Source organism: Polyodon spathula, chromosome 23, assembly GCF_017654505.1.
Source record: "Polyodon spathula isolate WHYD16114869_AA chromosome 23, ASM1765450v1, whole genome shotgun sequence".
Classification (NCBI taxonomy): Eukaryota; Metazoa; Chordata; class Actinopteri; order Acipenseriformes; family Polyodontidae; genus Polyodon; species Polyodon spathula.
The window spans coordinates 3,263,205-3,551,562 of NC_054556.1; the positions used below are offsets into that span (position 1 = coordinate 3,263,205).

The 288,358-nt window shown below is 39.0% G+C and overlaps 10 protein-coding genes and 1 long non-coding RNA gene across 18 annotated transcripts in view; 7 read left to right on the forward strand and 4 right to left on the reverse strand.

The window, feature by feature from the left end:
* The first annotated feature begins 3,806 nt into the window (after positions 1-3,806).
* LOC121298472 (choline dehydrogenase, mitochondrial-like) lies at positions 3,807-13,414 on the forward strand. The gene is made up of 8 exons (XM_041225597.1): positions 3,807-3,888; positions 5,166-6,027; positions 6,355-6,506; positions 7,617-7,746; positions 8,088-8,222; positions 8,504-8,646; positions 9,214-9,316; positions 9,726-13,414. The coding sequence occupies exons 2-8, from the start codon at positions 5,268-5,270 to the stop codon at positions 10,166-10,168; spliced, it is 1,866 nt and encodes a 621-aa protein (XP_041081531.1). The 5' UTR covers positions 3,807-3,888; positions 5,166-5,267; the 3' UTR covers positions 10,169-13,414.
* Positions 13,415-13,739: 325 nt separating this feature from the next.
* LOC121298208 (voltage-dependent L-type calcium channel subunit alpha-1D-like) lies at positions 13,740-78,388 on the reverse strand. The gene is made up of 49 exons (XM_041225170.1): positions 78,323-78,388; positions 72,661-72,979; positions 71,170-71,275; positions 64,593-64,732; positions 62,965-63,107; positions 60,863-61,015; positions 59,828-60,024; positions 59,332-59,435; positions 57,209-57,372; positions 56,015-56,068; positions 54,135-54,213; positions 53,154-53,180; positions 52,336-52,496; positions 51,703-51,928; positions 51,385-51,592; positions 50,944-51,064; positions 50,569-50,683; positions 50,343-50,391; positions 49,950-50,004; positions 48,752-48,884; positions 48,094-48,223; positions 46,885-46,944; positions 45,499-45,605; positions 44,848-44,935; positions 44,210-44,317; positions 44,064-44,116; positions 43,444-43,590; positions 42,885-43,086; positions 42,122-42,280; positions 41,386-41,496; positions 39,610-39,693; positions 36,877-36,897; positions 34,303-34,335; positions 33,445-33,573; positions 32,813-32,878; positions 32,491-32,582; positions 31,932-32,091; positions 31,472-31,599; positions 31,013-31,109; positions 29,838-29,940; positions 28,165-28,266; positions 27,349-27,479; positions 20,640-20,756; positions 19,932-20,287; positions 17,533-17,682; positions 17,274-17,440; positions 15,967-16,088; positions 14,855-15,175; positions 13,740-14,618 (listed from the first exon to the last, which is right to left on the reverse strand). The coding sequence occupies exons 2-49, from the start codon at positions 72,831-72,833 to the stop codon at positions 14,316-14,318; spliced, it is 6,255 nt and encodes a 2,084-aa protein (XP_041081104.1). The 5' UTR covers positions 72,834-72,979; positions 78,323-78,388; the 3' UTR covers positions 13,740-14,315.
* Positions 78,389-83,766: 5,378 nt separating this feature from the next.
* Positions 83,767-96,298, forward strand: LOC121298471 (mRNA-decapping enzyme 1A-like). 2 transcript variants are annotated; one of them, XM_041225594.1, is made up of 9 exons: positions 83,767-83,913; positions 84,747-84,787; positions 86,205-86,332; positions 91,364-91,430; positions 92,447-92,585; positions 92,796-92,915; positions 93,025-93,753; positions 94,632-94,844; positions 94,998-96,298. In XM_041225594.1, exons 1-9 carry the CDS (start codon positions 83,779-83,781, stop codon positions 95,076-95,078), a joined length of 1,653 nt encoding a protein of 550 aa, XP_041081528.1. In that variant the 5' UTR covers positions 83,767-83,778; the 3' UTR covers positions 95,079-96,298. The 2 variants fall into 2 exon arrangements, with proteins under 2 accessions (XP_041081528.1, XP_041081529.1); XM_041225595.1 differs by lacking the exon at positions 92,796-92,915.
* Positions 96,299-99,261: 2,963 nt separating this feature from the next.
* On the forward strand, positions 99,262-112,317 carry LOC121297975 (transketolase-like). The gene is made up of 14 exons (XM_041224634.1): positions 99,262-99,569; positions 102,617-102,734; positions 103,666-103,779; positions 103,968-104,065; positions 105,981-106,172; positions 107,256-107,374; positions 107,878-108,074; positions 108,280-108,444; positions 108,907-109,063; positions 109,636-109,766; positions 110,332-110,415; positions 110,884-110,977; positions 111,520-111,642; positions 112,083-112,317. Exons 1-14 carry the CDS (start codon positions 99,463-99,465, stop codon positions 112,268-112,270), a joined length of 1,887 nt encoding a protein of 628 aa, XP_041080568.1. The 5' UTR covers positions 99,262-99,462; the 3' UTR covers positions 112,271-112,317.
* An 83-nt stretch (positions 112,318-112,400) lies between these two features.
* LOC121297976 lies at positions 112,401-116,699 on the reverse strand. 3 transcript variants are annotated; one of them, XR_005947250.1, is made up of 7 exons: positions 116,044-116,699; positions 115,838-115,906; positions 114,945-115,028; positions 114,767-114,847; positions 114,155-114,208; positions 113,943-114,005; positions 112,401-113,353 (listed from the first exon to the last, which is right to left on the reverse strand). It is a non-coding gene; the product is annotated as an uncharacterized LOC121297976 (long non-coding RNA). The 3 variants fall into 3 exon arrangements; XR_005947248.1 differs by having other exon boundaries at positions 114,767-115,028; XR_005947249.1 differs by lacking the exon at positions 115,838-115,906 and having other exon boundaries at positions 114,767-115,028.
* A 1,009-nt stretch (positions 116,700-117,708) lies between these two features.
* Positions 117,709-123,594, reverse strand: LOC121298205 (uncharacterized oxidoreductase YccK-like). The gene is made up of 7 exons (XM_041225165.1): positions 123,508-123,594; positions 123,096-123,217; positions 122,479-122,579; positions 120,007-120,093; positions 118,766-118,913; positions 118,311-118,484; positions 117,709-118,180 (listed from the first exon to the last, which is right to left on the reverse strand). The coding sequence occupies exons 2-7, from the start codon at positions 123,205-123,207 to the stop codon at positions 117,780-117,782; spliced, it is 1,023 nt and encodes a 340-aa protein (XP_041081099.1). The 5' UTR covers positions 123,208-123,217; positions 123,508-123,594; the 3' UTR covers positions 117,709-117,779.
* Positions 123,595-125,163: 1,569 nt separating this feature from the next.
* On the forward strand, positions 125,164-179,113 carry LOC121297931 (protein bicaudal D homolog 2-like). Of its 2 annotated transcripts, XM_041224567.1 has the most exons (8): positions 125,164-125,667; positions 154,630-154,842; positions 163,818-163,970; positions 165,047-165,502; positions 167,341-168,333; positions 168,615-168,766; positions 174,602-174,821; positions 178,501-179,113. In XM_041224567.1, the coding sequence occupies exons 1-8, from the start codon at positions 125,428-125,430 to the stop codon at positions 178,501-178,503; spliced, it is 2,430 nt and encodes an 809-aa protein (XP_041080501.1). In that variant the 5' UTR covers positions 125,164-125,427; the 3' UTR covers positions 178,504-179,113. The 2 variants fall into 2 exon arrangements, with proteins under 2 accessions (XP_041080501.1, XP_041080500.1); XM_041224566.1 differs by lacking the exon at positions 178,501-179,113 and having other exon boundaries at positions 174,602-176,837.
* A 9,234-nt stretch (positions 179,114-188,347) lies between these two features.
* Positions 188,348-253,424, forward strand: LOC121298128 (FYVE, RhoGEF and PH domain-containing protein 3-like). The gene is given in 19 exon segments (XM_041224971.1): positions 188,348-188,661; positions 222,596-222,769; positions 224,549-224,741; positions 225,629-226,235; positions 228,839-228,928; positions 230,071-230,207; positions 231,374-231,530; positions 232,986-233,124; positions 235,679-235,737; positions 236,584-236,730; positions 238,018-238,110; positions 238,190-238,276; positions 238,672-238,695; positions 239,670-239,774; positions 241,099-241,152; positions 241,325-241,447; positions 241,895-242,026; positions 250,621-250,761; positions 252,369-253,424. Coding segments are annotated over 19 exon segments (2,715 nt in total). The 5' UTR covers positions 188,348-188,642; the 3' UTR covers positions 252,603-253,424.
* Positions 253,425-269,743: 16,319 nt separating this feature from the next.
* On the forward strand, positions 269,744-276,382 carry LOC121298267 (sushi domain-containing protein 3-like). Of its 2 annotated transcripts, none has more exons than XM_041225297.1 (5): positions 269,744-270,151; positions 271,988-272,176; positions 274,815-274,962; positions 275,256-275,405; positions 275,589-276,382. In XM_041225297.1, the coding sequence occupies exons 1-5, from the start codon at positions 270,067-270,069 to the stop codon at positions 275,809-275,811; spliced, it is 795 nt and encodes a 264-aa protein (XP_041081231.1). In that variant the 5' UTR covers positions 269,744-270,066; the 3' UTR covers positions 275,812-276,382. The 2 variants fall into 2 exon arrangements, with proteins under 2 accessions (XP_041081231.1, XP_041081232.1); XM_041225298.1 differs by having other exon boundaries at positions 275,256-275,381.
* A 1,284-nt stretch (positions 276,383-277,666) lies between these two features.
* LOC121298315 (caspase recruitment domain-containing protein 19-like) lies at positions 277,667-281,988 on the forward strand. Of its 2 annotated transcripts, none has more exons than XM_041225372.1 (4): positions 277,667-277,821; positions 279,488-279,556; positions 280,322-280,390; positions 280,831-281,988. In XM_041225372.1, the coding sequence occupies exons 1-4, from the start codon at positions 277,815-277,817 to the stop codon at positions 280,944-280,946; spliced, it is 261 nt and encodes an 86-aa protein (XP_041081306.1). In that variant the 5' UTR covers positions 277,667-277,814; the 3' UTR covers positions 280,947-281,988. The 2 variants fall into 2 exon arrangements, 1 of the variants encoding a protein (XP_041081306.1); XR_005947271.1 differs by lacking the exon at positions 277,667-277,821 and adding an exon at positions 278,853-278,947.
* Positions 281,989-284,403: 2,415 nt separating this feature from the next.
* The window catches only part of LOC121298462 (ninjurin-1-like), a 15,364-nt gene continuing 11,409 nt past the window's right edge, over positions 284,404-288,358 (reverse strand). For both annotated transcript variants that reach the window (XM_041225587.1, XM_041225586.1), the window contains 2 exons: positions 288,007-288,193; positions 284,404-287,038 (listed from right to left, as the gene is read on the reverse strand). In XM_041225587.1, the coding sequence (XP_041081521.1) occupies positions 288,042-288,193 (152 nt within the window). In that variant the 3' untranslated portion in view covers positions 284,404-287,038; positions 288,007-288,041. The remainder of the gene's footprint in view (positions 287,039-288,006; positions 288,194-288,358) is intronic.

Sequence of the window (288,358 nt, forward strand, 5' to 3'; positions counted from 1 at the left end):
ACAATCGGGAAACTGCGGTGCTTAAATATACTGCTGGTATTCATGAACACAAGTTTTAAAACGTATTAAAAAAACAAATGTACCTGTATAACCAATATTTCACAGTCTTTGTTGCTGGCCTTTATTCTTTTAGTACTTCTTGTTTCATTGGCCTAAAGAATAGAAAAATAAGCATATCAATAATTGGATCTTTTTTCTGTGTAACATTTATTTTGGACACCCTGTTGAAACAAAATAAAAACACCACATAATTCAGTTACTCATACTGTGCTGAATGTAACCTGCATTGATCTGAATGATAATTAAAGGGTATGTGTGACACTGTCCTAGCATCATTAGTGTGTGTGTGTGTGTGTGTGTGTGGAGGGACCCTGGAATCAGATAGTACCCTATCTGGGTGAAGCCAAATTCCAGTTTAGAGTTTACAAACCTACCTATAGCACATTACTGTGACGATATGTAGAGAATGGGTAAGCAACTTTGGCTCTTCTAGTCTGTTCCATTACAAAACGTTGTTTTCATCTTCAGCAGGGCCAATTAAATAATCAAGGACCTGGTTGGAACCAAGTGTTGCATTGACATGAAGTGGAATAGGCAAGGTGTTCAGCCCGATGTGCAGTATTTGCAACAGAAATTACTCGGATAAAAGAAAAAAAAAGCATACCAGTGATCTGCTGGCAGATACTGTATGCTGCTCCCGGATGTGTTTGATGGGGGATTTATATAAAAGAGATCTTAGCAGCCTTTCCTTAGAACTAAAACTGGAAGCAAGAAATTTGGGGTCAGGATCAAAAATGACCCCACATTTCTTGAGTCTGTGGACTGGTTTATATTGTTCAGGGTGTAGCAAACGGAGAGGAGCGTACCATGTTTTTTTTGTTTATGTACACTAAAAACCACCTTCATGTGTATGTGCGAAAAGACTGCTGCCCATCTCATGGAAAATACAGCCATATGGGTTAACTTCAGACCACCACCAACTGTTCTTACAAATCTCTCTACCATTGGATGTTACAGCGTTGCACTGTTTCTCAGAATGGTGTTTTCTTCAACATGTATCTGTGTATCATGCAAATATTTACCTGGAATTCTGCAGTGATCCTATTTAAGAATTCACAGTTGTGCAAATTTTCTAAAGGTTGCTTGCAATAAAACAATAAAACATCATATTTTCGTGAATGTTTACTGGTGGTAAAGACCACCTCCATTTCATCCCTAGTGAAGAAGAAACTGATGTCTGGCTCCCACAGGCTTCTTATAAATGGAAACAAAACACAAGAAACTCCTCCTGGGAAAGCACTCGGTCACAGCTAATGGAGGAATGGTATGTTAGCAAAAACTAGATCAATGAAGATCATTTTTTAACAAAGCACCTTTTTTTGATTAATTTGCTTTTACATCAAAGTGAAAATGTACTTGTACTGTACATATTCCATTACAAATCTGTGCTGGCGTGTATTTGACTAGTTACATTTGGAAACATAGTGCTCGTGATCCTTTATCAATCAGTGAAATCTGTGTTAAGATAACAGCTCAGCAATGAAGCTTTCCAGGAAGGGCAGTGAGACAGACGTAGCTATATCCTTCAGATACGGTCATTGCATAAATATCATCTAAGCAGTTTACCTGGTGTTTTAAAGGTTTGACTTTTTGTAGGTGGGTCTCCTCCAATATTAGCTGTTGGAATGTTGAAAGCACTTACATAATAACATGTTTCCGGTTCTGCATTAAATCCGCTGAAATAAAATTCCCACTGTAAAAAACGAAATTGATGTTTTTTTCTGTATCTGTATATATACATATATATATATAGCATATATATATATATAATATATATCTATATAATATTATATATATATATTAATTTTGAATTAACTTCAGAAACACAATGTTAGGAAACCTTAACAAAAAACACATAATTTACTAGATTTTTGGTAAAAATAGTACCTGTTTATTCCAGGGATCGGTTTGACACTCAGAAATGTCTGTGTACACTTGCATATGAACGCAACTGAGGGTCATGAAGGAATTCATAATTTTGAAGGAGGATCATGAAGTTTTATCTCTTTTAATGTTACATATGTTGCTTTAAGGAGATTTGCTATGCGTTTACGAACTAATAATAATATAATAAATAATAATAATAATAATAATAATACAATGAATATGTGCATTTCTAAATTGTCATACCACTCTGATTTCAATCATTTCATAAAAATAAACAGCAATGTCTCAATATTTACTGTCTCTGTATTATTTAATCATATGAAGAAGAAAAATCTTACCATCTGCACTGATGGTCCTGCTTATATTTAATGTAGGGGACTGTTCAAATCTAACACCCACTTTGACTTTGAGTGCTTGGAGATGTGAAGGGGTAAAATTATTCTTTGTGGTCCATTCTGTTGGTGGGATGTACGCTTGAAAAGATAAATCCTTGTTAAAAGGTTGTACTGTATTGAAAGCTCAAAAACAACGGAACACCGCACCTTTCAATATTTTTGAAGTCCTGTTTTTTTAACACAAAAATCTGAATTAAATTTAAAACTTGTCCAAAGCTTAACCTGGTTCATTAATAACATACATACATATTGCTCGGAGCTGTGAATTTACCATCATGTTCTTTACAAATAATATCCTGTAAGGGAAAAACGAAAACAACGTATAATTGATTAATATTACTTGATTTCATGCAACCCAGTCACAGTAAAAGAGAACTATATTCCCTCCGCTTTGATTCTTACCTGCTCCAGAACTTGTGTGTCACATACAAAACTGGCCCTCATTCAAACACTGAAACATCGGCATCAACGAACGGGACGGGACCATTAAAAAAATAAAAATTTTTATATTTTATAATATTATCTATCTATATATATATAATATATATATATATCTATATATATATATATATGTGTGTGTTGTGGGCGAGTGTCTAAATTGAATTCACACAACACCACACAGATTTAACTAAAAACAAGTATTTTTTCCAAACATGCGCGCGCGCGCATAATAATATTATTATTATTAATATTATATTATATTATATTATTATTATTAAAATTAGTTGTTTAGTGTTTATTTATTAGTAATCATAGTACATGTACATGTTTCAGTATAATAAATATCACAATACAAGAGCTTAATAAGAGCAAATTCAAATTTGAGAAAATAAAAAATACAGTAAATAATTACGTTTGAAAGCGATTAGGACTAAGCGCGGTTACACTTAAAAATATTTTGGTATAACAATAAATTTCATTAAGAGCGAGTAGCAAGTACAATAAATGAATAAGAACGATTTCAAATCAGAGCAATTAAAAACAAAACAAAAAAAACCCGTCAATATACGGTTACCTTTAAGAGTAAAATCAAGTGATACAGAAAATTTAATTATCATTGAGTGAGTTTACAGGTGTGTCTTGAGGAGGCGCCGGAAGGTGGTCAGGGACAGAGCAGTCCTCATATCCGTGGCTGGGTTATAAAGTTTAACATAATAAACAGGGGTTTCCTAATTCATATTTATGAGGGTCAGAAATGTCACTATAAAAAAAAGTCTGAAAGATCTGAGAACATGTTTCTGTCGCGCACCTCAATCTCCAGATCACATGAATGCAACATTCAGACAGAAACATTGACCACAAGAGAGCTTTCAATGCTGCTACCACTTTCAGAACACTAGCCTACAGTGTTTATAGTTCAGGGGTTAAAGAGGGTAGAAAACTTAGTTTGAATAACAACAGCATCAACAACAGGAATCTGTTCCGCGATTCACTGCCCTAGCCACAAGCAGTGACCCTCCCCTCGTTTTCATTGGAAACTGGAATAACTCCGCCTTTCAACATAACTTGCAGTGGAACTCCTGCAGAGACTGGGAATCTGTGTCCGGTAAGTGCATTAAAAGCAGCCGTCGTAATAATACATAACATTATACTGTACTGTAAAAGTACAATGCTGAACAGCAAGCATACAGTAGTATAATATTGTTCTACCACAGGTGGACTACTGAGCATATTTTTCAATATCTGGCCTAATACATCTTACTGTTTTAAAAACGATTTTCCCTAATGGTGTTCAGTGCATTTGGGCAACTCAGAAATATGATCTTAGAGAACCATAAATATCTAATAGGTATAACACCACGCTAGTGCAAATAAAAAGCTTGCTATTAGTAAGAGTCTGAAAGCTATAGTTATATGCAGAACGTGAGAAAATACCAGACACTATCCAGCCAAAATTGCATAACCAAAAGATTCAGGGCAAAGGACTCATATTACAGCAGTAAATGCTTTTTATTGTGCCATTCTTTTGCTTTCTTTCAGCGCGTTTTTATTGTACCACAGTAAGCCTGTATGAAAGAGCAGTTTCTGCCAGTAGAAACACGTGGTTCATGGGTTTAAAGCTTTAGCAATTGACTTTAGAGCGTTTGGTTATTACATAATATCAATATTAAACGTTTTTTCTGTTGTAGCGTCTTCACCTTTGTCTTTTGTCAGATACCACTGTGAACGTTTTGTCAGGGGACTGAAAGGTGGTATTATTGGTGCATGAAGTTATTTCAATGGAAAGATCAGGATCTTTATTTGAAGGAGTACTGGTATAATCTGCTAAGGCACTGGGTGAATGTGTGGACTGAATTGACACATCACCAGTGGCACACGTCATTCAATGCAAACTGTTGTCACACTTCAGTGAGTTTCTGTAGGCCCTGTGTTTCAGTGCAAGTGTGTGAGCTGTAATCAGGTCCTCAATCAGTGCACTCAATCAGCTTTAGCAGTTGGAACTTCCATTGACTGGAGAAGACCTTTGCAGACTTTGATCTTTAAACATGATGGTTTAATGATTAAAACAGTAACTTTAAGAAGAGCAGAATCAAGTTTCAATCATGCTGAAGTAATGTAAATGGATGGCAAGTGATTGTTTTATGGTTTTTTGTTCATTTCAATGGAAAAGCCACACAGTTCCTGGTATTCAGCATACTGCAGAGTGCAAAAAGATATTATTTTGTTTTAGGTGAAAGTTTTTTCCTGTTATCGATTTGTTTGATATTTTATATACTCTCTTGTAGTTATGGTCATGGCATGGTATATGTCTGATTAAAATATTCACCATTTTGTAAATATGTATAAAGCATTTGCTTGGGTGTTTACTTTTCTTTCTTTCAGCACAAACTTCATTGCCCGCATTGCAATCACGTCTGATTTTCTACAGAATTAAGATTGCCTGAAGACGGTGGGCCCTGGCAGCAGTAGACCAGAAGACCAACAATGTCTTACTATTCCAGAGTAGTGTTTTCCACATTCCACGCAAGTGCTGTGGGCAGGTTCTCAAAAGTGAAGACAACCCAAGTTTTGCAGTGTTTTCCTGCCACTTTGCACAAGCGAGAATGCCCAAAGTTCAGTACATCAGCAGCAGCAGCAGCCAATGCTGAAAAGGCCCTGTCTTTTAACTATGTGATTGTGGGAGCTGGATCCGCGGGGTGCGTGCTAGCTAATCGGCTCTCTGAAAACCCTGATGATTCGGTGCTTCTCTTGGAGGCTGGACCAAAGGACATGCTCCTCAACAGCAAGCGCTTGTCATGGAAGATCCATATGCCCGCTGCTTTGATCTATAACCTCTGCAATGACAAGTATAACTGGTACTATCATACCACGGCACAGAAGCACATGAATAAACGGGTTATGTACTGGCCCAGAGGGAGGGTATGGGGTGGATCGTCCTCCCTCAATGCCATGGTGTACATCAGAGGACATGCAGAAGACTATAACCGTTGGCACAACGAGGGGGCCACTGGATGGGACTACGAGCATTGCCTTCCCTACTTCAAGAAGGCCCAGACTCATGAGCTGGGTCCGAACCAGTACCGAGGGGGCAGTGGGCCGTTACACGTGTCACGAGGCAAGACGGATCATCCACTACACCATGCGTTCATAGAGGCAGGCCAGCAGGCTGGATATCCATTCACAGATGACATGAACGGGTTTCAACAGGAAGGGTTCGGCTGGATGGACATGACCGTTCATAAAGGTAGCATACAGTAAATGAAAATAAACATGTAATGTGAAAAATATAAGTTTCAGATAGAACAGATCATGCATGCATTTTTGGGCTGTGTTAGGATTAATGCCAAGTGTCAAAAATACATAAAAAAAAAAAAAAAAGTTTCTGATGTTTAAAAAGCAATAAAAAAAGTCATCCCCAGCTGCTGTCTATTACGGTAACATTTTATGGAACACAATTTACTGAATTCGATATTGTATTTCATTAGTTGTATTGATGTTACTACTTCCACTCAGTAGTATAGTATGTGCCTAATGAAATGTGGAATTCTCACTCGTGTAATGCTTTCTTCAGGTCAAAGATGGAGCTCAGCTAGTGCCTACCTACGTCCAGCTCTCACACGGCCGAACTTAAAAACTGCCGTGAAAACCCTCACAACAAGAATTCTGTTTGAGGGAACGAAAGCTGTGGGAGTCGAGTACATGCAGAAGGGACAAAAGAAGAAGGTACAGTTGTGGTTAAACTGGGTTTTATACAGTATGAATCTGTATTCTCTGGGGGAGGGCACAGTTATAGAGAAGAGGGCCAGCAGTTGCAGGAGATCTTTAGTTTAAATCCGAGTTAGTTTGATGTTATAAAATGATTCATGCCATCGCAATGAGCAGGCAGCATTCTGTCATTATTCTCCAAGTTCATATCAATTACAGGTTACAGCATCTCCCTCCCAAACCATTACAACCGCAGAATGCCATGAAGGTAATAGATGAGCAAGCCGTATGTGTCACTATGAACTGTTACTTGAAGAGGAATTACAATAAATGAATAAGATTGTTATCTTATTCCAATGAACAAATCACCCCAGTAGCAATGAGAAGGAACTTGTGTTTTCTCATTAACTTTTTGTTCCTGCTATGAGTGGCACCTGATAATTTGCATAGCCTTTTGAAGAGCTACATTTAAAACAAAAAAAAAGTTAATGGAAGGTGATATCATATTTGAATGTTCTTTAAACACGCCATGAAATATGCAAATAGTTGATATCATATGTGCAGACTCTTTTTTCAGATTTTTCTGATTTAAATATAAAATATATATATATATATATATATATATATATATATATATATATATATAATACATTTAAAATAGCTGTAAATGTAATGTAAATGTTTAACCTTCCGTGTATGCAGGCGTTTACAGTTTAATCTATCATACACGTTTTCAATGAAAAATTTTATTACGTTTAGTATTCAATACCTTTAATAAAAATAAATAATTTCCATATTTTATTGGTTTACAATATATTAAGATACTGTAAATGATGTAATGAAAAGTTTTTGTATTTAGTAAAATATTGAGTATTATTATTAGTTTGTTTTTTTTTTGTCTGAGGCAACTTACAGAGACTAGGGTGTGTGAACTATGCATCAGCTGCAGAGTCACTTACAACAACGTCTAACCCACAAGACAAGCACAAGGAGGTTAAGTGACTTCCTCAGGGTCACACATTGAGTGAGCCTGGATTTGAACTGGGGACCTCCTGGTTACAAACCCCTTTTCTTTAACCACTGAACCATTCAGTCTCCTCCTGAATGTTTTAAAATCTAATTTCCCAGGTTTATGCCGACAAGGAGGTCATTGTGAGTGGAGGTTCGATCAACTCACCACAACTTCTCATGCTGTCGGGAATTGGAAATGCAGACGACCTTAAAAACCTGGGAATCCCTGTCGTGTCTCATCTTCCAGGTCAGAAGGAATTAGTTCACTTGAACTCATGATTTTTCATTATTGAGGTGTGCGTGCCATTTAAATTGGACCACTGCCATTTTAACACATATTTTACATAACCAACACCTTTTTTATCACTATATGCCCATTTCCTTAGAGTGAAAATACCAGAACAGTATGGTCACAATTGACTTTTAAAAAGGGTGCCCCATACCAAGATGAAGCTAAAACCTAACGAGAGTAAGAGTAAGAAATGAGCACACCTTCCATCAGCCACACCAGGCATGGTACTGCTAGAGAAACCGCAGGTTCAACGCTGCCCCTCGGACTGGATCCTCTTGTTTTCTGTTGTCTTCCAGGGGTTGGACAGAACCTTCAGGATCATCTGGAGCTGTACGTGCAGCAGCAGTGTACTCAACCCATTACTCTCTACCGGGCTCAGCAACCCTTCCTAATGGTTAAGATTGGCCTGGAGTGGCTTGGGAGATTTACAGGTACCATCACATTGATCCAGAGTGGAATTACATTTGATTACCAGGAATTGCCAGTATCAGCTATAGTCACTGTTAAATCCCTGGAAGTACAATTTAAAATGTTGCAGATATGCTGTAATAATCTTGAATAGATCTGTTTGTGTTCCTACTGTGCAGGTAACATTTAGAAGGTATAATGTAGAAATGTTGCATGTTGCTGTAATATAAAATGTTTTGCGTGTCTTCTCTTCATGGTTAATTGGCTGCCATGAAAGCATAGTTAATTGTTTTTTTTCCTCTAGGATATGGTGCAACCTCCCATTTAGAGTCTGGAGGATTCATCAAAGGACACCCGGGCGTGACTCATCCTGATATCCAGTTTCACTTCCTCCCATCCCAAGTTATAGATCACGGACGAGTGAATCCGAAAATAGAGGCGTATCAAGTAAGTGTAAGCAAAGGTGCTTCCTAGGAAAACGAGCAAAACTATCTTGAATTACTAGTTCAATAAGGAAACTCATGAGATAGACTATTTAATAAAGCGTACCCTAAACAACTACACTACATTCTTTGGCCTCGCCTTTCGAGGTACCCCTGTCCATAAATTAGCTTGGAGATAAGTGGAGAAGTTGACCATAGCCATGGGCAGGGAGGCAGGATAGCTGCCCTCCCCGTTAGACAAAGACAAAACAGGTGGAGGCTGGTGAGGAAGACGAACTCTGGTGCAGAGGAGGCGAACTCTGGTGCACAGAGGGGATGTAATAGATTGAGGTAAGATATAAATCCCTTCCTTGCAGATCGTTTTACATGTTGTTTATCGAAAAACAAATAAGATACTAGCCATGCGGCTGTTTGATCTGGTATTGGAAGCACCTAAAATATGCTTGTTGTTTACGTGATTTGACCGAAGGTTAAAGAGAGTGCCTGAACCACCACTTTGCTTAATTTCTAAGATGTACTGAATAAGCAATTCTCAATGCATTATAAATACCTTGTTTATTTTATTATGTAGGTTCATGTTGGGCCAATGAGAAGCACAAGCAGAGGCTGGCTTAAGCTGAAGAGTGCCAATCCACAAGACCACCCGATTATTGAGCCGAACTACCTGTCAACGGGTGAGTGGTTTTAAATCTTTAAAAACGTGGTTTACTTTAATAAAGTCCAGGGACTTTATTGTTGGTTATCACAAAGTCCCCTTTTAATGATTTAAACAACTGCTATATTTAAATTATTCACTGTTTAGATCTGCATTGCAATAATTCATATTTGCAGACTGCTACGCTGTGAAGTCAATGCACCAGCCTGACATGTTAATATTGTATGTGAAATGAAATACAGTACATTTAAACATGATTCTGTTTTATCATATAATAATATTTTGGAATTCATACATAGGTCACCCTGTCTTTGAGGCACTATGCTTGTTGGATATTTAACGGCTACATATTTCCGAGATTACAGATGGAGTTCAGTTCAGGTGAAATAATATCTGGTTTATTTCACCTCTTTATTTTAAATATACAGATATTGATGTCTGGGAGTTCAGACAGTGCGTCAAGCTTTCCAGGGAAATTTTTGCCCAAAAAGCCTTCGACAAGTTCCGTGGCCAAGAAGTTCAGCCAGGCGTCAATGTCCAGACAGACAAGGAAATCGATGCCTTTGTTAGAGAGAAGGCCGACAGCGCCTACCATCCCTCCTGTACTTGCAAAATGGGGCAGCCTTCCGACCCCATGGCTGTGGTTGACCCCGAAGCCAGGGTGATGGGGGTGGAGAACCTACGAGTGGTGGATGCCTCCATCATGCCAAGTATGGTTAGCGGGAACCTTAACGCACCAACCATCATGATTGCTGAGAAAGCTGCCGATGCCATCAAGGGCCTTCCATCTCTCCATGAGAAGAACGTACCTGTTTACAGAGCTAAAAACCCAGCAGTGAATGGGTGGAGAAAATACAACCAACATGAGTGATTACAGACAGACTGTACCCAGCTAGTGAGGTGCCATTCTGCCTTACCCATCTCCAGTTTGAATGGCTTGCCCATCAACAAACAGGTGTTGATTTTTTTAAATAGGTATTTTTTTCACAAATTAAAAGTACAGATTAACGACAGAGCATTTTAAAAGCAGTAATGTTTTTAAAACATTTCATTGCATTATTTATAAGACAATTTTAAACTGACACTTTTTTAAAAACTTTTTATGCTGACCTTTATATGTCTTAAATTCTGTTGTTACGGTCAATTAATCAGAATGCAGAAGCACTGTTTTATTCAAAGCAAGATTAAGCAAAATAATAAAGCTCTTTATTATTGAAATTCCAGGTGCACAGAAAAAGGGGTTAATGCACTACTTTTTTTTTGAGCTGTGTTAGAGTTATTGATTAGATTAACTGAATGTGATCAATTACAGTTTATACTTAATCTTCTATTAATCATGTCCTGCTTTTTTAAATGATAGATAGTGTTAGTGTACCAATACATTGAGTTTAATCAACAGGTAATAATTTAGGCTTGCAGTTTCAGTTTAAACCCAACAGAAAGAATATAATGTTCCTGTCTGACTTGAGCACTGCACACTTTCCTGATTAATTCAAAGCTGGTTTGCTTACTTGTCCACTCAATATTCCAGAAAAACCTGGTTAATTTAGGGTGTTTGTTTCTTCATATTGTTGAGCCACAGTGTAGTCTAATCTAAAGAATATGTAGCATTATTGAGTATCGTGTATCCAGTGTCATGTTGAATTTAAAAACTCAGTTGTGTTTATTGGAATTATTAGGATGTCATCTCACAGTTTGATCCAGGACAGAATTAAAAGAAATACTTTATAAATCATGAATGATACAAAATCAAGAAACACCAGGTACTATACAGTACATGCTGCTACTGTTGTGTTGTACAAGAAATAAAGGGGGAGAACTTGAACACAAACTTCAAAGAGTAGTATTTTCAACCATGTACATTGCCACATTATTGTTTTCTCATTAATATTAGTTTTAACATTTTTTATCCATATAATATTTAAATATATATTTAATTCAAAACTGCTATTAAAAATGATGAAATTGCTGTGTTTTTGTGAACATTACTTTAAGATTTTGTTTTTGTTTTATTCCTTTACTTGCAAACTGTATATTATTACATACCCAAGCATCATAAGGTGGCTTTAAAATACAAATATAGATCTCACTATACTGTACATACAGTCACAGGAAAGTACAAATTAGCTCACCTTATTACACACAGATTGGAATTTCATGTAAAAGAACATAAGAAACAAAGCACTATATATTTACTTATGCAATGACAGACAGCTATGTGCTAATATCTAAATACCATTGGTATAGAATTAAAACAATTCAGTTTTCAGGAATCCCTGACCCGAGGTAAAAGTAACTTGGTTTAGTCTTTAGTTATCAACATAATTTACAAGAACTGTTCAGAAAAGAATGCATATTAGATTAGATGATACAAGTAATTGCTATGTACAGTACAACGTGTGTTTGAAACAGTTCTTCACATGATAAATTACAGTCTCGAATTTACAAAAGACCAGAACACATGTTCACATGAACAGTTCAAGAGCCCTTTCTGTATGCACATCCACTGTTAAATACTTTGAAGGTATTTCACTATATCGGTCAGGAATTTGACGCATAGTTTACTTTTAAGATTTCATATTAATCAAATACTCGTTTTTTGTCTGATTTTTTTTATGAATATAAACTTTATGTAATTTTTTTTCACACTGTAATAAACATGGTTTGTGTCCAGATTGTTCTGTCAAGGAAGCTATGGTAAAAAAAAAAACCTTTAAAAGGTGTAAAATGCCACATTTGAAATAGTTATTTAAAACACTGATATGTTTCAGTCATCTCTTCCAGAGGTACTATTAAGAACATTGTAACATGGAGATACGGGGGTGCTATTGTTTTACCGCTTGTTATCATCTCAAATTTTACAGGGTTTGAAAAATTTGATCTCAAAATACCATACTGCGGTATGCCGTTGCCCAAATATTTGAATAAATCCAGCTAACGAATCCAATAAAAATGAGAGATTTTACTGAAACTGCAGTTTAAACACCCCTACAGTTTTACAATATCTACATTAAAGCTCAGATACTGTATAAACAGCAACACCTACTGACAGGAAGGGGCTGCGTGTGCCGGTATGCAATGCTAATTTAATGTCATCCTATAGGATGCACCAGTGTTGTACTGCAGTAATGCTTTTTCAAGACTGACTAACAGAACATTGACATTTTATTTTAGATCACTGACAATGGCTAGAACAATCAAAAACAAGAACATTCAGATATCCTGCAGCCACTGGCCAAGCACAAATAGAAGGGCTGGTAAACAGGGGAAGTACAAGTCTTTACTAGAGGTCCACAATGAAGAGAAGCAAGGTGTTATTTGCATATTCATGACCCCAATGCAACTAGAATTTCCTGTATATAATAGCATTTTATAACTTGGATCCGTTTGGCTCTAGAAGTATCCATTTTAAGTATAATTAGGGTTTTTATCAACTGTTTATTTGCAAAGGCAATTTGACATAGACCATTGAATGCATTGCTACACGATAATTATAAAAAGTAAAGTAGAGAATTGTGATTACTTTTAAGGTATTTCTGTCAAACATTTCAGTCCCTGTAAACGACGTTATCGTTTGCTTCATTTTATCTGTCTGATCAAGCAGCCTCATTAATACACCAGATTGGCTGAGACTTTAACCAACTGATGCAATTGTTTTGCACAGGATATGCAATGGCCACAAGCATACACAGCATTGCAACTTTGCAAATGTGTTGAAGGAAATGCCATTTTGGCTTTTAAAATCAGCATCATTTTGCTTTTGTTTTACTGAGTAGTGAGATAGACATTACAATGAAAGGAAATGTTATTTCTGTTTTTAAAAAAACAATATAGTTTTTCTTTGTTTTATTTTTTTGAGAACATTAGGACGTTGATAAAAGAACAAGCTATTTCGATTGCTGAAAACACATTTTTGCATATCCTGTGTAAACATATATTCAAATTGACTTAAAACTTATTCTTAAAAAGAAAGGATACATCTTAGCAAAAAGAAAAGGCTGCTCTACTATAGTAATCTAGGTCCCTAATAAAATAACATCAATCTATTTGATAAGAATGATACTAATTAAGAACCATATTGCTGCTTTTTGTGTTTTTCAAATACAGTACCATAAAATATAGAACATCTCTTTACAAACAAATTATTATATATATATATATATATATATATATATATATATATATATATATATATATATATATATATATAAATTGTACAGTGCAATATATATATATATATGAACTATATATATATATATATTATATATATACTATCTATATATATAGATATATATTATATATATAATAATTATATGGACCGAAGTTCATTAAATGTAATGCTGCTCACGGTATATAATATTATATATATATATATATATATATATATATATATATATATATATATATATATATATATATATATATATATATTTTTCCAGTGTGTAATGCATTTATTATGATGGTCATAGAAACAGACTAAATCTCTAAATAGCTTGAGAATACAAAAAAGTAAAAAGTGATTGGTTTGTGTAAACTGGTATCATTTAATGACTGAAAACTAATGTCGGTGGTGCCATTGAAAGAACAATTGGAAAAAAAATGTAGAAGACTATTCGAAGAATTTGATTAATAAGGTTATATCTGGACACATACAGTGGGTATGCTGTTGTCTTTTTGCAATGTTTTGCAATGTATTTTCTTGATATGTTAACGCAGTACAAAGTGGCTGAGGTGATGACACTCTCTATCCGATTGTCATCACCAGTGACACACCTCACCTGTTAGAATGCATGTATGTTTCTATTTCTTGACCCCACAGGGGGGAGGGGGGTGTGTGTACCTTACCAAAGCAGGTTTCCCTCTAGAGTTCTGAGTGTAACTATTAGTAATCAAAAGAATGGCTTCAGCTGGCTGCGTCAATCACACTTTCCCAAATCGCCTGTTAATCCAGCTAGTGACTTAAAATATTCCAGCAAGGCACTTCTTTTGTTTGTTACACAATCCGTGCATTCTCCCCTTTAGCAAGTGCTATAAAGTCGCAATGCAATCATTTCGTCTGCTAAATCCTCCTCGTATTTCACAGAGTCTGGTTCTTCGTCACTGTAGCCAGCACCTAAGTCGTGACGCTCATAGTCCCACCTGCTTAAAATGGGGAACACTTCTCCATTGGCGGGAGCCGTCATGTTGCCATTGAGAAGATTGCTCGCTGCGCTTTCCATCTCGTCTATTGTCATGTCGCAAGCGTCCGCAATCTCATGCTTTGTGGCCGATACAAACTTTGGATCTTTCGCGTACCTTCCCAGTCCTTTAGCTATTAATACCTGAAAGGAGAAGAATTGTATTTTATTAGAATTTATTTTTTATTTATTTGTATTATAACTATCCAGTTAAATTAACAGTCAGCAAATATTAACTAAATGGAAATTATCCAACAAGTGTCATGAACTTTTTCAGATTTAATAATTCGGACCAATTTTCTTTCCAAAGTCATAAAACCTCTGCAGTAGAAATAGATATTTTTATGCAATGATTAATTGCTTTATAGTATTCCACCTACCGCCTCAACCAAACTGGCTGCGCTCCCTCTATTTTCATGGTAATTATGTCGAAACTCCGCAGGGATCTTTAAGTGTGCAGACGTGTATGCCTTGTAGGGATAATCAGGGTCATCTGTGTACCAGGAGCTCATGTGCTTTGATGCAAGGCTGCCGTTGACATGGTCTCTGCGGTGGGGTCTGTCCACGCGGATGAGAGGGGTGTAGTAGGGAGGGCGCTCCTTGCTGACAGGAGTGTCTGGCGGGGTCGCCCAAGAGCGAGTTGACCGTGTTGGCGAGAGCCTTTGAGCTCTGTTAGAATCTTGTCCTGCCTCAGCCATCACCTATTTTACACCAAACACAGGCATTACACATTGTACATTTTATAATGCCCACTTTTTCACTTCCCCTTAGTAGTTGTGTTGCAAATGCCCCCTCCGTTAAATATCCCAGTCAAAATGCCATTACAGCACAGTGGACTACTTCAGTGGAATTGCTGTCATCCCTGCAATTGTATATTTTAAAGTTATAGTACAACTAGGATATTAACTTTCCATTTTAAACGGTACATAGCTATTTTACTATAGTACTCAATTTAAAGTTTTGTGAATTTTAAATTACAATTGAGAATTTTTACACTAGCGCACTATACTTGAACAAACGATTAAATGTTTCACAATTCGCAGCAAAAAGAGAAATAAACCACAAACCAAGGTCTTTCTTTTACTAAGGAAGCCAAGACATACTGACTACCTAATTCCATATCAATTGCACTTGATCTGCAGTAGAAAACAATAAATCTAGGACGTGAATTAGAGACAGAAAACTAGAACCTCTACAAATCACGGCTATAGACAGATACAAACACACTGAATTCATACTTAAAATACACTGGAAAGTGCATGGAGCTTAATGACTAAATTACACAGGAAATAGAACACAAATCCTTTGCTCAAAATACAATCAGTACTAGTTCCGTAACATTGAAAACTAACCCTACAAATAGAGCACACAACAACCTTGTTCTCTGAAACGTGACATGTTCACGGTGTCTGGTATATGAGCCATAAGCAGCAGGTAGCAGCTCTGCAGCTGAATCAGTGACATTGACATTTCACAGGAGAGGCTACGCTACCTGGTGCTGCATTAAATGCAGTGGGAGGGCGGTGTGCTGGTGGAATGCAGGAGTCAGCGGGACTTCATCTTGGCTGCCTTGTCCACGCAGACACTCAAAGTTAAAGGATGGTCTCCGGTTCACTGAAAAGTAAAACAAAACGCAACACACTCCACAATGAAAATGGTTTTAACTGCACATGCAGCCATTAACAGACCTAAGACTAATAAAAGTGGTTCCGTTCAAACTCGCGTCACGCTCAACAACTGGATTCTACTTCGCTTCACACGCTCCATTTGAGCAACGTCTGAAGGCCCAGCCCTTTCTCTTACCTGTTAACCGATTGCTCCCTTTTCCTAAACTGGGATTCTCTAAGGCTTTGCATGCAAGATTCAATAATCTTTACACTCGCTAATATTTTGCCTCACATGAGCAATCATAGAGGTTTTGTTTTTACATTGAGGTGTCAGTTTTCTATAATGAATTTCAAGACCCGAAACAGCCTGCCTTTACCATCGAAGGGTTGCTTAAAATAGTCTCCCCATTTTAAAGCATTTTTTTCTGTTTATTCTGTTATACTAATTTAATGCAGACTAAGTCTTTTGAATCTGGACTAGCTTTTCCTCTCAATGGGTTGCTACATATGATAGATGCATTTCAAATGGAAAGAAGTACAGTACATATGAAACGTTACTGTGTCGCAACTAGATTAGTGCCAATCAAATGAACCTGACTTTTAATAGAAGATTCAAAGTTGCAGAATCGTTTGAGTGTTTTTTTTCCCCCCACATAAATAAATCACGGTGCACAATTTTAGAACCATTTATGGAGGCATCAATGGGTTTAGACTTGCTGCGCCTCAGTGCAAAGGATCAGCACATCACCACACTGGCACTTTCCTTTTGCAAGTGATCTTGGATTATTGGTAGAGCACAGAGTTAGACTCTCTAACTTAAACTCTATGCGCCTAGGCTCAGGAACTCAATTCCAAAAGGTATTCGGGACTCTGAAAAATCCTTCAAAACTAACTTGAAGACTTATGTACATAGTTTGGCCTTTGCAACTGCCTAGCTCTGTATCTCAGTTTTATTAGTGTTGTTTTATTACACAGAGTGCTCATTCTTACAGTACATGTGCGTTGCTTTGTAAGTCTAAGTTTGTTGCGATTGTTGCTGTGGTTCTTATCTTCAAAGATGTATAATCTCTATAACCAGTTGTGCAATGTGTCAGTGTGAACTTTGGTAGTTCCACAGAAGATGAGGTTGGCTATACTGTTGAGAACAGCAGGAGGATGCAGGATAAAAAAGGGTTCCACATCCCTGACTCACCTTGTGGCGTGGGAGGGAGCAACCGTCTCTTCGGAGAACGCCGGGGGTCATGATAGCTCTGCTGATTCTGCTCATCATAGTATCCGTAAGGGTGATGGTAGCCTTTAGCGGTTTCATAGTCAACGTCACTGGTGTGAAATCTCTCTTGGTGTTCCTTATATGATCTCCTGGAATAGGAAGATGCATGCAGGAATGTTATTGATAAGACAGTAGAAACTCATACTTACCAACTGTCAGGGTTTATTAAAGAGTCAATCACCCGTCTCCTGACTGCATGCTGTCTTCTTCGTACAGCTCCTCCCCGCTGTAATACTCCTGCTCTCTGGAGTAGTGATCCTCTTGGTGGTGCTCATCCATCGGAGGCTCTCCACGCTGGATAGTGGGGAAGTGGCTGTCCCCAGGGTCGGACCTACAGAGGCACAAGCACATCGCTCAGCTGTGTTCTTCATTGCGCGGCCATGTGCTTGCATGCAGACAGTGTACATTTCAGGTGCTTTGTGGCTTGGAACTTGGTTTCAGGCCACTGCAGGGCACACCAGGGGAGACTTGGGGGTTGATACAGCAAAGCTGCTTCAAACTAGGTCTCCTGGCCTCTGGAACCAGGTTTCTTGAAGTTCACTCAGCATTAGTTTTGCAGATATTCTTTGCTTAATAGCTTATTTAAAAACAAAACCATTACAGCCCTGTATCAATTACTATTCTGTTTAGATACTAGTTTAGTTTATCATTAGGTTTCTACATTATAGTGTGCATTTGCTATGCAGACAGTTCAAGCATGCAGTCAAAACTTCCTATTTTGCCATTTTAAAGTACTTTTTCGGTTTATTTTTTCATACTAATTGAATGTAGACTAATTCTTTTGACATTATAGTGTGCATTTGCTACCCAGACAATTCAAGCGTGCACTCACAGAACGTTAGTTACAGTAAGGGTTACAATATCATGCTGTCCTCTTTCCTGTCTCAGTATCAACCAAATGGTAATAAACACATAGCAACATTTTAAACTCAAATCAAGTCTGTTAGACTTAAATTCATAAACCGTCAATTTTTGTATTATGCTATATTTACTGTAGAAATTGATGCTTTTTCTTAAAAAGAATATCTTGGTAAAATAAAAATATATTTGTTAGATTTATCATAAGGCATATAGGGGTGTGTAGATATTGAAGTTTCCCCAAGTCATTTCCTTCAGCTTGCTATTCTTTTTTGTCAACAGTTCTCATGTAAATAACCCTGAAGTGCAATTATTACATAACACAAAAGGTTAGGTCAACAGGTCTTATTTTAAACTATACATTCGGAGGAGCTACTGTTTGACTGCCATTGATTGGCGACCAATTACTGTGTTGATGAGGTCCAGTGAGGAAAAGCTTTACTTCATGTTTTTATAATTTAGACATTTTTAACAAGCTTCCCTATCTTTTAATTATTACCCAACAAATGAGCATCTTCACAACCCTAGTAACAAATAACTTTAAGCATTCAAACTTAGAGGAAAATACGAGGAGGAGATATTTAAAAATGTGTCTGTTCTGAGATAACCTATACAAAATATAGGGGAGGGATTCTACACGGCCTGTGCCTTTTAAAAAGGAAGTAGCGCGGTTCCGAAAAGTATAGCGTTCCACGTTCCCACGTGTTGCTACAAGTGCTTCAATAACGTACCCGTCATTTTTATTTTCATTGTTAACATCCTGACAACTTTTTACACTTAGAACTTGTTAGAATTCCGTTTCAAAGCTTTTTTCAAAATGTCCGCTCTAGTGCACTGGGGTTTGAGATCTGTCCTCTAAATCACTGCAGGAAGAGCGATTCAAAAAACAAACAAACATAACAAGTGCACTGGGGTTTCTGATCTGTAAAATCACTGCAGGCAATTCCTTACCTATCATCACTGCAGGAAGAGCGATTCCTTACACTTTCAGTGCACTCACAGCAAAAACAAGTGCTCTGGCATTTAAATGGTTTTGTGAATTTCCCACTTCACGTACTGTTGCTGTTCTTTGAAAAATCCACGTTAGTTACTCAGTTCATTATTGCTTGGATTATGTAACCCCCTTTAGTAAAGGAACATGCTCTTGATTGCTGTGATTACCTGTTTGACAATTTATCATTAATAATCCTTACACTATCAGTGCACTAGAGCGGACATTTTAAACTTGTAGTAACACGTGGGGACATGCAACGCTATATTTCTTTAATGGAAAGTCTCATCGCTATCAGAACCAGGAAGTGATGAGGAAAGTATGATTAGTCAGATCCATCATTTCTCTCATTGGCAGTTTATCAAATTCAGGTTATCTGTTTATTCATCATCTGTCTAGGCTAAACAAAGAGATTCTCAAAAGTGAGATTTACCTTAAAAAAAAAAAACACAACAACACAATTCTCTCACCATGAACAAACATCGGGTTACACGCAAGTAAACCAACACTCAAAAGATTAATACAACTATTAATACTGAATCAGTAACAGATTCAGTTATCGTATGAAAAAGCTTAGACATCCGTCAGGTTTCATTGCCTGATAAGCAGTAATCTCAGAATATCTTATCTATAATAACATAAATTAGTTCTGTGAAACCAGGCAGTTATGTATTCTACATTTTCCATTTCACTTGGATGTTCTTTCGATTGCATGCAAATACTTCTGTTACCTTTTGCCGCTGGTTTTTCTGTGCGTTTCATACAGATCTCCCTTGACGTATGGCCCGTGGGAAGGGTAACCGTTGGTGGAGAGATGGTCCTGGGTCCGATTGCCATTGTGTTTTCCGTTAGGAATGAGGGGCATGTTGGCATTGGTGGAGTTTGGTGCTGTCTTTGAGACAGAGTTGTGATGGTTATGAGACGGGGCGTTCTCAGTTTTGCTGGACAGAGTCGGCTTCTCGGTATCAAAGGCTTTCGTTTTGACCTCCAGAGGGCGCTGTGTGGTGTTGGTCTGTTTTACAGAGTTCCTTCTGTTGTCATTGCCATTGACATGATTCACATTGTTGCCGAAGAGGCCACCATTTTGCTGGAAAACAAAGTGCTCCAGTCATTAACACGAAAGAATTCATGTTATACTGCAAGTCCTCTTTCTAAGCATGAGGGCGTGGCTTTTTTCATTTTCAAAGGGTGTCTTAAATCTCATCTCAAATCAACATTTTACTGTGCGCACAATTCAATAAATTAGATGTTTTGATGTTAGTGAAAAAGCGCACTTTTAATGACAAAAAAATCTGTTACTGAATGTTATAGCATTAACTTAAAATTCTCCAAGATGTTATTATTACAGTGTTCAAACGTTTATAGAATTGAGCCCCCTGCACTGTAACTTTCAGACATTCAAAGTCCCGCCAAGCAGGGCTAGCCTGAGCAGGAATTACCTTATAGTTATCCTCATTTTCCTCAGGATTAACATCTATAACATCCTCATCTTGCAGGTCACATGATATTGCTCGTCGAATCTCAGGCCCAATATCATGCAGGGTCTGCAGACCAGCCTGCAATGATGGCAGCAGGAAAATATAAATACCAGAACCATTTCAAAACAATGGGTTGTGTGATACAGGGCAGCTTGTAACTATATATCACTGCCAGAACAGGGAAACACTGTGACAGTAGTCTTGTTACTGACTCTCTGTGTATGTCAGACTGTAGTGCCTTCACTGAGGGAACACAGAATCAGCAGTCATGCTATAGAGATCAGTGAAGAACCTGGTGAGGTGTGGAATGAGGGGATGACACGGTTTCTGAAAAGGGGAGTTTGTAATGTATTGGTGGAACTACAGCAGCAATGCAGCTGTTTATATTGTCATACTGGCTACATACTGTAAAAACAGATAGAGAAGCAGCTGTCTATCTGTGGAATGCCTGAGAAAAACAAGTTCAAAAGCATGTTAAAGCAGTTTCAAAGGAATCAGCAACTGAAGCAGGGCAATCTTAATATTTATCAATATATATTCAGTCCATGCAAATCAATGTTTTTGCAGGTTGTTTTTGACAGTATGTGGTATGGTAAATAGACATGATTTTTATAATACAACAGGCGCATGGTGGAAGACATGTTTACAATACATCCTCGATAAACAATTTACATATAACGATTTGGAAAGATAATAATGATTTATAATAATCAGTCTGCTCACATTTCATAAATCACATTAAATATAGATAGTATACTAAAGAGGCACGCCCCTATAGACACCCAGTGCAAAAGCACGAGAGGTGCGCAGAAAATTTGAATTTGACTTTCCTTTTAAGATCGATACTAAAAATCTTGTTCAATATAAAAGCACGCCTAGATGCTGCAAATGTCTCGTCACTCAAAGGGCAAAGCTCTACTTTCAAGAGACCTTGGATCCTACATGTATCGAGCTCCTCTGAGTTAGTTCAGCACCAAAGAATAAGCTGGCTGCTTGTTTTAATACTTCTGTAACAGGGAGCCCTGTCTCTGGTTCTTGCATGGATGTGTGCAGCTAGGGTGCTTTACAAGAGACACATTGCTTGGCAACCTGCTGGACTGTACTGCCATGCTACACAGATCTGTCCAATACCAACTTGAAATAGTTATCGGGTATGAGTCCTGACATTCTAAAATATACTTCTGAGCAACATGTAAATACAATGTAACACAAGCAACGTGTCTCCTGGCCTTAATCACATGTATTCTTCAAAGGCTGCTTTTAAAAAATACACACACTCCCTTACTAACAAGGAAACAAATTAAATCATGAATGTTGTCTAACATTTATGCCACATTCCAGCGCTACATGCAGAATATAAAAAATAGGTCGAACAATATGTAATGTTGCAGTTAAGTTGTTTCTTTAAAAACAAAAACAAAATGTTTGGAGCTGTAATATATCATGCATTTATTAAAATTGTAAATCCCTGTGTGATTCTGTGTGAGGTTTTTAAAATGAAAGATTTGGCATCTAATATAAATTCACAGATTACGTTCGCTTTGGATTTGTTTCACAAGATTAATTTAGATGGATTCAGCATTCAAATAAAATAAACTTTCTACAAACGACAATCCACATCAACAAGCCTGTCGTACTGAAATTCCTACATCATTTAAAAATACTGTATTAAACCATATTCTTACATTAAAAATAGTAATAGCCTGCCAAAAGAAAAAAAAAAAAAAACACCACAAATCATGAAAAAGGCAAATGATACAAACATCTTTTGTCTAGAAAGTTAATATCTGGAAACACAAACACAGTACAGTTCTAGGCAGTAGCTAAATAAAAGAGGAAAAGGACCTACACTGTAGCAGTGAATGTAAGAGACATAGTTGTCCAAAGGCAGTCCGACAGATTTGCTCTTCTTTCTGGAGCCCATGTTAACAAGAGCAGGGAGCACAGCTTTTGAATGCATCATGCCCCAGACATCCACAGAGATGTACTTTGTCAAATTATCCTTTTCCTCTATTTGAACACCGCTGTGTGCATCGCACAAAAGGGTTCCAGCAGCCCAATTAGACTGAGTTGAGTGACATATCACCCTCTGAGCACTTTTCTTAACCTGCTCGCAAGGGATTCATTAGGGTCAGTTAAACCCCATTGGCTGTCCTTTCAAAATTCAACACAAATGTGACACATTAAACAACTATTTCCTATCCCCAGGACATCTGCTGGGATGAAGCACTGGATACACAGTGTAAGGAGTTCAGTGTACTGTACTGTGTTTACCAGTACATTGGCAAGACAAGGGCGTTGTTGCTCTTGTGTGCGTTTTGTGCTTTTTTCTTTGAAGAGTTCTAATTTTCTTCCATAATTATATGCACAATTTTCTAATTAAAAACAAAGGCTGCATGCAGACTATTCAACCCAACAGCTTATTCCTGTTGAGAGTTTAATGGTGCTAATAATGTTTAGGTAAAGCTGATGCCGATTTATGGTGGAAGCATAAGTAAGAAGCTATACAGCTGAAACCTTCATGCAAGGGTGCAGGAGTTGGTCGGTTAAAATGTCTTTACAAATACTGCCGTGAAAATACATTAGTCAAAGAGTAACGAAAACCATGGACACCATGGCTCATACTAGGGGTGCTGAAGCTGCCATCTACTGTAATAAAACTATTTAATTAGGATTGAAAAGGCAAGGGGATATGGCTTTTCACACAATTTCATTTTTTTAAATGAATGCCAGCCTGTTCTGGGGTATATTCAGAATCTATCTCATTTTTATTTAGATGACTAAGAACAATTTGCTTTCTTTTCATCTCATACTGCTGTTAATTTTTGCTCCTGAAAACCATGGCTGGTGCTGGAAAAACCTTGTCACGTAAAGATTTCTGTTCAATTGCAGAACTTCTTTGCCACGTGATGCTGGACATTCAAAAGTAATTTACGTCCTTTTCTCTTAATGAAAGACTTTCTGACCTTTGATCATTCCAAATGAATTGGCTTAAGTAAAACTGTTTTTACATTTCAATAGCAGTCAATTAACTCAGACAGATGGAATTAATCTAGACTTTCAAATTTATTCTTCAACAAAATGCAATATAAATAGCAAACCTGTAAAAATGACAGCGCTTGCTAAACTGTTAAAAGCTGATAATTAAATTGTGTAAATGGAAAAGTGTGGTCTTATTAAATATTTGTAACACTGTAATATTAAACAGCCTGCATCCAATTAGGATTTGCCAATTCCACTGCAATTAAATAAGTGGAAGCACAGTGTACTGTATAACAGTAACCACAAAAATAAACAAATTAAACAAAAAAAATTACAGCAATCTTCAGGTTTTTAAGGGGAGACCCAGCTTTCCCTACTACAGCTATTCATTCAATAAACACTTGTATCTGTGCTGGCATAGCTTCTGTTCCAGCTCTTCCTACAGCCTGCCACCCTTGACTTGCCTTTCAGTGGGTTTTTACACACTACACACCTGTAGGATTATCAGACTGAATGATTGAGTCATTAATTGGCCAACCAATCACAGAACCAGTTTCCTCAATTCCAGCTACATTCTCACATGGCTGAAATGGAGGGAACCAATTTCCATTCAGCGATAGGAAAGTTTAACCCTATCTTTGCCAAACTGCAACAAAATAAAACACTAAATCTGTCCTTGCAACAGGAGACACCTCACCCTGTCACAGTCCCTTCTTTAAATAATGTATTGGCTTATTTTATTCTGAAAACCTCACGGCCATGCAGGCTGCTGCTACTCTAGCTCCCTGCAAACAGGGGTAGTTCATTTACTAGTACTGACTGGCTTCCTGCTTAATATTTCCTTATGATTTACAATACAGTGTAAAGCACAACACCATTAGAATGACGACCCCCCCCACCCCCTACAGTATAATGTACTTTGAAAGTAACATTTTAGAAAGAACATTTCAGGTTATTTTGTGAGAATATATTGGTTATTATCATTCTGATCACCACTTAAAGATTAATAAGAATAAGAGTATATAAATGCACCAGCTGGTTCTTTCAATCCAGACATTCTAACAAGCACTGCTGCAAGGCTCATTGAATCTGTCTTGATTTTCTGCTTCAGAACAATTGTACTGGATGCCACCAAGAGGCATGGAGGAAGAGCTGCCTCTAAAGACTGTAATTAAAATTAATTATTGACGCACTCTGTAATTTACCCTAAAATCCTGCGATCTTTTAGCTTTCATTTCCTCAGTGGGAGCAATTCAAAGTCACAATGAGCGGAGCACACTGCAGGCAAGAAACATTAACATGTGCATAATGATGTTGCTTTCATATAATAGAATGCGATTTTTCAAGAAGCCTTTTTAAAATCTATACCTGTTCCGTTAACTAAATTTGTTCTTACAGGGTAACAAGAAACTGGCAAATTAAAATCCCAACAGTGGCTATTAATTTAACAGACAGAAATGGTGTTGCTGTTTAAAAACACCACATACTGATACAAGCTTACTGTACTGCTGTTTACTTCACTTTAAGCAGGCTGACTCCACTGTTTATATAAAGAGAATCTGCAGTTATGGATATATCACAAGCTATTAGTACCTGTACTTTTCCAGATCAATCCAGGTACCTGGCAAACACAACAACACTCCTAGCAGATACCCAACCTGATAAGTGGATAATCAGTGTCGCAGCAATGCTGCTTGCAGGATTTTTATAGCTGGTTTTGAAAATGTTCCTTAACATCATTAGATATTTATATAGCACCTGTAAAAGGTCATTGCTACAGTTCTTAACCTGCTATATAATACAGTTCACATAATCTCTTAGGCATATAAGTGGTGGTAATAAACTGTTTTTAAATTACAAACAGTGGGATGACTCTGGTTGAGTTGTGTATTGCCCCACCCCAGTGTGTGGAAATCCTAGCTGGCCCATGCCTTTGTCTTGTTGAGAATCACCTGCCTTATTTGCTGGCACGGACAGTAATGCTTTGACTATTCAGTTCATTGGAAGTGTTGCTGCCCATGACTTAACTACAAACCCATTATTGTAATTCAATGCACTGATTGCTTCTTCAGACACCAAGTCTAGCAATGTGCCCAATCATATCTCCTGGGCGCAATTCCAAGGCAGGAGGTGTTATTGTTAAATGTTACCTGATTCTGTGGTGTGCTAGTATGTTTTAAAAAGACTTTCAAATCCACATTTTCTGCACACTCCTTGAAAACTATGTTTTATAATGACACTTGCATATTAATTTCTAATATATATACAGTACCTGTCAAAAATTTGAGTACATTTGCTGGAAACTAGGTTTTTTTCATAATTGACAATGTTTTACGTCGTAAACGTTACTGTAAATACTTGAAAATGAAAACACATGTTACAATATACAAAACATAAGGAGTATCAAAGCAATGTTCAAGAAAATTGAAAATTGTCTCTAAATCTTGGATTCCTCAAAATAGCCACCCTTTGCCTTAATTACAGCCTCACAAACACGAGGCATTCGGTTTACAAGTTTCAGCAGGAAATCACCCGACATGTCTTCCCAGCTCATCTGCAGCAATTCCCAGAGATGTAGGGCACTGGTGGGTAGCTTTGCTTTGACTCTTCTGTCCAGCTCGTCCCATACAAGTTCTATGGGATTGAGGTCTGGAGACTGGGCAGGCCAGGTCATTAGATTGATTGATTGAGTTGTCCTTCATTTTCCTTTTTCGCCAGATAGTTCTTGCACAACTTTGAGGTGTGTTTCTGGTCATTATCTTGTTGAAGAATGAAGGACTGTCCAACTAGCTGTAATCCTGATGGAATGGCATGCCTCTTAAGTATGCTATGACAGCCATGCTGGTTGAGCTTGCCATGGACTTGGTAAAGATCACCAACTATGTCACCAGCAAAGCAACCCCTGACCATGACACTGCCTTCAAATTGTCTGATGGTCTTGGCCACAGCAGTTACAGACACTTGCAAAGTTCTTGCGATTTGTCTTAAAGATTGACCTTCATTTCTTAAAGTAATTTTTCTTTGCTTAACTGAGCGTATTTTGCCATTTTCTGCTCCCTTAAATTCAGGAATGACAAACTTGTGCCTATGCTACCTATATTTATAGTAATCATGGACCCTCATCTGTTAACAGTAATTGGTGACAAAAGTTTAATTAGGTAACATGCTAGTTAACACAGAGAACAGCTAACAAAGACACTTTTATACTTAGGCCAGTGTTCTAACACCATGCTATACACATTTCAGACTTTTAACTGACTTGGGCTTCAGACTGAAATCCCCTTGTTTTGGGTGACCATTTCATTGAAACTGACAAGATTTACACTTTCATTTAAAAATTAAAATCTTTGAATGCAATTCACTTATGATTATCAGCTTATATAAATACACGTATCATATAATGAAATATTAAGTGTTTATAGACAAGTTTATACAGTTAAAAGCATAATCATGAAAACCTGGTTTCAAGCAGGTGTCCTCAAACTTTTGACTGGTTGTGTGTGTGATATATCAACAAACAAACCCTTTATTCTAATAACATGTTTTACAGTGGCATCAAAACAATGCAAAGTTTATTACAAAGAGTTTAAGAAGTGAAACTTCTTTAGTTTTTATTCACTGAATACTTGGAAAACAAAAAACACATCAAAAAAGAAACGGGGCTCAGGAAGAGATAAACCAGACTTACCTGTAAAGCCACAGTGCTGTTCTTTGATGGAAGTCTCCCCACAAGGCCTTGCTCTTTATGATTCTTGAATTTCCTAAAGTAGTCCTGTATCAGGAAGGTGGCATAGAACTTCCCCATGGTTATCTCATCATCTATATGAACAGACCAGACAAACCCCTCCTCTGTCAGCAAAATGCACTCAGGAGTTGGTACTGTAAGCTTCTGTTGAAACTTTGGGAGACACTTACATTAGGGGGTACCTGGCCTGCAGATAATCAACAAGGTAGCAACACCTAGGACCTAGGGTCTGGCATCAGAACTGGGATTCCACTGGACCCTCTCACTTACAACCAGTCTCTTATTGTAAACCTTGTGTTAGCTGTGTTAACTAGAGCTGGTTCAGACCACTGCTATGACTAGAACGTGGATAGCTCCCAGCTTAAAAGTAACACCATCAAGTTGTAAGGACAAGCATACTGAATAGTTGGTTTATAAATAAAGGGTGCCTATGCTACAATACATTTTCAATGTTTATATGAAAAAAACACAATGGGCTAGATTCTCAAAGTTGTTTACTCCAAATCCAAAAAAATGTCATCAGCATTTTTTTTTTGTCTGATTGAAAAAAAAAAAAAAAAAAAAAAAAAAACTCTCAAAACACTTAAAAAAATAAAATAAATAATTAAAAATTCCTACAGTAAAAGAAACTTATTTTCATCTTACTGCAACATTGCACCTGACTGACAGGTTAAGACCGGTCTACGATCAAAACTACGCTGGCTACTCCTTCAAGCACTCTGCAGGGTGTTTCTGACTGCTCAGAACGGGATGACTAACCGCCAGCGGGAGGAACCAGTTGGTCCAGCAGCTTCATGTTGGTCGTCTTCCAGATCTTCTTGATGACCGCTCGCAGCTCCTCATTGGCCTGGTCAAGGTTACCTAGAGAATAGGACAAACCATGTGTGCGTGTTTTTATAATACCTAGTAGACATTTGAAATGTCTGTGTATTAGATACTGATGCAAAATGTGTTTGCATCAGATGGAAATTACATCGCCCTAAGATTACATCATACTGTTTAACTGTTAATATTCAACTGCTTCTTAAAAAAGTACATGGTGCTGTGTAAGATTGCACGCTGATTTTCTCCCACTCAAGCTCAGAGCACACAACAAGCCCACAGTAGCTACTCTGACATTGATTAACAGCTATCGTTCTGCACCCCATACACAAAAGTTTCCAATGTTAGATTAAACTCAATTTTGAGACACACACAAGGAATCACTCTGACTTCTTAAATGCTATCAACTAAGCCAAAGGCTGTGTCAGATCTGGGACTCAGGATGATTGTCACATGTGCCTTAAGTGTATTAGTTACTGGCAAAATGGCACTTTGTATTAGCCTATTTTAAGAGTGCACCTCAAAGAAATAGTTTTTCATCGCCTCTATCAGATTGTCTTGAAGGCTGATTCAGTTTGAAACCACAAGGTTTAAACCTAATGTATTGCAATGACCTTTTATTTAATGCTATTTGGTGCCAGATTAAACTGGGGAAACTTTCTCTTTTTTCAAAAAAACGCTACAAAATAAATTAAATGAAGTCAGTGGAAAAGGGTTTCTTCCATAATGGCTATGTGCATAGAACAGAGGCCTATGAAAGACACACATAAAGAAGAATAGCCTTTCTTTATACAGAGCTATTTCCCTAATTAGCAGGTTGCAACATCAGAAGAATGGCAGGATGTATATTACACCCACACAATAGACAATTTGGTCTGTATGAGTGATACTAATTGTACTCTGTGTAATTTCAGCTGTTATTATAGGCCCAAGCAGAAACACTGGCCTTAAAACAAGCTGATGAATTCCTGCAAACTATGATGCACTCTTTCTGTTTATTTATTCAATCAATATGAAATAATTCACAACGTGGGCGTCAATAGCTGGTTTGACTAAAAACTGAAGAAAACAAAAAACAGAATCTTTATTAGATGAAGGGGAGAATAAGAAGTTTGGTGGTGTCTGACTGATTCACCAGTTCTGCTTTCTGTTCTAAGAAACACCATAGTCGCATTAATTAAACCAGACAGACTTTTTGTTGAACAAAGGAAAAGAAGGTGTTTCATTGCACAATACAGGACCTTACAGTGACGCTGGTAGTCATTTGACATGTCTGTCTGTAAATACAAAATAATCACACGTTATCAGTGGCCTTTAAAACATGGAGTTATTCAAATGGGAGCTGGTTGCTGAGGTTTATGTTGGATCTGGTTTGTGCTGCTGGGTATTCCTTGTGATTTATTATACAGTGCTGGGATCTGCACCAACAGGACACTTGTCTGAAGTAATCCAAATGAAGCATCAGGCGAGTCAGCTTTGAGGAACTTCAACTTCGTAATATTGTTGATTTGTAATTGAAGTATCTTAAAGATATATCTAAGAATCCAAACCAATGTAAACTAGCTTCTGCCTTGCTAATCGGCAGGCTGATACTGTAGATAGTCACTTACCCTCTGTTTTGATCTTCAGAGCTGTTCTTACCAAGGCAAATAACGTGGCATTGAACATAACAGTCCCATCACTGTTTAATAGCATGTTCATGGCTACTAATCTCTGTAAAAAGACAAAGACGACATTACTGCAATATACCCAGCAGGTACAAGCTACAGCTGGATTTTATCTGAGCATTTTACAGCACTTTTCCGGAGCAGTCCCTGGATAACGACCTGGCTGATGACAACCAGGGTGATTCCCAAGTGCTGCAGCCACTTTTAAAGCCACAGTTGAATTTATGGGCCAAATGGCCTTTTCTCGTTTCCAAACTTTTCTTGTTTTTTATGAAGATTTAGTAATTGAGCTCCCAAACTGAGCTGTCAAATGCCGAATGACACCAGCTGATGAGAGGCACTAACCCAATGTCCCTAAAATAACAGAGGACGTCAAAATTAATTTAATGATTCCCTTGCCTGCTGTGACATGCTGGGGGTGAAACACCAGTGAAATCACAGCTTGGGTTTTGCCTGAAAACAATCCTGCAGTCTCCATACTGCGATTAGTTTTTTTTGTTTATCTGCCTTACATACCAACTCTATGCTATGTTCGCCTCAGAGAGTTTCTGTCAAGTACAATGACAGCAGACCTCATTCCAAGAAACATCATTCCATTTTGATTGTTTCCTTTTTCAAATGAACTACTGCTAGCTTTTGCTTTGATGTCTGACCACATAATAGTTTTAAACGTATAACACTGCTGTTTGAAATGAAACCATTGCGCCTTTTCATCTGAAGAAAATACAAACAAAATTGTTAATTATTTCACCTTCCGATCAAAATTAAATGACTCTCGCAACCTATGCTGTAGAGTACCTGTTGTAGTTCAAAGGGAGAATCCTTTAATCTACCAAATAACCAAAAACCCACACACATTAAAGTTTAGCACTCGCCAACCAGAAACTAAAATCACAAAACATCTGATCGGGAACTGTCTTGGCCAAACCCAACAGAGGTACTGTGAAAGTGATTTCAAACACGATCGACTGTAAAATCAGTTTTCCTGAATGTCCAAATGTTTGGGAATCCCCCAGTCCATACTAGTTCCATGCCATGGTAGAGTTATTCAGTCGTATGTTCTATGTAAATCCTATAGTGTCAATAGGTTTTCTGTGAAGATATGCAGTGGGTCTTACCTTGCATGCCACTCTGTGTGGGCAAAGCTTGCCAAAGCCAAGTGGTGGCTGAATGCGCCGGAGCAGCGTGACCACATCGAGGTGTTTTATTCTGCCCCTAATAAAACATTACAACATTCAAATTTTAAACTGAATAGGGTGGCTTATCAAGGACAGAGGTGGAAAAAAATTGAATTCTGTTAGGTTCACGAGATAAAATATCTCAGGATCTCGACATTTCAAATGCTATGTCAAGCATGTTTACCATGTCCAATAAATAAATAAATTAATTAATAAAAAAGTATCCAAACAAATCAGAACATAAATGCATAAATTACATAAATGCAAATATGCAAGACATTTGATGGGCTTGGTCTGGGGAGATTTGTATCTGACCCCCACTATTCTATACAATTCTTGATAACTAAAGACCATTCAATGTATGTGTCCTAAAAGAAATTGGTCCACATTCTTCCTTACTTTGCTCCTGGGTCATATTCTGACCATATCCTCTTGAATTCCTCCAAATGATGGGGGCCGAGAATTGACCAATCCCGTGTCAGATAGTCAAAATTGTCCATGATGACAGCGACAAACAAGTTGATGATCTGAAAGAAAGTTATAACATTGTACATTAAAATACTACTGTATATAAAGTTACAATATTAGATATTCAATTCGTCTCTGCTCTGTTAAGTCCTGATGATGTTAGCGAACTGTTAAAAGCTTTTCAAGGAATCTATCCATTTGCAGTGTGTGTAGCACATTAATCACAGGCTATTCATATTCAAATGTTGTCCATTTACAATTTCATAGAAGTTCTGGAAGGAAGTATAAGATTACCAATAAGTTAAATATAGAGAATCAGTAGCCATTGCATTAAGACGTGACTTGATATTTTTGGAAACTTTGTTTGCTAAAAGACATTTATGAAACATACCAAAAAGGCGCACAGCATATAAAAAGTAATGAAATAAATAATGGCAAAGTTGCTTCCACATGTGAATTCCTCCCCAGGACCATAGTCTGACTCAGGGTCACAGCGTTTACCAGGCAGGCATGCCAGCATGATCTCCTGCCACTCTTCCCCTGTAGCACACCTGAAAAAAAACACCACAATATAAAGGCTTGAACTTGAACCAGAGTCTTGGCTGGGGACCTTGCCATGGGGTTAGGCTGGGGCTAGTACACCTCAATGCAATACCTGCTGTCTATATTCAGCTAGTTAAACAGGTGATTGGCTTGACAGCTGTCGACTGCAGTCTTCCTGGCTGATAAACTGTTGGCTGCTCAATTTGGTGCATTTCCAAGAAACCCATGGGTAAAACTGACAGACATGATAAAAAAATAAATAAATAAACCAGGCGTGCAAAAAACCTAGTTCTGGGCATCTAAGGTGTGTGCACTCAAACTGTTTTTTTGGGTTTTTTTTTTAGCAGACCAAGCCTTTACCGTGCCTATCCTGGAGATTCCTTGAGAGAAATGTTGAAATGAATTACCTGAACAGCAGGAGAACAGCCTGTGGGAAGGTCTGGAAATTGTTATTTCTGTTTATTTGTGTATTGTCCACCATGGCAACTTTTCCGAAGATCTGCAAACACAGAGAAGCACGTTCTCATTAACAAACAGACAAACCAGCCAGAGCAGCACATGCTACACTAAACCACCTTTTCACAACTGAGGTGTTCAGAGTCTGTGATACATGCAGTTAATGCTTTTAAAAACCTACATCCATCTAAGAAAATGCATTCAAGTTACTGTTACATTGTCATTTTTGTCAGGTTGAAATCACTTTTATTTATTTATTTATTTTACAATTACCTGCATTCCAATTACAGCGTAGATGAAAAACAACATGGCTATCAGAAGAGCAACATATGGCAAAGCCTAGGACAAAAGCAACACAAAATCAGCAGCTGTAAAATGAAAAGGCTTTATAACATCGGTTTAATAAAGCAAGCCCTTATACAGCAGCGAAGGTTAGAAGCTATTTCAACACATTCTCCTATCAGGACTATAGGCAAGCTGTACGTTTTAACAAACGTGAAATCAAACGTATAAAGACTGCCAGTACAGAATGTAACAAACATTATATTTTCATGAAGGGATGAGTGTGGGTCTTGTTGCAATTATAGCAACAAATTGTAGATTATTTGTGTAGGTTTTATACTCATGCACTGCATAGGACAGTTCATTTTGTGTTGTGTAGGGCTATTGTTTTTAGCTTCTGGTGATGGGCTCCTATGGGTATAATGCATAATAAAACATAATTAGATAGTGTATCACCAACCACTGGATCTTTTATAGGGTTGCACACACCCTGCTAGCACACTATATGTAAGTAAAGTACAATACAACAATCCACAGACCTTTATATCTGTATACTCAAGACTAGTGATCTTCAGATCAGCAATGTGTAAATAAACTGACAGGACAGGTAAGAGTCCTCTTACCTGAAATGACTTTACAAATGTCCACAGGAGTGTCCGGATGCCCTCCCCTCTGCTTAGCAGCTTGACCAATCGCATCACACGGAACAAGCGGAAGAATGTGATGGAGATTCTAGCGCTCTCTTCTGAGTTCTGGAGAGAACGATGTACAGTCAAATCACAAACAAGGACTTGCACAGGGCTTAGGCAAGGCAAAGTGCTTCAGACAGTAATGCTTTAACAACAAGTTAACATACTTACAGCTTCTGTTTGGTGTACAGTTTGTCTCTTAATGGAAAGTCAGAACTGGACATATCTCTAACAATGAACCTTTATCATGAAATGAAACTCACCCTGACTGATACAGTATTGCTAGGTTTCATTTGATATTATTTATACAGAATGGACTGTTTAAGATGACTTCCAATCCATCGGACCTTCATGCATCAGTCGGCATTAATTAACATGCACCACTAGCTTATGAAACTCGTTTTTAAAGCACTACCACATATTCACTTATTGTAAGATAACGAACAGGAGGGAAGTGAAGGTGCATGCCATATTTTCATACTTGACTGCATTGACATGCACAAGCATGGCTTCCTTAAAAAAATAATAATTGTTAAATTAAATAAACATGCTTAAGTCAAGTCAGGCATAGTTCAAAAACATTTTTAGACTTCAGGGACAAGTTGGGTCCAAGGGTATAGGTATGGGGTTTTCAGTCAGCATTACCAGTATATGCAATAGCTTTACACTCTCCTTAAAATCAACACTTGAAAATGCTCAATAAAACCAAAAAAAAAAGTAATTGAAAATAAAAATTAAAAGAAAAAAAACGCAGATGAGGATAAAACACAGAGGACAGGTGGTCCGTCTTACCCCAGTCTCTCCCACTGCGGGGCTTTCTGTCAGCTTTAAAATTAAAGAGCTGCATTAATGACTAAACATGAGATGAGCTGGAAAAGCAAGTGCTGAAATAAAATCTGTTCACCTTCATGAAATGCAAACATCTTAGTGGTACACATTCTACAGGAGCAGCACCTGTTAGCTACGGACAGCCCTCTGGAGATATTCTCATTTAAAAGCATAAGAACTGAAGAACAAAAAGTTGCCAAAGTCACATTTTAATTTCCATTGTTTTCCATTCACCATTTCTTAAAAAATATAGTCACATATACATTTCATTTTAGAAGATACATGAATGGATTTATATCTGAACTTGGGCAGAGCACTCCTTAGAATCGGCTAAAACACAGTAGGGCCTGCTAACTTGATACGGCAGCATGTCAAAATAACACAGTCATTTAAATCATAATATGTTTCTCATAACCTTCAGTAACAATAAAACCAGGGATTTTGTTATAATTATTAATTAGTGGAGGTAGTCGGGTCTGCCATCATTTCTTTTGGTCTTACTAATTTTAGTTGGCTAAAAAAAACCTGACTTGGGCAATTTTTTTCTTTTCTTTCATCAACGTAGTATGAACTCTCTCAAACTAGCTCTACAGTTTAAGAAATGCTGGCCAATCTTAAGTGACTGCCTGTCCGTCAGCAGCACTGAAATGACTGCATCCACAGAGGGATCGGGGTGCTACCCCCTAAGATGCATGCCTGGCCTGGTCTTGTGATTATTGCTTCCTTTTACCAATGTTTCTATGTTTCTACCTCTCTCGATCTGTCTAGTCTGTGGTTTTGTATCAACCCCGTGGTCTTTCTAGACATACATCTCATCCATAAACACTCAGTTGTGGTACATGTAGCAACACAAAGAAACTTCAATGGCAAACGTTTCAACTAGAAGGGTCTTTTAGAATTACCGATAATACACAAGCCATACATGTATCTGTCTCAGTCTATATGACTAGGAAGATTTGCTCTAGAAATGTAACTTAAACATGGCAGTAACAATGGTACCAGGATAGCTACACAAGACATGGAATGTAGCTTATGTTCTCTATCCGTATATAATGTATATACATTATTGCAGGGTGATCTGTTAAGGTCAATGAGTGGAAATAATAAAATGCATAAGCTAATCCAAATGTCTCTTTGCTAATAAAAACAGAAGTCCTATTTAACATTTCTGAAACATGCTTTGGCATCAACACATTACAAACAATCACTCCACACAAGACATTGTCGAATGATGACAGGTTATCTTTTGCATATCAGCAGCCCATGCAATTATAATTTTTTGGTTAATTTCAAAATTGCAAAGTGCCATACTTCAGTCGTCTTGCAGACCAGTGAAGTTCAATAAAAGCATTTTGCCTGAAGTGCTTAATTTGCTAGCATCCTTGCGCCCCCATGCACCTGACTGAGTAAGCTACAGACCTGGTTTCCTTACAAATGATCTTAAGTTGAAAGAGCTGACTACAAAAAACAACAAAAAAACAAAGCCAAACTCATCAGTATCGGAAAGTCTACAACCAGGTTAGCATGTATTTCTCTCCTCCCCTATTCATGTTCTCAGCGAGGGAGTGAGTGAGAGTGTTTGTGAGAGAGAGAGATGAAGAAAGGAGAGAGAGAGAGCGCGAGCGGTTGATTTGACAGGTGCCTGCCAATGGACAAATGGCAACGTCACACAAAAGCAGCAGCTTTACCTAGAAGGTGTAGTTCCTGAATTTGATTTCCTACACTACTTCTGTTTGAAACATACCCAATAGCTGCCCTTATAAAAATTGACCATGGTATTTTTGCACTTTTATCATGCTTTTCCTATGGTTATACCATGCATTTATCAAATTTACCCGGGTTATGTTTTTTTTAATATGCTTTACCATACCTCTCTGTGCTTTACAATGCTTCCCTATGCTTTAGCATGCTCTCACTGTGCTTTATTACACATTGCTATGCTTTTACTATGGTAACATGTTATAAGGGTGCAGTTGCACTGCGACATGTCAATGCATGTTGTGTTCGGGAAGCTGGAACTGTGAGTTCATTTGTAGGCTTTCATCACAGTCCTGTCATGTGCTCCTGCCCATCATTGTCAAAAGGGTTCAAAACATTACTAACATCTAATGGGTGACTGTTTCTATAACAATGGATATCCTTATCCCCCCATAATAAGACCCTCTTTCCCAGCCATTTTTAGTATACATGAATATATATTTGCAATTCATATGTAACTTGAAACACAAACAGCTGCTGCAGTTCTATGGTTTCTGTCAACGTTTCTGGTGGCACACATTGAAGCATTAGTGTCCATGCATAACCACTTTATTAAAACACTCACAGTGCAGGACATGCAGACGGCTCAGAGCGCTATTCCCGTTTAATAAGAAAGATGAAAGAAAGCAAAGTTCACCCTCTAGATTCAAACAACTAACTGGAGGAAGTGAATGACCCATAGCCAACTGGCATGATAATTCAGGAACATAAAACAAATGTGTTACAAGACAGGTTAAGGTGGTATGTAGAATGTTAGCACAACACACATGAGAACATTACCTCTTCCAAACTCCCAATATTCTGACAGAGCAGTGAGTTACATAAAGCGGGGGTTGGGGTGGAGGAGGAGGGGTTGGTTGAGGTTGGAGGTCATGACGAGCAATGGATCCATACAGTAACATGACATGCAATGAGACATCCAAAAACAAAACACAATGTTAGCAGACAAGCATAGGGAACAATATCAAATGCTGACTTTGCAGCACAAAGGGGAAAAAAAAAACACACATTAGACAATACAATCACAACAACACAATGGCAGAAACCAGTACTGTACTGGTAGGAACAAAAGTGTCAGAGACACAAGACAGTTTAAAAAATGACAATTTGAAACTTAGCGGCACTCTGTTACTCTTTAAAAAAAAAAAAAAAAAGGACTTTTTTACATTTTCAGGTTACCATATAATGAAAGCATATTTACAGTTTTCTAATATTTATTACATGGACCAAGCACAAAATTCTGTGTTTGAAAAGATACAATTTATAATCTTTCCCCAGGTATACCATTTTGTTGTGCACATAGTTTGAAGGGTTCCCAAACATGTATCAATGCACCAATGAATATTCTGGAATATTATTACAGATAAGATATGAATATATACATATAGGGCCATATCTAAGCATTTTACTTCATTGTTAATGTTGCATAGCCCGTGTGAAACGAAAACCCTAATGTGAGAGAAATGTAAGACTGCTCTTAGTTTGTACTGTACTGTCATGTTTATCTAAAGGAGACACCACTCCACCAATAATCACTTATAAAACATTTCCAGGTTACAGAAAGATACGCAACTCCTGAGTAAAAAGTTCCTTTCAAATAAAATTCAAGGTGGCCATCAATTATATGAGGCTTTCTATACTAATTAGCAATTCAATTATATGAGTGTATGGGTCCTGTAAAACTAATACAAATAAAGAGAGACAGCTATACATGCAAAAATCAGTGATATAGTACTTCTAAAACCTTGCCCCCTTATATACTACAGCATTACTTCCTTCTTGTGTGCTCCTGTTTGCATTCACAAAATCATCCTCCTGTTTTCAATCGCAAAACTGAATTACATTTTTTAATTATTAACTTTCAGTAATTGTGCGTATTTCTCAAATTAAAACCGAAAGTGTTAAGCCCTTTGAATAAAATTGATAAAAACAACAAAACAAAAAACCACAGTTCAGAAATCAGCTTAACCTGAAACCAGTGTACCGGCTCCAGAAATAAGGAAGGAATGAGTGTGTTGAGTGACACCATTTTACAGTGTGGAGCGTGTGCAAGACTGTGAGCGCTTTAGCCATAGAAGACAGTTCAGTAAAGTCATAATGTGCCATTTTATACAAATCTGTGTCCTATATTAACAACCAAAGTGACCATGCAGGAGGTCAGTTCAATTTGTGACGAGATGGTCATCCAACATTTTAAATGGTTTTGCAAAACTAAAAAAATGAAAATGCTATCAATTGATTCTGGATTATTATCTTTAAATAAAGATCCAAACAATGTCAAAGCACTAGCAAATAATAAATTTCAATGTATATTTATAACTATTTTCACACAAGACCTTAAAAAAGTGAGATGACCTGGATAAAAGTGCTTTCAGTGTAAAAATGTTTTTTTAAAAATGGTGAAAACAATTTTAAATAACAGATTACAAGCAAATGACTCTAACACAAATCTGAGATTGTGTTTATATATATATATATATATATATATATATATATATATATATATATATATATAGATATAATTAACGGATATCCATAAGAGATATTTTGGAGATCTTTTGTGATCTTCTTGTTCTTAATTAATACTTGATTAAACAATATTTTACAGCACTCTATTCAAAACTTATGTTTTTAGGGACAGCACATCCTATGAAGCTTAAAACCTGTGACGCTGTACTTGTTTTGCTGTTACAAACTTGATTTCAATATAACAAAAGGAAATTACATATCTTTCATCAATTAAATGTATAGACAAACAGTTATATCATTGTGCCACAAGCAGCATTTACAGGAAGGCTGCTTGTCACAAATCTGTAAATACAGTTACTTAAAAGCACATTCAAACCACATAGTGAGCCTTTCACAGTTAGAACAAACAACACTTAATAGAACACTAACAATCATGGATGACACTGCAATGGATAGAGTACAGCCCTACCCTTTACTGTGGGTTTTGTGTCTATGCATACATGTGTTTATACTTAAAAAGCATGTTACAGAGGATCTTCTGTGATAGCAATATCGACGACGCTACCAACAACAAATAAGGCATCAAAAGTGTTCCATGCATCAGTAAAATAGTGCTGTTAGTGCAAGCAACCAGAGGAAGCAGGAAGAGAGAGAGAGAGAGAGAACAACAGAACAACAGAGAAGTTAAAAAGAGTTACAGATCAAGAACAACTGCAACCAAGGGGTGATTTAGAAAAATCCATTTGCCCACCTGCTGTATCTGTGAGAACAACCCAAAGAGCAACGAAGTTGCGATTACAGCAATACAACAGCGTCCATATGAAATGAATGGGAATCTGCAAATCTGGTGGTGTAGTGATTGAGGGTTAGGTCTCTAAATGGGCCTGTTGGTTTCACAGATAGTACAGTAGCTGAGCAACGAGATCGCCTTCCCGCAGCAGGGACAGTAAAAGCAAACACAGTTAGAGATCAGAGGGTTTGAAGCCAGCGTCCCAGCAAGTGACCTGTCCAGGATCAGTGGGGCAGGAGGTGAGGGATACTCACGTCGATTTCACTGAGAACGATGTCTACAATGCTGCCAATAACGACAAGGGCATCAAACACGTTCCAGGCATCCTCCACATAACCCTACATAAGGGAGCAGGTAGGATGCAAATAGCGGGGTTAACAAAGGGCACAAAAACAAGAAGTAAAAAGAATCTTGTGTGAGTAACACATGCATGACACTGCATTGAACAGTTTGGGAAACAGTAGTTGGTAAAAAGGGTAGTCTCTCTTAATTCTTACTAATTTAATACTCTAAATATCTGTGGCAAGAGTTTATTAAAACAGATACCTAGTAACAGTTAACTCAATACACTGCTATTTCAGGTTTCATTTCATTAGTTCAAGGTACTTACAAAAACTTTAACTTCAATGACAGAAACAAAAGAGTGTTTTTGTGTTATGCAAAAAAACACTAAACTACTTATTTGGGAGTGATTTGCAAAACAATAGCCTATGCTGTATGTATTTAAAAGCAGAAGAGAGATTTGGGGACCAAACAAAATAAATCACATGCAGGCATGCTGCACTCGAGGACCAGCAAAGCTGGTAAGGACACCTTGTAGAGAACGCTACAAAAAAGTTGAATGCTCAGAGTTGAAATGAAAATGCACCCCAGTATTGATTTTTTTTTTTTTTAATTGTCCAAAATGACTGCAGGTACATTTCTTTCAAGATCTCCTCCAATGTGTGCAGAGACAGTGGTTTCCCTGCTGGAACACCTGTGGTGCACATTGCACTGGGAATGCTAAACTCTATGTATTCTGTTTAGCATCGACACAAAAAGTAATATTACAAAAATACACCCCTCTGGAAAGGCACAGGGACCATCCTTAAAACATGTCAGCAGCTGGGAGGAGAACTCTGGGGGAGAACTCAGTTTTGGGTGGGGAGGCGGAAGCAGGTTGAAATGTCTTTTTTGGTTGACTTTCTTAATGGATGGCCCTGTACCATTTTTAAAAGAACCTCTTCAAGGGAGGAGTTCAAGTTTAGGGTTATTAAGGACAGATCAGGGATTACAAGTAATCCCATGCATTATTATTGCATTATTTCACACACTCCAAGCAACCCCTGTGAATCACTTACTAGCACACTCTTCTTGTTTTTCCCCCCACACACAGAGCTGTTATAAAATGCATTGGTTAAAGCTTGAATTATAAATATAGCACTCCAATTCTTACTCCTCTAACATGTTTGCTTTCTGTAATTCCCCAGATCTTTTTTATGTGCTTAGGTCATTATTAACCCAACTTGCTGCAGTAACTAATGTCCCTTTCACCATAGGAAAAAGCTGCATTCACAAGGGATATGTAGCTATAATTTCTGCCCTTTCTGAATGTTAGGGAACACATCATAGGATATTAAACAGATAAAAAAAAATAATAGTAAAGAAAATGTAAATATAATACAAAGCATAGTTTGGGACACCAAAATATAAATAATATAAATAAACTGAACATATATATTATTAATACTTTGGCTTAGACTAGAAATGTTGTTAGATTATGTGCTGCTTACTGTTTCTGACTCGCCTTTACTGCATGGTCCTGCCTGTTTTATAGTTTTGTTTTTTCTACTTCTTTACCCTACAGCTTATCAGTTAAGTAAAAGGGTAACGTGGGGTTGGGGATTTAATGTGTAAAATGTTGGAAAAGCTGCAGCTGCTGACGTTTTAAAAAAAAATACAGTACGGTTTCCTGCCCACAAGCGGAAGGCTGGTAATTTTTCACTCTTTCCTCCAACTGCTGTACTGTATCATTACAAAAAGCAACCTACCCTTGGTTTAAAAGCAATGAGTTTCAAAACCATTTCCACAGTGAAGACGCCAGTGAAGACCATGTTGAGAATATCCATGACGTAGTTAAAGAGAGGGGACTGCCCATAGTGCTGAGGAGAGGAACAGCAAAGAGTAGCTGCTTTAGGGATTGAGGGTTTAGGCTTAATTACAGATTACTAGGATGCAATTTCACAGCAAGGCTGTTATTTCCTAGAAAGTTATTGGGAAGGGGAAACAGTCCTGTTAAGATGATACGCCTGACCTTTGTTGTCACTTTGGATATCAAGCAAGGCTAGGAATAGACTGGACATAGTGAATTCTTTTGACCACGTCTTGTGTTTTCCTTTCAATGGTGGCTCTTTAAAGGGATTTTAATGCGAGAGGAATGCTGGTACCATCTACACTGTAACAGACACACTGCTATAAAGACTGTCTCGTATTTTAAAATGATAAACACCCCACGAATCACATTATACATTGAGGCTACACCTGCTAGCTAGCACATATGCATTAAAACAGCCTTGAGCTGAGACTATTCCAACACGTCTTACAATTATAGCAGAATGGTTTTCACAGAAAACTGTTATCTTAGACTACTTGTAATGCTGCATTAGGTAAGGCAGTCCAAGACTGGGAGTGAAACCAGTCTATAACTCACTATGCAGTTCAAACGTTATATGAGAGCCCTGTTTTCTACAGTATGTTAGCCAGTCTGTGGCTCCAAGTGGGGCTTACCTGCATGGCCAGACACAGGGTGTTGAGCATGATGAGGATGAACATGACGTACTCAAAGCCAGTGGAGTTCACCACATACCAGAACTTGTACTGGTATGGGTTCTTGGGGATGTATCTGAGCAGAGGCCGGGCCTTGAGGGCATATTCCACACACTGGCGCTGTTGAGAAGAAGCATGTTGCTCTTGGTTATTTAAACTGCCCAGGCCTTGCCTATTATAATGAAAACAACATCTGAAGTGCACACTCTTAACATGCTTTGAGTTTTTGTCTCTGGGCCCAGTTTCTATCCTAAAAGGGAGTCGCCCTCTAGAACTGAGGCCCCCTAGACAATGTAAACCATACTATTAATAATACATGACTTATAATAACTGCGATCTCCTGCTTGTGACAAAAAAATTACTTCCACCCAGATTTGATAAGCTCGGGCATGATGCTTTCTTTGCTTCTCTTAAACAGTAGTGATTTCTCCCTCTCAGGTTACTATGGAAATGAAAGCGACACAATTTGAATAAACAGCATTGGCTTTAGCTTGAAGGCAGCACAAGTGTAATATCAGTGCGTTGTACTGTATATGTTTTGTGTGTTTCCCCTATCGTGTGACATGCAATTTATTCCAAAGATTTAAACGCAGGCTTTACATGTCTCATACAGGTGGATCACACAGTGAGGCGGTCCAGACATAACCACACTGTATTCAGCAACAGCAGTACCTGGTTCTGTTGTACTGTATGGTCTGTATGCAGTTTGACTGTTTGTGCTGACCTGGTTTTTGCCCAGCTCACAGTTCTTGTACTCTTTCACTCCCTGCTCCTGGAATGTGACGATCACGAAACCTACAAAGATGTTCATCATGAAGAAGGCAATGATGATGATGTAGATGATGAAGAAGATGGAGATCTCCACTCGGTTGTTGTAGACAGGCCCGATATTCTCTCCGTTGGAGTCTATTGCTTTGTATAAAAGCCTGCAGAATAAAAGGACCAAAAACGGAACCAAAATGATTAAAACCTATCAACGCATAGTAAGTGAAAAACAAAACATGGGGCACGGAAACAGGAGAGAAGCCTTGGAGAAATGGGAGCTAAACATATAAGTTACCCCCAAGTGTATCAGTTAATGAGATTTGGGGGGCATAGAGTAGAATACAGAATCCTGTTCAGAAAATCAGGTTTATATAGCCACATTTTACAGGATTTGAAGTGCAACTGGATTTCAGTACAGACTATATGTAAAACATTACAGTTTTTGCAGCTGTGTGACTTATGACTTGTCCTATATTTTCCTTAACCATAGCAATACACAAAGAATGAAGTATACTCACGCAGGCCAGCCTTCAAAAGTGGAGACAGTGAAGAGAGCCATCATGGCACTCAGCACATTGTCGAAGTTATAATCACTGTTGCGCCAAATTCGATTCCGAACCATCGGGTGGTTCACATCTCCGTCCTTATAAACAACGTAGGTTCCCCTTTTTAAAAAGTCACACAAGGCAATACATTGGAGAATGTATGTTAATACAGTAGACAGTGTATGGAATCTACTAAATTATGTATTGGTCATGTGTACAGTTGTTAAAGTTAAAAGCATGCAATTGTACATACATTGCACCTACATGCATGACTGAGGTCCATTTACTTTCTTATTTTGCAAATAAAATATTGTTTTGTTTTTTAAAATGAATTTTACAGAAAGTAAATGAATTAGTTCATTATATTATACAAAGAAATCAGTGCTATAATACATTTTCACCTTTCATATGAGTGTTTTTTTATATATACTGTATATTTACGTTAACATAAGGCCATATCTCATTGATTTAAATATTTTGGCCACTCCCTTATTCCTGTTCATGTAAGTGAAATGTTTCCACCCACTACGAGTAACTGGTAAGTGCAATTTTAAGAATTGTAAATAATAAGATGCTACTGTAGTTAATCTTACTTGCATTCTTCAGGAATTGTCTTTGCCTCATCTGTGCACCGATAGAACTTGCCCTGTGAAATAAATAAACAAAATATACAAAATATACAAACCACCAATCAACAATAAACAAGCTATCTTTAAACAATAGCAGAAAAAGGGAGTACCTTAAATAGCTGTACTCCAATGCAGGCGAACATGAACTGCAGTAAGGTTGTAACGATCATAATGTTGCCGATGGTTCGGATGGCAACAAAAACACACTGGACCACGTGCTGCAGAGAAACAGAGCGGACAGACCCTGCAGATTCAATTATACACAGATCTGCAGATTCAATTATACACAGATCTGCAGATTCAATTATACACAGATCTGCAGATTCAATTATACACAGATCTGAAGATTCAATTATACACAGATCTGAAGATTCAATTATACACAGATCTGCAGATTCAATTATACACAGATCTGCAGATTCAATTATACACAGATCTGCAGATTCAATTATACACAGATCTGCAGATTCAATTATGCACAGATCTGCAGATTCAATTATACACAGATCTGCAGATTCAATTATACACAGATCTGCAGATTCAATCATACACAGATCTGCAGATTCAATTATACACGAGTGGCCTTCGTTTTATTAATCAACGGAAAATCTTGTGCTCTCTTAAATGTAATGATGACGAAAAATTGCATGTCCTTTACCATAAGAATTTGATGTTCTATTTTCTATCATTGCACCTAACTCAAAAGTGATACCAGTCGATGCATGTAATGTTAAATAAGGCTGGATACCTTGAGTCCCTTGGCTCTGTTGATTGCTCTGAGAGGCCTCAGCACACGCAGCACTCGAAGGATCTTCACTACAGAGATAGCTGATGACCTAGACAACAGGCAAAAAAGGGGTTCAAACCAGTGCTGGTCAGCCAGAAGAAAACAACATCACCACGATCACAATCGAAACACCTTTTCTCAAACAGAACTGCAATGCGGCAAACACTTAAATAAATGAACAAAGGCTTGCTCAACTCCACAGAACACTTGGAATCTCAGTTAATAGGATTACTTTGGGTGCTTTGGTCAAAGAGAAATATTACATGTTACATGAAGTCGACCAGCACTCACTTCATATTTTTTTATTATGTTTTTTTAATTGCCTCAATGTTTTTCATGTATATTTTTTATTCGATCTGCATTAATATTTATTTCTGATAGAGATGTGCTTGTATAATGCCTGTCTCCTAGAGCACCTCTGATGGCATATGTATTTGGCACGTATACTAGTAGAACACATTTCCATTGCTATTCGATCTTCTTTACACACTGCAGTCACTAGCTTTATTCGTGTTACAAATAAATGATACATGTATGACATCATCTCATATAAAGCTACACAAGGTGTGTTGATTTCGGAACCATTTCATAAAGACCTACGGCTTTACTCACTGAATTCCAAAAGAAACCAGGGAGACCCCCACCACCAGCAAATCCAGCAGGTTAAAATAATTTCTGCAGAACGCCCCCTGGTGGAGAAATGCCCCAAAGGCAGTCATCTGAAAGAATGGGAAGATCGGATCAGGTGTTCGCTTGTGGTTTGTAAAACTTAAATTTACACACAGCAAGGCATGGGGGTGCACAACAGTGTATTTTCTTATACACATATATATTCAGCAAGGTAAGCTTTACTGCATAACATTGCAATAAAGCCCACATTCCATTTCACATTGCTGTACCTTTGGCTACATTTACATGAATGTACTAGTAAGCGATTTCTTTTTTTATAAATAGCTTTATATTCAAAGCAAGGGATGTGGCAATAAAACATGCACTTTGTTGCCTCTTAAAAAGCAAACCCATCTCTTACTGTCACATTCATGTGCGCCATTGATCACACATGCCATAATGAAAGCAAATGAGGCCTACAGCTCTTGGATAGAAAATACAGCAGGCAGATTATAAAGAAAGACAAAAGTACTGGAAATAATACCACAAAAAAAAAAAAAATAGAGGAATCTGTCCACAAGTGCAAGTAAATTTTATCTGCAGTAGAAACTCGTTATTAAAGAACCCCAACAAAATCACATTCAAAAGTTTATTTTTTCATAGTTCTTACAAAAGAAGTTGTACTGCACGTTTTCAGGACGCGTTTAAATGCACTTCCCAGTTAAGTTGTGATAGGATTGAAAACCATGTAATGATCCTGGATGCACATGGTTCTTGCTCCCTCTTTTAGGATTGGGTTCCTATTGCTCAATCTTAGGTGAGGTTTTAACTATTGCAAGGCTTGAGATCATTTAGTCTGCAAACGTACCCAACACCTAACTATAGTTAAAGCTACTGCATGATTAGTTTCTTCTTCAAGCAGACCCTTCACTTGCATATTTTAACTGCATAATACAATTGTATTATGTGCATTTTAAAAGTGGGTTTTAAATTCAAATATTATTAAAATCCACACTGTTTATTCTTCCACACTCCAAGCCACAAATCTGCATTCTTTAACTTTAAAATACCTGATTTTGCAATGTTTCATGAAGTGCATTGTGATGGGAAGTATTATAGGAGTTTAAAAGCGGTGCAATAGTAAAATACAGTAATAAAAAAACAAAACAAGCCAGGCTCCATTCAGTGGCAGGTGACACACAGGGATAATGCAGCAAGGCTCTGTCAGCCTCAGAAAGGGGTTACCTTCAAAACGATCTCAAATGTAAACATACTAGTGAAGACACACAGTAATCTCCATAGCCTAGAACCTGGAAGGTAATCAGATTGTTAAAATGTTACTGCACAAGAGCACTGCAGAGTCGACAGAGACGAGGAACGATGCATTACCTTCAGCACGATTTCAACAGTAAAGATTGACGTGAATGCATAGTCAAAGTAACCAAGTATCTGCAAAAGTAACACACATGTTTAAGAGCAGCATCCATACATCACACTGGTCACTGCATGTTTTAATACAGTGTGTAAGAACAGAAACATGGCAATCTTAAACAAAAACAGCAGCTTCAAATGACTTTGCAATATAAAAATAAATCATTCCACCTTAATATTTTTTTTTTTTTTTAAATCCCATCTGCATTTTTCTGGACCTTCTTACTTTAGGATGGTAAAAAGATTAAATAAGCCAAGTATAAAAAAAAAAACAATAATGCATGTGTCTAATTTTTCATTACGGTGGAAGTCTTTACTACCAAATAAACCCTATCTAAAAACTTAAAGCAATGCTTAAACCCATTTCATGAATGGCAAAAGCCAGAATCATATTTACTGTAGCAACAAAGTAATTGGGTTATTTCCCTCCCACAGCACTTCTCGTTGGTCTATCCTCCGGTAGCCTCATTTACATCCATGTTCCACCAATGCCCTAGCATAACAGCAAGATGTGATTCCCTCCACCTACAGGAACTGCAGCTCCTATATCACCCTCATCAAACAAACAAAAAAGAACTGAAGCGTGTGAAAGTACTGCCTTAGCCTGGCCACTGCTATGTACCACACAGTACCACGCACTGTTCCCTCAAGACAAAGCAGCAGTAAGCCCACTATCTCCTGACGTTATAAGCGGTTAGTTCTGGAAAGCTGATGGAACGTTGGCATTACTCTCTTGTCTAAAGGCATGCACATATCTGAACTGTACAGCTACAGTGAACTAATGAACTAATTTTGCTTCAAATCAAATTAAACCTGCTGAATAATGTTAAGTGAACATATTGATATATACACGTACTGAACAAAAAACTGACAAAAATAAATAAACAAACTTTTGGCCATAGCTGTTTACAAGCAGCATGAAAACACTCAATGTAACTGCTACCTTTCTGCTGTTGCTTCTTACTAGTCTTTTTGTATCACTACGATTGTATTTTTTATTGCCTTTACACTTGTTTAAACTGCCACTAATAAAACAAAGTGAAATACATGAATTGCTTCAATACTTTTATAAAGTACCAGTACATACAGCAGTACATACAGTATGTAAAATGCTTGTTCCTATTAACTTGTAGTATTATTAAACACAGGTTAAAACCCTTTACTTACAATATTGCGAGCAGAGAAGTTGCGTATGGGGTCCTCAGCTGCCAGCGATACACTGCTGAGCATTATAAAGACCAGGATCAGGTTTGTGAAGATGTGATGGTTAATGAGCTTGTGACACCCAACCCGAATTCTGTACAGAAAAAGGCATGTCAGACAATCCCAGCCATGCACAGAAAATATACTACACACCCATATTCATAACACACTGGCCCACTGCAAACATTGAATTCATATTCTGTAAGCACGCAGGGGTTTGTTTATTTTTTGTTTTTGCTTATATTCAATTGTTATCATGTTACTTGTCTTATTCTTGATACCATTTTTTGAGACAAACAAAATGTTGACCTTCGCAATACATTTGCCACGCTCTATACTGATCAGCCATGGATTTTACAATGCCTTCCTTACTATATACGTGTGTGTGTGTGTGCGTGTGTGTTTCACCATGCTTTTGTGACTGGCACTGCTGCTACAGATTCTATCCTGTCCCCCTGTCAGTCCTGTCAGTAAAAGGCTCTAAATCCACAAATGCAGATGAGCCTGGGGTTTTGCACAGTGGTTAAGATGCTCGCTTGCAGTGCACAGCAAACACTTTCATTGTGTTTGCTGTGATTCAACCATGCTATACAGTACAGTGCAGGCTGGTCCTGTTACGCACATGTTGGTCTTGCTGAAGATGAAGAAGGAGCTGCCCTCAGGGATGGGGGTGACCTTCTCATTCATGGTCAGATCAGACAGCTTCTGAGGCCGGGGCCCAACTGGGACTTCAGGCTCATCCTCTTCCTCCTCGCCTGCAGAGACAGATGGACAAGGGGCCCTGGGTAAAGATCACTGGAACTGACTCAGCTTGCAGCACACTTACAGCAATCCTACACCTATGGACTAATGTTGCTTCATAAAGTCCATTGAAACCTGCTGAATAATGTTATCTTAACATATTGAATTACATACCGCTTTGTACTTTTCCATATAGCTAACCAAAAACTGACAAAAATTGAAAATGTGACATTTTGAAGTTTCACATGACATACTGCCTTCCGGTAGACTTTTGCAATATCATTTCGTAGTTTCTTTGATTACATGATCTCAAATAAAATACCTAAATTATGTTCATAATGTTTTGGAAGTGATAGCATCTGTTGCAATTACGCTGCATTTCTACAGGGGGTTATGTTATGTGTGGTAAGAGACTCTTAATTTAACTGAGTTATCGACTTTTAGTTTTGACATATTTTCTTCTATTCATATAGAAGTCACACAACTGAGGTATGAAGGGTCCTGTGTCTTGAGCCTCAATTTACGAGTGAATGTAGCTCGATGGCACAGAGAATGTGTGTTCCAGGACACTATTACATATCAGTGAAACAAATCTTCAATTTTTTTTTTTTTTAAAGTCGTCGCCAATGGATTTTTTACCATATTTTTTCCCCAATTTGGAATCGCCAGTTGTATGTATTGATCTCAGTCCACAGCTGCAACCCCCACCCTGACTTCACGAACTTCAAACAACTGCAGACACACGCGTCCTCAGAAATGTACCCTGCCAAGCTGTCCATTTTTGCACTGCAGGTCTATAGTGCCGGAGGACAAAACAGATCTCAATGGCTCCACAGAAGACCCGCAGGTGCCCTGTCGGCCACAGGAGTTGCTGGTGCGCGGTGAACTGAGGATTACCCTGCCGACCTGAGCCCTCCCTACCCGGGCGGCGCCCCCTGGGAACTCCCAGTCACGGTCGGCAATTGGCATAGCCTGGATACGAAACCAGCAACCTCCAGGCTAAAGGGCGCATCCTGCACTCCACGCGGAGTGCCTTTACTGGATGCACCACTCGGGAGCCCCAGATCTTCAATTCTTACCCAGGACATCTCCTGCTGGGTAGGGATCCTTTTCATCCTCATCTTCCACTGGAACCTGCAACATTCACAACCACATCATAAAAGATCAGACAGCACACGAGCGCTCTGTTACAGGTCTGCTAACTTAGCATCCTCGCTGGCTTCTGGCTTACAACAGCACGCATCAAGTTTACATTATTGTATTTGAACTTTTCTACAGCATATCATGCAGCAGTTCCATAGTAAATTACAATACAAGAACAACGGCAAAAAAACAGCAGTAAACTTTAAATATTTCCATGCAATTATATATTTTTTTCACTGACACACTTTAGGCGGTGTTACTGCTTCAAATGCAAACTGTCTCCATTACTGATAATCATATTTGCTGTTATTCTGCTGAAAAACAGTTACCTTTGCTTCAGGAGCCTTTGCCTCTTCTTCATTGTCTAAACTTCCACTTCTGTGAGAAGAAGAAAATCTCTATAATTTATGGTAAATCAGCCAGCGTGCCCAATTTAAAAACCCACATACTGATGATGCCAGTGACAGCGACCATGCAAACCAATTCTTCATGTAAACGACGTAGCCTTGAATGTTTGATATGCTTATTGTTGCTCATCGGCGCTGGTATATTTACCTGGCGCGCTTCTTCCTTTGTTTTTCTGCTGCTTCCTCTTTCTGCGCAGCGTTTAGACTTTCAGCACCAGCCAGGTTATCCACAGCAATAGCCAAGAAGACATTTAGAAGGATATCTTGAAATCAACTTAAGGAAACTGAAGCATACAGAGTCCGATAACTGACAAAAAAAATAAATAAATCACAGCAAAAGTAGCCTTTAAGGCAAGATAATGAACCTGGTACAGAAAGACGCTTATCTTAAATGAACTCATTAATGTAAATTAGGGTAAATAAATAACTTAGCCTAATATGAAATGCCACTGCAGAGGGTGCCGTTGATTAATTAATTAAAATGATGAAATGCAATCTTGGTTATTTGGATGTCAAAGGATACAGTTACCACAGATAAAGAGAATAATAAAGTATATGCAAACTATCATTCCAGAGGATGATGGGCCTCCATATGCCATTATGCCGTCATACATCACAGAATTCCAGTCTTCTCCTGTGAGAATCTAAGCAGAGACAAGACAACAGCATCAACAAAAAGGTTTTGGCATAGAAATGAATATAAAAATAAAGAGCCGATTCATAAACAACACATGACCGAAGATGTTGTTTTAGTTTTACAAGTGGTCGGACAGGAACACATTTTGGTTCCAGATCCTCAAAGCTCTTTACTCCAAATCATCAGTGCACCCAGTAAAGATACCAAACCAGTAGTAAACAATTCTGATGTTTCTTTCAGGGGTTTTGTTCATGGCAAAAGCTGTTTATCAACTCATTTTAAAATGTTTTCTAATAAAAAATCGCCCATATAATTACGACCCTTTACCTGGAACACCGTTAGCAGAGCTTGTGGGAAGTTATCGAAGGTGCTCCTTTTCGTTAGCGTCTCATCAAAGTTGAACTTGCCCCCAAAGACCTGCATTCCCAGAAGTGCGAATATGATGATGAAGAGGAAGAGCAGTAGCAGCAGGGAGGCGATGGACTTCATGGAGTTCAGCAGGGAAGCCACCAGGTTACTCAGAGATGTCCAGTGCCTGAAATGAAAACGAGCAGGAGCGCGACACAGCGATCACTAATCAACGCTCTCATTCTCCCATGAGTGCCAAGCCTGGACTCCACGGGTCACCAACGCTGAAGATCTTACCTTGTCACTTTGAAAATCCTTAAGAGACGCACGCATCGAAACACTGAGATTCCAAGAGGTGACATCACTTCCAGCTCTACCAGTATCGTTTCTACGATTCCACCGCACACTACGAAGCAGTCAAACCGGTTGAAGAGCGAGACAAAGTACGCCTGCAGACCCAGGCTGTACATTTTCACCAACATTTCACAGGTGAAGCAGGACAGGAGAACCTTGTTTGCAATATCTGTGACAAAAACAAAAATAATCCAAAAGGCATCAGGTTAATACTGTCCTGCTGCTGCTCTACCAGCCAACAATAACAATAAAAAAACAAACAAAGAAGAACTATTTTCAGAAACCCAGTTATGAATTCCAAAAGGACTTAATACAGGATGCTACCCAATAGGCATTGCTGTCATTCCTAAAGGCGACACTGCACTGGGGACCACAATGTTTTTTTTAACAAATCACTCTCCTAATTCACTATTGCCATCTAGTGGAAAAAATTGTTTTTTTTGTTCATGTTCACAGATTTAAAAAGAAGGCTCAGCACTGAGACCTGTGCTACGACCAGTGATCTACTGGATGGAATGACAACCCATCATGACCTGCAGAGTGAAACGCGCAATGTAGTATTGCTGGAACCAATACCTTGGACTTGAGTGAGCCAGAAGGGCTGGTTGTAATGCTCTGATGAGATGGTTAACGTGTTGAGAAAGACCAGGACAATGACCAGCCAATAGAACATGACTGACTTCACCGCAACCCTGCACTTCCTGCGGCTGAACCTGTTCCAGTGAGCCCAGCGGTGACTAAAAGAGAAATAACATTGTGTTAGAATCATAATAGGAAATAAACCCCCTCTGTTAAAGAGACATGCAACAGACCACTGGTGTAGTCGTGCCAGTACATCGTTCTGGTACTATTTTCTACAGGTATAGTGGTCGTATATTGGCAAGCTTAATCACATGACTCACATCTCTCGCACAGCTGTCTGATTCAGGCACTAGTCCTCTTAATACTCTTTTCATTGCATTAGGAACTTCTATTACAAACTACTTCTTTAAAAAAGGTTAAAAATCATATCATGTCAAGTTTCACAGACCTCAAGGATGTCCTTTTAAAATGTATCTCAAATCGGTTATCTAGAAGAAACTCCTTTAGATGAAAGGTTTGAGAAACGTCCTTGAAAAGCAGTACAGACAGCACACAGACAGAATGAGGTCTGAGGGGATAGCACAGATTAGCAGACTCTTCATCTCCTGTCTGCTTAATGTACTCTGCTAAAGGAAGGGCATTTTAACAATATGCCTGACTTCATACATAATGTTTTACAGGACCAGCGCAAGTATACTATACCCTGAAGTTATTGTAAGGCTAAATCAAATATTAAATGTCATTTAAGAAACAGATTTCTACATGATACTATATTAAACAAAATAAGAGCGAGGAAGACAAAATATACTGACCTGAACTTAGACTTTGAAATTTTTTGACTGGAACAAAGAAGAAATGCATGTTAAAAGCATAAAAACCTTTAGCACACACAGCACAACCACATTCTAAACAGAATTTCACAAATACACGGTTTAAAAATGTTTTAAACAAACATTTACATATGTTTATATCCATGTCAAAAAAATGGAGGTAAACATTGTACTGGTTCAAACAGAATGGCATATTTACAGTAAACGCTCTCACAAAAGCTGCCGTTTCTTTTTAACGCTGTAAGCTATAGGGTAAGCAGTGGAACCAAAAGAAACAAACAATTCTCTGACAAACTTTTCAACTAGAAGTCTTTCTCAATGTTTATCTAAAAATGACTACTTTTATACAAGTTTACTATAGTAAAAGCATAACGAAGTGCAATAATGCATTGTGAAAGTATGGGAAAGCATAGGTAAGCATTGTAAATCCCAGAAAGGCATGGTAAAGTATATTAAAAAAAAAATTAAAAATCAGGCCAAACCATAATAAACTATGGGGAACTCATTGGAAAGCAGCAGAAATACGGTGTCAGTTTACAGTGGTAAACTTTTATAGGGGTACTTATACCACTGCTGTGTTTTAGGGTGTACTCACACTTGGTTCGTCTGAGCAGATTTTTTCCAACCAAGTTCGGTTTGGTATATGTGAACACTTCAATAGAACTCAATCCATGTCAGAGTTCATTTTAATCAAACTGAACTGAGTCCTTCTCAAGAGGTGATTCGTTTGTTTCAGTGCAATGTGAAAGCACAGTCAGTTCAGAAACATGTCGAAGTGAACCAGCAAAAACCGAGTCCTTCTGAAGTGAACCAAAGTCTTTTGCACTGAAGGTGCTCATGTGAAAACAAAAGGAATCAAGTTTTTTTTTCTCCAAATGAACTCAGTTCGGTTAGTTTAGAAATTAACTACATGCGAAAAGGCTCTTATAGTTCTAAATGAAGCAATAGCAAACTTGGACTTACCACAGAGTTCCACAGCACACCGTTTCACCGCTCACATTCTCTGCATTTAGAGATTCAGTTTCACTTGTGGGCAGACTTGCTGTTGTGGCACAGGGAACAGAAACACTGTGTTAAAGCAACTATCTCTAACGACTGGGGGAAAAAATTTAAAACATGAAATTAACAGGCAGAACTATACATAAAATAGTAATTAAAGAAATGAAACGCAAACAAATTACAGTTCAAGTATTCAAAGCCAATTAGAAACATGCGATTAAGGAAAAAAAAAACAAATACAGAAAAATATTTCTAAAATAAAAATAATTTTAAAAAAAAGGTATAGAATAGATATGTAGAAAAAAAAGTCTAGCAAGGCCTTTCTGTTCTTTATATGTGTTTTCATATTCATAATTTCCAGACTACACCATTTCTACCCCCTAGAGCACATAGGCCATTATATTTCACATCATCATGCCACCAAGCGATAGTCTATCTGTGATTCACTTGCTGCGGGCATTGTCAATACAATGAAATACTGCAATAAAAAGAGTGGTGGCATGACATGAGATATCTAAACCTCCGGATGGTCTCTTCAACATCTGAAAATAAACCACCAGCGTTGCTTTGTTTTACTTTATCTTATTTATTTAACTTTTTTATTCTACAATCATTTTTGGTCTGTCTATTGACAAAACCCAGGACATAACTGACTTTGTAGTGTCCCAAAATAAAATTCACGAACGACACAATCCATTAACTCCAGTACTTGTTTTTCAGAAATCTGCAGTTCATAAGAATTCCAAGCCATGGAAGACGTCATGATCTGCCACAGTACTGTACATAGAGAACAGTAACATGGGATGGGATCTCTTAAAATGATAAAGTTTGTTCAAATTATTTTGTCCTTACAATTGATCACTAGAAAGTGTTACTTACACTTCTCAGATTTTGAAATGCACATACGAATTACCACATTGGTAGGGGTGTTTAGATCCCCTCAATTTATTCTTATAATTAACAATTCCTAATAAAGTTAAGTTTGAGTCTTGGTAACCTTAACTTTAATTACCACACCCTCTGGTAGGATATCTGCTAAACATATACTGCAGTCAACCCCCTTGATTTTTAAACTGCATCAGAACGCTTTGATCATCTTGCATCACAAACTGGGCTTTTCCATGTTATCTCTTCCAATTCTCTTAGCAGCAAGGGGGAATATGAAACAGAACTTTGTTTGCTAGAGGCATGTGGCAGAGCACAGCTCTGCTCTTTAGAAATTGGCAGGGATGGGGTTAAATTCCCCTACCTGCCTTGGTTCATTGTGTTCAGGTGGCTGGGGTTGATTAGATGATTAGTTTAATTAACGATCAATCAGCGCCCAGCCACCTGACATAAAAGGAGGCCTCTGTTTTTCATTTAGGAGGAGGGAGCTGAGGAAGCAGGTTGGTGGTTTTTGGTGTGTGATTTTTGGAGATTTGTGAATCCAGTGAAGGCATTGCCCAGCCTGGAAATTGTTATTTTTGTTAGTTTTGTTTTTTTTGTCTTTCTTTTTGTGTTTAAATTGCTTTGTTTTGGCCCTTGTGCCCTTTTATTTTTGTGTATTTATAATAAAATAATTATTTTTTTGAACTACAGACTGTCTCTGGGCCTCTATCCACTCGCCAGCCTGCCACAAGGCGTAATTCAATTAGACTTTAAAAGTACACAGAGTCAATTTAAATTAAAAAAAAATAAACTCAGCCATGCAAAACTGAACATCCATTACAAGTCGTTAAAAAAATAATAATAATTTTACAATAATAATTATAACACACAGCAAAAGAAAACGCATGCATGAAACTGTGGAAATGTGCAGTTGCAAAGACAGAAAAAAAGACGCCAGAGGATAAAACTAAATTTACCATGTGTACCAGTTGAATGGTTGAACAAACCAAACTTTCCTTTCTTCTTTCTTCCTTTCAGCCACAAACACGGGTTAGGAAGACATAAGCAACATTGAACAAAAAGGAAGATGGGAAACTATTAGTGGCATATACTACAATTGGCAGCTAAATACTAACAGCATGCTGCTAAGCAAAACAGAGCATTCACGTCTGTGTTAGTAGTTTTCTTTTTGTTTTTGTTCTGCAACAGGCAACATATACCCTACTGATATACAATGCACTTCTTCAGTGTGGTTTGCGTTTTAAAATCAAGCACAGATACTCTCCGAGACAGCTCTTTAAAGCCCATCTTTATTTCTAAAGCACAGGATACACAAGGAAACACATTTCCAGACACAAGGAAACACGTTTCCAGAACCAGCGGGCTAGATTCTCAAAGCTATTTAATATAAATTAGCACATTCTTTTCAGAACGGAACGACACACCCAGTAAAGTTACCCAACCAAGAACAAATGTCTCAGGCATTTCATTGAGGTGCTTGTATATAGTCTGAAATTGTCTGAGTTGTTTTTGTAATCAGTTTTTTTTTCTTCCCTTATTTGGAGCTAATAGCTTAGGGAATATATCCCAAAGTATGAGTGTGTATCCTGGATAATTCCAGAAACTTGGAAGTGTTGACCAGGAATAAAGACATGTTTCCAGACTCCTGGTAGCCAAGCCAGAAAGGATTTTGCGTAGGATCACATGACTTGCAAGATGGAAACTGACAAATGATTATCTGTGGTTCAAATAAAAGAATGCAGGAGCTAGTAAATATGTCTGGATGGATTTGAATAGTGCTTCAGGAGAAAGACATTCAGTGGTATGTCTACAGCATAGGGAGGGAGTATCCTTCAAAGGACGTTGTCCCTGTAGAAGTCTTTCCATTTCCATTAGCCTGTACCTACAGGCTCTATTTAAAGCCAGGGGACCAGGCAACACAGAAATGTCATCAAATGAAACACAACAGAAAAGTGCTTTTAAAGTTCTGCAATATCCAATTTGTTTAATACAGTACATATAAATATTTTTAACCGTTAAAATAAAAAAAGGGAAATAATGTTTAACCTTCTGTTTTATTTATATAGAATCTAGCCCTTCACGTCCAGCCCTGGAACTCACTGCTCTCATTCAGAGCCTATGACATTCAGAGTATCAGACAAGGTACTCACGTTTGCCGTTCTTTTGGTTGCCCTCGTCGTTTTCGGGGTCGATGTCCTCTGCTTGGGTGATCCAGTCCAGGTACCCAGTCATATCATCCTCCAGCTGCTGCTTCTCCCGCAGCTTCTGGAAATCTCCACGGGCCTTTGCCTTCATTCTCTCCTTCGAAAACTCTCTGACAGGAGGAGAACACGATGGAACATGTTACAACCAGGACTTTCGCAACAGGCAGTCAGCAAACACACAGGGGACATGAAGCAAGTGCGTGTGCATTCAATACCTCCACAGTATTGAGGGCGGGCTTAGTACATCATCAACAACTAAAATGCAAAAATAAAAGAATATATGGCATTTAAATTTATAAAGCATTATGGGTATAAGTGCAGAAAGACAACATTCATTTCCAACACATGAAACATATTCTCAGCTGGCTCATCGCTGAAAAGCTTGGCCCGTCTTTCTGCACTGATGTCGCGTTAAGTTTAATATCGGAATATAAATGACTCAATATCTTCTTGAAAGTATTAGGGTTTTACTACAGCGTTTTACTTTATGCAACCAATGGTGCTAGATTCTCAAAGCTCTTTCATCCAAATCTTGTTTTAACACAAGGAAAAAACACCCAATAACGTTCCCAAACCAAAAAAATAAAACAAGTCAGAAGTTTCATGTTTGGGTTTGTAGTAAGTTGTTTCTTATTTACTTCAAAATTGTATTTGGTGTTTTGAAGTAAATTGCTTTGAGAACCTGGTCCATAGTTTCTCATTAGATTTAGAGCTTCTTGATCTGCTTTATAAATCTTCTGATAATACCAGTTTTCCTTTCCTAAATCAAAGCAGATTGTTAATTATATCAGCCACTCTCATCAGTAACAAATGCAAACAGCCCTCAGGATATTTAACCCCACAATTCAATTTGGGTTTAATCTGCAAAACATGAATGTTGATATTACTGTGCAGTCATGCAAAGTCTTACCTCAGATGGAACTCTTGGGGGAAAACAACACATTTCTGATTACATTTGACACACAAACACAAGCACTGGAACAAACCAGTATGAAAGGGGTATTATCATAGTAAATAAAAAAAAATTGTAAAAAAGAAATCAACCCAACACAAACTTCAACCCAAGCGAAAAAGCATCATTATCATGCCTTTAATTGCAGGAAATGTGTACACTAGTAATCTGAAAGATTAGCAGAGCGTGATGCTTAGGAACAACCATTATTTTCCAGAAACAGCATGTTCAGCCATTCCTCTTGAATTTCACAAAGCAGTGAAAACAGTCAGTTTCCCTTCAATTCTTTACTTTGTACTAGGTGGAAAGCAGTGGGGAGTTTCCAATAGGGAATACGGTTTCAATACATTGAAAACTGTGTTTGTGGAATATACTGAACAAGAAGAATACCAACATCTATATCTTGACTCCATCCAAGAGTACAGTAGATCAAAAGAGATTAGAATACACAAATCCTACATATGAAATAAGTCAATCTTTTCATTCTGTGTGGTCTCATTGATTGATTTTTTTAAGGGGCAGGCTGTGGGACATAGGCTAGCTTGCTCTTCCATAACCACAAGCAAGAGGAAAAGCAACACCTCACAAGGGCATGCAAGGAGACAGCCTCAGAGAGGATGGAAGAGTTTCGAAAGGCACTTCATCCCATGCAGTAGAAACTGCAGCGCTGTTGCATCGGGCTTACCCACTGTGAGGACACCCAGAACGAGGTTAAGTACGAAAAATGACCAGAGTATGATTAGACTAACAAAACAGATCCATGGTGCCTCTTTTCCAACCTGTGAAAACGCAGAGGAGTTTGTTAACAAAATCAACAGTGAGGTGGATGCAGAGAACCCACGTCAGCTGCATGGTCACCCTAGTGCTCACTTGTCAATTCAAATATTTTTTTTTTTCTTTTTTCGGACAGTAGCAAGTATATCTGTGATTCAAAGAAGTATCCGCTAGATACAATTCAAATCAGCAGGAACGATACTGGTTGTAAAAGTGGTGCAAATCAGTATCCTGTCCTTTGAATGTGATCAAATATTAGTATTGTTAGTAGCAGTCGTAGTGGTGTGACCATGGCAGCTGACTATAGGACTCTGCACAGGAATTAAGAAAAGATGTTGCTTACCCGCTCAACACACCAAGAACAAGATTTAGCACGAAAAATGATCCAAAGATGACCAGACTGACAAAATAAACCCATGGTAACTCATATCCCATGGCATCATTCATCTGCAAAAACAACCAGTTCAAAGAACAGAGTCACAGCTCTTTAAAAAGATAAGTTGAGAGCATTAGTCAGTATGGCACTTATCATGCAGTCAGTGACAGGGATGTCTAATCTGTGATAATGACCAGTACAGTGTATAGCAAACAAGCATGAGTGCTACTGTAAATGCTTACTGTACAAAACATATACTGGTTGGTATTTTGTACAATTTGGGAAACACTTTTCCAAAGATATACATGTCGTTGCAACACTTATGTTGTGATGCTATCCTTTGATGCAGAACTATAACAAATAGCATTGTTACAATTCTCTACAAATCTTTTTAGTTTAAGAATGTCAATTAATGTATTTAACTGACCTGTTTACAGTGAAATCAGAAAGCACGCCAACTTACCCAATATAACACATCAGTCCAACCCTCCATCGTTATGCACTGAAACACAGTTAACATGGCGAAGGCAAAATTGTCAAAGTTGGTGATGCCTCCATTTGGACCATGCCACCCTTCCCTGCATACAGTGCCATTGATGGGGCATATGCGCCCATCACCTGAGACTGAACATGGTGCCGGTTCATCTTCTGCTATTAAATCTACAGAATGAAAAAAGAAAACGATCGACTCTTATACAGGTTTCTGCTTCAAGTAAACGAAGGGGGATCTACAGTCCCTTTCTGCCTGCCGCTCAATAACTTAATGTAATGCCTATAGACCTAGAAACCTGACACAATCATGTTTAAGGGTCAAAAATGATAATTTCTATTCTTAGACAGTATATATAATCTGGCTTTTTGAATGTTTATTAAGCATATTGCAGTACTATATGCAAGTCATAAAAGGACATCACCAATTTAGGATCAAGCATTCAATGCAGTGAATATTTTCTTTAAAATGAATCCCCAAAAAAGTTAGAAAAAAAAATAAGTCAACGTCGTACTGCATTTAAGACCAGCTCTGTATGTTGCTAAAATGATCCTGTTTTGACAGAAACGTCAGAATTCTCACTTACTTGAAGTACTCAAATACCCATCAGAGATTAAGCTTCCTCTGAGTACTGAGACATGCTTTCTCCATAGACACCGAGTGATCATTTTTCAGTGGCAAGATTGACTATTCTTTACATAACTTACTACTGAAGTTGCACTTTTCTACTTCTAATGCAAATGTCCTACAGTCACTACATGCCTTTCTTACTATAAAGAATATTTCTATCTGTAGTAATTCTTAAGCCTTTTCAAAGCAAAACTAAAAGCATACACTGGTAACAGGAAGTGTTCACCGCCTATTATCCAGTCCTGTGACTGTGCGAGTCCAATGAATATTACAATAAGAACATGCATTTAAAGCTAACAGCTGATGCACGTAATGAATGGAGTTATGGTCTTTTTTTATTTCAGTAAGTTAAATGCATTTTTGTAAGAGTCAGCTCACCTGTACCAGGAATATAACACGTTGTGTGCATTTTTCCAATAAAAAGCTCCAGTCCTATAATGGCATAGATTATGATTACAAACAACACCAACAGGGCAATGTGGAGAAGAGGGACCATGGCTTTTATAATGGAATTCAAAACAACTTGCAAGCCTGTAAAGGGAAAAATAAGTGAACACAGGATCTGTATATCACAATGCTGTATACAGTATGCAATTTATATTTGCATCCCAAAGTGAACTATGTCAAAAATTGTATACTATATAAAAACACCAGCATACAATAACAACAACACATGCAAATGTCTTTTAAATACTGAATCGATGAACTGGAGGAAGAGTCATATTTTACGAGCCACAGTACAGTATATATTAAACATGATTAGATTAACAGGAACTTAAAATCTTAAATCATAAAATGCATTACAAAAAAATGCCAGGAGCAGAAGAGCAGCACAAGGGTGGTCTCCAGTGACCTGACCAAACTCTACCTTCCCTGCCCTCATCCCGACAGAGCACAGAGACCCACTGGGCTCAAAATGTTTCTCTGCATAAATATCTTCAAACAAATTGCATGGTGCAGAAGGCGCGTCAGTTTACAGTGAATGTGCACGGTGCAGAAGGCGCGTCAGTTTACAGTGAATGCGCACGGTGCAGAAGGCGCGTCAGTTTACAGTGAATGCGCACGGTGCAGAATGGCGCGTCAGTCTACAGTGAATGCGCACGGTGCAGAAAGCGCGTCAGTCTACAGTGAATGTGCACGGTGCAGAAGGCCCGTCAGTCTACAGTGAATGCGCACGGTGCAGAAGGCGCGTCAGTTTACAGTGAATGCGCACGGTGCAGAAGGCCCGTCAGTTTACAGTGAATGCGCACGGTGCAGAAGGCGCGTCAGTTTACAGTGAATGCGCACGGTGCAGAAGGCGCGTCAGTTTACAGTGAATGCGCACGGTGCAGAAGGCGCGTCAGTTTACAGTGAATGCGCACGGTGCAGAAGGCGCGTCAGTTTACAGTGAATGCGCACGGTGCAGAAGGCGCGTCAGTTTACAGTGAATGCGCACGGTGCAGAAGGCGCGTCAGTTTACAGTGAATGCGCACGGTGCAGAAGGCGCGTCAGTTTACAGTGAATGCGCACGGTGCAGAAGGCGCGTCAGTTTACAGTGAATGCGCACGGTGCAGAAGGCGCGTCAGTTTACAGTGAATGCGCACGGTGCAGAAGGCGTCAGTTTACAGTCACGTGCAGAAGGCGCGTCAGTTTACAGTGAATGCGCACGGTGCAGAAGGCGCGTCAGTTTACAGTGAATGCGCACGGTGCAGAAGGCGCGTCAGTTTACAGTGAATGCGCACGGTGCAGAAGGCGCGTCAGTTTACAGTGAATGCGCACGCACGGTCAGTTTACAGTGAATGGGTGCAGAAGGCCCGTCAGTTTACAGTGAATGCGCACGGTGCAGAATGCGCACGGTGCAGAAGGCGCGTCAGTTTACAGTGAATGCGCACGGTGCACGGTGTTTAGAATGGCACGGTGTCAGTTTACAGTGAATGCGCACGGTGCAGAAGGCGCGTCAGTTTACAGTGAATGCGCACGGTGCAGAAGGCGAGTTTACAGTGAATGCGCACGGTGCAGAAGGCGTGTCAGTTTACAGTGAATGCGCACGGTGCAGAAGGCGTGTCAGTTTACAGTGAATGCGCACGGTGCAGAAGGCGGTGCAGAAGGCGTCAGTTTACAGTGAATGCGCACGGTGCAGAAGGCGCGTCAGTTTACAGTGAATGCGCACGGTGCAGAAGGCGTGTCAGTTTACAGTGAATGCGCACGGTGCAGAAGGCCCGTCAGTTTACAGTGAATGCGCACGGTGCAGAAGGCGCGTCAGTTTACAGTGAATGCGCACGGTGCAGAAGGCGGTCAGTTTACAGTGAATGCGCACGGTGCAGAAGGCGCGGCAGTTTACAGTGAATGCGCACGGTGCAGAAGGCGCGGCAGTTTACAGTGAATGCGCACGGTGCAGAAGGCGTGTCAGTTTACAGTGAATGCGCATGGTGTAGAAGGCGTGTCAGTTTACAGTGAATGCGCACGGTGCAGAAGTTCAGACCCTCTGACTATGGACTCACTGGGCACCCCTGACACTAGTCGGAGCGGACGCAGCACACGGAAGGCTCTTAGGGCTTTAACATCGAAGCCGCCTGGCTTTCCACCAGAGTGGTTGTCTCCATCTCCCTCTTTGGTTAGTTGTTCCAAGACAACACTAAATAACCTGAAACACACAAGAAGAGGCATGTTATATTAGCTGGGTCTGCAGACAGAACATCACAGTGGAGCTAGCAGTCAAATCAGTCTCACTTTATTGTTTTTATTTAGTCATTGCCCCACCCCCCCACCCCCCTTGGGGAACGGAGGCTGGAGCAGGCGTCCTCCGAAATGTGTTGCTGCCAATCTGTCATTTTTCACACTGTGGATCCACAGCGAAGCAACCAGACCTATAGTGCAGGAGGACAACACAGACCTGGAATGGCTCCTCTGTAGACCCGCAGGTGTCCTATTAGCCACAGCGGTCGCTGGTGCACGGTAAACCGTGGATTGCCCTGACGACCTAAGCCCTCCCTACCCGCGTGACGCTCGGCCAATTGTGCACTGCAAAGTTTGATTGGAAAACGAACTGAACCGAACCGAACTGAGACCATCTCTTGAAAAAAAAAGTCCCAGTTTTTCACTGTAGAAATCTGGACAGTGGTTGAAACAGTCTGAAGCTCGGACACCAAAATTCAATCCAAACTGGACAAAACTCACACAAATAGTAAAACACATTCAGTCTTTTCTTAAATGACTTTGTTTAGCGCCGACAATAGGAGAGCCGTGCTGAATTGCATAAACTGCACTATTATCCTACTGTAGGCATTCAATACATGCATTAATTAAATAAGCAAAAGTGCTCCCCAGCGCTTTCTTCCAAATATGTAATAATAATCTAAAACATGCTATTTTAAAAACTGGAGCAATACTTCAACAGCTGCAATCTTTCAATATGCAGTATATATTACTGTAAACATCCGGTTCACACACACCATATAAACAAACTGAGTTCACTTGAAAACTTGTGAACACAAACTGTCTCAGTCCTGAAGAAAAAAAATGGAAAAAGACCAAAAAAACAACTTTAGTTCGCATCCAAACGAACTCGGTCCCTTTGCTCGCAGATAAGTGTGAACAGCAAGCACATTGATACATTGTTTCAAACTAAACGGACTCGACCAAGTCCGTTTGAAACGGCCCCACTGTGAAAGTCCCCTTAGATTCCAGCTGAACCCGACTACCTACAATGCTTGGAAACTTAAAAGTTTCAATCAGTTTCTGTGCAGGAGATGTAAACGTCTGTTTCTGATTTTTTAACCAGTTGGACGATCTCTCGCCAGTTTAATTTGCATTGTGCCTGTGCACATGGTCTCAGAAGAAGGTAAGACGTGTATAATTCCATTTTTCAATTGCTCGAGGAGCACGGTGTGTGACAAGGGAGAGAGAAGAGCCACTGCGTTCAGAGAGGGGATAAAGGCAAGCAGATAAGCATTTCTGTTAATATGAAGTCACATCCGTTACATAGGTCAAAGGATCCATGAGAGAGCTCAATATATTAAACACCTTGACCTTCAGCAAATAAAGCCGACAAAGGGTTCAGCCAGTGCCGCCTTTAGTATACACCTCATTACCAAGACAACAAAACTAACGAGAACGGTGGTATACTTACCCTACTACTACAATGATAAAATCCAGCATGTTCCATCCATTTCTTACATAAGCATTTTTGTGCATTGCTAATCCATATGCAAAAATCTTCAAACACGTTTCAATTGTAAAAACTATAAGGAAGGCATATTCTACTGTTTCCTGGAAGAGAAAAGAAAAAAAGGAAATACATTTAATTCACATCTGTATTCAGTAAAGATACTAATATCGCATTCAGTTCTGATGGGTTATATGGGATTTAGAATGCACTGAAATGACATTGCAGACCGGATCAATGTAGCGAGGTGCTAAATCTATACCTTACGATGTAACAAAGCAAATACTTTTCTATACTCTGATTCCATCTCATACACATACGATGCCGTAAACGCAACCTGATCTATGTGGCTCATTTTACTACACATGCAAACAGAAAGGTCTCAATAGGGCTTACTAGAAAATAGGAATCCGCTACATATTTATTAAAAGCTGATTTGTCAATGTACGGTAAAGGCCAGGCTTCATATCCATATAGGAAGGAACTCTCTGCTCGGTTTGAGCTCAGGACCCACAACATATTCCCTACGAGTGCTCAGTAAACACACAGGCAGACATTCTGTACTGGCAGTGTGTGTCATGGTCCCAATCGACTGGTTAAAGCATTTCCTGAGTTAAGCTGTGTGGTTATCAAGGGGCAGAGTTTAGAAAGGAATTTAGTGAACTTACGGTGCAAAAATAAGAAAAAACAATAAATCATCCAGGTCGATAAGATCCCTGTAAAAGGAGACTAAACATGGACTCATTTTAACAAACTATTTGTTTATTCCTGTCGGAAAAACCACAACAGCTATTGGTATTAATGCTCATGGCTCCTGCTTCTTCCTGGCATTTGCTTCAGTATGTGTTTAAAATGAGCATATCTGTGACGGCCATTGTTTCATACACACACACAGGTCCCCAGGGAGAGGCAGCCCCTCCACAGTCTGCCCATGCGCTCTGCCTGCTCAGATCAGGAATTAAGGCCTGGCTTAGAGGCTCAGGCTTTCATTACCTAATGCAACTGTCACCACTAAGAAGCAAACAGTAATTAAAAAGCTTTCTTAACAAAGAGGATCTCAAGACGTTTCCTCGAAGTGGAGGTGCTGCAAGAATGATACCTCCACTAGTAACACTTTAAAACAACGGCCTTAAATTCCTAATGAACTCTGACTGAACACCACAGGAACAACCAGATTACCTCATGCACGTCCTCCGAGTTCCGAACTAATTCATTTTGAATTCATCATGATTTCAAAACATTTAGGTTCCCTTTTCCCCTCCGTCCGTTCCTAGTGAATTCGCTGTTTATTCTTCACTAATTCATACCCTCTTACTCACCCACCAGGGGATTGTGAGAAGTGTTCATTCATGCATGAATTCATGCCTTATACATGTGATCAACATAATTCATTACAAAAGAACATAGACTGAATATGGGTAATTAAATCCACATGAATTAACAGGGCTGAACTCAGAATTAATTATATCAGAACTCAGAGGAAGTGCATAACATATCCAGGTGTAATTTCTGTGGTATTCAGTCAGAATTCATTATGAATTTGCAGCCATTATTCTAGTGTGATATTGTCAGTATCACTTAAAGCCTATCTTTAAACAAGTCGTTTGAAGTTTGATAAACACTCACTCATCAGTGAACTGTATTTACTGATCACTCAGTTTCCAAGAAAGAAAAACAAAAAACGCAAGTCTGACGTGCAGCCATATCTGCAGACATACAGATAACAGACAAAGGGTTATTTAATCAGACTCTCGATTAGATATGTGACTCTGTAAGTACATACCAGTATCTAGTGTGCTTGAGTGTGACAGTGCAGAATAATAAAATGCTCTCAATCTGGATATTTATACAGTAGAACGATGAGGGCATTATAATATAACATATCCCATGTCATTAATACTGTATCTTAGTCTGCACTGCGGTGGGTATGAAGTAATTGTTTGTGTCTTCTTAAATAATACAGAAGGTCGTCCATATCTAGTGTCCCAGGAGGTCTAACTTAACATCTCAAATATCGATGCTTTTTGGTAAACACCACCCTTCTTTAGTTTGTGCTTTTATTATACGCTGATGTAAAACCATGCATTTCCAAATACGTTTAGTTTACAGTTCTCTTTAAAATAATCATTCAAGTGTGGCAGATCAGAGTTCCTGTTTTGACTCTGATATTTGTAATCTGTTCTCATACCTGGTGATCCTTAACCCAGCCCATCCATATTTAATAAGCACTGAATGCAGAGATCATGTATCACAATCTACTGTGCACCGCTGTGTAAGCATAACATAACCTGTCCCACTCTCACAGGCTGCATTAACACAAAAACTGCTCGGGAAACTGTAGGTCACCACAGTGGAGGTCTTAGTTACATTCAGTGTATCACATTGGATAACAAAAAAAGTGTGAGGTCTACTAGACCACTAAAAATCATTAAAACGCAAAGGTAAATGAATAGTATAACCACGAGAAAAGCATGGGAAACTATATTATCACAATGGTCTAAAAGCCGGTCACTGCTACAAAGGTCAGGCTATGCTGTCGCTCATCCACTCTCTAAGCTTGGTTCCACACCACGGGTCAGCGCTACAGAGCAGCGAGGAGGGACACAGAGCCACCTTGATCCTCTACAGTTTGAATGAAAGCTGAGACAGACACACTACAAGTATAAATTATTAATGGCGCTGGCTATTGAATCTTTAAACAATGATGTAACTACATTCACAAAGCAAAGTGCTGTCCTTCTTATAACGTTAGTGCCAATCAGACAGACCCAGACCCTAAACTCCCCATAAGCAAACAGATGTCTGATTTGTTTTCATAAACAGACACCTGCTATCTTGTTTGTCTCTCAATAAGGGATAGTATAGTCTATTTGTCACTCAACATGAATCATTATTACCAGCAACAAGCAGTCGACGTATGGTCATTTTAGGAATGCAAACGTTCTGTAGAAGTTTTAATAGAATTGAATCTGCGTCATAAATGAATCCTTCACAAAGCCATGCCTATTTGCTAAAAGAAAAAAAAAAAAAAAAAGCCAGTTTTCCGTGGCAGATGACAAGCAATAAAGAGCCTAAACAGTAGCGTGATGCGAGCCACGAAACAACTGCACGAGAAGTAGTGAAATCTGTCTGATTCGTACACAGGCTAGAGACACAACCAACACAATCTGTGAATGACCTTCAAGAGTTTCCCACCCAGTTTCCCACCAAGGTGCTCTGGGAGAGTCACATGTTTCAAAGTCAATTTCATACCTCAGAAATGGAATACTGGCTACAAATATCAATGGATTGGTAGTCAGTCCAATGTACATGTTGGGATACAGCAGGCTGGGAGGCAAGCAGACGTGGTACAGAGGAATTAGACAATAGCAGTTACAGTACCGACATTAGGATGAAAACAAAACTGAAACCTTCCAAACCAGTAAAAACATACAGTACACAGCGACAGGATTCAGCAAATTTGTCACAACATTTTTTTAATAAATAAATGAAGCGTACTGAAATATCTGCACTTCCTTTCTGTTTCCAACTATCAATCCAAGCGCGTGCAGGTCTGTACAGTTATGTGTAAATTAGGAACAGCTCTTCTGACATATTGGGCACTGTTTGCAAACCTTAAAGTCTGTTTTTAGTCATAAAGTAAAGTTTGATCATCTTTTATCTGTTGTAGTCTGCTACTCCATCATTTATAATGTGCACCTTTTCAATAATGGAAACATGTCTGAATGTTAAATGCAAGTTTCAGATTATATGAGTATACTTGCGTTGTGTTTGATACTGGCACCAAATGTGCCTCCAAAAAATTATTGATTTGAGGATATATAAGTGATTTAAATCTACTGTGATTTAAAATCATGAAATCTATTGCCGCCAGTATAATTTATTACACCAATCATGTTGTGCCTATTGATGTACTATGATGTACTAGGAAGGAGTTATTGAATGTATTATCTGTTGTTAAATACACTTGTAGATGGTATAAAATAACTGTATGATACGCAGTACAATGAGGATTTTGCATGATTTAAACATATCTTTGTCTTCAAAGCCTGTCCTTACTTAATCATTTGACTGATCATTTGAAATAATGTTAAAAACCAATTGGAATTTTTTTCTTTTTAAATATGCATGAGTGAACCATCATGGTGGGTCCCCTAATGGCCTTCTCCACGCACATGGATACAATATGGGCTGGGGATAAGAGCCTCACCTTCCCATTAGGTGTCTTTGTAATACTTCAACCCAAATTCCAATGACAAAGCAAGCAGTTACTTTGCTGAAAGTTTTATGAAGCTGAAATGTGGAACCCACGTCCGTATAGACCTTTGTTTGGGCTCTTATTATCAGTGTTTCAGTGTTGACAGATGATTTGCATTAAATAATGTACAAGGACAGTGAATTTCACAGCAAGGATTTGCTCATCTAATCGACTCTGACCCTGTATATAGTAGCATTATGTTTGAGTAAACCATACTTAGGACTTTTCAATGCCAGGCCGTGCACACAGTATTGTACCCAGAACATAAAGAAATGGTTAACTTCTGTACATAGCACAGGTGTCACTGCCACCCCCCTACAACAGGAATACATAAATAACATTTAGATTTTGTCCTACATATGATAGTATATAGTAAAATTATAGTTATAAAAAAAAACAGCGTGCTTTCCTTAGATCTCTCTCTTAAAAACAAAGGAACAAAACGGATATTAATTTCAGATTCCTGTTTGTTTATTTCGAAACATGAACAACGCGGTTCTGGTTGGCAGCTTTGAAAATGCAAGGATCGCTGCCAAAGGAATATAGAAAGCAGAGGTCACAAAGTAAACGTTGTTCTACATCATCAGCATAATGGGGATTTCCTCTTGAGGTGCATCAATAAACAGATGACACAGAGCCAAAGTAAAAAATATATAATTTGCGTACAATTTTCCAGAAACCAGAAATGGACGTCAACTTTGGTATCTGGGAATGAATAATGTTACCTAATGTAAACAATTACTTTTAACAGTCTCTATAAAAATAATTCTGTTTCCTACATTCCTGCTGATTCATGAGGTAAGAGAGTCATAAAGAACACAACTAAAAAGATAAATAACCCTTATAAAAGTTTGGCACAGTATTTTTGCAGGGTATTCTTGCAGTTTTCCCATGCTTTTCCCTTGGTTATACTGTGCATAGTTTACCCTGGTTTGCCATGTTCTTTTAATATTCTTTACCATACCTTGCTAGTCTTTACAATACTGCTTTGCCTTGCTTTCATTGTGCTATGCTTTTACTACGGTAAACTTTTATAAGGGAATACACATATATTCATGAAATCCCAACTGGGCTGCAGAATCTCTTCCAAACATGCACAGCATCAGAAATCACCCCATTAAGGCTAAAGTGAAAAGTAAAATAAAACCAATACCAAACTAACTGTTAGTGTCATTAGCTAATTAGTGAATATGGGTACAAATAGTATTAAACAAGACACAACCAGACAATCTTTCAGTCTGCATTAAGACGGGCAGGGCAGCATGCTCGGAGAAACAGAAGCTATCAACATGGCCATTCTTCTATCAAATTAAGAAAGGCATGACTAATTCTATAACATCCTTTAAATGATTTATAGTTCAATTTGTAAATCGACACCTTTCCTTTGCAGGGTATTAAGAAGGACAATTCAGAGCAAACATTTATTCTGTTTATTGGTCATGCAGTTGGCACAGTCTCAAGACAGCTCCGGATAAATAATGCAATCGTTCCTCTCCGAGCATGTAGGCAACCAGAACTGGACGGTTCTAATGAAATGCAATTCAACTGGCAGTTCTAGCTTCCGCTCAATCATTCCTCTTTTTGTAATGGAAGCGTGTATAATGAGCTTCACCTTGGTGAACAGATAACAAGTGGTGGTTCAAAAATATTGTTTGCTCAAAAAATCTCTTAGTATTTAGTGTAGTCAATATTTAAAAGTGGTAAGAATATTATGTTAACATTCAAAGCATTTGCTGATGAACCTTTGGTAATTGGTAAAGGACAGACACATCTGCATTAGACTTCTGTGTGCATCTGTATGTTCTTAAAAGATACGCCACAGGCATATTTCTCAAGAAAGAAAATGGAACAATGTTGTGGAAAGCCACTTTGTTTCTCAGCAGAAAACCAACAAGTCAAAAAGCAGACAAGAATATACAATTCAGCAGTCATCTCAGCAAACACCGACGATCACCTTTTCCAAACCATGCCCCAATTAAAACACTGTGCCTTCAATTTGTCAAAGCTCTTCAACGCTACAGATATGTTACACAACTAAAAAAGAAACAAGTTCACTTTATCCTTCTGCAATGTTTCCCACTTATTTCATGACAGTTTTCCTTTCACAAAAATGGTGTGTTTTGAAGTAAATAGCTTGGATGAATGGGGGCCTACGCACCATTATAAAATGGGATGGAAGGGCATATGCTCATGAGATACAGCAATGTGTTTTTACCACTGTGGTACCACTGGAAAGTCAACTTAACCATGCAAAATAAAACAGAAGAAACCAGGAACACTCACCAGATCATGATTCGTTGAATTGGAGTCATCTGCGGGAAAGGGGATGTAAATAGCTAAGGCCACGCAGTTGGCAAAAATTGCAATTAATATAAAGATATCAAAAGGCCTGAGCATATGGTTAAGGAAATTATACATCAACAGTGCAATACAATAATCACATATAACATTCAGACATGTACATACAAATGTCAAATGATTGCCATGGAAATTTGTAATGGAAGTTAGAGTCAGGGCTTCAGTAAAGTTAAACAAAAATCACATTGATAGCGGATGAGGTCTTAAGGATTTGTATTAAAGAGGCAGAAGATGTGCTCCGATGGCAATGCCGGTCTTTCATGAAATGAGTTCAGGTGGTGTTAACCTACAATAGTCTTCTGAGAATATGAAAGCACAGTTTTAAAAAAGCCTCGCTTTTACTCAGTCATGCCAACAGAGGGCTGACTGAGCAGATCAAGCAAACCTCATTTGAATGTATGTCATTTGCTATGTTATTCTACCAGGGTTTTATAAAACCCCAAGAGCACAGGTCAAATTCAATCTGACATCAAAGCTCCTGGTCGATTTTCTACTGCTCTAATCCTTCACGCAGCTCTTTAAGAATGCAAGTCTGTCTCCAACACCTAACATACTGTGGGACTTTAGAGAAATTGGTGTGCAGAGAGACAGTCATGGGATTACAATCAAAACCTCTATATTATCACACATTTCACTGCATAGTGCAATGTGAAAAAAGACAAGCAAAAATAAGAGTGTTATTTCTCAAGCTGCACCGCACAGCATCACAGTGTAGCTTCACACTTGTTCACAATCCTGGGAGAAGAATGGAAAAACGCTTTTCTCTTTCTGAATCCCTACAGTAAATACGATATTCATTTATACCCATCACCTCAATCGTGTTTGTAGGAATGCTGAAAGATGACAGCTGTTCAAACCATACAAGATCATATTTAACATCCACACACTGTGCTCAGGGGATGGTTGTTTTTATATGTATACTACAGACTAGAGTTAGAGATTTACATTAATATAACCTTTTCTACAGCTTCAGGAACTGATATTAAAAAGCATTTATTTATGGATTGCTTTAACTAAATCCATCAGTGGCTGATAGCTGCAAATCATAGAAAAAAAAAACCCATTATACCCACTTAGTTCAAATTAAGTTTGTTAGTACATTAAATTAGCAACGCAGCTGGGAACCGAGAACTTGTTTGTTTCTATCTCCATCAGATCTCCTTGATGGGTTTACAGAATTACAATACACAAGCTGCCAGCCATTATTCTCTCTCTATATATAGGGTTACATATGCCCTCTGTCCAGCTCAGGTCTGAACTTATTCCAGACGGTAAAAGCAATAGTATGAGTATTTGATCAGTTCTGCACTACTTCACAATAGCGTGCGGTCGACGTATGGTTTGTTTTCCTACCGTGTCGCAAATCCCTCATGCACATAGCAAAGAAATACATCCAGGAGAAACACAAAAGGATACTTCCATTCGACCAAGCTGATACAGGCTCTCCTGATAGGGTTGTTGAGGGTTAAACAGAACAGTGCTCGGGGAGGCCTGCTGTTCGCATTGTTGCCCTGCTTCTTGCTTTTGGCATACTGCTGCCGTTTTCTTTGGGATAGAGATCCGACAGGTGCGGGGGTGTTGGTGCTCATGGTTTGTGCAGCCTTGGCCTGTCTAGCAGCATCAATCGCTGCCTACCAGGAGAGAGCAATTGACTTGGACGGTGCGGAGCGGTTTGACTTAAGGACTGGTACGTCACCAGGGAGAAGAACTCTGGCGCTGCTGGCATAATTCGCCCCTGTGAATTAAAAATAAATAAATAAATAAATAAATAAAAAGTACATAATCAATAACAATACAAACAGAATACAGCACAATAACTAAGAGCACTTTTCATGGCCACAAGCACCATGAGAAATCAAGAAAGTAAGACCCAGTAGGCACAAGCTGGACATTGGGTCTAATTTGCCTCAGCCTGGAGTCTAAAGACAGTAATGGTCAAATATCAATTTGTTTGTTGGTATAAAAGTACCTGTTTTACACCCCTGTCCTTCCTGACTGTAGGTGCCTGCTGTCCACACAGAACAGTGTCACAGTGTGGGTGAGTGCTGTGGATGGCAGCTGACAATATACTCAATTCATTCTGATCACACATGACATTTAAAACCAGTTTGGCATCATCTCTCTTTTGAAGATCTATTAAAATGACACTGCATGTACATCCTTTGTATTATTATTATTATTTACGGAAAACGTTATGCAACGTGCATCACAATATCAAAGCATATGACACACATGTCACTGAACAGCATCCTGTGAATTTGAAACTGTAATCACTTTTTCCAATCAGTTGTATAAATAAACCGCCAGGCCTCCTATAGAATACATAAAAACAAAGAATTGTAGTAATGCATGGAATGGTCCAAGAATATAAATCCATAAAAAAGCACAAACATGTATAAATATTGCTGAACCCCGCTAACTAGATTCACATAAATCATGCCAGTTGTACTCAACTTCATCTTTTTTATATAATTATGGCAGTATTTTTTTTTCTCTGACAACAGATAGCAGCAGTAAATCCACATTGTATCTTATCGTTTTCCAAACTTGGTATTCAAGCGTCATTTCAGAATGATATTCTGAAGGTTATTTTCAGTTAGCCTACTCGACGTGAATACAGTAAAGATAAGGTGACACTTCAGAAGCATACTGTCCGTACAATGAAAGATCCAGACCAAAACTAAGCGAATGCAATCACCTACACCGTATCTCTTATAAAAAAAAAACTTCACGAAAATTAAAAGCTTTCATTACAGGTAAAACAAAACAAAACAAAATATCGACGGGTAAGACGTCAGTTCACCAAATAGTGATGTGTAAATGCGGCTACATCAGACAGCACTCCGAAGAGCGCACAGCGAAACAGAGGGTGCTATTGCCTGGTTAAGGTTCTGGAAAGGTTTCGCGTTACGTTTTTTGTCAGTGCGTTAAGTTCTATCGCGACTGACTCGAAGTACAATTTTAAAAGGTTCAGCAGTTTGTTGGACCAATTTGTTCGGGTACAAATAAGTGTTTATTGCCTTTTAAATGTTTACACCGTACCAGACCACTCGTTACAATTAGCTCCGCTCTGCCCGGGCGAACATTCCCACATTAACCCGCGTAAAACACCCAATGGGACCCCCATTTGTCAATCAAGACGAACGCCAGAACGTGCTATAGGCATGGTGTGTCTATATAGAACCACCCCGGGAGCAGACGGATCCCTAATCCTGTTTCCCCTTTTACCGCAATGGAGGTGATACACATTACAGTATATATATATATATATATATATATATATATATATATATATATATATATATATATATATATATATATATATATATATATATATATAGTAACGTGTGTGTGTGTATCTATTGTGGTAAAATATATCTATATCGAGAGAGAGAGAGATTACATAATCTAGGTTAACTCAATATCATAGGTATTAGAATTATTTGCATTATAGCTAAATTATATATTTAAACACATGGATAGAAAAGTCATGCAATAGGTTAATTTAAAGCCTTTAAAATTAATTGTTACTGAGTACCTTCTAACTTTTCGTTTTTAGTTTTCGGGTTTATATTTCCTACCTTTTCTCAATACTCAACATCCAGCTGACTGTAACTTTCCACAGTTTCAATGAAAAGAAAAAAATGTATTGTCATTGCAAAAGAAAAAAAACCGTAGGTCCAGCCGCAAACAGCAAAATATAAGGCATTAGCTTATGGGCAATAGAGACACATATGCATTAATTAACCCTTTCCACGAGCGCGTCTGTAGTAGCGTCCACTGATTACAACACAGCCCACAGCACGGTGTTTTTAAATTCGTTCCGTGTCTCTTGTTCATGCATTCTCCTATCCACATTAACACTTTCATAAAACAAAATAATAATAATATTGATTTCGTTCCTTCACAAGCGGTTCCAATAACAGTCATCCCTGGGAGTTTTAGCCAACATTATATAATATTGCAACATCCGGCGTGAAATTAAATGAAATAAATATCCAGTCGTGGAGAATGAAATGCAAGCCTTTTTAAAACTACTATTTCTGTTCCTAGACTGTCATTAAAAAAAAAAAAAAAAAAAAAAAAAAAAAAACGTTTTGTAAAATCCCCTTGAATAAACTGCACATTCGGGTTGCAGAAAACTTTCCTTGGCAGCGGGTCCGCAGTTGTCGATCCCCGTGTTTTTTTCTTCTGTACGGAGATGGCATTGAATTGTAGTATTTGAGGATGTGGTTCTGGTCCTGTGGAGTGACGTTTCAGTGACTTTCTAAGCAACCGCTGTCATTCAACGAGGAAGAAAATAGTCATCTCCGAGCCGAGCAGGTCGCTCGGTGCAGTATTCCAATGTGATTATAATGCAGAACGATGGGATGCGAACTTTTGCCTCGCTGAACTCAATTATAGAGACCCGCTACAGCCCGACATTAAAAATAAATTAATAAATAAAGCATTGCCATATTAGTAAATAAATCAACCAAGCAGGAGAAATTCAGAGCTGTAAAATCTTGATCGCTGATAAGTTTTTGACTTAAACATCTTCACACTGGCAAATCAGAACAGAATGATTTTGAAACAATTTTGAACTTAGTTTGGAAAAAGATAATAGATCGTATCGCGTTTTGGGGGAGGCATACCTTGACACCTGCTCCGAGCTATAAATGATTCCCCTGCTTGGTGTCGGAGTGAGGGTGGGCACACTAAGGAAATGCCACTATAAATCGGCTTTAATAGTTTTGGTTATATAACAGAGTAAGCAGTGCAGCTGACATCGTCTTTGTATAGACTTTCCAACAAATATGATAATAATAATAATAATAATAATAATAATAATAATAATAATATAATAATAAGAAGAAAGAAGAAGAAGAAGAAGAAGAAGAAAGAAGAAGAAGAAGAAGAAGAAGAAGAAGAAGATAGCATTTAAAAGGTCGAACTTCTGCTCTCTACCGGGTATAAAGGGAACTGCAGCATTTGGTTATAAATAAATAAAGAAATATTTATTTTTACCCGAAAATAAAGGTTTGTCAAGGGCAGCGCTTTCCTTTTGCTACTTGTCAAATGGGATCTGATTCTTTGAAGCGAGGAGTGAAAGATTTTTAATATAGTGTTAGAATCTCAATTTAAACTATGAATACGATTAATCTCATTGCAGCTAGACCATACAGAGAGCTATCACACGGGACACGAATTAGTAGTAGCCAGTACTAGAGGACACATTGGCTTTACCTCTCTATCTACATATTCCAGCTTGATAAAATACAAGAAAAATATATAATTTCTTTTCTCTGTTAATATTTGTGATGTTGTTGGATACTTTACAAGAATGACACGTATATAAAGTTCATATTTTCAAATATAATTCTTAGATTCTAAGTGAATTTTACAGACTCACCTGTTTAGAATGCACTTGGAGATCTACCTTGATCTACCCCTCCTGTATTCTCCTGACCTCAGCATTACGTCACTGGATCCTCAGCTGATGCACTATCCTTGCACTATTGCACAACTATTACGTCATTGTAGATTCAACTGTTGTAACCCTAACGTGTTCCATCTTAATAGTTTAATTTGGATTTATTAAACTGTATTTAAATATGGATTTTGCATTACAAATATGTATGCCCAGCATTAAAAGAAACGTATCACTATTATAACACATTTATTTTTGAAGAAAAAAAGTATATAAATGTCTCGTTTCTTTTTAATCACTCGATTGTTCACCCTTGAGTAACTATGACTGAAGCGTATGCACTTAATCACCCAATTAGTTAGACCGCTGATTGGACACTGGATATGGAGTGATTTCAACTGTTGAACTGCAAGCTTGAATAAAATCAATTTTAAAAATCACAGAAAAAACAAAACAAAAAACAACATGCCAGTCACATCTGTCAAGAAAGCAGCGCCTTCCTGCAATCGGCCACGCACTGGGAGACCAAGAGTCACAACACCTGCCCAAGATCGCCAGATCAATTGTTAATGGAAAAGTCACTGCTCCTGCTGTAAAATAGAGTTTGTCATTTTTAGATCACATCTAGTGAATTGTATCCAAATATAAGTGATACGTTTCTTTTGATGCTCAAATACAAGTGATAAGTTTCATTTGATGCTCAGTGTATGTACTGCCCTGTTTTAAGACCTGTAAATCGCTTTGGATAAAAGCGTCTGCAAAATAATCCATACGAATCAAATAATAATTGCATTTTGCTTTAGTTGCATTGAATCGTCACTCACACTTTATTACCACGTGATTACACTGCTGCTTCACGTGACACAGTACGGAAGTTGAGCACTCTTGGAGAGCTTGCTGTTAATTGCTGTAGCCGATCTATAGGTGTAAGACGATATTGTATGTGGATCGCTAGTATCTTGTTTCAGCCTTAGCTGAGTCATCCTATTACAAACTATTACTGTATCTGGAGCTTTCTGCTACCTAGGAATTATACTGTAACTAAATAAAACAGATTTTTATTTTTGTTTTCCATTTTACTTGGTTTTACTTGTAGTAAAACCCATTTGAAATAGCTGAATCATTTATAACAATTGTCTGAGGGAAAGGGGGCCAACTCAGAGGCGTCGGGTTAGGGAAGGGGTTAATCCGCATGAGATAGTGATCCTAACACACTACTGTGTTACAAGATTGTTAGTAATATTAAAATTATTAATTTAGAGAAAAATTGCCAACACATCACAGAGTTCCATTAAAACTATCCAGATTTTGTAAAGGGCACCTAACAGCCTAACATAAGTGCCTTTTAGCTTTTTTGGTGTTTTGAAAAATAAATTGGAGCAACACAACCCCTAAAAAGACTGGAAGCCATCACACCAAAAAATACAATACCAAATCTGAACGTGTAGAACTATCACATATGAAGCTACTCAGGCACACGTGCAATACAAGGCAAGTAATGGCTGTGTTACTGGTAACTAAGCATTGCAAATGTTGTATGCATTCCAATTCACAGCCCTCTATATATCACTCTGTCTACATGAAACAGTATCCAAGCCACATTAACTGTAGTCCAGGTTATGACACAAATGCAATATCATTGAAATTGAAAAATGAACGTGACCTCACCTCAGTGACCGGGAAGCACAAGGATAAAACCATTCATCTTCTTTTTTGTGTGTGTGTGTGTGTGTGATAGCAGCACAAAAAAGCAGAAATGTTTGTCACACTTCTTCCCGCAATCATGAAGTAAATGCACTCCAGGTTGGGAGGTAGCAGGATATTGGATTACCTGTCTGCACCAGATAATTGTTTGTAGGAGATAAGCTTTGAATTATTAATCCTTCTAATGTTCTTGAGTAAAGGAAGGAGGGCTGCCTCTGACCTATTTTATCTTTGGTGCTCGCAGCCAACAATTTCAAACCTGGCAAGACGGTATAACAAGACACACTCTATCACTGACAGGCCATGAACTGGGAGACCAAGAGTCACAACACCTGCCCAAGATCGACAGATCATTTTGCAGCATATTTGTGATGTCAATTGTTAATGGAAAAGTTACTGCACCTGCTGTAAAATAGAGTTTGTCATTTTTCGATCACATCTAGTGAATTTTATCCAAATATAAGTGATAAGTTTCCTTTGATGCTCAGTATATGTACTGCCCTGTTTTAACACCTGTAAATCGCTTTGGATAAAAGCGTCTGCAAAATAATCCATACGAATCAAATAATAATTGCATTTTGCTTTAGTTGCATTGAATCGTCACTCACACTTTATTACCACGTGATTACACTGCTGCTTCACGTGACACAGTACGGAAGTTGAGCACTCTTGGAGAGCTTGCTGTTAATTGCTGTAGCCGATCTATAGGTGTAAGACGATATTGTATGTGGATCGCTAGTATCTTGTTTCAGCCTTAGCTGAGTCATCCTATTACAAACTATTACTGTATCTGGAGCTTTCTGCTACCTAGGAATTATACTGTAACTAAATAAAACAGATTTTTATTTTTGTTTTCCATTTTACTTGGTTTTACTTGTAGTAAAACCCATTTGAAATAGCTGAATCATTTATAACAATTGTCTGAGGGAAAGGGGGCCAACTCAGAGGCGCCGGGTTAGGGAAGGGGTTAATCCGCATGAGATAGTGACCCTAACACATTACTGTATTCAGAGCTTGCAAAGCGAACTGGTATTGACTAACAGTTTCACTGCGAGTCTTAAAGGGCCAGCATTAAATTCAGTAACGGTTCCCTCAAATGAAGAACAAATATTGTTTGTTATTTTCATTTAAAAGTATGAAAGATGTTTTAAAATGAGTGTTGTAACTACTACTACTGTTGTTGCTGCTGCTAATAATAATAATAATAATAATAATAATAATAATAATAATAATAATAATAATAATAATACAATATCCTAATTAACTTTGCTAGCCTGGTATTAGATGTCAATAATATTATTTAATCCAAAAGCTTGACCCTGTTTGAAGTTATTTGAAACATTGTTGTAATAATGTTCAGTGAACTGGACTATGCTCTGTAGAGGTCCTGCACTCTGTAGGAGTTGCACCTTGCTTTTTAATCTATTTATTATACCCATGCTTTGCTGACATTAACTGACATTTCAAATTGGCTACATTTTTAATAAACATGGCATTTGAAAGTGTTCCCAGTTTTTCAATAACAATAACTATCAAACCCAGTCACCCTCTAAATGTAAACAATAAGAATACAATATATGTTCTAGCTTGTACAGAACTATGAAGCAGTAGAGCATTTTAATACACTGTGTTCTAGATACTGCTAAGCAAGAGTCGCTGATAAGCAACATGAAAAAGAACTGCTTCAGGTGTTAGCTGATATATTCTAACTTTACACCACATTACCAAATGATATGAACGTAGCCTTTGATCATTTATTTTAAAACAATATTACACATCTGAAGAACTGATCTTAATGCTACCTGAATATATCACTTAATAATACATGTGTTTCTCGATAACTTGAAACACTTCATCCCAAGATTGTTAGTAATATTAAAATTATTAATTTAGAGAAAAATTGCCAACACATCACAGAGTTCCATTAAAACTATCCAGATTTTGCAAAGGGCACCTAACAGCCTAACATAAGTGCCTTTTAGCTTTTTTGATGTTTTGAAAAATAAATTGGAGCAACACAACCCCTAAAAGGCCTGGAAGCCAACACACCAAAAAATACAATACCAAATCTGAATGTGTAGAACTATCACATATGAAGCTACTCAGGCATATGTGCAATACAAGGCAAGTAATGGCTGTGTTACTGGTAACTAAGCATTGCAAATATTGTATGCATTCCCATTCACAGCCCTCTATATATCACTCTGTCTACACGAAACAGTATCCAAGCCACATTAACTGTAGTCCAGGTTATGACACAAATGCAATATCATTGAAATTGAAAAATGAACGTGACCTCACCTCAGTGACCGGGAAGCACAAGGATAAAACCATTCATCTTCTTTTTTGTGTGTGTGTGTGTGTGTGTGATAGCAGCACAAAAAAGCAGAAATGTTTGTCACACTTCTTCCCGCAATCATGAAGTAAATGCACTCCAGGTTGGGAGGTAGCAGGATATTGGATTACCTGTCTGCACCAGATAATTGTTTGTAGTAGATAAGCTTTGAATTATTAATCCTTCTAATGTTCTTGAGTAAAGCAAGGAGGGCTGCCTCTGACCTACCCATCCAACGCAGGCTGAATGTGTTTATTTGAAAAACAAAATGAAAGTGTGCTATCTGGACGTTGTGTGACTCTGTGTTACATCCCTAAACCTGATTCTATTCTGGTCCTAATGCTCTGGTTTATGACGAGTTGTAAGGCAGTCATCCATTTTAAGAATATGGTTAAACTAATTTAAACAGTGCTATTATAGCCTGTAACGGGCTGTGTGTAACATTCACTCAGAACAGAAACGTCTTTCATGACAATGAACATTCATGACATTTTAATTGAAGTGTAGGTGTTGCAGGCTCCACACCTCAGTCAGAAAACTGACTGGGGTTTAGCGCTCACTCCTCGTAGTCTCCATTGATTGGCTGAGAATTAAATTATCTCATTAATAGTGAATAAAGGGGGAGGTCAAAAGCCTAGTAGACACTATTAGAAACAGCTTGTTGTTGGTTTTTTCATGGTCTGTGTCATCTCTACGCCATGGGGCTCCATGGTAAATTAGCAGGTGGCTGAGTTGGGCACACTGTATTAGAGATGTCTGGTATATGATGTTCTTCTAGTCCTCCAGGATAAATTAGGGTAAAAAAAAACCCCCTAAAAACATCTTGTCTGACTCCTTGATAGACCAGATGCTCAATATGGTTGCTTTTTCAGTCAAATAATATCAAATTAACTGATAGTTTCGAATTGAACACACATCTTTACTTGTTGCCCAGCTTGTTTATTTAAACTCAACACACGTTTGCAGCAACGACAAACACTGAATAGCTGTTGTAAAGGTTTACTGTGGCATATCATGGTAAAAGCAATCAAATATACTAAGTACAGTGGCTTGCGAAAGTATTGACCCACCTTGGCATTTTTCCTATTTTGTTGCCTTACAACCTGGAATTAAAATGGATTTTTATTTGGATTTCATGTAATGGACATACACAAAATAGTCCAAATTGGTGAAGTGAAATGAAAAAAATAACTTGTTTCAAAAAATTCTAAAAAATAAATAACGGAAAAGTGGTGCGTGCATATGTATTCACCCCCTTTGCTATTAAGCCTCTAAATAAGATCTGGTGCAACCAATTACCTTCAGAAGTCACACAATTAATTAAATAAAGTCCACCTGTGTGCAATCTAAGTGTCACATGATCTCAGTATAAATACACCTGTTCTGAAAGGCCCCAGAGTCTGCAACACCACCAAGCAAGGGGCACCACCAAGCAAGGGGCACCACCAAGCAAGGGGCACCACCAAGCAAGCGGCACCACCAAGCAAGCGGCACCACCAAGCAAGCGGCACCATGAAGACCAAGGAGCTCTCCAAACAGATCAGGGACAAAGTTGTGGAGAAGTACAGATCAGGGTTGGGTTATAAAAAAATATCCGAAACTTGAACATCCCACGGAGCACCATTAAAGCCATTATTAAAAAATGGAAAGAATATGACACCACAACAAACCTGGCAAGAGAGGGCCGCCCACCAAAACACACGGACCAGGCAAGGAGGGCATTAATCAGAGAGGCAACAAAGAGACCAAAGATAACCCTGAAGGAGCTGCAAAGCTCCACAGCGGAGATTGGAGTATCTGTCCATAGGACCACTTTAAGCCGTACACTCCACAGAGCTGGGCTTTACGGAAGAGTGGCCAGAAAAAAGCCATTGCTTAAAGAAAAAAATAAGCAAACACGTTTGGTGTTCGCCAAAAGGCATGTGGGAGACTCCCCAAACATATGGAAGAAGGTACTCTGGTCAGATGAGACTAAAATTTAGCTTTTTGGCCATCAAGGAAAATGTCTATGTCTGGCATAAACCCAACACCTCTCATCACCCCGAGAACACCATCCTCACAGTGAAGCATGGTGGTGGCAGCATTATGCTGTGGGGATGTTTTTCATCGGCAGGGACTGGGAAACTGGTCAGAATTGAAGGAATGATGGATGGCGCTAAATACAGGGAAATTCTTGAGGGAGACCTGTTTCAGTCTTCCAGAGATTTGAGACTGGGACGGAGGTTCACCTTCCAGCAGAACAATGACCCTAAGCATTCTGCTAAAGCAACACACAAGTGGTTTAAGGGGAAACATTTAAATGTCTTGGAATGGCCTAGTCAAAGCCCAGACCTCAATCCAATTGAGAATCTGTGGTATGACTTAAAGATTGCTGTACACCAGCAGAACCCATCCAACTTGAAGGAGCTGGAATGTAGAATGGGCAAAAATCCCAGTGGCTAGATGTGCCAAGCTTATAGATACATACCCCATGAGACTTGCAGCTGTAATTGCTGCAAAAGGTGGCTCTACAAAGTATTGACTTTGGGGGGGGGGGGGGGGGGGGGGGGGGGGGGGGGGGAATTATGCATGCTCAAGTTTTCTGTTTTTTTGTCTTATTTCTTGTTTGTTTCACAATAAAAAATATTTTCCATCTTCAAAGTGGTAGGCATGTTGTGTAAATCAAATGATACAAACCCCCCCAAAAAATCAATTTTAATTCCAGGTTGTAAGGCAACAAAATAGGAAAAATGTCAAGGGGGGCCAATACTTTCGCAAGCCACTGTATAGGACAAGCATGGCAAAGCACAGACAAGCATGGTAAAAAAAAAAAAAAACATACGCAAGCTGTGAAATAAGCAAATTTAAAATTTGATAACTTTTTTTTTTTTTGTTTTTTGTTGTTTTTATTTGTTTATTTATTTATTTATTTTTGCTCAGCCAAAAACATTGGTTTGCAAGAAAAACACGGCACTAGATCGGAACATAAAAGTCGTTTATCAAGGTAGGAACGATATTTGCTGTCGCCTCTGCGCGCTTTTGGTGTGGGGAGTAGTGTTGATAGAAGTGCCTCTGTAGTGTGCTTGTCCACGATTCAGAATCCAAGATGGAGGCGGTTAGTACAGCAGGACAGCATATGAGTCTAGCAGCACTAAAACAACACGATCCTTACATTAACCGAATTGTCGATGTTACCGGGCAGGTAGCACTTTACACATTCAATCCCCAAGCAAACGAATGGGTAAGCGGCTACGAAACATCACGTTGTGCGCCTTTAAAAACAGCACTGAGCTGTCTCGGCGAGATTTCTGTGTCCACCGATTTAGACTCGGAGTGAAAACAAAACAAAAATACAAGTTCGTCTTTTCTGCTAGATAGATGTATAAAAAGGCAAGACGTGGTCAATGACATGGGAAAAAAATTAGCAACGACAATACGGGTCAAAGTACGATGGAATTGTGATCAATTGTTTATTTTCTACAAAAGCCACGTAATGGTTTATGAGCTGCGTTGTTTTTGTCGAGCCATATACATATATATATTATATATATATATATATATATATATATATATATATATATATATAAAAATCAAAATAGTATAGTTGTATTTTTCATGTCGTGTCATTGAACATTAATTATAGACTTAAAGATTATATTACCAAGATAGAATGGTAACCCGTAAACGTTAGACTTGACTCCTCGTTTGGCTGAGAACATAGTGTCGGTGTAACCAGATAGTAGTTACTATGTTCTGAACGTTTTGGTAACAGGCTGACACTTAGTTTACAGTGCTTTAAGATACTAAAGAAGCTTTTATGATTGATACAATAGGGTTTATCTTTTCGAATCCAAAGTCCAATAATAATATTGATGCTTGATTTTTTGTTGGGTTAGCTTGAGCGCATGAGATCAACAAAGTCTGTCACTTCAGCCTAACATGTAATGTCACGTTGGATTTGGGGCATCGATTTCCTAAATTAAGTACATAATGAGTATTAGATTGTGTTCTACAGCTCACCTGGAATGCTGTACTTAAAATTAACATTTTGTATTTGTTTTTGCCCTGTTACAGGAGAAGACAGATATCGAGGGCACCTTATTTGTGTACACCAGGTTGGTTTTCAAAAATATTAAGTGTTTATGTTTATTTCATGGAACCTGACTGCTGTATTGTCTAACTGTTTTGCCTCATTTTTAAATTTTACTATACAGAGGCTGCTAAAAGATCATTTGCTTAATTTGCTCCTTGGTCTTGGAATGACATACTATCTAAACTTAAGTTGCAGTCCTGAATAACTTTAGTACAATTCAAGAGTAAGCTGCACGATTATCTACTTGAGAGTTGTGCATGTTTTAAGTAGTTGAGTAGACTTGTTAATGTTTGATTGTTGACAGTATTATTTGGTTTTTTTTGTATCTGTTTTTTTGTACCGTGTTTTATTGTGTTGCTGCTGCTTTTCTTGGCTAGGTCGCACCTGTAAAAGGTATTTTAATTTCAATGTGCTTGCCTAGTAAAATAAAGGTATTAAAAAATTGTGTACATGTAAGAAAGACTTAGCAGAATATCTTGGTCCAAGCCCTTTTGGTTTGTTCAGCTCCAGTCCAGATTAGTGTGTGATTTCTACATTGTGACTTACTGAAAAAACAACCTTGCAGTTGGACCTCAATCAAGACTTGCACTTAAAATGCTTATCTGACTTGATACCAAGGGCGCTGGAACTAGGGGTGCTGGTGTTGTTGCAGCACCCCTTTGGTTTTGCATGGCTTCCATCATATACAGGGGGTACAGTTTTGTTCAGTGGCTTTCAGTACACCCAATTTAAAAATGGTTCCAGTGCCACTGCTTGATACTGTACACAATGCTAAGCTTCTGTGCAGTGCTTCTTACTTATGACTCAAATATTAAGTGAAACGAATTTCTTAAGCTAGTGTAAAAAAATATTTTTCAGCTTCTTTGAGCTACATGAGAAGGTGCTCTATAAAAATTGAGATTAACTGTTTTGCAGGGTAAACCTGATAGCAAACGTGTGTATGTGTTGATCTGCTACAGGTTTTTAGGTTTATTATTTTGAAAGTGTTTAATTGAATGAGGAATAGTAGCTGAAGAATTCACTGCTAAAATTTGAAACTGTCCAGTTTATATTGTATGTCGGTCTGTAGCTTTCTTACTCAGCAGTGGAAATCTACGTTTTTTTTAAAAGCAACCTAATTGCCTATCTCAACACCAGAGAGCTTTGAGTATCGAATAATTGAGACGCAATGATTTTGTAGTCTTATAGGGAATGTTGGACAGTAAGGCCCTTCAGATGTATTGCAGAAAGTACAAGTGAATGATTGACTAAACATGATAGACAGAATCAGGAAACAAACTATTAATCTTCCCCCACCTCAGTTCTTTTATTCATTAAATGGGAAAGTGTGCAAACTTCTGTAGAACTGAGCAACTGGGCTTCAGAATTCTATTGTATTTCATAAAGATTTAGCAAAAAAATACGTAACTCAATCACTGACTACACTTGTTTACCTGCAGGTATGCCATTCCATACCATGGCTTTACAATCATGAATCGGCTGAACATGAAGAATCTAGTTGAACCCATTAACAAAGACCTGGAGTTTCAGCTCCAGGACCCATTTCTTCTCTATAGAAATTCAAGTTGTAAGTACTGGCTCGCTTAGTATGTGTTGAACAAACAGGCCAAGGCTTGTGACTCCCTTTTAGAGGACATTGCTGACTGTATAGTGCCTCGCACAATTGTTCATTTGCAGAAAACAAAAAACATTTGTACTTAAGAGGGGTAAAAAAAATATATTTGTCTATCTATCTCATAATGGCAGTGATTACATTGCCAACTGGTACAGGTTTTGTAGAATGAGTGAGATGCAGGTTTTTCAAGTATTATATGGTGATGCTCCAGTTTTATATACAACATAGAACATGAAATTAAAATATGTTTTAAAAGCATTGTTTTCTGTTCCTCCAATACTGAGTTTAATTATATATCCTCCTATATATGCCTCTAGTTAACTTTAACCAGAATTCGCAGCTAGCCCGAGTATCTCGGCTGCATCTCCAAGCATCCAAGGTGTGAAGACTACATTCCTAACCAAGAATGGCAAATTGATCACCAACAATACAAAAAGCTGTTGCTCTCTGTACAAGCAAGTACAACTATGTAAATTTACTAAGAATATTTTTACTTGACTGATTCATCCCCTTTCATTGAACTTCTCTATTCAGACACACCTCTTTTAAATAGATTGATGTTAGATTTGTCAGAATCTGGTTGAATTCTTTTAGCAAACCAAGCCACCAGGGCAGTTGTCATTATTGTGTAAATCTATTTGATGCCCATGTAAAAAAAAATAAAAATCCTGTATTCAATAGTATCATGTCAATCATACTGCACAGCTGCTGCTTGCATTAGCATCCACCTTGTTACATTAGTTTAACAGCCAGATGTTCGTCTAAATGGGATAACATCCTTTTGGGGTCTACAGCAAGACATGTTCCACCATATCTCTACATCTCTCCATGTTACAAAATGGTCTTACTAGTGTTCATTTTGTTTTGTTACATATCAATGTTTCCCCTTCTGTGTTTAGAGGGTGGAGCTTGGATTTTAGACTTTTACAACTATGACTAGAAGTTCTGAGTAATATCTACGGATTGTGCATAATAAAGAGCTGTTCTGTAGACCTCGGTAGGGTTCTTTATAGTACACTGTGATATTTTTTTATACAGTAGTATAGAAGAGATGCACATTATTAGGTTCTATGTAACCAGAGGCAGCTCTTGTCATTCACAGCATAAATAAGGAATGTTATATATTCTGGAAATCACTGTACGATGTGGCTTATTCCAGTTAAAGGACATTTTACCATCAGTTGCAGAAGATACAAAATGGCTGAATCGTGTTGTGAAGATGAGATCTGTATACTACTGTAAATTAATGTACTAATGTGTTGAGAAATGACGAAGTTGAAATTGGATGCAGTTGTATCTGTGAACTACATCAATGTACGTGGATGTTCTAAAGGAAGCTCCCTGGTGCCCAGCATCGTGGCATTTTACAGTGATTCCTGTCGCATTTTGTAGGCTGAGTCAGTGCTTGAAAGGTTTTATTTTTATGCATTTTTCTAAAAGATTTGTGGTGAATGATGACAATAATGAGGATGTGAAAAATAAATCACAGTCTCTACTGTGTGTAATTTTGAACTAATCTCTTGGTGATCCTTAAAAAAAAAAAAAAAAGTCTGTTTACTTATTCTTTATTGGCAGGCATGGCTTTGAGTATGAATTCTACCTTTAATCATTCAAATTCACGCCCTGTGCATTAACCTTACTTTTAAGTAATTTAATAGTTAATTCTCAGTTTCTTTTACATTTTTTGCGCTACATTTTCTAAGAGCATATTAAGTCATTCTGTTCTTTGCATTGTAATGTATTTACTAAAGGCATGTCATGAGCAGTGCTGGAGTACATAATTGGTTCCATTGTGGAAGAATTTTGCGATTAGCTGCTGGACTTTCTCAAGTCTCAATTTATAACACCCCACTTCCATATAAGGAAAGATTCCTTCTATGAAGCCTACCCTGTACAGCCGTTACTTAAATCCTCCTAATACTAAAATGTGAGAAGAAAAGAGAAAAAGCTGAACGACTATTAGAGACGTTAGCTCTTTAACCATGGTAAAGAATAGGGTAAAAATACATTTAATATAGAAGAAAATGTGCTCTTAAAAAGCAGTATTAAAGTAATGTTATTTACGTGCTGTCCAAGGAAGACGAGATGTTCCAGCACAGCCGGTATGTTCTGCTGCACATCATTTTAGAGCTCTGAATTAGCAGGATAAAGGTGTTTTCCTGTGAATTGCCTTGAAGTGATTTTAGATTATTTCAGCAAACTGCTCATGACAGTATTTATATGAGACAGCTCATCTCAATTAATAAGCACTTTTCGTGATATTTTTAGTACAGATTTCTGGTGTTATAGTTCTGATATCAACCACGATTTTAAATAATAATTTATCCTAAGTCAGAAGAGCTAGGAGCTGATGGGAGGGCAGCTATTTTAGTGGTTTGATGATCTCTACCATGATCGTATGTTGGCTTTTTGTATTTAAGGGGATAATTCTTAGGCAGCAAACTAATAAGATGCAGGGGATGTAACCAATATTAATTTTAGGTTCCTGTTCAGTACATAGCTCCGTGTCTCATAGCCTTGTATCATACTCGGTGCTAATTACAGTGAAACTATACCCTGGCCATGTCGAAGGCTTATATTCTTCCTGCATTCTTGGTAATAGTTCATTTTTATTTATTTCAGTCATCTGGTTAAGTAATGTTGAAACAAATTGTTGCAGGTGCCTTTTCGATGCAAGACTTGCACACACTGCCTCCGTCATGAGAACCGTCACTGATGTTATTGTCAGCCTGCCATGTCTCTCCCATCACCAGAGGGCAATGTACAGGCTACAGTAACTTGGTCTGACCCAGCCCCAGTGGGAGAGTGTTTTTTGTTTGGATGGGAGGTCTTTCTTTTATCACAACTGTAGAAGATCGGTGGCGGCGAGGAGTGGTGCAAAGCAACCTGCTGATTTGGTTTAAGCAAATAGCAGCTGGGCTTCTATAATGGTTTTGGGATAGAGCTGCCACTTTGCATGCTTTGCAAACCCAAAACAAGTCTTCAGATAGACTCATTAAAACAGTGAACTCTGCGGTTGCTAGGATTTGAGTTGTAATAATAGAGAAATCTGCTAATGCACCTCATTAGCAGAGTTAAGGGTTGCCTGCTTTACTACAGACTGTTTCTCAAATTGTTTGAGATTTTGAATGAAGCTGATTTTGTATAGTAATTGTTTTTTTAAATCCTTGAATGATTGTGCATTTGGAATATATGTGTGTGTGTGTGTGTGTATATATATATATATATATATATATATATATATATATATATATATATATATATGTGTGTGTGTGTGTGGAATTATCAATTTATTTCCAGCTACTGTTTATGTTGTATCTCTCATGTGGTTTGTGAGTTTCCAAATTGTCATGCCACCAAGTAATCCACATCACCACACACAGATGCAAGGTAGCCAGATAGACAAGGTAATGAAGCCCAGTTAAGGAATGGATCCTGGTGCTAAAGTTGCCATTTGTAAAACTGCTCAGAGCCCCAGTAAGTGCACTCCATGTCTGCTTGCAGCCCCAGGGGTGTTGTGCAGTCTGTCAGCACTGCAGGGCCTCCCCTGCTCTTATGCCCCTCCTCCTGGTTGTGCTGATCTATCTTTCAATCAATTTTTCTTAGACACAGAAACATCAAACACTCGGCTTGCTCCTCCTCCTTGCTGTGCCTTCTCGGTACCTCCTTCCCTCATTTGCCCTGTTTGTTTTATTTTAAAACCATAAAATCTTTTAGGGTGATGCAGTACCATTTTTATCCAGTTTGCAGTGGAGGAGTGCCTTTTTCCTGGCTGAATTTTACTGGTTGTACCTTCTTAGTAAACAACACACATTATATCCACAGAATCTGTCACAAAATTCCCAAACATTTTATAACTTATTAATGCATTTCCTAATTTTATTTATCTGTATGGCTTTATAGTGAAGTTAGCATTTTCACTAACAACCCTAATGGGAGGTGACGTTTCTAGTTTATGTTCATGGCTTGCTGAAAATACTGTAATTCCCGTGACCCCCCATCCCACCCCACCCTCCTTAAAACTGTGTTCCAGTAATTGCTGTCTGTGAAGTGACATTTTAGTGAAGCTTGGCAGAGTGATTCAGCCCAGCTCAAAAAGCTGTGGAAAATGAAGCTGCTAAAAATAGTGGCCAGTTTATTTTTTTTTACTGCAGGATGCAAAACCCATTACAACATCTTTTGCCTGTCCTGAACAGATGTTTGTCTGCCATTCTCCGAAACAGAATGAACAGTAGTGCAAGAATTAATTGCTTGTTAAATGTTAAGTATTTTGGTTTCTATTAAAGGAGTTTAGATTTTGCTCACCTAATAGTTTGTGCGTCACATGCAGTTTGTTTTTTAAGAGAATGCAGCATAAGCCTAAAGTCAGTGGGAGGCATTTAGAATGTGTAGGAGGTTTGATGTTTGACTTTGGGAGACAGTTTATCATTTCACTTACCAGAGGCACGGCAAGAAATGTTTCTACGTCTGAGTTCCCACGCGCTACAGTGATAGACTTTAAGGCCAGTTTTGTGAAGCACCTGGGCTATAGTTGCCTTATGCACAGTGTCTCCCAGCTCAGCCGTGGAAGACTAACTCCTTTAGAGTTGCCATAGGCCTCTTGGTGACCTGCCTGACTAGTGCCGTTCTTGCCTGGATACCCAGTTTTTGAGGACGGCCTGTTCTAGACAGATTCACAGTTGTGCCAATTCTCTCCATTTCTTAGTAATGGACTAGTGCTAAGATCATATCATAACTGTGTCTGGAAGATTTTATTTTTTTATGTCTCATTAATATCACAAGGTATAAATGTTAAGAAAACAACTGAAGTTGTAGGCTGCTGCCTGCTTTACTTTTTTTAAATGGTCATTTACATCTTTTGAATTTTATTTTTTTTTTATAAATATGAATGAACGTTGATGGTTAAGAACCTAGAGGAGGTGGTGGGAGGCATTGTAGCTTGCAAATCTCTTTTTAAGTCCTTTTTTTTTCCCTCTCCCTCAGTGTCCATATACAGCATCTGGTTTTATGACAAGAACGACTGCCAGCGAATAGCACAGCTTATGTCACAGTAAGTGTCTGATTTGTTAATTTATTGCATTGCTTTTCGTTATTCCATCACGCATTATAAGAGATGGTGGTTGTAGTTCAACACTAATAAACGACGCAGGTAGCGTTTTACTGTGAGTTTCCAATCCGAGGACACACCATCATGATTTCTCTTTGAGGTTTTTACTTTACCATGCAGGTTTTGGAGTTTTTTTATTTTGTATTTGTTTAACATCATTGTGTGATTTCTACACAGTGGAGACGTCCAGTCCCTTGTGATGAGTAATTCGTACGTTCTGTGGGATGCAAAACTATTTGTGGCTGACATTTATTATTCTGATTAAATACACATGGTTACAGTCTGAAAGGTGCAAACCATGGAATTTTAATATGGACTTAATAGCTTATTCTGAAAGGATATTTTGCCCCCCTCCATGTACTTTTTATATTCAAAATTGAAAGCGACACTGTGACTTTCATAGGGTGGGGGAGATGAAGAGTCCGTCAGGGGGCAGATTAGCTGGTTTGGCATAAGGGAATGGTACACAGTCACGCTTCTTTTGAAGAACAGTCACTGATTTCCAGGTACTGTACCCTCAGGCTCTGCTTCGGGTGAGACGTTGTTGTAAGTGACTCTGCAGCTGATGCATAGTTCACACACTCTAGTCCCTGTTAATCACCTTGGATAAAGCATCTGCTAAATAAACTAATATCAAGAAGAGAATGATGGTGGCTTATTTGTAATATAAGGAAGAACCCAAATCTCCCACAACAGGCACCTGCTATTTCTCTACTTCAAATAAGGATTGAAACTGAATTCATGGAGCCCATTCAATAGCATTGCAACTCAGTAAACCTGCAGTTTGGATTAAATATCCATAGATTAGTTATTTTTATAGTGTATTTGGAAGTGATTGTAGCAATGCGTTTCCTCACAGGAGGAACCTTACTTGGCACTGCTGTGGATAAACTGTTTAGGTGGTCACTCTGCTTTGCATTGAAGTCGTGCTAACCTGTTTGCTTTGCTGTGTTTCTCAGTGTGGTAAAACAAGAGGCAGAGAGAGCCCAGCAGGGGTCTCCAGGCAGGCACACTCCCAGCAAGGCCAATGGATGCTCTGAAGACAGGCCTATCGACATCCTGGAGATGCTCAGCAAAGCAAAGGATGAGTATGAAAGGGTGAGCCAGGCCTCTGCTTGCTTGTACAGCAGTTGTGTGTTAAATGGCTTTTATCATTTAGCATTGATAGCCGTTATTGAGCCTGCAGAGGACAGCCAGCGTAGGGGATATTTGGTACACAGTGGTGACCTGAAATGAGAGAAAAAAATCTATATATATAAAAATGCATTTATCTTGTATAGTAAGTATTTGTCCTAATTCTTTTTCTAGACTCAGATTGGTGAATTTGATATCTGTTCAAGCTCAGAATTGCTTTGTGCCCACAATGCTTATAAATCTTCATCAGGGGAAGCTACTGAACATGCACTCACTTCTCAACAGCAAGAAAAGGTACATTATTTAGTTAAGAGTTGGTGGTAACATAATTAATAGAAACATGTATATTGCATTCCTCTAATGTAAATAAAAAAAATATATATATAATATTGTGTTTACACAGAATACTCACCCAGGACCTAAACAGATAACTGTGGAAGAGTTATTTGGAAGTTCTTTGCCAAAGGAACAGACTTTGATGGGCTACCCAAACCTCGGTACACCAGAGAAGACACAGCAGGACGGTCTCCTCCGAAGGCAAAACCTCGCCCAGCCTTTCTCATACGAGCCTTCGTTGGTGTCCCAACAGGGCCTGGAGAGTTTAGGCGACAGTCTTGGTGCTGCTGCCTCAACTCAACACAAGACTCTGACACACATGCGCCAAGCGCCAGGTTCAGTTTCCCTACCAGATATAAAGAAACTCCCGAACTCCAGCATTCGCTGCAGCCCTGTTTTTCATCCCGTACACCCAGCAGAGGCTGCTGGCTCTCAGATACTGTCTAACCTCAGTACAGACGGCAGTGACCTTATGAAGGTGATGCAGCAGTCCCACGTCAAGCCCACCTCCCCCCTCATGGTGTGCCAGCCAGCTTCAGAGCAGCTGAACCCCGCCCCACACCCACAGAGCGCCATTCCGGGAGTGATTCGGCCCCCGCTTGGAAGCAGTGCCCTCAGCATGGGCTTCCTCAGTCAAGACCTCCTCCACAAACTGAAGCTGGCGCCGCAGCACGGCCAGCTCTCTCAGCAGGCACTGAGCAAGCCATCCCTCAGTCAGCTGGCAACACCAGAGTGCTTCAAAGAGTCCATTGCTAAACCAGTAGCTCTGAATTGCATCCCAGCTACCCCTGTTCAGGTACTGTCAGTTTAGAGCAAAACTGCTGACCATCTGATCCTGTCTGTCATATTACACACTACAACTACTAGAAGTTACTAAGGGGCTATGTTATGTACCTTCTGTTTAAAAATCGAACCTGTTTATTGTGCAGTTGTGTTTTCTCTATCATGCTCTTTTGTTTCTGCGTAGATCCTCGTTTACTGTGCTTACTGGCTATAAGCATACAGCTTCCAAGGAGATCAGAATTAGAGCCCCCTGGGGCACTTTTTCAAACGGCTTCAGAAAGAGGTTGAAGTGTGTGAAGTTAGTCCGCATGGGAGATGTAGCATCAAAGCAGAAACAGCAGAGCATGATAGTATATTAAACAGGTAAGGAAGTAAATATAAAATGTAGATGTTTTTTTTTCCTGGATTTCCTAGCCATGATCTTACTTTTTCTTTTGGATCAAAAGTGTACTGCACCGTTACAAGAGAAGGTGCATTTAAAGCAGGTGCTACTTATAGGAACAGAATTTAAAATAACTTTATAATTGTGTAATTTGTCAATTGGGTACTGTGGTGTATTTGCATAAGAAATAAAGAAGGGATGTTTTTGTGCAGTCGTATCAAAATCACTGCGAATAAGTAGGTTAAGTGGCTTGCACTGTGCAGAAGACATGATCTGGTAGATAATACAAGCAGTCTTTTTTTTATTTATTTAAATCAGGGAATGCCTCATTGTTTGGGTAAGTAATAACAAACCACAGTAAAGACTGTTTTTTCTAGTGTGTAGAGATGGGGCTTATAGATTATTTATAGTTTACTGTCTTTATTGTTTTGTTCTGCTGCTCTGTGTTCTTCCTTGAGGAGATGGTTCTTCAAAGCATCCAGCCCCACTAAACCCCTGTATCTCCACAGGTTGTGCCCCCCCAGGTCACTTCAGTCTCGTCTGCAGAGTCTCTATTAGTTCTCCTCTCCCCAAGCGTGTTCCAACAGTCTGCAGGCAAGCCCACAGAGTCAGACAGCAAGCCCAGCTCGGCATCACCACTAACACTGGCAGCAGAGGCTCAGCCGTCATACAGTGTCTTCAGTAGGACCCAGCTTCAGGAAACCTTAATCCACCTAATAAAGGTAAGCAGTGCAGGCTATCAGTGTCTATTCCTTTCACAAGTTTGGATGTTTTACTGGTCTCCTGTTTTTGATCATTGTCTTGCCTAGAGCTGTCTGCAGGTGGTGCCGTGTGCTAGCCCACTCTTATTTTAATTCCCTGTTTCTGTTTTTCAGAATGATTCTAAATTCCTCAGTTCCATTCATGACGCCTACCTACAAGTTCTAGCCAAGGATCTCTGCAACATGAAGTTATAGCCTTCGAGATCAGCAAGCGCTCTGTGGCTGAAAATCAGACATTGGAACTGCACACAGAAATGTGTCCAGTGTAAAAGAGGTGGTCTGTAATGTGCTGTAGTATTTAAAATAGAAGAAAAAAATAAAACAACAAACCTTTCTTAGATGATACAGTATATGACCGATTCTCCAAAACTTAAGTAGCTTCACTTTGGTCGATCACCAGCAGGTTTACATTGAAGAAGTAGGCACTTTTGTTGTTGCACAAAATGAGTATTTATATGCTATGTGTTTTATCTTGTTGCACTGTTTCATTTTCAGTACTTTTCATTTTCAGCAGTGTTTTGAAACAGGGAACAATACATTTAAAAAAGAAAGTTATATTCTGCTTTTTTTTGGTTTTGTTTTTTTACACTCAATTAGTTTAAAACGCATCCCACCATTTTCTGAAAGATTAGCCTGGTAATTATTCAAAGGCTGATGTCAGTGAGGGTTAAATCATGCAGTAAAAAGCTACTGCAGTCAAGTACCAAATTTAGATTTTCGAGGAAATTATTTTATTTTTTTTAAATCTGTTCTAGGTGGGCCACTTTAAAAATAGATGTGGGAACAAATGTGTAATTCAGCATGGTGCAGTTATTTGTTTTTGTTTCTTTTCTTTTTAAAAATATATATTATAGTTAAAGTATTTCTGCAGCAGCACATATTGACTATAATGGTCTTTATTTCCCTTCGTAACTGTATACTTTAGGGTTTACTCTTATGTAAGCATAATGGCATAATTGGTTTGTATTAAATTGGTCATGAGAGATTTTCCATTTTATTTCTCTGTTAAGATTCGTCATCAGTAATTGAAAATAGCTGCAGCATTCTACATTCGTTTACCCCTGTGTAATTATGAAGCCAAAACACCATTCAGTGAAGCATCTTATTTGTACTATTAAGCTATTTGCTTTTTATATGATGCTAAAAGTTTTTTTTTTTTTTTTTTTTTTTTTTTTTTTTTTTTTTTGGTAAGGTCCTTAACTTCAGAGGGAAAATCGAAAAGCAGCATAAAAACCATTTGAAATTATCAAATTACCAAAGCTGCTTCTTATTTTGCTGTTCTTACCATTTCATCAGAATAAGCCATAATCAACATAGTAATCGATCGCTCTTGAAAAACATTTCAATGTGTATTTCTCCACTTGAGTTGCAAATTGCAATTATATCTTGATTGTCAGTATTTGCCCTTCAGATCAAAGCAGTTTCGTAGGTAGATTATATATATATTATATATATATATATATATATATATTATATATATATATATATATATATATATATATATATATATATATGTTTGAAACCAAAAAGCACAGTATATTAATTGAAACTTGCGTACAAATGCGGTGTTTTGTCAAGGGCCAAGTCTGTAGAAAGCCCATTTAAACCACTTGTTAAAACACCTGTTCTTGAAGAGACCTACCTTCTGTATTGGCCTTCAAAACAACCTGGAAAGACTTGCTGCTGTAATACGATGCCTTTGCTTCAAACGTGTCCTTTTCAAGGATGTGTGCATAGTTTCATGTTCTTTTTTATTTTAACAATCTGTTAAAAGATGCAATGTCTTTTCTTAAGTTGGAAGCAAGTTTGCTTTTTATACTGTGGCGATACCTGTTTTTAAATCCAAGTACTTTTAAACCATCGTTTTACCATCCTTTATATTAATGCCTCCTTTGCATACATGTGAAAAGAAAGCCCACGGAAGCTTGTTATTTCTAAGTTTCTTCATCGGTTATTTCATTTTGGTTTTTAGGAAGGATCTTTTCAAGAGGAACTGCATCTTAAACCATGAATATTTGTAATGTTATATTTTCAGTTTGCCTGTGTTGAAGTATGGGAATAAATACTGTGCCATTAACTGTCAGGTTTTTATTTTTTTAGAAGCCTGTGTGCTTCAAAGAAACAGGCCTGTAAGAAATTGGGCATTTTTCATCAGTTAATTTTGTACATTACAAATATATTTTTTATAGTAAAAATAAATAATCCTGGTGCTTTTTAGCACCTCCTAAAACCGTTTTGTCATTGTGTGTTTTATAAGTGGCAGAAAAATATAAATGCAATGTCTTGAGTGACATACACAAATCATGTAAACATTACACAGTAACAAACAGTTTTTATTTTAATATGTACAATATGGTTGAACATTACATAGTCTAATGAAAAAGTACACCACTGCATGGCATCGAACAAGATACCTTGCTATTAAATAATTAACCACTAGGTGGCAATGGGTGGTGCTACTACCACTCCCTAACCCCTTTCAAGTAAACACGAACCAGTGCAGGTAGCTAGCTAAACATTGCACCCTTTGTAGCTTATCTATTTATATGTTCGTTACAGCTCCTGTTTGCTTAATAATATAGAATACAATTCAGTAACTTTCAGTGTTAGCAACGCAACTGTTGTTATTAGGTTAAATACTACAGCAACAGGGAAAGTGTCTTGTGTATTCACGCTATCAGCAGGACTGGGATCTGATAAACTGCAAGACTTTCAAATCCGTTTGATTTCCTCCTATTGCCAATATCTCCCCTGTGATGACGTTCACGCTAATAAAAGGCTAGCACAAGGATTGCGGAACATCGGTTAGCACTACATGTAAATGTGAAAATGATCCTTTGAATAATGAACTAAATTAATCAAGGCAAGGTGCATTTATTATAGCAACTAAAATGAGGTGAGCAATGTCCAACACACTACTATCACTTACCGCTCATCTGAATCTGAACCGCTTAAGATACACGAGGAATTGAGCGCTTGTTCAAACGGTTTAGTCTTAAAATACCGGTATATTTAGAGTGAATCAAGTATCACGAGGAAGGACCATTTAGATGACCAGATCCAACCTTACAGTACAATTTAAACCCCGTTTCCTGCACCTCAAAAAACATAATAATATAGTTAGCATCGTATTTGTGGGGCACGTGTCCCTTGCACCTTGCAAACGTTTTGAAGTTGCTAAGTGTTAATTTGACGTGGTTTTGAGCATTGCATTCAGAAGCCGCTTTTTTGTGCTGGCATGTAAAAGTGCGTGTGTGGAGCTGCGCCAATCGAGAAAGCACAGCATACAGTAATCTGCCGGTCGATATTCTGCGGCTGAGCCTTCCTGCTTGAAGATTGTGCCATACTGGATTATTTCAAAACGGGTTCTTTATTCCGCATTTCGAGGGCTAATGCTGCACTGTGATATATTATTTATGGGGGGGGGGGGGGTCTGTGAGACATCACTGCATTATTTGGAATACCCATTCTGTCCCCCCTGAGATATGTCCCGCTGTTTCGTGTCCAGCTCTGGGAATTGGCGAAAGAGAAATTAGAAAGGACAGATCAGCCATTCTTCTTTTATTTACAACACAAAGAATTTGCAGTAGCAGTGCCACCTAGTGGACAAATGTGAGAAAACATTGAAACAACAAAGAACTACAGTACAGATACAGTAGTACAGTACACACAAATAAGGTTACGAAAACAAGGAACAGTAATCTAAGACCGTGTCGAGCAGGGAACAGCCACAGGATACATCTATGTGTATTCGAGAGCGTCCCTGTAGGTGTATAAAATAATAACGTCTACTTCCTCCTAGAAGTGCACGGTAATACAAATAACAAAATAACGTCTAAAACAAGCCACTGTGGGCAGAATTGAGCGGTTACTATATATCACTATATTACTCTGTGTGTGTGTGTGTGTGTGTATATACACTGTATAATTATTTCCAAAACTGTATAGCGTGGGTGGAGAAAATAGATTTCCCCTGGATAAGGTCATTATGATTTTTATAACTTAGGCGTTACCTACCGTTTCAACCAATAAAGCAGAACCACAACTAATTAATGATTAACTGTACACAGTTAAGCACTTATATTTTCTATTACAAAGAAAAAATACATCAAATACAACAAAGGCGTAGTGGGATATAAAACGATGTTGGGTTAACATATATACAGGCCGATAAGTGACACACTTTGAACACTGTATAATTGTGTTAGAAACAATTAGAATACAATTTTATAATCGGCATAATGAAACAATTAGCCAGATGAATACAACAGCTGCTAGTTGCTGATTAGTTCAGACAGGACAGCAGAAGAGTAGTGCTTAGCGCTGTCAACTCCACCCTGTTTTCCGTCTGTGCCTTTCCAGGACTGTACTAGTACTGCACACACACACACACACACACACACACACACACTGCAGGGCTTGTGTGCGCTGCTCTTGAGTTGCGGTTCCCTGTGTTTATCACAGTCTGTTAGTCCATTCCGGCAGGCAGTACGCTCAAGCACGCACGCCCGAGTTCAAATCTGAAAACCAAAGCGAGCACCCTGTTGCAGTTTGCGTGTAATTCTGACAGGTTTTCTACATGGAGGACTATCACAAACCCGACCAGCAGACTCTGCAGGAGCTGAGGAATATTGCCAACCGGCTTAGGATCAACTCTATCAAGGCGACTACAGCTGCTGGCTCCGGGTAAGGATACGATCAATAGCTACAGCATATGTACAGTTTTTCGGTTATTATAATTATTTTAGTTGCACACTGTACTTTCTCACTGGGTCGATTTTATTTAGCTGCAGCGGCTCAACGTTGTTTACTTTTGTTCAACACATATTAGCAGAAGGCCTTATGTTGATAATAAAAAAAAGAATGCCATTTATAATACAAGCAATGCAGTTAAATAATGTAATAACAAATGTGCATGTTTCTATTTTCTATTCATTTTGTATTTTTATTACGAATGACCCCATTTGATAACTCCTGTATCTGTTTTTACATTACAAAGCAGGCCCAGTATTTTACGTTTTTCGGGATGTATCGTGGCAAGGGGGTAATACGTGATCATTAATGAAAGTAAATATGTGATGTTTTATGTGCGATAGGCCTATTGTACGCGCATAATACCAGCATAATGCATATAGTTCCCTGGCGCTTTATATATCGCTTTCATTGTGCACTTTGTAACCAAGTCACGTCCAAGTATTTTCTTTGGAGGGAAATGATAAAAATCCAGTTTAAATACTGTAACAGATGTAACACATTGTACCATATCAGCCTGTTAACATTCGGGGTTGCCTTGATAAGAACATGTATGTATATGCGCGGCCGATGAGATGTCGCGTACTGGATTTCCACACAGGTGCGACTCTAGGCATATAGGTGAGCAGAGTACTATACATTTTAGAGGAATGTATACTTTCAATTAAAAATCATCGCACGTTAATGCTTTTCCAGCTCTACTTAAACGACGTATGTTAGTTCAAATGTCAGTTTTAAGTGTAGCTGTAGCTAGTCGCGACTTTTTGGATTTCGAAAGCAGGAAACATACTGACATATATTAGTGAAAGTTGCAAAAGGACAACGGCAGCGTTTACTTTTTTTTTTTTATTGCAGCAGTCGTTCAGAGCTAATTCTTTCTACACGGTAATACTAGGCACGGTGTCTTAATGGCTAGCGCTGCTGCCTCACAGCTCCAGGGTCATGGGTTTGATTCCTCAGGGGTCTGCAGGTGTGGAGTTTAAATGTTCTCGCCGTGTTCGCGTGGGTTTCCTGCGGGTACTCCCGTTTCTTCCCACAGTCCAAAGACATGCTGGCTATGCGGATTGGCCTTTCTAAATTGCCCCTTAATTGTCCTGCGACGGACTGGCGTCCAGTCCAGGATGTAGTCCTGCCTTGCGCCCTGTGTCTGCTAGGTTAGGCTCCGGCTCACCGCGATACTATAGGATTAAGCGGTTACAGATAATGGATATATGGATAATAATAGTAAGCTATAAACCTCCTTTTCTACAGATAATAAAATTGGTTTAATTGAAATGTACTTCTTCAATGTGTTTCAATCCAGCAGTTCTAAGGGTGCAAACTAAATGGCCTGTCACATTTGTTCAATTAGGTTGCCCGTTTTTTTCCAGCCTGTAGTTCTGTTAAGGTACAGCAGCCTCAAATACACCCAGCATTGTTCGAGGAAGGATATTCAATTATTTCTGCTACTCATCGTGCATTGTGCAATTTTGGAATGTCTTTGGCAACAAACTGACTTTGAAATTACTTCCTGTTGTTACAAAACTTGATACGTTGTTTCAGTGTCTTCGAAATGTCAAAAGTCACAGCTAATACCACAAACGCAAAGTATTTATTTATGTATTTATGTATTTATTTATTTATTTTTTCATGAAAAAGCATATTCCATATTAACTTTAATTGGCTGAAGTAAGTTCATTATTGCAGGGCTGCCAGATCTGGTATCTTTATTTTCACGTTTTTCGACCAGGTTACGAGTGTAACTAATGTAATTCAATACACAATAAAATAAACTGAAAAATTATGACGAACACATCAACCTTTGTGTGTTCTTTGAATCAGAAATAGAAATCTCCGAGTTGGAACCTGAGTTCTGGCTGACTGCTGCGGAGCCAGGCAGGGGACAACAGCGCCCCTCTATGTTGGCTCAAGGAATAACAAGCCACTGAATTCAAACCAAAACTGGTTTCTGTTTCTGGTCAACTGTATTTAAAAATAAGCTCCAAATGTTTTTTTCCATGTTGAAAAAATTCCCACCTGATAAGCTGTTTTTAAACAGTACAGCACTACTGACGCAGGTGGTAAATATTTTCGTTATTATAGATTGCAAAGTTCCCCACAAGGTTTCCCACGGTGAGGCTGCAGCTGAACTGTTTGCAAGTGCAAGCGCTTGAACTGCGCAAACTGAAATAGAGATGACAAGTTTATTATAACCCGCTGGAACTAACGATGTTCTTCTATTGTCTCGCTCTTGATGTGTTCCAAAATGATTCCTGTTACAGGTTTATAAAAGAAATAGAAAAATCTATTTCCAAGAGATTCCACAAGTCCCGGATGGATGGTTAAGTATCGACTTTGAAACAGCACCAGGGTGATAAAACATTAAACAAGCATGCCATGTTTTAAGGGTAATGATTAACATGCTAATGAATGCACATTTTACTAATTTCAGCGTCCTTTGCTCTTCTTAGCAGAAAAAACCCTAATGTGCATGAAGATGTTGTTAAAGGAAATATGTGTGTGTGTGTGTGTGTGTGTGTGTGTGTGTGTGTGTGTGTGTGTGTGTGTGTGTGTGTGTGTCCTTTCATGTTGAGTTTGCACAAATAAATAACCACGTGCTGTATATATGTGATAATAATGTGTCATCTTAGACCTCTTCTTCTGTACTGTATTAGTGCAGTCAGCTTTGTAATATTTATTAATAATGTGCTTCTAAGTACAGTAGATAATATCATTTTGATTCTATTATTTGGTTTTTATATTTTGGTTATGTCATTTTTATTTCAATCTGGGTGAATAAATAAATAAATAAACAATACCTACACAGTTGCGGAGTTCTCAGCGTAGTAGCTGCTAGTTGCCACCTCCCAAGAGAATTTGAAATGGCTTCTCTCTCCGTTAGTAAATTAAAAGTCTCCATCGTTGTGCGGGGTTTGTGTTGCTCTTGACAGGGCTGGCTCATGATGGAGAGAGTTACCCAGCTCTCTGTTTTTGAATTGCAGCCACCCAACATCATGCTGCAGCATGGCAGAGATCATGTCAGTACTCTTCTTCCACACGATGAAGTACAAAGCCCAGGACCCCCGCAACCCCAGTAATGACCGCTTTGTGCTGTCCAAGGTAAGGACTGGAGCAAAAACTGACATTTCAAGTCCACCTCCACCTGGACACTCTTGTGTCATCCTCAGCTGCCCTTATCTACTACAGTATGCACCTTATTTAAGGTTATCGGTCGAAAATGGTAGCCACTGTTACAGCTGCTTGCTACAACCTGCCTCTGATTAGTAACCTGTGAGAGCCTAATTTATCTGTTTTGATAATGATTCTCCATTATTGGAATTACTGTGTAAAGCGACTTACCTGCCACCAAAGACATTGATTGCTTTGAGTTCTAAGTGCCTGGCATTCAATGCTGTGATCATGGTAAGTTATTATATAAGTTTATATGAAAGAGTGTGAGTCACTTCTGCGTAGTGAAGTGATCTTGTGAACTGTTAATGCAAAATGTAGAAGTTCTCAGTCTTACTCTTATAAAAGTTTCTCATAGTAGAAACACAGTGTAATAAAGCATAGTATAAGCATAGTAAAGCTTAGGTAAGCATTGTAACGATTAGCGAGGTATGGTAAAGCATATTAATAAACATGACATACCTTGGTAAACGTTTGTAAGTGCACTGTATAACCATGGGAAAAACATGGGAAAACTACAGTGCAAAATACAGGGGTAAACTTTTATAAGGGTAGAAAGTGAACAAAAGCACCCTGCTGAAGAGGTTATTACCAGAGACTCTCTAGGCATCACACTTCAGAGACACTGCTATCTCATTTGCCTGGACTTTTTTGATTAAGTATTCATTGAACGATTGGTACCCTATTTGTAGCCTCGTGCATCTGGATTATATTTCTAGCACATGCATCATTTCAGTTGCAGGCTTTCGTGAAGAGGTCATGTTTCCTTTGCTTCTTGCTTTTGATTGTTGGTGGTTATTACCTGCCCGATATTTGGTTAGGAAGCCGGTTGCTTATTTCTCCTCCGGTGTTTGAATGGCAGGGTCATGCAGCTCCAATCCTATACGCTGCCTGGGCTGAGGCAGGCTACCTGAAGGAGGCAGATCTGCTGGACCTGAGGAAGATCAGCTCTATCCTGGAAGGACACCCTGTCCCAGTGAGTGAATGGTTCAAACCCATGTTAACATGCAGCAGCCTGCTATTTCTGAAATGGTATGAATGTGAATGAATCAGCAAGATAAACTGAATTAGCTTTCTGTGTATCAGCTGGTCAATTTTCTGATTTAATGGTCAACTCTGAAGGCTGGTCAGCAGTCATTAAGCGGATATGCCTTGTGATTTCAGAGGCAGGAGTTCGTTGATGTTGCCACAGGATCCTTGGGCCAGGGACTTGGTGCTGCCTGTGGAATGGCCTATACAGGCAAATATTTTGATAAAGCAAGGTGAGATGAAGCACCATTTCATCAACCAGGCTAACCCATTTTTTCAGCGTTTCACAAATGATGGGATTCAGTAAAATTAATAGGGTTTGACATGTGACAGTTAGCTTTAGAAAGAACATAAATTGACATTAATTACTGAACTTATATCCAGGGCTAGCCCGCAACCATCATTACACTGGGGGGTGGGGCAATACATTTGATTTTGATCAATACTGGCGAAGGAGTCTTAACCAGATGTCACTGTTACTGTCGCAAATACAGTACATCTAATTTGTCTTTGGGCCGGAATTGGCAATAAAAGGGGTTTTGACAAGCATGGTCCTTGTATTCTATATACTGAAATCTAAACCAATTTGCAAAGGTAGACGCATGCAGCAGTACAGTAATCTCTAAATTATAGATGACAAGGCATTGAGGTGTACCTTGCTTCCTGTGATTCACACCACTGCTTCCATTCAGCATTGCTTTTTGACTTCGCCTTTACCTGCAGTTAATTAAGCCCACAGCGATCCAGTGCCTGTTGTCAGATGAATTGGATTTCACCTGCCCAGTCAGACAGATTAGTCTGTGCAGGCAGTAACACTTACTATGCAGGGCTGCAGCTGGATGGTCTTACTGAAATAGAAACCTTCCAGAATCTGTCAGATAGGACCACCTGTCCCCTTTAGTAAAGCTTTATTTAGCAAGAAGGGAAAGCCTGATGGTGACTTGAGTTCTAAAACTCTTACCAGTAGCTGTCCCTGTTCAAGAAGTCTTACTGTAAAACAAAGCAGCACCTTGCTGTTGTTGCTGTGAAGCCACGCGATCCTTGAATGAAAAGCAAACCAAGTAGACTTGAAAATGTTCTTGCTCTACAAATCAGCCCGTTGTTTATGTGGAGTTTACACTGTATCATACCGAAACCCTAATTAAGGTTGACTAGGGTACATTTCCACAGTGGTTTTGTCGGATCCCCACGCTAACCCCAAGCCTATACTATGTATGTCTAGTGCATTACCATGTTTCGACATACTTAGCTTGCCCTTCCTTTAACAGAATTGTGACTATACTATTTTTTTTTTTTCCAGAATTAGGGAATGTCTGTTACAGTGGTGTAACACAGGAGAATTGCACATATTAAATACAATTATGGTTTCATTTGGCAGGCTCTTCTTTTATGCTGGACAGCACTGTGTTGACAGATAGCTTTTATGTGGGTATGCAGCTGTAGTGGTGATTAATTGGAAGTGAAGATGCAAGGCCCTGAGCCCAGGTGCCACAGAACTGGCTGTGGAATTCTTTTCTTTTCCACAGAGCTGGCATGCGTGCAGTAATGCATGTTGTCTTGGCCAATCTTCTCGCTTTAATGGAAACGGGTCTGTTTGACTGGAAAGCTGTCAGGCTCTATTATCTTTGACGTGGCGTGATCTCTTGGATTTAAGACCCTATTTGTGAGTCCTGCAGAGTTGCTGTCAGCAGTGTTTTCTGAACTTGACTGAGACAGAATCCTTTTAGGAGTACACTTGGGACTCTCCAGTATGATGAGCAGTCAGCCATGTGATCAGCAGGGAACACTAGCAGGCTGTTTATATCTAGCAGTAGATGCAGGTTAAGTGCTCTTTGGTTCAGTGAAACCACTGGAAATGCAAGCTTTGTCCATCTCTATACTAAAGTAATCTCCTACTCAGTTACAAAGCAGAATAATCTATTCACGTTTGAATAATCACCAGATATGGAACTGCCATACATTAAAAATAACATGAGACTATGAGGTATGCACAAACAGGTTGTACAAGTATCGTGTGGTGCTTCATATGATTCAGCTGTAATACAGTACTGAAATAAACAATGCGTTTGTGGTGCCTCAAACAACCAGCATTGAACAGCTCCCATATATTTTCTGCTCACGCTTCTTTTCTGCTTATCACTTTCCCAGTTACCGTGTCTACTGCCTGCTGGGAGACGGAGAGCTGTCCGAGGGGTCAGTCTGGGAGGCCATGGCGTTTGCGTCTTATTACCAGCTGGACAACCTGGTGGCAATCCTGGACATCAACCGCCTGGGACAGAGTGACCCAGCCCCCCTGCAGCACCACATGGAGAAGCACCAGAAACGCTGCAAAGCCTTTGGGTGGGCTTCCTCTGTGTGTGTGTGTGTGTGTGTGTGTCTGTGTGTGTGTGTGTGTGTGTGCAGGTATGACTTATACTCAGGTATTTGGAAGATGGAATTGTCTATCAATGCCCCTGTAACTGTAACCCCTCTTGCATGCATTGCGTTCCCAATACCTGTTCCATTAGTTGGAGGTTAGTGTCCAGTATGTGTCAGTTAGTCAAATGAGTGTTTGGTCAGCTGTGCTACTATGTATGTTTTATATATTATGTAGATCTTTTTTTAATTTAGAACCTGACGTATTCCAAAAACAAACCGTATTTCAAAGCACCAAGCAATTATCAAGAAACCCCCATCCAATAATAGCATTGTTCCACACCTGGGATAGTTTCTCCATCCAGCTCTATACAATTAGATTCGAATTCAAGATGAATTTCCAACGCTTATGATTTATTAACATGTGCTGTGCAGGCTCAGCTCAGGAGTATTCCACTGAGAACAGATCTGTATGTCTGGACCTGCGCCTCACTCTTGAACTGCTTGCATTTCCAGTGGGTGCTTCAATAAAGTAAATTGTAGGGCAGTTATGTATGTGAGATTGTATGTGTATATATATATATATATATATATATATATATATATATATATATATATATATATATAATATATATATATATAGTATAGTATATATATTTTTCAGAATATCGCAGTTGATTCAATTAGAAGGTAATACCTCCAGGTGCTTCTTAAGTCCCTTCTGTATAATGATCTGGGACAAGTTCAGAACCATTAGAAAGATTTTGTAATACTCTATAGTGCAGGGGTCTCCCACCCCGGTCCTGGGGAGCTACAGCGGCTTCTGGTTTTCCTTTCAACCGAGCTCTCAAACCAGTTACTGGCTTAATTAGTCAAGATGAACAAGATATTGTTACTGGCTTAATTAGTCAAGATGAACATGATGTAAAGACACCTATAAAGCCTGCTATATCCAAAAATATTCAAAAACATTCAGATAGGTTTTGTAAATGTTAACTTCACACTGTGTTATTCAGCTCCCAAGAAAGCACCATTGTATGTATTAAAGATCCTGCCATCTCTTTCCAGCTGGAACACCATTGTCCTGGATGGACACAGCGTGGAGGAGCTCTGCAAAGCCTTCTGCCAGGCCAGGCAGCAACCAACTGCCATTATTGCAAAGACTTTCAAGGGGAAAGGAATTGCAGGTACATTCGATTCAAGGGACTGACAGATTCATGCCCTAAAGTGTTTCCATTTCTATTTCATTGTTTTAATTTAGACACCTGATTGATATAGGTGTATTCACACTTGGTTCTAGTCCTTCTCAAGAGGTGGTCTCAGTCTGTTTGGGCAAAAGGACAGTTTGATTTGTTTGTTTCAGTGCAATGTGAAAGCACAGTCAGTTCAGAAACATGTCGAAGTGAACCAGCAAAAAGTACTGAGTCCTTTTGCACTGAAGGTGCACATGTGAAAACAAAAGGAACCAAGTTTGTTTCCAAGCGAACTCAGTTCGGTTCATTTAGAAGCTAACCATATGTGAAAAGCCTTTAGGATATGGATACCTTTTGCAATGAGACATGAATCTGTGTGATTCCAGCACAGTGTATTTGCTCATCACTGATTAGTGCCTTCAGAAGCATGACTTACTGCTGCTGCTGTTCTGTGTGAGCCAGCAGGTGTGTCACCTGTTTGTTAACCTGTGTTCCAGTGGCTGAGGATAAGCTGGGCTGGCATGGGAAGCCTCTCACCAAGGAGCTGGCTGAGCCAGTGCTGACAGAGCTCTACAGCCAGATACTGAGCGAGAACAAGAAGCTGTACCCCTCGCTGCCCGTCGATGACGCGCCAGACATCAGCATCCAGAGCATCAGGATGCCCAGTCCTCCGAACTACAAGATTGGACATAAGGTACTGCGCAGCACAAAGCCTGCACACTTGTGACATGGAGGAAACGGTATTGTTTTGAAGACCCTGAGGAAGCTTGTTAAAATGTGTTTTAAACTATGAGAGGATGAGCAAGCAAAACATTCACAATGCTACCGTGCATACTGCATAGTGTTTGTTCAGTTTTACAGTTCGTAAACATTTTCTTCTTTTTGTTTTTTCTCATCAGATTGCTACGCGTAAGGCTTACGGTTTTGCTTTGGTAAAGTTAGGTCGTGCCAGTAATCGAGTGATTGCTTTAGATGGCGATACCAAAAATTCCACCTTCTCTGACATGTTCAAGAATGAGTTCCCTGACCGCTTTATCGAATGCTACATTGCTGAGCAGAACATGGTATGTTTTTTCAATTTTTTTATCATCCATAATTAATGTAATTTATAAGGTTTTAAAACTATAAGACAAAAAAAAATGATAATACAAGGTAGACCAACATTTCCATCAGGGGTATTTATACTGTAAGTACAACATTACAGAAATAGAGGATCAGCAACATTAAAAATGGGAATACCGGGAAAATGCTAGATCCTTTGCACATTAAAATTAAAAGAATAACTAGAGACGAAAGAGAGAACCCAGTTTGGAGGATAGGAAAGAGAAACCAGAAGAGAAACCCCCCCATACATAATACATTCAGGCTTTTCTTCATATTAATCCTTTGCATCCTGAATAAACACATATAGGACAATCATGGAGGTTACATTCAGGATTTGTAGTTCTGACTACAGAAGGGGGATCAATCGTATGAGCAAGAGACCAGGTTACAGTCAACGAATGGCCCCCTCTCTCTTTCCATAGGTGAGCATTGCTGTTGGCTGTGCCACTCGGGACCGGACCGTGGCCTTCGTTAGCACTTTCGCAGCCTTCTTCAGTCGTGCTTACGACCAGATCCGCATGGCAGCTATCTCTGAGAGCAACATCAACCTGGTGGGATCCCACTGCGGAGTCTCCATTGGTCAGTACAGGATACAGGATACATGATAATGTAGTTGTTAAACCATGGATTGATTTTGAAAAACATCTTTCATTCACAAAATTATAAGAAAATACGTTGTAGCAGATAACAATTGGCTGAAAAGGTAAAGAATCGAGATATTATTGAAATAAAATGTATTAAGTAGAAAAAAAAATCATAATCAAATGTGTTTGTTTGTTACTTCTGACTCATGTATTTCAAGAATTTATTAACTATTAAACCCTTGAATGCGTGAGAGCCAGTTATTATTTTTTGCCCATCGTTTTTTAAGTTTTGCCTGTAAGCCTTTGTTTTTCCTAATTATTTACTCTTTTATTTTGTTCAGACTTTTTCTTATGTATATTTTTTGGTTTATTTTGCTCGTCTTATTGGCATTCTTCTTTCCTCTTACTTCCCCTGTCTTTCATCGAGGTTCTTATGGGGAGGCCAGGTTTCCTTTTCCTTAAACAGGTACACTGCATGCCATATTGCCTGTGCCTGCCTGTCTTTTAGATTCCTTGTTAGAGATCTCGGCAGGAATGTCATTCACAAGTCTGGACTCGCCCTTTCAGGTGAGGACGGGCCCTCCCAGATGGCTCTGGAGGACCTGGCCATGTTCAGAGCTATTCCCACGGCAACAGTCTTTTACCCGAGCGACGGAGTGTCTACCGAGAAGGCAGTGGAACTGGCTGCTAACACAAAGGTATAAACCTCTGGAATCAGTTTCAGTTAAATATCAGGACAGCAGGGGATACAGGTCTATCTATATATGCGTGCTTGTTCATTATGAATACAAGTATTTTGTACAAAAAAGTCGGAAGGATTTGTACTATGCTTGTATGATTTGTATGGTTTAAAAGCTGATGTGTTCATTTGGTAAATCTTGCAATCTTCTCTTGTCTCAGATTCTCGGTTACAAAAGAACTACATTTCACAAAAGTAATACTTTATTGTGACGGTAAATATTTAAAGATCAACAATCCTATGAGGAAATTTTCTGCTTGCCCCCATGCTTTGCCTCCATCATTGTCTGGTTGCTGGAGAATTGCGTGTTGTTTGCTAAGGCTGCTGGAAGATTGAATTCCCTTCCAATCACTGTGTCTCCAGTGAGTCTCAACACAGTGTCCTCGGACAGTTCCTTACAGTTTCAAGCACTGTTGTTGATGGATGAAGAAATGTCACACTCCTATTGTTTACTGTAGTTTGAATTTGCCTGTTTGTAAACCAGTACTCTTGTAGATTGTTCAGTGTTCTTGTGTTTTTTGCAGGGTATCTGCTTTATCAGGACCAGCCGTCCTGAGAACACTGTCATTTATAACAACAATGAAGACTTTCAAGTCGGACAAGCCAAGGTATATAAGAAAATCTTAAATCACCCATAACTATTGACACTGAATCACGGCATCTTGTGTACTTGATGTTCAGCAGAATTTTAATTCCCCCTACATATGTAAACATCATGTATCGTTAAATGTATTTTTAGAACGTAGCTATCAGTATTCTCAGGCAAAATACTGGTAGTTTACAAGTTGTCTGCTTATTGTTACTTACTAAAACAAGACCAGATTTTCCAGTAAGAAAATGCATAAAGCACAAAAAGGTCTGACAAAAAGGATTTAGCCTATAGGCTGTGTGGCGCATCCGGTAAAGGTGCTCCGCGTGGAATGCAGGACATGCCCTGTGCCTGGAGGTCGCTGGTTCAAGTCCAGGCTAATCCACTGCGACTGTGGACTGTGGCTCTGGGTTGGCTGCATGTGCTGAACATACTGCTGCTGTTGAAGTTCATTCTCAGAGTTGCAATGCATTTCTTATGCCACCAGGTGGTGCATCAGAGCAAGAATGACCAAGTCACTGTCATTGGAGCTGGCGTTACTCTGCATGAGGCCCTGGCAGCAGCTGAGCACCTCAAGAAAGGTAAAGCGTGCAGAGCTGTTTTAATGAAGCATTACCACGACTGCAGTGAATGTATCAGTATTGTAATGCTTTGTGTTCTGTGAAATCCCTTTCCAACAAAAATATAGCAGAGCCTGGTATGTAATACAAAGCCTATAGCTAAATATTTCTCTGTATTCTTTGCCCTTAATAGAAATGATCATAGTAAATTAGAGTGTAGGTTTGCAAAGTGAAAACTTAAGCTTGGAACATGGAAGAATACCATACAGCATGGATTTAATTTATGTAGCGTTGTTCATGAACAAGCATCACAGGACCAGGCAGCCCTAAATGGTACAATTGCATAATCACCAAAATAGTATTTTATGCTCTGCACATTTAGAGTGGTAATGTTTATAATAGCTGTCCATTTGGCATTGTTCTCATGATGTTAGAACCCAGGTAAAGAAAGGGAATATAAAACTTCTGTCAGTGGATTCCAATCAAACACAGGCATCTCTTACAGTGCTAGAAAACACTAACATTTCAATATAATACTTAAAATATACTATTCTTTCACACAGACAGAATCAATATCCGAGTGATAGATCCATTTACCATTAAACCTCTGGATGTGAAATTGATCATTGACAGCGCCAAGGCAACTAAGGGACGTATTGTTACAGTGGAAGACCATTACTATGAAGGTAAGAAAAGGAAGTACTCATGACAGATATTAAGATTATATACCAAAACCTTTAAATCCTCTTTAAACATTCCACTATCTTTAACATTAATCTCCAGAAGAAAATGTAGTCATCATAGCACCTTTCCTTGAGAAACAGGAGCAGCTAAGTGGTAGTGACCCTTTAGAAATGTTACTGTCATTTGTTAATGACTAACAACAAGTTACAAAGGAGTTAAAACTCACTTTAGTTCTGTCTTGTTCTTTCTGATTTAGTTAAATATAAGCTTGTTGGCGTATGATTTACTGTGAAATGAGCATGCATTTCAATTCACGGATAAAATCAAAACTATCCAGAAACTGGGCTAGTGGGAAGGACAATCTTAGAGAGTAGAGCTCCATCTCTCCCAGTAGTGTGACCTATGATCGTGGTAACAGTGGATTCTTCTGCTATTTCCGCAGGTGGCATTGGAGAGGCAGTGGCTTCTGCCGTAGCCAGTGAGCCTGGCATCGTGGTCCATCGCCTGGCAGTGTCCCACGTCCCGCGGAGTGGGAAACCAGCTGAGCTGCTCCGGATGTTTGCTATTGACAAGGAGGCCATAGTGCAGGCTGTCAAGAAAGCAATAAGCAGCTCGGCCAATGGAAAGTAGCTGAAGCACCACACACACGGTTTCTAATAATAAACTGCTTACTGAAACCTTCCCCCTAGCTGTTCTTTTGTTGATTTTTTTTGTTCTGTTTATCACATGCAGTTTGAATTCGGACCATGACAGTCAAAGTGTATGGATAATGGCTGAAAACGTGTTTAACCACACTAGAGCATTTTGCATTGTATGGGTGTGCCAATAATGTGACCTACCAAAAACAATATTTCCTAGGGCTTTTCTGATGGGCTTATTTTGAGCCTTTATAGTCAGGAGTCTGTACCTGTAACTTGTAAACTTTGTACTTATCTCGCTGAAACTGCACAACACTGTGAATGTAATTACAATGTCATTAGCACCACTTCTGAATCTACAATTCATGTTACCACACTCTTAATACAGTGTTGTCCTGCGTTTAAAGGATTAAAACCTCAGACCTCAGTATCATTTGCATATTTATTCTGTATTTCACAGGAAACATAAGACATATAGAGTAATAATTTGCATTCAGTATATAAAATATATATTTCTTATTTAGTGATGACAAATTATTTGTAAGCATACATGTCATTACCCTAAAATCTGTAGACACCATAATAGAATTCCCCCAAAGTAAAAGTTAATTGTGACTAACCCTTATAAAGTAAGTACACAATGTATTTGGACTAGCCTAACCCTGAATTAACTGACCTTGTGAAATAAAAAGGCAGCACCCACAGAATAAAACTAAAACAGGGAAACAAGTTCATTACACAGTGAAACCCCCACAGCTGACAGTCCCTTCTGCTAAAAATGCATCCATATTTGTACGGTGTTGTGCTGTTGGCAGGTGATTCTTAATCTTCCTTAGCTAAAGCTACTGGGGGGGGGGGACAAACAGATTAGAAACGGTTCTATCCCTCTACAGTATATGCAAAAATGTAATTGATCAGTATGCTGTAGTGCAGTGTGTTAGAAACTCGTTTCACCACCAGAGTCTAGTAAAACTATAAATTGTGATGAAGACAGCTGATCTCTTACCCGGCACAGGCCTTCTGAGTCTTTCAAACAGTGGAAGGAAATACTCAAAGACAATTCGAATTCGACCGACTGAAAGAAGACAACCATTGACAAGTGTCAAAAACTGCACTTAAAAGAAACTAAGAAAACTGCCTGATTAAAGAAAATGAAAGCAAACCAACACCAGCAGCTACAAAAATGTCTGAAAACAAAGGAACAAATTATGAAAGCCATTGCAGAAATGATAAGGCAAGTTACCATAGCGTCCCCAGCAACAGAGATACAAGACACATGTCCATGAGTCCATATGGTACACAATTTCACTCTGATCACAAACAGTTTGGACATGTTCAGCACACAAGAGGGATATACAAAGGTGCCTAGCTGTCTGTCATTAACAAGTTACACACATGTATATATGTAACACTTACATGTTTCAAAGAACCGGATATCTAACAGTGATAAGCATGGTTAGGACATTTTTTAACAAAAGTCAGACGTAGGTTATGATGGTCAACATACCCATACTCATTTTGCATTTGAAGATGAAGCATTGGTAGGCTATGTTACTAGCATGCTATTTTAACTGTATATATTATCTTACACTGCCATCATTCATATTAAAAAATCTAATTCAAGTGATGATGGAAGTGAAATTTAAAAAAATAAAAATCCTTACCACTGTGTGCGACCAAAACTGATCCCAGAGCAAAGCAGAGAATGAGAAAATGGAAGAACATGTCTGAAACACAAACAATGCGATTGGTTTTTAGCTCTAGTAACGATGCAATTATCATCATTTATTGTTATGAAAAAAGTTGCAAGTATGACAAAATCCGTAAGTAATTGTATAAAAAAAAAACATTCAAATACAAGCCCCCTTTTACTCACCATTTTTCCTAATTATTTGGTGTTTTCTTTCACATTGAGTCTCTTCATCATTATCTGATATTTAAAATAAAACGCAAATATTTAGCTACGATTACCGTATGGTTTTTTGGTGCCTTTTCTACAGTATAAATATTAAAACTCACAAATGCCTAAAGATTGTAACATACATAATACGACAAAAGATGTTAGAACACATACATTAAAATAAGTGAACAGGAAAATATGGATAAGAAAAAAATCAATAACACTTTGGGAGAGGCAGCAAAAGACACCTGATGCCTAATGTGTGGGTCACATTGTATAATTCTTTAGACTGTATTTTCATAATGTGTGATCTGATATATCATTTTAGCATTTTGTATTACCGATAACTTAAAAACAACCAGTTACTTGCTTTCCACTGCATATAGAATTTTTCTGTTGTGCCTGGAAATACAGTACCAAAAAAAGACAGCAACTGTACAGTAGTTAAGTAATGGCTAAGATTCAATTATATGCACTAGACAATATGTACCCTTAATTTAACAGAACTTTATACACACCCTAGCATTAATCAGACTGGGTCCAATACCACTCCACCATTCGCATGACAATTAACACACGCTTTCTTACCCTCTGCTTCAGCTAGCTAGTCGTCTTCCTTCCCGTCGTGTTTGTGGAAAGGTTTAACCGCAGCCATTAAGAGTTGACGAGCTGCAGCAATGATAAAACAACACATGCTGATACCTGCACTGCAGGCTTATAAGTATACTCTAAGAATGTGTATGTGCATTAGAGAGAAGTGAAACACCGTGGAGCTCTGCTTTCATGTAGTCAGGCACTGCATCCCTGCTGTCCTCTTCAGAAAAATCCTTGTCTGATTCCAAGTCGCCATCTGAAATAGATATAATACTCTACTAATACCTTTACACTTCCCTTTCAAATTCAGTAGCACGTTATTTAAAGTTAGAGTTATTTAAAATTATAACACTGTAACTATACATCTATTTCCGGTGTAGGGCCAGAAAGTGGTACAGCATCAGAATGTGGTACGCATACCAAAACACGACATGTGTAATGTCAGAAAGTTGTACGCTGTCAGATTTTGGTACATGTGCAATCAATTGCTAAAATCATAAGGTTTGTAGGGAAATTAAACAAATTTGCTGGTATCTCACAATAGCAACATATCTGTCATTTTAGTATAACAGGTGGCTATAGCCCAATGGACTCGTTTTTTAAATCGATGTCCCCTTTTTATTGGGAAATTAGCCCCCTTTTTGGAAATAATCACTGGCTGTACCGGTGTCAGTACCATTCAACAGCCAGCAGTCAGTTTACCTTTCACTGCATGTTTTAAGTATTGCGCAATTATAAGACAGTTGTAGTAGAGATGTAATTTCTATGTTAAGTAAACCAACTGGTCAATAAATTGCACGTCTGATAATTTGAGGAGATTGCCTTATATTCATCAAACTTTTTCCTCGAATTCGCTGTTTCCGACACTTTTTCTAAATGGAAAAAAATACAAGCGAAAGTTAAAATGCAATAAGCCGCAGCGCATGTGGTTTATTTTACAGATGCTGCTGTGTATGAGAAAATCGTTCTTGATACATTTTACGTCTTATGTGGACGTTTGTGACATTAAAAAAAAAAAAAATCCTAACACCGAATTTCTGGAAAACGCTTGATAGGTAACTGTACCTTCTTGCTTCTCTGAAACGACTGGTTCTGGTTGGTGAACGTCTGAGTTACTTTCCATCGCAGAAATATCTGTAATCAAGTTTAAAAAAAAAAAAAAAAAAAAAAAGAGCTGACCTGTGCTGCTCCTGTCGTACTAGTGTCTCTTATGATGAAAACGTAAAACTGAATTATATAAGGAAATACATTTTGTCGTGTCTTTCTCTTACCTTTTTTCTGGCAAATAACCTTTTTTTTCCGGGTTGTTTCAGTGTGGCGCAAGAAGCAGTGCGAAATAACACTTAGTTCAAAAGATTAATTGCATGATGATTCAGTCTTCTTCTAAAGTTTCACTTCAAGTTTCTTAAATAAAAACAGTTTCACTTCAATCAGCGGATTTCCCCAGAGGGGTATTGCTGCATAACGAAGGCTCCCACAGCGTAGACCGCACGCGTTCGCAGCTCTTCTAATCCTGGGAAGTTGGTGAATCCTGTCTAATAACACATAATGAGAGCCCTCTAATGCCTTTCTACAAACACAATATATTCGTCTAGAATCTAGATACATCCCCATTTTCCAGTAGTCAGTATGTATTGTAACAGGTTTTTCCTCAGCGTTTTGTTTCCCATCTCCTCCTTCAAATATATTGTGCATTGATCAGTTATCCACCGCTAATGCCTTCAACTGATTTATTAATACCTCTCTTTGTTGTTTGGATTTATTACATTCTAATATATAATGTTGTACAGTTTCTAACCTTTGACATTCTCCACATAATCCATCTACATGTTTCCCTGTCCTAACCGTTGCTGACTCAATGCTGTATATTCCAATTCTCAATCTGTTCATTGTAGTTTCTTCAGATGTGTCACTCCCTAACCTGACCTTTGGCTGTATATCGTAATAAATTCTTTCCTTAGGATTATGTTGCATTGATTTTGCTATAATTCCATAATTTTTCAGTGAACTCAAGTTATCAGTAATCAGGACTGCTCTGTGAAGGTTTATTTCCATCACTTTATGCACCGCTCCTAACAATGCCAGCGCTTCGGCAGTGAATAAAAATAGGTTCGTGGCAAACTCGGAATAGACAACATCATTATAGACTACAGCCTTGTCAAGTGATAAGGGTGAATTTAGGTAGTAAAACGAAGTTTATTTCATAACAATAATCTAACCCTAACCCTAAGGTTCGTGGGATAATGGCCGTGGATCACCAATTAATTCTCACAGGGTAATCGCTATTTTCAGTGTCCTCCCACACCCACACCCTGCTTATGCTGACGTGGTCTGAGTGTTGAGTGTGAATGAAGCATTACGCAAATTCTGAGTTGCGCTCGCAGTACTACCCCTAGGTGAGCTCCCTGCGAGAGCTACGCTGTGGGAGCCTTCATTCTGCAGCGATATACTCTTGGGTTTCTCTCCTGCGAGAGCGCTGCCTTGAAGCTGTAATGCGTTTCCTTCAGAATATACAGTACAATACTTAAGAGCAAGCCCTTTTTAAACTATTTGGTTTTTCCGACGTTTAGTTTTAGGTGTGTTTTTACACTATATACACCTTTTGTTCCGCAATTTTTTCCCAAAATACCTTGAGTGTTTTATTTTTTTTTTCAGGGCGTGGTTTCCGTGGTATCATTTTTAAAGCCTACGTCTGTTCTGTCTAAAGCATCATAGGGCGGTATGCAATACCAAATTGAACCCTTTCACCACCCCCACCATGGATGTGTTATTTGTGTATTGTTAATGTGTACATTGCAACGAAAACAGTTATTTTTGGGTACCTTTCATTATACAAGAGAACAGAAAAAGGGGAGCAGTAAATCCACTTTTAATTACTATGCATGGAAACGGGAGTGAATGCTTTAAAAAAAATGCAGACAAAAGCTTTTGTTAAAAACAAAAAAAAAGTAGTGTTCCTTTTTTCAGAATATGACCCAAAGTCACTGAGGTATATATTTCTAATCCTCTAGTTTCTGTACTCATCTCCGCAATCACCAATTACTTGCATTAGGTCCTTGGAGCGGCTCAGAACACTTTCGATCTTGCTGATGTCATTGGCAGAGAGGTTGACCTCAAAGCTCTTCAGATTCTCCTGGATGTGCTCGGCACCTGGCACCCCGAGCCGGCTGCCCACGATCACTCCTCCCACTGCCGGCATGTCCAGGATGTACTTGGTGGCCACGTTGACAATGGTGCAGTGCTGAGACCGGGCGACAGAGTCCAGGCTGCCCAGCAGCTCCTGGAAGAGACCCCAGCCGCCCCACATGTTGATCATGTTCTTGTATTTGCTCAGAGACGCCGTCTTGAGCTCTCCTTGGCCCCTGGGCTCTGCAGCCCCCAAATACTTCTCACTGATGAGACCCCCACCTTGAAGAAGCAAAACAGAAATCTGACTGCGAGAGGCATTCATTACATTCTTTACTATCTCAAATGACCCTTTTTCAGAGCAGACATGTGCTATTATTAACACTACCCAAGAAGGTTCATTGGAACTTACCCAGAGTTCCATAGGTGAGAAGTTGAATTCCCTGTGAATCGCAAAACTGGGCCATTTTCACCATTGGCCGCCTGTCAATCAGGGAGTACTGAACCTGATTGCTGGAGATGCGGATTCCTTTGCCAGTGATTTCCTCCAGTCTTTTTGTGTCAAAGTTGGTCAAGGAAAGTTCCCCTAAAGAACAATAATACAAAAGTTGTTTTTCAGTTTCATTTGCTTGTGGTGTAACGGCTAAAATACAAGTCTACAAAAAAGAACATATTGCCGGTATAAATATTACCCATATTATACTCTGGATAATCTTTGTAGAGGAAGCAAGTTACTGACACTGAGACCAAACCTGTGTTTCTTGAGTCCTGAGTCTCAGGACTGTAAATACTGGTTAACCCACTGTATTTAGCACCGCAGAAATGCTGATCATCTATGTTACAGGGACTAGGACAATATGTACATACGTATCACCCCCTCTTGTTGGAGATCTGAGAGATGTCCCAGTGCTTCCAGGTACCTCCTGTCACTATAATCCCACCAGTGAAACTGTAGACAGTCCAGGCTCTTCACTCGCATTCTCTTGAGAGACCGCTGAATAGCTTTCTCAACCACCTTTAAAAAAAACATACTGGTGTTAGGAATCTTACTGTGGCCATATTCAAATCAGTGTTGCACACAACAAATGGGTCCTGATTCACAAAACTCATGAGTTACTTAATGAATGTTTTTACAAATAAAATACAGTTTGACATTCATGAAACTGTTTTGGTCTGTTTTGGGCTTCATTAAGAATTCATGGAAAATAGAAAGCTTTTTTTTGTTCATAAAAACAGAGCAAAATCAGAGTTTTGTGAACAGGGCCCGATGTTTGTGGTTTCACTCGATGTCATGCACTCAGAGTTGTAACAGATGGGTTTGTTCTGAGGTGTAAACATTGCTGAATGTTTTTTTTGTTTTTTTTCTGCAGCAGCATTAATGGTTTATGTTCAAGTCAATGCTATATACCTTTCATAACCCCCCCTAACTAGGCCTATTTGTTTTCTCAAGAAAGGAAGTGTTGATGCTGTCCTTCTGGTTCCTAAGCAACAAACAACCTCCAGCTAGCCACCTTCAGAGCACCTAGTCACACAGGGGTGGGCCTGGAGCTCTGTGTGCCTGTGGCCCAACACACTGAAGACAGGCTTTGAGGGGAGAGGGTGCTGATTTATAACAGGCAGTTTCTCTCACAAATGTATTCATTGGTACCTGGGTGAACCCTATAAAGAGCTTACTACAGCTAAACAACATGGTGAAAGCAAAGCATATTAAAAGCACTGTGTGAGCATGGTCAATCTCCTTGCAAATTTATCACAGTACATTTCTATATGTGAAATTTCCATTGCCTTCATTGACCTTCCCTTTAGGTAGGTGTACACAATTATATTGTGTGAATAATGCTCTGCACTCTGATCTAATTCCGATCTTATACAGTTTAACTTCCTGAAATCGTAAATCACGATAAAAAACAAAACAAAAATCAAACACAATCTTTGTTGAGGACATCATTAAATAAGAGGTCTCACTGGACTGATCCGGATCATCTGAACTGTCTCTTTGAGGGTTACAGAAATACAAAGTAAAGCACATTTGCAGTATAAATAACCACTATTATTATTATTATTATTATTATTATTATTATTATTATTATTATTATTAAAGTACATACGTTTCTGTTCATAGGCCCTGGGCGGGGCACCCACTTGGTCAGACCCTGGATTCCATTCAGAGCTGCTTCTCCTTTTCTGGTTTTCAGCTGAGCAATGATAAAGTGGTTTAAGTGTTTGAAAATTCACAATACTACATACAGTAGAATAGCATGGAACACTCATTATCCACACACAATTAATTCAATACATTCACCAGTGCCAGAAACCATCTTTAAAGTGAGCATAGACTGAATAATACAGTGCCATTCTTTACAAGTCTCCAGCAGTCACAACAATTCAAAATCATAAAAAAGGAAAAAGAAATAAAAATGAATCTACGCTACTGATGTAACGTAAAGTATTGTTAAATTAAATGTTTTTTTTTTTTTTTTTTTTTTTTAAGGATTTAAATTCATTCTTGTATTTTGCAACACACTCATCACCTTAGAGAGCTTAGACTCATCTGTACACTAAAAAGGCAATACACTTTCACGCTGTTGATTTTAACAGATTTGACTTTCCTATCAACATTCAGAGCCTTGACGTTGCAGTTAACATGTTGCCACATCACAGATAGAAATGAAATATGTTAAATATTGAGGTTTGAAGAGGATTTTTTATTTTTTTATTTTTTTAATTAGCAGGAACTAGAAAGCTTAATCTTGTAATGTATAAAATCATTGCCTCTGCAGAACTCCATTATTTTTAACTGAGTGGCCCTCAGATGTGACCAAATTCATTCTGTCATGTCTTTAGAATAGAAAAAATATATATTTTTAATGACAGCTACAGTAGTAACTAGCTATAAATCACACCACAGCCTCTCAAGTGAAAGGGGGACAAAGCCGGTTAATTCAATTACAAAATAGTTACTGCCATTGGCATTGTGCAGTGAATTGATGCCTCACTAAACTTGCAACATTGGTATTTAAAACTGTAGCTTTTCTCACTTCACACTCAGAATTGAACAATAAAGATTCAGATTCACTCTCTGTACAACCTGGTTACCACAGCAACCAGATAGAAGAAGCGTGGAAACCCAGTAATGACAGTAAAGGGCGCATTATGTTAAAGTGAACTAAAAAAAAAGGAAACAGGTCCGTCTGGCGTTACAGTTTACGAATGCTCTAATTATTTATTTTATTGACAGCAAGCTACGACACATACAAACCACAAACCAGATCAATGGAATAAAACAGTTCACATGCAATATGAAGAGAACCTTTATACCATTATACAGCACATCATGTAATGCTGTCCTTTACTGTGTTCTATCAAGATTACAACAATAAATTCTAACAGCTTCAAATGAATTCTCGTATACATTGCAGTTAGAGTACAGTATTATTATTATGTTTTGCTTAGCCAATAGATATACCAATAGGAATTCCAGCAACTGCAATTTACAAATTACCAATCAACCTATAGAAAGCTGTAGGAATTAATAACAGTCATAAGAAAATGTTAATAGGGCTGAATGACAATTTTGACTATTGACGGAACAGCTGCGTGTAAAGTAGCACATTCACTGCCTCCCATGTGGCTCTCTACAAATGCCATAAACCTGCTGTGTGGGATTTGTGTTTTTAAAAGGAATCACACTATTTTCACAGTGCTGTGTTTGTTTAATACAGGAAGAGTGGCAATGTTTAATACTGTACAGTATCTGGGCACATGTTCTTCACTTGTGTAGGTTTGTAATAGATGCACCCCAGCAATCACCTGGTGTCTCAGTCACACCTTGTTTATTATGTGGCAGTGGAAGCCTTTTGCATGTCCACTATACTTTTTTTTAGTATTGATTTGATGCTATTTAATAAACAGCCAGTGCATTCTAAAGTTACTTCTTTGATATATCTACTATTCTTTCTCCCGAGGCAGTGGCGTCAGCTTAGTATTTCTTGCAGTAAAGAAGGGTGCCACAGAGATCCCATCTAACAGACTCTCACAGCAGAGAAAGGTCTCAGAGATCATGTATGCCCTACAGCATTCCTGCATTCGGAGGTTTTCATCAGCTCCAGGGACAAACCATTACAATGAATTCTATCAATATAGTTACAGCACAGAATGTATGAAGTGGCTTACTAATCATTCCATGCTATTACCCTCCTGTGTATCTTAATGCAATATAAAATAAAACAGTGGTTTCTAAACAGCTCACTCATAACCAATAGTTGTCATTTTTCCTTCCTAAACATACCCTATATTTAATATAATAGGAGGGGTGCATGTGTTCATAGTGTACTTGTGCCAGAACACCCAATGTCAAATACCAAGCATAGTGAACTGATGCATTGTGGAGACGTTCAGTGGCGAATGGGCTTTAGGGGAATATGAATGGATAGCATGTGTTACCTGCGGTGCTTCTGAAATGATGATCAGACTCCCCTCTAAGGCACAGACAGAAGATGTTGTGCATGATGTGCGTGATACTTTTGCAAAGTGATCTACGATCCCATCAAAGTTATTTTTTTACCATGTGGATAATTTACCTGGCTGGAAAAGGCTCCGAAGATATCTTCTGCTGGTCCATAGATATCCGCCATGTCAAAAGTGGTCAGCCCAGCATTCATATAGACATCCATGGCATTTACTTAAAGAAGAAAATAACATATTACAGCTAGATCTTATTGCAGTACACTCTCAAATACTGTAATACTGATTTTCAGAACTTGCATTAATAATAATGTACCCTCCTTGATTTTTAAACAGTGTGATGCAAACAGGTAAAAATATCTTTGAGGAACAAAGTTGCAGTTTATAATAGAAAATTACTACTTTGTGAATATTTATGTTCTTGTCTTCCAGAAAACATTCTATCTAACAATCCCATCTCACATACTTTGTGGATACGGTCCCAAGCTATTTTATAAGTTTTATAAATCTGACTTTATTCCTACAGGGCTCTTTTGTATTGTTCCAGCAAAAACTCAGGCCCCATGCAATATATGAATGCTAAAATAGGCTTTAACACAGAGAGAACAGTGAAATAGGTACTGGCCCGCTTTGTAAAACTTTCAAGGGAAAACTTCTTTTGACATCACTCAAAGTTTAAACATGAGTCTTTCTTTTAGCAATATAAATGCTTAGTCTGTTTCTTTGCAGTTACCTGCTTTTGGAGTATCAACAGGCCCATGAGCCCCCGAAACCTGCCACATTCCATTTAATATTCTACAGATCTCAAGGCCCTCGGACAAGCGGACTTTGGGTACTTGCACCATTGTTGTTGAGCTGTAAGAAATAACACAGTATTATTATCAAGACACAGGTTATGGGTGCAGTACATTAAGATCTGGTATACTGGCACATAGGAGAAAAATTCCTAATACCAAACTAATCATGTGTACTGGCAATGGGGACATTCCCTTTAAAGCATTTGGTTTTGATAGTGTAGTTAGGTAAGCGCTGCCCCTTTCTATGCAAACAAAATCATTCAGGACAATCTATATAATCTACTACTGTGGACAATGTAAAAACACATGCTTTTTTACATAACACAAATGCAAAACCTTTGTACTCACCACCAATATGTTTATCTGCAGTTTACTCAATCAACCCAAATGGATCTGCCCATACCTTACACACATGTACTGTTTATGCAACCCTTGCATAAGTCTGCTACTTTACTTCCTTGATCAAGACAAAATGTTCTCTCATTGGAAGGGGAAACCCTTTTTCATCCAATCAGCACGCAGTGAGGCGGAACCTCATGCACCTTTTCCGGCTGTGGTTCTACAGCCTTTATCTTGACCATTTTGGGAAATTTTAGGGATCTATATAGTTTAGTAAAGTAGTGCAGTTGGTTCCAATATGCTCCTCCTGATCTCAGAGCTATTTGACAAATGCTGTTTTCTGTGCTGCCATCCAAAACATGGAACGTGGTGCACCCACAGCCCTAAACCCTGAGCTACAATCATGCTTTCCATGAATATTCATAACCCTCATCTGCTGCAGGTAGTAGCAGCAGCAAGTCTGTTTAATTAGAGTGACTGACTGGACAGTAAGAAGGCTTTAAAGAGGCGGCAGGTTCTGTGCCAGCAGCTGAAACTACCTTAAAGGAATGGAAAGCCAGCTGCAACGCCAGCAGGGTTGGTTTAAGAATATACTGGGGTAGCTGATGTCTTGATTTCTGGTGGACCGTCTTTGGTCATTACTATTATCAAGATGGGTCACCTCCAAATATGACAACTTAGAGACAGTTGGGGGACAGATCTTTTCAGGTATTAGCAGGCTGGAGCCACCAACCTTCCAAAATCTTGATCAATGCATCCCAAAGTACATAAGTGTCACTTACAACCAGCAGTCCAAGGTTATAGGACCATTCTTCCTAAATATTATTCATTACATCATTCAGTATACATTATACAATGGTATTGTGTATTTCTAAGATAACAATTCCCAGGTACATCAATTCAAATTAGTTTCAAGTCCTGTAGCGATGTTACCCTTTAAATTTTAAATTCATTCCAGTTCAGGACCATGTTGCAACTATGCCCTTAATTATTAAATTCAACAGCGCTGCGCGTTGTTTTAACCAGGTCTAATAATATCCTGTTCACAGCAACTAAACAATGCCTAACTATCATGTTTTGAAAATACTGTAAATAACGTAATAGACACGTGGTTTCAATTAATGTTGATCGTGCATTGTTTAGGTAGTTTAAATCACTTGTTTAAAAAATGTTTTTAATTTTTTTGGCCAGAGTAATATTATAATCCAACCAACAGATGTCAGCAACTCCCAAGACAACATGATTCTCCGTGACCTAGTAGAGTTCATAGTTGTTTAAATATGATTGCTAGAAGATATTATAAAAAAAATATTGTTCATAGCAAATCTGATTTTAAATATGCAAGACAGTAAATCATTTTACCGTTTACTGAGTTTTTTTTTTATTATTATTATTATTTTAAATATATATTCTTTGAAAACCTCTTAACGGATGTCCTGCCAACTCAAAATGTTCTTTCTCCAAGGAAGTGGCGGAACATACCTTTGGCAGGACTCAACAACACAAACGCGCAAACACGCATGGCACCATGGTATCTGAAGTCCTTCGCTTATCCTCCCGCTGTACAACGTGACGACGGCAGGACTACGTCTCCCAGTGTTCCACATTTTTGTCTTGGAGCCTTTCCCAGTGAATGATCTCACTAAACCACGGCTGCAGCAACTCCCCCAATCGGTTTAACTGAGAAAAGAAACAGAGGAAGGCAAGATCAGCAGCAACCATGAAACAGGGTCTGCTTTAAAAAGAAGCAACATTCAGCTTGAAGAAGCTGATTATCTCGCTATGACAAGCAGGCGCGTTAAAATAAAACAATAATGCAGTACAAATACAAGAGACACTGGTGAATTAAATATTCCTGAAAGGGTTGTGTTAGGTATATGAACTAGAAGTGGTTCTCACGTCTTGATCAAAGCCAGGATCAGCCGCAAGATGTCTGTGGAAGGGCATGGGTACCCCGAGTCGAAAGTGGTGTCGGAAGCCGGACCGGAGTGGTTGAGGACGGAGATGGAGAGGCTGTCCAGGGAGCTGAGTGAGACGACCCATGAGAAGATGCAGGCTGCGGAGTACGGGCTGGCGGTGCTGGAGGAGAAGCAGCAGCTGAAGCAGCAGTACGATGAGCTGGAGGCGGAGTACGAGACTGCCCGCCGGGAGCTGGATCAACTCAGAGAGGTAGGAAAACGGGAACAATTCACTTCTAATGTGAAACCTGACTTCTAACGTTTTAAATAATACTAATACTGAATGTACAGTTACAGTTCACAGTAATTCTGCATTATAGCTAATAATAATGAATACTGCGGTGAAAGCTAAGACTGAGTTTGGCGTTTTCTTGTTTTCTCCTGCTGCGGATGTTTTTAAATTCAAAGTGTTGACGAGATGCCAACGTCCGCGTCTAAACTGTCAATGAATAAATGTGATAGCAGACTCTTTTAAATGTTGCTATTTCAGCCAAAATGTATCGGAGAAGAATAATTAAAATGTTTCAAAATAATTTAAGTAATATGTTTTTAAAATCTTGAAGTCTTTAAAAATCTGACACTGACAGGTATCTGACATTGACAGGGGTGCCCGCAAGTTACGCCTCCATTGTTTACTGACCTGTAAATTACAGTGTCAAATGCTAATAAATATACCATACCATGTTTCACTGCAGTACAGGTATGCCACCGTAACTGTCATCTCAGTTGGGAAACTTAGAAATTAGTTTGTTTTTAATTTAATTTGTTTGTTTTTTGGAAAACCAGTGCCACCTATGCTTCTGCTATCTGATGCTCATAGATTTTAGTGTCTATGGGTCCTCCACTGTATATTTGTTGTTAAATTAAGTAAGTCTTTTTCAGGCCCGACCATAGTAAATTAGCCAACGGAATGGAGTGTGTCCTTCTGAGGCTCTGTAACCAGAAAGGAATTCAAGAGGTGCAAGCAGTTTCCCTGTAGGTGGATCACATGAAAGAGGACAGTCTAAATTTGAATTATTATTATTATTATTATTTTGCGCCAAAAAAAGGTGGTTCAATGCCAGAACAGATGTTGATCATGTGATGTTTATGAGAAAAGCAGGTTAAGAAAAAAAAACAAAACAGAGATCACTTTTAGATTGTGGGAGCAAGCTTATTTTTGAATTATAATTGGTTTTATTTTTGAAAATCTACACAATAGAACCCAGGGTTGCAAAGCAGTTGTATCTGTTATGAGCTTAAGCCCACCTGAGCATTTCCTATCTACAGTATGTAGTTTGCCTAATGAGGCACTGGTGCAGATAATTCAGCTATGATGTTAAAATTTTCAGTACAATACAATAAACAGTAGAAGCTAAATATATACTTCAGTATGAATTCTTGAGAAAACCTTTTTGTAGAAAACCAAATTGAAACAATAAGACAGGTCAGATATAGTGAAGAAAACGGATACAAGAGGGAAGCTGTCCTTCATTAGCTGCTATATCAGGGCATGGGACCTGAACAAACAGTTATTTCCTGTTACATGACAAACAGTGTCAGAACCTTAGTTTGAATTTGTGTTAAAAATGCCAGTGCCTACAGCCAGTGTGGGCTGTTTTTGATTTGATTAGAAGAAGTCAGAAGACTAGAATGCAAGGAGTGTGTTTGTGTGTTAGTCATGAACACAAGCTGCAGGCAGTGACTTCAGCATTTCCATTTCCACCGCACTGCTTCATTGATCTGGTGCTCGGAGGGCCCACAAGACCGCTTCCACACTGATTCATTTCCCAGGCATTCCTTTGGCTTCTCACATCTCTTGGACTGGACTGCAAGCTGTTGTTTGCCCAGCCTGAACTGGTAACCAAGACAACAAAAATGACTGTGTAGCAGGGGGGGAAATGACTGGACTAGAACCACTCTCCATAATGAACAGCTTGAGTATTTGAAAATGTGTTTTTAAAGGCCGCTTGAAAAAACAGCTGTATCAAGAGCTTCACTGCAAACTGATCTTTGTGTGGGGTTAATGATGGTAGCAATATGATCGAAATGTATGCCAAATAAAAATATAGAGGACACTGGCAACTGTTGGGTAGCTGATATGCAACAGCAAAGTTTGGCACTGAATGTTAGCATAGATAAAAAGCCTTTGTCTTGTTTTAATAGGATGTTAGAAGTGTGTGTATTTCAGGACTTCTTGGTAATTGATTCTATAGTGTTCTGTCATTATGCTGTAACCTACTGTAGGACCAGGGTAACTTTTTAGAGTTGTGTTCATGTTTTTTTTACAAAGTATTTGAACTTTGTTTCAAATTTAGTTTTTCTTTTTTTTTCTATACATTAATGTGACCCGTTTGGGACAGATTTTAGTAAGCATATTATAAAGGAAGAAAGTGTATTGCCTGAATGCATCTGCTCGTTTTGACTTTTCCCAGTCTGGTTTACGTCATTGTATCTGCTTGAAATAGCAGACTAATGGATTGATGAGGCTCTGATTTGTTTCAGATGGCTTGATCATCCTGTATTAGCTAGGATTATTATAATGAGGAAATGTTTCATAACATTAGCTATAGTTGTACTGTTATAAAACCATGCCTTTTGATTTCAGATCTTGGATCTGCAGGAAATTATTCAAACAGTACAGCGAATGCGTTTTGAATTTTTTATTATGGTAACTGTTCTATGCTTGTAACTGCACAAGCGTGCCTGCACTGTACAGTGGCGTCTGTGAAACCACACATCGCTACAAGCCTTTTTGTTTATGTCAATGGAAGTAAACACAGCACAGTTTTAAACGTACCAGTCCTGGAGCCTCACCAGTGCAGCCAGCTGTCTGCTGGACCCCAGAGGCTTAATCAGCTGGGATCATAGCCTGTCTGATTCTGGGGTAAGGTGAGCCTAGGCTAGGGCGCTCAGGCGTTAGGAAGGACAAAAGCATGTGCTAAAAATAGCAGGGGTGCATTGTGGCTTCCTGTTTGCTGTGAATCGCTCTTTGATGCGGAGTCTGTGGGTACGGAGCAGGAATTGCATCTGTAACAATAGTGGAGGTTGTTCTGTCTTGTACAATTAGCACTTTTAATTTGGTCCTGTTTACATCCATTGGTACAGATGTGGTCTGCTGAAACACAGGACATTTTCAGTGACTTTCAGTTGGTTTTGCCTGTCATGTTTGCATGCATTGCTGAGCTCATGCAACTGTTCTTAGGGTTGATGGAACACATTTGGCTTTCCAAATCCAATTTGTATTTCTGTTGTAGTGGTGAAATTGATAATGCCATTGATAATAAAGTTTCTTTGTTTGGCTCATGAGTTCTCTGTTCATGAGGTTAAATAGGTACAGTGCTGGTCGATTGAAAGGGATTTGCCAGCCACCATGGAGAATGATTCAGTAATAGAGCGATTTAATCTGATCTTGTTCTTGTAGTTCTCATCAAGGATTAGCACCAGACTGATTCTGAAAGATGCAGAGGTATTCATATAAAAAAAGCAACAACAACAAAAAAAAAAAAAAAAACCTGTTCCACCTAATCCTGGGTATCACATGTATGGTTTATTGATGCAACAGCAGAAGATCTTTTAAGCTTCTTTATCATGTCAATAGGCCAAAACAACGATGATTCTCTTACTAACAAAGCCAAAAAGTAAGTACAAAAGAAAATCAGAATGCTTTCAGATCCACTGAATGTACTGTAAACACAGAGACTGTACAAATGTTTTATATTTTCATACTGTGCTGTATCTTTAATGTCAGAAAGTCACACCTGTCAAGATGGCAAGCTGTTGAGTTCTCCCAGAGAACTGAATGTTTGATAGATACCAGTTGGGTTCTCTGACCTCGTTCCTGCACACAGTAAACTCGTCAGTTTGCAGAGGCTTGTTTCTGCACATATTTGCATGCTTTAAAAGGCCAGACATCTCCCTTTGTCCTGCAGTCATACTGAAGAAAAAGAGGTGGATAGGAAATGCCATCAGCAGCAGTAATTGGTACAATATTACAGTAAATAATCAAGTATTTGATTACACACTAAGCATATTCATTGTAAAGGGAAATTCTTGGTCAGAAGGGTGCAAAAATGATTTGAAATGGTACATGTTACCAATCGAAGAGGTGGTGTAACCTACTGTTCAGTAGTAACTGGACTTTGTTTCACATCCAGTACTATACAGCATCACGTGTTATAGGTCATTGACCAGTAGCAACCCTTTGTAACGTTCTCTGTATAGAGCTTCAGCCTGTCTGTCTGCATGAAAAGGTACCAGGAAAAAAAACAAAACTAACCCACAGTCTCTTACTGAAGTTCTGCTGTCATACAGTTGGTCTGCTGTTGATCTGCATACCTACGGTGTGTATTAAGTGTATAGTCAGGTCATGACCTTTTTTCAAGTTTTAACTTTTGCCTTTGTCTTCTTCAAGAACAGGTTGGCACTGTTTCCCCATCTTCCACATGTTTCAGCAGGGTTCTTTCAGTGCTGGCAACTGGGTTCCCCTCCGTGTACTGGCCTGGGTTAATGGTTCCATCTGCTCAGGCATTAGTCCCAGGTCACTGAGTGTTTGTCCCGCTGTCCCCTCAGAACGGGCTGCCACCCCAGTGTGAGCTCCCACCCCGAGCTGTGACTGTTGACCGTCACTGATTCGAGGCATGATGCACAGACCGCTGTGTGACTTTCACGGACAGTGAATTACACCATTGTCCACTGGAGATGAATGCAGGAAGGCAGCAGCCTATAAAAGTTAGGGTCACATACTTAAAGATTATCCTAGCAATTTCTTATGAATGACAAGCACTCCAAAGTGTTTTCTTCCTTAAGCTGAACTTTCATATTTAGTTACATCTTAATTTGATGTAGACTCAATAAAATACCAAATTACATTTTTACAAGAGACTGTTAAGAATATATAATTTAAAGAGGGCTTTTAAACATTTTTGTTCAGTCAGACAATTTTTTATTTTATTTTTATTGATTAATAAAATGTGCTTTAGCCTTATAAAATACTGTAGTGTACTCTGTTTAGTAGAATACTCCTTTGTAAGGCTGTTTTCCTAGAGTTGTTCACTGTATGTAGCCTGAAGTAGGCTTACTGTACCTGTGCTCTGTGAATCCCAAGAGAAAGGGCATAAAGATGTCAGGGCTTCTTAGATTAGTTTGGAAAAGGAAAACCTACACCAGTCTTATGCACTCCCATGAAATCAAATTACTGGAGTGTTTCTTCAAGTAAATACGTTTTTTCCTGCTCTCAAACCAAATCCTGTTAGCATGACAACAGGAGCGGTGTTGATCGGGTCACTCTGGCATGGTCAATGAACAGTGAAGGCATTCACGTCCTTGTTTTCATGCCTGTGAAAGCAGCTGGGAATTGTGTGCTGCAATTTGTGAAACAACCAATAGCAAATTTCATAATGCATTGTGAAACTCCGAATAGGTTCTGGGTGTCTGTTGCTCAGTTTAGGTACTGAGATTTAACAAGTCTTTGTTAAATCTTATCTATTAGCCAAAAGCCTACCTGTTGTGGTGTCATTTAACTTTTAATAGTTCACCTACTGTATTTGTATTTACTTATTATCTACTTGTGCTGCAGTACTGTACCTTCCCTTAAGGTAAAATGAGAACTACAATAATCAGGTGCTATTAGATCATTTTGCAAAAATAAATTTATTCTGTTCAGCACTCAGTGTTTTTATCCTTTTTGTAGGAAAAAAAAAACAATTGCAGGAAAACACAATAGGTTTTTGTTTCCCTGGCTGATTTCCCCTTAGTAAAACTTAGATTTCTAATTGTATTGTAGCACAACTACAGAATTGAGAATTGTTTTCTTTAGTTTGCCAGTCTTTTAGAATACTTTAGCATTAAATTCTTATTCTTAATTGTAATGTAATTAGAGTTTAAGATCTTACAAATCACAATTATTTTGCTTTGTTGTTGCTGGGAAATCCAGAAATAGTCTAAACCAAATATTTTGTGCTCAGTATCATTCCATGGAAGGAGTGAGTCAGGTTTGTGAGATAACCCGTTGCCTCAATCTGTGTGCTTCTGTAAGACTTGCAATAGTGCGGTCATGCCCATAATGCCCTCTGTTTTTGAAGTTCATGCGCTGAAATGACGAGATTAATCTTGATTTAGAAGGTTTGTCTGAGGAATTCCCTGCTGTAGTGTTGTAGTCCATTGATGCGTTTTCATTGGTAATGCTGCCAGGTTGTGGAATGCTTTCACTGTGTTTGCCTGTGGCCAGCATGCCTTCTGATTTGCATGTTGATAAAAGAGGGATTTTGTGTTTGGTCTGAGGAAAGTGGCAACCATGCAAAGGAGATGGCAGCTGTGTGCTGGCAAGGCCTGGGACTGAAGAATCGCACCTTATTCTCCAGTTCCTTTCACACACAAGGAGGGCTGTGTTCTGAGGCCCTCGCCTAGGGATCTGTTCCCAGCCTGGGAGTTTATTAGCCAGTTGTCTCTGCTGGTGCCTTGCTCCTCCACGGTCTGCCCAGTTGTCTTCTCTCCTTTGTCAGCTGTGCTTGATTCAAAGCTTTCGTCTGCACCCACCCCTGCCAGCTCACAGTGCAATTAAGGGGTAATCTTTTCTAAATGGCTCTAAATAAGGTCCTAAATCCCCTCCCTTAGGCCGCATAAGAGGATGAATCCCTGTCTTTCTAAAAACAGCTTATGAGTTGGGAAAATGGCCAGTGTGTTGGCTCAAGGGCTGTCTGGTTTGGGTGGACTGGAGGAGTAGAATTCTGAATTTGCACTTTCAGGAAGCAAGGAAAACCTGTCTATAGTGTTAGTAAAATTATATAAAAATATTGCTGCTGTTCTTTGTAGCAAACCAGCAAGGCTGTTTGCATAACAAAGAGTGATAATTAAAGTTATAAAAAGCAAATGCGAGGCAAGGAAAAATAGCACTTCGGCTGGATGATGGAAACAGAGAGCTGCACAGCTTTTATAGTGGGGTTTGCAGTTCAAAGCTGTTGGTGGTGCAAAGCAGTGACTAAGATGAGGCAGCTGTGTCGAAGTGTGCTGTACAGTAATGGATTTGAGCGCCATCAATCAGTCTGTGGTTTGTTTCTATAGTATGGAAAGAGGGAGAAACAGATGCCCAAAGCTGACTGATGTGTACCATTAGTGATATTTCACCTTTAACAGACATCCCTTGGGGAGCTGGTATTAGCTGGCAAAATAAATAGAATCCAAGAGATGACACTATTGTGCTTGATTTTAAATTTAATTTCTGACCTATTGAACATATGTGCCAATCCCCACAATGTAATATATCCTATTACATGTAAAGACTATGCTCCCATTTTGATAAAAGTATTCTGGTCAGCACAGCTGAAAGGCTGGTTAAAATGATTAATTCCAAGCCTCCATCTGTACCCATTGATATACAAGGTTGACGGATTACAGTACTGTATATTAGCATTATTTGGTTTGCAAAGAGGGCCATTATGAAGGGCAGTGCTGGGGGTGTGGGTAATCAATGACAAGTCTGACAAGGAGACAGACAGGTGTATTTGGAAACACCACACAGGTGCCCAGTTTTATTTCAGGCCGGCTCTTTTCCTTTCCTTGTATTTTTTTCTCTCCGGTAGAGGGCACTGTTGACCGTGGGCTGCCTATCAACGATGATAGACAGCACCACGGAAATACCACAGCTGGTACACGAACAGCAAATGCACTCGCAGGTGCTCAAAGAAATAATAATGAAAACAGAAGGCGAAAAGAACAAGGGAAAATAAAACAGTAATAAAACTACAAATAAAAGGTGCTGCACTCGGCAGCGTTATCCCGGTCGCCGCTACCCGCACGACCCGGATCACCGTCCTACTCTGTCGGCTATCTAGCCTGCTCTTTTACAATACGCCGGGGTCTGCCCAAGGGTTCCCCGCTCTCTCTCTCTCTGTCTCGCTGATTCCCGGTCCTGAATCAAAGTGTCCGCACCCTTAGCGCGTCTAAGTGGGCAGACCTGAGGAAACAACAGAGCGTTATTTTATAGGACCGACAATCACCCAAGACCCGCCTCTCGGCCATTCAGAGAGGGGGAAAGTCCACACACACACTTTCCCACCTCCCCGTGTCACTGCCATGACTCACAGGCGGTTGTTGGACGACTGCCGCCCTCTTCCTGCAGCCCGTGAACACGCCAGCAGAGTCAGCACAGATCTCTCCCTGTTACATATCCTTCCCCTCAGAATGACACCACCGGTTCATTCGAAAATCTTACACCCCCATGCCTTCCCGAGAGAAAAAGTCTGCGTTTTGATGCAGCTTTCCTGCTCGGTGGACTACCCTGAAGGCATAGGGCTGCAAGGCCAAGTACCACCGTGTGATTCTGGCATTGCTATCTTTCATCCGGTGAAGCCATGCTAAGGGGGCATGATCTGTAACCAGGGTGAAGTGTCGCCCCAGGAGGTAGTACCGGAGTGACTCGACTGCCCATTTTACCGCGAGACACTCCTTCTCGATGGTGCTATAATTTTTCTCGCGGGGAAGGAGCTTCCTGCTGATATACAGGACTGGGTGCTCGCTTCCCCGAACCTCCTGAGACAACACTGCCCCGAGACCTGTCTCTGACGCATCCGTCTGCAGGGTGAACCTCTTACCAAAATCCGGGCTGCATAGCACTGGCTTACTACACAGCCTCCGCTTCAAGGCGAGAAAGGCCCTCTGGCACGACTCCGTCCACTGAACCGTATTTGGGGCAGCCTTCCGGGTGAGGTCTGTCAAGGGAGCAGCGAGCGTAGCGAAACTCGGGATGAACTTTCTATAATAGCCCGCTAGTCCCAAGAAAGAGCGCACCTGGGTTTTGGTTGTAGGAACCGGCCAGTCAGCCAAGGCTTTCACCTTAGCAACTAGCGGTCTGATCTGGCCGCCCCCTACTCGATACCCCAAATACTCCGACTCACTCTTCCCAATGGCACACTTCTTTGGGTTAGCAGTGAGCCCCGCCTCCCGCAAGGATTGCAGCACCGCCGCTACCTTACACAGATGACTCGGCCAATCCTCACTGTGGATAACCACGTCATCTATGTAAGCAGCGGCGTACTGCTGATGGGGCCGCAAGATGCGATCCATCATCCGCTGGAAAGTGGCGGGGGCTCCGTGCAACCCAAAGGGCATGGTCCTGAATTGGTACAACCCGAAGGGAGTCGAAAACGCCGTCCTCTCTCTAGATTCCGGAGTCAGGGGTATCTGCCAGTACCCCTTCGTTAAATCCAGTGTCGTCATAAAATGAGCCGTGCCTAGACGCTCCAGCAACTCATCTACTCGGGGCATCGGATAAGCGTCAAATTTCGATTTCTCATTGATTCGTCTGAAATCAATGCAAAATCGAGTTGACCCGTCTGGCTTATCGACTAAAACGATCGGACTGTTCCAGTCACTTTGGGACTCTTCTATTACCCCCAGTCTCAGCATTTCGTCAATTTCCGCTTTTATTACCTGTCTTTTACGCTCAGGTATACGGTACGGCCTCTGGCGAACTAGCGCCCCCGGCTCAATATCAATGTGATGATGGGCTACTCGAGTCTGCCCCGGGACGGAAGAGAACACGTCAGGAAACTCCGCCACCAGACCGTGAGCCTGACATTTCTGCGTTGGTGTCAGATTCTCAGCAATCTGTACCGATCCTTTTCTTGCCAACACAGAAAGATCAGGTCCCAGGTCCGTGACGTCATCTGCATGCGCCACTAACAACGCCTCTGGCTGTAACCAAGGCTTTAAGAGATTGATATGGTAAATGTGTTTCTCTGTCCGTCGCTCCGGCTGGCAGATCTCATAGTCCACCTTCCCAACCTGGCGTGTAACCTCAAAGGGTCCTTGCCACTTAGCCAAGAGTTTCGACTCAGAACTGGGTAATAATAGAAGTACCTTATCCCCCGGCTGAAATGTGCGCAACCGGGCTCCTCGGTTATATTGTGTCTCCTGTCTGTGCTGCGCCTGCTGCAAATTGTCATGCGCCCATTTCCCAACAGACTCAAGACGTTTGCGCAGGTCCAACACATACCGGACAGTATTGGTCGAATTGTCCTGCTGCTCCTCCCACATCTCTCTGACCAGATCGAGCACGCCCCGGGGTCTCCGCCCATACAGCAGCTCGAATGGTGAAAACCCCGTGGAAGCCTGGGGAACCTCTCTGATCGCAAAGAGAAGGGGAGGAATCAGCTGGTCCCAGTAACGCACATCACTACGAATAAATCTGCGCAACATGTTCTTAAGGGTCTTATTAAAGCGTTCCACCAAACCGTCTGTCTGAGGATGAAACACAGAGGTCCTAATGGTCTTAATTCCCAAAAGCTTACATGTTCCGCGGATTAGTCGGGACATAAAATTGGTGCCTTGATCGGTTAGTATCTCTTTGGGAATCCCCACCCGGGAGAAAACCTTCACAAGCTCGTTGGCAACAGACTTAGCGGACATAGATCGGAGGGGAATTGCCTCTGGATAACGCGTAGCGTAATCCAGAATGACAAGTAGGTGGGTGTATCCTGCCGCACTCCTTTCTAGTGGCCCAACTATGTCCATCCCAATACGCTCAAACGGAGCTTCCACTAGGGGCAAAGGCACCAGAGGGGCTCGTGGAACGGCTCTAGGGCTGGCCTTCTGACATTCCCCACAACGCTCACAAAACCGCTTAACATCGCCATCCAGCCCCAGCCAGAAGAACCGTGACACAAGCCTTGCTTTAGTTTTATCCCTTCCCAAATGACCAGACAGGGGAATAGCGTGAGCCAGCTGCAACAAATCCTCCTTAAAGGGCTGAGGAATGAGCAACTGATGACGCACTTCACCGGTCTGGGGTAATTTATCAACACGGTACAGTAGGTCTCGATCAATTTCAAAGTGGGGGTACGTGGCGGCGCGTCTGGGCTCGACCACCCGACCATTAACCACCGCTGCTTGGTCAAAGAGCCTGCCCAGCACGTCGTCACGCCCTTGCTCGAGTCGGAAGTCACGGGAGCGAGCTAAGAAATCAGCTCCCATGGCTTCCAACTCGGGGTCAGGTCGGTCCCGAGCAGAGGCAGCCGAGCCAGACCCCTGCGCTGGCTCCGCGACCTCCCCCCCGGACTCTTCACCAACCGCCCCCACCTGAAACTTCTCCGACTCCCTCCATTGCCAGCCCTCATTCTTAGCGATCCGACGCTCCCGTTTAGTTTTACGGGGTTTAAATCTATGGCAAAACCATTCTGGATCGCGAAAGGGAAAAATCTCTCCAATTACTTCCTCTTTCTTAGCCAATAAAGAAGACGGGGCTGTCAGAGCAGCCAACCAATCTTTAAACTGCTCACAGTCCCGCCCCAGAACTACTGGTACCGGCAATCGAGGACATAATCCTACCTGCACCTGCGTCACCTGCTGGCCAATAGTCATACACACATTTATCTTGGGATAGGAGCGGACATCCCCATGAATACATTTAATATGCACCCGTCCCAATATACGTTTATGCCCCGGTGAGACTAGGCTCTCCTGTACTAGAGACTGACCACACCCTGAATCCAGGAGAGCCTGGGTTTTTGTACCATCCACTGTCACAGGAATAACAAAACCCGTGTGCTGAAGTGACTGAGGTAATTGAACGTGCCTACCTGGTCGGCTGAGGTCACACTCCATCACGGGGCAGTCCCGGGAGAGGTGGCCCACCTCCCTGCACGTCCAACACCTCGGTGGGCTGGTTTCTCTCCCCGAAGTTTTGGAAAGAGGGGGAAACACTGGAGCCATAAAAGGGGCTCGCCGATAAGGCGTCCGCGCGAGACCCCGGTCCGACACTGCAGCAGCCCGTGGGTATCCCCACCCTGCCCCAGTACCCGGGCCGGGAGCTCCCGCCGACACCCCCCGACCAAATCCTGGACTACCCCTTCCCCCCAGTCCCTTCGCCCTTTCTGGGGCCAGTTGAGGGGACGATCCAGTAGCCGCACTCCTCCCGGGCAGTTTCGCGGGCGTTGGTTCTGCTGCCTGGTACCGCTCGGCAAGTTCGACCGCCCGGTCCAGCGTGTCTGGTGCCTGCCGCTGGACCCACAGCCGAGGTTCCGGGGCTAGACATTCCAGGAAGCGCTCCACCACGATCATCTCCACCACCCTGGCTTTGGTGTTCAGCTCCGGGTTCAACCAACCCAGTGCGTAATCCTTCAGACGGTGGGCGATGGCTCGTGGGTGCTCCCCTACCGCAAACTGCTCCTCTCGGAATTTCTTCCGATACCCCTCCGGTGTGGCCCCCACGCGATTAAGGATGACGGTTTTCAGCGTGGGGTAATCCATCATCCGTTCCGGGGACAGCGTTCTCGCTGCTGCTTGCGCCTCCCCCGTGAGCTGAGGAAGCAGGTAACTAGCCCACCGGGCTGGATCCCACCCGGCCGAGGTCGCCATAGCTTCAAACACCTCCAAATAGGCGTCAGGTCGATCCTCGGCCGTCATTTTTGTGGGGCGTTGCAACTGGGGGTCTGGAGCTGCGGGTCTTGCCGCCCCCTGCACTGCTGCGGTGAGCGTCTGGCGCAGGAGGTCCATCATCGCCGCAAACTGCGTAGCATCCATGGCTCGTCTGCTCCTTCTATAGCTGCACTGCTTGGGGCAGTGCCAGTGAATCCCACTTCTGACACCACGTGTGGAAGGGGTGTGGGTAATTCACTGACAAGGAGACAGACAGGTGTACTTGGAAACACCACACAGGTGCCCAGTTTTATTTCAGGCCGGCTCTTTTCCTTTCCTTGTATTTTTTTCTCTCCGGTAGAGGGCACTGTTGACCGTGGGCTGCCTATCAACGATGATAGACAGCACCACGGAAATACCACAGCTGGTACACGACCTGCAAATGCACTCGCAGGTGCTCAAAGAAATAATAATGAAAACAGAAGGCGAAAAGAACAAGGGAAAATAAAACAGTAATAAAACTACAAATAAAAGGTGCTGCACTCGGCAGCGTTATCCCGGTCGCCGCTACCCGCACGACCCGGATCACCGTCCTACTCTGTCGGCTATCTAGCCTGCTCTTTCACAATACGCCGGGGTCTGCCCAAGGGTTCCCCGCTCTCTCTCTCTGTCTCGCTGATTCCCGGTCCTGAATCAAAGTGTCCGCACCCTTAGCGCGTCTAAGTGGGCAGACCTGAGGAAACAACAGAGCGTTATTTTATAGGACCGACAATCACCCAAGACCCGCCTCTCGGCCATTCAGAGAGGGGGAAAGTCCACACACACACTTTCCCACCTCCCCGTGTCACTGCCATGACTCACAGGCGGTTGTTGGGCGACTGCCGCCCTCTTCCTGCAGCCCGTGAACACGCCAGCAGAGTCAGCACAGATCTCTCCCTGTTACAAGGGCAGTGAAATGGAGAAAGTTAATTTGATTGTTATCTTGCAATAGAAATGAGTGGATTTCAAGCCAGTATAATAATATTTCAGCATGTTTCCTGAATTTGAACTTCTGTTAAATGAGAGCCAAGAGATCGTTTGTCCATGTCCTACAATACCTAGCAATAAAATAAAAAAACTTCACTTGAAACAAATAATATCTTGAATTACAGTAACTATAGATGATTGAAATTAGGGAGTTATTGTATAGTCTTAAATGAAATGCAACTCAATATGCTTGGCAAAAAAGCCGTATTGAAATCACTTCAGCCAGCGGCTACAGTTGTATTGTAAAGGGATATTTTTCAAAAGTAACATAAGAAATCAGAAATATGCTTCGGTCTAGATGCCTTCCGCTGGGATCCAAGCCACAGCATTATGTCTTTAAAGGAAATATGTCTACTGTACAGCTTTGGAACGCCTCTTGTTTAAATCTGGAAGTTGAGCTCTTTGCAGTCGAACCCTAACCCCCCCCCCCTCCCCCTCATCCCCAGCTCCAAGTTCAAAAAGCACAGTCTGCTCGTTGTCTCGCACTCATTGTTACCTCTGATTGCATATCAAGGCTGCAACCACGGCTCCGTGCCACTTGCACAAAAGCTCTTGTGTTGTCGCTGAAAAGTGTTTTGTAAGAAAATGGCCTGCCTGTGTTATGAACAGTTGCTTGACACTCGATCTATTATTGCCAGCTCAGCTCTGCTGTAATACAAACCCCTCTGCTGTAACACAAATCCCTGTTCCCCACTACTGTAGATTCACTGTATGTTACTTCAGTTAGTTTATTTGAATAATTCTATGAATTTACTGTCAGACAAGGCTGATGCAGCTTCAAAAAAACTTGAAGGCAAGATGAGCTACAGTAGGTCCAACTCCAGTGATGTTGAGGGAAGGCAGGTAGAATTATGTCTTTTGTTTTCCTGATGACTAACATTAATTATTTTCTTTTCTTTTTTTTTATGCCCAGATAAAATAATTAAACAGAAAGGAAATGTAATGAGTAATTTCCTAATGGAAACATGTGACTATCTGTCTTTGACAAATATCCCTTGGGACAAGTGCCTTTAAAGTGAAAGCGCGGTTCTGCTTATCAGAAGATTTCGCTGTCCTGAAGGTGACTGCATTGTACTTTGTTCTTTGTTTTTAATTCCAGAGTGATTAACGAGTTTAGAATTGACTCAGGATTACGACTGTGCTGTATTATTTGTGAAGTAATAAGTCTCTATTAAATCTTCAGCGCTTTATGCTATTGCTCATTGTCTTGTTGATAATATCTTTAAAGAATGTTAGCAACCAGGACATGTAGCCTGCTGTATTGTAACTTAAGTGAACTTCGTAAATCTATAAAAGAGGATCTATGGATTTTGTGTGCAGGTCCGGTCATGAATATAGTGTCCATCTACTGTATCTATAGTTTCTACCTTTTGAACAAAGGAAAGGTCATCCAAGATTTTGTGTAACCTCATTAACTACCTACTATTAATCAAAGCACCTAGTCATCAATCAAATGCCTTTGTTCTTACACTAATACATTTTACAGTACGTTGCTAAGTTCAGTGCCACAAAAAAAAGCTTGTACTGCAGTTTGATATCTACGTGCTACAGCATGGGTAGTATGGTATTTTAATATGGAGAACCTCACAGTGCTGTATGACCTTCCTTTCAACCACCTCTGGCTTGCAATGGTCTAAATAAAGCTTTTTAGCTGTGTTGAACTTTGTGAAGCTGGCTTTATTCAACCAAGTATAAAATGGGAACTTTCTTGAGTCATGGGAAAGCAGAAAGACTGCTCTGAGAGTGTGGTGAGGAGCCACAGCAAAGTGATGTGACCCCCACCCCCCCTCTCAGCTTCCACCTCTGGGGGTTCAATTACACAGTCTGGCATGTTGTAAAGCAGCCCTTCTGCTTCCTGTTTCCTGGTTTCTGCAGCTTATTTAGAGGAACAGGAAGCTGAATATTGTTCTGTCAGGAGATGGTTAGAATGAAGCTTGCAAGGATGTGTACCGGTGTGCTTCAGAATACAGCACAGAGAGAGCTTGTCAGTGGACTGACCTTGACCCTGAGCATTCCAGTGTCTGCCAGGTCTTGTCTCTGAAATGTCCCTTTCTATTCCTATCTTAAATTTAATTGTAGTGTTTTGCTCCATTAAAGAGAGACACGCTTGCTGACAGCAATGCAAGACTAAGCTGCAGTGAAAGGTGGCAGGAAGCGAGCTGTGACAGGGACTCCCCACTTGAGTGCAGGAGAATCCCAGCACTGCCCCCTGTTTCCCCTTAAATGTCAGTTCTCTGTATTACAGAGTTCTGGCTGCTGCCATGTGGCTGTCTAAATAGCATTGCAGACCTGAACTGCAAATTAAAGGGACAAGGAAGAACCAGACAGAGTTTTTTGTGCAGCCTGTAGCACATTGTCTATTCCAGTCGTGCTCACTTCACATATTTGTTTGCAAGAAGTTTTGGTTGTGGTATCTTCAAAGATCCTCAAAGCAGTAAGTCTACAGTACGTTGGCTCATACGGGATAAAAACAAAAACAAAAGTGGTGGTATTGATGGAATGTTCTTATTGATTTGCATAAAAAATGACATTCATGAACAGATGGCAGATGCCCCTACCCGAAAATTGTCTCCTGTCATTTTTAAAAGTTTAAAAGGGAGAAATAGGGGGGGCCTCCCGAGTGGCGCATCCAGTAAAACTGCTCTGCGTGGAGTGCAGGATGCGCCCTATAGCCTGGAGATCACAGGTTTGAATCCAGGCTATATCACAACCCACCGTGACCGGAAGCTCCAAGGGGTGGCACACAATTGGCCGCGCACCGCCTGGGTAGGGAGGGCTTAGGTCAGCAGGGGAATCCATGGTTCACCGCACACCAGCGACCCCTGTGGCCGATAGGGCGCCTGTGGTTCTGCAGTGGAGCCGCCAGATCTGTGTTGTCCTCCGGCGCTATAGGTCTGGTGGCCTCGATGTGGATCCATAGTGCGAAAAAATGACTGATTGGCAGGAGCACATTTCAGAGGACATGCGTTCCAGCCTCCGTTTCCCGAGTTGGCAGGGGGTTGCAAGCGGTGAACCAGGATACAAATATTAATAACTGGGCATTATAAAATTGGTGAGAAAAACTGGGGTAAAAATTGGCAACAACTACATTTTAGAAAGAAAAAAAAAGGGAGAAATGGACTGATGGACTGCACCCATTCATTTAGCGAAACCATTAAGAGTAATTACACATCTTTGTTTTAGCACAGTATTCCAAAGGGAGATAAAGACAAGATTGATTATATGATTGATCATTTTATTATGTCAGGTCTGGGTGATTCATATTTTTGTAGAACTAGAAAGGGGTAGCAGAAATAAAATGGAGAAATTGTGCACCCAGCTGTGAAGTACTGTGGTAAGACGGTCTTATTATTTTTGTGACTGGCATCCTTATTCACACAGAAATACAATTTGTTTTTTCTGTGTTTTTAATTGCTGGATCTGCCCAGATATAAAATTATATAAAATGATCAGATTACTTCATCTATTTTCCTTTGAGCTTGCAGAACCATGCTGAGGGCAAACTTCATAAACTCCCTGTAATTTCCAGTGTTTGCCTCTGAAGATGGCTCGGCTCCCAGGAGTTATGTGGAATCATTTGGGGATTTGAGACTTGAGTACTTTAATAAAAACAAACTACAGCACTGAATTTGTGAATCATAATATAATATAATTTTGGAATCAATTTTGCTACTGCTGTTATACTCTACAGTACGTCTGTGTATTGAAGTGATGTGAGCATTATAACAAGAAGAATGACCGCAAATGGCTACTTGTGCCCTTTGTTTTCCAGACAACAGTTCAGTAGCACAGTTTACCATGTTCTAACTTGCATGCATGGAAAAGAACAACAAGGGCTAATTTTGATCCTTGCCAGGCTCCCAGGTGTGCATGGAATAGGTTTATAGAGGATGCAAATGTTATTTTCCTTCAGGTGGTTAGCTTGTTCACACCCCCAGCTCTTAAATGGTTTGAAGACTGTGTACTAGAGGATCCCAGAATTGTTCAAATCCTTCATTTATCCCAGCAGAGTGTTGTTTGTAGGTAAATGGCAGTCATGGCTTCCATTCCCAGCTCCCTGTCACAGATGCAATGTAATCTGAAAGATGCTTGCTGTCTATAGAAGCACGAGGTCCAGAAACAGCAGATCTGTGGAACGTTAGACTGCTCCAGAGAGATATGTGCTTGTTTTTTAAATCTCTGTAATGTGGGATGGGAGCATTTTTACTATTGAGTGATGCGATCTACACAAACACAATGTTATTGATCACTAACACAAAAGGCAGTCCGCGTTCTTTACTCAGCTTCCATTTTGATGCATTGTTACAGTATTTGCTTCCAAATGAGGGACTGTGTGTCATTGTCATTGCACGGAATAGTTTTCCTACCCATCAAAGTCTGGCATTCAATGAGGTACTAAATGTACCAAATATTATGAACAGAAATAAAATGTTAAATTCTGTCCTCTTTCTCCTGTTAATGTTTCTTTATTGCATTTACAGAAGGAATTACCGAAATTCCCCCCCAAAAAATTATTCCAATTTATTCCAAAAGTAAATTAAAATCATTAAAATGCTGCTCCTACAATCCTATTCTACTGGCATCAAACCATGAGGATGTCTGGTAATAAACTTTAATTCATCTTTTCTTCCCCATTTGCTATTGTGAAGGTGTTTCAGTGAGAGTCTTTGCATGTTACAGTACATTACCATACGGAGGAGAGGCGGGGAAGGTAAGGCAGGACGCAGTTTACATGTTTTACACACTGATTACTGTACAGTTTTTTTTTTATGATGGATACTGTAATCATACTAGAAACACAAGCTAGCCAAGACCACACACATTGTAATGTTACTACTGCTGATACAATCGCTGACATTATATTTATTTTTGTACTGCTTGTAGTTGAGTAAAAGTAAAAAATCCTGTTTCTATTGACAATCGTTATGCAGGAATCCAGATCAACACTGCTGTATGGTTGTTTTTCTAGTCTGACACGTCTGTGTAGGGTGGAGGCAGAATGAAAGGAACTGGTCTTTTGTTGATTAACAAAACATCCATGTCTTCCTAATGCCTCCTTCATAGAATAAAGAAAGTAAAAGGAAACGACAGACCACCCTGAAGGGTACACAAATAAATACTACAAACCTGGAAGGGAAAATAAACGTGAGCATGTGGCTGACCTATTTTAACAGTGCTACTGTAGCTTGTTATCTAGGACATTGTGAAATCACAATCTACTGTATCCCTGGTTTAAACTACCGCTAGTTAGAAAACTAATGGAAATGAATTGCAGTAAACTCCCTCCTTATACTGTATAGTTCAGAACCAATACAGCTCACTGTAAACTGTGGATGATTAGGGGTTTCCTTCAGAACACACCGAATTGCTACCAGTTAAGTAAGCGTTAGTGAAGTATCGGCTTTGCTTTTTTTTTTAGTACCAATCCCATTTCTGACAATGGCAATGCAGTTTGGTCAGCATTACAGCACAGCTAGGTAATGGACTGCATTGTCACAGAACAGTACAATGGAGTTTCTTGAAAGGGAGATGTCTCATGCTTCTGGGCTGCCCAGAAGCAGCCCTCACTGATGATTGATTAAAGGAGACACAGACAGCAGGAAGCCTCATAGGCCCCTGGCTGGGAGAGAGGCTTTCGATGAAAAGAAAGGGCACTTTGGAATTTTATTAAATCATTCCCTGACATTTAGCACTACTGTTTTGACAAGGGGATATAGGCTGACTGCTTTAACTAGCATGGCTGCCATGGTTTGTTTGGGGTGAAAGCAGGATGTTTTAACTGTAAATCATTGATAAAGACTGTTTCTGAAGTGTGTTCAGGAAGGCCTGGTTTAGCTTTAGGAAACTCTGAAGTCTCCCTTATCACTGCAGAAGCAAACGCGATGCAGTCAGTCGCCCCTCTACTCACTTCTGGCACTCTTTAATTAGCACTGCTGTTGTCATGGAGTCTGAGTGCAGAGCTGCCAGCTGGAACTTGACTTGAAGCTCCAGAATTGACTGCCTTTCACCCAAGTCAGAACCGTGGCGCTATTAAAGAATTTAAACAGAACTGCTTCCACACCCCTCATGTTCTGTTTTTATATAGAGAATGTAGCCTAACAAGTTTGTTTGACATGCTTGTGGTCTGACAGTAGATCTACACAATGCTTATGAGAAATTTTAAAACACTTCAGTTAACATAATTACTTTACTAGTTTTCTGGGGTAAAAGCCATAATTGAGTAAACCTGGTAGAAGTTGTAGTACATTAATACATTAGTACATTAAATTAAACAGCTTCTTTTTTGTTGATGCCAATTAACAGCTACAGTGAATGCAAATCTATTCTTCCTAACAAATTAAGTTTTCTGCATGCAAGGCTGTGATCCAGTTATCAGAATAACCACCAGTTTCTCGCTCGCACATATTCTGAAATTAAATTACTATTTTTACCATGCGGGTATAGAAAAAAAAGGTGCATTTTGGAAAGTAGGTCTATATTTAAAATACTTGAAATTCCTCATGTTAGTGGCTCCAGTACTGTAGTTTCAGTCCTGGAGTCACTGATATGCTTTTAAAGCCACAGGAATGTTTTATTCACTGCAGCGTGGCACAGACCTACCCACCTACAATAGCACGATTGATTCCTCCTTTTTCATTTTGTTATTTGTACAGCTCTGTTTTATTAAAGCACAAATCACGCTGTCTACTGGTAATCTACTGATTTACTGAGAGCCACTGCACTACTGCAAATGCTTTAATACAACAAACTCATGCAATGGCATTGAAATCTGGGGCTGGCATATTAATACTCTACTAAAGATTTTACAGAATGTGTGATTCCTTCCGTTTTGAAAGCGGCTCTCCAGATGGGTGATGTGTCTCATTAAGCCTGAAATGACAGCACTCAAGCAGCTTTAATAGCACAGGAAAGATTTTGTTCTTCATTGCTGGTTTATGTCTACATAAGACCAAGATTACACATTTCAGCCTTCAGTTTGTTCAGAGAAATTGCTTTCAGCCTGCTAAATTGTACTCTCTAATCATGACATCATCATCTATTTACTGATCATACTTGCTTATATGGCAAGTAGAAAATGTAAGATGAATGCACGCAGCGAAAATACCCCAGCGCCCACTACCAATACAATACATTATGATACTATGTCATACATACATTAATGCTTGTGCAGGCATGTCAAATTGATCCCTTTGACTTAAAACAGCATTCAATGGTTTTGCCAGACCAATGCAGGGAGCTGAAATCTGTATGCATATGATTTACAGTGTAGAACAATATCTATCGTATTTCAGTCAGTATAGCGCTGAAGACTGACACCTCACCATGCAAGTGGTTTAAAAAGGTGGCATGTGGGCAAATACTACAGAACCTGCATGTAATCCCAGTGCTTTTTCATAAAGATAATGCATCAAGACAGGCTGTCTCATTACTCTGCCAGCCTTTTTATACTGTAGTTGCTGAACTATGCTTTTTACAGAACGCATTCTGTGATTAGTCAAAAGGTGTTTCCATACTGTAGCCACATTTTGCAGTGACTGACATGATGAGAGAACATTCACACTCGTACTCGTGTGTGTTAGTGAGTCACATACTGTACTGGGAAACCCATACAGTTAAACCAAATCTGAGTCCAGGTCCACAGGAGAAATACATTAGACCAAAACATCATGTACAGTATACTCCACTGGGAAGAAAAAAATATTGTCTTTTGCAGTTTGTACAGTAAGTTGTTACTGTAAATGTATATAATTTCATGAATGTAGGAGTACACAAGGTTGAATGAGTGTGCCTGATTTAATCAAAACTCTTCATGAAAAAGTTCCTATGAATAATAGATAGCAAGCTGACCCATATATTAATAACTTGGTTGCAGTGTTAGTAACAGTGATGTCTGCAGGAGTGGCTCAAGGATTACATACAGCCCTCCTTTTGGTTATAAAGGACTGCCCCGTACGCCACAGACATCTTTGCACTCTGTAGTGAGAAAGTCTAGTCTACCTTGCAGACTTACAGCTGGATAAAGGTAAAGGCTCTTCCACTGGACTGTGAAAAACAGGGTACTCTGCTCTACAGCTTTGCAGTACATTAAACTGTGTGTTTAAACTGTTTAATATTTTCAAGCGCACAGCGATCTGGGATGCTGAATTGCTTCTTCCCATGGGTTAGTTCTGGTTAATGCTATTGCTAGGTAACAAGGCACAAGCGTGTGCTAGACATTTCTGTAGGGAAACCATGGGGTTAAAAACGCTTCGAAATACTGCCTCCTCTCAGACACACTCTGAGGCATTGCTGCTTCTGAAATAGCACAGCATCCTTTCGGCTTTGCTTTCTCACTTGATCAATATTAATATCCAAAGAGCATCAGGAGTATTACAGTGTCTGTGGTACCCTAACATAACCTCAGAGCCCTGTAGAAACTGCCTAAGAACAGATACAAAAATACTAATACAAAACTAGGCGGTCCCTTTGTAACTATACCCCTAAGCCACATATTGTAGCAACATACCTTATCTTCCATACTGCTTTTAAATAGGTCACTCCCGTTAGGAATGCCTTTGTCCATTTTATGATTTTACTTGCTGTAGATGTAGCACATTTGGAACGTTGTATGGAAACCCTTCCACTCATTTGAATGGAATGCTGCAGTAAATGCTTGTTTGGCTCCAACTCGTGGGGATTCTTTTAACTAGTAGAATATTTTCCATACAGTTCAAGGGGCTATACAGGTTTAATACTTATACCTGGCTTTAGTTCTATGTATCATACAGTTAAATGTATGCAGAGGACAGACTAACCTTATGGATGCAGTAAATGTTTGAAGATTAACAACCCAGACATTCCAATAATTCACACATCCCATCTAACTTCAGATGAGGTGTTGAGTTGTGTGATTTCTCAGTGAAGGAAAGTGTTAATTAATGTTTCCTCAGGTAATTAACACCTTGCTTGGTTTGAGTTTGGTGTAAACTGTGCTGTAAACCTGGACAGGAAGTATCCCTGAATGATTTTTTGAAGAGTGCTGTAAGAATTAATCTTACATTGAAAATGTGAGCCATTGCTAATTATTTAACCAGAAGTTTCAGCTGATGTACAGTCCTGATTTTACGGTGTGTGTAAACACAAGCACTTGACATTGCTCAAAATGCTGTGGATTGTTTTTAGGAGGCCTGGAAAACATTTAATTAACAAATACATTTAAATAGTAGGATATTTCTTCAAAAACCCCAAACAAAAAAAGGACCTTCCTTAGTCTTTATGAAAACACATATCTTTATGGTAAAGGACTACAGGAGGTAGAAAAAAATCTTACTGCCACTGCAGAGAAAAAATGTTTGATTGGCAAAATCACAGGAATGCCGCAGTACTGCGCAACCTGCTATGTATAAACCGAGTGGCATAGCCTCTTATTACCCGAAACATCTGCGTCTCTCTTCATTTGCTTGTATTGTGGCTGAAAGATAACTGCTGCATCATGATGCAGTGTACAGTTGTAACACATTTGAGATTCAGTAAGCTGCAGCCCTTCGCTGCACTATGATGGAAACACGTTTATTGATCAGTGTGCTGGAAACCCTGTTTCTTAATGGATAGAGTGAGCTGCAGGCTGGGTGCAGAGCACCGTGAATGCATCTGGCAACCAGAGTGCTTTCCAGTGAAGCAGCAGAGTGCCGGAATGCAACCCGCACAGAAAGAGCAAATGAAGGTCACAAGAAACTGAAGCAATGACATTTTCTGCTGGGGTGCAGTAGCATAGTAATTATATGTGCGAAAGCATGAGGCAGGGAGCGTTGGTTTTGACGCATTGCCAAAAAAGCGTGAATGTTAATGCAGGAAGGGGTTGACTTTAAACCTGTTTCTTCACATCAAGTTTGCACTTCATGTCTGTTAGGGCATTAAACAAAACTGTGTTTTATTTTTGTGTTCACAAAGGCGTTGGTTTAGTTTGGCATAAATCCAAACCAGTTAATTGTGGGGTGTTGCATTTGTTCTAATTATCTGCCAGGCCTTTTTGCATTGACTAATCTTTTTTTGGTGAGATTTTGCAAGAGCTCAATATGCCTTATATGGTAGATATTTTAATAATCTGAACAGTATTACATTACATGGTACCTAAAACCATTTAGTCATATTTTATACAGTACTATACTGAGCAGTATTCAGGACACAAATACTGCCAGCTGCAAATAGCTATAAAAATACACAGATGTTCCCAGAAGTCAAAATGAGCTCATCCTAACAGCTGAGCTTGTTGTTCACATAGGATCACTGGAGCCTGCTCAGCTTTAGATCAGATCCTATAATAAGTCAAGTATTTGATTGTCAACAGGCACCTTTTTAAAGTAATTCATTTGTCCAACCATTGCCTTCCGCTGCTGGTCAGACTTGCCAGAGACAGGAACGTTGTTAAGGAGGTGCAATGCAGCGGATTACTTGTTTTCGGCCAGGTGCAGAAATGCCTGAATAAACCTGCTATTTCATGTGATCAGCCAACTAATGTACAGAACAAAACCAAGCTATTGATAACATCTACAGAGGGTGGATTCCTCATCAAAACGTTTGTATTTTGACAAATAAACTAGGTTCCAACTGCTTTTATGTGGCCTCTGCTACAGAACAAAGGTCAATGTTAGGACAGGTCCTGTTTCTATTTGGCTAAGTAAAGGAATTTAGGGCTTGTGATGTCAGGTATTTGAATCCAGTGACCCTGCTGGGCTAGATTACCACAGTTTAGTCCATGGGTTCCTGTAGATGTTTGCTGGTTTAGGATGTGAACCGCAGTGTAAGCTAATCTCAAGAGCAGAAAGAAAGGGCTTGACTTAATCACCCCTATTAACCACCTCCACGCCTTGTTTACTGTGCAAAGCCCACATCTTAAATAGAAAACCCATTCCTCTGATGCTGGCCATTTCCATTTCTAGTGTGGGAAAACATGTACAAAAACACTTGAAATCCTGTGATTGAACAGCCCTGCCATATGGCAGATACTGAATAGAAATGTAGTACCTTTCTGACAAGCAGCAACTTGCAGTTATTCCATCTTCAAGATCCTTTAATGGCAGTTTTGGCTTCAGTGATCAGATTCATCCCCTGTATCAGATGGGGATTATGTGCTGTATCAGCAGATTCACAATGTATATATCTTTCTAGCTAGTATTTTAATGTGGGAATGGCTAACATGACTTCAGTCTGCCTCACATTTTATTTTATGATGTGGTTGTGGCTGTCTGGTTCGGAATGTAATACAAAGATAATTCTCAGTGCTTTGTTGAGAGCTTGTAAAATGAATGCTCTTGCAAAAAAATCCAGTCTTTTAAAATGAATATGTTTGTACACCCTAGAGGGCAGAGTTCCAAATCTACGGTAATCTCTGGAAATGAATTGTCTTCAGTATTTTGCAGAGCGATGGAAAGCAGTGTTTGAAACAATGTTTCCATGAGTTCTTGGCTTGAACAAGAGACCATTTGCAATGCTTCTGACAAGCTCAAAGGTGTCTGTTGTACATTAACTTTCTTGCATTCTATTGCGCTGGTTGGAATGTGTAATGCCCAAGGGGATAGTCATGCATGCCAATCAAATATACCTCAGAAATTATACCACCAAATGATCCCATTGTGCTACATTGGGATTCAGCGACTGCACTGTAACTGAATGGATTTTTAACCTCCTTTAGGATAAGTTACCACCAAGTCTAACAAACTGAGAACTTCTGCATGCTGTAGGATTTGTAGGATTTTTTGTTATATATGTTTTCCAAATAAACATCTGGTACACCCAGCACATTTTGAATGCTTTTGACTCCTCTAATCGCCCCAATTCAAAATAATTTCCATTCAGTTAATGTCTGCAGCTGCCCTCCTTTCCTGGCGACGTGCCCAGGAGACCTGAACCTTCTCCATTAACCTGGAGTTAACCTGCTTTTTATCTGCAGTGGGCGAGAGCAGAAAGGGAATCATTTCATTTCAGATGTGCAAATGATGTAGACCACAGGTTTCCTAACTGGGATCCAAGGACCACTTGTCGACAATGAATAATTCCCCTAGTTGCTATTTGTGCTGCAGACTCTGATTTTGTGTGTACAGTAGTATGTTTTTGTTGCTTTGCTGATAGCAGCCAGTGGAACAATCTGTTAACACCAAGGTGCTTCCCATCTTGGTAAAGGGGAAAGACTGGTGCAGACTGCTGCATTTTCCAGAATGGATTTAAAGTGTCCTGAAAATTTAGTGCAGCTGACTTAGTGTGTTGGTCACAAGTCACAGCACCTACAAGACCACACAAGATGGTCAAGGGGTTGTGCACTCTTACACCATAAAAGGAGATCTGAAACACGAAAATCTGAAAGTCTCTGTCCCTTTGCTTCATTTGCACTTTGCATGATTACTACATGAAATTGCACAATAGTTAGTCACCCAACTATAAGACATAAAATCACAAATACCGTCCCTCACAGTGCTTTTAAATAGAGATGAAAATAAACCACTTGGTTTACATTTATGCAATACAATTGTGAACTCGTATGTTAAATTAATGATGAAAAGAATGCTTAATCATATAATCTTAAAATCCAAAATTTTCTGATCAGAGGCTATTTATAAGTATTGAATTAGCAATGCCGTCACACGTATTGTGTAGAATCAAGACAAACACAGATTTAGGCATGTTCATTGTGTTTGCGTTTCTTGTCTGATTTAAAAAAAAAAAAAAAAAAAAAAAAAAAAAAAAAAGACATTGGTATACTGTAAAGATTCTGTTGCATTGTGTATACAGTAGCTGATACTTTGATTTGATGCCAGGTTTACAAACAAAAAAAAAAAAAAAAAAAAAAAAAAAAAAAAAAAAAAAAAAAAAAAAAAAAAAAAAAAAAAAAAAAAAAAAAAAAAAAAAAACACAAAAAAAAAAAAAAACAAAAAAAAAAAAAAAAAAAAAAAAAAAAAAAAAAAAAAAAAAAAAAAAAAAAAAAAACAAAATAAAAAAAAAAAAAAAAAAAAAAAAAAAAAAAAAAAAAAAAAAAAAAAAAAAAAAAAAAAAAAAAAAAAAAAAAAAAAAAAAAAAAAAAAAAAAAAAAAAAAAAAAAAAAAAAAAAAAAAAAACAAAAAAAAAAAAAAAAAAATAAAAAAAAAGAAAAAAAAAAAAAAAAAACAAAAAAAAAAAAAAAAAAAAAAAAAAAAAAAAAAAAAAAAAAAAAAAAAGTCAAAAAAAAAAAAAAACAAAAAAAAAAACAAAAAAAAAAAAAAAAAAAAAAAAAAAAAAGAAAAAAATAAAAAAAAAAAAAAAAAAAAAAAAAAAAAAAAAAAAAAAAAAAAAAAAAAAAAAAAAAAAAAAAAAAAAAAAAAAAAAAAAAAAAAAAAAAAAAAAAAAAAAAAAAAAAAAAAAAAAAAAAAAAAAAAAAAAAAAAAAAAAAACAAAAAAAACAAAAAAAAAAAAACAAACAAAAAAAAAAAAAAAAAAAAAAAAAAAAAAAAAAAAAAAAAAAAAAAAAAAAAAAAAAAAAAAAAAAAAAAAAAAAAAAAAAAAAAAAAAAAAAAAAAAAAAAAAAAACAAACAAAAAAAAAAAAAAAAAAAAAAACAAAAAAAAAAAAAAAACAAAAAAAAAAAAAAAAAAAAAAAAAAAAAAAAAAAAAAACAAAAAAAAAAAAAAAAAAAAAAAAAAAAAAAAAAAAAAAAAAAAAAAAAAAAAAAAAAAAAAAAAAAAAAAAAAAAAAAAAAAAAAAAAAAAAAAAACAAAAAAAAAAAAAAAAAAAGACATTGGTATACTGTAAAGATTCTGTTGCATTGTTTTGTATACTTTAACAACAACGTGAGACGTTAATAACAAATAAGATTACTATTGGATCATGATCCGACGGGTCACTTGTCAGCTCCAGTGATAAAGTACTGTCATAGTCTTGTTTGCCTACAATTTGAAACAGATTTTTTTAATGTGGACTGTGTATCTTGAACAAAAGGTTTGTATTTCCCTCCCATGGCATTATATTTTAAAATAACTGCATTCCAGCATTAGGGCTTTATGTATTAGAGGGATGACACAAATGTACTGCTTTACCCATCTGCAGTCAGTGAGCGTTGCAGTTACATCTCCAACAAAGCCTCTGGAGACGATGAGTGATGTCTCAGAGTCAGATACTGAAAACCTGATTGTGCTGCAAGGATCTCTGGGTGATCTGCCTCCATTTCAATTGCTTTCTGAGTGTTTTTCTAGCTGTGTTCTTGAGTTTGTTGTATTTAGATGAACAGAGGGAGCAGCCTATGGTGTAACTGCCTGCCAAAGTCCTGTCAGCTGCAGAATGCGGGCCTTGTTGTTTCAGCCTACACAGTATGGATGCATGGGGGACAGTCCTTTCTAAGATACTGTAGATGAGTAATGATGAAACACACTGCTTCATTTACAACAGCTGAGGGTTCTCATTCGTTACAGCTGGGTCCCCTTACCAGGTTGTCTGCAGTACTGTTAATGTTAATCATCAGTAGTCATTATTAGTCATTTTTCCTTATTAGTGTATAATATTATATTTTTGTACAGACCTCAGCATGACAGACACACTCCTGTATTTCTGTGCAGTGCATGCGTATAAACAAATATAGCTTAAGGACCACAGACGTGTTTATCACACCTACTTAGTGTACAGCCAAATCAAAGGGTGTTTAAAGTGCTTTGCAAAGACTTCTTTTTTTTGTATTTGTGGGACTTGATTTTAGAAGCGCTTTGACGTTTAAAGAAGGCCTCAAATATTCAAACTCTTAATCTTCTGTGCACTAGGGCGGTTGAAATGTAATTGATGGAAACTGTCTGGACAGATGGCTCTTTTCTTTCTATTCCAGAACATGCTGTTTTTTTAATTTCCCCAGAGTTCTGCTTGCTGTTTCTGCCCCAAGTTCAGCTGATTGATGTTTGTGTCCCCTCTTGCCTGGATTTGACTTAATCGAACATGATCTGATCGGGAAGCACTGCCATCAGACAGGCCACAGACAAGCCATTATCAGTGGAAGGAACTCTTTCAAACTTCCCTTAATGACTTGACACCGACCATTAAATGGAGCCGTGTGCTTTTAAGTGCTACTGAGCGCAGGCACAGAACCATTTCGAAGACCTTGTAGAGAGACTCACAGGTCAATGAAGCTGTGCAGCATGTAGGCTAACCTCAGTGCTTGGAAATAACATGTATAGGGCAATTAATCACCAGATTATACTCTAGGTAGAGTAGGTTTCTTAACACTGTGTAAAACCTGTGAATCAGCAATCATATTTAAATGAATCCTTACCTGTATTTGTTTTAAAAGTGGTAAAAAAAGATGGTGAATCAAGATTTTAGATCAGATTTGAAATAATTTTGTTTAAAATCAAAAATCTCTCCAAGCTAGAGTATGGTTCCCTTGTGCATATAAGAGTATAGCTTAGTTTTTTAAATAAATTTCCTGTTGGCTGTTTTTACCTTTAGTCTGGTATTTGATAAGGACGGGCAAGTCTGAATCTGTGACAGAGTAACTCTTTCTGGGTCATTAGGACTCTCTTCTTAAGTGAATAAATTTAGAACTGTCTATAGTGCAGGATATTGATTTCATGGTACAATAAACACATGGTATTATTGTGGTTCCAGTACTTATAATGTTATCCTTTTCTCTGAACAGTAAAAGAGATGGGGCAGGCAATTGTCAAAGCAATACAATAGCTTATCTCGTGATAGCTAAATATGTCCTTGTTATACTGTACCAATGCAATATAATACTCAGGAGTGTTTCATGTTTTGGTGCTTAACTTAATTGAAATGTTTGATGCTGAAAGGATTACATTTTTTTTTATTTTTTTTTTTATGCCCAGGCCTTCGGACAAGCGTATTCCAACCACAAGAAGGTAGCTGCGGATGGAGAGAGCCGGGAGGAGTCCCTGATCCAGGAGTCCGCGTCCAAGGAAGCCTACTATGAGCAGAAGGTCCTGGAGCTGCAGACAGAACTCAAACAGATGCGCAATATCCTCGCCAACGCAGAGTCTGAGAACGATCGGCTCGCCTCCGTAGCACAGGAGATCAGGGAGGTAAGATGCACCCTGGACTTCATACAGTACAACACAATTGGTTTCAAGTACTATTAGATTTTGTTTGCTCTAAGAACCAGTGTAACAGTAGAGGCTTCCCCATACTGCCTGTCAGTTAATTTCCTCTTTCCCATATCATACCTTCCCAATTGTTAGTTATTAGCAGCTGTCGCAAACAACTAAATTAAGCTGTAGATGCCATTGCATATTGTTAGCACCGCTAGTGCCAACTCATGCAGTAAGTTTCCCTGGATCTTCCATTTGCTTTTGAAATTAAGTAAATCACAGCTGTTTTTCATGAGGCGTGTTAATTGAAAGCTGTTCAGAAAAGCAAAAACATCTGTGTGTGGCACAGACAAGGGCGATTTCAAGATGCAGGAAAAAAGTCTTTTAGAGCCATGTGAGACATGGGTGGTACAGTACTACACCCTTTAAAACACCAACACAGCAGCCCTGCTTTTTTATACACCAGGGCTGTACCAAACATTCAACATCAAATAGCAGTGTCCAACATTATGCAGCAGATGCCTTTGGATTTGGCAGAGGATGGGGCAAAACACTTCATAGAGACTTAAGCAAATTGGGCTTGGTAAGCCATGGTAACACTGTAGAAGAGCTATTGGGGTAAATCAAAAGGTTTAGCCAACCTTTGCGATTCCTGTTTTAAGAGTGTATTAATTAAACCAATTGCTTGTTTCAACAAAGCCAAAGTGTTGTCATCATCTGGTTTGGAACACGTTTGATCTCGGGCGGTTTCCCAGTCAGCCATTCCAAGTGCTTAATTTAGGCTTTTAATTTAGCAGAAGCTTGCCAGTAAATCCTGTAATCCTCCTTCTGAAGTATTGTGCTTAATTGTTAGAAGATTGCTGTCCTGGAGGAGATGAGGAGTGCTAAGGATGCTCTTGGTAAGACAGCACTTGGGTAAAGACCTCAGAGAGCTGCTCCTCAGCAGGGGCAGGCAGGGTTGGATGGGTCCTGCTTAGCAGAAACCAGCCTGGATAATACGCTGGGGTTGGGATGTCATGCTGAGGTCTGGCATATACTTGTGTCTTGTTCCCCCCTACCTGTTTTCCCTTTGATGAATCCTCTAGTGAACTGTGGCTCCCTTCCCTGGAACATGAAATCGGCTCCACTGGGAGAGCACACTGGACTGCATTGCGTCTCCCTCTCCCCACGCAATGCCTGCACCTCCTTCTCCCTGCAGTGTGTTTGAACACAGGGAATTAGCCAGAGGAGGAGGGGGGAGGAGGGGGGCTGCACCCCCCTCTCTTTCTCCTTCATTTTCTTCTGAGCTATCTCTCTCTCTCTCTCCCTCTCTCTCTCTCTCTCTCTCAAGACGTAAAATTGATCCAGCACTGGTTATTGTCGGTCAATCCTTTACACAGCCAGATCTGAAAATATGCATGTGCAGTTAATTTTTCGAACCTTTGAGAAACAAAGCTACAGCTACAAGATCACCTATTTTATCTGGAACATGCTGTACTTTTTATATTAAATAATCACTAAGTGGTTGTCATTTGTATGTTCTATATGACAGTATGTTCTTGCATATTGCAGTATAGTAAATATTTTTTAAGAGATGCTTATCTCCAGTGTTTCTTTTAGGTAATTGCACTTAAATAAATTAAATTGCACACTGGTAAAAGAAGAGTTGCGCCCAAGGAAACTGCACGTACAGTACAGTAGTATCAGCAGCAGTGGTGTTCCTTCTTACTGGGGCGAGTAAAGATTACTGTAGGCTGCTTAATGAAATGCTTCCAGCACTGCCCTGGAATGAATTTCTGGGTGAATGAGCCCAGCTGTGGGCTGCCTTTGTTCATCACAGGAAGTGCTCCTGTGATGGTGATACTGAGAGGCAAACCCACCTCTGGGGTTTGTCTAGACAAGTTGCAGTTTCTTACAGAAACCCAGGACAGTTGTTATTAATACTTTGCCTTTATTTTTCTGGAGACCTGTCATATAAGGTCTAATTACAGACATTTAGTCGTCTTGTATTCTTTTATTTTGGATGCTGAACAACCTGTAATTTTACCGTTTAGATGCTGATAAGCGCAGAAAGACTCCCCATCATTCTCAGAACCTGTTTCTGGTCTGCAAGCTGTTCTGTGTAAAGTCATTTTCACTGTACAGAAACAGAAATGCTGACTGCAGGAGTTTGTAACAACAGCTTTTTAGTCTAGAATTGATTAAAATTGTAAAGCATTTAAACTGTAAGGCCACGTTATTTAGAGTTTCTGTTTACATTTTAATAGGAGAACTGCTGTTTCATGTCCTCTTCCTATTCCCAGGTGATCCAGTATCACGCAGATTGTGTCACATATCCCCACCAAAGCATGTTAGCTCAACCTTGACAGTGTGTGTCCATATCATTTGAATGTCAAACTGCAGACTCCATTTTAAAATGCAAGGAGCAAGGAGTTTGATTGCTGTATACCAAGGAAAGAGCTACTGCAAGACCACTCATATCAAATGGGGAAAAAGTTAAAGTTCCGTAGATGCCTTCTACCCACCCTCCTCCAACAATAATTCTTTCCATGCAATAAAACCTAGAAGTCCCCCAGTGTGAATTTAAGTAGTAGCATGATCTCATTTGTCAAGGCGTGACCCATGGAGTGTGTGATCTTTGCAGAAGTCCTAATCAGAACTGACAGGCTGACTGAAACCGAATAGAACCGCAGAAGTTAACTGAGTAACTTAAAGAAGTAGGCTCTGTTGTGCAAACCTGATACCTGACGTTTATGATTTTGAATGAAGGTATGCTGTTCATGTTTTCATTAGCACACAGGATTGATTGACATTCATTTACACCTCAGTATGAAGCTCTTGCTGACTGCTGGATTCTGAGGGCTTGATTCATCCTGTTAACAGCAGCTGTGTTGATGGCACTCAGCATACCCTGTTCATTCTACTTTTAATTCTGTTGGTTCCTTGACAGCTTAAATAATACATTGTAATTTAGCAATTGATTTGCAAAGTATTTTAAACAACATCAAGTGTAGCTATTCTAAAGAGATTTTTAATCGAGGTCATGTGTATGTATTGTAACACTACTTAATATACAGTAGATTACATTGCAATTCAGAAATACAAAATAAGAACATTCAGTGTGCAGGTCTCCCAACATGTTAATAAATCTGGGCCTTTAGTAGTGTGAGGTGAAACTTTAAAACCCCACAGTAACTTTTGTCAAATGTGATACCTTAAAATATTGCCTTTTAAAAACGTGTGAAGGTTTATAGGCTAAATGTTATGCAGTTTATACGTCTGATAACCTTTCTAATGTTGGATTAATACATTTGCTTTTAAGCATAGAGAGATAATAAAGTATTTATACATTGGACTTGCTTGGTTTGTGCCCCACACTATACTAATCTCAGCACTGCCACTGAATTAAACTCTGTTAAAAGCTGGCTTCTGAACTGCAGCCCACGCTTTGCCTTGAATAAATCTATCGAGCTGAAAATACTAAAGAAAGGATTATCAGAGATAAGCCGTATTTGTCAGTCCCTGTTTAATCTAGCAGAAATGTGCAACGATAGATTTGTGGAAACGATCATTGAATGTCCCAGTTTATACAATTTTTGTGTCGGAATCATCTGAGGTCTGAGTATTTCTTGATTGGAGGCTGAGAGCACCTTTTATTCAGGCACTCACTCAACAAAACGTTGTACTGTTATTTATGGAATGGCACAGTCCATTCTCGTCTGACCTCCAAGAAATAGCTAACTAAGGTATTTATGACTTTAATTCCCTTGCATCATCTACTGTAGCATATCAAAGTACAGAATACACTTGAAGAGCCCTACCACTGGAACAAAGGGCAGAGTTTAATAGTAAAACATTATTAAAACATCAAATGAAAATCTTCACAAAGACATCGAAAATAATTCGGTTTATTCAAATCACCCAACTAATTGGAAGGAATGTGATATCTGACTGAAGCTATATTGGCTAAAGTTCATTACTTGAACTTCAAACAAAATGAACACGTTTTATTTTAATGCATCGAGACACACGACCTTTTCAAAATCGCATGGCTTTTGTTTGGATTTATGTACTGTGTCACTTCTCTGTATACCTGATTCAATTTAAAAGTAATCAAAAGTGCCGTTTGCTTTTTAAGGAGACAGCGATGAGCAAGACCACCAAACCGTTTCAAACAAGTGTAGTAAATGAAGACTGCAGCATGGATTTAAAAGTTAGGATTGGAGAGTCAGACGATCAAGTTCAGCTGCTAGACTAGACAAGTCCTAGTACCTTATGGGATACACCCAACTGTTAAACTGCAATGCAGTAGATAAGCAAGCCTACCCAACCCCTGCAGCCAAATGGAAGAATAGCAACTTAGTGCTACTCCACCCTCACTAGAACAGCAATCTCATGAACCAGTATTGAGTAAAAAAAGCGTGTAAATTAATGAGATTAGATGTACAGCCATTGACATTAATAAGTGTATAACCTATAGAACATGGTGTAATTAAGAGAGTCTTACCAGGCAGGTGGAACAGTAATCAACAACACTTTAATGGGGCTCTCAATCTGACAGACCATGTGTATCTGGCTGCATCTACTTGACTTGCTGATGGGGGAAAATGCCTTTGAGTACCTAACTTTCAGAAACCAGATTGAAATCGCATCTTCCACGTTATACTTAATAATCTGTGGCAGAAATGTTTTTGCTTAAAGATTGTCTCTTCTTGTTTATTTATCTCAATTTGAGAGGGGGGTGGGGGTTATTTTCAAAGCAGTTCTGGAAGACTTCATACAGTAGGCCAATGCATATACTGTATTTCAGAACTGTACAATACAGTGTTCACAACGTAATTGTGTTCCATCAGAATCTACTTAACTTACTCAAGGCTATTGGAAATTCTACAGTGTTTGATTTTGCTGATGATAGCCTTTTGTTAGGCTATAAACAGCTTCAGGGCCTTCTCATAGCTTTGTTCTGCCTTTATTCTGGGTGCAGTCTAATGTATTGATGTCTGCGCAAGTCAAGCTGTATTTGACGGCTGTTGCACATACTGTACAACTGCTCCGAGGCTTGGTCCACCTCACGTGTACATGAACACCTGCATGCCTAAACTTGGTCGGAAACTGACGGATGTGCAACAGTACCTGAATGCATTGGGTTTAGCCCCTTTACTGTACAGTAGTACCCTACATGCTTCACAAAATTAATTTCAGCATGCTTACTGCAGAGCTGTAGTTCAGTATATTCAATAGACTGTACTGTGTGGATAATGCAGATTCTTATGTCTACCTGATATGGAGATATAATATTACATACTGCAGCTTATGTCATTTGCTGTAGAGTAGCTATTGGTAACCCCATTGCGTGTGAGCCCAATGCTAGTCAAATGTATCTTGTTAGGAAGATCAAAGATATTTTTTGACAGAGGTCTTTAGGTTTTGGCAGTGAAATGTCAGTAAAGATTATAATCAGCCGTTCTTTCCCCAGAGAATACTATGAAAGCCTTGCACAACAACACCCACAGGGCTGGGTGGAATCCCAATGTACACAGTGCATGTGGTTTTCATTAGGTGCGAATTGCTCATATAAATATTTCCCCCTTTCCTGCAACAGAACTAACATGGACTGCTTTTAAAACCTTGCTGTTAAAACATTTATAGATCTGTGCTGGACTGTACCAAACGGGGGAAAGCTGCTATCTCTGGTAACAGAGTGTTTAATAATAACGGAGTCTCTTCATTTCAGTACAGATTTATTAGAGTTTTCATGATTTGCAACGTAATCTCCACAAAGCAGGTGAATGTGTTATTAAAGAGTAGTATAGGTTGTGTTTTCAAATCAGTCATTGAAGACAGGATGGAAATGGCATGGAAAAACAGATGCCTTTATGTACAGTAGGTTTTAAGGCAATAGGCAGTGACACCTACGATAGTAGCTGCATGCATGGAGTCCCGCACTTTTAGTTATTTCTGCATAGTTGTCTTCGTTAAAGTGACCTTTGATTTAGCTGACTTGAATTCCCCCTTTGAGTGTCTCTTGGAATATTTGCCTGTGGATCCTTCTGTATTTGAGGTACAGTATTCCACTCATTACGATACAAATCTACTTTTGGAGTAACCTAATTACTAAGCAAGCTAATTACTTGCTAAAATAAACCAAAAGAAAAAAAGCTGATTTCAGTGGATCTTGACCTTGAGCGACTCCATCTTCATGTAAGAATCCTGGCTGCAGACAGTGTATTGAAACCATCCCACTCTGAAGGAGGGTGTCTGCTTACATCTGGAAGGAAATGTAACTTGAGTAGTTTGTCCTCTTGCACGCTACTAGGCTTTGAGAGAAATGTGCTTTGCACAGTTTAGCATCTGTGTGTCTTCATCATGGTTGACCCTGCACCCAGGACTGTCTGGATTCAAAAAATGTTTTGCCTAAAAGTGGTGAGAACTATAAACAAACTGCTGGTGCTGCACTCCCACCCCTGAGTGTTATGGTGTGACACATTATTCTGTACAGGAATTACTTTTCCCATTGCAAATCATTTGAAGTTAACATGCATGGTGTGTAATGCTGATTAAACCCATTTGTGACTAAGCTTATTGAAGAATTTTGTGTTATTGGGAGTCTTATATTACATTATATATGCTGTCTACCGTGCGATGGAAAAATAGATTCATTGTACTGTATTTCATCCCCATTCACCTCTTCACCATATCTGACAGTTTCTTTTGTCTTTATGAGCTTACTAAATGACTCTAAAAACGATACAAGAAGATCTGATTTCTTCTGTTTAACCTTGTTAGCCTTTGGTTAGCAGCTGCTGACCTCCCTTCAAAGAGCAAAAGGCCACTTGGTTAGTTGGAATGATCTGCATTCTTTAGCCTTGCCTTGAATCCCTGGAGACTTTATATGCATTTCTTATGCTGTTTCTTCACAATTCTGACATTGATAGTTAATCTAAACGGGAAACTCAGTGGAAAGAGGTGAAGACCATGGCAACAGTAATTCTTGCTAAAGGTATTGTGAACAAAAAATGCACCAAGGAAAGCTAGAAGAAATGGGTGAGGCTGATGCAGCTTTATTCATTTATGTATGTATTTTGTAAAAAACAATTAATCCATAAGATACTGTAAGCATCTTGGTTTCAACCACATTTTCTAATGTGTTCACATTTACATAGTTAAATTAGAAGTACATAGAACTGATAGCCGTTGACTATTCCACATTGCTTAAAATGCTGATTATTCTTGCAGTTCTCATTTTAAAAGCACATCATTTATTGAAATAGTGTAGTGCGCCTATGCGCGGTTGAATTGTGGTCATTAGTTTCACTTGTGCTAGACGCTCAGCTTTGATAAGGTGTGTTTTGGCACAGCCTCCATCCCATGTACCTGTAGTATGCAGTGCTCAACATTTACAGTCAGTAGTATCTACTCTTCATCAAGACCCGGTAATATTGCTTGGCATCAATAATACAGTTCTTCTTCTTGACCCTGTTCTGAAACAAAGTGGAACCCTCTCTTTTATTTCCAATTATTGACAGATGTGTTGCAGTCCGTGCTGCTTTCCATGTCACTCTGCAGCACCACTGCAAGGCCATCTTTGACTCGTACTGTACCAGCTCCCAATCAGTGTTTTTTAATGAGTATATTGTGGTATGTAATCTCTTGTATAGTAGATGCTCATTTGTCAGTCGGTCAGCTCCTGATGAGTTTTCAGTCGGATGGCTTGAAGCCGATGTGTGATGAGATAATGGGCTTCTCTGCTCTGTTTCTGATGTGTGGTGCTGAGTAGATTAGGTGTTAAGTGTAACCTACAGTACCCCTGCTGTTCTCAAACACATAACCAACACTGGCATCACAACTTGAGCAGTCAGTTAGAGAACACTTTGGCCTTTACGGTGACCTTTTTACAATTGTATCGCTTACTCGCACACACAAACACTGCCTTCAGAAGGAGGCTCTTTTTCCATTCTTGCTGTTATATCAGATGTGATGTAGTCAGGTAAAGTGATTAGCAGTCTTCAGGGAGGTTTGAGTTTCCCTGTGCAGTGGAAGAGGGAGGCAGCTCTGCTTATCTGATTTCACTTTCTGTGCCTCTCAACGGAAATGGAGATGGAATCTGATGATGGCCCTGCAAAGTTGCTACCCCTTCTCCCTTCAAGTTCATGCTGCTGAATTATTAATGGACAGTCAGTGTCAAAACCTGATGTTGCAATCCACTGCATTCTTCCCTGCCGTGTGGATAATTGCTGTCAATCCTGTACCACCTGCTCCATACTTAAATCAGGAAGAAACCATTTCTAAAGGCCAATTCTGTGAGCAAACATCATGGAGATTTATACCCAACGTCAATATTGCATGGTTCAGTCTGCGTTATGTATCACTTTGTTGATTAACTGTACATCCGGTTAGGTTACACAAGCTAACATATATTTCTGGTGGTTTATATATATTTTTTTTTAATTAACAATAAGCAGTGGAAACATTTAAATGTAGAACAGAGAGGATATTAAATCTACAATATTCATAGGCAATTTTCTGCTTAGAAGTTGCTTTCCCGTTGCTAATTGTTACAAGAGATTTTAATAGTTAAAAGGAAACTGGTCCCTGGTAAATTTAGCTTATACATAATTGCTGTGTTGAGTATAGTTACTGCTGTTACCATTGCTAATTGAGAGCCATGGGATTATAAGAATAGAGCCATGCCTTCCCAATGAAATCGCAGCTTTTGCAAATCCCATGATGCTAAATTCTTAATCCATTAAAAGTAAACCGACTATTTGCCAAGAAATGTAATAGACTCCTTGCTTGAAACGAATCGCATGCCTTTTTACTTTTATTTATTGCTACTACTGTTGTGCAGTTGCTAGGAAACACTGCATGCTAGTCCAGTTTAATTTGAGTTGGATTTACTGGATGTGGATCTCTGTAAAAGCAACCTGGCTCTGTCTCAGCAGCACAATGTTTCTGTACTGAGCTCAAGTTCCATTCTCTCTGTGTTCCAGAACAACCAGGCTGTGGAACTGCAGCGGAACCGCCTACGCGATGACATCAAGGAGTACAAGTTCCGGGAGGCTCGCTTGCTGCAGGACTACACAGAGCTGGAGGAGGAGAACATCTCCCTGCAGAAACAAGTGTCCGTCCTTAAGCAGAGCCAGGTGGGGCATCACCATCGCAGACGCACACAGGAAAAGAGCACCACTCGTATTCCACACAGCATTGCACGGTTCAAAACTGCTTTTATCTGTAAGAGTAAAAGCATGCACATCTGGAAAAGCCATAGTTTGACAAAATCTCTGAAAATGCATCTGTGGCATATAGTAAAGGATGCCCTTGGTGTATCGGATACAGATACAATAGCAGGGTTAACTTTGCTGCACTTAGCATGTCAAAAAAGGAAGTAAACATATAATAGAATACAGATAAGTTGCTGTATGAAACAGAAAGAGATATGCAATGGGGAAAGGGAGGAAAATAGAGCTAGAGACTACCAGGATGTGAAACCCCCAAATCAACACACTGAACAGCATTGAACCACATTGTTTAGGGTTGAATATTTTTTGTATTTATTTGTTTGCCAGGAAGTAAAATACAAAAAGACTCTTGACAGACATGTGCACAAATAAAGGCAGCATGTGCTGTAGAGCATACTTGATATTTGGCTCCATTAGCAAGTTAACGTCTGGTAATTCCCTCTCTAAGCGTAAAGCGTTTAGTTTTTCAGCGGGGCTGCCCAGGGTTATTTTGGTAATAAATGTACATTTTGTTCAGACTGAATGTGTTAGCAATTAATAATTGAATGGTAATCAGGATCAAGTTGGAATAATGACATCACTCTAATGCATTCATTTTTTAAGGCAAGGATTAAAGTTCTGCTTTAATCACCATTTACTGTCTGGAGAGAGAATGCTTTAAGGGTTCCCTTTTATTTCTCACTTTACTAACTAAGCATGGAAGTAACATATAAATGGGAGGCTAGTTTTGTAATACATTATTAATCACTTTTTATACTGTGTTTACTTATTGAATGAGCAGATAATCTTTAGAGAAACTGATACAAATTCAACATCCCCTAATACATTAAATAACTTGTTAAAGATTTCACCAGCTAAACAAGACTAACTTTTTACAATTGTTTAAACAATGTGCATCTCTTAATCACACGTATTAATACCAGTGTTGAAGATATACAGTGCGTTCCTTGCATGACATTTTCATTGGGTTTCCAATCCAGGTTGAATTCGAAGGCCTGAAACATGAAATACGACGACTTGAGGAGGAGACAGAGTTCCTCAATAGCCAGCTGGAGGACGCTATCCGACTGAAGGAGATCGCGGAGCGACAGCTGGGAGAGGCCCTGGAAACCATTAAGACGGAACGGGAGCAGAAGAACAACCTGCGCAAGGAGCTCTCGCACTACATGAACATCAGCGACTCCCTGTACAACAGCCCGCTCAGCATCTCACTGGACGGGCTGAAGTTCAGCGACGATGCCCTGGAGCCCAACAACGACGAGGTGCTCAATGGCTACGAGCACAACTCCTTCAGCAAGATGAACGGAGGCAGCGAGAACAACAAGGTGTCCACGCCCAAGAACGACCTGTACCAACCGGCCCCCAGCCTCGTCAACGACCTCCTGAGCGAGCTCAACATCTCAGAGATCCAGAAACTCAAACAGCAGCTCATGCAGGTACTGTACTGATCTCAGCCTGGTCAGATGTAGAGGCTTTATTGAGCTGGACCTGCAATAGTCATCAAGTGGACCAAGGCTTGCAGGGCCCTTACTAAAGAGATGATGAAGGGAGTAGATGCATCACAGTGGGGAAAAAATAAAAACAATATAACTGAAATGTGTGACGGAACGCCATGCAGTCAAAATATATTTCTTCTTAGTTAAGTTACTCGTGTTTGTATAAAGAGCCTGATCATTGTGGTTTAAGACTCCCAAATGGAAAGAGGGTTTTAATGGAAACTGTCTTAACGTTTTTCAAAATTAATGAATAAATAATTCTATTTAATATATTCGGAGGCTTAGTGTATATCTAAAGTTGACTTCAAAGCTACTAGGTCACAAAATTAAATTGAGTTAGTATTGGACTAATCCCAAGGAACTCCCCCAGCATGGCGTGCAGGGGAACTGAGTCGGATGGAGCGGCCATCTGTCAGAAAAGACACAAAATCAAGGTGTGTTTGGCTGTCTGGATAAAAATTATCCTCAAGAAGTAGGCAAGCCGATTCTGTTTGCTTCACGATTTATTAAGAAGCCATGACACCAAACAACATGATCAGAAATCCAGTTAGTTTCAAGCCATTTTAAACTAAGGTGCTGTATGGCAAGCAATAATGCATTACAGCTGGGAAGATTAATCAAGCTTGTGAACTGCCACTGTGAGACGTTCCCATTGGAAATCAAAGTATGTAAATGTCCCCTTCACTTAGTTAGGAGTTCCAATACCCCTCTGTTCCTATTGATCACATATCAGTTCATGGCTTCTGCATTTGGGGGTTCTTTATTCTGTCTCATATTTTTTTTTGCAGAGTAGTTATCCTCCAGCCTGAAGTTGTCTGTGTTATTTTTTATATTGTATTTGATCCGCTTATTTCTGAATCAGCGAGAGACTCCCATACCTTGAAATATTAACAACACTGCAATCTCCCTAGTGGAGTTCAGTAATACATCTGTTATCCTTGATACATTTTTAATAGTAGCATGTTTCACACACTTAATGTGCCCAGAGAATCTAAAATGAAGAATCCCTCATGTGTTAATTTTTTAAAAGTAAAACATATATAGTGTATGTAGATTTAAGTAAGTATTCTATTTGATAAATCTAAACTAGCTTTATTAAAATTGTATTTTGAGCAATGCTTGTGCTGTCTTGCTAACGTCAAAAATAATTGTCTTGAGTACTGAATTTTTGTTTCCAAGGTGATGAATTAGTGTATTAGGGCAGTGAGCCCTGGTCTATTGGCAAAAAATGACCATTAAACCTTTGGAGCAGCAAAATTGATTTTGGCTGACAGTATGCTGCTTGACTGCTGTACAGTTAAAAAGGTAGTTCTCTATAGGAGTCTCAACAGAAGCCAAAATTTAATAGCAAATTGGCTGTATTATTTCAGTTCTATCATAATACTGGTAATAAAAATAATAGTATTTTTTATGTAATCAACACAAAAAAGCAATTACAACATAAGCAGGACTTGCCCAGACATCACAGGTTAATTAACTATTTTAGGAGATCATAATCAAATTCTGGCCTTTCATGTATTTTAAAATGTATTAAACAAATGATGTTCCTGTGCAAGCAATCAGCTCTGCCTGGAATTGCTGTGTCCCAAAGGATAGCAACCAAGTCTGTGTGAGACATTAAGATTAAATGCATTTAATACTTTTATGACTTGCATTGCAGGTGGAAAACAGAACATCTCCATTCTAGAAATATTCAATGGTTAAAGTTACGAAGTGTTGCAAGGCTAAGCAATTGTTGTTTAGATCAGGATGAGACTGACTTTTGTTCTGTCTTGTAGGTGGAAAGGGAGAAGGTGAACCTGCTGGCCACCCTTCAAGATTCCCAGAAGCAGCTGGAGCATGCACGGGGAGCGTTGTCGGAACAGCAAGAGAAAGTGAGCAGGCTCACGGAGAACCTCATCGCCATGAAGAAGCTGCAGGCCAGCAAGGAGCGGCAGTCAGCCTTGGACAACGAGAAGGAGCGTGACAGCCACGAGGACGGAGACTACTATGAGGTGGACATCAACGGACCCGAGATCCTGGAGTGCAAGTACAAGGTGGCTGTGGCCGAGATCGGGGACCTCAAAGAGGAGCTGAAGACCTTGAAGGCCAAGTATGAGAACTGCGAGTCCAAGTATGAGGAGGAAAAGAGTCGTCTGGAGACTGAGGTCCAGGCCTTGACGGAGAAGTTCACCTCCTTGGAGAAGACTAACCGGACCGACCGAGACCAGGTGGTACGGTTAGAGAAGGAGCTCAAGAAGGTGAGCGACGTGGCCGGGGAGTCCCAGGGTAGTCTGAGCGTGGCCCAGGATGAGCTGGTGACATTCAGCGAAGAGCTGGCCAACCTCTACAACCACGTCTGCATGTGCAACAATGAGACTCCCAACAGGGTGATGCTGGATTACTACAAGGAAGGCAAGGGTGGGCGTACCAGCCCAGAGGGCAGGGGCCGGAGATCGCCCATTTTGCTCACAAAAGGCCTTTTCGAAAATGGGGACAGCCTCCCATCTCCTGTCTCCTCCCTGCCCTCCCCAGTGTCAGACCATCGTAAGGAGCCCATGAACATCTACAACCTGGTTGCCATCATCAGGGACCAGATTAAACACCTCCAGACAGCCGTGGACAGAACCACAGAGCTCTCTCGGCAGAGAGTGGCCTCCCACGAACTGGGGCCAGTGGTGGACAAAGACAAAGAAGCATTCATGGGGGAGATTCTCAAACTGAAGTCTCTCCTGAGCACCAAGAGAGAGCAAATAGCGACTCTGAGAACTGTGCTCAAAGCCAACAAACAGGTAGGGAAACGGCAACAGCACTTTCAGTCAGAAAAATATGTGCTTGTTTATTTTTTTGAAGAGGACAATAGCATAACAAGTACATCAGCTTCTATTTCATTGTATCTATAAAAATAGATGCAGTTGTACTGAAGTACCCATTCGATGAAGGGATTTTTATATCCATATAATATGGGGAGTCAGATGGTCTTGAGCCTGGACATCCAGTTTCCACAGAACAGAGCTCCTGCATGCATGTCGTTCTTGTCAGGGTAATGTGTGCTTCTCTTGATTACTTCCAGACCGCAGAGGTGGCGCTGGCTAACCTGAAGAGTAAATATGAGAACGAGAAGGCCATGGTGACCGAGACCATGATGAAGCTGCGCAATGAGCTGAAGGCACTCAAAGAAGACGCTGCCACTTTCTCTTCTCTCAGAGCCATGTTCGCTACTCGGTAAGAAGGGGTGACCTTTACCAGTTAAACTTTATTATTATTAGTTTATGTGTGTTAAACTGCTCCAGGACCTAAGTTATATAATAGCAGAGTCTAGATCCCCAACCTTTTGTCAGTATGGTGGGGGAGGGGATTGTGGTAACCACTACCATAATTACTGTGTGTTTGGAAAATATAAGCCTGATTTTCATAAGGATCATTCATATGAAATTCAAATGACTTTTCCAGTAGACAGTAAAGCCTCCAAGCCATACATTTTAAATGTCTGGCTGTGCTAAAGTCACCTTCAAGACTCCAGTATAATGGTCCGATTTTACTATGTATTTATTTAATATGTTTTATTTTTCTTATTTCCTATGCTTTTGCTGTCTTTGCTCCATGACACTCTTTTATACCAGGTGGCGCATCTCAGCACGTCTTTCCTGCTTCAGTGTGCTCAGATGCTTGTATATAGGGAGCATTGCCCACAGTGGACACACCACCTCACAGCGAGATGCTATTCTACTCTGATCTCTTTCACATCTGTTCTTCATTTGCTCTTTATATAGCATCAAAGCATGCTTAATGACAGAGAACTATATTTAAAAAGTTCAATTTTTGTTCATGCTATGCAGGTATAAAAGATGAAGAGGTTTGTTGAAGAGGTTCATTCAGTTTCATAATGCTACCATGGGGGTTGTGAACCCTTTGTAATTTTATAATTGGTATTTCTTTTGGATCCTGATATCACTGTGGACTTGTTACAACTTCATTAAGATGAAACAGAAAGCCGAAATGGCTGTTCTGTTTCCTACAGTTAGAAGAGTAACCTTGTATTTGTAGCGTTGGTATGAAGTACGCCCTCTTACTCCATCCAAGCTTTCCGCATTTCTTAATATAGCACAGAAAGAGCCACTTGCAGACACATGTTCATTTATAAAGACTACAATCTACTTAGGCCTCGAATGATCATGTACATGGAAATATTTTTATTTATTTATTTTCTCAGAAAATACACATCTATTATTAGGCACCTGGGGGATATTTTGTGCATTTTATTAGTTTAACAAAAATGACAGCTGTTTTGTAATTTTGCAACAAAAAGCTTAAATGCCCAAACCTCTCTTGTGTATCTTGTATATCTCTTTTGTCTCTGTGGTTTGACACCACCCAGAGGAGAATGATATCTTTGTGCAAGCGAGTATCAGGCAGTTTAGATAAAGTGGGTGGAACTATAATTCAGAGGGCATTCTAGGAGCTGTACATGCTTAGCTATTTAGTGGCCTAGTACAGGTTGTTTTATAGAGAAAAAAAAAAAAAAATTATATATATATATATATATATATATATATATATATATATATATATATATAAGAATGTTAAAACACTTGCCTTGGTTCCTCAGGCTTCCCTCCTCTTGTAGTAACTACTGTTTTTATCATATACATTTTTTTGTTCAGCCCTCTTAAGATCGTAAGCTTTTATTTCTTAGAACATTTAGCCTGAGTCCATGTGTTGTATACAAACAGGAAATGGAGGAAAACATCAGTTTAGGGGCACAACCTAACTCATTTTGCTTAGATGTTTGTTTGTACATTTCCCAAGTGGTGAAGAACTGGTTCTGTGTTCAGTCTCGTGCTTTAATAATGACAGTGCTGCTGTATGGCTCTTTAACAGCACTCCTTTTAATACAACTGCAACAAAATGAAACCCAGACTCTTCATATAGCTGTGTCACCTCAAGCTCTTCATATGGCTGTGTCACCTCAGACTCTTCACATAACTGTGTCACCTCAGACTCTTCACATAACTGTGTCACCTCAGACTCTTCACATAACTGTGTCACCTCAGGCTGCATTCTTCTCTGCTCTCAAGATAGAAGCCCTGTGTTGACCATTTTAAAAGCTCCCTAAACATGTGTACCTGTTATTTCACTATAACAAACTATTGGTCTGAAGTTCAAAATTAAACACAAAGGAAATGTGTGGCTTTATAAGTCTTGATGCCGCTGTCATTTATAATCTGTTTTAGATTTTTAACCAAATTATTTTATTTTTGAGTTTGAGATCTTGTGATGCATGGTGTAAAAAAAAAAAAAAAAAAAAAAACACACAAAAGATTTAGTTTGCCTTTTCCTAAAAAATCTTTTTCCGTTGTTGTAAAAAGCTTGTATTCGTATGCTAATAGGTTTCTCGGAGTTCCTATATAGCAGAAAGCCCCATTAAAAGCAACACCCAATGGTACGTGCCTTCCTGCTGTTTCCCACACTCCAAATATACAGCCCTCTTGTAGCCACATGAACTCAAGGACATTTAACTAGCATGAGGAGCTTAGCAAATACACAAGTTTTATTGGGACATTCATTTCTTGCTCTGGTTTGAGCCTTTATTACTTTACTGCACATATTGCAGTTTGGTGTGCAAACGCTGTATGGATTTTTTTGCACTGCGTTTCTGTGCGTGCATTTGATACAGTGTTTGTGTCTGTGATGCTTCATTGCCCTATAAACCATACATGCATCAGTGCACACATGACCTTGAATGGTAAGGGCAGACGTGCTCTTGCTATACGCAAATATGCATGAGAACAAGCCTGTTGCTTTAGGGAATAACAAATGTTTTTTTTTTTTTTAAGCATTTCTGTTAATTCATAACTTACAGGATAGACACTGTAAAAACAGAATACAAATGATGTACAGTATAAACACATTGACTACTTCTTTAAAGAATGATGTAGAGGATGTATTGGAAGTTCTCCACTTTATTTACCGTACAGATACTTTTTAATTAGTCAGGCCAAGAATGTTAATTGCACAAGCTTAAATCCTTAATAAGAAGCGGGTGAATTATTAGTAAGCACAGTGTGCATTGTAATTTACAGGCGCATTTACAATGGAATAAACTGCCACAAGTCAAGCCCCTTTTTAATCTGTTTAAACAAGTCTAGTGTTGTTTTTTACTATGCATGGCCAGCAATAAAAGGATGTCAAAGTAATGATTTCTCCAAGTATTTAACTCTCATTGACGTTGCAGTGCTGTTACCAGCTTTGTCTAGATTCCAGTTTATGATCCTACATGTGTGAGATTTTAAAAGGAGACAATACATGTAAAAAAAAAAAAAAAAAAAAGCGTGTTACAAAACACATTTGTAAGATGTCATTATGGTTCCTCTGTCTCTAATAACAGGACTGCATCAAATGTGAATAACCACTGAGCATTAAAACTGCTTACTACTCTATACTAGCATGCAGCTCATACATTTTCTATACGTTTTCTGCACACTCTTGCTACTTTCCACTGCATTTGAGTTCTGCTGATGTTAAAATTAGGAAGGGCTTCAGTTTACTCTGTGCTTAGTGTTGTTTGTATTTTCTGTTACTCTTGCATTTCTCAAGACCTCTGCAAAACAGTTGGCTGCTGTACCTTCGAGTGGTCAGCTATTTGAAAAGTGTTTATTTTGTGATGACTACTGTACCTGTGGTTCAGAAGGGATAACAATTGCCACTTCTCATTTAAAAGTTTTATGGCTTAGTCGGCTTTAAAAGCATTCAAAGCATTAACCACAGCTGTAGTACAAATGTAGAGTGTATTTGAGTGAGAAATAAATAGGTATTGTCTGATGGTAATATTTATCAATTTTAATTGAGACATTTTGTTTTGCAGAAAGCATGTGAATGTTGACATTGTTTACTTGAAACCCTTGTCTCTTGAACAGTTAGTTCTAGCTTCCTCTATTTATCTGTCTAGTTTATTATCACAAGAAGAAGATTCTCATTCCAAATGCAGGAGCTGTGAAAGGAGCTGGAGCTTTCCCTGGAAAAACTGACCTTTCCCCTGGCGTCCTCCTGGCCAGATCATGGAAGAAAACCCACAAAAGAATCAGTGGAATGGAGTGTTAATAATCCCCTGTGTCTGTGTAGATTCTCTTTGTGTTTTTCCTTATCTGCCTTGTTTGTTGAATTTATTTATGCAAAGGAGCTCTTTCAGCACAAATGGTGGTATCTGTAGGGGCCCTGTTCCATGTTAATGATGAGGAGGGGAAGCTTTATGGAGAATCTGCACAGAGCAGCAGGGGTCAGAACTCACAGTCTTCTGTAACAAGTGCTTGACTATCTGGCAGGGGACTGTCCCAACAGCATAGCCACTGTATGGCGGGGTGTGATGCTATTAAGGCAAGGTTAAACCCAAATAATATATTTTAGTTTCTAATTTTGCTTTTTGTTGACAGTGTTGTTATCCCCTTTCCTTTCACGAACACTAAACTCACAAACCCAGCCAGGCAAGTCTATTGCTAGCCTTCTATTAAAACTCCATCCTAAACTGGGCTGTTTTTGCTCTTCATTCCTTATCTCTCAATAAGCATGGCATTTTTGTTTTCATTTTGAGTCAAATTGTTTAGTAGTTGGTGACTGAAGTGACCCACCAAGCTCGTGTAAATTTGAACCCAGATCATCCAAGGTATAAATCTAGGCCATTAACATTAACTGTGCCATCCTCTCGGACTCCCTACCATCTGGCCGCATACTGAGCCACTGAAGTTGTTGACTGAACTGAAACTGTAAAGAGTTTTAAGCCTACACCTGTCATGTAGCCCAGCAGGGGTAAGAGATCTGAGATGCTGATCTTTCTTTTTTACCCCCAGAATGTCTCTATCTGTCAAACTGCCTTCAATGCACCACATTCAAAGAATGGGTTCACTTGCACATTAATCGTTTTGTGCAGACAGATTGTGTTTTTAATGTATTTATCCGGGGTACAGTGTCTACTGATTTTAGAGCTCAAGGGCAAAGTTTAAAAAAAAAAAAAAAAAAAAACACGATCTCTTCTTTGGCTCTTGACAGACTGGGTGTTGCATTTTTTTTTTTTTTTTTTTTTGACCTTTTGTCGTTGATTCAACTGTCATAGATCTATAAAAGCTACAGTTTTTATCTTTTGTTAGCTAGAATTATATCACACAAAGCATTGTGGCATATGTCAATACAGTTTATGCCAACATACACACAACTTTAGTATTTTTAGAAATCTAGATAGAATGCATAGACGTTTTATATTCAGAATGAAAATGAACAATTTAAAAACAGAAGCAGCATTTTATAGTGTTATAGTAGCTAATTATTTTAAACAGGTTTGAACTAAGGCATGAACATGTGCAATGCTTGTAATTGTCTTTCATTAAAAATACATTAATTCATTAATCTTTCCCAGTTATAATATGACAGTAATGTCTTCTGCATATATTATCCTGTTAGGATATTAAGATGGACAAGGTTGAGTCATCATCGCGGCAGCATTGTAGAGTACATGTGCTCTTGAATTTTACATGAACAGCAAGAGAGGCCTATCATTATGCATACATTTTCAATATTAGTGCTTTATTCCTTTGATTTGGCCATAATGTTGATTCTAAATGTTATTTTTCAGCATAACCTGTGCTTGAAGTCAGATCATTAATGCAGTTGTTGGAGGCAAGAGGCAAATTGTCTAACTGGTTCTTTTTGGGAGGGGGGGTTGCTTTTTTTTTGGAAGGTCTACTCTGTTTTCCTTGTTAGGATTGTCTGATGTAATCGCTTAGAAATATCCTTACTGTAATTCACTGCAGAACTTGCTTTGTTTGTGTGAAAATCCTAGCGCTCCCTCTAGTGGGGGTAAAAATGAAAGTCTGAGGAATTATTGAAATAACTGAGCTCTTGTTTACACAGTGAAGCAGCATTTGGATATTGAATCGCCCTCCCTGGTGGCCTAATGTTGTATCTGCGGCTTTTTTTTCTTTTTCCGGGGAATACTATACCTTAAGCAAATTATGTTAATACCGCTATATAAATCCGAGACAGAGATCTGTAACTCCTTTCCCTTGACAGGTGTGATGAGTACGTGGTCCAGCTGGATGAGATGCAGAGGCAGCTGGCCGCCGCGGAGGATGAGAAGAAGACCCTGAACTCGCTGCTCCGCATGGCCATCCAGCAGAAACTGGCCCTGACCCAGCGGCTGGAGGACCTCGAGTTTGACCACGAGCAGACCCGGCGGGGGGGGCGCAGCAAAACCTCGGCCAGGAGCAAGACTGCCTCGGCCAACTCCCATGTAAGTCATGGGCGCTCCTGCGCGGGCCGGCCAGAGGGCTCGGTGCTCACTAACCCAGTCTTCTGCAGTGAGAAGTATAAAATCTACTGCGATTAGGGAGGAGACGGTCCCTCGAAGCTTGTGCGAGGAACTGTACAGCCGTGACGTGCATCCGTCCCAAGTAGATATAAAGCCCCACATGCTTAGCATTGCAATGACTTGTGTTGGTTTGCTGTTGAAATCGTTGGATTCCAGTGATGTTAACTCTTGCTAGTTCATTATGTATGGGAATGCTGATAGGCAGGTAATGTGTAAGGCATGAAAATAGCTTTTCCAGGTAAATTTCTTTTGCATTGGGTTTGCTATTGAATCGTTCATAGTAATGTTTGTGAGAGTAGCGGCTTTAATCTAAGTGTGACCTTGGATATCTAATAGTGTGGGGCTACAACTTTGGTGTCTGGGTGTTAGTACAATGTTTACTGATATGTCCCTTCATCCTTTTAGCTTGCTACTAACACTGCTGGCCATAGTCTGAACTGCGCAAACGTGAGCTCTCCTCCCGGGCTGTAACAAAGCTTAAAGGTGTTAAGCAAAGTGGAACCATGTCAGCAGTTCCATTGGCTTGCTAGACATTCAAGCTGAACTGTATTCTTTCTTAACCCAAAATGTGTCAGATTCCATTGTCTCCTTCATACAAGCAGCATTATGCCATCTGGTACAAGTCATATTATCAGGCATGCAGAACGATGAAAGTCAACTAAATCAATGATGCTCCCAAAGCATTCTAGGGTTTTTATGATGATTTTCTAGCCTGGGTACATTAATCTACATTTAAAAGACATAAAACTAACTCATGCAAAGAATTCAGCCTTCTAGGGAGATCATAGCCTCTGATTTGTATAGGCTGTTTTTTTTATGACGTTTAAAGAAAGCCCATTTATATTTGATCCTGTCACAAGCCTGGTTAATTGTATTAAGTACTGCATGGAATTCCATCAAAATGAGCGATTTCCTCAAAATCTATGAATAATCAGACAGAGCTATGATGATATACCCCTTAGAGTTGTCAATACAGTCTGCATGTTAGTGGGTTAAGAAAAAGCAGGATAACATAGCTGATTTCTTTTTTCAACCTAGAGCAAAGCCAGAATAGTTTGAATGTTTTGTCTTAGAAGCTTCCCCAGCTTTTACATTTTGTTACAGCCCATCCCAGCTTTGGTTTGCACGTCCTTTTCAGGCTGGGTTCTGTCTGACAATGTTGCGCGTGTTTACACTAGAGAAATATGCAAATTCATACTGACACAGGGGGGGAAAAAAAGATTACAGATAACTTTGTAACAAAATTGTCGTGAAGCTGATTACAATTTTCTATACACAGCATATAATATGTTTTATGATAATATTTGTAATTGGTCGAATAAGGTGTTTCTTAAAATTTCTGATTGGGGGAAATAATTGATAAGGGGGATAAAGGTGTCTTTATCTACTACTGTATATCAGTACCTGTATATCCAGTATGGATATACTCCTGTATTGACAGAATCACAGTGCACTGCTTTCAGTACTGCGGTTGATGTTACTGTTGCTTCTCAGCTAATGTTAACGTTTTCTTACTTGTACAAGCGCAGATATCACAGTGCTCTATGTTACGATAAGAAACCGGTTTTGTACCCACAATTTTGAAAGGCTTTATCCATGACTTGATTCGACATGGGGCCTTTTGTAACAGCCATTCAGTCTCAATCAATCTCAAAGTTACAAAAAGTGTACTTTTAAAAATGGGTGCCTGTACCTTCTCAACTATTAAAGATTATTATTAATTATTTGATCCAAAAACTGTGAACAGATAACATTTAGTTTTGAATTGATATTGAAAGTTTTTCTTATCTGCAAGAGCACAAAAAAAGGCACATTATTTTGGGTAAGATGCCGACATTTGGAAGTGCCTGTTAATCAAGTCATTTATTTCAATGTAAAGCCCTGTAGCATTGTCTGTCTGTCTCTCTCTCTCTCTCTCTCTCTCTCTCTCTCTCTCTCTCTCTCTCTCTCTCTCTCTCTCTCTGTCTCGCTTCTGTCTTCTCTAAAGAAAGCTGTGGGTAGCTAAACTCTTAAGCTATTTCTAATGCTGTCTGTTGCTTCATCTGACTACCATTTCTTTTCGATTGTCAGCAGCTTGCTTCCTCTGCAGCGCCTATAAGTAGAACAGAGTTATCCCATTGTTAATGTCAGGTAATAGTCAAGTATGTATAAGCTGCCTCCTAGCCAAGAAGAACCCAGCGCGCTTTGCTGACTAACCAGTTTTACAAAAGTCCTTTGAAAAATCCCCTTTAGTATATACTGTGAGTTATAGAAGTGACAAACTTACTTAAAAAGGATGAAATCTTAAAATTATTCGAGGCAAAAGTCTGAATCAAATTTGTAAGGAGGATTTTTCAAATCACTACCTAGTCAGTTGAAGCAAATTTAGGTGTGTTCAGTTCATTTGTTAGCTCTTGTGGCTCATCAACACTTGATTGTTAGCTTTAATATTACTGATAAAAAGCAGGGTTGAAGTGTAAAAACTTAGACAAAGATGTATTTGTTTCATTTTTAATAAATCCAATCAGGCAGGTTTTGTCTTTAAGGAAAATGCCAAGAATAATAATTCCCCAAAGAGATGGGAAGAAAGAAAACCTATTTTAATGTTCAATCCTGCTTTCCTTGTATGCTGCATAATCCTCAAAGGCCTTTATTATCTTCTTGTGGTAAATGCCTGCCACTACTTCTGCTTACAAAGAAAACAAAAATCAGGCATTTACAATTCTAATCATTTCTGCTCCATTTAGAAGCAGATTCGTGTTTTGCTTCCACTGTGTCAGGAGGCTTAAAAAAAAAAAAAAAAAGTACAAAATACATTTGCTGATGGCTTCCCTGGAGTGTCAGTTCAGTGAATAAGCTGACACTCACAAACTGCTGCAGATAGTAATAAAATGATGTGGGGAAACTATTAGAGATAATATTGTGCAGGATGTTTAGAGATTTAAAAGCTTTGTTTTATGTCCAGTGTTATCGAATGGCTAAAGCTACCATAGGCATTGATAGAAACTAATTAACGCGCCACATTGTAGAATTGGATATTGAATGGATTGTTTATTTGAAATAACTGCAACAGTTCATAATAAGGCCCTGTATTGGCAGTCAGAAATGTGGTATAGGTTTGAATCAATGCCTATGAGCAGGATACAGCATGTGAACTTATTAAACCATTGCCTACCTCTGCTTGCAGGCTCTTTTCCAGCTGTTTTTGGTGTTTTTCTCAATAGTATAGCAGCCTGCATGCAAAAATGACCTGCATGGCAATGGAGAGACTAACAACTCCAACAATCCAATCCTTTTTGTATACCCTGTTCTCTCTTGTGCATGAGCACCATAGAGATTCATTACTTGTGAGGTTTCTGCTTCCTGCAAACAGCTACTTACTGACTTGGTAACCTTCGTAAATAACATTCAATTTGATGCTTGCACTTGCAAAAAAAAGAATTGTGAGTAGAAAGCCCTGATGATGGATGTTCCAGCCTTGGAAACTAACAGGTGTCTGCACTTTTATATTCGACTAACCTGGCTCCTGAAACCTGCTGTGCATCCCCCTCTATCTGATTACTTCGAAGTTACAGGTTTTGTTTTGCTAATGTTAATTTTTTTGTTTTTTTCATTTTTCCAGTGATAGAGTAGATCCCGGAGATGGACTTTTCCCGACAATTGTACTGCAAACTTCCATTTCTTAAGCCTCCACAAAGTAGCCATTTGCAGAATTGATAGAGATAGTGGAAACCACTTGCAATTTTGTCTTTACACTTAACTTAACACTTTACACTTAACTGAAACTAACCTGTTATAGGCCTACATAAAGTATGGAACTCTTTCACAGTTTGTGAGCAAGACATAGCTTTACCATTTGAATGCTGCTGCAGGAACACAAAACTCACAAGTACTGGTGAAATTCAATTTTTGTTTTGGGGGGGGGGGGTCGAATATGTTATAATTTACTGCAAGACTTCAAAGACAAGGGGTCATTTTCTTAACGTGTTTTATTGCAATTACTCAATGTTTTGTTTCTTAAACATTGTTACCTGTGCACTTTTGATATATTCACAATGGTTTCTTTTATATATGACTTCTTTATTTAGGCAAGGTATATAATGCTGTGGTTTGTGACTCAGTTATTGTTATTTTTATTATTCTTTTTACAGATTAATATTACTTGTTATTTTATTTTGTTAATTGTATTCTGTATCAGCATGTTACAGAGTTCATTCTTTAAATGTTTTTAGAATGGAGTTTAGTGAGTAGGTAAGTAGTTAGAGTTGAGAGAAAGTTAGTTACAGTTGCTATAGTGCTGTAGGGAGTTGTAGGTTTCAGGTAGTGCATAGGTATGTGTACGGTTATGTGAAGTAGAGTAGTTTCACGGAGGGCAGTTTTAGTAGAACTAGTACGTCGGAGCAGAAGGTAGTCCGCGTTGCGAGTTAGATTGTTTAGGAGCAGAGATGTTAAGATAGTAGTCGTTCAGTGAAAGGTTATAAGAGAGCAAGGTTAAAGTAGGTAGTAGTGAGGTGTAGTACAGTAGAGTACGTAAGCAACCGAGTAGAAGTAGTAGGTAGTTTAGTAGTTAGGTACAGTAGTTTGAGGTCAGTAGAGTAGTACTAGATGCGAGTTTAGTTTAGTTGCAGCAACACAAACCAGAGTTCTGTCTGCTGTATTGCAGTGAATTTATCAATTTAGAATATTAATAAGCTTTATGTTTTTGTTGTTATTATTATTTACTGATGTTAAACTGCCATTCTAAACTAAATCCAGGGTGAGCAAATTCTGGGATTTTTCGTATATTATTCTTAGGAATAGTTCAATGTAACAAGGAGAAAACTTGACGTTGTTCTGGTTTAAACGGTAATAGGCACTTGAAAACCATGAATAAAATAATTAGTATTACCTACACGATTCCAGGATATCTGGATTCAGATGAAAGCAGTTTCACTGGTGAACAGAATTGTTTTACAAGTGCACCAAATAAATTCCAAATTGGAATTGTTTCATTCTCTCTTTGTTTACTGTGCCAAGTCTTGGTACATTTAGACATTTAAAAGAAACAAGATAAGGAAATGTCATAGAGGACTGTGTGTTTTCCGGGGTGTGCTGTTTCAACACCTTGTTTTTATTTTGTTGTTCATTCTTGCCAGTAGTGCCTTTAATAATTTCGAGGGGGAATCCTAGACTGGTTTAATTTTCAAAGGCAAGGAAGCTGCCCTACTGAGTCTTGGTTTTAAATGAATTTGAGGAGCAATAAGTGCAAAGTGAACTCTCTTTTGCATTGATAGAATTGTTGTAGTCTTGATATTTTTTTTTTAAATAAAATTGTAGGAAATTCTGTTGATCAGTGATCCTGTAAAATGCAGAAACGTGCAAATTCAGGGGTATTATGAAAAAGTTATTATTATTTTTTTTTTAGAGAACCAAATCTAATGACTTTGGACTCCTAACAAATAAAATGATTCAATTCTCTTAACACTTTTGTGGTTGCAGGAGAGAATACTATCTGTAATATTAACGTATCTATAGCTTTGTGTGGTGAAGTTCACGTGATATCTATAGCGTTGTTGGCAAATGTGAATTTTTTTTTCTTTTTTGTTTTTGATTTTACATCCTACTTAACCATTGTAATTTCAGTAAACAGAAAACAGATTTTTGCATCAACAAGCGTGTCGCACCATTATATTGGTGCTGTTTGTTGAAGCGTTAAAACGTCAAGTTATTGATAATGGTTTGAAAGATTTTGTTTTAAATTAAGTGCAATTCAAATGCTGTTATTTAAGTACATTAAAAAAAGTTTTCTGTTTGCTGGAAAATATAGCATTGTGATTACTAGACGTGCAGACTTTATATTGTCATTTTCTGTTACAGTATTGATCCATATGAGAATTTGATACCTTTATATAAAAATAATGGCTTCATCTGTACGTTGGTATTTATTTGAAATGATGTCATGCAGTACTGTATTACTTCTATGTGCATTACCATTAGTGGCAAGTCAGTCTCAACTTAATGTCATATGCATGTACTCCAGCCAAGGGACCTTTACACAGATCTGAAAACAAGGGTCTATTCATTGAAATGTTTGGGGGGGGGGGGACATAAACTCGCCAAAGTTTAAAAAGAATAACTTTAGGCTTTATTGTATTACTTTCAAACTAATCCAAAAATGTGTTTAGTTTTTTCTAGAAAGACTGTCTGTGTAAAGGTAGTCATATTGGCTATATCAATAAATGTGACTAAAAAGTAAATGTGTCCAGTGTGTTTATGTTTTAAAAGGAAGAGATTATAACTCTGAAGAGTCTGCTTCTCAACATTACAGCATGGTTAACTTACCTCACCCAAGGAATCAGCACTGAGTACAGCTATTCTTTATCTGATTACAATGAAAGAATGAAAGTCAAAGCCAGATTCACTTACAAAATGAGTGTTCAGTACCTCAGTCAATGCGCTTCATTTTCAAACTCTATTAGTACATCAGGTGTCTTTATAAGTTGTCAAAAACAACACACACAAACATCAAATCCCAAAAACAAAGGTGTCTGTTTCCAGGATGGCTCAGTCCACAGGCTTTCTGGTGATCCTCTTGTTCAGCTAAACTGAAACACCATCACTGGAGGTTATAGCCTGGTGGAGCCCAGTTGGCCTTTGTCTTGGGTTTCTCCATCTGAAGGTGTTCAGTCAGTGTTCTCCAACAGACTCCAGATCCTACATCACGGGTTACTGAGAACACACCGAACATTCCCATTCAGAACGGTTTGTGAGCCACTGTCAGAAGTCGTCTTCCGAATGAGTTAATTAAATCTGCCAGCAGGGGGCACAAGGGAAACAACAACAGGAAAGCAATGACTAATATTGGACCAGTCAGAATGAGTACATGTACAACACACTATATGCCGCTATGCTGCTGTTGAAATTACACACGGCATTAAACAAATGAGTTGTACACTGAACAGAAAACAAAGTAATAATATAATCATCCAGATCTTGAGACGCAGTGTGGGTTCTGGTTGCATCCAGTTTCAGAACAAGAGCTGAACTGTAGGTGAAGTGATTTTATTTCTACAACCACTAGAGCAGAATCCCAAAGTTTTGAGGTTTTAATGCAAATTAGATTTCCCCGTGGCAAAATCTGAACTGGGAAAAAGTCACAGTGCTAGCCAATGACATAATTGTATTGCTGCAATGGGACCATTGATACCAGTCCTGCCTCAAAGCATTTTTTTCAAGTTAGAACTAAAGATTGGATTAGCTAAACTATTCCATAATGATAGTAAGCCCCACTGTCCTATGCAAAGGCAGTCACACAAGCATGAGAGAGAGTTATGATAGAACAATGGCTTACTTTTTGCAAACATTTAGTCAATTTAACATGTAGTAACTTATACAGCCACCAGGGGTAGCTACACAAAAACATTCCATGATTTTGCAGGTGCAATACAACCAGATACACCATTGCAATGTCAGACCTTGAAAGAGCATGCTTGTTGCAAAATGGATTGATGTTGATTTAATGGTTTTTGGAAAATATACTTTTACACTTCTTTATACCGGCTAGATATCCACCAGTAAACTCTTGCTCATCTCACCAGCCAAATGCTGTATGGGAAATACTGAATTGTTAACTTCAGTGAATCACAAAAATCATAAAAAAGGAAGAAGGATGTGTACCAACTTTAAACTAACAAACATCAAAAGGGAACTAGATTACAGATTACAGAAAGTGAGAAAAGCACAATCTCTTGGTTTGTTTTCTTTGCCTGAGTTCCAGAAAATAGTAGCACCAAGCACTTTTGTTTTACCTTGTAATAATTAATTCTTAGGAACAACAAATAAATATGTCTCCAATACCTTTCTGTTTTCAACACAGGAGAAAAAGCGTATAGATAAGGAAAAAAAAACAACATCTGAGAAGCACTAATGTAACGCCCATCAGTGACTCTGCCGGTACTGTGTACAAAATAGCTCCTATCACAAAAAGACTGGAACATAATGGAAACTGTATAGCAACTGTGCGTGTTACTTCTAATAACAGATGAAATGTAATCAAATCACATGCATCTGACAATGACTGTGTTCAATTCATGTGTTCACGAAGATTCCTACTGGGTTTGTCACTTTCATTGTAAAATAATGTATATTTTCATTATATAGATGCAGGTTCTGATAGCAGTTAGACATTCCTGTACTAGTTCTATTAAGAAATACACTTGTGACTCTTCCAAAAAAAGTATGGGCATTGCACGGGATCTAAATTAGAATATTTAATTTCAAATCTGCTTCATTGTTACCTTTGTAAACAAGGTCACATAATTACAAACTGTATAAAAAAGACATGAATTGTATGGGCGGTGTGTGGACACAGTCACATATGTCAATCACATCATTCACTGCTGATGTTCTTTCTGAAACATCCTTGAGTGACATCATTAACCTAAAGGATTTACTTAATAAAAAATAAAAAAAGTTCTGGAAAAAAAAAAAAAAAACTGGGGGTTAATGTACTATGGGATTCACTCTGAACCCAGCCCTAACTGTAGAACACAAAGAGACCTTGTATTTCCAGCATAGCTCATCATGTGCTGATATTCCATGCAGTGTAGGAGAAACAGTTTGTAAAACGACATGTCTTAACCGTAGCAGGGTTCACTTGTATTACAGAAAACAAATGACCTGCAATGATCAAAGCTCTTCTAAATAATAATCTGGCACACAGAATGCTATGCCAGCCACAGTCGATCTGTGCAAATTATCATCTACAGCACAGTATGTGACTGCAGGCTTGTAATATTGCTGTGCCCCACTCTTGCTATAATCTGCAAGCTTGGGGGAATGAGTATAGTCAAAATCACAAGGTCTCTGTCTTGAAAGATAACAAGAAAAATGTGCCCACTAGGCTGTCAGAACATAATCTTTGAGTCAACTCTTTTTTTGTAAAGAGAAACCCTCTGGCATGAAACGTATAACCATAAAGAACATTTGTTTTTATAAAATCATAGTAAAAACTAAAGATACACCTAGAGCTTGAACAGTTAACTGCCTAGAGCGCTGTGCTATTATCAGATCTACCGTATTATTTTGTTCACACCATGTGAATGGCATAGATTACCTCAATGTATATTCATAAAGCATTATCATGCCTGGAAGTGCAGAATTCCCTCCATTAACAGATGCTCTATTGCATTATGACAACGGCTTGGTATGTGTTATACTGTACTTTCACATAGAAGAGAAATAGATTTATAGAATGATTCTGCATTTACTGACATTCAGATGACTAGAAAAAATAAAGCTGAATTACAATACACATGTTAAATCATGTTTTTTGTAAAGGCTATATATGTAGCCTTTATAGTATGTATCCAAAGTGTTACCGCCATTTGAAAGTTTTTTTTTTTTTTTTTTTTTACCACGTTTACAACATCTGTTTCCGTGTCTACTAATATACTACTTTATATTTCTGAATGTTATTGATTTGGCCAGGCCAGTAAACTGGACTGTGATTGATTCAGGTGTGTTTACCTGGAGTTTAAAGGCAGTAGTTAAGGGTGTAAGGTCAATGAAGGCCACCCCCAAAATGGAGTCCCAGTTTCCTACGAGGAGTATTCAGTGAGTTACACAGGTTTGGGAGTGACAATATGACAATTTGAATAAAGTATTGACTGGTCCTGATCCCTACTATCTAAGCCATTTCATTTCGACCCATTGTTTCCAGTAAATGGCTGTTCTGTTCCAGGCACTGCTAATCCATCCTCTCAGTTCTAGTGACATCAATGACATTTGAAGGTAGCTGTCACTCTTTATTCATTTTTTTCTTTCTAACAGCAGGAATTTCATTGCAGGTTTAGATGTACCTTCAAGACAATGCACTCAGACCATTAACAAAATCAGACAACTTGCCTCCAGCACTCAAATTCTGCTACATGAAGTTACTGAAGCATTGCAATCTCTAGGCAGTGCTTCGCTTGAAGAATGCTCAAGTGCAATTTTTTTGGCAAACTGTTTCGTAAGAAAATTGTAATAAATAACTAGTAATGTAAATTGTATGTTTACCAAATATTATCATCTTAAGCAAATGCTTTGTAAATCTAAGAGTGTTCACTCATTACAGAACAGTGAGAAAGGCTGATAATGTTTTGAGCAGCTTTTAGGTTGCTTTGCTTTGCTTTCAGTTTAAATGAAATGGTCTTTAGTGAAACACACATTTTAAATGCCTTCTCTTTCATGTAAAAATTGATCAAAGCATTACAGTTCCTAGTGCGCTGATTAAAGGTCCAGGGCAGTTTTTGTTCAATCATATTTCAGATAGAAATGTTTTTTTTTTGTTTGTTTTGTTTTTAATAATGAAGGTGGCTTGAAGCCCTGCTAGTGTAATCAACCGGGCCCCCAATGCTGCTGAGCAGACCCAGCAAACCCCTTCCTGTTCTTCACATTGCACAGCCTGCATTGCTGTGCTGCCTTCACTGCTGCTCACAACCATATCCTGTGTGGGCTGCATTATACTGCTCTACTGTCTCTTTGGATCACATTACCATACAGAGAAAGTCAACACATCCTTCACTTTTTCATCTAAGTGTGTTTGCATAAAATAAAAGAGGTCCACTGAACCTTAAAAACTAGAAGAGACTAGCAAATGGAATCTTTGAAGCGGTATGGAATAAAATGTACCTGCTGTGTATACAAAGAGGTTGAAAACATAATTTCTCTACTGCTATTTGTCAATTCACTAACAAACAAATTAGAAACATACAGCAAAAGCCAATAAAAAAATAAGTACAATCCAACACTACATATTTGCAAGTTAGTTTGTTCAACAAAAGAAATTAAATGAATTGAATCTTAGAAAACTTGACTTGAGTAGTGTGGATCAATAAGAAAAACAGCAAGGTGTGCAACCAAGTTCTAACTGCAGTCCTGAATATAACTTGATAAAGACATTGTTGGAATATTCCCGGGTGCTTGATATAACTTGAGAGATATATACTATATATATATATATATATATATATATATATATATATATATATATATATATATATATACATACGTACACACACACTGTTTAATTCCCACGATAACACTTCCAGTCACCGAACAAGGACTAGCATCACTGCAGGCCATTACCATTGGGTGGCTTTTAAAGGTTAATTGCAGTGGCGGCACAGCAGATGGGGTTATGCAGCTATTGTGCTTGAGGTGCTTGGGCAGGACAGTGATGGAGAAAGCATGTGTTGTACAATGGGACCCTGGCCATGACCCTCCATGACACTGGGTCTGACGATCTCCTTATGATCACTTTTCTACTTGAAACATATTGTTAGCTCAGTTTAATGACTTTTTGCTTCATTTGAATATAAAAGTCATCTACACAACAATGCCATCTGGAAAAAAACAAGACACACTGGGTTTGCTCCTTATGAGTATTCAAGTCTCATAATAGAACAGACATATGAGTTTCAAATTTCCAATGGCAAAGCACAAGAAAAGAATAACTTCAGAATGTAAGATAGTGTTTATGAGTATGTCTTGTGAATATTAAAACTTGAAATGGTCATATTGTTGTACAATGATTTTGTTATTTTGTGTAAATTTGAGTTTATTCACTGTGTGCATACAGGGCCAGCACAGATACAGCTCTTTTAGTTAATAGCATTGCGATAAGGGGACCAATGATAATATTCCTAATGCTAATAAGAGATACAACATAGATTTTAAAGCTTTGGTCCCCTTTTACAGACACCATTTGACTTTGCATTGTCAAGAATTGTATAAGAAAGCTTGTACTTTATGAAAATAGTACATACACAACATACTATAAAAAGTATACTTAAAGTGTGTATGCTATAAATGTATATACCAGAAAGACAGCATAACACATAAGTATAATATTGACCTTTGCCTAAAAAGGAAGGGTCATTGTAAATAGTTGTAAGCTAGAGCCAAGGCCATGAGGCTCACTTGATAACATCTCTAACCACAGGGTTCTAAATCCCTCAGGTGAAGGTAGGCCTTGTGATTTAGCCCTCATGGTTTACTCAACACACCCATGGCTACACGGACGTGTTCCACCATTTCCACTACTGCATCCATTTAATTGGTCATAAACAGTCCTAATCTTCAATTGGTTCTGATTTGTAAAGCTAAATGACCAGCATGACTAATTATGTAACTCCATGATTAGAAGGTTCTGTAGAATAGACCAGTATCAAACGCCAAGGCCATATCCAACAAAGAAGGGCCTGCATTCTTAACCAAGGAGGGGCTGAAACTAGAGTGACACTCTGGATCAAATCTCTACTTGTTTTTTTTGTTCTTTTGCGAATGTAGCAGAGCTGTCTGTGCGCATCTGAAATGTCCAAAAGACAAGCATAATCGTGTTACTGCAGTGGTGAGCAGTGCGCACGCTGAAGGAGGGAGAACCATGTTAATCCTCTATTGTGCTGTTTCATTAAAGTCTTGTCTGTTGCAACTTCCTTCAAGTCTGGGGTTATCAGTGGTTTAAAGTTGACAGCCAAAGTGCACATCGAACCATGTCCAGAATCTAGTTAACAAACCAGGCAGCCCTGTTACTCATAGCGCATGGTCTGTATTTCTCAGTGGCAGAGACTGACCGCATTCGTTATGTTTGCTTAATTTTTGATGACCTCTTATGTGTTTAAAACTATTACATTTAATACTTGCCTTTAAGAGACTCAGGGCCAGACAGCCACACATCATGAAAATTCTGTTTTGAAATTCCTTATAAAATACTGGAAAACTGCTGCCTTGTATTGGTTGCTATGTTGCCTTATGCATTGATTGTGAATGTATGTCTGTCTGTCTGTCTGTCTGGGCTCTCTCTCCTACCACCTTGTCTCCAAATGGACAATAATGAAGCGCTTAACTTTACCGCCCAACAGATACAACTACAGCTGTTGACATCCTGACCCACACCTCTGTGGATGTGTCAGTGTGGCAGTGTAGTCGGGGACACGGTCGACCTTAAAGGTTTTCACACTGTCACTCAGACACAACAGCGGTGCTGGAAAGATTGTAAAACAAAGCATGGCATTGAGCTCAGAAGCCTCTGAGTGTTTTATGTGCAGCTTTTTAAAAGGACCGTAATGGGAATCTCAGATAACCCTGTCAAGGACACTCCATTGAAAGACACTGACGGACTTGACACTCACTGACAGTAACATGAAATCCGGAGCGGTGAATAGCCTATTAAGTGAAGTCTTCAGAGAAGAGTCAGGTATGCAGGAACTCCACATAGCATCGTGTAGAAGACTGCTTTTATCATTATCTGTTCTGGTCAAGCATGGAAAACAAGAAAAGGACAAAAAACATTAAAAAGTTGATAGACAGATTTCAAGGAGGCTTGATAACTTCGGAAAAAAAAAAAAAAAAAGTGGACCGTGCGATTGTGATTCTCTAGAGCGCGCTGCGGGGTCGAGCACGGACACATTTCTCCACAACACGCTAGCTAGAGAGGGACAAGAGATCCAGGAGTCTCGGATCTGTTTAGGTAAATGAGTGCAACGAAGCCGAATATAATAAGAAAGCTGAACGCCGAATGAATGGTATTTTAGATCAGCACGATGCGGTTTCTTTAGTTGTGCAGTGGGGAAGTGCAGTTGGAAAGAAAAAGCAGTTCAGTATTTTAAGCAGAGTTGCTCCTTCCTTCCCCTGATGTGTCTCAGAATCACGGGCTGAGCAGAAGCAACTTCCAGCCGGACCCACAATCCCGCTTGGGAGTGATTACAGGATAATACAACACGGATAAAAATCGTCTCCAGGATGCAGGGGGTGACCACTGGTAAGTAATTCATAGGTACACCGTGCAATATATATATATATATATATATATATATATATATATATATATATATATATATATATATATAAAAAAAAAACAAAAAGCTATGACCAAAATAAATGTTTACATCTGGTAAGTAGCAGTACTGTTAGTTAGAGTTACTTTGTGTTATTCTACGTGTTTTATTTGATAAACATTTTACTATTTAATATACTGAGCAAATATTGTTAATTTTAGTTTCAAATAGGGTAAATATCAATATGCATTAGTACGTGCTGTCAAAACTACAGTGTATGCTTGACTCGAGATCTATGAAGATGTTTTATTGTATACGTTATATATTTTTTTTTTTCTGCACTACACGGTACTCTACTGCACATGGCATTTTTATTAAAATAATTCTCCAGTAGCCAAAGTGAGGTTTCTTATAAAAACATGTGGCTTGGAAATTGTTTGGCAAGTTAGCAAAAATGAATGTGGCAATCCCCAAGTGAACAACTCTAACGTCAATTTATAATTTTACTTGCATTTTAACAACAGCTGAAAAGGGAGAGTGAAAAATAAAGCACTCCCATTTTCAAGAAAGATTGTTGTGTTCATTTGTATGCAGCATATTAAGTAATTCATAACTTGGCCAAAACAGCAAACAGTGTTTATTTTATTGATGGCTTAAATCTTATTTGAGCTACATTTGACATATGTACAAATGCATTACTGTATCTACCATATACGCAACCAGGACACTGCAGAAAGAGAAACGCTTTTCACAATGTTGGGTGACAAGCTATCACACCACGCAGAGTACCAACCAATGTTAAAGCCAATTCATTCACAATTAACATTACGTACAGTGGTTCATTTCTTTATCTATCTATCTATCTGTCTATCTAGCTATCTGTTTCTCTATCTCTATATAATTAGAATCAATTGTAAATATGTTTGTTTGCTATTCCTTAATTTAAGTTTAAATGCTGAAGTCAGAGACAAAAAGCGAGCTCATGGCTTTTTACAGTGACTGGGGCTTTCTAGTTTGCACTTGGAGCAGGCTGAGCAGTGATTCTGCTGTCCTGACAGCTGTGCAGCTGTCAAATGAAATACAGTTTGAAGGAATTCTTTACCCCTCTGTGCTACAGTACAGTAAGTAACACCATGGGAATGAAAAAAAAAAAAAAAGCATTCAACACGCTATGGTCATGGCAACAATCCAGCAATAGTCTTTGGGGTTTGGAAAATTAACACACAAAACCTTATCAGAAATGTTCATGTGAAAAAGATTTTGACCTTAGTGTTTGAACATTGAAGCTATATAGTTATTTATTTACTATGCAATATATATTCCTAATCTGTTGTACAAATGAAGATAGCAGTTGTTTAAGTGTAAATACAGTAGCTGTACCAGCAGGGTCGGTTCTGTTTTGTGACCTTAACTGCCGTCAAGTGTGAATAAGCTTTGTTCCCTGTGCTCTGGGCTGGATTGGAAGCGAAGAATAGGCAGTGTAGCCTACTGTATACTGTAAAGCATGGGAGCCCCATATTGCAACAGCACAGCAACTTGCCAGGATGAGAGCAGAATTTATTTGTTCCATTTTTTTGTTACTGTATTTCCAAATAATGAATTCCGTAGAGTATGCTTTCTCAGCAGGCCTGTGGATGAAATGTTTACATAATTTTATAATTCACAAAAGCAGATTAACAAGCCTTTTCGAAACATCTCCTTTCTTGTGAAGTAAACAGAGTGCAGTAGGGACCTCCAGCGAGGGGGTCGACGCCAGGGGAGAATGGAGATTTATCATAACAAGCATGTCTTTTTGTTCAAATTCATCTTAGAATTAAATAACCCGGAATATTCTAAAAAAAAGCCCCATTATCTGGTTGATTGATATTCAAGACTGTCTTTCCACTTGAGTGGACATTGCTAGGGAAAAAAAAGCAAACGTAACAGCATGGGAGCAAAGCAACTGTGCATCAATCATAACTTTAAAAGCTATGCTTTGTATCACCCTGATCTCTATCTCAGGAGTAGCCTGGAGGAAAGCAGATTGGGCTAGAAGTCAAGTTAGTTTAATATACAGAAGAGGTTGGATGTAAAAAGGAGTTCATGCACTTCTAGAATATCTTAAACTGACATTGAAAAAGAGGACAGGACAGCAGGAGTCTATGTTTCTGTGCTGATTCGATTTGATAATGTAAAAGGTTTTTATAGTGTTTGGCTTTTGTCGTTTTGTTTGGCTCTTCAATAGAGGTGGAAAGAAAGTGTTAAACGCCTGGTGTAATGGGATCACATGTATGTTAATTGGTTCCCATGGTATAGTTTCTACAGGGACTGTTAGTTGCTTCAAAGGGTGTTGAACTAAGTTGAGACCACTGAGCTCCCTGCACAGCAGTGTGAGCCATTCTTGACTTTACTGGGAGCTTAAACAGTCAAATTAAATTGGCAAACCAAAGGGTGAAAAAGCTCAGGTGGTACTTGTTAAGCTCACAGTAAAAACTGGAACGGCTCAAACTGCTGTACAATGGGAGGCATTGCAGCTGTCACTTAAAAAAAAAAAAAAAAAAAAAAAAACACAAAATTGTTCAAGGACAGAAACGGAGACCATTCATTGCAGCTTTGGTTTCCTGTTTTATCTCAAGTTAAGTCGTGACTATACAGTAAGGTGAACGTGCATTTACAATGAATATTGTACAGTAAGTGAAATTTTTAGATACCTGAACAAGTGCAAGTGGTCTGAGCTTGAGATTGCTGCTAAGAAGCCTTGCTGTAACGGTGTCTTGATCTTCCCCGCTACAGTACTTACCTGGGGTTGAGTATACCAAACATTTTTCATTTGAAAGTGCCTGTGCTACTGTCAGCCAGAGAGCCCTCGGGTATGGACAGTCAGAACATTTCGGGGTCCCAAGTATTGGTCTCCACAGTACTGTGTGTGTTTTTGTGGTCACATGTGATGCAAATAATGCGTTTCACAGTCAAATTTTACTTTTTTCTTAACAAACCTGGTCTCAGGCCAGAGCAAGTTAGCAGCAGGGGTGGGACTGAGGTGCTGAGAGCTGTGCTGGGATTCGAATGCAGATCCTGCCCTAGACACTGACACACTGTAATCTTTGTGTAACTGTGTGGGTTTTTGTTTTAGGTTGTTACTAATAGTCCGAGCTACCTGCCGAGGACTGAAGTGATATTCCTCTTCAAGTACTTATCTTATTGTTTAAACCCTCCAGATTCACAGCCCCTTTAAGTAGAATGTGCAGTTTAACATCAAAACCAGTGGTAGTAATTTGAGCTGGCTCCTGCATTTATGTATAGCTATGCTATTTCAGATTTCCTGAATTATTTCCATTGGAATACAGACTTAGTTAAAAAAAAAAAATCCTCCTCTCTCTCTCTCTCTCTCTCTCTCTCTCTCTCTCTCTCTCTCTCTCTCTTTCCTGTTAAAACCACATACATGGCTAAACAAATTGCATTTAAAAAAATGAAAAAAACATCAATTAATAACTCCATGAGAAATAAATAAGACTGCCTTTGCATAGCATTTTGATCCATTCCTGGTTTTACTATGAGTTTAATAAGACACACCTGATCTTGTTGCCTTTACACGGTGGCTAATCAAGCATGTATTAAAACCTGGAAAGGGTGAAACTGCTATGCAATGGGAGTCTTATTTCCATCCCTGCTGGACCCTACTGTAATTTTCGTTTTTAGTAGAAGAAAAAACCTCACAATAACACCTGCTATAAAATTGACAATGTGCTTTTCCTAACATTTATCTTTTTCTAGACATGTTGGCATGAGAATTCACTTTTGTGGGGGGCAAAAAAATAAGAAACCTCCCACTTTTTCATAGCCGTAACTCCCAAAGATGCCCTCCCTGTGCTGGTGCCAGATTGCAAGGGAAGTGAAGCCCTGCTTGTGATAAACCCTGTGAGAACGCTGAGAGCAGACCCCGCTTCCCATGCTGTGGAAATATGAGAGTCAGCAGAGGGTTAGGAGGGGTGTCCTCTGCAGTGTTTTGCTTGGCTCTGCTCCCCATTGTTCCGCCTTTTTCTGTGGAAATCTGCTTGGGCATGGACAGGATCACTGAAAGAATTTGGTGGAGCTGTATACTGAGGGACAGGAAAACACTGGGCAAGGGACCGTATTCTTGGGCCCGGGTTCTGGCTTTGACTTTGCCCCACATCAAACAGGTCTTGCTTTTCTATTCAGGCTTCCTCACAGGACAGCACAATGTAGTGTAGGACTGCCAACTTGTGATCATGTACGCAACGCTGACAGTGGCTTTTTGCTGTTTGAAGACTTTAAAATATGTGTAAATAACACTTTTACCACCAATCATTTGTGAACAATCACTCCTGTTTTAAAAGATTTCATCCTTCCTCAAGTACTGTAGTAACAGCCTGTGCTTGAATTGGGTGTCGTTGGTTGCAGATGGGACTGGCCTGTGCATCTCAGGCAGCATACCAATGCTGGCCTGAGCAGCCAAATCCAGTTAATGTGTCTGCGCTCGAATCTGCAGAACCCGTGTTAGTATTGAACAAGTCCTTACTCCTTAAAATATGCTTAGATTTGGCAAATGGATACTGTAGGCTAGACTAGATATTCAGTAGACTGCCAATGCATAGCAGTTGACTCATTCCAGGTTTAACTGGGAGCCGACTGCAATTAGTCAGACAATCTTAGCTAAAGTAGAGTCCAGCGCCCCATGTTCCAGGCCAGTTTGGTGCAATGGGAAGCTTATTCTCATCCTTGTACTGTAGCTCTGACCTGTAGCATTTCTGTACTGTATTGAAAACACAAAACAATTTTGTTCACTAATTCTCTGCTCCATGTCCAGATATTAATTTGAAGTGGGTGCTCGAGTCTATAAAAGCGCCACTGAGACAAATCGATCCTGTAAAGTATGAAGTTATTGTACCAGTCTTCGTCACACTCTGATTTGCTTCAGATCCAGGTGCTAATAGGATTATGAGATCTGAGTGAAGTTATGCTCTTGACTTTAGGCAGTCATCTGCCTTCTGTTAATACAACACTTTGTTTTGGAGCATGTCATTCAAAATTAGCCTGTAGTAACCCAGCAGCAGATTCATTGAGCAAACCTATCTAGAAGAACAATCACAGTCTTGTTTTAAAAATGTTCACTTCATGGGTATCAAGAAGAAAGTACTAACCATGTAAGGAACTTATCAGAGCAATAGTATCAAACTAGACAAGGAACATTCATAACTTTTTTTTATTTTTTAATGAAACCAAAGACTATGTACCTGTATATGTGACTTTGTTTCCCTGACAGTTTTTTCGGCAGTGTCATCACTAGGAATTTAGAACTTTGAGGGTTTATTCTACTTGTTCTGGGTTGGCTGTCATGTGGTTGGATATGGAGCAGGTGGGGAGGTATAGACTCTAGAACACTGTCGGACATTCCAATGTGAAACAAACCCAGAGAGATCTGTTTTTATTTAATACATGTGTGCATTTAATTTTCTGCTCAACATCACACATTTTGAGGAAGTCAAAGCTTTTGACATAGTTTTTAAAAGAACACCCAACCACAGATAAGGGTAACTGGATAAGGTCAACATGTTATGGCATCTGAGTTTAATAAGTCACTGATGCAAATGAACAAGACAGCCATTGTTTTGTTTCAGCTTCCAGACAGAAAAAAAATAATAAACGTATTATTATTTTTATTTTTAATGGTATAAAATGATATTAATTAAAGGTCACTGTTATTAGGAACTGGTGGTTTAAAGAGCTAAAATACTTTACATGGCAGGAATAAAATGTTCTGGTCAAATCTGATGGATTTCAAGGGTTGCGGCATAAAGTGAGGGAGCTGCCAGATCATGTGTGCATTAATTTCCAGTACTGTACCTCTCAACAGAACAGGGCATCCACTAGGTGGTGCTGTGCGGTAGAAAGATATCAAAAACACAGAAGCTACTGCACCCAGTTATCTGCCATTCTGAATATAAAAAGGGACTAGGGCTAGATGTCGTTACATTTTTACGTCCTGATAATGCCTTTGTGTATTGTACTGTATGTCTAAAAATATGTTTATCTAACCTGGTTTGCTGTTTTGTTTTGTGCTTGGAGCCTGAATGTGGAATTGACTCCCTGGCCACTCAGGCTTGGGTGGAAGGCACAGTCTGTTATTGATGGCATCATTAAAATCCTCTTGACATCTCACTTCTCTTGCATGAATGTTGACAGCACGTTTCCTTGTGTTATTAATACTGTCACCATTGTTGCTGTTATTTCTTTAAAGACCAGAACAGCCGACGTTTATTCCCTGAATTTAGAGCTAATATTATCTGTTAGAAAAACAGCTTTATTAACAGTCAAAAGTATAATGGTGAAAATGCTGTACTAAAAAAAAAAAAAACTAAAACTGGCTAGCAGTAGGTAAAATACTTTTGATTGGATGTTTTTATGATGTGTTTTACTGTATTAGAAAAAAAGAAAATAGAAACATAATGGTCTTCTCAGCCAGTTCTCTGAAATAAAGCAGTGGGAGATGTTCACAGTCAAAAACCAAGAAAGAGGGATGATCAACCCTCTCAGTATACTGTACATGTGTGCTTTCCCATTATCTAATGTTGGTTCAATTTGACATCGTTCCCTTAGTAACCTTTGTTCATCATTTAATTAGAAAGTGCCATAAAAATGTAGAGCTACATGACTCGATTCACTGGGCTTATAGCCTCTGTGGAGAGCAGCAGTCGACATAAATTCAAGCAGCTGTTTCTTTATTGTTTCGCAATGGAGAATTGCAGTAGCCCAGTCATCACCATTGGTCATCACCTGGGTGTCATCACCAGCTTTCTCTAGACAGCTCAATAAAGGGTAGCTCCAAATACCCTCTGTCTTTACTCCACTCTGAACTGTTAGGAATGGGAAAAAGAATAGTGTCTGAACTTCATGGTCATTGCACCAATGAGCTACCCCACCTGGTGGCACTGTGTGCTAAGGTAAAACACAAAGACGCACAGAAACAGCTGTAGTGAATCACCACACACTCTTTTTTTTGTCTGCAGTTTTGTCATGAAGTGGCACGGTGTGGAAAATGTAATGCAATGCACTGTATTCACAGTCAAATATGGTCTTGGTGGTGTTTTTAGTCTAATGTTTCTAGCGCTGTTATTGTTATCACTACCATAAGTTGTGCTCTTCTGTAGTGAGATTTTACAGTTAGCAAGTGGTTTTGTCAAATAGAGTTGACGGATTATATCATTTCACTTTTTTCGAGATTTGGTAATTGTCTAACGTGGCTGGAGAATCGTTTAATGGACAAAAATGCTGATAAAGCAAAAAGCATAAAGAAATAACTGCAACAGCTGCTGTGTGCTTGTGTGTGTGTATGTCCAGTTCCCTGCTCCCGTTTCATGGCTGCCTCCTCTCGCAGTGGAGCAGGTGGAGGGAATTATCCAAGGTTCTCAGGAGCTTCCTCTGCTGGGTATGAGAATCATTGCAATTACTGTCATTTAAAGCACACACACACATCCTTATTATTTCATTAAGTGCCAGTTACAGAATTGGTGGATTAAGACTCTAGCATTTAGTACTAATAAACAGTTTACCAATCCAATCCAATGGCATACTTTTTACTGTCTTGACAATGTCAAGATACTGTGTAATAAGATGGAAGGAAAATATTATTATATAAACATAAAAAATAAATGTTGTGTTCAAGCAATATTAACTGAATATGGCATGGGGGGGGGGGGGGGGGGGGGCTCATGCCTGTCTTTTATAAAGAAATACATTACCTTTCGGTACAAATAAAATGAGTGATTTGTCATGGTTGTCCTCTTGCATGGTTTACACAAGTTGCTGTCAGTATTTTACATATTTTCATGTTTCATTGGATTCAAAACCTATTTTAATAGGTTTGTTTTTTCTCATACTTTGGACAATACTTACCTGTTTGTAATGATGTGAAATATTTAGCTTTGGGCATACAGGTGCTCCTTTGACTCTCAGCCTCTACTGGTGAATTAATGTGAATGGCTGCATGAAGTAAATACTGAGCTACTTTTTAGTAATTATAAAATCATATACAGGGTGATTAGACAGTAATTTTGCCAGTTCAATGATATGATGCATTGATCTTTCTAATCACCCTAAAGGCATTCAAAATGTACAGGAACCAAAACATTTAACCTAATCTCTCTGTATTGCTGCACATTTTCCAGCACACCTGGTTACAGTAATGAAGCCCTCAACAGCAATCTGTGTGTGAGAGCAGTGACCCCATGCAGATGGAGGGATGGAAATAAAACTCCCATTGCACAGCAGTTTGAGCCATTCCTGGTTTTACTAAGATATACCTGAGCTTTTTACCTATGCACTAATAAAACATGTGGAAATTGGGTGGAACTGCTATGCAATGGGAGTCTTCTTTCCATTCTTGCAGACTGGACCAAGTTTCACATTGTCTTCTTCATTGACCTGGTCCTCTGTGACTAGTGGCTTTTCCAGTAGAGAGATAACCTGCATGGTCTGCTTTACATGGGACAGTCATACACCATTGCATAAAGCTGCTGTGTCAAGAGCTCAAACAATGCTCTCTGGAAGCTGACTGATTGCTGGCAGAATGGCATCAATAGATTGGGAGGTTTTGATTTTCTGTGGTTTGAACACGCTGGGACTTCATACTGTAGCGCCATTCATACTCTTGAGTGTTAGTCATTCTACAGTTGGTAATTGTGCGGGCTATATACTGTAACCTTAACTAAACTCTGGCTGACTCAGAGGCATTGAATAGGGTAGGAATTTAAAAGGTCAGAAATGAGTACCATCCAAAAACGGTGTGGTGTGCCTGCTTCAAAAAGCCACAAAGCATAAAAAAGGGTTCTGTTCATGGCTGTGTAAAGCTGGAATGATTTATTTTTTGCTGCCGTTGCCATATTTACCGCCATTGGAGCTCACTTTCAACACGCATACGTATTTCAAGTTCAGCAGTTTATTTATTGCTATTTACTCTAAACCAGATATAGGCTGAGAGTGGGGATTCTTTGCATTCCTGCTACAGTGCTTCTATCTTGAAGACGTGTCCAAGAATGTTTTCACATACTGTACATTTATTTTTTTTGTTTTACTGTTTAGGAAGCCACCATAATTAGAACATTTCAAGACAAACATACAAGATTAATACAATTAGACAGTCTGTATTTGTTGATAAAATGTGTCATGGAAAGATACACATGTATAAAATAAGTATATCTCTTGTTAGTGTATTAGAAATGAAATCCAATGCAACAGACCTAGATTTCTCATGGTGGTCATCCAGGCCTTGTTTTATCTCATCTGTCAAAGCAGTCTACTGTGAGGATTTTAACTTCTGCTGTTCTTCAAAAGCCCAATATTTTCAATGTGACAGAGTATTGTAGCTGGTGTGCTGCATGACGCGTCTCTCTCTAGTCTGAGGCAGCGAAACACAGAAGTATGTTTGCAAAGTCTATGAGACGTGTTGCAGTGCATTGTGACACCCAGCTGCTACTTCATGTCACTGTGTTTGTTTTTAATTACAGAGATTGCTGTGCATCAGCAATGCATTCAAGTGGTGCACATTAGTGCAATTAGCTTGTCCAAACAAGGAAATATTTGTGTGATGTATGTTCTGTAACAGGATTGTTGTTTGCCACAGTTTTATTACTGTGCTTTTTTTTAAAACTGGTTATTTCTTTAATCATTTTAATGCATGGTGAGGACCGAAACAAAAACCCTCTTCTAATCTTTATATGGGGACATATAGAAGACGCAAATGTATGATGATCTCATATGAGGATGCCACCCCTCCCCCCCCATATAAAGAAATAGGAAAAAATGCAAAAACATTTTCAATGAAACATATTTATAATATGTCCAAAATTACTTTAAAAAAAACAACAAAAAAAAGCTATTTTCAATATTTCATGCATGCGCTTACTGCAAGAAAAAAAAAAATTCTGATGCAATCATCTGCTTATGATAATATTATAATATATGAACTTATTTGTTAATGAGATGAAAGAAAAGACACCGATGGCTAGATTATTGCTGTGTTTATTCAGCAAAATGTGAAGAAAAAGTTGTTTTTTTTAAAAAGAAAAAAGAGTACAGTGTATTCAGAAGCTGTGATGCCTGAATTCAAGAAGTCTGCACTGACAGCATTAAACAAAATCCAAATGTAATCCTGTATCTCACAACAGATGTGCACACACACTATTCTTAGTAGCAAATAACAAGACAAACAGCAACCGATAAGGTTTTGGGCATTTCAGTTTAATGGAGCAGCAGCATCATAAAGTGTAATCCCAAGGTATAACATTACAGTGTCTCTATGAGCTAAACCCTAGCTGCACTAGGAGACTTTTAAACCCCATTATCAAGCTTGGTTTCAAGATCAGGTTCTTTCAGCTTGCACCTTTAAAATACAGTTATCAAATGTTCAAAGGTTTTAAATAGATAAAGCAAGCCCAGATCATAGTCACAGTGTTCTCCATGATGCCAAAGCAGAGATGTGTGGCGTGCATGTTACCTGTGCACACACAGCTTCCAGTATAACCAGCAGCAGAATGGGAAGAATGTGACCTTGACCTGTCAGGAGCAAATGAGAACCATCACGGTCAATCTGGGCTTCCAGCTGAGTCTTATTGGAAGTTCACTTATTTTAAAAAAAAAAGAAGAAAAATGTATTCCAAGTAACGGGTGGAATGAGTCCACATTGACCTCTGAAGCTATTTATCAGATGACTTAAAATAAAAATCTTCTAAGCAGCCATTGACAAAAATGACTGCTAGGTGCACTTCTGCTTTGACCTCTAAGCAGACTTTGGTCCTTGCTATCAGAGATGGTGGAGGTGGTCTGTTATTGAATTACTGGATCGCTGCACCAACAGAAACTTTCATGCGAATAGCATCGATGTAGCTTGAATTGTGCCACAAAACTCCTAAATCCATAAATCCTTTAATTTATTGTAGTCCATTAATCAGAAACCACCTTCAAGTTGACCTACCTTTGATTAAACAAGGTATGGACACACACCAATAGTGCAGTGGTGATCCGCAAGAGCTCCAGACTAGATATTTCCAGGAGGCACTAGATTCAAGAAACCGACTGTCATTAGAGAAGAAAGCACTATAGAGGAGGAGTGAAATACTGGCTGTAAGTAATACGTAGTGATGCTCCCAAGTTACCTGCAGTCAGATAATCTATTCTACAAAGTTTGAACTGGTGAAATATCAAGAAGAGGGGCAGCATGCAACCATCAAAGGTACAGTCCTGCATTAAGAGAACACCCACACATATCCATTATATTACAGATGTGTGCAAAAGCAAGCTAAGGTTTCCAGCCACAGGTTTATCTTGGCACGGTGCACGCCTTGCAGCAGTCTGATTGCTTTAGAAATTGATGGCCTGACTGCTCTAATCAGTAAAATTACCACCAAGGAAATCAATGACTTGATGAACTGTGGCAGAATAAGAATTTGGAGTGAGCCACAAAGCTTGCCAAGTGAACCCAGTTACTCCTCAAGCCGTCATTGCTTTATAAAGCAGGTGCCACCAGCCACTGTAAATCGTACCATTTATTGGGAGCCTTGGGGACCTATTGTGCAACAGAAAACAAGTTAGCACAGTGAGCAGTGCACTGCTGCATCCATGCCAGTCACACTTGGCAAATCCCATCTCTTGCAGTGACAGATGGCAGGGTCTCTGCCGTTTTCACATGGCAAGCAGGCAGGCAGGCTCGCATCCCATCAGTGCCAGTCAAGCATGGCAGGTTAAATCACACAGCTGGTTGATGGCTGGTATTTTGATAGCATGCCTTCGTGAAGGAGGAGTCTGCAGCTCTTCTAGTCTCTCTTTCTCTCTCTCTCTCTCTGTCTCTTGAGCCATGTAATTATCACCCAGCTGGGGGGCTGTGAAGATTTTTTTTAACCTTCTTCTGCTATCGCTTCTTCTAGAATTGCCCGTGTGTGTCTTGGTAGCTCCAATCCAGTTAATCCATCCAAAACTTCCAAAAAATTTTGGTAAAAGATAAAAAAAAAAAAAAAAAATTGCTGAAGCTTTGGCAAGCAGAAAAGTGGGTGTTTGTGGTACATTAGTAACTGGTTCCATGTTTATATACAGTAGAAACTGATTTATACAGAAGTACAATCTGTAAGTGAAAAAAGCATGAATATATAGGGGTAAAAAAACAGGGTTATAACACAAGTCCTCATATAAAAGTCAGATATGATTACTGAAAACCCTTGAAAGAATGAAAGCTGTTCTTGTTGAGCAGGAATATATTATAAGACAGCAGATTTCATTTGCAAGTAAAACCTGGTTCTTATGCACACAGTACATACTTCTGTAATTGAAGAATCATGTTTAATTGAAATTCCTCTGTGGAAATTATTTCTTGTCTCTCCTCTCTCCTCTCCGCTAATTACAATAGTCTGACTTGCTGTAAACATTGGTGAAGTGCAGTCTAGTGGTGAATGAAATGGCATTCTCCTGCAGTAATTCTAGCTCCAGACTGCACAAGCACACTAATGCGTCTGTGCACACAGTATGGCTGTTTAAGCAAGTCTGCAACAAGAGGAGTATATTCATTATTGAATTAGGTCACCTGAAAATGTAAATGGAAGTCCTGGCAAACGAAATGCTTAACTCTGCCGAATTGTATCATTCATCTCCCAGCCATGCCCGTGTCAAAAGGACTAAGGATTTGGCTCTTCTGTTTAAAGTAGCTTGCAAAGCTTTGCAAGGAAAAATATCAGAAGAAAAGGTTTGTCTTAGATAATCATAGGTGTCAAATGAATGGAATTGTCCGATGAACATATACCTAACACCAGCTGTATGTCTTAGAGTTCAGTTTTTAAATACGGCAGAATGGTACTTAAAAACTACTGTGTTTAGAGTTCAGTTTTTAATTACGGTAGAACGGTATGGTGGAATTGTATACTGTACAGCCATCTGCAGTAGATTAAAATAAATAGATGTTTGAAATACACCAATCAGTACTACTTTTTGCTAAATCACTGGGGTCCGTTTTGAACTGACGTGACAGTGTTTTGGGGTCATTGCTGGGCTGAACTCCTTGTGTTCTTACTTTTATGTTGGTGAACAAAATTACAGCTGTACTGCTGTGTGCTGAATTAAAAAGACCTTGCAACAGCATGCAGGTTTGCTTTTGCTTGCAGTTTGGTTTTAATTAGAAGTGCGGAGTAGTGCGGTGTTCCGAAGGGCAAGCGAGTCACCCTTCTTTAAAGAGAATGTAATTATTTCCTTTGTTAATGAAAAACAATATTTACAAAATTGATCAAAACTTGTTTGCTTTTTGCGAATGAGAGTCAGATGGCCCTGAGCAGTGTACTGTATCCAAGTCATTACTGTACAGAGGGGCATCACTTGCTTCCTCTCTAGTACAAGACAGCAGAATAGCTTGTTGGAGGCAAGTGGCTTTTATATTGACAAAGGGATAAAGAAGTGAGACTGTCTAGCTTTACCGTGACATGACTCAAATATGAGACATCGCAGGGAACCTTGTAAATCCTTAGGATGTGGGACCCAGATTCCTGTTTGACTTATATTGTAGGCTTGAGTCCTGCAGACAGTCTTTCACTGGCTTGACAGACAGCAGCCTCCCTTGCTGTTGGTATCTACCAATTCTTGCTCCTACTAAGCATACCTGTCTGTAGATGTTATGAGTCACTTTTATCTTCTCCCTGAAGTGCTAACTACTCATAATGTGACAGGGAAGTGCGGTGCCCATGCCTGGCGCATTTGGTAAATGCAGTTTAGATTACATGACAATTGAAGAAGCAAAGCATATAATTATTGGTGCAGAATAAGATTGGAAATTAGTCTGATCGAAACCACGGTCTGGTGTAAAAGGTAATGCATACATTACTAGAAAGAGTAAAACAGGCAAATATTTTCCAGAATTGCTCTGTGTCAGATAATCTTCACATGATTCAAAACCTGTAGCATTGATGCAGTACATCTACTGTTTGAGATAAAAAGAAATATATAGATAAAGCAAGTCCAGATCATAGTTTTCCCCAAGGTTATAATATATATATTTTCAACCTTGAGGAAAACAAGGTATTCCACCAAGACATGTTCATTTTAAAGCCTACTTAGCTGCATGAAATATTAATGATGTATTGGAAGTTTTCCTTTGTAGTATCCCCTTGAAATTTAAACATGCAGTCAGCTGTCAGACAGGAAGACATTAAAGCTGTACAAGTACTGTTTTGCTTTTATTTATTTATTGTTAAACCTAGACTGTGAAAGGCTAATTTCCATCTTTGGTGTTTTCCGTTTTTAGAATTGGTGAGGCTGTAGCGCGCTGTGTGTACAGGCAGACAAAGGGCACCTACATGCAGTAAAGGGCATCCCCACACTGCTGTGCCAGCATGTATCAGCCCTGACGTGACAGGGATGTGAGAAAAGTGCAAACATTCACATTGCTCGATCTGTACCCTGGAGCAACTTGACAATGCCCAGTAAGTCCACTGGACAGTCTCGAGCGATAGGATAGGAAGACAAACAGAGACAGGATTACTGAAGATGGTATTTGGTGTATCGGGTGAAAAGCCTTAGGATGGATGGTATTTGAATGGCGTCAGGTTATCCCTGCATGCTTTTTAGCTGTACTGATTTGAATTATTAAAGATCCTGCACTCTCTAAGTGTTCTAATTATGTGAATAAATAATCTTCGACAACAACAATGTCAGTGTATACTGTAGCTGTATTATTCCAGCTTTGCTAATACAAGATATATTGTCTATTGTGAAGGGCAATTGTTTTTCTTGTGAACTTTGGATTAGAAGCAGAGAACCCTCAGTGTCAAGAGGGTGTTTTTGTTTAAGTGCATGCCTATCTCAAAGCACTCAGCACACTGCTTTACTGGCTTCGAAATCAGCTGCAATGGTTGACCTTGACGTTTTTGTGGATAACGGTCCAATCTCAAGAAAGGGTTTCAAGGGTGTTTCATGGCTTCCAAAAGCTTCGTTTGGTGGGCCTGCAGACATGTAAATTACAAGAGTGGAATAAAGGCAAGCAATTACTGTCACGACAACTAATCTCTTACAGGCATATTAAAAACGGCTATCTTTGAGCAGTAATTTAACCACAAGGAAGTGACTGTGCAAAAAGCCCTCTGCATGCATTAGGACTGCAGCTCGATGTCATTGTCTGTAGGGATCTGGTGTGCTAGATTAGATACACATTCCCTTTGTACTACTCCTGAAGGGTGTTGAGTGTAACTAAGTATTTCTATCTAAGAACATTCATTTCAGTAACATATGGATAAAGTGGCTCTCTGGATAGGAGATTAGTTTGCATCACTGCTGCCAACCTGGAGACTAGCAGTTCCTTAAATATGTTCATCAGTCCAATTGCAGGTAATCATCGTTCGTCTTCGCATAAGACCGGCGCTCATTTAAAAACCACACTACACATGCTTTCCAAACTTCAGGTATTGACTCACAGTAGCATTTCACATGTGTGCCAGTAATTCATACCATGGTCGGTATGCTCCTTCTGATGAATCTTACTGAGGAACTGGCACTTTGTGATAAAGGTGATTCAGAAGAACAGCGTTGCAGGTGAATCTCCTGTGCTAGTCACCTTGGTGAAGTGTGGTCCCAGGTTAATGTGACCAGTGCCTGAAATAGCACTGGCCTCTGAGCTGTGTGAAGTATCTGTGTGAAGGACAGGATAGGGCTCTTCTCGAGCATTTTCTCTTGGCTCTGCATTCTATTATTCTAGTGCTATGTAAGGTACACTTACCCCAAATGACCCTACCAGTTCATACAATATACCAGTAATATGTACAACATCTGATTGTATTATTATTATTTTAACTGGATCTAAGTAAAACTGTAGTTTCATAGATAAACTGAGAAGCAGTAGCAGCTGTCCAGTGGAATCCTTTTCCTAGTTCAGCTCAGTTCAATGCAAATTAACTCTTTTCAGATCCCCTCTCCTCTGACACCGCCTGTGGGAAAGCTTGTATGCACCAACAATTAGGCCTCTACTTTGCAAAGTGCACCCGAAGAATGAAAAAAATAATGCATGCGCAGATAGGCGAGAGCAGCCATTCCTTTAGTAGTGTTTTTTATTATTTTTTTTTAATTCCGCAATCTGAAAGAACACACAAATTATGCCGGCTTGAATCCTGAGTGAAAATAAAAAGAATCCTAGCTCCTCTCCTTTTACCAGCATTGGTCAGCAGTCTCTCTCTCTCTCTCTCTCTCTCTCTCTCTCTCTCTCTCTCTCTCTCTCTCTCTGTCTCCCCCCACCGTCATTTGTTTCCATGGCAACCATTCTAAGGCATTATGCAGGCGGAAAACTACTTTTTCCTCTTTCATCCTTGCTGCCTGGCATTGTTAAGGAGGCTCTGTGTGTGCCTTCAGCATTGAATGAAGCCTGAAAAAAAGAAGCTTGTCAGAGCACATTTTGGTTCGAAAATTGTGTTATTTTATTTGGGGGGGAGGACCTAAACAGAAGAAATCAAGACCACCTTTGTGTGACCCACTGTGTACCTACAGCACAAACTGCTGCATGGAAAAACCAACCCAGCTTGATTCATTGATTGGAAGTGCTGTGGTCTGTATATATATATATATATATATATATATATATATATATATATATATATATATATATATATATTTATATTTGTTTTATTCTTGCGGAGATGAGAGAAGCTGTGGCATGAAGCTGCTTTTGGAAAACAGGCAGATGGCTGGCCGGGCTTAGCTGGTGAGTTGCTTGGTTAGCTTTCATACTAATCTGTTGCAAGTACATGTCTTTCTAGGATTGGAGTCTGAGTTAAGATGGTGCCTGCATTATGGCTAGATCTACAGGCATGTTCCTTCAGCAGTTATGTGTGGTAAATTAAAAAAAAAAAAAAGTCTTCTTACTGCATGCAGTTGTTTTAATGTGTAATAACATTTTTATAAATGCAGATTGCTTTAGTACAGTATGGGATTTTTATACATGCTGGGCTTTGGATCGTCTTCAAAGAATTTTTTCAGGGTAATGCTGCATTTTGTTTTGCAAGATGATTTTTTTGATGTCATGTTTTCCTCTTGTGGAAATAATAGATTGCTGCCTGTTAAATGAAGTGTAGCTTGGGGTGTTGTGGGCTAAATTAAAAAGAATGAAATAAATGATAAAAATGGACTCGAGGAAAGCTTTCCATTGAAGTTGTTTTTCTAAGTGACTCCAAATGTGTTGTTTTACCAAGACTAAAACAAGCTTAAGCTTTACAATAGTACATTAGGGTAGATACTGTGTATCCCAGGCACTTTGCTTATTTATTGCTAGTATTTGAAATGTGTCAGGTGTTTTTTTAAATTTTGTTATTCAAATTAAACAACAAATAAATATATAATTCATAAATTGCAGTTTTCTATACACAACTGTACAGGGATTAGCATTTTAGTGAAGGTATTTCGGCATTTGTGTATGCAAAGGATGTACTATGCAATATTTTATACAATGCTTCATCCAGATCCAAGCAGCTGGTATCTTAAAGCAGTGCTGTGTCTAGTTCTGGAGATCTTGTGGAAGGGATGTTGCTGAAATTAAATCTCTGCCTCAGTGCTGCTGTGGCTGGTTTTACCACACACATCCCTTTAAAAGGTGATTTAATTTTGATGCTGCCCATGTGGAAGCAGACCATTGGTTCAGTTACGTGTTGTTACAGCAGGCAGAGCACCCTACATGGGCCAGTGTCTCCATGACAACCAGAGCACCATCTGCAAAGGTCTTTAACACATTGCTTTACATTCAAGCCTTGTCAGTCTAATAACTGACCTTTTAACCTCAGATCAATCAAAGCTGAACTTAGAGTTCCACAGAGTTGGGATATAGAGTTCGACATTTCTCATGGGAACTCATGGGAAGGTATATAAATATGTGCTGTGTGATAATGTAAGAGTGATGATGATGATCTGTTTGAGCTTAGTACTGAGGCACATTACCATGTACAATGCCTTGAAAAGAACTGATAGTTATTATGACCTATTAATGCTGTAATAATTTGGGTTTCAGGTAAAACAGTCAAGGACAAGGGTCTATGGCAGTTTTTTTCCGGTGGATTCAAAGTAGGAAAAATTACCTGATAATTTGCTAAATTGATCAAGTGGGCCTATACAGTATATAAACGCAGCAATAGAATGTGATGTCAGACAGGTTAATTTCTGTAAATACACACCATGGTAGTTCCAGTAAAGTTGTAACAACTTCCACACTTCTGTAGTAAATATTTAATTTGTGGAGCTGTCACTTGTTTACAGAATTCCCATTTTATAGACCCTTGTTGTTTTAAAATGTGTTCATTTCAGATTCGTATGGTGTAGTGCAGTACATTTGGCTCCCCAACAAGCAAATGTTCTCCTCAAATAACTTACATATATATAGTTTAATAACTTCTTCCCAAGACAACTGGAACAACCTATTTAACTCATAAATTACTTTCGTTGCCCCGTTGAGCATTCCATAGCGTAACACGCAGTTTACCGTGCTCGCTTTCTTAGTCGTTTATTTTTCTGATATTATCTTTTTATAGAAACATGTGAGGATTGTCATGTACTCGCTAATCGTGGGACAAAGCTTGAGCACAATTGTGAGACAATCCATGAACCCCTTTCTGTAACATGATGAGGTTAATGTAGTTTTCGTTTGTAGATGTTCGTGTGATTGCCTCAGACTACACATGACACATTTAAATGTGCTTTTTTCTCAGTTTTTAATTAATAGCCTGTAGAGTAGCCACAATATTTGCATTCCTTCATTAAGACAATGATATCAGTGTTTATGGGTCACAAAGCACTTAATGACCTGCTTTCTTACAGAGATAACACTTTCTTATTTTAGAAGCATTCACATACAAAAGATAACTTTTAATATAATAGTCACAACATATTTTTTTCCACGTTTCTCTTTTGGTGTATTTAAAATGTTAAATGTTAGAATTATTATATTGTATTTTTATAGATCTGTATTCAGTAATAATATACAAATGGGATTCTTTCAGTTTGAAACTAGAGTTAGCGTAGGGATGCTTTGAAAGAGGGGGTTTTTTTGTGCATTTTCCTCCTGTTTTTATTTATTTTTTCTGTTGAAGATTGCTGCAGGCAAACTTTTTGTATATTTTTTACTTGATGTGTGGTTTGGAAATATATGGGAAATGGTTCCAAAGCATTTGGAAAGCTCCTGTCATCAATTGCCATCAGGATGCAAATATTTGAGCAAACCACAGAACGAAATAATCCAGTTTCCAGAAGATCACTAGGAGCAGTGTCTGCACATCACGCGTCTTCAGACACTGCAGTATTATTAGTAAGCCCATTTTTAGTGGGTTTGTTTGAGTCCCAATTCCTCCATTTAATTGCAAACTTAAATGACTGCTAATTTCACTGTATTGAATACTACGCGATACACTGTAGCTAAAATGCATGGTGTCTAGTTCTGCGTGTCTTCAAAATAGCAAAATGATACAGTATAAAATCCAATCCAAATCCAAAGTGATAAAAGGAGAAAACTGCCTTTGAAAATGGATAGGATGGGAATTATTAATAACGATTATACATCTGGATTATGCAACAGGTTTCTGTCTGCTTCCCAAGGGAATGTATATATAACAATTGTTCCCATAGTACTGCGCTGTTCTCTTTCTGTATTGAGAATAGACAGAAGATTTCATTTTAATAATTGCACCGATCTCCATTCAGTATAGTACAAGCAGCAAAGGTGTAGAGTAATAGTTAATGTTGATGCCATTCTCCAATTTAATAGTCAGGGCGTTTTCATAATTTTATGACATTACAAACAAATTAATGTGTGGTGACTTTTAAATGAGAGTATGTATTATTATCACTTCATTGGAAGAACACAACCAAAGGATGAGAGTGTCATTTATTTCCGCTGCAGGCAGCTTCTTTGAAAATGAAGGAAGCACCCAATTGGACCTGCTCTATTGGGAATGCTTTGTAATCTTCACAAACGGTGACTGTTTGTTAGGCATGTTGTGTTCCTAGTAGAAGATCGATTGCATTTGTTTCAGACTCTAAATGCTGTGTTCATTACATAGATCTTCCCCGGTAATGCTGTGTGTTAAATTTGTTACCAGCTGCAGCATAGAAAGAGAGTGTGTGAATACTTTCCATCTCACAATATCATTAGATAAAGAATCACTGTATGCAATAACAAGCAAATTATAGTGATAAGGGCATTGGGTTAATGATGATATCACCTGGGATTTCCCTGTAATGAGGGGAATAAAATGCAAATTACTAGCAATTTCTAATAACAGTATTTAATTACTAATGATTATTACCCTTTCAACTGGGGTAGCTCATGTCAATGCACCTGGGAGCTATAAATTGCTCCAAATTTGAGAAGGAGGCCACAGTGTGGAAATAGCGAGTGTTATTCACAATTGATTGGTGGACCATTGCAATTAAGGATTTTTTTATTGATAACATAAATAAAAACAAATCTGTTGCAGTGCCCCTACACTGTCAGTTTTTAAGTAAGTCCTCTTATCAGTGGTTTCGGAGCACAGTGATCGTTTACCACATCTCAAATCCTGGCATCTGACTAGGATAGAAATTTAAAGAATGTGGCTTTAGAGTTTCCCTAAAATTGGTACCCAGTGCTTTCTTGGAAGTTTAAAGTTGTAGCACTAAACATATTACTTACTGATTTGAGCAGACATGACATGGTGGTCTTAATTGTTCTATTTTAGTGCTAAAAGCTTCACATTACTTTGTGGCAAAGTTTTGTGCTTGACAGTGATGTGTAGTGGGGTAGCCAGTGAGTGGTTTGATTCCCTTCTTGATCATGGATCAGTAAACTAGAGCAATGGACACAACCTTGATGTAGAGGGGATAAGCTGCTGCATCCACGGAGGATTGAGAATCTGCATGACAACGTACTCTGCATGTTCACATTATATACACTCGATATTATTTATTGTTTTCCCCGGCTGGGTTGCACAGTATTTTACCTGGTTATGGCAAAACCAAGCCAAAAATCCCACTGAACTTTTTATGCACAGTAGTTAACAACTAACAATGCAGAGCAGAACAGAGACAGGGTTTGCACTTGAAATGCCCTTGCACTTGAACATATTTACGACTGCTGGAAATAACATTTAGATCACCCCCGATTCAACAACAAGCTTCCAACAGTGAGCTGAACTTTAACTGAACCCCACAGGGTTGGCTACTGTATATAACGCTTCAGGCGTGTGATGTACGACATGCATTTGGCAATCAGGATTTTGACATTTCATTATTGTTGCTGTTTTTGATGCAATGATCATTGTAATACTCAATATTCTGGAATTGAGACCATTCTCCCTGTACTCAGATTTAGAATGTCTACAGCAGCAACGCTTTCAATCCATTTATGTCACAGCTTGGTCATCCGAATTGTGATTGCAGCTGCGTTGTGATAAATGAGCACAACCACTACATGTCCACTTGTAGTCTTGCCGTCACGATTTGAGGTATATTTTAAACCAGCAATGGCAAAACCTTTTTTTGTATTAGCTTCATACAGCAGACACTGGCAACTCTTGCAAAATGGAAAAGTTTAACTTCCTTTTTTATGATTGAAACATGGCCAGACCACAGTCAAACAGTGGCTAGAATTAGTTGCTATTATTATCATCAAAACACCAGTGTTAGAGACCTTAAGAGCAAAATAAGAGTGGGTTATTGTTAGTGCGAATGGGCCAAGTTCAGATATGCATTGCTGTAACCCATGCTTTGAATGTTCTGCTTAACAACGGATCACTGATCACAGTGCAGTAATCAGCAGCGTCCTGTGCTGAAAATCGCCTTCCATACATTGACTATTTTATGAATGTGCAATTCTATTTTACCTTCATTGTGATTTAGGGTTATGTGATGCTGCAGTACCTTACCTACAGCACAGTGCCCAGTGTTTATTATTTTTACTTGGCAGATATGAATTCCTATTTAACATGTATTTTTTATTTTAATTCACAACTTATTTGTATTCACTTCTAATAGGTTACTTGTAGCATAGCAAGGTGGTAAGTGGGAGTTGTAGGGAATTGTAGGATTCATCAGCATAGGGTCTTTTGAAATCAAATTTTTTCTGCCTTTGCAGTATCATCAATAATGACATTTAAGTTGTCTCCACTCTCCCTTCCAAGCACTTTTAAATTAGGGTACCAAACCTACCAACATGCAGATGATGTCTAAATTGCATTTTATTTTTTGTTTTCTATACAAACATATGGCAGGAGATTGAAACAGTATTAGTCCTAGTGATGACATATATATTAAAATAAAACAAATTGTATGTAGCATGATATACAGTGTGTTGACTTTTCAGCAACAACAATAAAACATGGATTTTGCTGAACAAAACAAAAAAAACCCAGAAGATCTGGCATCTTACTGTTTGTCCAGTTGGATGCAACATATAAATGGGCTCAGGATACTTTATGCATGTTGCTTGGACTGTGTTGCAATTTAAATAGGGCATGATTTGTCAATACAGACAGCAAAATGGTCCAAACTGCGGAAACGGCGTTCAAAAGATGCAATTTATGTGTTAAGCAGCAGGATGGGCTTCTCAAGGAAGTGACTAATTGCAGCTTCAAGCTGTTTGGCAGGCAGCTTCTAGGACAGACGAAAAAAGCAATAGAAATAAGAGTTAATAACCTCCTGCCAGCAGCATTGAAATAACCATTAATGCTGCTCTGGAAAAGTGATGGATTAAACCATCAAAGCAGACAATTGAACAAACGACCACACTAACAAGAATGCGACTGTAAGCATTTCTGGAAAGCACAGTTTTCCGTTTTTTGTGACACCTGGAAATCGATTCTGCAAAACAATTGTCTAAATATTTGCACAAGGACTGTCTGTTGATTACCTCTCATAGGAAGTAATCATTTGGAGCTGAGCATGTCCTCAATAAATAACTGTAATTATCTTTTATCACGTGTTAAACACTGTACAATGTTGTATCATCTTGATAATCTATTGAGGATGTTTTTAAAGCTCAGCTAAAAAAATATATATATATATATATATATATATATATATATATATATATATATATATATCATGTATAACATTTACTGATCAAGCTGTTTAATATAAAGACATACCACTGTTTAGTCTCTAACTGTTTTACCACTAATAAACCACCTTAACTCTAACTATGTTACCGTAGATACCAATCCATTATGCCTGTCGCACATTTATTCATCAATCCAACCATGATATACAACAACTTAGGTCAGTAGTAGTTGTGGAGAGCTTAGAAAATCCTAGCATTGCGTTACTGACTGCATGTAACCAGATACATGCAGTATTTAAAATAGTGGGGCAAGTGCTTATTCAGTACAGTCATCGCTCCATTTCTTCAAGGCACTCTGTGAAGGGAAAGAGACTCCATCAGATCGGCAGATCTGTGCCTTAGAGCGGCAGCCGCTTTCAAAATCAAATTTTTCTTATTTTTAATTCGACCTACATTTCGTTAAATGTGTGAGCATCCCACTGTACTTATGCCATATTCATGTAACTTATTCTGGTTCCGAACTTCAAAAGACACAAGTTCCATATCTGTTAGCCAGAAAAGTCTCCAATAATTTTGTTGAGCCAATAACATTTTTTTTTTAAAATTGATGCAAGAAATACCTGTGCAAAAAACAAACAAAAAAATATTAATAGTGATTTCCACATGAAAGGCTGACAGCAGAGGTTTATATAATGTAGTATTCACTTACAGCAACGTGTCTTAGCAGAACTGCTTTGATCAACAGTTTCGAGAAGATTTTCTCTTCCTTTATCATCAGGTGACACATTTAATGAACAGCTTTTCCTCTAGGTTTAAATCAGTGCAATGCATTAAATGTGATTTAAAGTATTGCAGCCTCTTGAAATGAATAGTGTGGATTTACTGTACTACTCCAGTGTGCGTGTGATCCGAGTTTCAGATTGCATTTGTACAAAATTGCTTGTTCGGCAAAAAACATTTCAGATATGTGTTCAATTGGCTCTAATGGAAGCAGTTATAAAGATATGTACTTGGTGCATTTTCTGTGCAGAGTTCAATCAGACAGTAATCAGAGTTGTGCCCGGTCAGTACAGGGATGTGAGGACTTCAGCGAGTACCAGGGGGACGTGGGCATTCTGTGATGCTGTTTTGACCCTGATAAAGGTCAAGAGGCTGGTATAATAAAGCAGGAAGGCTGCATGGAAAACCTGTTGCAAGATTCTTAATTCTTCCCACACCTGTTACCAAAGCAATGATTTGTTTGCTTGGACGTCGTAGAGATCTAATGCTTTGTAATCATACCCAGCAATTCTCAAATGGAAATCAAACCTACTTGTTTAGTCTAATGTAGCCTCCTTTTCATAAATTCGACAAAGATTAAGTCTGTGAGTGGCTTTTATTTATGACCACAAACTCGGATGTTGTAGATACACGCAATTGAAAACAATATGAGGGGTTGTAAGGATAGGAAACAATGCTTAACTAGGCATTGGAGATAAATGTAAGCTAAAGGACTTTCCCCACAAGCAGACTATTGAACTCTTGACCTGGCCCTTGATGCTGCTGATTTTGGTATTCTTCAGCTTCCAAAGACTTCAGTCTGCACTCTCCTGGACATTTCTAATTGAGTTGACTGTAAAGTGCAGTTCAGTCAGAAGTCCCTGTGAGCATACTGTACAGAACCGTGTGTTGGGACACAGTGTACAACATACACACTGTGTTCAAATTGTGTGGAAAAAGCAAGTGTGGATATTGTACATAGTCAAAACCTGAAGATCAGAAAGAGAGAGTGCAGTGCAGTTTAACACAGACAGTTTATGATGCTTGCGGATATATTAATACTATTTATGTAACGCTCAGAATTGCTTTCTCATTAGATGTCAGCGCTTGGTCTGGGCACTTGTATTGATGTCCTGACTGAGTTTACACAGGTTCTTGTATGTTTATTTTGAGGCACATGGGTTTCTGTTTGAATGTGAAAGCAGACTCCGATCCAATACTTTATTGAAGAGTGGGCTGCTGGAGGGATTCTGCAGATTGTTTCACGATTCCTTTATTAACTGCTGTGTTTCTTTTTGCAACATTTCCTTATTTGAACATGCAGCGGGGATGTAGATGTTACATTGTTTAAAATAATTAAGCGAAGGATTTGGCCTGGAACACTGTGAACTTATCTAGTATCCTTTGTTTTATGATGAACTTGCATGGGAGAATGAGCTCATTTTGACTGACTGTTCATGGTCCACATCATTAACTTGACAAAAACAAAACCTCAGAAACGGCCGTGATATTTTATACCCATGATTCTGCCCCATTTCAGTTCAGTGTGGGCAGCTTTCAGTTGTAGTTCTCATGACAAGAGAGACGCTGCAATAATTATGTTGTGGGTAATGCCAGCCATAGTTATTCAGACCTTGACAGATTAAACAAGGTGTTCTGGCCTCAAGGCCCATACAGCATACAATAAATGTCAGTGTGATGAGGCTTTTGTTTCCAGATTTATCTTGTGGAAATGGCTTCTTAAGAGAGAAAGGCTTTTAAAATGCTGGAGCCGGAACTTCCTTTATTACCTCAGAAGCAACCCTTACTTCCACATTACTGAGACTGTTGGCTATAGTATTCCTCTAGGTTTTGTCAAAACACGTCAGTAATTACAAAAAGGTATTGGTTGTGATCATGCCATGTAGTCAAACACCGTAATCATGATTTAAATCCATCCTGAGGAGTTGGTAAGACGAGAGGTAATTTAAAAAAAGATTTAGAATAATAATACTGCTATGAAGAGAACTTGCGTCTGAACTCAAACATGTCTTCTTAGTTAAAGGGTTAGGAAACATTTTAAAAAGTCAGATCTACAAATAGTCTCATATATAATGCATTCCAAAAAAAGCCAAGGTCAGAAAGCTTGTTACTGCAGGAATGCAGTTTTATAAATTGAACACGTATAGTAATGAAGACAGTTGTAATAAATGTGAATTGCTGCTCATGTTCCTTTTAATCGTATAGTAGCAATCGTCGATCTTTGCTTACTGTTTTTTTTTTTATGTGAAATTACATGAATCACTTAACAGTATCTTCCACTTAAAGAGTAGTGTGTTGTACTTGTAGTGGCAAAATAAGAGTGGTTTTTGTAACCATGTTCAAAAATAGCTGTGCAGTTGCAGTATTTTTCCACCGGGTGGCACTGTGTCCCAAGTAAATATAAATAAACAGTTGTGGTTTATAGCACACCAAGAGAAAAGAAAAGTTTATTTAAAAGTTCTTACAGTACGTGTGTTTCTAGTAAAAATACAATCCATAGCCTGTATTTCATGACAATGTAAATGTGTTTTTTAATTCAGAAACAATGGATTATGGGATCAAAAATGCATTGCCAAATAAGCACTTCTTTTTTCTAATTTTAGCAAATTAATTTATTGCTACCATCTTAAACTGCATGAACCACACATACAAACTGCGCTTTAAAATAAGGATTGCTTCCTGGTCATTCCCAAGAGACTGTCATTTACATTTTCAAAGTAACATTATCTTGCTGTATCTGCCAAGAAATAATAGCACTGATACTGTAGTCTGTGAAGCGTGCCCTGCTTCTGACTGTACAGTATCTGCAGCACATTCTAAATTAATGCATCTGTCAAAAGCTCTAAAAAAAACCTTCAACTATTAGCATTCAGATAGAAAGGAATCAGCTGACAAACGGCCATTTCATCCTGTTTCTTTTTCCATGAATAGAAATGACCTAGGTATTTTTTCTGCTAAAAATATCAATTTTTGCAACATTACAGTGGGATGTATTGAACCTTGGTGTAAAGCAGATATTGATGTCGTTTTAGTTCTGGTTTCAGATAGGTATTTTAAGTGATAAATGCCCGTTGTAAAACATGCCAAGTTCTATTAGAATTCTGTTTATTACTGAAATCCTACTTTATCACTGATCTCTGTATTTGTATAGTACACCCCCCCTGTGGGGTAAACACCAGCAGGGTTGAAGAATGGTGTTTTATTAACACTGTATATCTGACACTGTTTTTACTCATTTAAATACACTTGATGTGGGATGTTGTGCCTCCACCTATACCATTGGTTGTTGCTCTTTAATTAAACCCAGGCTTCACTTTTTGGCTTGGCGCTCTGCAGGTTCTCTCGTATGCATTGTGTAGTTTCCACTCCAGTACTGTGCTGTATATCTGTAATGGTGACAGAGGGTAAATACTGCTGCAATATCACCTCCCCTTAATATAGACAGATAAAAGAACATTGCAGGGGCTAATTCTGCACTAAACAATAACACAGGCTGAATAACAAAAAAACTATATGACACAAATATACTGCATTTCTATTATAGAACAAGTATCACTGTGTGCCATATAGTACTGTATACATTGTCAGTTATCTATCTATCTATCTATCTATCTATCTATATATCTATATATATATATATATATATATATATATATATATATATATATATATATAGATATATATATATATATATATATATATATATATATCCCCAAGTGCTTTCTTTATTTTATGTGGTATGTTTTAGCGGAAATGTCTCAATTTATCTTGAGGGACTGTATAGAGGATGTGTTAACCGGTTGGCTTTCTGGTTTTGGTGGTTCCTGTTTGTACTTATAAATGCAGTCTTATGTCAACACGCTGGGAATCTGGAGGAGTGGCTGAGAAAGATACAGGTCACCTTGGAAATAATATGATTGACATTTCATTTCTAATAGCCAGGTGTTCAACCAGCTGCAGTTCTACTAGCTGGCAATGGAAACCTCTGAGTTCACAGTGTGCTCTTTCTTCCATGTGTTTATCACCATTCACAGCAGTTAATTTAAATGTTTTGTAATGAAGTGCCTGTGCTCGTTCTGCACTGTACAGTATGGCCATTTTAGGTACACCCAGTAATTGTTGAAAACCTGCAAAACTGAGCTGTTGAGTTGTATAGTGCTGTGTTTGCCATTTAATTTTGCTTCGTCACACACTGTTGCTGTCTGTCCCGTTTGAGATTTTGGCAACAAGTTTCTAAGTCATGACGACGTATGTTCAGTGTCTGTTTCACATTGCCATTGTAATGTAATGTACATGAGCCTCGCCTGCAAGTCTGCACGTGACTGGGCCGCAGAGGAAATCTTGCGTTTCAGCTGAGCCAGTTTGGTAAGTATGAATAATATTGTTTTGCTGCCATAGCAACGTGGTTTTACAGGTGTGTAGGTGAGAGGATCCTGCAAGGTAACAAAAATAGTTTCAGTTAAGGCAGGTGATGTGGTGGCTACACTGCACCAAGAGTGGAACCGTTGCTGTGTAATTTGGAAACAGTGAACTATTGAAAAAAGGAACAGTTCTGTAGGCTGCTCTTGGCATTGGAAATACAGGTTTGAAGGACAGACTATTCTGAGACATGTGAGTATTTGAGTTTATTACATTTAGCCGATCTCTGGTGGATTAGAAATATGTTTACATTCCTGTACTCCACACACAAACAATGGTATTCCTCCCTGTGTATTTAATTATTTTTATTTAATGCTCGTTGATAAATGTGTCAGTATGCCGTGAGACTGCAAGAGGGTAAAGCTCAGTGATTTCTCTGTGAAATGCAGTGACTCAAAATAATGCAGCAGGCATACAAAAAGAAATTGTATAAAAGGAAAACCGTGGTTTGTTCTACAAGACTGTTTATTTAAGGAGAAAAGTTAGTCTCTTGAATTGGTTTTCTTTGTTTAGTTCTGAGAGGAGATGCTGTACAGATAGAAACACGCCTTGGATAAACACTGTAAGTGCCTGTTGTTTATTAAGTTACACTTTTTACTATGCAAATCTGTAATTCATAATGTTTAAAACAACCCTCGATTTCCTGCTGAACTCATTGGGCTATTCCACAATTAAGTGCTGAACATGTTTTTCATGTTTTCATCTTCAGATATTCTTTCATTTTGAATTAGCCAAGAAAGAAAAGCATCATGCTTACCATATTACAGTAAATGTATGTATTTTGTGTGATCTGCTATACATAACTTACTGCAGTGTTGGAGATCCGATCGGTACGCTGACGAAGGCACGAGATGAAATGTTTGGCTGCTTAAGACGTTGTTATGAAATGTAATGGGAATGCTTGAAACATAAAATTTAAGAGTGTAGTTTAGCTCGGTAGCACACCCATGCAGTGTATGTGCCCGTCGCCCTTGCTATCACAGAGGGATCGGTGCCCGATGAGCATGTTTTTTTGGTGTAAGCTGCTCTGTTGATTTTGTTTTGTTTTGGTTGTCCGTGTTACTCTTTGTACATAAACAAGTCGATGTTTTCCTGTAGACTGGATTGTATTATCTTTATGTATTACCCTAGAGCATGACTATTTTTAGGAAGTCTGTACAGTTCTGGTACTGTATTGATGCACCAGTTGGTCATGCTGCTGAAGGGGTATTTTGGGGGTACAACCTGTGTATGTGTCCTCTTGCATCAGTGTATTTTGCATGCACTGTATACAGTACACCAACCACAAAACTAGCCATTGCTATGTTTTGTTGTTTTCAACTTCCTAATAATGATAGTTTTGTTTCTGCTAGAGCAGTTTCAATCTCAGTCTAGGATTAACTGAATGGTCAATTAGAAAGGGGTATTATGGATTGGTTTCACTGCTTGACATCAAGGGCTCTGTTGCATTAGACAGAAAGAAAGACAGGCTTTGTTGGTAAGAGTTCAGGCAACAGCTTGTTTACTAGGTTTACATTATGCTTGTATTTTATATACATTATATATATATTGTAAAAGATTTCCACTTAATTTTAGGTTCGTAGCCCCTTTTATAGAGACCCAGACACAAGAAGTTTTTAAGCATTTATATGCAATTGTATTATTTACAGAAATAAAAGTTAAGTGAAAACAAAAACCTAACTCACACCTAACTAACTAAACTTTGTACCGTCCTTAAACTAACAAACTGGACAGCTAAGCTGTTTACAAGTCACAAAACATTAACGTTACACCACAAACAAAAAGGTTTACGCCCTACCTTTTGTTTAAACCACACAGGTCTCATCACAATGACAGCCTGTCTCTTCACACAGACTGGAGACAGCCCAGAACTAACTTTTTGTCCTGTTTAAATACCTGCCTGTTAATTTTAGACAGGTGACACAAATCACATTAAATCAAATCAATTAGAATAAGTAATTACACCTGTAGACACACACACACACACACATTTCTCCGGCAGGGACAGATATTAACCCTATCCCTGCCAACCACCAACACATTTTTTTCAGGCAGGGATCCACCCTGCCACAGCATAATTGCAAGAAAACACAAGACTGCATGGATACTTTTGTATACAGTATTTCCTACTGGTACAAATAAGGGAAAATAAGTGTTTGTCACAGTGGTATATCAAATAACCAAGGCTGGTATGCATCCATATGGGCAATAGGAAGGTTATTATCTGCTGTAACTGGGTTGCTGTGTGTTTTCATCACTCCTCTCTGCTCCACTAGCTTGCTGTTAGATGTGTCCATCTGGAGTAAATGTTGTGTGTTCTACAAATCCATTCACACGTGTGCTGCAGTTTTAACACCTGATTACTGTGCAGGGAATTTTGCTGATTGCCTTGTTCAAAGCTAGCTTTAAGAGCCTAAAGGTAGGTTGGTTGGAGTGCATTATTACCTTCCTATTGGCCTCTTTGCTTGTTATTACTGAGTAATTGCTGTTCCTGCAGAACTGTTAAAGCACCCCAGATTGGAAGGGATTGTTGGCAGGACTGATCTTCCATGAAATGCCATTGCAGATTAATGAGTCGGAAGCCGAAGGCAGCATTCATTGCTTCCATGGGAAATAAAGAATAAGAAAGTTACTGGTGCCTGTAGAGCAATGCTGGGAAGCTAGAAGCGTGAATCAGCCGCAGCTAATCAGTGGAAAATTCTCTGCAAAAATCAGTCCTGTCCAAGAAAGAGTAAGACCTAAACAGCAGGTAACGTTTTATACCTATGACAAATCAGGATGATCCCACATCTATTAAGAAAGTGAATTGCTAGGCTCAGTGATGCAGAGATGCCATTTGGATTGTTTTATGATACGATTTATAGTATAAAAGTTAAAAAGAAAATCTGCTGAATGTTCTACGTTGAGCAACATTTATTTTAGTGTATGATCTGGGTACATGGAAGAGCAAGAGATGTCACTTGGATTGTGTTACTGTGGGATCTGAGTTCATGTAATGTGTTTATCACTCAACAGATGTCTAAGACTGCTATATAATCGCGTGTAATGTGTTTAGTGCCCACTAAATGGCAAAAGAGGGTTCTGTTACTCAAAGTATGTGAGAATAACGATTATTTTGGGGTTTTGTTACTAAATAGCTAATATGAAACTTGAAGTGGTCTTGCTGTATAAATACAATTTAAATTAAAGGTCTGTCTTATTGTTCACCTATGGTGCCCACGGACTGTCATCAAGAGGGAGCTAAATTTATGACTATTGTATGATACAATGCAAATTGCATGTTATACTGCAGATTGTGATAAGACACAATGAAATACAATCTACAGTAGTTATTATCTTTTGTGCTGGCCTGCCCTTCTGATTTTAATACCAGGTGAAAACTTTGCTAAAATCAGGGTTAAAGAAAAATGGATTTGATGATACTTTGTAAAAGTTATGACAACAAAGCCTACCCTAACCTTACTTGTTACATTTTTCAGTAATTTGCATTGAACACTTTAATGTGCTATCAGAAGATCTAAGACTTCTCTTTCAAGTGCTTTGCTTAACCAAATCATTGTGCTTACATATCCTGGTTCTGCTGAAACAAAACTTAGTGTGCGATACATCTAGTGTACTTGCTCAGTCTCCGAAGAAAACCCTTCAAAACAGTGGAGACGATCTGGATGATAAACAGACAACTTTTGTAGAGCGTGATTAGTTTGTTAATGCAGACCTCAATCACCCTCCATTATCATGTGATTATTTTACACAGGAAGCTGCATGAACCACACAGTGTTCAGAAATGCTACATGTGACATGTTTTGACATGTTTTACAGAGCTCTTAAGTAATATGGACATTTCTACTTCCCAGGACAGCAGTAGCTCAGAGAATTGTGTGTACTGTATTTGTCTAAATAAATGCATGCTTTTACCAAACTTTTAAGAGCCTTTTTATTTTAATTTTTTTTTAACATGCATTTTCAGTATTGATGTAATGAAGCTAGTTGTAATTTGCATAGATATTTCATGTGATGAGTGTAAGGCTGATATCTACATTTAAGCCATGTATTTTGTTGACATGTTCCTATTGTTTTACCTAAGAACTTGTGATGAAATGTTTATTAACATTACAGGTGAGCACTACAGCAGGGGTGCACAAATCAGACCCTCCAGGTTTTGTAGGTAAAATTCAATAATGAACTGATTAAGACCTGGAAGGAAGTTAAATAGAGTCAACTAAGTCATTTAGGGTACAGGGGGAACAAAGAACAGGAGGGATGGAAATAAGACACCCATTCCATAAGAGTTTGATCCATTCCTCGTTTTACCATGCGTTTAAAAAGAAACACCTAAGCTTGTTACCCTACAAACTGTGGCTATATAAGCTCATAGTAAAACCTGGATTGGGTGACACTTCTATGCAATAGGAGTCTTATTTTCATCCATGGACTTCGGGCCCTCTAGGACTGGAATTGTGCACCTCTGATGTGCATGTTTAAAAGATGATTTTATTGTTTTGAATCAATCTGAACCTGAAAGGAATGAAAAATATACTGTATAAATCTAGCTGGTTTGTTTTATACAGTTACAATTGCATTGTCTCCGCTTTGTAGAAACTGAAGGTCTCTACACTAAGTGCGGTCTTTACAACTGAGTAGACTTTTTTTTTATAAACATATGCCTATTAATATTTTGTCTTTGTCATGAGATTACTCTTTGTAAATGGACCAGCTGTTTTGAAATACGCTGTAGACAGAGATAAGCTTGCACATTTGTATCTGAACAGTACATACCGTGTGCGAGACATTAAACCAACAAAGGCATTTCTGGGGGTGTCAATGTTTGCATGTGTTGTGGGAGTTAAAAAATAAATGAAAAAAATACTCACTTCAGACAAAACATTTTGAAAAAGTACTAAAGTGGAGGTTTGTTCTGTAATCGGTAGACAGTGTTGCTTTAACTACGAGTTTGTTGTCTTTTTTGCAGTGAAACATTGCAACATGCAGTAGTGCCATACCTGTAAGAGTTGGTATTCTTGTTTGAAATCTAGGTAGGGGTGTATTGGTATTCCTGGCACTGATGAAGTCCATTTTAATGGAGAGCCTCATACTTTTAAAAGCGATATCTGGATCTGTTTTAAATGGACTGGTCTCAGCTTCCTCAATACTTTCCATATCCCTTGGATAGACAACTCCAAAAGGTTCTCTGAGCAGTTGGTTTATATTTCTGTATTTCAGTATATTTAGAAAAGAGAATACTGGGAACACAACAATGCAAATACAATGACTCTTGTGAGACAAGACAAGGTCTAAATATCACAAATGAAGATTTTTTTGTTTTTGTTAAACCATCTAAAATCCACATAGATTTGTAACGCATCTTTTGATATAAAGCTTTTCTAGACATTTGCAGTAAATTGACCTACAGTGAGACCTACAGTGGTTTTTAAATGATGAAAGTGTATGTGCCTCTTTAATACTCAAGTGTGTGCTGTCTAGTGGATGTTTTTAATGTTTGTCCAAATTGGATTACTGCAAATAAATGCTGGGTTATTGAATGTGACAGAAAGTGATTATTTCATCAAACTCTAATTTAAACCGTACAGTTGTTAGTGCTGGTGCATTGGGAGCTTTTACGCTGTGCTGTATCACAAACCGCTTAAGCTAAGCAGTAGCCTAAAGGTTTTTTTTTTGGTTTCCTATTCATGCAGGTTGCAGTCAAGCTTTACTGCAAATTAAATGCCGTCCTGTTGTCTCCAGCTCACCCTTGGAAATCAGAGACCACCTACCCCACCATAGCTCTGTACCATGCCTTCAGAAAACAGGGACACACTGTGTCAACAGCACTGCTGCACTGAAGAGACCACCTGCACAAAAACCCCAGGGTAGGTCCGAAATGAGAAGTAGTGCTCATGATTAACTGTGGAGCTTCAAAACAAGGGGCCTAAAAGAAGGGGAGGCCAATACTAGAACCCCCTTGGAATACATTAAGCTACCTTAGAAGACATTATGATGTTATGAACCAACTAATATATGATATCGCCAAATGTCAAGATTCCAAGCTTAGCTGGCACCTGCTGGTAATTGACTCGGATGCATGTATGGCCAAGCTTTAGGTGATATATTATATTATATTATACAGGTATGCATCTCTTATAATTTGTGCCAACTTCATATGTGCGTATTTGAAAGTATGACTTAAGTTACTGAGAAATTGTTTATGGGTAAAGTAGAAGGCGGTCCATTATAAATAATAAAAGGTGCATGTTTCTGATGCCTGTTGTATTATATGGGAATAGCAGTCAAGTGCATCGTGCTTAGTGCACCAATATCACAGCTGCTGCTGTTGAGTCTGCTCTGCTGTGTAATTTGCTTTAGAGGAGTCCTGTCTTCTACTTCTGTTCCAGTAGTATATAGTTGGTAAGAAACTAACCGTATGGTTTGCCTGTTTGAGGAACAAGTAGTTTCGTCTCACACATGGCTTTAGATTAATGTCCTTGCACCCATCAACCACAGTCTTACTCGTTACCAGGACAGCAATGCTTCTGGTTTCAAGGAGAGTCACGATTAGGTTGCATTCCTGTTCCTGTTCAGTAGGCATCTGTATTTAATGTACCTAGATATTATTTTTGTAATGGTTAGTGGCATTAGATGATTTGTACTAACTTGCCATTAGGATTTGCAGAATATGCGCTTCATTTGAGATACGCAACATTTAATTATTTTGAGCAATTTGAATCCAGGTTTACATCACACTGCAAATGCTGTTGACTATGTTTGACTGTGAATGTGTAATTCAAGGAAGTACACATTTCTCCCTGGCGGAAGGTTAACAGGTTCACGTAGTAGAATAAGGTAATTACTCAGAACTGTAGACATGCAAAATTGTAAACATGTTGCCATGGGTTACTGCTTACGTAAATCTGAAATCATGAAAGAAACTAGGAACCCCTGCCCCCCACCCCCTTCCCCAAACAAAACGACAAAAAACACCCCTGCAGTGCCTTGTTAACCCGTACAGTCCATCTTAGAAATCCTTGTACAATGCTGCTGCTTTTACGTCATGACGGCAAAATAATGAGCTACTGCTGCGTGTTTTTATGTTTTATCATGGGCTCAGTGCAGCCCAAAGAGGAAGGAAACTGTTGAACAAGAACCACAGTTATTAAAATATATAAATTATTCACATTTGTGTGCGCAAGTTCCTGAAAAAGAAACTCTTACGTTTACATCTTTTTTTTCAAGTTCTAAAGCAATTTTGGAGTCTACAGTAATTTTATCTGACATTTTATCACAACACCCCTTCCTAGCACTGAGGGGACTTCTGCGGAGAACATATGATAGTGTCATCTTATATAGTATTTATTTATTAGTTTTTTTTTTAAACCACACGCTATTTGCTTCCGTTCATCCTCTTCAGCAGTAAGGAAGTGGTAGTCTTCAGTATAGGCTGGTCATAATAATATTCTTCTTTACAGACAACACCCATTGCCGTTTTTAAAAAAAAATCTTTAAAAAGTTCATTGAAATGGACGTCCTTTAAGGAGCTGGTAGTCTAAACCATGGAAGATTCTTCCTTTGGCTGATGTAAGCCGTGCAGGAGAGCAGCAATGAAGACCTTGCCTCAGTCGTAAGGGCTGATCAATGCTGTGTTCTCGTCCTAGTGCCCCCTAAGCCTGTTCATCTTCAGATCCGTGGTCTGGACAGACGATCCAGGGCAATCCCACCGGCACCGTCCAGACCTCTGCCTGCAGACCCACAACCCAAGCCAGGCAAGAACTGCGTCTCTGCGTGGAAGGAGGACACAGAATCGCCCAACAGTGTGTGCTTGCTGATTGAGAAGTTCGAAAGCTCCAGGTACAGATGACTTTTTCTTTTTTTTGTATTCAGTAACATTTGTATGATTTTCTGAATGAGGTTTTGGCACAGTATTAGAATGTTGTAATTAGAACGTTGCATGCTTTTCCTATCATTATAATATACATTACCATAGTTTACCATCGGTTACCATGTTTATTAATATGCTTTACAATACCGCTCTGTACTTTACAGTGCTTTCCTATGCTTTCCCTTGCTTTCACTGTGCTTTATTACACTTTACTATGGGAAACTTTTGTAAAGGCAGATCCCTTTGACTGCTAAGATCTGTCTAAATAAAACCACAGTAAAGTCATGGCTTAAACTGCTAGTAATGGCTTACAGTATATTTTCAGATGCGACTGTGTAGATCAAAACTTCAATAGTTAAGTCAGTCAGAAACTGCACTTCAACATCAATATTGTACAGTGGTGTCAAATATGCTACATAATTACAGGGCAGCTAAGTTATTACATGCAGTTCAACTGAAGATGGTGTTTTCTGTATGGGGCATTTTTTTTTTTGGCAATTTTCCATATCGTACAAATATGGAGGTAATTTACAGCAGAATCACAATGACATCATGCTTCGGATTACTGCATGATCCTCTTTTTAGCATCACTATAAACCTGAAACAACTGGAGTGATCGATACACTTCGTCCCAATTTAATAGACAGCTAAGATATCAGGAAAGACTTATAGCATTTACCTTAGTAGTGCACAATCTCTCTTTCATTAGGGAGTAAAAACATGTTTTTGATTTGTAGTTGTGACTGAGCACCTTTGCTGAAGCCAGCAATGTGAATGCATTTACAGCAATGGGAAATAATTTCCATGTTTGCTTTTGAAGGGTGTAGTTATCTAATGAGGTTGTTGTGTTTTGCAGAATACCCATTCTTGGGGTCTATAGGAGAAGCCAGCTTCATCTGTCTCTTAGCATGGATCCTGCCCAGGAACCAGCGGAGTGTTCAGGCTCTGAACCTCCGGATTCCAGTGACTGCTCAACCACAGAAAACCTTGCTCTCCCCGTCTCTGAAATGATGTCTAACGATACCGAACTCTCAAACTTAAGTGCGCTGTGTATTGACGATATCAGCACATGCAATTTAAAGACCCCTGGGGACTGTCCTGCTGTGAACGGGGCTGCCGGGTCCAGCCAGCTCACTGACAATCAGGACTCCATGTTGGAGCAAAACGGGAATGGCAAGGTACCCAACAGAGACAGTGGGATCGATAGCCCTTCGTGTAACGTGGAGGGAGAGGTGTTTTCAAACGAGGAGGCCATCGATGAGGAGGAGAAGGAGGGTGAGAGTGTCGCTGAGAGCGTGGCAGACACAGGGACGGTGAATGAAGCGAAGGAGAGTTCTGTTTCATCCATGGAACACAAGAGAGACTCGACACAAGACGAGGAGGACAGCGATATGGACGAGGGCAGCAGCGAAGAACACGAGACAGCAGAAGTGGCAAAAACAGAACAGCCAGACACGGCCAAGGTAAGCCCGGGTGTGGGCAGCCAATAGCCAATTGGCAACACATTGTCATTTTCTCTATTCAAGGCTTCTGTTAAATCGTTACTGTTTTAGGTATGGGAAGTCACATGGCAAAATCCCAATTAGTCAAACAGCTTGTGGCCTCAGCTAAATACAACAAATCAACCAGAAGGGAACAGTGGTGTTTTAAAATAATAAGAATACTAATCGGATGCTGTGCCTGGAATATTTATGGTATTTTGAGGATGTGGTGGATGAGAAAAGATTTACCGCAACGCTGAGCGAATCCCACGCACCTGCTGATAACACAAATACATATCAAAATGATCAGTGACCTATTCCATTTGAACACACAAAGAGAATTAACTTGCGTGTTATTTGCATATATTTATAACGGTACACACCATGGTCCAGGGCCAGTATTAAATAATAAACCGTGCATGTTATCCATGGAAAATTATGGGAAACGCTCCTCCGCTTTTATTTATGCTGGTGATAGGTGAAGGCACTTCTACAGTACTAGGTGTTGACTGTGGTGTTTTAAACACGCTTCTGTGCTGGTTAGTTGTAAGGCTGTGGTATCATACGAGTAAGTGGTGATTCATGGTCAAGTTTGTTTCAGCTCTTGGAAAGGACTGCTGTGTGGTGTCTTGTAAATCTGTGACACAACTATGAGTATGTGGCTTTAGAAGTCCATTTGCTCTTTATTTTCCCCTTCAAACTTGCCCCCACCCAGAATTTCCTTTTCCCACCAGCTTCTTCAAGCTAAACAAATACCAGCAGATGTACTGCACCCTCCCCAGTCTGTCGCTGCTCGCTGCCCTGCACTTTTTAAAACTCTTCAGCGCACTCCTCCCAAAAGTCAGCCCACATTTTTCCATCTGTTCATGAATTCCGATAAAGAAAGGTTATCAGTCTGGTTGTTTGTGTATTCAGTAGATTTTCTTTTTCCATCGTCCATCGTCGACACTCCCAGATCTGCCCTGTGCATTTTCTGGGTGATTTTTGTTCTCCAGAGCAGAGCTGCATGTGGCATTGAAATTCGTTTCATTCAAGTCATCCTTCGTGGTTCATATTCCCACTATCACTCAACCATGTTAGATTGGATAATTTTTTTTTTTTCAGGCTTTGTTTTGACAACAGTAATCTGTCACCCATGCTAATAAAACAGTTAGGCATTCAACAGTTTAATAATTTCTATTTATTTGCAGCAGAATATAAGATTTTAAAATAAGATATTGAAACAAATGTAATTAATACTACAGTACTTTTTGGTGCTGACTCTCAAAATACAGTAACATCAATTGTACTGTACTTGTGTTTTCATTGGAGGTTTCAGTTGAGTCTTCAGTGGTCAGACTAATGACTCAGATTGAAAAAAGTGGATGCTATAAAGCAGATATGTTTTTCTGGAATGAAAATGTTGATCACTGTTTTTAGAATGTTCAACGTTTAGAAATGTTTGCCGACAACATTCCATGTGTAGGTGCTACTGATACATTCCAAGGGGTTCATGACCTTGTGATTTATACAGGGTGTAATCATGCATTTTTACTCTGTTGGAGAAAAATACACCTCAACCAAACTGTCATTAAAAGAGGTAGCCTACTTTTAATAGAACACCAAATACAAAATCATTACATATCCCCACTCACATGCCTCACCTCTGCCCTTGAGGGGCCAGCCTCATAAGGGTTCAGTCTCCATGCCCAGCCAATATATTGAAAGGTGATCATTGCATGTTTTTTTTGTGATGTGGACTGCTACCATCAGAATAATTTCAAACTCTATCCACTCTATTCATGGCAAGTGCATTAGCCCTCTGTATAATTACATTGTAGGCGCCATATAGATGCTGCCGGATCAGATTATATAACTAGGTATGGATTGCTTTGTTTTGTTATTATTGGTACTGTAGCTTGGCCAGGGAGGAAGAGGATGTGGTGTAGCTTCTTGCATTAGTTACACGGAAGTCAGCAGATGTTTTGCTTTTACAATTTTGGCTTCACAGAATCACACAGACAGCCCTCCTAACTCCTAAAACTTTTGAGTGAAAGTCATGTGTATATCTGTTTGAAAACAGGGTAAATACTGAAAAGCAGGTTCTATGAAGTAGCTGCTGCGAATTGTTTCACACCTCGAGAGCATCATCATTGATCATCCCTTTACGATAAGACAAAAATTGTCTTACATGTGACAGCATGCCCATATATTTGTGTTCTATTATTTCCAATTGAAATCCAATGAGGATGTCATCCAACCATGCAACTGGCAAACCTTAATATAGCAACAGTCTTATTCCAATAATAATTTATATGTGTGTCATTCTTTTAGTTTTTTTTTTTTTTTAAACATACTCTCTATGAAACAAGACTTCCCCTGTGAGTTGTTGAAATGGTTAAAAGTCACAGTGACTCTAAGTTTGACAATAATGTTGCTTAGACCCTGCAGTCCTCGTTTCAAGAGGTCACCCACAGCTGCATCTCGCAGTCAAACCTGGAATTACTCAAACATTAAAACATTTCATTTTTGACCAGAATGCACGATACAGGTGTGCAAAATGACGGCTTTACAGTTTTGCTAATAGATTCTGTTTAATTTCCTAGTGCACAGAGCCACAGAAATTATTCAACATTGCAAGGGAACTCCTGCAGACAGAGGAAGCTTATGTGAAGAGACTTCACCTACTGGATCAGGTAATTCTGTAATACAGTTTTACATTTCTTCTATTAGGTAGCTAGGCTGCGTTTAACTGGGAAAGCTTGTGCATTGAAGTTGAAGTGACAGAAAAGTGAATTTGGATACTGGGTTCATTTTCTGTGCTTGTTCTTTGACACGCATGCAAGTTGATCTCTTCCATGCAATATATGTAAAGCATCATCTGTCAACCGTGCTTCTTCTCTCTACTGCCCCTAATACCCTGCAAGCAAGCTGGTAGTTTCAATATTTCATGATAATCCCTGAATAAACTAGATTGAAGTCAGTGACCTTCTGATCGAGGGATCAGGGTCAGTGTGGTTCATTATCAATAAGCAGCTACTGTACACACAGGACTTGTAGTGCATGTGATATGCATGTTATTTGTTTTTACGTCTATTTGAAGAAATCCTTTCAATGTAATTTGTTTTTCAACCACTACTGTAAAGTTAACTACAAGGTCATTCTATAAATCTATAATACAGCTTGCACAAATTGGCTAAGGGTTTATATTTGATCCAGTGACACCACACATTAATTGAGATACAAACGCAATATCCCTTTGCGTTTTTTAATTATTCACATTTATTAATAATTATAAGTCATTAGTGCTTTAGGTTACAAACAACTAGCAGGATTCAATGTGGATTTAGTAGATTGCTTTTTTCCTTTGACTTGACTGTTAAATTGCTGCAGCCGTCCCATATACTTTAAATTATGGATGTAAATAACATTTACCGAGAAGGATTACATCTTTAAGAGAGTACTTAAAGTCATTATTTTGAGCTGCCTTGTAAATAACAAGCTTGAATGCTCTAACTACAGCCTTGGTTCGGTGTACTAATTCAGTTTTATTACGAATGCGATGGATCAGCAGTTTGAATCCAAGTTTATTCTGGTTTGGCCTGCATTTCTAATCAAATGAAAAACATATACTGTAGCTTCAGAGAAAAAGTCGTGGGATACTTTGAAGGAAACCCCTCCTTAAGAAACTGAGAGATGGGGAATCTCCAGTGTCAGTGTTTGGCCCATGGGCACTCATTGTTAATTCTTCCTTGGTTTTGCATACAATGTCTTTCTTTGTGATGTTATGCACATGCAAGCAGTTAAAGGCGGTTACATGTGTTTTTCTTTTTTGTAGGTATTTTGCACTAAGTTAACAGAGGCTGGGATTCCACAAGATGTGATCACCGGAATCTTCTCTAACATCACCTCTATCGATCGGTTCCATGAGCAGTTTCTCCTTCCTGAGCTCAAAACTCGAATCATGGAGGAGTGGTGAGTGCAGGGTAATGGAAACAGTGTGCGGCAGCAGAAGACTGCTCTCTCTCTGTCTTGCCACAAAATAACCTCTTATCCCTTTAGACATGTGCTTCTTTTTAAGAAGTACACCAGTATCGAGGAACCATCTGTATTTCAAACTTAGAAATAGTACAAAGTCTTTTAAAAGAAAAGATATGGAATTTAATGCAGGCATTGAAGTTTATACGTTTCTCTGGCCTCGTTTTTATTAATATAAAAATAACTTGCTCTTATCCCTTGAATGTATTTGCGGCAGAAACTTGCGTACTGTAGCACGACGCTCTTTCCATTAGCAAAGAGGGCAACTAGGTTGAATTCCCTTTGAGGTAACCTGGGTAGAAATACGATATTAGTCAATGCACTGGCAACGGTGTGCGGCATCCTGGCTTAGGAACCTTTTGCACACCCAAAAAATATGATGGAGAAAGTACAAACACCAGCCTCACAAAAGAGGGTTTGTGATATCCATGCTTTTAATTGACCGCTTCATTTGTAAAAAAAGTATTGTGTGTGTCTGTGTGTGTGTGTGTGTGTGTGTGTGTGTGTGTGTGTGGGGAAAACTAATGTATCATCACGTGTGATGCCAGTGGTCTCTTAAGGTTATACTACTTAGTATAGCTGAAATGTATTCAAGGCTTTTAAAGGTGTCATTACTTAATGTGCCAAAGGAGATTATCATTGATTCATTGCTAAAAGAAATTATGCATTTCTTTGTTTCTATTGCATTCCGTTTATGATTGATTATTTGCTTTATGACTTTGCTATATTCACAGTAGTTTATAAGCCATTAGTAACTGTCATTTGTTTGAATGAATTTGACATTCAAATAATTTTAGTTGAGTGTAATTATATTTTCCCTTTCCTGAATATTTTAATATAGTGAGGCGTGCTCTACCTGTACACATGTCTTCATTATTAAATATTCTGAAGATATAGAACTCATTAAAACAACCGTATTAAAATTCTCCAAAAACTGTATTCTGAAAAATGACCTCTCAGTATGTAACTTCCATCTGAAGTTAAGCACATTGCTGTTGGAAGGACTGATCCAACCATCTTTTAGTGCTGGAAACTACTGGTGATGCGTTCAGTGGCAAGCGTAGGATTTCTAGTGATTATTAATCCTTTTCATGTTTCTTCAGGAACACAAATCCTCGAATAGGAGACATTCTGCAGAAGCTGGCCCCTTTCTTGAAGATGTATGGGGAATACGTGAAAAACTTCGACAGAGCCATGGACCTGGTGAATACGTGGACGCAAAGATCATCTCAGTTCAAGAGTGTGGTTCAGAACATACAGGTAAGCAGGGAGGCCTGTTCTTTGCACAGACCACTGCTGCAAGCTAAATTATTTACTAACTGAGCTCGCTTCACCTGCATGTGTTCAGTTTTTTTGCTGTGGTTTCAATGCTGTACAGTGTATACAGTTCAGTATTAATCTCACCCTGTTCTCTTGATGATCTGGAAACTAAATGTATGGCCACTGGTTAGGTTTTTACATAGGTTGCTTCCCACCATGGCTTAAGTACACTATATACGATTGTCTCCCCAAAAGGCTTGTATGTACAGCACAGGTGACGGACAGTCATTCTAGTAAAATGTTAACCTAGGTGTAATTGCATTACCTTGTACCCTGGAGTCTAGCTTGTCTCCTTTTGTCTTGAAATAGGAGCCACCTTATTGGAACAATTCGGGAACACAGCAAACCTGTTTTAGTTTTCATAAAGCTCTTAAAATTTGCATGAACCGTTAATAACGCTGTGGAACGCCCGTGAGAGTCGACAGATCACATGACTAACAGCGTGTGCTTTATTTGCATCTTTCTGTTGATTAACAGTTGAGCTATTGTCCTGCCTGTGGGTTTTACCCAATAAAGACTGACTAGCTCAGTTTTGTTAGGGTGCATTTTCTTTCACATGACAGGGAGACACATAAAGGGTTAATTCCAATTGCTGGGTCTTGTAAAGTCTATCAGAAAATAATGGGAGCTGACGGCTTTCAGCTTCATTTCCGTTCATGGTTGTACTCCAAGGGAAGACAAATCTGCAAATTATGGTATGAAGTGCATATTTGAAGCATGTCTATTAGGCACCATCTGGTTAGCTGTATTTAGGTCCTTGATGAACACACAAATATGGTATGTTGGTGGTTACAAAAGAATGGAGTTAAGAACTATTAGTGGCTGACAAAGACAGGACAACTCCGACATTACAGATTGAAATATCGTGTCAGTTTATGCAAGTCGGAGCAGGGAGTACGATCCCAGTTTGATCCCACACCTTCTGTTTCAAACGTGACAATGATGACCAGCCCTACTTTAGTACCAGCAATACAAAGAGCACCCCATCACAAAGTCAGGGCGAGGTCTGTAAAACTGGGTCCACCTGCATGAGAACAAGGAACGCCGTGCAAATTGTCAGCAGTGCTGTTGTGAGGGGAATTATTTAAAAAAAGTATTAAGCTCACGTTCCGCCCTATTTGTACATTGTTAGCTCAGTTTTGCCTGGAGGCAAAGAATAGCAATGACATATCCCAATAAATGTATTAAGAACGTAAATATAAGATTCATAAATATAGAGTCATGCAACAGTCTGGAATACACTTTGGAAAGCTGGTGTGTCCTCCTTTCTGATTCACTTTAGATCTGGCCTTTTTCACACGAATATTGCATGCAAAACTTGATGCTCTGCCGAGTTGAATACTGTGCCAGCTATCTCCGCTCAGACCGCTGTGTTCTTGCTCATGGCTCCAACAGAAACAGGAAGTGTGTGGGAACCTGACCTTGCAGCATCACATGCTGGAGCCGGTGCAGCGCCTCCCCCGCTACGTGCTGCTTCTGAAGGACTACCTGAAGAAACTGCCCCAGGATGCACTGGACAGGAAGGATGCTGAAAGTAAGAGACACCCTTGAGTTTTCGTTGCAGGCACCATGCAGCTGTGTGTGGAGGTCAGGACTCCACTTGTTCGTAACTCCCGCATTATATCCTGGGTGGCCTATAATTGAAGCCATCGTTGGATGCACTTGAGAAGTTCTACATGTGTTTTGTGCTGACAAGTTACTATAAATAAGCTTGACAGTGGAATGCTACCTTGACATATAGGACATAGCCTTAAATTTGAGGAGACATGTACTTACACTGAAGGCTTTGTGCATATGATTGTAATTATGGTAATGTTTCTGTTCTGTCAAGTACACATTTGCATTTCAATTGCCACCTTTACAAACCCTTGTGTATGCATGCTGTTCAAAAAAAGATTGGCTCTTGCAAAACTGTTCACCCTTTGACCTTTAGTGCAATAATAATGTTCCCCCTCAAAGCTCCAAAAGGTGTTTAATATTAACATCCTCTCTGCCCGTGCTGGACCTTGTCAGTATAATTGTCCTATTTGCTTTTACAAGGCTTTGCTTGTTGAGCTACCCCATTTCGTTGGGACACTCATAATTCTAGTTCTACTCATTCTTTGAGAACATAAGAACATAAGAAAGTTTACAAATGAGAGGAGGCCATTCGGCCCATCTTGCTCGTTTGGTTGTTAGTAGCTTATTGATCCCAGAATCTCATCAAGCAGCTTCTTGAAGGATCCCAGGGTGTCAGCTTCAACAACATTACGGGGAGTTGATTCCAGACCCTCACGATTCTCTGTGTAAAAAAAGTGCCTCCTATTTTCTGTTCTGAATGCCCCGTTGTCTAATCTCCATTTGTGACCCCTGGTCCTTGTTTCTTTTTTTCAGGTCGAAAAAGTCCCTTGGGTCGACATTGTCAATACCTTTTAGAATTTTGAATGCTTGAATTAGGTCGCGGCGTAGTCTTCTTTGTTCAAGACTGAATAGATTCAATTCTTTTAGCCTGTCTGTATAGGACATGCCTTTTAAACCCGGAATAATTCTGGTCGCTCTTCTTTGCACTCTTTCCAGAGCAGCAATATCCTTTTTGTAGCGAAGTGACCAGAACTGAACACAGTATTCTAGATGAGGTCTTACTAATGCATTGTACAGTTTTAACATTGCTTCCATTGATTGAAATTCAACACTTTTCACAATGTATCCGAGCATCTTGTTGGCCTTTTTTATAGCTTCCCCACATTGTCTAGATGAAGACATTTCTGAGTCAACAAAAACTCCTAGGTCTTTTTCATAGAGCCCGTCTTTAATTTCAGTATCTCCCATATGATATTTATAATGCACATTTTTATTTCCTGCGTACAGTACCTTACACTTTTCTCTATTAAATGTCATTTGCCATGTGTCTGCCCAGTTCTGAATCTTGTCTAGATCATTTTGAATGACCTTTGCTGCTGCAACAGTGTTTGCCACTCCTCCTATTTTTGTGTCGTCTGCAAATTTAGCAAGTTTGCTTACTATACCAGAACCTAAATCATTAATGTAGATTAGGAATAGCAGAGGACCTAATACTGATCCCTGTGGTACTCCACTGGTTACCTCGCTCCATTCTGAGGTTTCTCCTCTAATCAGTACATTCTGTTTTCTACATGTTAACCACTCCCTAATCCATGTACATGGTAGAAGGGTACCCACAGAGAAAGGCTTCTCTGTCATTTCTTTTGCTGTGCTTTTTAAAGCCAGACTGTCCAGCTGGTATGTCCAGTTTTACGCTTGGATACTGCTTGCTGTCTTTTTATTGCATTCCTTCATAGAATAAACTTGTGAACATCAGTAAACTGACCAGTTACATCTCAAACCCTGCTGCTCACTACTCACTTCTGTTTCCCGCGCTTCCCCATTGTCTTGTTATGCTCCCCCCACCCCTTTCACATCGAGGTCATGTTTAGTTTCCCCAGTGAAAAACCAACTTTCTCTCTTCTCTGCACAATCCACTGTTGAACAGAATGCGTGTACCTTGAAGTGTCTTTCAGTTTCTATAGAAGTTTATTCTTCGCTTCTCTATCAGACCCCACTGTATGTATAGTACATGCAGTCTCCCATATTGATCCAGGGACAATTACAGCAACAGCAGTGCATTTATTCCGTCTCGCTAGTTTGCAATGCCAGTTGTCTGTAAACCCATCAGGTGACAAAAAAACAAAGAGGTATTAATGTTTATTTATATGTTTTGAGGTTTTCTTTTGTGGCCAGCCTAACCTTGAGACACTGCTAACCTCATTTATTCTGTAGCTAACTCATCTGTGCTGAGTTAGCTACACTCCATAAGCTAAATGATCAGTATTTACCTGATTTCAGATTTTCAGATTATATTCTGCAACATGATTAGGAAGATGCATTAAAAATGGACTTCATTTGGACTTGAATTGTTTTACTACTGTGAAGGCAGGCTCATTTCCTGGGAGCATGCTGATGTTTTAATGAGACTGTGCAATCTATACAAACCAGTCTGCCAGTTGTGGTGCTCTTTTACTGGCTTGGGCAGGCGCTCTTTAAATAGTGGCACATGTGTTTTTTATTTATTTATTTATTTATTCTAATTACAGAGTCACTGGAGCTCATCTCAACAGCAGCCAACCACTCAAACGCAGCTATTCGAAAGATGGTAAGCTGGAAAATAGAACTGATGGTTCAGCATGGTTTTCTTAGCCAGAGTTCCCCATGTGTTATTATTATTTTTTTTAATTTTATATTTTGTGTACTTGTTTGGGTATCCAGAAGTCATTAGAAGGACATTTTAGATCATTTACTTATTTATTTTCCTTCTTTCCATTAAATTCATAACCCTTTTTTAGTTCAGACTGGACCCATGACTTTAGTGTCTTTGTGCAACGTTCACTTTCTCTCACTTTATTGAGCATGTAATTCCTTAGTGTGCACATGAAGAGAGACTTGACCGATAAGCGTGTTTTCACAGTATAAAAGACAGGCGTTCCTTTAGCACACTGATGTGCTGCAGACCGCTTACAATTCAGGAAGTAACCGCTGTTTCCTGTTTGAACAATAAGCTGGATAGTTCTTGCCTTTTATATATAGGGCAGTAGCTTTTCACTTTTAATGTGTTATGCTCTAATACAATTAAACATGTACAGTATATGATTTAGTAAAAATAAAAAACGTCAAGCACTGCAATGCAAGTTATCTTCCCCTGCCATGAATGTTACAATTACAATCTCCAGATTATTTTCATTATTTTTTGTTGCCATCTGTATGTCTTGCTGCTTGACTTTTTGTTTTTGTTTTTGTTTTCACTGTAAAGTCATTGTGGTCAGGACTGTTTTTTTTTTTCTAGACCAAAGTAGAATAAAAAGCCTCGGCTTTGTCTTGTTGAGGAATAAACAGCATCAAGAATTACTATTATAATATTTAGAGTCAGCGGAAACCATGTGCACGTAATAGTTGCTTTGCATCATAAGAGTCTGATGTTTGTGCTGTCGGTCTGTGTGTTCAGGAGAAGATGCACAAACTGCTGGAAGTGTACGAAAGACTGGGGGGCGAAGAGGACATTGTAAATCCTGCCAACGAACTTATCAAAGAGGGCCATATCCAGAAACTGTCTGCTAAAAACGGAACAGCTCAAGATAGGTATTTATTCCTGGTAAGTCTTTCTTTTTAATGCATTCTTGTGGGGGGTGTTTTATGGTGGTGGTGGTGGTTGGGGGGGGCCCAACACAACCTTGGATGAGAGGAATTCTTTTACGATATGGAAGCAAAAAACTTAAAAATGAAAACATGTTTTTAAAATGTTTTTTTTTTGTATTGTTTAATGACACGATCATAAAAAAATGGCTTGCAACAACACTATCAGTTTAATGAGACACACCTTAGCTTGTTACCTTAGCTATGTTCTGTGGCTAATCAAGCATGTATTAAAACCTGGAATGGGTGAAACTGCTGTACAATAGGAGTCTTATTTCTATCCCTGGAGATGACATACCTGTTTACAAGAGAGGCAGAACAATTGCAGCATTTCACCTCCCTACAGTAATAAAAATATACCTGTGCTTCCACCTTGAAAGAGTACGACACACATATCTTATCTGGGAGGCTGGCTATTGTGTCTAATTGTTATAAACTGGTGCACCTGATGGATTGCGGAAGGAACTCCCTTGAAAAAGACGGCTTTGTTTTAAAACTCTGAGGAGCTGAATTCTGAGTTCAAGACCGCTTTACCTCTCGGGTGGTGTGTGGAATGCTAGACTCAGCCCAGCTCTACCGTTTACTTTAGAACATAAAGTTGACATCACCTGCCTTTTCGAGATTACCAAGAACATAAAGGATAGTCCTGCTTTGTATTCTTTACAGGCATTCCCCAGGCTGAAATGGCTTAAATCCCTTCAAATCACCTCCTCCCTCAACACACTAATCTATTGCATTTCTACCTGCCTAGAGAGGAACACTCTACCACTCCCCACATAACTGTTACTGTATGCCAGGTTTTGCAGGCTCTACTTCCAGCCTATGAAATTGGATTGTGTTCATACGGGAGACTAACGAAATAATTTGCTAGGCTTTTTGTATAAAATATTCTCATAACACAATGATTTTCTGGTGAACACATTTCCATGGTTAGTCTTAAGAAGTACACAAAGGACGTGACAATTGTTAAGATACATGTAAGTAGAGCTCCCTCTAATGCTGGATGTTTGAGCAACTGTTCATTTCCTGACCAGTTCGATGGAATATAACTACCTTCATATAAAAGATCCTGCTTGTTAAGCACTTCATCTGTCTGAACAAGCCAGAAGCATTTTACCTGCATGTGATAACATGGTGTCTTTTATGAAAATATATATTTTTAGAAAGAGCCAGATGCTTCTGTTTGAACTGAATGTACATTTTACAAACCAAACCGTTAAGTGTTATCATTTTGATTTATTTGTAGTTCAACAACATGGTGCTGTACTGTGTGCCAAAACTGCGGCTAATGGGTCAGAAATTCAGCGTGAGGCAGAAGATTGACATCGCAGGCATGCAGGTCTGTAACACAATGCAGGCACACTGATGTCGTTCTCCCCTTCGCTCGGGTGCTTTTGTAAACAATGTCTTCTTTTCAGGTGCAAGAAAATGCGAAGCAAAATTTGACTCACACGTTTGCAATAATTGGAAAACAAAGGTCTTTGGAATTGCAAGCCAGGTAATGTGTGTTCCATAAAATACAGTTAAGAGCTTAGTAGATATGATGTGATCCATTGAAAACAGAGCACACCTTTTAGTTTCTGTTGCACTGGGTACAGTATCTGGTTTGAGTCACTGCTGTAATAGTATAGTATTGCAATAATAAGATTACTCTTTCTATGTCTTTAACAGTTTGATTTGACATTTTTTTTTCTTTTCCTGTAGAAACATCTGTAGCTCATGTTCTGTTTCTAGGCCCATAAATGTGGTTTAATATTCTGATAAATAGTCAGTGGAAAAGAACATTTTATATATATATATATATATATATATATATATATATATATATATATATATATATATATATATAATATATATATAGCGAAGATTATGTATTTTCTTTTCTTTTCCAGAAAAGAAGGATGAAAAGAAGGATTGGATTCAGGTAATAATAATAATAATAATAATAATAATAATAATAATAATAATAATAATAATAATCTTTATTTTTATGTAGCACCTTTTCATAGTGGACCACCATCACAAAGCACTTTACAAGATATGAGACTAGGGTGTGTGAACTATGCATCAGAGAGTTACAAGACTGTCAAAAGACAGAGCATAAGGAGGTTAAGTGACTTGCTCAGGGTCACACAGCAAGTCAGTGAGTGAGCCGGGATTTGAACCCGGGACCTTCTGGTTACAAGCCCTTTTCTTTAACCACTGGACCACACAGCCTCCTATAATGGTCTTTTAATTTCCCTACAAACTTAACCTTTTACTCTCTGTACTGAACTGTAAAAAATCAGTATTTTAGTTTCCATGAAAAGGATTTCCAGAGTGTAGGAATAAAAACTAAACTGATATAATGGCAGACAAAATAAAAGCGGTTTCCTTAAAAGAACTATGTGAATCTTTGGTAGGTGAAAGGATTGTTGTCTTGTGTTTCTGACAATAGGAGCTTCCCTTTCTCTGTGTGTCTGAATGGCACAAAAAGGACCGCAGACATTGACGTCTACATGAAAAGGGACAGCTTCACCCCCCCATACTTTTACTGTGCTGTGAAGTCTTTCTTTGTTTGATTTCCTCGGTCTGGGGCCATGAGGGGGTTGGCTTTGCATGAGCATGGCCTCTAGCAGAAACATATCCAATCACAGTGTCATGAGTATTCATTGACCCAAACTCAGAGATTCAGTTTGCATGCACATGTGTGCTTGCTCACGTTAAGGACATTTGTGATTGGAGAAATGAAAAACTTTGTTTTAAGCTTTATTTATTTATGTATCAACCCCTCTACATGTGTATGTTTCAGTCAAGTTGAAAGTGAAAGATTGTGGTCCATCAGACCTCAATAGCACTGTAAAAGGGTTAAAGCACATGCCATAGATGATCTGATGTGTCTTTACCCTTATCCAACAGGTTATCCTGGCTACGATTGAGAAGCACAAACAGAACAGTGAGACCTTTAACAAGGCCTTCAACAGCTCATTCTCCCGAGACGAGGATCACCCCTCCGACTCGCCTGTAAGTATTACATGGTTCCCCCTTCCTGCCCTGCTCCCTGTGCGATTACAGTGGGGTTTCTACCAGGCACACAACTCTATTTGTAGGAGCGAGAGAGAGAGATTTTTTTTTTTACACAATACTTTCACGATCATAAGAATTGAACCAGCTATTAATCTGTACGTGTTGAGTTCTAGAACTCAGAATGCCCTGACATTATCTGGGCTGCTGCTTTATGAAAATGTATGCGGTAATTACCTTAACTATTCTGTACTCGGCAGCCCTTGGGCTGTTTAATTGGGCAGGGTTGTTTGATAAGCAGCCAGCATTCTGCTGGTCTGTCGGTGTTGGAATATCTCAGACCCACAGAACACACACACACACACACACACACACACACACACACACACACACACACACACACACACACACATTATTTATCTTGACAATTACTACTGTGTGGTTAAACAAAACACATTGCATGACAAGAAAATGAAGTGGTGGCAAACTGTACGCTACAGTCTTAATTAGAAACTGGTTTACCAGTTAGGCAGCTAAGAATAAGGATTAAGTGTGTTCTAGAAGGTTTACTGTCAGTTAATATCCAAACAATTAGACATTGAAGTCAACTGAATGACAAAACCTATATTACAAAATAGAGGTACGTAGACACAGCATTAATTCATTAGGAGACACACAGGTCTGTCGCACACTGTGTTTATGTGTTGCGCCTCAGGAAGCAATGTCACTCTAGCATATGTGGTTGTTCAGTATTAACAACACTGTGGGTGTCGACACACCTGAGAAATTTGTGTAGCATCTTACACAAACACACGAACAGCTTTATTTTTCAGGGGTTATTATGCTTCTAGAATTGCTGCTGTTGGGATAATTAAAATATACCCCGCTGTAACTTTCAAGTCTGTCTTTCGACTACAGTACATACTGTAATGTGGATGCTGGATGTACAATACTGCAGTAGACAGTAGATGGAGAGCTACTGCCATCTAGTGTTCAACAAGACAAAATAATAGAATAGGCCATGTTATATTGTCACTTTATAAACATGTTTTTTTCATCTGTAGAAAATTATTTTCAGAATTATTTTGTTTAAAATGAAAAAGAAAACCTTTTTTCTTTCTAAACATTCTGAATGCAAAATACATTTTTTCCTGTTTTTAGCATTTCTTTTCCATGACGTTGGTCTATAAATAGCCTGTGTCCTCTGTTTTTGTGAAGATTCCCCAGGGAGAATGGCCAATGTCATCCTGCTTCTGACATCAGGACTGGATTTAAAAGCACATCCTGATAGCTTTGTTACAAAGTAATATTTTATTCTTTACAGAATGTTGGCTACTTTTCAATGGATTCACTCGATGGAAACACCTCTGCTGGTGGGGTATGTATTGCACTTTATATAACAAAATGAAAATGAAGAGGGGGTTACAACTTAGTCTGTATTCAGGGTTCTGCTCTTAAAGCTGATCTGAAGTGTGCTTTTACATTTATTTATTTATTTATTTTTTACAGTAAAATAAATATAAAATGAAATATAATGTTTATATTTGTAGATGGATTCTTGCAAGAAACAGCCCAAATCAAAGAGGGAAAAAGAGAAGCAAACCTGTAAAGGCTGCAACGAAAGCTTTAATTCCATAACAAAAAGACGTCATCACTGCAAAGCATGTGGAGCGGTAAGTGTCATGAGATAAGACAGCATGCATGCTTTCACACAAATCCTACTGCCTGATGAAGGGATCACAGATGCAAAAAGATTAAGAAGTAAAGCTAGAAGAGCCCTCATCTGGAGTCAGCAGATCTGCACCTGGAAGCACTGAAGAATAATATTGAGCTGTTAGTGATCGTAACCTATCTGTGACCATCAGTCATTAACATGCAGATCTTTTTAGCATCTGTGCTCATGGGATTTGGTTAGCATTCTGGATTCCAGGAACAATGCACAAGGACAGAGTTAATTTATTGTTAGTTTTTAAATATGATGATTGTTTATACTGAAAGCACACATGATTACCCACAAAGAGCACTGTTTCAAATCCAATTAAAGGTGGGCTCCCAGAGATTTTTTAAAATCAATTCTCCCTTTATTAGTTTCACTTCAAATGCATTTGTGTCTGTGGCAGGCCATCTGTGCGAAATGCTCCGAGTTCAAACCGCTGCGGGTGTGTAACGAGTGTTTCGATTCTCCACTGGCACTGCCTTCCAGCCCAGGACTTGAAACCACAGGGGACCAGAAGAAAAAAGCAGCCGTCGAGGTGACAACTCTATTATTATTATTATTATTATTATTATTATTATTATTATTATTATTATTATTATTATTATTATTCATGCTAGTGACTAATCTCATTACTTCTTAACAGCAGTCATTTTCATCACCCTACTTGCTGAAGTGCCCCACAATAATTTCAGTTTTATGCTAAAGATTAATTGACGTGTGATTATAACATCTTTGTGTGTTTGTTTGTGTTCTGGAAAATATAGCTTTATATTAAATGCTACAACTGTTTAAATAATGTACCTGTCAATTTTTATTTTCATTTTTAACATCCTGACAACTTTTTACACTTATTTCTTTAAACTCTGTTATAAAGCTCTTTTGAAAATGGCCGGTCTGGTGCAGCATCAGGATTGTTGCCCACATTGTCAAACAGGTAACACAGCAATAACGATCCATGATGTGGGACGGAACAGAAAAGCCAGATCACTTGTTAAGTTTTTTCTTCCTGCAGTGATTTAGAGGACAGATCTCAAACCCCATTTTAAAAAGAGCTTTGAAACACACTTTAAAGTTTTGCAAGTGTAAAAATGTATCAGGGTGTTAACAATGATGAAAAATTGCAGGTACATTATTTAACAATTGTCACACATGTGGGGATGTATAACGCTATATTTTTTTTTAACCCTGCTACTTATTCTAAGGAGGCAAATGGGTTTCCGTGTTCGTGTAATGTAAATCTGTCCGCTGGGTTTTGGAGTATGCATGCTTTGTGAAAGTTGTTGAGATCACACAAACATGTCTGTGGATCAGCGCTTTTCCCCCTTTAGAAGGTCCCACCCCTGTATGTCAAACTGCAGTCTGAACTCAGCCTGGGGTGGTCTCGAGAAAGAAACGGGGTCTATTTCTATGGTAATGGAGTCAGCAGGAAATCATTGCAGATTCTTTACTGCTAACTGCATGGATGGCTTCTGATCTGAAGTATCATATCTATAGCAAGCCTGCTGTGTGATGTACTACATTGCTTTTACTGCTAAGCTGCAGTCATGGAGAAACACCACATATAGTTCACTTTGTGTTACCAGTCATTTCAGCACCGTTAAGCTAATTGTATACCAAAAATACACTAACATTAGATCACTCCTGGGAAAAAAAAAGACGGCTGGGGACCCACATAAAAAACATAATATTATTTAATTTTCTTATTCTAATAAAGTTGTCTGGAAGCCTAATTAGTACATCAAGTAACATGCTGACTGTACAAAATCTCAGGTGCCTTTGCAAGGCTTTGATAGACCTGCTGATGGTACAAGCTTTCAGATGATTTAGTGAGCAGTATAAACAAAGACAGGAGACTGCTACCACTACAGATTGCCTTGATTAAAATAAAATATGTATCATTGTCTATTCAAAATAAGAACGGGAAAAGCAATCGTATTCATGAAAACTAAAGGCAAAGCCTTCCGAGTGATAAATGATTGTTTTGGGAGCGTTTCTGTTGTTTACAGGGAGCTTGAGGTAAACAGAAAACTATTATTGATGGTGATGGGAATTCTGTGCATTCAGAACAGACCACCAGTGCAGGTGTGTGTGTGTGTGTGTGTGTGTGTGTGTGTGTGTGTGTGTGTGTGCTATGTTTTAATCAAAGCATGAAAAGAATAAAAACGAATCACTGTTTTGAAGTCTCTGTGCACTGTATTTAATCAAAAGTAGTATGACAGATTAGCGCTATGTAATTGTGCATACCATATGAGGAGCTGTAACAAAGTGCCCGCCCCTGTGTATATTATCTGTTATGTGTTGCGTGTGGTGTGTTTAAATGTTGGTGTATAGACATTGGTACACGGGATATAAACGGGTCTGTGTAACACGAGTGTTTAAAAATGTATATGTGTATTTAGGCACGAGGATTGCACAGCACTTCACGTGCAAGTAAAATGTAGTAATATGTGAGCACGGGGAATTGCACTTTATTAATTCACGTGCTGGGATTCAAGTGAATAATTAATTGGTAATTGAATCCCAGCACAATAGTATATATAGATGCACGTTGGCACATACTGCGGTTGGGTGTTCGGTGAGCGGAGAACGGGATTGGAGACGGAGGAAATTTAGTAGTAGTAGTAGTAGTATAATAAAGAGGAGAAAGTATCCGCTCACCGTGTTTGTCAGTGTCTGTCCGTGCACCGTTTTGTTAAGTTTAGTCTGTTTTTGTTGTTTGTCTATTTATTTTGGCGTAGAGTGCCGTGTCCTGTGTTTTTCGTGTTTGTTTAAACCTTTTATTTGGTATTAAACCGGCGCCAACAGGCGTCTTCATCACTTCATTTCATCCGTCCTGTGTTTTGTGTATTGCCTTACCTTTCCTGGTTCTGACGCCGCCCACTTCGGCCGTCTCTGTGACACGTGGTGTCCTGCGTGGGATAACAGCGCCTCCAAGCGTCAGACCAGGAGAGGTGTTTTGTCAAAAAAAAAAAAAAAAAAATAAAACATGGAAGGCTGGGACTGGAGAGATGGCTGCCAGGACCTGGAGGAGTTCCTCGGTGGTCTGGAGGACCAGGGCTGGTGCCTTGCCTGTGGGGAGTTTGGGCACCCGGTGGTGCGCTGCCCCTACCAGGAAGGAGAGGAGGAACTGCCGCAGGAGAGGAAGGTGAGGAGGTGGCAGAGAAGGGGAAAGGGGAAGAGGAAGGCAGAGGTCCCACCGCTGTCTCCACAGCCGCACCAGTCCCCTGCAAGGGAGGAAGAGCCGCACCAGTCCCCTGCAAGTGAGGGAGAGCCGCACCAGTCCCCTGTATCAAGGGGAGACTACACGCCGCTCCCACCTCCACCACCAGGAGACTACACGCCGCTCCTACCTCCATGGGCAGGCGCAGAGCAGCAGGAGCTGCCTCTGCCTCCGCCACCTCCACCGGCAGGCGCAGAGCAGCAGGAGCTGCCTCTGCCTCCGCCACCTCCACCGGCAGGCGCAGAGCAGCAGGAGCTGCCTCTGCCTCCGCCACCTCCACCGGCAGGCGCAGAGCAGCAGGAGCTGCCTCTGCCTCCGCCACCTCCACCGGCAGGAGCAGAGCAGCAGGAGCTGCCTCTGCCTCCGCCACCTCCACCGGCAGGGGCAGAGCAGCAGGAGCTGCCTCTGCCTCCGCCACCAGCAGAGGGTGAATGCCTGCTGGTATCACTTCCCCCACCAGCAGAGGGTGAATGCCTGCTGGTATCACTTCCCCCACCAGCAGAGGGTGAATGCCTGCTGGTATCACTTCCCCCACCAGCAGAGGGTGAATGCCTGCTGGTATCACTTCCCCCACCAGCAGAGGGTGAATGCCTGCTGGTATCACTTCCCCCACCAGCAGAGGGTGAATGCCTGCTGGGTCCCTGTCCACCAGCAGAGGGTGAATGCCTGCTGGGTCCCTGTCCACCAGCAGAGGGTGAATGCCTGCTGGTATCACTTCCCCCACCAGCAGAGGGTGAATGCCTGCTGGTATCACTTCCCCCACCAGCAGAGGGTGAATGCCTGCTGGTATCACTTCCCCACCAGCAGAGGGTGAATGCCTGCTGGGTCCCTGTCCACCAGCAGAGGGTGAATGCCTGCTGGGTCCCTGTCCACCAGCAGAGGGTGAATGCCTGCTGGTATCACTTCCCCCACCAGCAGAGGGTGAATGCCTGCTGGTATCACTTCCCCCACCAGCAGAGGATGAATGCCTGCTGGTATCACTTCCCCCACCATCACGAGGAGAGGAGCTGGAGCTTCCTCTGCCTCCACCTCCATCAGGGGGAGAGGAGCAGGAGCTTCCTCTCTCTGCACCAGAAGGACCAGGACTAGATGCTGGCGGTCCTCAGCAGCCCTTGCATAGGCTGCTGAGGGAAGCACGGGGAAGAACCTCCCGGCTGCAGTGGCCGAAAAGAGGGCCAACACCCGCACCCCAGCTTGTCCTGACTGCCAGCCTCGCTTCGCCCAAGGATGCCAGCCTCGCTTCGCCCAAGGATGCCAGCCTCGCTTCGCCCAAGGATGCCAGCCTCGCTTCGCCCAAGGATGCCAGCCTCGCTTCGCCCAAGGATGCCAGCCTCGCTTCGCCCAAGGATGCCAGCCTCGCTTCGCCCAAGGATGCCTCTGCATCGCCTGGGGTTGCCCGCCGCTCTGCATCGCCTGGGGTTGCCCGCCGCTCTGCATCGCCTGGGGTTGCCCGCCGCTCTGCATCGCCTGGGGTTGCCCGCCGCTCTGCATCGCCTGGGGTTGCCCGCCGCTCTGCATCGCCTGGGGTTGCCCGCCGCTCCGCATCACAGCCGGAAGTACTGTGGCCGGAACCCCACGAAGGGGAGCTGCCGGCCACGAAGAAGGGGGAGGAGGTCTGGAGACCGCCAACCCCAGCAGCAGTTTCGCTGCCGGAGGAGGGGGAGGAGGTCTGGAGACCGCCAACCCCAGCAGCAGTTTCGCTGCCGGAGGAGGGGGAGGAGGTCTGGAGACCGCCAACCCCAGCAGCAGTTTCGCTGCCGGAGGAGGGGGAGGAGGTCTGGAGACCGCCAACCCCAGCAGCAGTTTCGCTGCCGGAGGAGGGGGAGGAGGTCCGGAGACCTGCTCCCTCTGCAGTTTCTTCCCTGCAGGAAGAACGGTGGTTGAAGCCCCACCAAGGGGAGCTGCCGGCGCCGAAGGAGGGGGAAGGTCAGGAGACCACACCCCAAGCAGCCTTTCCGCTGCTAGGACTACCCTGGCAGGAGAATGCTACCCTGCTGACAGCATTACGACCTGTGGGCCCCTGGAAGCCTCTGGTCCTGGCCAAGGACTTTGGGCGGGACTTTTGGGCTTTTAAGGGGGGAGGTGGCCATTGAGGCCATGTGTGCTTTGCACAGGAGGGGGTATATGTAACAAAGTGCCCGCCCCTGTGTATATTATCTGTTATGTGTTGCGTGTGGTGTGTTTAAATGTTGGTGTATAGACATTGGTACACGGGATATAAACGGGTCTGTGTAACACGAGTGTTTAAAAATGTATATGTGTATTTAGGCACGAGGATTGCACAGCACTTCACGTGCAAGTAAAATGTAGTAATATGTGAGCACGGGGAATTGCACTTTATTAATTCACGTGCTGGGATTCAAGTGAATAATTAATTGGTAATTGAATCCCAGCACAATAGTATATATAGATGCACGTTGGCACATACTGCGGTTGGGTGTTCGGTGAGCGGAGAACGGGATTGGAGACGGAAGAAATTAGTAGCAGTAGTAGTAGTAATAATAATAAGAGGAGAAAGTATCCGCTCACCGTGTTTGTCAGTGTCTGTCCGTGCACCGTTTTGTTAAGTTTAGTCTGTTTTCGTTTGTCTATTTATTTTGGCGTAGAGTGCCGTGTCCTGTGTTTTTCGTGTTTGTGTAAACCTTTTATTTGGTATTAAACCGGCGCCAACAGGCGTCTTCATCACTTCATTTCATCCGTCCTGTGTTTTGTGTATTGCCTTACCTTTCCTGGTTCTGACGCCGCCCACTTCGGCCGTCTCTGTGACAGGAGCGCATACTGTATATAACAAATATTACTTGCTCTAAGTCAATATAAAACTATTTAGGAAGTTGCATTTGAGTGCCATTGTAGTATTACATAGCTTGAACATGACATGCAGTCTTCAACAACAGTTCTGGATAATGGTGTGGTGTGGGGCGTGCAATGCTAGGTTCTGGATAATGGATAATGGTATGGTGGGCGTGCAATGCTAGGTTCTGGATAATGGATAATGGTATGGTGGGCGTGCAATGCTAGGTTCTGGATAATGGATAATGGTATGGTGGGCGTGCAATGCTAGGTTCTGGATAATGGATAATGGTATGGTGGGCGTGCAGTGCTAGGTTCTGGATAATGGATAATGGTATGGTGGGCGTGCAATGCTAGGTTCTGGATAATGGAATGGTGTGGTGTGGGGCGTGCAATGCTAGGTTCTGGATAATGGATAATGGTGTGGTGTGGGGCGTGCAATGCTAGGTTCTGGATAATGGATAATGATATGGCGGGCGTGCAATGCTAGGTTCTGGATAATGGTATGGTGGGCGTGCAGTGCTAGGTTCTGGATAATGGATAATGGTATGGTGGGCGTGCAATGCTAGGTTCTGGATAATGGATAATGGTATGGTGTGGGGCGTGCAATGCTAGGTTCTGGATAATGGATAATGGTGTGGTGTGGGGCGTGCAATGCTAGGTTCTGGATAATGGTATGGTGGGCGTGCAATGCTAGGTTCTGGATAATGGATAATGGTGTGGTGGGCGTGCAATGCTAGGTTCTGGATAATGGTATGGTGGGCGTGCAATGCTAGGTTCTGGATAATGGTATGGTGGGCGTGCAATGCTAGGTTCTGGATAATGGATAATGGTATGGTGGGCGTGCAATGCTAGGTTCTGGATAATGGATAATGGTATGGTGGGCGTGCAATGCTAGGTTCTGGATAATGGATAATGGTATGGTGGGCGTGCAATGCTAGGTTCTGGATAATGGTATGGTGGAGGGCGTGCAATGCTAGGTTCTGGATAATGGATAATGGTATGGTGGGCGTGCAATGCTAGGTTCTGGATAATGGATAATGGTATGGTGGGCGTGCAATGCTAGGTTCTGGATAATGGATAATGGTATGGCGGGCGTGCAATGCTAGGTTCTGGATAATGGTATGGTGTAGGGCGTGCAATGCTAGGTTCTGGATAATGGATAATGGTATGGCGGGCGTGCAATGCTAGGTTCTGGATAATGGATAATGGTATGGCGGGCGTGCAATGCTAGGTTCTGGATAATGGATAATGGTATGGTGGGCATGCAATGCTAGGTTCTGGAACTACAGTCTGTTTGTTTTTAATGATAATTTTGTAGTCAAATCTGAAAACTCACCACTTACAAAAAGTAATCAGCCATTCAGCTATTGAGGCATTCCTTAGCGAGTAAATAAGGGATTCTTTATGCTGCTTCTGAAAGTCCTCGGAGTGATTCATGATCCTGAATAATAAATGGAAAAGGACAGTTCTTTGCAAAGCTGGAGGACCCCAGGGGACCCATCCTACAATGTGTGACCTTGCTATTGTAGAAATGACACAATAAATAGACATATTTCCACCTGCAGTGTGAGACTGGGGTTAGCAGACTGATGCTGCAGCAGGCTGATATGTTAATATCTGTCACTGTGACTTATTGCACGGATATGCCCATGCATAATCGGGTAATACACTGCTATTAGCTGCTTAGGAAAGTACGGCAGATGTGCAACGTAATCATCTCTATCAATATGTAACTTGCAGCACTTTAAAACACGTTTGCTATCGCATATAGCCAACATGTAATTTCTAACACTTGTTGTTCTTTATCTGCAGAAATAATGTGATCATACGCATGGCTGTATAGCACTGTTCTTTACTCACAACATGTTGAACTTCATGTAAATGAGCTGAAACCATTTCAGTTTTTAAGTGTGAATAATTGCATGTAGAATATAAAAATGTAATCTAAATAGCGATATAACAGATTGTGACTTATAGGTACCAGTATTCTAGACAATATATGTGTTGGTAAAGTCTGTCTTTATGCGATTCATCAAATGTTTATGCCAGTCCTAAAAATAACAGCAAGTAATAATGTTTTATCACTCGTTTTCAGTCCATTGCATTGCAGAGTCAGCTATGTAGCTATGCTATTATTTTAATACCTCTAAATGAGCTGGCCTGTGCCTCTGTAAGACTATTAACACTGTACCTAATACAAGTGCAGACTGACAGCTGACACTGTGCACCAGATACATTCTTATGCACGCTGACAAGGTCACATTTTGCTCTGTTTACAGGGCTGGAATGTGCGATGGGTAATACAAACGGTTTCTAACAGACACTAAATCAAACATGCTCATTTATTCAGTTTACAAAATACAAGCCAATATAATAGTGTCGCTTGTCAGTCAAGAATATAGCTAATTTTATTACAAAATCACCACGAATAGCAGGATAGACCGCTTCATAAATGCCACCAATTGACTGGCACATTTGGAACTAATTAATTAGAAAGATGCCCTTGAACCCTTGTCCTTGCTAAGGCAGGGCTGATACACACTGGAGCAACAGATTAAGGAAGCTACTATAATGAGTAGCATTAGGAGTAAAGTGCAAAGGCACATTCTCAGAGAGGAATTCAATGAATTTATTTGCATAAACTGAGTGGTGTCTTTCTAGTTTCATGCTGTTACAATTATTTTATTCCTTTTATAACATTTGCCTTTGTACTGACTTCAATTTCAATTGGGCTGACCAGCTGTGCTGGACCTGCTAATTCCCCATTTCCTTTATTATGATATCAAAGGGACTGAGTAAAGTGCTGAGACAGCTGGTCCTAATAGAAGTGTACTGTAAGTTTATTATAGCGTTTAAGGTTTGTAATCAAAATTCTGGCATAAATAATGTTCTTGTAGTCAGAGCTGAAATGGAGTCCCCTGCACATCAATCGCACTTTCGATCTGATCCACAAAACCACAAGAGGGCACTGTCTAGCACAGAGCACCGCGCGCCCCTACAAACCAAAAAGTAATATTTTAAAGAAGAGTTCCGCCCTGCATTTCTACATTTTAAGAAGCAGTCCGCAGAAGCGTAAAATATTCATCATTAGGTACCTTTTTTTTTTCCTTTAACAGAAACAGAATTCATTAACAGCAGAAAACAGCCTCCTGTGCAGCAGCCTTCATTTCCAGGAGAAGGGGAAGACCTGGCACAAAGCTTGGGTCTCCATTACTAGAAACGAGCCACTGGTGTTGTACCTGCTACCAAGCAGCCAGGTAAGTAAGACCTCCCGTCCTGAATACACCTGCCCATCTCCACCAACGATGGCTCATTCATAAGAGAGAGAGGGAGAGAATTAGGTCTGGAGGTTTACAAGAAGTGAATCTCACCTTTGTGTCTGTATCGGGCACAAGGCCTTGAAGAATTACAAATCCTGTCTAAGCTGTCAGGGTGTCCACCTTACCCCAGTTTTAAAGGCAGGTTGGTTGGATTGACATGATTTGACAAACTGCAAAAGTGTGTACAGCAGACAGTGTGCTTTGGAGTTACAAGAGGAAGCTGTACAGAAATAATTTTGTATTACAAGTAAAACCCAATGCTGTTGTACCTACAGTAAGTACTTGTCTAACCACCTGTCAATTGTAACATGGAATGAGTCGTTAGTAATTTATCACTGTCACTCTGTATGTTTTGATTGAGACAAATGCAATTATTTTGAATAATTATTCATAACGTTTGGGTATGATTAATGCAGAACTACGCAACTTTTTTTTTTTTCCTAGTGTAATGGAAATATTATCTTTCGTTTTTGCCAGCCCCATTGTGAGAGAATAAAAGAAAGTTACCAACAAAAAAGAAAAAATGAATAGCTCTTTCTAAAATAGTAAAAACAATTACCATCGTTGTTTCAGAGGAGGCACAAGATTATTAGCTGCTGTTAATTAATAATGCAGATGGGTTTGGGTGTTTTAAGAACACCACTCTTCAAAGGTCACCCTGAGCTGAAATGAGTTGTTTCTACGACTGCAGTATGTTGTGAAACATAAACAATTAACAGGCCTTGAATTCTTACCAGCAGCTTTACATATATGTTGTTGCTGGCTAATTGTAGTATTTTATTTTGAATCACCACAAAAGATTTAAAAAGATCTAAAAAGTAAATACTATAATGAGCTTCTTAACTATAAATGCAGATTTACAAATTTCAACTAGCCAGATTTGCAGCAGGAGTTCAATATCTCCAAGTAGTGAAACTAAACAGCATTTGAATTAAAATACTGTAAACCCTTTCATATGTAACAAATTTATCCCAAAATTAGATGCCATGAATTTTAGTGATGTAGGACAAACAGTAAAGCTATTGCATATACATTATATACAGTACCAAAGTGGACATCGCAGAATTAGTTAGTTCAAATGAGTGGCTTGGAAATAACATTGCTAAATAACCAAATGCCTGTGTTTTGTTTTCTAGTCTTTCTGTCTTTACATCGGACTGGGGTTAAAATTGAATTATTACATCGCTATTAATATTATGGCTTTAACAAAGTACCAGATAATAAAAATTGGGACAAAGATAATTGCAATTATGTTCTGTTAATAACGATGGCAGCGTAATTACACTTGGATCCTAGGCATAGGATCCATAGACAATGATTTGAGATTTTAAGTTGACTTTTCTTAAAAGAGGGTCATGTTATTGAACAAGTTCACATTTTTAAACCTGTTTTAGTAGTTGGTGGCCATCCCCAGTGTTAGCCAACCTGTCTGGATTGTACAGTGCTGTTATGTGTGTTGGTATTTTTGGTAGGCTTTCTAAAGTAAAACTCTTTTTTTTTTTTTAATGCTTGGCATTTCCTTTCTCAAACTCGTTCTGTTTCAGGAGGTTCGATTACCACGTGCCATTCTGCTGCCCGGCTATGAAGTCAGCTTGGCAACAGAGAAGCTTGATATGAAGCACGTTTTCAAGCTCAGCCAATCCCAGCACAGCATATTGTTCAGTGCAGAGGAGGAGGAGCTCCAATGCAAATGGATCGAGATCCTTTCTAAAGCAGTCAAAGGGGAGTCGGGGCAGGAAGACCTCTGCAGCAAAACTGAAGCGAAGACCAACCTTTAATCAACAGCCAGCGTGCTGCTTGTGGGCTTCCAATAGTGTGTAATGTACACGCATTACTTGAATTCACTTTTACCATGGCACTTTTATTTGATTTTTTTTAGAGGATGTATCTCATTATTCCCCCATGTTAATATCTGCGTATGTGTTTTTATCACTGTTTTCTGCCTCCTTAAAAGAAAATTGCTGTCTTTTTCATCAGTCTGGTAACATTCGTTCATAAATCTGGAAACAGTTTGTGAACTGGTGGGAGGTCTATTCATAAATACGTTGTGCACACGTTTTGGTGCAGCATTAACTACATCTGCAATTGCGAAGGTGTATCTTTTATTCATTTGTATTCAGTATTGGTTGTAAATGTGACCTTTCCTTGTCTATTCAGTGGCTATTCTGTGCAGGGTGTATACTATTTTCATTTGCTGAACAAAAGCTACTTTTTAAGTTAAGAGTTGTGAAAGCTTGTGGCTGGCCACTGACATTTCTCCTGTCCATCCTTTGTGCTCTCGCACTGCAACGCTGCTTGTACATTTTAAGTGATGTAATTAATTTACTTTTTACTATTGCTAATTGGACTACGTCTGCCGTTGTTGTGATTAAATAAACATAACAAGATGAAGTACTGTAGGCAGGAACATTTACAATTCCTAAGAATTCAATAGAGGGAAAAAAAGTTTCTGTCTGCATGTTTATTTGACATATTTATGTACTGTGCGTTTTAATGAACATGTTTCGATGTAAGTGGACAGATTTTATATTGCTAACTGGGACCATGCACACAAACAACAACGTAATCAAAAAATTAATAAAAACAATGCATATGGTTCACTTTTGGCAGTTTTGGTATGTAAATTTGTGTTGTGTCTTGGTACGGATGGGGTTAATTCATCAAAGGGTTAATCAGTGCTCACACCTGTTTCTTAGGAACCACATACTTAAGGTTTTCACTCATGTTAGAAAGAGCCTTGTCTGTAAAACGGAATTCCAAACCGTATACAAGCTACCAGTTTACCACCCATTTGAAGTCTTTCCTCTGGTAACCTAGTAGCCATAGATTAAGCAAATGCAATCAGTTTTGGTTTTATTTGTATTTAGCCGAGAAATTGGATTTCAACTCAAACTTATTATCCATGAAGCTTTTGTGAAGATTGAACATGTTTTGAGTTTCAAACAGAGAAGATCAATTCATCTTGATTCAGTTATGGACAGTCCAATCAGCAGAGAAGTCAGGTAATCTTCGAATTGATTACTAAAAAGAATCGTAGGTCTTAGATAATTAACAATTAAGAGCTCTGGAAGGTAAGCCTCCCCATCAAGCGGATAAAGTGACCAGCCTAAAACAAAAGAATATCACCCTTTGTACAGCTGAGAAAAACAAAACAAAAACAATCCTGGTTTCACAAAGTGATTAGCACTCGTCTTGGGCTGCCTAGTGATACTTTAGGTAGAATGCAAGTCATTGGTGTTAAACTTTACTTTTGGTGCTGGGTTTTTTTTTTTTCCCCATGAAGGGAATGTTCTGCCTCTTGTGCTGGTGATGACAGCATGATTTATAATATTAGATGCAGCTGATGCATCTTATTTTCTCTCACCTTCAATGGAAAGCCAGAGCCTTTGTTTTATTCCTGAATACCAGTGCATGAAAATAAAGCTTCTGTTCGTAAGCTGTGTTTTCATCATCAAATGAGGTTTGTGTACTGCAGTGTATCGTGCATAAAACATTGCATCTAAAAAATGCCATTTCAAATTGAAAGTACTGCATTTCATTGTAAATGACACAGGAAAATGATACGACTTGAACAAAGATCATTAAAGGTTATACTGTAAATGAGCAAAGCATGTCCCCCCCCCCCCCCCCCCCCCCCCCCCCCCCCCCCCCCCCCAAAAAAAAAAAATTTTTGCATGTTGATTTATTTGTATGGTTTTTTTTTTATGTTTATGGGCAAGCATGCTGTGCACATACTGTGTTCTATAATGAAAGACAAAGTGATAAATGAGTTCAACTGCCCAGAAAATGTATTCGTGGACAGGAGCTGCATAAGACTTAATGCATTTCGAGTGCAGATTAGTGGTATTTGCCCAAAATAAAGCAGGTTTTAGCAATGTAGTTTTTAGCTCCTTGTAGGTTTAAGTTTTACTGTGCAACCAGAATTATTATTATATGTAATGGATAGTCAGAAGTCCCGTGTTCGAAGTTCTTTGAAAAAACATTCTGTTTGTGCCACTTAGAAATGTCCGCTATAGCAATGGCACTGAAAAAGGGGTTAACTCTGATAAGATGCATATCTTATTCGCCCAAGGAAAACGTGTGTTTAACTGCAAAGAGATACTGTGATTTGATTTCACACCTCGGTGTTAAAAGCTATATTGAAATACTATCTTCGCCTCTCTTACTATGCGTGGCTATGGTAAACTATATATGTAGGACTTGCAAAATCATGAAATACCAGAAACAAATTTTACCAAACCTTTCCATCCATTACGAAATAACATTAACCTGGTTAATGAAAAATCTTCTAGAACTGAAACATTAAGCTTTAATGTAGCCCTAGCTGAAAGCTGGTGCTCAGTGATGTACAGAATCATAAACTATTACTGTATTTATTATTAGGGGGGGCTGTTTAAAAATGCACTTTGTTTCTGGGGGAATGTTTCATTAGGACGCTGGCTTTAACCCAGTAGGGGTGCTAGTGAGCCAAGGTGGCTTTTTGAATTGTGATTTGTACCCTTTACCCTTTTTTCCAGATTTTAAGTTGCGCTGCAGATTGTGCTTATTGTTTGTTTTAGGGGTTCGATATTCCCCCAGGACACTTGGATACGATGGAGTACAAACTGCCAGCCCTTCCTTCAGGCATAATGATAACTGCTCTTGATAATTTTATAAAACATAATTCGTTCTAAGATTCTAAAGAAATGTAAAACCAGTAGACATTTTTTTTTTGCCAAGTTGCAGCCCTTCTGCTAACTTCAGAAAGTTGAGACCAGCTGCAAAGATATGCTGCAGATGTGTTTTGTCTTTCTACAATAGTGATACTCATATTCTTATAATTACTGCCTATGTATTACTGCAGAGTGATTTAGTTATTTATTTATTAATTTGTTGTCCGGTACCTATTCTTCTCTGGTTTGTCCCTTAACAACTGCAGAATTCTCACAGAAAGGATTATGTTTTAGTAAATTGGTAATCCATTTAACGGAGAGAATTGTTTTGCGCCTCGTGGAAATGTTGCCGAGTAAAGTTAATCTTGAATTCAGCTGAGAAAGACAGTCGTTAGATGTTCATTTATCTTCATATGTGTTACTGCTTATCTTCCGCTTGTGCTGCTGCTGCTTCTTAATAACTAGATAAGACAGAACTCTCTTATGGTCGTCAATGCCTTTCATATGCCTGAAAGCGATTTAAACTCGATTTACTAAGCTTGTGCTCAAATTGCAAAGGTCCATTTTTTGCACAAAAAAAAAGAAAAAAACAAATTAGAAATCCATAATTAAGAATGCAATTCTGAAAACTTCTATGAGTTTGATAACTTAGTCATCAGATGACCTTTTTAATAAATAAAGAAATAAATAAATAAATCCCCAGATAATTTAATATAATGGGCTGGCAAGCCCACCTCTTCTCACCTCTCTTCTTGGTCAGAAGAACACATATTCAGCTGAAACACTTTTTCTTCTGATCTGTGTAAATGTGGATTACATTAGCTTGCATTAATGCATATACAGATCAGAATAACTGTATTCGATCAACGCAGAAGCTGTACTTTCTTACAGCCTGCTGCTACACACTGTGACAGCGAGACCTGCTGGGAACATGATGAAAAAGTGAAATACCCTGCATGCAAGTTTGCAGTTAAAATCCTTTAGCCAGTGCAAAATAAATGCACTTATTCAGCAGATGTATTCCATTGTATTGCATATTTGCAAGGAGTGCATATTCCTGATTGAGATTAAAAATGAAAAAAAAATAAACTAATTTTGTCCTTCAGCTCGTCTGTGCGAGATTCTCCACTGGGTCCCTGTTTGTTCTCACAGCATGCCAGTTTATCTCACTGGGCAAACCTAGTATTTTATAAACTCTAATTCATTCAGCAAAATATGTCGCTTCAACTTCAACTTGAACAGCTACTTCTGGAATCCCAGTGAAGGGTATATTACATTGTATAGCATTGTTTCTGAAACAATAACAAAAAAGGGTGAAAATCAATCAAATTCATGAATAGTGCTGATTATTCAATACTGAAGGTAAGAGTCAACTCAGTCAGCCTTTAAATAGCTTAGTATTTGATCTCCCACTGCCCCACATTAAGAAAATTGAATTGCAATTAAAGTAAATCAGTAATTATGCTAGGCACAGAATGAACAGAAAGAAATAGGTTCATCTATTCCGATGGACCTTCATTTCCATGGTTTAAAACAGTGCCCAGGGATAGACATGGAGACCAAACTGCTCCTTCACTCAGGACTGTCCCTCCAGAGCAGGCTTGAGAAATAATCACTGTTCACTCTGCAGGCCCAAGGGCATGTAAGAAATACCACACGGCCTGTTATTTCTTAGATCCAGTAGAGTAGGGGTTGGCAACCTTTATCAAAAACAACCTGCACTCGAGATTGACGGAAGAAAGTGTGAATGCTTGCATGAAGCTGAACTTGACCAGCTATTAACCAGACTTCAAAGAAATGAGCAAAACCAGGTGGCAGCAGAAGTCTCATGAAAGCAGCTTACTGTAAGAACATCCATCAATTTACATTTTCTTTTTGATATTTTGTTTTTAGATTACACTTTAAAGTACATGTTGTGTGTGTGTGTATATATATAGACACACACACAAATACATACAGGGTTTCGTTTGCTATAACGATTGGCTCTATGCAAGCCACTTGCTCCAAGTTCCCATTCAGTTTGGCTCTTGAACAAGTCTATCATGATTCTAAGAGCTGTATTGAGACCACAGGGGTGCTTAGATATTGACTCTTAAAACCACTGCCCGTTACAAAACAACATTTCTTAACAAATTCTCAGCACAGCACAGGAAAGTGCTTTTCATTTATATATCATCTTTGCCGCGGATTTACATTTTATTTTATGACAGCACCTCAGACGAGAGACCCGAGTGCTCGCAATGATCTTTATTCTCTAGCGTTAATGAACATAATAAATCATTTGGGTTTAAAAAATATATCAGAGGGAAGCACGCAGACATTTGTATATGTGTACTTTTGATAATAGGCCTACCGAATGACACTTGCACAAAGAGTTGTCATTTCCGAGAAACGACTGCATCCAAGAGGTTTGACAGATGTTGTAATGGTACTGTAGATAACAGTGTGGTTAGCCTCAAAACTTCAGAACACTTACTGACTTCCTCAATTGTCTCGCTTTTAATGATCCAGTTGTATAACTAGCATGCAAACAAGCAGCTAAAAAACATATTGAGGGTGGTTAGAAATTATTTTAGAAATACATGAATTACAACTGCTCATGTAATAAAGAAAGTGGAGAAATATTGAATTGAATTGAATTTACACATCACTCATGATGCCTTCATCTTAAAAACCTGACTATGTATCATTTTGTCCTTGTTTTTTTTTTTATCATAATAAAACCAAACTGCTTCATTTCACCTGGAATTGAGGATTATGGCCAAAAAAGGGTAGTTTTATGAATCTATTATAAGTGCGTTACCAGCATATGAACCATATATTGTATTTAACTACATTTAATGGATCCCTAAAATAAAGTGTTACCCAGAGGAGAAATACTGCACAAGCAGGAAGATTTTCAAATCAGCGCTATATAGACACTGCTTTTTTTTTTTTTTTTTTTTTTTTTTTTAAATCATGCCAATGCTTATCTTTTTATTTTGTAATTAAAAAGTATATGCAGTGTGACCACTGAAGGTATTGCTTTGTTTTTTTTTTTTTTTTGTTTTTTTTTTTTTTTTGTTTTTTTTTTGTTTTTTTTTTTTTTTTTTTTTTATTCTTATTTTAGAAGCAGCTTTATCAGACCTCTCTTTTAATATAACAACAGTAAATGATGTCATGGCAAAGTGCCATTTTTGCAAGGTGTTTTCATGATTTGTACAAACTGGGTGTTCTGTAGTCAACGGTCTGTCTGACATATTTAAGTGGCACAGAATGATTGCCAGAAATAGGTTAAGGATAATCACACCTGAATACCATCTGTAGAACAGGTTTAACTGTCCATTATATTTGACGTTGAGAAAGTAGTCATTAAATAAGTATAGGAGCATACCCAGGGCAGTAAAGGGTTAAGAAGAAAGGCAATTTGTACGCAGCAGCATTTCAGAATATGCCAAGGTGTATTTAGGAATCAATCACTGAAGTTGAGCATCCATGTTTGAATATAATATTAATCAATGTAATCCACCAACAAGCAGTATTGCAAAGCTCATTTAGATGCTAGCCCTTTGAGTTATTGAACAGTGGCTTGATACAAAATACCAGTGACAAGGAGGTATCGAGAACCACAATCCTCACCCTGCTCATAGTGGTAGGCAAGGACGTGCCTCACTGGATCTACCTCTCGACTGTATTGCAAAACTGAAGTGAGTTTGTGAGCTTTTGATTTCAAAGCTTCCTGTCTGTAGAATGTGCTACCAGGTGACACACGAGATACCAGGTTGATATGCTAATGCTGTTATTTACATCACCTTGTGATGTTTGACATGGAAGGCACAATGTAATTGTAGATTAGGTGTATATAATGAGTGGTGGACTGTTCTGCGTCAGGGACTGAATTGGCTTTAATGTGACTTTTATCTCCAGCTATGCTCTGGCTACAGCGTTGAGAGATGAATTGAAGTGCCCTTATCTGGGGACAAACACACAGACAGATCAACGAAAACAATTGTATAATAACCTCTGATCACAACTTCTGCTGACAGAACAAAACCCATAAACTCTCCTCTCAGAAAAAGGCCAAGCAGTATTGGAAAATAACGAGGTGAAATCAAACTGGAGCAGATGAAGAAGAAATAAAGCAGAACTATCAGGCAGGGAGCATGAAACAACTTCTGTACAGTTTCAGCTTAAGAAAGTGAATATGCAGGTGGAGCCAAAGGAAGTGTCACAGACATAGCATAGACTGATTCCAGTTGAATACAGTGCTTTAAGTATGTCGAATAAGACACTGAAATACCTTCAAGGAAATCAGTGCAAGTCTTGGGTATGTATTTAGTAGATATCTTCCAAAGATCCAAAATCTATTGCAGCACTGGTTATTATATTATTATTATTATAGTTTTGTTGCTAAGACTGAAGTGGTGGCAAAATGAATAGGGAGCTGTTGGATCAGGCTCCCAGACATTTGTCGCAGTCTTGTACTTATACAAGACTCCTCAGGCTTCAGTACACTTTTTATTTGAAATGGTGCTGTACACAATGTAGTAAAACTGACACAGCACCAATCTTTGGCCTCACTTTTTTTTCTGCAAAGGAAGGTGCCCCCACATTGTGGTTTTTCGAGACCGCCACACTCGTTTTTACTTGTGACTTCAACAGGATTCAGACTTCGCTATGAAGGTGACAGCAAACATATCCAATATAAATTCAACTGAAGATCTATAAAAATCCAGTTAGAAATAGAGTAACAGTGTGTGTTACTCCTATACATTAATAAATAAATAAATAAATAAAAAACCTTCAGGCTTTGCTTTCAATAACATGTTTAGGAAAGAAAATTGCATTTTGTCAGCAATAAATGTAAATGGCACGGTGTGGCTGATTTAATACAAGAGTGAAATGGATGGGTCATTTCATTTGTCAGGAACACCATACGAGGCTTCTCATGCCAGAATGCCAGGAGGGAAGAAAACTGTTTCATTTAAAAACAAAAAAAAAACACACATGACGTTAAGCATCTTTAACTACACTGTCATTACACTAGCACATGTGTTTAGCAATGACATTGTAAAGCAAAGTTGAAGGGCAAGCAGGTGAGCAGTTCAAGTGTGCTGCTGATTGATGTCCAGTCTCCACAATGTACAGTAATCACGGACCCTGAGCTGGGAATCAGCTAAAGGCTGCAGTAGAATACTAGCCTTGGAATGGATCGATTTCCCAATGACTAACCCGTGAGGGACGCAGCAATCCGCAACACACTTACACCTTTTCTCTTGATTCTACAAACGCCTCTCAGACGTGGTCAGCCTCCTGAGATCAAAAACTGTGTTTCCACTACCAAGCACCTTTTAAGCCAGCAATTAAAAGATATCCTTTAGTTTTTGTGTTCCATGTTCAGGTATCTCGCCCCCCTGTGATGTGTTTTCTCCTGTTGAGCTCCTGCGTGGCTGGTTTGGCCTGCACTGAAACCCCTTTGCTATCTGAGACCTGAATGGACCTGAAGCGAACGGCAGTCACCAGAACAGTGTGCTCTGGAACAGATTGGGATTTAGGGCAGTGGAAACATAATGACATGGAATGGGATATCATACAAAACCATTTAACTGAATGGGCATTCAGGTAAGGTTTTTTAGCAGAGGTTTTGCTTCACTGTGGACTGTAATCAAGCTGTGAGAGACTGTGAAATACAGCTTCCTTTTTGTGATGCTTTAAATAATCATGGGACCCATAGAACACTTGGTAAAATGTATAAATAAATAAACATTCATTAACATTATGGGATATAAACACGTTATAAAATGCACAGTACCATTAAAATGACATCTGTAGTTACCTTGTAAAAGCTTTAATACTGGGAGGTAGTAATTTTGTGAGCAGTTGCAGTTAAATCTGTAAATTCACAGCACAAGTGCCAACGGCCTGTATGTCTAGCTTGTGTAGCCTTTACAAATGCATGGTCCCAAATATAGGAAAAGCATTTTGCTTGTCGCATTGAGACGAAGTCTCCCTGAGGCAAAGACCCACAGTCTCATGTTTTAATTGGACACAGGTTCTCCTGCCATTTTTTATTCAAAACTAACAAACCAGAAAATTGAACTGGAGTTGTTTTCTCTTGGCAGCTGTCATTCGTTGCAGTGATAAATCGAAGGCTCTCGTGTCACATTTACTGTTGCAAGTCTTCTGACTCAGATTGCAAGCGTCCAAGATCCACTGTATGTGTGAAGCTAAAAAAACAAAACAAAAAAAATAAACATCAGGTCCCTTTGCCATTCTCACTAAAATCTAATTTAAGAGATTTTGCAATTCATATACATTGTATCACTTGACAAGAAGTGTCAATATAGTAAATGTGTTGTTGTTTGACATCTTGATTTCTTGTTGAGTTTCATATGAACTAAACATCTGTTAAAGACATTTTCCTCATTGTTCATTATGAACTCCTACATACAAGAAACAGCACAGAAGTAAGACCGTATTAATTTGGAATAAGGAGATTAGTGTTAGGGGCAGGAAATATGAAGGTTTTATAAAAAAAAAAAAAAAAAAATAAAATAATGCCAAGCTGATGAGCGTGACAAGCAAATGCTAGTGGTGCTGAGATTAGCAAGGGCAGCTAAGTATGCAGGCTTCTCTTTTTGCCACCTTCAAACCCAGCACTGACACCTACTGGCTAGATTGAATGTCACTGAATTGTAGAAGGCAAATGCAGTGGATAATTTTTGTGTGTGTTGCCAGGTTACCTAGGCTCGATGTTACATGTAAATATACCCAAATCCAGTTTATGATCTAGTCTTACATACCTGCTTATCAGGTGCTTTGGAGAAGGTCCTTTGTTGGTCGAACAGCATTAAGTCACAGCGCCCCCTTTGGTAGGGAATAGTCTGGACCAGAGTATCTGCTATATAACTGTGCTTCAGATAAATAACCCAAATGTATCAGCTAAACATACAACAATGACTTTAATGAGTATGTTTCAAGAGGGCTGGAAATGTGAGTGTTTCTGGTCCCAGACTGATTCTTTTAGAGTGAGGCTGTTTTTAAGGAATGTGAAATCACTGCTGTCTGTTTCTCGTCATCTTTCCAGGACACTCTTGTAAAAGAGGCCTCGGTCTCAATGAGTTTATTCCTGGTTAAAGAATGAATAAATCAATAAATAAATAGAACTGGGTACTGGTTTGCCACCACCTTACTTGTTTTCTGTAAAGCACGAAGCCTGATATTATTCTGAATAATAATGATATCATTCTATAAACACAATGGAATGATCTTAAATTATGCTATCCTGCACCAAAAGTGAAACGCAACACACAAACACAACCATGCATTCATACAGGCCAGTATGCAAGAGAGCACAGGTTTTGCTCACCATGCTACAATTATTATGCTATATTTTTTTGCACTGTATTGTACCCTTATATATTGCTCATCATGTTTAGCTGAAAACAACACATTTTGAACTATACATTATTAAATTGGGCTCCAAATCCATTCAAACTACCAGGAGCAATCATTGGTTATTTAACAGTATTGCTGACTAGCTAGAAAAGGACGAGCACAGACAGTGATAAATGTCCCTTTCAAAAGTCTGCCATGTAATAAAATTGTACAGTCATTTGCAGTATGTGTATGCATCTCCTGTACTTTGTTTCTCAACGGTGTATTTTGAAGTCAAAGTTACGAACATGTGTAGAAAATGAGTATAGCATGGCCTCTATGATACTTGAATATGTTGCTCGATCAGTCCTGATGTGCATTTGCACAACTCTCCATTGTACACAACCTGCCAAGGCACAGCATGAGCAGCACTGGCCTCAGATGGACGGTGTTTTAATGAGGGTCCTATACAGATCTGCTTCCCAACAGCAATTGATTGACTGCTTGCAATGTCTATGTAAATCCAAGGCAAAGAGAGGAATAATAAATAATTCATTTTTATTAAACTGTCTGTTATGTTGTCTGAGACATGAATAGTTCTATTAGCTGTAACATATTGTCATATTTTAAGTCTAATCTGGAGCCAAGAATTATACATGTATATGCACTTCAAACGTAGTATTTAATACCGCTCTGTCATTTAGCATTTCTTTGCTAATACTGTACATTGTTTACCATATTCACCTTTACTCTGCTTGCAATGCTTTTAAGTTAACCATGGGATCAATATGGATCTTTTATATATAAATTGCATTTAAATAAAATGTTCAGTTTGCTTGAACTACAGCAAAAAAACTGACAGAACAATAAACTACAACAAAACAGACTGAACAATAAACAAGCCCGGTAATCAAAAAGAAAAATGATACTTTGCATTGTACAATATGGATCCATGCAGAAAACAATCTTAGGGTTACCAAAGGACCACTTTATAGGATTACAAAAAGAAAGATAACAAACGCCTTACTGGCATAGATTCAACCTGTGATGACACGAAAGAAACACAGAGGACCGAAATGACAAAATGAATGATGTTTTCTGTGAGGCGATGACCAAGTGGAGGAAGTACTGTAGGCGGAGAAAACTCAAAACCTGGCAACTACAGATGCTGATTCATCAAAAATGTAGACTGCTTTTGAGACATTGGAAGATGAATGGGATTGCCTGGGTAGAAAGTCAATGAATAGGCATCATATATCTGGAGAAATAGAGCCCTGTATATCTGTGCAAAAATACTGCTGGTACAGGTGCCTGTGTAACGAGCAGTGCTGCGTGGTTCATTGTGGTAATGAATCCTGACCCCTGCGTCAGAGATAAGGTTAACAGCTCTGAAACCAATACCCTGCTCACAACTACCTATATAATGCACAGTCAGCCCGTTTTGACAATGTGATTGAAGTGAATGGCACTGACGTGGTTTCAGTGCACGTTGATTGCACACTTATTTAGGAAGGATTCTAGAAGGGGCTTCTGCCTTTCTTTCCAGTGTTTAAATAGGATAAGAAAAAACCTATACCTCTCCACATCACCTTCTTTTTAAAGATCTGCGTGATCAATATCCCTTTGAAGAGTAAGTGTGATCATGCAACTGATGTGAGCCTCTGTAGTGAAGCGTGTCTCGCACTGTGGCTTACAGTATGTGCTCAAGGGCCTATGCACTGTGCTCCTTCTTACATCAATAAAAGAACCTGACCGGGGAATCCTTCTATTAACTATTTGCCTTACATGTGGAAGTATAAATATTTACCTGTACAAGGTGCCCCAACCCTTCTTTCTTGCTAAATGCTCCATTCTTTTAAATGTGTTTCCCATGCTTTCCGATGCTTAACCATGTTTTTTTGTCCATGAGTTACCACATTTATATATGCATTGCCGTCTATGCCTGTGCTTCTTTTTGTAATGATTATTTCATGGACGAAACGATGTAAATAACTGCAAACAAACAAAGAGAGACCAAAAGATTTGCATACTGGAGATTAAGAGAATAAGCAGTAACCTGCACAGCGCTTTGACCCTCAAATAAAAAATATAAAGAAAAAAGAACCCTATGCTATTGCACATGGACTTGGAGAAGTGAGCTGACTGATAATATTGTGGTGAAATAGGTGTTATTTTCATGTGTCGTATCTGTAAATGAACAGTATTATACACTTTTTATATGTTAAGCATTGTATTAGCTAAAGTAATCCCCTCCATTCCTTATGAATCTTACAATGTCAGCGTGGCTGTACTGGAACATTCTCAAATGTGTTAGAAATGAAATCTTCAACAGCACAATGATAAAAGAAGGGCTAAAGATAATAAAGGCCAGGAAAATTGATTTTAAGACCTTAGGGATAACACCTTTAGCAAACAGCAAGAATAAACCTAGAGGCCAACTAAATGAAACTACAGGAGATCCACAATATATTGATCTGGCAAAAAAGGCTGATATAACTCTAACTAGAATTATAACAGCTTGGGATAATAGGAGAACAGAGACCAGATATCCACATGCCTGGATCTGTAGAAACATCCAAGCAGTTAGACCCGGTTTCCCACGAGAAAAGAGCGTTGATTTCTTTGAGGCTGCTGGGTCCACAGCTAATATTGCTTTCTGACTTCATTTTTGACAAGTGAAATTAAACCTTGTCAGGAAGGAACAGAAATATAAAACTAAGGTTTGACGATGTAAAATCGATTGTGAACAAATGCCAAGACAACGTGTGTTAAAAATCCTGTATGTTACCGTAGGTAGGCAGACAAAGAATGAGAACAGCAAGCCTTTAACCATTGATCAACCCTTGCCATTTGTTTACAAATCACAAAGGAACTGTTATAATGACCCAGTACAGAATGAGAGAGACACCTGTGCTAACTGTCTCTCTGCACAATCAATAACAGGCTGAAAGCATTACACTTGGTGAATGTTTCATTTGAGTTTCATTGAAAGCAGTCTGTCTTTAAAATGCGTTGTCTACTTTTCAACAGAATAGATTACACTTTGCATTGTCTCTAATTACAGGGCATGGTATCCACATTATAAATACACAACCAAATTTTTAAATACTGCAATGCAATTACAAAATACTTTTTTTTGCAATTAAACTTGTAGTTGCATTGTAACTACATAACCTCCCCAGTCAGTACTGTTATTATGATGTAGTAATGTGTAATTAAGAGGCATGTAATGTAGCTTTACTCATATCAAATGTGAAGACTGCCTGTCAGCTTTTTTTTTGTTTAGTTTTTTTACTTCCCTGCCAAGTCTTAATGATAAACCAAACGGACATCAACCAATCTGATTGCTGATTTTCAGGTGATTAACTGCTGAGAATGTTAGAGCAAACCAATAAAATTGCATTACCCCATATAGAATTGTAACTCAAATATGAATCTCCTAGTTTAGGACTCCCAACAGGTGCTTAACCCTTTAAATCCTGCTGGTGTGAACCAGGGTGTACACCTGGTGGCACCTGTGTGGTTTTCTGCATTGCATTGTAACATGCAATCACAGGCATTTTATCATCTAAATCAGAGGTAGCAAACATGAACTCATGGTAAGTCTTTGTTCCAGCCTTTTACTTACTATTTAATTGACCCTGTAAAACGTTACCTTAGACTGCCATTTTTGCATAATCCATCTTCTGTTTTGCATACAATACAGTGTCAGCACAGATCTCAATGTGCTGTGAACTCGCCTGGGGGTTTGCAGTGTGCTTGAGACTCTTTTCAATGCAGCTGTTCACTCTTCCATTCCTTAGTGCGGCTGGAGATGGAATGGAGAGAGCTGCAAGCTAGTCTGGGGATTCCAGTGAAATTGGTTTAAAGCTTCAAACAATAATCTTGTACAGTATTTAGTGAAGTGAAACTGTGCCTTGGTTAGTGTCCATTAAAAAAAAAAAAAAAAAAAACTGGCCTAGCTGTAGCCTCAAAGTACACAGAAATAAAACAAAAACTAGATGGTGTCAAAATAGAACTCATTGGATAGATTATTTATTAAAACATAAACTAGACAACATCATTACATGATACATATTTTACACTTCATTCTTTAAACAAAGCCAAAAAGCAGGTGGAGGCTGCTGAGGAGGAAGGTGGCCTCTGGCACACACTGGGGACGTAATGAGGTAAGATATAAATCCTTTCCTTGCCAATCATTGGACGTATTGTTTATTGAAGGGCAAATAAGATACTAGCTATTTGACTGACGATTTGTTCTGATGTGGAAGAGCCTAAAATATGCTTGATCTTTACGTGAATTGATCTAATGTTAAAGCGAGCTTCCAGACCCATGCTTTACAACGCATTAAAAATACATTTTAGGACTCTGTGGTGTCCCATAAACCCTTCTCCTATCAGGTCAGTTGTAGGACAAATAGATAACAATGTGTTGACTTTCTAAACCTCAAAATGGGCCTCAGTCTCAACCCACACCCACCTACTCTATCTCCTTCAACAGTCCTACCATCTTCTGATGGCCCACTGTGAATCAACAAGAAAAAAGGGCTTTACCACAGTATGTTTGCACTGTCATTTTGGAGTTTTCCCTGGCTAATGCCCTCCTTATAAGGCTTACAAAGTAACAACCGTCTTAAAAACAGGTCCCTAGTATGCCTTTAGTATCACGACATACTGTAAATATAGGTTATACCATGTTCTGAGACCAGTTAGACAAGGGAATTATGATAGAAATTGAAAATCGTTTTCACCAAGAAACATTTTTCGTTTTTCAAATTGACATAAAGATTAGTCACTGACCGGGAAAACAATTTAAAAAGTATAAAAATGTAAGCACTGTATACTGTAATTTAAACAGGTATATATTTCATTTTTCCGCTGGTGTTTCATTAAAATTATTCCTTTATTCCACCAAAAAATGAAAGTATATTTTAAATGTAACAAAGGCAATGATGGATAATTGCAACCAGTAAATTGCTAGGACCGGGGACAATAGAGATTCATAAAATCTGATAAAATCTGCAGAAGCCTGAAATTGTCTGGCCTCAAGCATAGTAGAAATTAACGATTTCTCAGTTCAGAAATGTTATGTTTATTCATAACTGTTAGCTCTGAAACAGATGTCATGCTGTGACTTCTTCAGTAAAGAACTATGATCTGAAACGTACATTACCAGTCACACGCTCAGATCAGTTTATCACGTTTTCTAAAGGCATGTGATGATGTGTCATAAACAATCAGACCTCTGGTGCGTTGCATTGGAAGGCGCTGCTTCATTCAAATCGCAGGCACGAATTGTTTGTAATTTACAGGGAGGATTTCGTTTTATAACACTTCCCGGGCATGTGACACATTGAATCCAATTAGATGGAGCTAGGCCAGCCAGTAAATCCTTGGGACAAACAGTCACTTCAGATTAGCTTTCTGTCTGTTTATTACAAGCTCAGTCAAATTATTACAGCTTCCCTTGGCTTCTTAAAATGGACATTGCTAGGTCAAAACCTGTAGGAAAATATACTATATATCTATATATATATAGATGTATATCTATATATATATAATATATATAGATATAATATATATATATATATTTAATATATATATATATATACACCAGCCAGCCAGCCAGCCAAAACTGTTTTTTTTTTTTTGCTTTAAAAAAAAGGCAGTGTCAAGCTTTAGTCATTTGTTGTTTGCAACAAAATAAAGACATACATGTTCAGTGTGCTTGTAATTAAAAAAAAACTCGTTGAAATCCTGATCCATTTGCTACAGTATGGATGGGTAGTAAAAGATCTTTCACAATTCAGTTGTGTTTCTGCCACACATGATGTTGAAGAATCTAAATGCATTTTTGCCATGATGTGAAACCCACTTCAGGGCTTGAATCAGAGCACAGTTTCATGTCCTTTAATGAAGTTGCCCTGCTTTAAAATCTTAAGTGGGCTCAGGTTCTCTTTGATGTGGGACCATGGTCCTTGTTTGGCTGTATTCCCATCTAATTACTATAGGTGTAGAATGTATAATACAGTATAATAAAACTGAGAAACATTTAAAAGGCTGCACCTCTCAATTAGACAGTGAAAAGAAGCATGTAGGGGCCTGTACCTATTAAACAAAATTGTTGTATGGTGCAATTAACCATAATGTGCAATTATTGTCAGCAACAGATGGTTGCATTTTCATAAGCAATGCTCCCCAGTTGAATGCAGTTATTAGAATTATGCCATTTTGATTGAGGAAGCAATGAAGTTGAATATGTAGAACATAAGTTTTGTTATGTTGACAGGAAGCAATGATCTGCCATCAAAACAAACAAACAAAACAAAAAAAACCTACACCTCTTCAGCTGTCTCAGTTGTCTGGATGACTAGACCGCCTCAGCTCGGCTTATTATTGCTACTGCTAGACTACCCTGTGAAAAACTAGTATTTGTATTACATGAGCATCATTATTTTTATTATTCTATTCTTCAGTAATCCTGCCTTCCGTGAAAAGCCTACTTCCAAGACGCTTATTTGTGACAGGTGTGTTTTATAATCATCATTGCAAGACAGTGAATGCTGCGCACTGGCAGTTTCAGCCCTGCATTTTGTTTCTTTTTCCTTTTCACAGTATTTTGACTCGTCATTGTTCAGAATTGGCTGTTTAAGCTGACATTTCAAAGCCGCTCAATGCCTTGATAAAACAATAAGTTTGTAGCGGTCAGCTCAACTAGTATGCCATGCCTGGTGGTGGAAAGCTTCGGCTTAATCAGTTGTAGAAAACGATAAATAAGAGGAAGTGGTTTACATGTGCAGACAGAGAAAGATAAAACAGAAAAAAATATTTAAAAAAAAAAAAAAAATAATGAAAAATTGGAGGTGGAGCCACGAGGACTGTACTGAAACTAAGAAGGGGAAGCGTGCCCTTGCAATTATTTCTCTGCCTTATTTCGGAAACCGTGTTAGTTTAATAATTGCACATTGACTGTACAGTTTAGTGAACAGCGTGCAAACCGGGAAGGCTTGTCTGGGACTGTATGCCTCTTGCAGCATCGTTGTTGTTGTGAAATCTAAAAAGAGGCTTGTGGGATCATTAAACCACTTAAAGAAAGCAGACCAGAGTCCAGACCTGTCAAAAATACACCGCGAAGGGAAACACACAGCTGCATCTCGTCATTTGCGTATTTATTTTCTATATTTATATTTATACTTAAAAAGGATATTCAGGTATTAGTATTGCAGAACTGGATATGCCTACAACAACTGCTTCTGTGTTTGATATTTCAAGGACAATGTTGGCTCCCGAAGATGGCAATCGTGCCCACATTCACACAGGTAAGACGAGACTGGATGGCAATTCTTCAAGCTCCAGCTAATCGTGCTCAATTTAAATGTTTATTTTTTGGGGGGGTGTAGGGGTGGGGGGGAAGGCGCCATTAATGAGAAGAATAACATTTGCTTCATCACCTGACGAGCAAAGACACAAACAATTAATATGATGGGCTGTGTGCTTTGACCAGCACAGCAGCATTATACAGTAACATTACACTACTATTTAACAAGAGGTTGTATTGGCAATTCTTTTTTGAGACACTGACTATATTGATGTTTTTAATTGATTTATTCTCTGAAAATGAATACGTCCTTTGAAAAGTTTCACTGAATCTCTACAGGGCAGTAGTACAGTATACACTAACCCGGCCTAATGTACACTCTAGAGTCGCATGTGTCGATTGAACAACCAGTACTGCTTAACTTACATATGTAACACATGAGTATTGTTGTCAGTTACTCTATATGTGTTCTATATATAAAGGTTTGGTTTTTTTTTATTACTTTTTTTTTTTTTTTTTTTTTTTTTTTTAAACATCTTGATTCAATAAATGACGGTCATTTGGAGTTTACAATATTACTTCATCTGTGAATTCATGCTGCTGTCTGGGATGCTCAATAATCATGTTCAGTTTTAAACTAAAATAGAATTGCTTGATGTGTGTTTACTACATTCTTCCACTCTACTCTCCTCTGCACTGTAATTGGTTAGAAAACGGACCTTGATGATCGTCCAGTTTGTTTAGACCATGAAAGGATAGTTAGCTATAGGGTCAGAATCCTCCTCTCTCCTTCAGAACCTGTTTAGCTTTGTTTTGTTACCTTACATAGATATGTAATATATATATATATATATATCCCTATATATATTATATATATATATATATATATATATATATATATATATATATATATATGTGTCATAAAAATATCCCTTTTAATTGTTTCAGCAACACAGGCAGATCATAGCTTAAATATTCTAAATGTGATGTTTTCCTCTAGTGGAGAATGCCTTCCAATGTGCAAGTGTGAAGGTTAGTCTCATTATAGCGTCAAATTAATGTTGCTATTGTCAAGCATTGTGCTTGTCATGACCTGACCCGCTGGAAAATGGTGACCTCTAGTGGTAATTTATGGGTAATGTGAGAAAAATATAATCTAAAATATTTATGCTGACGACTGCAGTAATTGAAATATAATAAGGTAAAAAAATAAATAAAAATAGACGTTTTTCATTTTTTCATTTGAGTTTGGCTAGTGCTTTCATTACCGTGATAATTGAGCTTTAATCTTTGCCATGTACACAAGGCCTGCAGAAAGCACTTCTCTTGCTAGTTTAAACATTATTAACTAGTTAAACAAGCGTTTTTCTCTTTAATTTTACTGCTGTCAAACAGTGAGAAGGGCACAGCAAGACAGGCTTTCCCACAGAGCTCAACCAACCAGCTCAGTCCTTGAACATTTTACAGCATGTCATCCCATTCAGTAATTCACACAGAATATGGATTGCTCAGAATAAACTGAGCAAGAAAAGACAGCTTTCACTGGTATGGGACAATACAATAGGGCTCTACATTACTTTAACTCCTTCAGACCTGACTTATTTTTGTCGAGCGGAAGAATATACTCCTTTTTATGAGTATACATGAAAACAGAACAACATTTAAAAAAAAAAAACATTTTTAATACATATATTAATACACTACCTCAAACTGAGACCCAGGAGGTTCTGGTGTAATTTCCGACAGCATTATGTTAACTTTGAGGTCCCCCAAGATGGATAGTGTTAGAGAGTATTAGATTGTTTGAGCGGAAGCTGTATTTCTCTCCTTGTTCCAGGACAGTGCAGTCCAGTGACTTCCCCTTCGCTGGGCAGCCTGCAGATAACAGAGGGCAACGGCACCAGCATTGGCACAGTCATCTCCTTCCAGTGTTCCTCCAGGCACAGGCTGCTGGGAGACGGGTTCATTTCTTGTGTCTGGAAAAGCAACAGCACGCAGTGGACAGGGAGCACACCAACCTGCAAACGTAAGGACAAAGAAGCACGTCTGACCCCTTTTCTATCCTACTGGTATTCTCAGCCGTCCCATTGTGCTACCTCCTCCCTTTATTTATTGGTATTTTGTATTAAATAAGGATGGAATTATACTTTAAATGTAGTTAGTTCACACACACACACACACACACACACACACACACACACACACACACACACACACACATATATATATATAAAATGAAGTCTAGACGCTTCATGTGGAAAAACAGAACTCCGCAATGGGACTTTCTAGGTGGAGATACCAAGTTCAACAAGATACTTAACAAGACCAATTGCTTATGGGCAAGGTTACCATATGACTCTGTACACACTAGGACAGTTCTGGTAAGTGTAGTCCTTCTGTGAGAGGTACCTGAGACAGGTAAAACTTACCAGAATGCATTGTGATATGAGTTGAAAAGCCTGAACGGCCTCAGACTGGCCTAGTGTGCATGGAGTCGTATGGTAACCCTACATATGGGCAACATTTGGATGTTTCCATCCTCATTTGGGTGTTTCACTTGCAGTCCCTAGTAGTATAGTATAGTATAGTATAGTATAGTATATTATAATAGGCTCTATATTTATTCTCTATATTTGTTAATACTCTACGCTTAAAAATGTCAAACCAAACAAAACCGTGGCAAGGTTTATACCATCTGCTCTGTTACCACTTTCCTGTTATCTCAAACTCACCATAATTGACAATTCACTACCTGTGTAGAAAAACTGAAACCAAAAACATATAATGTGCAGAAGGGTTAGAAGATGCCAGCCCGTTCCTAGAGATGTAACCTACACACTTCTCTCTGGACCTGTTTAGTATGTATTTCACTGAGTGCGTGGGCTCATACAGTACGTGCGAGCGCAGGGGCTGAGCAGTATTTGCATGCTGATTGTCTGTGGGCGTTCAAAGCTTGTGGTGCTGTTCACCAGCCGAAGTTACAGAAACAAGTACAAAAACAGGATTATTTTTAACTGAATAACAGCAGCTCCTCCCCAGCCTGTCTACACTAAGCTAAGGTAACCATGACAATTTCCAATATAATCTACACTATAGTACTGTTCTAAAGAGTTGACCATATGTTCTTTTTGTAAAACATGTTTTATTATATAAAAAAGTTATTATATTGACAGTATTACATTAAACAAATGAATCTAAAGCAAATTCCACAGTTTAGTAAATTACAGAAATGCAAAAAGATAGACATTATACAAATATTTCCTGCTGTACATCAGTACATTAAACCTCTCACATATAAATAATCCTCAGAGTAATAGATTGGTACATAGAACAGCATACATTTGACCCAATTCAATGTGTGTGAGCTGACAATCATTTGTTATAAATTAACATGGGATGAATATGGATAACTAAATCCACATGAATTAACAGGGCTGAATTCAAAGTGGATCACTTCAGAACTCCAAGGAAGTGCAGAAGATAGGCAGGTATTGTTCCTGTGGAATGTTGCCCATTATTTTGAAGTGTTTCCCTGTGTTTACATTCCTACATTCACACACTGGGTGTTTTTTTGCTAAGAGGAAACTAATCTTTGTTGGCCTGTGGGTTCATACTCTGTATTAGCCAGTTTAAAACCAATCTGCATTTCAGGAGGAAACCTCGTTCAACATTATTGGCTGATAAGCATTCCTGACCATATAAACCAGCAGTTTGGGCTGCATGATTGATTGTTTGTCACGTCAAAGACAGTGCTCGCTTAATTACTAAATAATGAATCAGCCGATGAGCAATTTCATTTCTTCCCTTGACTTTCATCTCTTGGGAATTTCCAGGGCTCAAAACATTAATTAGGGGCAAACGATTACTTGAACTGAAATGCAAGCTTTCAAATTGCACTATTTAAAAAGCGTATCAGAATTCAGTAGGAATTTATCACAGATAGATTTGTCACATGTTAAGTTTGCTTTAGTGGCAATGCTTTAGTTTGCATGGCATAAACAAGCACTTGATTGATGTATGACCCATGTATTAAAGTTCAGTTACATGTCTGTGAATAGTTATTGGATGTTTAATAGACCTGCATTAGGCTGCAGTTGAAATGTTGTGCTGGTATTCTTTATGTATGTGTGATGTGTGCCTATATTGGTAGCTTCCTGCTCCAACATATTTAAGACTAGAACTATGTAAAGCATTGAGTAAGAAGCTGCAGAATAACAGCGGTATCTTACTGAACAATTCCTCAATGCATGATTTTGAATCAGTTCAACACTTAGTCATATCACCCAAAATAAAGGGTAACTGTTAAGGTAAAAAGAGGAAATGTGCACACCACTTCCTGACTGTTTCTGTGGGAGCCAAACTGCAAAAACAATGCACCCATGCAATCAGTCAGCTTTAGGTGAAACAGCTAACTGAAATCAAGGACAGTGCTTCTGAGTCATCTGCCTGTATTTTATTTCCCTGCTTCTCAGTTAAAAATAAGTTTTTCCTTCCAGTTTATAAGGAACTTGTTACCTAGCCATGTAGAAAATAATAATTTAGTAGGCGTTTTCTGTAAAAATGTTATCAGTTATTTTATGTTATCAGTTTGACAAAAAGCTCATTTGGAAATGAAATAGCTACTGCGCACAATTTAACTACGATTTTTGTTGTTATTATTTCAGCTATTTTGATATTTGAGGATTTTGGATTCAAAGTGGCGGTGATTGCTTCCATTGTCAGCTGTGCTATAATTCTCCTGATGTCTTTGGCATTTCTAACCTGCTGTTTCATCAAGTGCATTAAGAAGGGGGAGAGAAAGAGGACTGAAAGGTATACTATCCCTACAATTAATATTTTTCTAATGTTGATATTATAGGCGTCTGGAGGTGGGGGGTGGGGGGTGGGGGTCAATCTAACTTAACAGCATTTAATTCTTTTTTGAATGGCTTTGTGTTTCTGGCAATCAAAATGTCTTAAGCTATTGCTCTTTGGTACTAAAAAAGTGCATCCTTAAATAGTGGAAAGGAGAGAAATGTCATAAAATGGAAACATCTGCTTTGCAAAAGGGATCCAAACTGAATTATCAAATGAATTAACCCATTCATCTCTCCATTGTTTTTCAGGGAGGTGCAGCCGTGGTATCAGACAGACTGTGACGAGCTGCAGGATATGAGGGCCACTTACTACGGGCATAAAGGACGAAACAACAACAACAACAACAGTAAGACAGGAGACCAGAGGAACACAGGGTATGACAAACAGGGCTACTGCAGGTGAGCAGTAAGCCCCTGGCAATAAACAGAGGCTTCATGATACACAGCACGATAACAATATGTCTTGTTATATGTAAATTGTATAGAAGATACATGAAAAGACAGGCATTATGCCTCTGTGAGTGGTTCATAATGGTGATTACAAGTCTGGAAGCATTAACCTCTGTACTGTGTTATCCGCAGGTGCCACGAGCACTCCAAGAACATCTCCATCCCAGCATGCTGCAGTGAACACAGCCTGTCTGTCGTTTTTAAGCCACAGAAGAAAGAAATCCCGAGCAAGTACAGGTTATCGGAATGCAGTGTTTCAGCTGTCAGTGGGCCTCACGCGGCCGCAGTCTGTGAGCACAGCCGAGAGCCACAGGGCAGGCTGCAGGAGCACGTCTTCCATGGCTTTTCTGTGTAAGATGGGGCACAAACTGGACCTCCACGTGCCTTAATAACAATTGCCTAAATGAATGTGAGATTTACGAAGAAGAGATGTTTGCACTTCTACTCTGCAGAGACCGCCGTTAGCCAATATGTTGAACTTTTTCGAAACATTTGAAAGTTTCTTATTAGAACACAATCGATCAATGCACAGCCAATGGCTTTTTTTTCCCCCCCAAGAGATTGTGAACTAGATTGTCAAATGATGGATACGACTGCTTCTAGGTTATGGGTGGAGCATAAGTGTCTTGAAATGAAGTTGAAAAAAACAGACATATTGAGGCACTGAATTAAAACTGGTTGTTTTTCTTAACATGCTCAAATCTATTCCATTGAAAACTGCTTCTAAAAGGTCACTAAAAGAGCTATGAGTGGAGCTGATTTGTAAAGTAGTTAGTATGGGCTTCTACCTGTTTTTACAAAACTGCATTCAAGATAAAAAGTATCCAACAAAGCCTTTCCGGACTGTTTGGACTGGTTTACACTCGGAAAGTGAAAATGTTTTCAGCTGTTGATTGTTTGTAATATTTACATCAATAAATTTGCGATGCTCGTCCACATGTTTTGTCTATGGCAAACACTTGCCCATGCTACATGGCTTTAACAGGTTCTGTGTATGGAAAAAGCAGTGGATAGTCCACATTACATGTCAAGTAGCACAATTTAAATGAAAGCACTTGGAGAGTCATTGATGATAATGGTAATACAGGTTTCTCACGAAGCGTAATTTTGTGGACATACGGCTCTTATGTATAAGTGTCCCTTACTTGCACTCCTTGTGTTACAGAACAATGGAGATAGGGTGAGTCAATATGTGTGGGCCACATTGTAAGATTTGTATTCAGGGCTCAGTATTAAAACCAGATATCAAGATACACACCAAATCCATCTGTGCTGAGCAGTGCCATTTTAAATTTAAAATTGATCCTGGCAGCTAAAAACTCAGAATAGGCTGATTACTCTATAAATGAAAAACTCAGAAAAAGCGAAGAACAGAGAATGGGTTGTACTATTACTGTATAAGATGCATTGCTGAATAACTGTATAAGATGCATTACTGTATAAGATGCATTGTTCTTTCTGATTTGCCAGTTGGGCTGTGTTTGCCTCTGTCAGTGTTGAGCAATGCCTACAGAAGATGTGCATCGTTTTTTCTTTTCTTTTCTGAATCCAATCTTGCAAAGACAGATTGCGTGGAAGTGCATGGTGCTTTTTTTTGTGATGTGTGGTACTCTCTACTGAGGGAAAAGCTGAAAACTCATTTCACTTGTGACCAAAGCCAAATTTTAACCCAGGCCTCCAAAGGTGAAGTTAGTTGCAAGTTTTAGCAAAATTATTTTTTTTTATTTAACAGGGTTTGAGTTTTGCATTGTCAATTTTAATTTCCCTATAGAACAGAGTAAAGAGTATGTGCTGTTCACACAGACTAGAATACTTACTCAACCCTGAGGAATGACCTCAGCAAGCACTGAAAAAAAAAAGAGAAAATTACTAAGAAATGTTATTGCTACAGATTAAGAGATTCCCACTAGGAAGATTCACACATTCACTTGCGGTGGATAACCAGGATTAATCACCTCACTCTTGTAGAAACCACCTCACTCTTTGTTGGTTGAGGTTTGCATTGTCTCTCCTGTTATCCATTTCCTGGAATTGTGTACAATATACAGACAAGGGCAGCCTCTGCTGGCAAAAAGAGTTCAATCAATTATGAAAAATGTAAAAATTAAGTATTCTAAAAACAGTACTACATCTACTACTATACATACACACACACACACACCCACTGGTACCATGCGAGAGTCATTGCAACAAACAGCGATACCACCTTAAATCGAAAACTTTTGCTTGTGACATACAAAGGGCGTGATGAAACCTGACAGCGCAGCACTGGGAGGAAACTGCCATGGGACGAGAAAGTGAGGAAGTGGAGAAGCGAGAGGGGTAAATAAAGTTCCAGGCTTTACCGCAGATATCACCATGCCAGGTTAGTAGAGATTATTCAAATCCACTGTGTGTTTTCCAGCATGACGTGTCTTTTGCGGGCTAAGCAGTAAACGGGGTCCTTAAGTTAAATAGCCCGGCTAGAACGAGGTTGTGTCATTATCGAATTAAACACAGCTGTGTCCATATGTTTTCTACTTCTTTTACAACTATGTAATTACGTCTACATTGCATGCACAGAGCATTTCAAAATGTACTTTTATTTTTTATAGCCCCAAACCCTAACCCTAAGGAGCAAGTTTTCAGAGTCATTGGGTAGGCTGTAGCTAGTTTAAAACGCGTGCCTTGTTTATTCATTTATTATATATTACCAATATAACTGGTTTTTTTTAAATATCATTTCTAAGGACGCAGCATCAACTTCATCTGTAGCGATGTTTATGAAATATCTGCCTGTTCCAAATTGAAGCATGCGATTTTTATTATCAAAGAGCCTGAGTTTTGCTCACAGTTGTAAACTTCACTAAATGTCTAATCTTCTTTTGAACAAAAAGCAACATTTAACGTCATCCCTTTTAAATCGCAATAACCCAAGATTGTAAAACTGAAAAGGATTTAATACACCAAGAGGACAGTTTCCCCTCTTTGGAATGGGTTTGGAATTGTAAACACTTTGCAGAACAGGGGTTGATAAGCCATGGGCTGTCTTATTTGGTCTGTGGTCTGATTCACAGAGACCCTGCACTGGTTTGTGAAGGCAAGAGTGTGCTTTTTGAGAAAGAGAGTCACAGTAAATATCAATACTTATTTGCATAAGGAAAGTCTTAAACTGTTCGTTGTTGGTAGTTCAGGGACGTGAAAGTCCCAACAAAGACTAGGCTGGCAGACCTGTTGAGTACCTTAAAAGGGAAAGGAGAAGAGGCTTGTCACAAGTTTTACAGAGCTCTGCACATCCACACTGAGCAACTTTATATCAGCCTGCCCAGCAGAAAGAGCCAGAGAGGTAGGTCTAACTAACAACTAACAAACTGGGCTAAGTTTTTATTTCTGCGTTTGTCAGATTTTTGGATGTCAGAATTGGATGTGCAGAGCGTTCAGATGTGACTTTCCCTCCTGTACCCTATGTGTAATGCACGATCATCATGCTCGGAGATGCGATTGTGAATGAGGTGAATGGCTCGTGGTTTCAACTTGTTTTGATCATGCACTATTGACGTACTGTAGTGTGAAAAGGGTATTTGAGAAACACTTTTTGTTTAATTACACCTGGTGGCTCCCTGCATAAGGGGCCACATTAATCTATTCTCATGTGTGACGTGCATTGTCAAAATGTGAGAAACGTGGATAAGCCTTCCATATGTACAGCTTGCCAACTCTTATTATTATTAGTACATAGATGTATTTAATCTATTTATAAGACATCATATTATTTGATGTAGTTTTATGACTTTTGTCCTGTAGACAGTGACGTCTTTTAAAACGAATGCCTTTCCACATAGTGCCATAAGTTCTATCCATGAACGCTCCATTTTTAGGAATTCTCATTCGTTTATGCGCTTTCAGCTCTGCAATTTAAAGTATCATCCAGCAGTAGCTATTAATGCTATGCTTAATAAAATCAAATAACTTAGCAACAGCACTTTAACATTGTGTAGTTGTGTGTTCTGTGTAGTGCTGCAGACCTAACCATATGCTGCTTTTGTTCCTAGATGCAGCAGAACCCAATGGGACTAACATTCATCCAGACCCCAGGGAGAGATTTGTGCTAAATGAAAGGGGTAAATCACACCATATAACCTTCAAGTTTGAGATTTACATTTAAACTATCTCTTTCTGGTTTGTATTTATAAAGCATGAGACTTCAGTGCTCTTTTAATATCGCCCAATATTTCTAAGAAATACTGCAATAAACTTTTTTTCTGTACTTCTTGGAATACTTAACTGCAAGGAAGTTGTCAAGCCCATCAGCAATTTTAGGTCCAACTGGTTAACAGTATTGCACCACAATTTTCTGTACAATTTATCAACTTTTCAGACTGCTGGCAAGCATGCATTTAAGCACTGAAGCTCAGGTCAACCCTAGCCACAGCTTTGAGTTTCAGCTTTGAATGCATAGCAACAAACCCATCTTGTTGGTTCATTACTTTTTTCTCCAGTGAAAAGGCCAGGTTCTGATTTTTGCACTGGCAAAGGGATTGGCTGCACAGTTACATCTTAAAGTTTGTTTGCATGGGCATCTTTTGGTTGGAAGGCATGAATGGAAGCTGAGTAAAAGTAAGTTTCGAACGGCAGGTTGACTTCTGTGTTAGCGGTCCAGGGAAACTTCCATCAGAATTAAGAAGCCAGTGCAGGTGGTATTTTATTGTGGTGTTGAATTGCGCACTTCCTTTGGGTGTTCAGAGCGAGGTTACTGTCACTTGAAATCTCAACCATTTCATCAAGCACACCACCCATATTGTTCTCTGTGCCGCTGGCTCTTTTACTGGCAATGCTTTTCCTGATGAAAATCTCTTCCAGCAGTGTAATGGCTTTTTGTCTTCCAGGTCCAGTGTTCTTTATCATCTGTTTTAGTGTTGTTGCTGGGTTGGCATTGTACTACTACAGTAATGAAGGTAATTGCCATCATTGATTTATTTTTAGCCTTGTATATGTATTACAGTGCTCCCCCTTTGCAAAGCTATTGTTTGCAGCCATAGTAACAAGGCTCTGCTATTAGTGATCTGCATTATGGGTCAAATGGGAGCCTCAGTCAGGCCACTTTATAACTGTTTCAGGGTCACTGTATGTAAAACATTGAGGTTCTTCTATCTTAGATTTGAAGTTTTAACCATTAAAACCTTAAAAGCCTTGCGTGCCTGATCTTTTTTTAAAAAAATAATTTACTGCTTTATAAAGAAACTCAGTAATACATGGTTTAACATTTTAATTACTTGGCTAACTTAGCAGTTTGATATATGTATGGATTCTGGCTCTAGAATCATCATGTTTTGTTGTTGTTTTTATTTTATTTTGTTTTAAACAGTAATTGACATAATCTTACCTGTTTTTGTAGAGGATAAAGCTATTGGAGAGGCCAAGAAGATACTAGGATTTACAGCATTTGGGCTCAGCAGCCGAGCCAAGGCTATGCTAATATCCTACGCAGAGGACCAGTCAAAGAACCAGTAATGCTAAAAAGCAGCCCCTTGCATTGGCCAACTTCATTATGGAATAAGCACAAGGCAAACCAGCATGCCGTACCAAAGACTAGGTGAACTATGTGTACAGCAGTAGGAAATGCATTGTTTTTAAGCATGTATGTAATTATATATAATTTAAAAGATATGGGACGACATCCTAAGTCTTATAACATATATTTTATTGTTACTGTAAGATTGAAAGTTTTGGACACTAATGCTGGTAGGATGGTTTTGTCCTTTTTCCGGGTACAGTGCCCTCCACTTAGCCCTTCGCTGAATAACTTTCATCAGGTTTTAACTGGGTAATACACTCAAGCAACAGAGAACAATACGTCATACTGGACATTCGGTACGTATTGAAGTCTAAATATTTACAGTAATAGCCTTAATTTAAGTTTATTAAATCATATGTTAATAATCTTTTATTTGGCCACAGGAGGCAGACATTTTCTTAGGTGAATACACTACTTGGATTAACTGAATAAAAATATTTTGCCAAAATTCAGTCAAAATAATTGATAATCAACTATCAGCAACCAGTAACATAATACTTTAAATCTGTGTATATCTCTTTCTAACATTTGGCATGCTCTCTGTGACTGTTGCCTTGTATTATTACAGTATTTGCATTCAAATTATTATTATTATTATTATTATTATTCTGCAGAAGAAAAAGGTGCATGTTGTAAGTAAAATGAAAAGCAGTTGTTTGTTGCTGTTTTAATAACCCAAAAGCTCCTTCTAATTGTTTTGTCACAACCTTTCCCAAAGAAAACCGTTTAACAAAGACTGTAAATGCAGCTGTGCCTGTAAAATACATGATTAATCTCTTTCTCCTATTGATGCTTTGTAAAATATTTTTTTTGAGATGAAATCATTTATTTAATGCTACAGTATAGACAGCCTTTATTTAAGCTTTCTCATGCTGCGCACGTTCTTGTTGTTATATGTTTATCTAAAGCGACTTGCAGAGACTAGGGTGTGTGAGCTATGAATCAGCTGCAGAGTCACTTACAACAACGTCTCACCCCAAAGATAAGGAGGTTAAGTGACTTGCTCAGAGTCACACAGTGAGAGAGCCGGGATTTGAACCGGGGACCTCCTGGTTACAAGCCCTTTTCTTTAACCACTGTTACAATAAGAAGAAAGAAATGGTCTTTGCAGTTGCATAATCTAATATGTATAACTGATGGAAAGATAGCACAGCAAATGTTTAAGAATCACCAGAAAGATTAGAAACTAAAGTCTTTAAATATGAACTGCATACAGTATTTCTGAAGAGGATGCGTTGTCTTTTATACCACAGACATCAGCCATTAGATACTGAAAATGAGTGGTGCTATTGATGTAATGATGTACATTATTGAGTATTTTTATAATGGTATTTTCACTTTCCTATTCGATCCTTGAAATGTTCTTCATTCTGCACAGCAGCTTTGTGTGTGTCTATGACTACAGGTGTTTTTTGTTTGTTTTTTTATTTGTTTATACAACATTTGTATATAGGTGTTAACAGGAATAGATCAATTGAACTGTCTTGTGTTCTTGTCTGTAAGATATCCAGCTTCATTTTGCCTCATAGCTGATTGGTTGGTGTTTATTACAACAAAGATTATTTGTATTCAAATAATATGTAACCCTAACCCAAATCCATGGCATTTATAAGAGTGAGTCCTATTTTATCATACTCATAATAAAAAAATATCAGAAGCTTTACATTTTATTATACTGTACATTTTCAGTCTCTTTTTTGGGAACATTCAAAATGTGACATTGTGTCCATCTCTCTGTCTGTCCATCTGTGAACACGATGGATAAAACACCGTAAGCTTATTGAAGATGCTGTTCCCTTTCATTTGGAGTATTGCTAGGCAGGCATGCATTGGTGAGACTGGTGGAGTGCTTGAATGTTTCATTATATGTGTTCTTTGATAAAAAGATGGAAATCACTTCATATTCCAGGAGTGGAGCCCATTTAGAATTCGGAATCCTCAGTAACTTCCTCCCCACTGCATGTTTTATTTAAAGGCTTGTTTTGATTAATTATTTATGGTCTTAAAATAACTTTCTTATACAAGAAGTGCTTGATGAAATGAACAGAATGTGTATTTGCATGGACTGGGACAGGCTTTGTATTAGAACTGGAAGGGATACACTAGGGGTTTAGTTAGACCTGCAGAATTTACAGTTTCCTGGCAAAATATCGATGGAGTTTTATTAACACATTTGGTAAGATGTTACCAATTCATATAATCACTTGTTAAATAAATTCTGTAACCCTATTTACAGTTATATTATTTAAACACTGATTGTATATTAGATGCTCCTAGTTTGCACAACACCCATAGTGCTTATACAGAGCCACTCAGCCACTCATAATAAAATACAGTACTAGTGCCTGACGTGTTTTTCTAGAAACTCAAATACAGACTACAGACTTCATTAAAACATCTACGTTTTGAGCTTTAATAGCTACAGCTATGTTAAACCCCAATGGTACTGGAGTCAAAATACAGTTTTGTCACTAACAGGACACAGGCTAAAGACGCTGTAATGTGATCGCACATTATAGTCATGATGAGCATCTGTTGAAGGGACTGGAAAGCAGTTTGGAGGGGCATGCCTCAGTGATAGAACTCTTGTGTAATGCGATGCTGTACATTCAATATTACATGAAGCATCAACGTGTGGGAATGTGTTGCATGGTGTCACCTCTGTGGAGCAGCCAGCCTCTGTGTTGTTGCTATTGTATTTTTAATTCATGTTGCTTTAACCTTGGATATGTTAAGGTGGATTAACTGCAGGGTCTCCATAACAAGAGCAGCACCGAGTCCTGATCAATAGCAAACTGGCGGGCTGCCAGAGAATGAGTTTAGTTGTGGTCTCCGGGTTTCTCAGTGGTTTGTTAAATCACACATTTACAGCACTGGATTATTTTTTTAGTATGAAAGGATATACATCTGCTGTAGCAGATAACTGATAAAGTCCTCACCCCCTGGAGTCCATTGGAACCAAAGGGACAGGGTTTAATCAACTGTGTTCATTGTGAGCAGGACAAGCTGCACTGCAAGGAACAGTCTTTAATCATTCCTGTGTGGTAATGGCTCTGGGGGTACAGTTTAATGGAAAAGATTTAACTCGCTATACAAAGTTTGTCTTTGGCGAAGTAATCAAGGACCCACAATAAGATTTCTAACATTTTGCTTTGTTTAAGCTAAAACCAACCAACCAGTGGCAACTGGCATTCGCTGGAAGGTGACGGGTTCATACAACCACTGCAGCCGTCTCCGTTCAGATATAATTGGGATTGGCTGAGCATGTACAGGAGAGCAGGCTATTAGTAAAACAATAAGAAATCCAAAGAAAGACACTTGGATAAACTCGGTTTGTTCAGCTTTTAATGCTGCCAGATGGCACATAACCTCTGTGAAAGAAAAAAGACAAAATGCAGCAAGATGATCAGTTTTATTAAACAAAAAAATTTAACAAAATGTGATTACATTAATAACAAAAAGTGCATTATTGCTAATTGACTCAACCTTTTAATATAAATGTAAATGAGGTTAAAATAAAGCATTTTTAGCCAAGTCATGTGACATATTTAGTTATTAGTTTGGAATAACAGAGCAAGTTATACTACTGTTAATTCTATACTAAGCTCGTTGGGTGTCTCTTATTGTATCCTCTCTTGCAGTGTGGGTGAGAGGACCACAAAGTGAAGCTGATTTGTTCTGCCTGCTGAATACAGTAGGCAAAGCCCTTTTTGTTGATGATTGCACACACAGTAATGTATGGACATCTCTGTGCAGAGATTGATGCACATCATTCGACCAATTGTAAATGTGCATAATTTCCTCTGTTGCATGACTTGTGACTCAGCCTGTCTCCATTAATATCGTACAGACACACATCCAGACAGAAAGACAGTCTAAATTTAAGATGATTAATATGTAAAACCACAAAGGGATTTTGTAAACAAGGGAGAGAATAGTTTTTTCTTGAATAAAGAAACAGAAGGAGGTCTATTTTACTCTGAAAAACGCCAGCACACTGTCTAAGCGAGGGCCAGCAGCAGCTTTTCATGAACTATATATTGGTAGTACATACAAAACCGTGTAAATGTTATTGCTAGATTCTCCACTTTAAAATGTTTTACCAGTCTTCTTAATTCAAATTGGATTTAATCTAAACACAAAGAAACACCCGCTGATCAAAGCAAGTAGTTGCTGTGTCAGATTGAATTTTAACTTTGCACACAGTGCAGAAATATGGCATTGTGGGTTCCTGCAACAAGTCACATTTTCTGCACACTTTATTTTTCAAGATGCAGTTTATAAGTTTTTCTTGTTATATGCATTTTTTAAAAAATATTATTCTAAAGGGGGATATTTTCAGCATTGTTGTATTCCTGAATAACTGCAAAGATTAAAGACAGTTGAATAAAAATTGCACTGAAGTTACATGCTATTAAGAAGTCCCTCTTCTTAGATCGTGAATGTATGTGTGGACCATATTCATGCCTTTCTCTGCATTATACAGAGTAACAGTCAACATGCTGACATCATTGCTATTGTAGGAATGGCACCTGAAAGACTGATGCATACAGACATTCTGACATCTTATTGTCTGTAGAAGGTACTGGTAACGCTAAGTACAAATCAATATAAATATTTTGTAATCTCACACTAGCAATATATGTGGTATTTTTAAGTTTCAAAAATTATACACATTTATTAACACATTTAAACACGCCAGCATTTTAATCTGTCATCGTTTAAAATGAACTGAATAGACCCTATTATAATAAAAATTTGAATACACAAATAAAATCTACTTTACATAAACAGAACATGTATTATCACTGTGACACATATAATACTGTCCACTAACATATCTGATCAAATGAAATTAAATTAACTTTGATTAAAAACAAAAACAAAAAAAAAAGAACCACAATGCACATGATTCGGGTGACCAACCTCTTTCTTGGTTTTGTACTTTTTGTTCCAAGAAAATCCAAATTGTACAAGATTAACAATTACAGTGACATTGCTATTCACTTTGTGTACAGATCTACAGTGTAGGAAATACGAAACAATTAGTATAAAAAGCTTTATTAAGGCATGTACATTATTTTGTAAATAACAATTATATGAAGCAGCAGTTTATCAGTCGAGACCCTAGAGGGAGCCCTTGCTCCAAAACAACCCTCCCAAGAGAACGTCTGTAAACTCATGACAGTAACTGAAATGTTGTCCCCATGACCTGGGCTCCTGATGGAAGGATGTGATAAAATGGCCATTGATGAAGGTCTATTTGATGAAGCTGAATTTGATGCTGATGAATCCTGTAAAGTCCCTAATTAAAAACCCATTCCCCCACTAAACACCCAGTTTAGATTAGGATACTGGATCATCTCAGCACAGTGCCAGTAAGTGCTTTGTTTGGATAATGTTGTAGACCCCGCTACCTGTGCATTGTAGTCAGACTTTATACTACTACTAACCCCTTCAACGTTTTAAGAAAATACTTTTTGGTTTTCTATACCATTTTCTTTTTTTTTCAATTTGAATGAAGAATATACAAATGTTGTTATATAAAATTACTCCTATAAAATATTGACCAAAAAAAAAGACGAGGATGGGGAGGGAGGGGTAGCAGAGTGTACTGGCAATACAAGGAATACCTCTAGTACAGTACTTAAGCCTAGGCTCGTTCCAGACATTTTACACAATTAACGATGCAGAATAATCACACTGAATCACATTACAGCAATTAAAAATGAATTACAATATGTCTTCCCCTGATGTGGTAAAAACAAGGTTTTGTGAAACAATGACTTTACAATGCATGTTGCTGTAACTTGGCGGATTTCGCTGTGGTCTGAAAGTCCAAAGACCCTGTAAAGAAGAAAGGAGCCTATGAGGTGTGACTGTTGATAAATCAAGGCTTTTGTGTTGAAAAAAAGGCAGTGCTGTGTTCCGTGTTCCGTTTCCTTCGTAACCAAAACCTCTTCGCATTGGGCCCACTGTGCTGTAATCTCTGTAGACCAGGGTTGCTGAACGAAGAGGTCAGGGAGTGCTGGAATATATTTAAAAGGGAGTGAACTGAGGAATCCATCAATAGCAAGTTTTTTCCTTGAATCGCAGCACTGCTTCAGAGAGCTACTGTTTGTAGCTGAATCAAAGTGCAATTAATGAACAAAGACTTTCATTGCTAAGCTTATTGCCTGCCGTACCCCCTTGTTGAGAACAGGAATCCTATTTGACTATAAATGAAGAAAACACTTAAGTCCATTTTTTCCCCTTATGATGTCATAATTTATACGAGGTTCTAGTTTAGGTTGTAGTTTTTGAAGTGTTATTGTGTATTGTGTTCTGCGCAATGCTGGCAAACTAAAAAGCCTTAATAAATCAGACAGTGCAGTGAGACACTTAAAATGGAACCAGGAATGATGAGCAACACACATTATACATGATAAATAATAAAGTGAACTGTCTAAATACCAAACGCAAACAACAACAGTGATAAAGATCTGTGGTGCTTGTCATTTCATGCACGGTTAGTGTTAAATAACTGCCACAGTTGCTGGGTCACCATATGGGCAGACTGAAATTGTAGATCACTTATATACCTGTTTAAGGCCAGTCTAATATAGGAGCCAAAACCCCATGAGAATATTTCCAATAACAGCTACAAAACACACTGAATGCTCTCAGATTTCCTATTAGCTCTGGGGTCTGTCCAGTACAGAAGAGACTAAACTACATATGGAGCAGTGTCAGCACCCTGCACTCTTCATGGATAGATTGTCTGTGTGGGTTGTAGAGTGCAGTTCAGGTATGTTCGGTCGCGTGGTCCAATATAATGCTTTTTCCACTGTAAACCTTCAAACAGTAGCTAACAGATCAAATCAATGCTCTGAAAACCATTTTGTGAAAATACAGGATTAGAAAAAAAAAAAAAAAAAAACATCAATGTGACATAGTGTTTCACAAAAGTCTTAGTTAAATACAAACACACAGTCCAGTGTGATTTTGAAACTGTACCTTTGAAAATGACCAGCAGGTCTGCGGTTTCCAGTCTATTGCTTCAGGTTTTGTGGGTCAGATTTCTGAACTCCAAACGCTGTGATGAAGATATTCACAACCACAATAATAAACACCAGGCCGGTCGCAATATTATTGAGAAGGTTCAGCCGGGGTTGCTTATTTTCATCATTCAGGTCGTACTTTACTGTAGAATATAAAAAATGGCAGTATTACACAGTGGCTTGTTTAGGGTTTAGCTGTGTTATATAAAGGCTGCAGATCCATCAATACACACCAAGCTGTTTTTATATTCAGACAGTGGTTACTCTGAATGTAAAGTTAGCCTTTGCACTCCAACCCTGTTCTAAAT

What these genes read in the sequence shown, in the direction of transcription:
- LOC121298472 (XM_041225597.1), top strand. Translation starts at nt 5,268, where the DNA reads ATGTCTTACTATTCCAGAGTAGTGTTTTCCACATTCCACGCAAGTGCT. An exon ending in GGACATGACCGTTCATAAAG is followed by an intron (nt 6,028 to 6,354) that starts GTAGCATACAGT and finishes TGCTTTCTTCAG; the next exon opens with GTCAAAGATGGAGCTCAGCT. An exon ending in GCCGAACTACCTGTCAACGG is followed by an intron (nt 9,317 to 9,725) that starts GTGAGTGGTTTT and finishes TTAAATATACAG; the next exon opens with ATATTGATGTCTGGGAGTTC.
- LOC121298208 (XM_041225170.1), bottom strand. Translation starts at nt 72,833, where the DNA reads ATGAGCACCAACACCCCCGCACCTGTCGGATCTCTATCCCAAAGAAAA. An exon ending in ATTCAACGAATCATGATCTG is followed by an intron (nt 64,733 to 71,169) that starts GTGAGTGTTCCT and finishes TTTCTCTTCCAG; the next exon opens with GAAACAGTAGAATATGCCTT. An exon ending in GTGTTATATTCCTGGTACAG is followed by an intron (nt 60,025 to 60,862) that starts GTGAGCTGACTC and finishes TTCATTCTGTAG; the next exon opens with ATTTAATAGCAGAAGATGAA.
- LOC121298471 (XM_041225594.1), top strand. Translation starts at nt 83,779, where the DNA reads ATGGAGGCGGTTAGTACAGCAGGACAGCATATGAGTCTAGCAGCACTA. An exon ending in TCCCAGCTACCCCTGTTCAG is followed by an intron (nt 93,754 to 94,631) that starts GTACTGTCAGTT and finishes GTATCTCCACAG; the next exon opens with GTTGTGCCCCCCCAGGTCAC. An exon ending in CCTTAATCCACCTAATAAAG is followed by an intron (nt 94,845 to 94,997) that starts GTAAGCAGTGCA and finishes TCTGTTTTTCAG; the next exon opens with AATGATTCTAAATTCCTCAG.
- LOC121297975 (XM_041224634.1), top strand. Translation starts at nt 99,463, where the DNA reads ATGGAGGACTATCACAAACCCGACCAGCAGACTCTGCAGGAGCTGAGG. An exon ending in AAACGCTGCAAAGCCTTTGG is followed by an intron (nt 106,173 to 107,255) that starts GTGGGCTTCCTC and finishes ATCTCTTTCCAG; the next exon opens with CTGGAACACCATTGTCCTGG. An exon ending in TTCAAGTCGGACAAGCCAAG is followed by an intron (nt 110,416 to 110,883) that starts GTATATAAGAAA and finishes TTATGCCACCAG; the next exon opens with GTGGTGCATCAGAGCAAGAA.
- LOC121298205 (XM_041225165.1), bottom strand. Translation starts at nt 123,207, where the DNA reads ATGGTGCAAGTACCCAAAGTCCGCTTGTCCGAGGGCCTTGAGATCTGT. An exon ending in CAGGGCCTATGAACAGAAAC is followed by an intron (nt 118,914 to 120,006) that starts GTATGTACTTTA and finishes TTTTTTTTAAAG; the next exon opens with GTGGTTGAGAAAGCTATTCA. An exon ending in CCAACAAGAGGGGGTGATAC is followed by an intron (nt 118,485 to 118,765) that starts GTATGTACATAT and finishes ATTGTTCTTTAG; the next exon opens with GGGAACTTTCCTTGACCAAC.
- LOC121297931 (XM_041224566.1), top strand. Translation starts at nt 125,428, where the DNA reads ATGTCTGTGGAAGGGCATGGGTACCCCGAGTCGAAAGTGGTGTCGGAA. An exon ending in CCGTCCTTAAGCAGAGCCAG is followed by an intron (nt 163,971 to 165,046) that starts GTGGGGCATCAC and finishes TTTCCAATCCAG; the next exon opens with GTTGAATTCGAAGGCCTGAA. An exon ending in TGCTCAAAGCCAACAAACAG is followed by an intron (nt 168,334 to 168,614) that starts GTAGGGAAACGG and finishes GATTACTTCCAG; the next exon opens with ACCGCAGAGGTGGCGCTGGC.
- LOC121298267 (XM_041225297.1), top strand. Translation starts at nt 270,067, where the DNA reads ATGCCTACAACAACTGCTTCTGTGTTTGATATTTCAAGGACAATGTTG. An exon ending in TCGTGCCCACATTCACACAG is followed by an intron (nt 270,152 to 271,987) that starts GTAAGACGAGAC and finishes TCCTTGTTCCAG; the next exon opens with GACAGTGCAGTCCAGTGACT. An exon ending in GAGAGAAAGAGGACTGAAAG is followed by an intron (nt 274,963 to 275,255) that starts GTATACTATCCC and finishes ATTGTTTTTCAG; the next exon opens with GGAGGTGCAGCCGTGGTATC.
- LOC121298315 (XM_041225372.1), top strand. An exon ending in ATTTGTGCTAAATGAAAGGG is followed by an intron (nt 279,557 to 280,321) that starts GTAAATCACACC and finishes TTTGTCTTCCAG; the next exon opens with GTCCAGTGTTCTTTATCATC. An exon ending in GTACTACTACAGTAATGAAG is followed by an intron (nt 280,391 to 280,830) that starts GTAATTGCCATC and finishes CTGTTTTTGTAG; the next exon opens with AGGATAAAGCTATTGGAGAG.